This window comes from Dasypus novemcinctus, chromosome 16 (genome assembly GCF_030445035.2).
Source record: "Dasypus novemcinctus isolate mDasNov1 chromosome 16, mDasNov1.1.hap2, whole genome shotgun sequence".
NCBI classification, from domain to species: domain Eukaryota; kingdom Metazoa; phylum Chordata; class Mammalia; order Cingulata; family Dasypodidae; genus Dasypus; species Dasypus novemcinctus.
Window position 1 is genome coordinate 77,772,958 of NC_080688.1, and position 288,358 is coordinate 78,061,315.

The 288,358-nt window shown below is 41.0% G+C and overlaps 1 protein-coding gene across 3 annotated transcripts; it reads left to right on the plus strand.

The window, feature by feature from the left end:
• Positions 1-16,422: 16,422 nt before the first annotated feature.
• On the plus strand, positions 16,423-217,578 carry CDH20 (cadherin 20). 3 transcript variants are annotated; one of them, XM_058277839.1, is made up of 14 exons: positions 16,449-16,539; positions 150,171-150,236; positions 151,657-151,972; positions 168,372-168,772; positions 177,669-177,963; positions 178,459-178,578; positions 180,989-181,156; positions 184,952-185,139; positions 193,642-193,895; positions 199,415-199,551; positions 202,136-202,257; positions 205,998-206,115; positions 210,259-210,510; positions 215,959-216,630. In XM_058277839.1, the coding sequence occupies exons 4-14, from the start codon at positions 168,527-168,529 to the stop codon at positions 216,462-216,464; spliced, it is 2,406 nt and encodes an 801-aa protein (XP_058133822.1). In that variant the 5' UTR covers positions 16,449-16,539; positions 150,171-150,236; positions 151,657-151,972; positions 168,372-168,526; the 3' UTR covers positions 216,465-216,630. The 3 variants fall into 3 exon arrangements, with proteins under 3 accessions (XP_058133823.1, XP_058133822.1, XP_004478727.2); XM_004478670.5 differs by lacking the exons at positions 16,449-16,539; positions 150,171-150,236 and adding an exon at positions 162,109-162,188 and having other exon boundaries at positions 151,660-151,972; positions 215,959-217,578; XM_058277840.2 differs by lacking the exons at positions 150,171-150,236; positions 151,657-151,972 and having other exon boundaries at positions 16,423-16,539; positions 215,959-217,578.
• The last annotated feature ends 70,780 nt before the right edge of the window (positions 217,579-288,358 follow it).

The window sequence follows — 288,358 nt, forward strand, 5'->3', positions numbered from 1 at the left end:
GTACAGATGGGTGCCTCTCACTTTCGTATGGAGACTCTTCATACATTCCAGTAACTTGGCTAGCACCCACAGCTATGAATGATCTTAAAGAAAAAGTGTGTTCACTGGAACCAAAAGTTGTTCTCAGACTAAAGCTAATAAAATCCCTTCCTTTGGCACCTTTCCTTCCTTTCTCCTTAAGACCAGCATCAGTCACCTGTCTTCCAGAAGATAAACGAGATCTGTGGAAGCACTCAGGAACCTGCGTGGCACCTGTTATTGCCATCTGTCAGCAGGCAGTCCTCCCACAAATTCTGGAACCAGTGTTGCAAATATCAGTGAACTCAAGTTCTAATATTACCCTGTCCACTTTCTCTCTGCTGGTCATCTGAGTTCTGTCCCATGTGCCATTAAGAACCTTGAACGTTTGTTCACCCAGGCTTCAAAAATGCAGTAGAAAGCCATCTAAATTAGTAAGAACTTGACTGGAGTGCTAACTTTCAGCTGCAAGTTAATATTTCAAAAGATGCCATCAATGAATTTCTTTGCAGAGCTGTTTCAATGGTAGGAAACTAATTGTTTTCCCTTAAAACACTCATACAAACACACAAAACTTTATGCTCTTAGATCCTCCTGCGATTACTCACTTTTAGTGATTGTTCCTGTCTTGGCAAACTTGGAGAATCGGACTTGGTTTTATTAAGTGAGGTGGCTTTAAATAGTGAAAACAGTGGGATGAGCCGGAAAAGCCCAAAGAGCAGGTGCCTCTCAAGAATCCTGAGTCAGGACATGTAGGTCCAACTGGCCGTGCCCTCACAGAGATTCTGCCCCTTCACCACTCTTGGAAGTGCGGAGCAAGCTGCTACCACGGGGCGTGGGGGAACACTTTCCGCAAGTGATCCCGTTATTGCACAGAAGAGAGTCCAGGAAAGGAAAATCTCCTTAACCGACACGACACAAAGGGTCCAAAAGAGCAGGGAAGAAGTCCTATCGCAGCCAGTCTCCTGGTGGCTGACACTGCTCAGCTTCACGCCAGAGGAAAGAGGGAAATGTACACAATGTGAGTGTGGATTTTACACACCTGGGGTGAAGAGCACTGCGAATTCCTGTTCTGATAAGCATCTGGCGCTGCTTGTTCCCCAGTTTCTGGTTTGAGGTCTGGTGGCGCCTTTTCATTAGACTTACCATCCTCCCTCCCCCAGGTTGGGGACAGGCAGACAATAGGAAAGGAGTGGGGGTGGCGGGAGACGGGATGGCTGCTACTTAGCATGTGCTGGAGACCCCCTGAGAAAGAGGTGGGGGGAGGCGAGTGCTGGGTGCTGGCCGCGGAACAGGTGTCTGTGATTTCCCTAACAGGAGGCTGAGGTTCCTTGGCCCTTAACTGCTTACCTTCTTTGATCTTTCATCCATCATTTCTCCACACCCTTTACTCTCAGACTGTAGCTCTTCCTGCTCTTGAAACAGTTCTTAAAATACTTCATTATTCACATTGTCTCTTTCAGCACCATTTAATCGATTTGTTTTTCTCTACGGTCAAGCAACCCCCTTTTCTTTTTACAAACCAGATGGATTTGGTTTTGCTCAACCTCTTCTCTTTCCCCATCAAATTCATCCTGCATATAAATTCTTCTTTCATTTGTTCTTTAATTTCAGATGTTCATGCCCCAATTTCTTAATTTTTTTTCTATACAAATATATTTATTCTTCGAAAGCCAGTAACTTCATCCCTTGCTTGTAAGCTTTCTCTGTCCTGCTTCATTAAGACATGCCCCATCCCTCTGTGATCTACTTAAAATGAGTTTCTGCTTAGATTTTTCATTTCGATGTATTCCAAAATGAATTTGCTCCCCCACTATAGACCTTGGCTAGACTTTCTAGATTTCAAAAGGCAATTTGGCTATTACCTTTAAATAATAAGAAAAAGCAGTATCCACTCAGATGATACAAAATATGTGTTTTTCAAAAAAGATTTATTTATTGCTTCTGTGTGACAGATTTTGGGCGAGACATTTGGGATAGAAGGATGATGAAGAGCTCTACTTTCCACCCATGGTTTTTACAGTTTACAGTGGCTCTAAACCACAGTGAAACACCTGCTGCCTTAGAGTACGACCCAAGGTCATTACGTGGTCCTAATGACTAAGAGGCTCCAACGCCAGAGGTAAAGTCAAGTGCTGGAGGGGAAGTTTGTCCATGGCAGGGGTTCTTTACGGTTTATGTTCCATGAATCCTTACTAAGTTCACACTACACGGTGTATTACTTAATAAATACATCGCACCTGCACTAACACGTCCCCTCAAGCATAATGGTTTTTTTTAAATTTTAATTCACGCTCATGGGTCCCTTGTTGAAAACCCCTGGTCTATGGGGGAAAAAAGAGTAGGGTGGGAAAGTAGGTAGGAGAGGGCCTACCAAACAGAAAAATCAGCATGTTCAAAGTCAAAGAGGAGTAGAGTGCATGGCATTTTTAGGAACCTCCGTGTGCTTTGGAATTGATTTCACAGAGATAAAATTAGAAACGTTGGCAGCCTATTACCAATAACAGCCCCCATTTATGAAGAACACACTTTCTCTCAGGCAATTTATGTTAATTCATTTAAGCCTAACAATTTTACAATGAAAATATTATTCCCTACAGATTAAGAAACTAGGACCCAAGGATATGTATTTTTTTAACTGTATCCCACTCCAACAATTAATGAATGAAGCCTGAATTGAGCCCATACTTCTACGACACTGGGATTTCTTTCAGATTTCATTCTGTAGGGTGTTGGGAAGTCACAGGTAGTTTCTATAGAGCAGGAACTTGGTTGGGTTTGCTGATGAGGAAAAATCCGATTTAAGGGGAGATGAATTGTAGGTCGGGAGTCCTTTAAGGAGGCTAATTTAATAAATGAGGAAAGAGATGATGAGAACCTTAGTTGAGATTAATTGAGCTGTTACAATGGAAAAAAGGGTGTAGCTTCAAGAACTAATTAGGACTCAGATGGACAGACCATGGAGACAAGGTGGGTGATGGACAGAGGATGGCATTTCAGAGATGTCTTTTGTTTTCTGACCTGTGCAATTTGGTGAATGGTTGGGCCATTTCCTTCGATAGAGAAAAACTGGGGAGGAGGGCAAAAAATGTGGAAAATGAACCAGGTCAGAGCTACATTTGAAAATGGAAAAATCAGTGTATGGTAGAACCATGGGGCATGGGGACATTGACCAAGGAACATACAAAGTGCTAGAAATAAAAAAAGGATATAAGCACAGAGCAAAGGGGTGGGCTAAAAAGGAGGAGTTATGGAAGGAGCCTAAGAGGCTGCCATCAGCGCAGGAAGGCAAAAAGAAGAAAGTGGAGTTAGAGGAACAGAGAGAGGTGGGATTACTAAGAAGGGCACGATCACTCTGTTGCCAGGATGTTCCCCAGTGATCCCCACTTCCTGGCGTCCAAGCCCTCTATAATCCCCTTCCTGGAGTGGGCTGGGTGGGTGGCTTGCTTTGAAGCAACAGAATACAGCAACAGTGAGGGTGCTAGGTTATTACCAGAAGACTGCCACTCTGTCTGGGGCACACTCTTACTCTCCCTCTCTGAATGACTCAGTCTGGGGTGAAGCCAGTGCCTGGGGACAGGGAAGCCAGCTGTCATGCCAAGCAGCTGATGGAGAGACAGAGGCAGCAAGGACCCTGAGGTCTACCAGCAAATCCTCATGAAGTCGCACCTTTAAATGGCTGCAAACTTATAGAGACTCTGAACCAGGCCACCCAGCTAAGCCACTTCCGGATTCCCGATGCACAAAATGGTGGACTAATTCATGTTTGCTGTTCTAAGCCATGACATCTAGAATAATTTCTTGTGCAGCTCTAGGTAACTAATACAATCCCCCTACAAACGAAGCCACGAGTAAGGTAGGACCATAAGGACCTCTGCTCGCTTTGCAGCTACAATTTAGATTTTTTGTTGTTGGACACACATCTGTCAGTTCTTTGGGGCCACGTGTCCCTGGGGTTCTATAATCTGGCCTAAGTGCACAGGCGTGCACTGAGAAGCATTACAGAGTAGGGGGAGGGTACCGAGACTGGAATCAGAAGACTTGGGTTCAAATTCTTGTACCTTTAGTGTCTGTGTAGTCTTGGGCATGTTACTTCACCTCTCTGGCTTTAGTATCTTTACGTGTAATGGAGAGGAATTGGCAGTATCCTGAGGCTTGTTGGCAGGAATAAGTGAACTATCCTGTGGCTCTCTTAAGGTAGTTGTGGAGCCTTGTAACCACTCAGTCAACCTTAGCTACTACTGCTACTCTCATGTATAGAGAGAGAGAGAAAGAAAAAGGGCAAGAAAGAGAGAGATACTGCAGTTTCTCTACACATTGACTAAATCTTCACCTTCATCAGATACTTTCTTTTCAATTCTATCATTTTTTCCCCTAAGATACTTTTTAGAGTCCCTCTTGTCCTGTATTTGACAAGGAAAATGGGTCTTCTCCTTATTCAGTTTACATTCATTTACAGATCTGACCTTTTTCCTCCTTGATTCAATGTCATTATCATAAAACCTCCACCCCAGGTTCCATCGCACACATCTTTGGAACAAACATTGACTTAACTCTCACCCCACACCTAACCACCCTGTCTCAAACCCTCCACTTAATCCTCCTGAAGAGCTATGGGGCCACACACTGACTCTGACTATGCAGGAATCCACCCCGTATTGAGACAGTTCCTTATTCTGTGGCTTTGCCTAGCACTGCCCGCTGCAGGTTTCCAGAAGCCGGCATCCCCAGCCCCCTCCCTGGCTGAGTTACTCGCCTTACAGAGTGTGTAAGAAAGAGCATGGCTGATTTTTTTTTAGGTTCCGAGGCTTCCTCCCTCTCCTCCCATTTACCCTGGGCCATATCTTATTTCTCTTCTGCTATATTCTTATGTCTGCGATTTGGGTTCCATATTCCACAGATTAATCATTTTCATTGTCCTGGGTCTCTCTTCCAGTAAATGACTCTAAAAGTCCCCTCCTTCCCCTTCTTCCACTGTGGACCTGTCTTTCCTGGGGCAATCAGTTCTCAGCTCCTTTGCTCGGCAGGAGCGCTGTTAATCCCACTGTTGACAGCTCCTGGGGCTTTATGCTTTTTGCTGCCCTTCACTACCCTCTCTGTCCTCCCCACCAACCTGTTTTCTTTTCAGCCCTATTTTCTGACCCCTCCTATCTCTCCTTCCACCTCCAGGTGGCGCCCTCGTGTGGATAAGGGCAAATGGCAGGCGCCCTGTCCTTTCAAAACTGATTCTCAGGCAGCTGCACAGATACACCCTTCTTCCTCACAAAAATTCTATATCATCTAAAAAGAGCTAACTGTTCAGTCCCTGTTCTCCACACATGAAAGATTTCCACTAACAGTATATTTACTGGAATAATTTCTTTTTTTTTTTTTAAGATTTATTTTTTATTTATTTTTCTCCCCTTCCCCCACCCCCCCCCCCCCATTGTCTGCTCTCTGTGTCCATTTGCTGTGTGTTCTTCTGTGTCCGCCTGTATTCTTGTCAGCGGCACCGGGAATCTGTATTTCTTTTTGTTGCGTCATCTTGCTGCGTCAGCTCTCCATGTGTGCAGCACCACTCCTGGGCAGGCTGCACTCTCTTTTGCACTGGGCAGCTCTCCTTATGGGGTGCACTCCTTGCGTATGGGGTCCCCTATGTGGGGGACACCCCTGCGTGGCTTGGCACTCCTTGAGCGTATCAGCACTGCACATGGGCCAGCTCATCAATGGGTCAGGAGGCGCGGGGTTTGAACCTTGAACCTCCCATGTGGTAGGCAGATGCTCTATCTGTTGAGCCAAATCCACTTCCAGAATAATTTCTTAAGCTGCACCTAGAACCCATTTGTCTTTGGACTCTGTTCAAATTAGTTAACTTCTCTAAGCCTCACTGTCCTCATCTGTGGGGATAATAAACTGCAGACACCTTAAATGGTGGCCAGGCAATTTCAGAGATCTAATGTATACAAATGTTCAGCTGCGTCTCTAGCACATGGTAAATATGCAGCAAATGCTAATGTTTCTTATTGTTGCCATCAGCAGCAGCATCATGAGCGCCATCCTACACATACTCTAGTCCTTCACACTTTAGGTGAAAATTCCTGGAAAGGGGCTTTTACTCTATCTTCCCTGGGATGTAGTCCAAATTTGTCTTTTTCTTTTCCAAAAATATTATAGCCCCCTGTTTTATTTCTAGAAAGAATTGTGAAAGTTTTTGATCCTAAACATGTTCAATAAAACCACAACAAATTTCTAAGACTCCTTGTCCTTTTTCTTCTATAAGATCTCCATTGATCTAAAGTTCACACCAAATATCTTACTGGGAAAGACTCGATTTACTGAAAAATATTTCCCTTGGGCACATCCTAATTGAACAGATAGTAAGAGGCCCAACCATGTCATCTCTTGTTGGACAGCTGTTCCCAGCCCTTGCAACAAGAATCCTCGCCACAAATGCACCTTTGCCAGCATCTTTATGATGCTCTCCTCGTCTTTCAGAGATGTCTTGGATTTTCTTTACTTCTCCCTTTATTCTTTTCCTTTTTACCTATAAATTATATGAAAAGCAAAAAAAAAAAGATGAACCAGCCATATGGGTTGCAGTCACTTCCCTACTCTCTCCTCCTTCTCTTCTTCCTCACCTTTTTTGGCCCACACCCAGCTCTTCAGCATTTTGCAGTCTCCTCTGCCCTCAAAGTTCCCATCGGTCATGGATTCTAAGCATGTGAAAAAGTCCTATCCAAAACCTGCTGTGCCAGGACAGAGTCCGGGAGCAGGTGGCCGAGACTGGGCCTTCTTCGTCTTAGAGCACCTGCTGCACCAGAGCGTGGCCGGCAGCCTCTTCCCGGCCCCTCTCTCACAGCTGAATCTGCGTTCAGCTTCTGACCACCCTGCGGGGCGTGGAGGCAGGGGTGTTGCTTAATCAGATGTCAGATTTGCAGATGAGGAAATGGAAGCCAAAGAATAGAACTTGCCTGGGATCAATGTGGTGTGAGGAAATGGGGATAGACTACTGACCCCAACACTCGCCCAAGTGAGCCTTCTTCCTCCAAGATAAAAAGTGGGCCCTTTCCAATTATGGCCAATTGGATGATCCTGTACATGCTGCCCTCATGTGGAAACCGTTTCCATTTCCCTGCTTTTGGTCCTCTTCTCTGTGTGTTAACACACTGACAAAGCCTGCTCCCCCTGGCGAGAGCGAGTCAGAGTAATTCATGCTGTGAAGTTGGTTTGGTTCAGAAATCTACATAAAAAGGGGAAATACCCTATATTTACTTAAATGGAGAAGAATAAATGGTGTGGCTGTAAGCAAGGGCCTTTACTCTCTATACCTCAGTTTTCTCAAAAATAAAATGAAAGGGTTGGATTTGACCATCTCTAAGATCACTTACTTTTGAAAATTCTGTGATATTATTTTAACAGTGTAAATGATATTGCAGAAAATATTTCCATCTCCTTTCTTGACAAAGGCAATATAAAAAACATAGGAATCCATGAATATTTATAACTCTTTATCAATAAAGAGGCCAAACTTTAATATATACTTACTGTGTGCCCAGGGTGCGAAGCAATTGTCTTGGATTATCTAATTTAGTCCTCATAAGAACACTATGAGTTGGGTACAATATTATACCCACTTTACAGATGAGGAAAGGCAGGCACAACGAGGTTAAATAATTTGTTCAAGGTCACGGGCAAATAGCTGAGCCAAGAGTCAATGCCAGACCTCTAGGTTCTAGGGGCAACCCTCAGCCACTACATGCTATTCTTTGCCATGTTAACACTTTCTATTAAAAAAGAAAACAGTAAATAGTGGCTATTAATTTTCAAGTGTTATACAGCATTATTGTTCTAATTTAGGTAATCTACAACTTGCCTTTAATAGGTCCTCAGCAAGCATATTTAGAGCTCTTTCTTGCGATTATTTGTTGCATAAGATTTCAAAATAATATGTCAAGGATAACAGATAGTTTTTACTTACAAAGGAACTTGCAAATTGAGTTTCCTTCCACTGCAAAACCTCTCCACATAAAATTAGTCATCCTATTTTATACTTTATTTTTAGGCTGCTTTATGTTCTCTTAGCATTTGGTGATAGTTGGATATCAAAAATCATGGCAATTCTATCTATATGTGAGGAGCTTACTCACCAGAGGCTTGTGTTCAAAAATTAATTTACATAGTTTGTGCTAATTTTAGGAATTAGTGTATTTTTTAATAACATGCACCTTGCCCAGTTAAAGGATTTGTTACAAATAAGGAATGATTATTATGCATATGTGTCATGCTGACTGCACATGTGAATTTAACAGTGAATATATTTCAAACTTTTCTTTCTGTCCCTTACTTTATTCTTTGATGAAACATCACAACTAAAATTATAGGCCAAACACCATACATTGTTAAAGTATTGAAATTCCCTCTCAGGAACTAACACTTTTTTTTTTAATATGAAGATCTAATATTTAATATTATTACTACTCTAATATCTGAGATTTTTAATCATCTCATACAAGCCATGTAATACAAATAACAATAATGAAAATTTTTTTAAAATCACTTGAACATATTCTTTCAAAAGATATGTGTCCTGAATGTGAATTATAAATATGACCATTTGAATGTGATTGCTTTGTTTCAGTAAAACTCAAATCAGATGTCTCCAACAAGGTTGTATACATATATGATGATTTTCATATATTCATGCTGCACAATTCACAGTTCCCAAGTTGCCAGTGCTGAACTGTGTGACAGGCTATACGGGAAACTTAATTGAAAACTGACTCCCTCCTTGCACATAGTATGACACAATCAGAAAACATAAAATCCACCTTCAAGCCACTAAAGTCTGAAGTATACTATAAGCAGACCAAGATTTGAAATTTTCTAACCATGTATTTTTATAGTTGAATATCAGGACCTCATACACCATAGCCTGTATAGTTTGGGGAGCTATGTACTCTAAAATATAAAAATGCATCCAAAATAATAAGTATATCAGTTAGCCTTCTGTATACAACAAGTCACTACACATGCAGTAGCTTGAAACAACACAACTTCAGGATCCTACCATTCTGGAGGTCAGAAAGCTGAGACATGTCTCACTGCACTAAAATCAAGGTGCCTACAGCCTCTAGGGGAAATTCTGTTTCCTTGCCTTTTCCAGCTTCAAGAGGCGTCCCCATTGCTTGGCCGGTGACCCCTCCCTCCATCGCCACAGCCAGCATGGCCTTAACTCTGACATGCCTGCACCCCTCGCCCACTTTTGATTACACTGGGTCCAGGTGGACAATGCAGGGCAATCTCCCTGGTTTCAGGTAAGCTGATTAGCCCCATTAATGCCAGGTAACCTAACATAGCCACAGATTCTGAAGTTATGACAGCTTTGAGTGACCATTATTCTGCCTATCACACCTCCTTGCAAGGCTAAGATTGACAAATGACTAAATTGATCAAATGTCCAGAAGTGCACATGAGACTTTTTCAGACCTCAAGAGACGAGCCACATGGCTTCTGGGTGTGTCTACCACCAGCTCCACCCGGTATTTTCATTTTCTTGGATATTTCTACCACCAGAAGTTGTCTTCGACCCCAACCGTGCCTTATTACATCAAGTAATAACGGACGTAGGAGAAAAATTGTAGTTTGGCTACAGAAATCAAACACTATCCAGCATCAATGTTTGGCAGTTCCTCATTTTCTCTCCTGCCCCGCATCAGTTGCTTTTGATTCCATATAGCAAGTAGTTATCTAGTGCCAACAAACTGGCACAGAGACACAAGGGGAAAATTGTAAGCCATGCGCCTGAGTAGCTCACTGCGCATGCGTGTGTGCACCGTATGTGAGAGGCTTATTGAGACAGAGACAACCAGGTCAGGCAGAGAAAAGCTTTATTTCATCATAACGTGGACGCGCACGCTATGACTCTCTCCTCTCTCTACTCCGCTTCCCGGGCCCGCCTGCTGCTCGCCTGGTTCAGGCCATTAACACATCTTGCTTCAGCTGCTTCAAGTCTCCCACCTCCGAAATGTCCCATGTTCAAATATAAACACAGCTGCGGTTGTGTCGCTCTGGCTCAAAAGGGACACCTACTTCATTGTCTACAGAACAACACACACATCTGTCCGCAGGATCTCCAGGGCCCCCCCGGCCTCCACCTCCTTCATCAGTCTCACCTTTCCCTGATGTCGTGTGGCTTCAGTGCAGTCACAGCAGTCCCTCAAATCCGTCCTGTGCTTTCCCAGCCGCGAGCTTCCACCACGGAAGGTCGCTCAACCCGAAATGACAAATAAATACCCTTTTCCTCATATCCAAATAATGTCCATTCTTCAAAGCCCAGGCCAAGAGTCATTCTTCAATGGAAACTTCTCCTTCCCCTCTGAGAAGAATCTCTCTCTACTCCAGACTCAAACAGAATTTCATTTTTGATCCTTTAATAAACTCTATCAGTCTCTGCCTTCGATTCTTTTATTGTGCTAAATATCAGGGTCCCGCTCCTGGATTGTAAGCACCCTGAGAGCAGTCGCTGGTTGTATATCTCCTTGAAACAACGCCAGTAGCCAGCACAGCACCTGGTCCATGGCAAGGAGACTACATTCAAGCTGGTCAGATTCAGCTGGATGGATCAGCAGTGGCAAATTCCAGAACGTTGGCACAAGCACTGTATGTTTCTATGGCTAGTCTCTTCGGAGGTGATGGTGGTGGGAGGCGTTTTTCTCTATTCTCTTCAGAAACACAGTGAGATGGAGAAAGGAATTGACAGGCATTAGCAGTGAGGGAAACAGTTTCTCCTGAGAATGACCGAAACTCACTGATGAGCCCATAAATTCAAAGCACAGAATAAGGTTTGTTATAGAAAAACAAAAAAAATAAGGCAACACAAAACGGGGAGCAGCCTTAGTAAAATCCGTATAGGAACATCTGAATTGTACATGACTGCTACAGAACTAATACAGATGAACAGGAATGCCTGATTGTGTGGTGTGTGTGTGTTAACCAAAACAACTGTTCTGTAATGAATATTTATGGAAAAGACAGGCTATGAAGCCACTAAAGTGTTTTTAGTGTGTCACTGTCATTAGTTCTGCTAAACAATTATCATTACAAATCCAAAAATATCTTGAATGGATAATACTGAATAATCTAGATCCTCAAATTGCATTAGAAGAATGTGAGCTGACTCAGGAGACTGCTAATAAGGAGGTGTTCAGCTGCTTATTTCTCATCTCAATCGCAAAACCATAAGCCACACCATGGAGGCAGTGGCTGCCAGTCAGTGTCAGTGCGGGGTAGTGAAAATGACATTGAACAAGGGCCAGGAGTCCCAGTCGGTCATTAAATCTGTGACTTTGGGAGTTCTTAATAAGGATCATCCCGTATGAGAAAAACAGTCCTCTTCACCCCGCTCCCACCCCCCCAGAGAATACAGCTCTCCACAGAAAATGCTCTTCAACTGCAGAAAGATTACACACACACGCACTTTCACTCACCTTTCCCAGTCTAATACTGTCTTGCTTAATGGGCCAGTTTAGTACTACTATTAACCAGATGATTATAATTTGAGCAAGTGTTATCCATCCATGTCCTAAATAACAGGAGCTGCCATAAAAATTATCAAACTGCTTTCTCACTCATAGCGTTTACTGACCAGAGGTCAAGGCTAAAATTATTTTATTTGTTTCTGAATCTAATTTTGAATAATAATGATAATAATAATGTCATTACATGGTGTTTCTAAATTTCCAAAGCATCTGTCAACTATTTCATCTAATCCTAATAACCCAGTAAAGCCAATATGTGCTAGAATTGGTGTGGGTTTCATTTCTGAGTGTCTCCTACAAGCTCTGCTCTAAGCTAAAATGCAGGAATACAGGAACGACTAAGACAGGGTGCCCCGCTTCAGGCTGCTTTGCTTAGAGGCGGCGACAGCACACACACGTGCTTTATTTCTTTGCATATCTTAGAAGTCTTAGGGGAGCACAAAGGAGGGAATTTTATTGCTAAAGGAAAAAGAAGTTGGGGATGGGGGTGCTGGAGAGAGGGAGATGACAAAGCTTCCTGGAGAAGGTGACTTCGGAACTGGATAAACGTTCTTGTTCTAGCCTTCCCTAGGAGAAGCTCTGAGGTTACTGAATCTCAGTGAACTTGAAAGTGCTTGGCCATTAACTATGGATAACAATGCTGAATTCCCAGGGGTCCCAGGAGAATGGAACGAAGTAGCATTTGGATGAACAATGTGTAAATGGCAAAGCCCCCAATAAATAGGGCATTATTTTCTGTTTTGCTGAGGCACAGACTTGTTTCACTCCAAAGGAGAGTGATTTGTCCAAAGGAGCTCAACACCCACAGTCCAGCCCCAGTGTCCCACCACTGGCTTTTTTGTGTCCTCCCACCACACTGCCCACTGAGGCTGGTGAGGAAACAAGGAAAGTATTCATCCCTAGAGCATTTTATGGGCTCTAAAACCATGTTAACATATTTTTAAAAGTAAATATTCCAACGCCCAAAGACTTTTTTCCATGAAATGTTGTTTCTCAATCCTAAGAGGATTCTCCTCCAAAGGAGAGTCCAACAGAGCACTGTAAGGAGAAATCACGTGTAACAGGGAAAACGGTAAGTATTTAGCACGGAGATAAATCAGTCTTATATTCTGTTTACAAAGGATTTTAAATCATCTAAAGTTTCTGAGAATAAAATATGGCAGACAGTCAACTGTTTTAAATAATTTAACTGTGAACTTCAATAGAAAACACTTGACTAGATATATACCTTGCATTTAATAGACTGTCAATAACCGCTGAATTTGAAGATTTAAGCTGATCATTTTTACCCCTAAAATTGTAATACTAAAATAGCTCCCCTATATAATATCTGTTTATTCTGCATTAATGCAATCTTATCATCCATTTTTTCAGTTCTTTAAAGATAAAGCTACTTAAACCAGATGACATCTCACCCATAAAAAGAGGGAAAAACAAAACATAATTGTTCTTACCTTATTGACAAGTGTAGTAGACTGAGTTATGTATACCCCAGGCATCTTCTTAATTTTAATCTACATTCCTACAGGTGTGAACCCATGGTAAATAAGAACTCTTGAAGATATTATTTTAATTAAGGTGTGGCCCAACTGGATGAGGTCGGGTCTTAATCTGTATCACCAGAGTTTTTTATAAGCAGAAGAAATTCAGACATAGTGAGAGAAAGTCATGGGGAAGAGTCGGAAGCCAGAAGTCACTGGGAATCCAGAAGATAAAGGAGAGGACAGTGGCTTGTGAAGGCAAGCAGGGACCCAAGGCAAGGAAGCCCCAGCTCATTAGCAGCCAGCTTCCAGAATGGTGCGGACTTAGGGAGAAAGCAGCGCCTTGCTGACACCTTGATTTTGAACTTCTCCTAGCCTCAAAATTGTGAGCCAACCAATTTCCATTGTTTAAGCCAAACCCATTGTGTGGTATTTGTCGTAGCAGTCTGGTAAACTATAATCTAGGCCTGGAAAAACTTCACTAGAAAAAATTACTGGTGGCATTCATTTACTCAAGTACTTATTGAGTGTGTACTATGTGCTGGACAATGTGTTAGGAGATGAAATATTCAGATGTCCATGGGGAACTCGTAAATAGTAGTATTTACTGAATGTATCCATCAAAAAAATCTTTTTTCCCTCCAAATTTTGGCAAGGAATTAATCATCAAGAATAAGTTATTGGGCAGCAGATTTGGTCCAACAGATAGGGCATCAGCCTACCACATTGGGAGGTCCAGGGTTCAAACCCAGGGCCTCCTGACCCATGTGATGAGCTAGCCCACGAGCAATGCTGATGCACGCAAGGAGTGCCGTGCCACGCAGGGGTGTCCCCCGCGTAGAGGAGCCCCACGCGCAAGGAGTGAGCCCTGTAAGGAGAGCCGTCCAGTGCGAAAGAAAGTGCAGACTGTCCAGGAATGGTGCCGCACACACAGAGAGCTGACGCAACAAGATGACACAACAAAAAGAGACACAGATTCCCAGTGCTGCTGATAAGGATAGAAGCGGTCACAGAAGAACACACAGGGGGTGGAAATAAATTTTTTAAAAATCTTTAAAAAGAAAAAACGAACAAGTTACTAAAGGACTGAAAGAGAATTACAGCAATGGAAGAACTTTTATCATTGATAGAAAGGGAGTGGCCACCAAATGTTCTGAGGGAAGGGAGAGGGAAGAATAGGTTAACACTGGGACATTTTTGGGACATTGGGTTTGTCCTGCATGACACTGCAATGATGGATACAGGCCATTGTACATTTGGTCATCACCTATAAAATGGTGTGGGGCAGAGTGTAAACTATAATATAAACTGTGTCCACTGTTAGTAGCAATGTTTCAATATGTGTTCACCAATTGTAACAAATGTACCACGCTATGAAGGATGTTGTTAATGTGGGCAATGTGGGAGGGGGAGGAAGTGGGCCTTATGGAATTTCCTATATTTTTCATGTAACATTTATGTAATTCAAACATTCTCTAAAAATTTATTTAAAAATTGTTTTAGAAAAAGAACAAGTTACTCAAAACACCTAGAAAAATAGTGAATCCTAAATGTAAACTATGGACCATAGTTAACAGTAAAATTATAATATTCTCTTATCAATTGTGACAAAGGTACCACACTAATGCAAAATGGTAATAATGGAGTAATATGGGAACTCTTAACTTTCTGCAAGATTTTTCTGTAACCCCGCAACTTCTCTAATAGTAATAATAATAGTAAAAACATCAAAAGACTAGTTCTTGTTTAGATAAAAATGAACTGATCAGGCTCTTTGGGGCAAATTCTTCACCACTATGAGCTGGTGATGTGAATATATGACTTGACATTCTGAACCTCACCGTCCTCAGCTACTAAAATGGAGAAAATAATAGTATATACCAAACACAGTAGTTGGAAGGATTAAATGAGACGGCTTGTGTATCATGTGATTCTGTCCCAAGTTCAGGAATCATTCTCTGCTCTAATATTAATAATCACTGCTATAACTGTGAGCTCCTGTTCTTGTCCTGACTGGAATATATTAAGACCTGGCACACTTGCCTGAGTCAGGATATTTCTTTCTACTGCCACTTGGGAGTTTCTTGGTTATGCTCATATAAAATTTTATCAGTTATTTATACACATAGATCATTTTGCCCCAAAGCACTTGCACAAATGAACCATTCAGTAATCTATCAATTCAATCAAAATAACTTTCAGTACTAGAAAGTCACTGTGGCAGTAGGAGGGGGAGGAAATCTCAGGCGCTCTGTAGCTGAAGACAGTAAAGAGAAGTGGATGCCCCAGCAGGCAATGGCCCCCTCCACCCACCCGGGAAACCCAAGTTGTCATCAAGAGCTTGTGAAGAACTTGGCCTTCTAGAGCGGCAGGCAGGACAAGAGAGAGGCTGTCCTCCCGTTTACTTTGTTTGACCCCAGAAATGAGAATAGCTGGTCCCTAGAACTAGAACAGCCTTCTAGAAAGGCTCTGCCTTTGCTCTTCACACGGGGGCGGTGTGGTGTGTGTCTCAGTTCCCACCTCTGAAACTTTTGACCCCGATTACCCCCAAGAGCTCTGGGTTTGGGGTTTAATATGAGAACCAAGGACGGAATTCTGAACCTTTGGAGAAAATCTTTAAAAGTGATAAGGGAGCTTGCCCTCCCCAGCTGACAGCACCCCTCCCTTTTTAAAACAGAGTCCTTAACATCACAAGGTCAAGGTTAAACGCAGATTTGCACTCATCTCCTTTCTGATGCTATTTGCCTGTCTTTTCTGTCCTCCTCAACCACCTCTTGAGAATCCATTATCTGTGAAGTCACCTCAACTTCTTGGGGAATGTGGGTGCAAATACACCCCCCTCCCCCCACCGCACTTGCCTCCTTTCCTCTCCCTCCCCCGCCTAACATTTCCTTACGCTCTCAGCCAATAGAGGACTTTACACACTTGCACGCGCTATCTAAACTGCATTTAAAGAATTAACCCGTTTTGCCCCTGGCTGGTCTAAACCACAGGGTGCCAACCCGACGCTAATTGCTTTCCTCTAGTGGGGTTCCAGACAGTTCCCCAGAAGCAAGGCGCGCACATTCCTGCACCAATCGGCTAATTCAATTTACTTCCCCGGCATTAGCCTCCGTCAGAATATTCATGAGCAGGGGAATGAAGCCCCGCGACTCGAGCGGGCGGCAGCCACTCGGGCGAGGGAAGGCGCGAGGGCGGGGAAGCGGTGCGGGCGCCGCGCTCGGGGGCCGGTGAGCGGGGCCAGGCGGCTCTGCCCAGCGGCCGGGCGAGCGCGGGGGCCGCGGGCCGGGGCACCGGCCACCGCGCGGGGACTTTGTGGCAAGATCCCGAAGGCGGCAAAGCTGTGCCACTTTCGACAGGGGGGGCAGGAGGGTGGGGGCGGGGGCGGCGCCGCGAGCGGGGGCGAAGGGACGCCGCGGGGCAGCGGGCGCCCGACGGCGGAGGCGGCGATGTGAGCGGGACGCCGGCCCCGGAGGCGGCAGGAGGCTGCAGCGCAGGTGCCCGGAGCCGCGGCGGCCGTGCAGGTACAGCGGGGGATCGGGTCGGGCCCCGCGCCCCGCGCCCCGGGGGTCAGGGTGCCGGGGCGCTCGGGCGCTGTGCGCGGGCCGCGCCGCTCTCCCCGCAACTAGCCGCCGCCTCCGCCGGCCCGCGGGCGGCCCGAGTTCCACTTCCGCGGACTTTGGGGATGGGGGCGCGGGGAGGGGGGGGCTGCCCTCCGGGATCGGGGAAGCGGGGCGAGACGCGGGGGGGGGGGGGGGGCGCGCGGCGGGGGGTGGCCACCGGGACCCGGGACGCGGGCTGCCCCGGGGAGACCCGCGGGCGCCTTCCCTGCCCGGGGACGCGCGCCGCGAAGGGGACCGAGACCGAGGCGCCCGGCCGGCGGGGGGCGTCTGCGGGGTGGGCCCCGGCTCGGCGTCTCCGGTCGCGCCCCAGCTGGAGCTCCGCGGCCGGGGGGAGAATGCGGTGGTGACTCTCGGCCCCGCCACCTGCCGGACATCGCCAACTCCCGGGTTTCCTGTCCCCTGGTCCTGACACTCACGAAACCTCCGAATTGCGCGGGGGCTGTTTGGGCTTCGCCGGTGGTCGTCGCTGTGTGGAAAGGGGGCCGCGGGCGAGGGGCCGTGAGGGGGTCGGGGGGTGGAAGTTCGGTTTTGGGAAGGACACGTCGCCGCGGAGTTCCCACCTGCGCGGAGCCGTAGGACAGACGCTCTGGGCTGGGGCTGGGGCGGGAGCCTTTGCCTGGTGGTCCAGCTCAGAGCCCGGGTAGAGTCTGGAGGGGACCCCGCGGGCAGCCCCTGAGCCTTTTCCTCCTGCTGAGACCAGGCAGAGCAAGAGGGGCTGGCCTCAGAGGGCTGGGCACTTGGTCGCCTGGATGAGCTTCCTGGAGTGCTGCTTTTAGCATTACTGTTTGTTACTTGTGCTGTTGTTATTGGCACCAAAACGCCAGGAAGGATTTTGTCGTCTGAGTCTCATAGGTCGTCTGGAAACTCAAAATGTCCCCTGACCGTCTGATGTGTCTGTCTCTCCACCAAAGGAAATCGCCCCCCCAGACTGTGTTGGTGTGAGGGAGCCAGTTAAAGAACTGGATCTACTTGCAACAACAAAAACAACAGTCACCGCTGTAACATGGGCTGGCACCCGTGCCAAAAATGAGTATTATGCTTCCATCCCCTCACCTTCCTCGTCGTCATCCGGCTGGGGAATCGTGGAGGCACTGCCATTAGTGAACCCCACACTTGATCCATCTTTGCCTCTTGTGTGTTTATACGGTCTGGAAAATTAGTGGCACCCTTGCAGTTCCACTGGGCATGCTCCCAGGCAGGACAGGCTTGGTTCTCCAAGCTGGAGGAAGTCCACCAGGGCCACCTGTGGTTGCCTCCCCTTAGCTGGGGTCCTGGCCAGAGCTCCTCCAGGGCGCAGGCTTGGCAGGAAACAGGGCAAGAGCGTGGGAGAACTGCATGTCAGAGTTAAACTGAGCGGGAGAGCTAAGGTCAAGCCTCCAGGCAGGCCAGATCCCTTCCAGCCAGGGAAAAAAAGAGAGACAAATGAAGTGCCAGTGGGAAGTATTATAAATTGAAACCAAGCTCTCAGAGCCTACTTAGGTTGTTGCCACTGCCTTGGTGTGACCTTTCCTTTCCAATGCTTCTGATTGTCCCTATTTGCAAATGAATGAGTAGCAATGCTTTGCTAACAGGACAGTTGCCATAAGACAATCTAATTTTGTATCCAATAAAAAAAAGCTTTGACATCTTGAGAAAGGACAGCCTATAAAATACACAATTTTTATGTTTTGTGAAAAGTTTGCTACTCTGCAGGTTAAGGAGATACATTTTTTAGCATGTGGGCCATGTGGCAGGGTAAAATTAAAATGGAAAAGGAAAGCACAAACATAAAAATGACTTAGCATTCTTGACATTCTTGTGCATACTTGTAGAAAAATTATCTTTCATTTGGGGAGAGTTGCCCGGGAATTTAATCAGTGTTTATACTACTGAAACGCCCCCTTCTACCTTTCTGCCCTGTAAAATTTTATGACCCAGTTCTCACCAGAGAGGCAATGTGAATGTAGTAAGTGCTAAGGGGCTGAGAGTGGAGACTGAAGGGTTGTTAGGGGAGCCTTCACATAGGGTTTGGAGAGTGGAATGGGAAAGAAAATGCCATCTTCCTTAAAGAACAGCAAAATGTTCTTCTGAAAGAGGCAGCTGAGCAGCTTAGGGCAGCAGCTTTAGCTGTCCTCTGCTCTCAGATTCAAGAAAGGTACTCCGCAGGTGGTCCAAAGAGGACGTTTCCCACCACCACCACTGCCCCTCTCCCCCATCTGGTAAAGGTATTGCCTTCCTCTTATCTTGGATTAGTGTTAATTTCTCTTTCCCTGTCTGCTGGCAATGAAATAGGTTTCGCTTGCCATTCCAAAGAGACAGACATACCTTCTCAACCCCTTTATATATTTTTAAAATTTCCACAAACTCTGAAGCTTCTCAAAGACCCACAGCTGCTGGTGAATTTAAGTAAATAGTTGGAAGTGATCAAGAGATCCACTGAAAAGTGGAGACATTATTGAATGCCTTTTGAGCAAGAAAATTAGCAGTTTGGAGAAGCGGGAGGGATTTCCTTGACTTCCCTCTACCCATAAACCAGTAGTTGTGTTCTTTGTCTCATAGTAGTGAGCACTGTTTGTTTCAGCATTTTTTACAGTTTTGGACTTAAAATAGGGTTTTGCCTGGTGGTGTTCTATGGAGAGAGGAAAAATGTAAAGAGATACGGAAGGAAGAGCTGCAGTGACGAGAACATAAATCAGCCAGAATATATGGGGGGTGATGAGAATAGGTCTTTTCACCCTAAAAAAAAAAACAAACAAAAAACAAGTCCACTTTGGAAGAAAAAGAAGTCTGCTTATTGGCATCCAGTGCTGAAACCAAGGCAGCTGATGCCGAGAGGAGCCAAAGGGCAGTTCTTCTTAGTTTAGAAACAGCAAGACAGCCCCTGCCAAAGATTGCTGTAAACATGGAATAAAGATTTCATTGTGGGCTGGTGTGACTAGAATAATTAGACAGTTAATTGTTCATTCTGATCTGGTGGTGCTGCGATCAGTGGTGCTGAGGAGCGAAAATAAGACCAAGGGAGAAATAGGAAAGTCACATTTATCACTTTTATTTTCACTTGTCTCACTTCGGTGGCACTTTGGAAAATCCTGGTTGATTGTCCAAAACAAACAAACAAAACGTATCTCTTAGAACACTGGAAAGCCGGTATAGACTGCTGCCATTTTTTTCCTTCCAGGTTCTTCTACTCTGGATAAGGACAAAATGTCTCATCCTCCAAAAACAGCATGTGGAACTATGGTAGGATGTGATAAATTAGGTATGCTTGGTTATTGGATTCTAGTTAGGTGCAAACCTCAGGGTCAGCTCAACCAGAATGTGTGTACATGGCACCAGATTCTATGCTTCCCCAACACTTTTTCACACAGGCATATTAGGTTTAAGTAGTAAATATTCTGTTTTGGACATTTAATTATTTTCTATTGTGAAACAAATTGCCTACACTGATTAATTTTTCATATTTAATGGAAGAAATAGCCTCGTCTGTGTTTTTATACTAATTTCGACACAAAAGACAACGTATGTTAACTGATAAAGGTGATTATAAGCAGTTGAGCATCCACAGTTATTATTAGCAGCAGACTGTGACTTATTGTTATTTACCAAAAGATGGCAGTGCCATAAATTCCTTCTGAAATGATTTCTATAAATGAAGATGTAAGGAGGGAACTGTAGAGAGCATTAAGCATGAGGTTCTGGGAAGAGAGGAATGAAGAACCACATACTTATTTCAAACCCTCCCTGAATTCCAATATTGACATGGAATATGGAGCAAAGTTCTCTTTATTTGAATTAAAAAGGAACATCTTTAAGTGTCAATGTTAAGTATAATTGTTCTGGGAATAAAAGCACTATGTTATTAAGATAGCATAATTAATTAACAGTAGGGTCATAAAGTCTCAAAGAGAAATACTTTGTTTCTCTGAGATACCCATTTTGCCTCATTTGCTTAAGAGGTATATAACTATCTTTTCTAACCTTGAGTTTCTTTCAATCCATCACTAATCAAAAGGGATCGCAAAGCCAGTATACTTGCTGAAATGCTAAAGAAAGCATAAATGGTACAAAGTTTTGCAACTATCTAACTCTCAGAAGAACAAATATCACTTTACAAAATGCACTGTCTATAACAATTAAAAATAGAGAAATCATATTGCCACAGTAAATTATGGTGACAACACATCTGAAAGGGAATTTTTTGTTTTTTCATTTAATTACTATTCATGGTTTGCTAAATAGATTTTCAGAATACTCTGCCAGTCTCTTGCTTACCAAGATTGTCTAGTTAAAACTGTTCCTAATTACATATGGATTAACTTAATTTTAGAGTCTTAAGAACATTCAACTCCAAGCATTACGCAAGTACAATGCAAAAGAGAAATGATCCAGTTCACTTCAAGGTGTAAGTCATTAAACAACAACAACAACAACAAAACGGGTAAGGGGTCATGAAAGGGAGTACATTTAGTATAGGAATACATCAGTGAATAACACAATAAACTAAGGGACGCTATAAATTAGAGCATCTTTAAAATATATATAAAGCAAAGTTAGGACAATACCACTTATTTCTCCTTCCCAAGTAAGGGCTGGTCATACAAAGTAGAAATGTCAGAAAGATGCACAGCATTGCCTGAAAATGGGAATATCTTTGCTACTTATAAGACTATTTAGGAATATCTTTGCTATTTATAAGAATATTTGGCAATCTAATCAAAAGCTTAGACGTTAGTATGACTTAATGCCATTAAAGAGGTATCTTGTGTAGGAGAGATATTTCCTTACACTTTTTTTTTTTTTTAAAGATTTATTTATTTATTTAATTTCCCCCCCTCCCCTGGTTGTCTGTTCTTGGTGTCTATTTGCTGTGTCTTGTTTCTTTGTCCGCTTCTGTTGTCGTCTGCGGCACGGGAAGTGTGGGCGGCGCCATTCCTGGGCAGGCTGCTCTTTCTTTTCACGCTGGGCGGCTTTCCTCACGGGCGCACTCCTTGCGTGTGGGGCTCCCCCACGCGGGGGACACCCTTGCATGGCACGGCACTCCTTGCGCGCATCAGCACTGCGCATGGCCAGCTCCACACCGGTCAAGGAGGCCCGGGGTTTGAACCGCGGACCTCCCATATGGTAGACGGACGCCCTAACCACTGGGCCAAAGTCCGTTTCCCTTCCTTACACTTTTATAGCTCCTCGCTAGAACTTACACGTAGTAGATTCACAATAAATATTTGTTGGTTTTATTTTTATAAAATAAAATAGAATCAATAGGATATGCAAGTTTAAATGAATTTGGAATATCTTAAGGCAAATACTCAAATGGTCTTTGTTACTTTAAATCTTTTTTTAAATAGGTGAGCTATACTTGTGTCCACTAGTAAAAATTATAGGCAATAGTCTGGTGTGGGCATGAAGGAAGTAAAGATATAGGAAGACTTTAATTTAAAGGCTTTCTTTTTTTTTTAAGTTTTCCCTAAATATTGAACATGCTGTTGCACATATAAACTGTTAAAGATGCACAGTATAACTTCATAATAAAAATGGTACTGTCACTGCATGGTTATTTTTCCTAACAAGTCATCACACAAACAGATTCCATCCCTTTTAAGTACTGAGCCTTAGTCAGACCAATTATGACTAAATTACTGCATGTTCTCTGCTGTATCAACTAATTAAAGGGTAATTAATAAAATGCTCATTTCATTCCATGGCCATGGCTACATCTGGCTGTCATAGGAGTTTGTCTGACATATGGCTAAATGGTCAGGCCGGACCAGCCGAATGTGCCACTGTGCTCAACAGCTGGCACGAGGACAGAAATTTAACCCTTCATACCTTGCATTGAAATTATTTGCAGCCAATACACTTACATTTGTTACCTGCTCCTGTGCCTGATTTACAGCTCAAGTAAGCTATCTTGTCCTTCCACCTCCAAATATAAAAGCACTCATTAGAAATTAATATATCTATAAGTCAGTCATCGGTCTTCTTTTTTTAGGTCTGACCTTAGCTAAATGAACAAGGTGTTCTTAGTGTTTTCCTAGAGAACAGTGCCTAGTGTAATATGTTGCTCTAATTGGGACCTAGTAGTCAAGAGAAAACCTGTATAGAATTAGCATGAAGATTCAATTACTCCTTGTTTCCAGAGTCTTTTGCTAGCATTCGAGTAAGGGTTGTGGTCAAAATAGCTTGGAATGATACACAGGACAGCTTTTTTGCCTTCTATAGTTGATACCTTGGGATGGAACCAAGTTTCAGTTCTCACCTTACACCAGTAAATTAAAATACAGCTTATTAAGTAACAGCTTATGTAAAACTGTTGGATAGACATTGTAAGTGCAACCAAGTATAAGTATTTTAGATGTATTTATTAAAATTTGTGGTAAAAGTTATCGTATGCATATATGCTGAAGGAGCAGTGTGCATTTTACATCATATTCATTATCCCTTTGTTTCATTTTATCAAGTCAGAGCCTTTTATCCCCTTATCAGACCCTAATATGGGGTTAATTTGTACACATTATAAATAATATGAACTCACCACAATTTATTTTTAAACCAACAGAAGTAATTTCATTTGGTAATTTAATTAGAAAGTGGCTAAAGCAATTTCATTTAGAAGTAATTTCATCTAGATTGTCAAAGGCAACCAAATATGTTTGTTTGCTTGTTTTTTAATTTGAAAGATTATTGGCACTCTGATAAGATTATCAAAATACATGCAAATGAGCATTAGGTCTTTGCATCTGAGGTCTTTTTCCCATGCAAATGTTTTGAGGGGCCTTGTAGAGTGGGCGCCATCACTTACCAATATTTCAAATTGGGGGGAGGGAAGGACTATGAAAAACCAACTGGATGTTACAGCACCTCTGTGCCTACGCTACACACAGCCCCAAATGCTCTTCCATCTTCATTTTCCAAGGCAAAAAAAACCCACAAAATACAATACAATATCCAATATCTCTCTTTATCAAATCCCTTGATTGCTTGCACCAATGGCATCATCTGGTGTATGAATTTGCGAAGACACTGTCATTACATTACTGAAAGCAGGAACCACAGTTGAGAGTATAATATGTCTTATTGGCTTTATTTGAATATTAAATAAGAATCTAAATCAATGTCCACACTGTGCACACACTGACAACTTGCAAAGATGCTCCTCTTATAAAGATTAACTAAGATTTTTGTGCGATCAGTAATATCACTACTCATCAAACTTAAAGCAAATGGTATCTAACAACCAAAATGATTAACGTAATTTTGAGCTATTCTAGTTGTATCTACTTTATCCTCAGCCTACACTCTCATCTCCAAATATCGGGAACATTTATTTCAATATAGAAAAGTGAGGCACGCTCATATTTGGAAATAGAGAATCCATTTGGCAGTTTGGTATCCTACTTAGATACCTGAGGCAGCTAAGCTCAGAGAATGTAGCCAATTCATGGAGCTGGCTAACATTTGCTCATCAAATTATGGAGAGTTATTTCATTAAACACAGAAAAGCAAGAGGTTTCTTCATGATACGCAATTGCTATACATTTCTTTGAATGCATCTATGTATTTTACTCATGTTTATTAAAATGTGTGGCATTCAGAGAGAAAGCAGACCAAGCAATAAAAATAACTACATAAGCCCTTACCTCCATGCTAAGTGATTCATATGCATCACCGCACGCATCTTCTTTGTGACGTTAGTGTTGTGAACCTTTTCATGTTGCAGATGCAGAAACTGAAGCATAGAGTTAAGTGGGCACTACAGGCAGGTTTCAAACCCAGTACTCTCAGCTTGAAGTCTGAACCACTGCCTCTCAACCTCAGTAGTGTTGCCTAGAAAATTCTATTTGGGGTTGGGGGAGCTGTCTGGTGTACTGCAGGGTGTTTAGGGAATTGGAAACCGAGACCTCCAGGCTGAAAAGTACTGTAATGAAAGTAATATTGATAACTTTGATTTCCACAAATTCAGGACATTCAAATGGTCAAGTTTATTTTTAAGATAATTATGTAATTAGAGATTGTGCTGTCTTCTGAACTATGGTGCTTAGTGAAATGGCGAATCTGATAATCATGTTGGATAATTTCATAAAACCAAAGTGATTTTTGAAATTACTTTCTCTGCTTTTATTATTTCAGCACCAAAAAGACAGTGGTCTAACCATTCTGCTTGAAGAGCACTGGTTTCGGCCTTTGTAACTCTGATTTAGTGGAGGAAAATGTCAGCTTTGCAAACGGAATCTGGCGACTTCTTATTCTTAAGACAGTGCTGCTGTGGGCCCATCATTCCAGGCAATAATCGGCCAAAGATTTGAAGCACATTCCAGTGTTTGCTTTCTAAAGTTCTTGCTGCCCTGGTGCTTACATGCACTTAAACATTTATTGACGTCCACAGTTCTGTGCTTATCATTCCTGCAAAGCATCAAGGATTGATTGTAGGAGGGGACAGGCCATTCATGGGACTTAAAATGGCATCTTAAGAAGTTCTCAGTGGAAAGAGTTGTTTTGCGGAAAGGTAGGAGGCTTTGCTGGGCCATGGGGCTTGCAGAGCTGAGGAAAAGCCTATTTCTTCATCTGTCAACGATGGGTGTCTTCTGCTTTAATGAAATAGTTTTGTGCTGCCTGCTCACAGCCTGCCCAGCCATATGTATAAAATAACTGCCCTGCTGAGCCTTTTACCATAACATTTACTCATCAGGATATTGTTCCACCATGTCAGACTGTGGCATAAAAAACATTTATATGACTTTGTGAAGTGAAAAGCATGGAGATTGGCAAACCCATGTTTTATTCACAGAATTCCCCTGGGTTTTTAGATTATTTCATAGAGGGAAACATTTATGAAGACAGTGGTCTTGATCTATGTCTTGGTGAGAAATATTCTAAATCAAGAACCCAGATGTCTCCTTAGTGAAGACTGATCATGGAAAATATCTCTACAACTCTAAGGAGTATGGCACATAGAGTGTGGGATCATGAAGTCAGGCTTTAGATCACACGATATACCCAGAATGTGGGATCTGATAGTTTCTTTGCGTGATATGGACAGCATGGAGTAGGAAATGAAATGGGAAGGAAATGGAGGTACCAACCTTTCTAGACTTGTCTAGCCTGGGATCAAATAGATCCTGTGAGTGTTGAGGAATATTCCAGACAAACCCTGCTAGTACCTGGCCCCAGACTTTCCAAGTTCCTTGAGTTAATGTGTGTTGAAAGCCATTGTAGCAACCAACTCTACCCTCATTCATAGTTCTGAGAAGTGTCAATGACCTTAAAGCTTGGCAAATAACTGAGAGAGGATGTACAGAGGAGAAAAAAGAATGATCACTAAGACTTGCTTTTATTTTTCTTAAGTGTAGAGAACAAATGCATCATTAAGAGTTTATTTCAATGCAATATACAGCCTTTAAATGAAAAAGATGTGCTAACATCTCTTCCTCACTTCCAACCCCCACCATTATCAACATACTAAGGAAGATACCAAAGATAACTCTTGCATCTTTGAGATAAATGGAAATCTTTCATATATTTACTACTGGGTAAAAGAAATATTTAAGGCAAATTGAAGGCATCAAAAATAAGGAACTGCATTGAAAAGTCACAGCCATATTGAACAGTAAACAATTTATGGAAGGTTCCCAGGAAAAAATGTTTTTTAAAAATTGAAAAACATAGCTTCTGACAAGTATTCTTTATTTATGAGTATAAGTAGAATTTTTCAAGGAACACGGAAATACTAAAATAAAATGAAACTCTGACACACACATTTCTTCTTCTGAGGTCTGCCCAAACCAGAAATCTAAGTAGGTATGAGGTTAATTATATAGTTTAATTCAATGATCATTATGTACACTAATTGACAGAACAGAAGAAGTTGGGATTATGTGAAATTGTTAATGATCAAATTAATTTCTATTTGACTTGAGAAGTGTTTTTGGCCTTTGACTTGACTACAGATAAACCTGGAAATCTGGCAAATCAATTTTTAAAAAGATAAGAGGGAAGCAGATGTGGCTCAACTGATAGAACATCTCCCTACCAATGGGACGTCTAGGATTCAAACCCAGGGCCTCCTGACCCATGTGGTGAGCTAGCCCATGCACAATACTGATGCGCACAAGGCGTGCCCTGCCACACAGAGTTGTCCCCTGCATAGGGGAGTCCCACGTGCAAGGAGTGCACCCTGCAAGGAGAGCCACCCCATGAGAAAAAAGCACAGCCCACCCAGGAGTGGCACTGCACACATGGAGAGCTGATGCAGCAGGATGACACAAAAAGAGATACAGATTCCCAGTGCCGCTGACAAGAATGCAAGCAGATACAGAAGAATACAACGCAAATGGACACAGAGAGCAGACAATTGGTGGCTGGGTAGGTGGGGGGCGGGGATAAATAAAAATAAATCTTAAAAGAAAATAAAGATAAGAAGCTGACAAGTAAAGTCCAGATGTCCAAGCTTGGAAACTGCTCTTATACACTTCCTCCCTGCAGACTGGTGCTGGGCTACCCTCTACTGGGTATACCAGATAACCCAGTGGTTCATCAGTTGTATTCTTGCCCTTGTTTTCTGTTCCTTTAGAGCTCCTATGATTTTATAAATCTGTGGGTCTGATGGGTAGGGACTGGGAGGAGGTTCTGAGAGGGTTAACCCTGGAAGTGTTTGCCCTACTAACAACTGTAAAGGACACCTAACAGACCTCAGAAGGCTTATTACTATCAAAAACACAAAAACAAAGACACCATCTCTGTTAAACATTTCTCTGGTTCCAGGGAAAGTTGGCATTTGAATTGTTTCAAAGGGATTCAATGCATACAAAATGACTGGCTGTCAACGAAGCTATAATCAAGGAGATGAGATGAGATGCTGTCAATAAACTTGAAATGATTTTCCTAGGAGCATCTACATTATATCTTATATGTTTTTTACCCCCTCTCCCCCCACCACCATAGCCTCCTTCCAGGAAAATATAGGATTTTTGGGGTATAATTTTAGAGGGAAACTCCAGGTAGCTCCCTAGAGACTTTGAGAAATTCATAGAAAATGCTATTCCTTCTTTATGAGATGGACATATTGCTAACGTTTTCTAAAAACTCATGATGTGCTTTGAGCCAAACATCAACTCTCCCCCTCCTAGTGTTCTGTGCAATGAAAGAACTGAAGCATAGTTTGATTAATTGATAATAATGGTAAAGGTACCTCCTGGATGTGTATAAGCTTAACTCTGGAAATTAGGTTTATATGTGTTATTTCATGTTTTCAGTACTGTCTACAACACTGTTTCTTGGCTCCAGTTGTTTTCAAACTTTTCCTTTTTTTGGTCCACTGGTACATTTTAGGTCTCAATAAATGTCTTCTTCAAAGCAGAAAGTGGGCATGCTCCTTTCCTAGGGCATCTCTCCCCGAGGTCGCCCTGCATGGTGGGGGCTTATCGACCCCAAGGGCCTGAGGGTTTTACACACCCTTGAAACCCCCTGCCATGTCAGCTCAGTGCTGGGAATTCTCTAAGTCCACATTCCCATCACTGCGTGGTCAGGTTCACAAGCCACAAAAAAACGAGAAATCCAGGCTGTGACTACATGTCATTTCCCACAGCTCAAAGGTAGAGGGGCACGAAGGTTGGAAGGCGAGGGGCAGGAGAGCACAACTGGAGCTAAGAGAGGAGAAAGCGAGCAGGGTGCCGGGAGCAGGGGAGTAAAATAGGGTCGTGTGGAAATGGGGAAACGTGTTCATCTTTTTGAAATGAGAATGACTACATTGTATGTATACTCCTGCAAATCTGGGTGTGGCCTTGTGATGTGCTGGGGGAAGTAGAGCTTATTTTTAACCTGCTTGCAACCTATGCTTTTAAAAAGGCTGAAGACTGAAGGGTTTGAAATGTACAGACTTTTTAAATGATCACTTTCAGCAGTAGCTGTGAGAAACATCAGGATTACCTGAACAACCAACCAGTGGTCTCCATTTCTGCCCTCTAGGCAAGAGGTAGAATATTGGCAAATCTGTTCTTTATGAGGAACCAGCTAAAAAAAAAAAGAAAAGAAGGAAAACTTCTGGCTTCCACCATCTGCCTTCTCATTGCAAATCCAACCCAAAACCAAAATGAAAGGGTAGATTTATTCCCCCAGAGTCTGATAATTTCTCAGGGTAAACTAGAAAAATTCATGAACCGTTAGCTGTTTAAAATAGCCATTTACAAGTTGAACCTACAGCCCAGATTTTTTCTGAATATGTCTTCCCAGGTTGAGATGTATATATAAGATACTTCCAGGAAAGAGGCTAATTTAGAAGGAGTTTGAGTTCTTAATGAATGTATCCTACCGATTCCATAATGACTCCATTCTGGTTCTGCATTGTAAAGAGGTATACCCTTTTCACTGTTGCTAGCATGCGCCTTTTAAAGGTTCACTCCCACGCAGTGCAGTGACAGTTATTTTTCAATGGGCATCTACAGATTTGGCACCTTGGGGTTCACAACTGAGAATTAGGACATCTTCATTCAAGCAGTATCTGTCCAATCAAAGACTACAATACCAAATGCAGTAACTTCCCAAATTAGGCCAGAGTGCTAGAGAAACACCTCAGTTGCCACGTACATGTTGCCTAGGAAAGAAAAGCACAAACAGTTCCAAAATTGGACATTTGGATCTGTCTCACGTGGTAGCTTGCCACCAGTGTGATTTGGTTTATGTCACCACAAACTGACATGAGCTGAAGATCTGAATGGATGACTAGGAAAGCAGGGCAGAAGTGGCATTTCAGCCAACGAAGCTGATTAGTTCATATAATTGTGGCATTTAGACTGCCCCAAGCACTAAGATATCCCTGGCTGTTGTTTTGCATCCGCTGCAGTCACTCGGTAGTTGACTAATGTAAGATGGGATTCTAAGCCCCTCCACTTTGTTCTTGCCAGTAGCATACACTGTGCTCCTCCCTTCCCCCACACTCCACCCAGCCAAACTGCCTCTATTCTGCTTAGGTGGCCCTTGCATTTCATGCTGCTTTGCAAGGTCTACTGCCGTCTTTCTTCAGAAATAACCATTCTAGGTTCATTGTCTTTGTTTACATTTTTTTAAAAAGATTCATTTATTTATTCCCATGCGGGCCAGCTTGCCTGCACCAGGAGGCCCCGGGAATCGAACCCTGGACCTCCTATGTGGTAGATAGGAGCCCAATCTCTTGAGCCATATCTGCTTCCCTGTTTAAATTTTTATCATAAAATTATTGGGACAGGAAACTTAACTTTCTAAAGGGACTGAACTATCTTCAACAATGCCGTTGGTTCTAGGACTGGATTCCCACAGGCCTTACCTTGATATGTCAAGATAGGTTACTCAGGTGAAAGGTGAATTCCAGCAAGAGTCCATCCTCCAGCCAAAGGAATCCTAAGTAGATGACTGAAGCTCGTACACTGGGAAGAGAAAGGGCTCAGAGTATGAGGGTTTGAGGCAGTCACCGTAGACAGAGCTGAAGCACCAGTATGTTAGTAACACACAAGCTAAGTGCTGTCACAAAACCCCACCATCTCAGCAGTTTAACACTATGAGCCACCGTGCTCACTTCACAGGTCACTCATGTCAGGTGGTTTTCTGAACCCTTTTCCTCCAAGAGGTAACTCAGAAATCCAGGCTCCTTCCATCTGTGCTCTGCTCCCTTCCTTAGGGGCAGGAAGTTTTCTTCAAAATCTGTCAGCAGAGGAGCAAAGCCAGAAAGTGGAGGGTCTTTCAGAATGGTTGTTATAGTCAGTGCTGAAAATGTTATATGTCACTTCTACCTGCCTTCACTGGCCAGAGCCCCACTCTAGGACCCCAACCTGACAGCAAGGGAGGCTGTGTGTCCCGGACGATGAAATGGGTCTCAGCAGCATCATTTGTCCAGTCTCTGACATCATTCTTGACCTTTTCTTTACCAGTAGCAGAATCTTGGTGCTTGAGCAAATTCACCTGCTGCCATAGGGATGGGGACAGGAATAATTGACAATAATTCTACTTTAGCTATAAAATGAAATGCACACTCTGTAACAAATCTTGCAAGACACAGTGTAGCACTGTGGTGTAATGGTTAAGGTCATTGACTCAGGAATCAGACTGCATAGGTCCAAGTTCTGGCTACTGAGAGCCAGTGTCTCCTCCACTTCTCATTTGATACCTGAAATGAGATAGCCCAGGGTGGAGCCGAGCAGGGTCAGGCACACTCAGCAGGTGTTAGCTATTATGATTATGCTCTGGCCAGACTGGTTCCACTTGCTTATCTTTGAACCCTGCACACATCCTTTTTCCAGGCTTAAGGCTTCCAGACAGTTCTCTTTGCCTAAAATTAAAATGACTTTTATTCTCTTTTCTGCCTAACACTTGACTCTATGTCACCACTTCTCTACTACCTTTTACAGCTGCTCAGACTACACAACCCCAGGGTTCTCAATCTTTAGCATGCATTGAAATCACCTGGAGAGCTTGTCTAACTGCAGGTTGCTGGGTCCACCTCCCAGAGTTTCTGATTCAGGAGGTGTGCAGTGGAGTCTGAAAATTTGCATTTCTAACTAGTTCCCAGGTGATGCTGATTCCCCTGGTCTGGGCACCACGTTTAGAAAACCATTACCATAACCCATCCCATTTTCCGTAGATAAAAGTGTTGTTCTCGCTGCAGTTTACAGGCTCCAGTAGCTTAGCGTGGGAGTTGGCCAACCAACATCCTGACAATCCCTGAGCAAGTTACTTAAATTCCTGGACAAGTTACTTAACCTTTCAGAGCAAGTTCACCATTTGAAAAGTGGGATTGATAAAGCCAATCCCAAAGGAATTATGTTTGATAATCTATATAAGGCAGTTTGCACCTTCCTAACACATAGAAAACTATCCATGGTAACTGCAAATGTTTTTAGAAGATAGGGTCTATGTCTATTTTGCCTCTATACTACCTCTAGCGAACACATAGAACTATAAAACTGATTTTTTAAAAAATATACTTTTAGGGGCTATGGGTAGCAGAAAAAGCAGCAGCTTTGGGGTATCCAAGACTATGGATAGCAGTGTGACTTTGGCCAGGTAACTTGACCTCTTTCTTTAAAATGTGTTCCTACCACCCATGTCACGAATGTGCTTAAGGACCACATGAAATAGTAAGTGGAAGCATCTAGCACAGCTCCCGTCACATTGCCAGGACACCACGCACATGTGGTAGCAGCTACCAGGTTCCTTTCACAATGGGTCTACAATGGAAAGTAATGTTTCCAACTATAAGGGCAAGAAAACACCATCTTATACAGACATGTTTTGAGAGAACAAATGATTATAGTTTCAAGCAGATGTTTATTAGAAAGATGTTTCTGATCTTTAACCTTCACCCCTCTCCCCCATACACACCTCCCATATGAGAACAGCTTCTCAATGCCTCTATTCAAATGATAATCTCTGCGCAGAAACTCAATGTCTCTTCATTCAGGAACTTACAATACCCATCTTAATAAACCATAATGAACCTAAGACAAGAAGAATAACTGAATAAACAGGCCTCTCTTTCTAGCTGTCATGTCTGTTTGTGACAGCAACTGGTATTTCATTGTAAAGGATGCTAATTTCAATCTGAGTTGTGGCGGTGTTGCGATGTGCAGAAAAAGAATTCTTGATTATCTGTATCAGTAACTGTAGCCCCCGGGGATGAGCTCGGGAACTTCAGATCACATATGGCAGGAACGCTGTGATAAAATATGCATCAACGAAGCTTCACAATTCATGATAATAAAGGAGTAGAAAGTTTTTCCTTCTGATAATTATTTGTGGTTGGTATTTCTTTTCGCTATTTCTGGAGATTTATAAGTGATATTTGTTATACTAATTATTATATCATTCAGTATCTGAGTTACCATCTCATTTCTCTAATTTCCTGTCAAATTCCTGAAGACTTATCCTGGTACTGTTCAAACAATGATGATTTTTCCCAATCTAAATTTAAGATAATAATTGCTTTAGTTGCTGGATCACATTAACTGCCTCTCAGAGTTCCACAAACATTTATTATTACTTCAACTTAACTATCATTGCTTATTAGCACTGGCCAGGCTACAGACAAGGGTTAGGCTGAAGTTTTCAGCGATGCGTAGTGTGGAGAGCGGGATAGGGCTGAACTCAGGTTGACCGCTATCCTTTCTTGGGAATGGGCCATCCTATATGTTTTAATTATGCCCTTCCTCCATTTTGGGGGTGGTGGTATTAAAATAACCTTTCTTATTAAATAGTGGTAATAGTAGATGATAATGCTTTGGGGAGTAGTGTTGAATATTATTAAAAGTTGCCAACTCTAACTTCTCTCATTCTGCCCTTTAACCAGTCCTTGAAATCTCAAAATCTTGAGACCAGTTTGACTTTTTCTTATAATATCCCAGCACAAAATTCTTAGGTGGCCAATGGCTTACTCACCATTTTACAGTGTTTCTGTTCCACTCATAAAAGCCCTCATCATTAGAAAATTACCCACTTTATTGATCCAAATCTGCCTGTATATATTTCCAACCCTATTTAGGTTCTCTAGGGCACCAGAAAATAATTGGCATCCCTATTGTTTAGCTATAGAAAGAGAGCCAGCAGGGCCCCTCGGGCAGTCTCTCCAGTATTCTTCACTTACTGCCCATGATTTGTCCTTCAAGGCTAACAGTTGCTCCCTGAACTCCAGTCACCCTCCAAAAAGCATCCATCTTTTAAATCAATTTCCGACTCAGAAACATTCATTTAATTGTCTACAGAACAAGGTCCAAGTTTTTAGTGCGGCAGTAGATTAGAGAAGCCAGCCTTCCCTCCTTCTGGTCCCTTCTTGCAGCGCACACACCAGTATGTGCCTTTCTCTCCATTCTTTTACTTTCCTGCGTCTGGGTCTTTCCTCCTCTAAATGCTGTTCTCTCCCTTTCCACTCTGACTTCCTTTCAAGGCCCACCTCCTCCAGGGGTCTTCTCAAATACCTGGGGTTGGTAGACACTTCCCCGTCCTGCAGATCCCCATCAAATGTGCTTTTGTACTGCACCATCAGCACTGATTCTTTTGTCCATGTTCCTCTTGGTTCCTATAGGAGGTTGCACAGGCGGCCTTCTTGTGAATAACCTAGGGTGTCGACCGCAGTGCTTGGCACATAGTAGATGGTCATTAAAATGTTGCTCAGTTAAATTAAACGTGCCCCCATTTTTAAGCTCTTTATGAAGCACTTTAAGTACTTCATATAATTTAATGATAAAACGTTGCCTCTGAATAGGGTCGCCATATAATTTGTCATCCAAATCAGGACACTTTTGAGTGAAAGAGGATCCTATAAACAATTATACTGAGGCAGGCATTCCCTGGGGCTGTCCAAGGCTAACCAGGATGGTTGGCACTTTTTCTGTGAAAGTTCAAATCCAGAACCATTGCCCGTCGTTAAAGAACTTCCTCCAGATTAAGACTGATCTAATATTGGAAAATCTGTTCCTATGCTGATTAAATTTCACCTCATTTCAGACCTTATTTCTCCATTGAATTCATAAGGCATAAATTCGTGAGGAATAAAATATCTTGCATAAGTTAAAATCACTTTACTGTTTTCAGCCTTCAATGCATTATACGGTAGTATAATACATTTTAGGATGCAAACAAGAAGAAAAGAACACATGTAGCCTATTTTGCTTGGGAAAGTTATTCAACATATATCTTTATTTGTGGAAGTACCAGTGTGGAGACAACCTACACCTGAGATAGTTCATTCACCCTTACTTACCATTCAACTAAAACACTGACCCAATAAAGTCAAAAATCATAGCAGATGGAACCTGATTTTAAAAGTAATAATAAAGACAAAGACTAATGCAGACACTTGGAAAATGAAGAAGATGAGGTAGCACTGTCAAGCCCACAGAAAAGCTAAAAGATTTATGTGGAAGTCTGTTTTCATGGATTGCATATACAGAAAGATGAATAAATTTGGGTAAAATATAAATTAATGTAGGTAAAAGTCAGATAAAGGTCACAGGATAAGATTGGGGGAAAGAGGTGAAAGAAGAGTATTAGACTGAATCCAGGGAAGAGGATGCAGGTTTGGGCTTACCCTAACAAGCCCTGGAACGTGGAGCGAGTTCCTCTTCACGTCTGTACAGTGACCTCATCCATTCCAGAAACAACCCCTGGGCCAGGGGACGACTTAAAGAAGAGCGGAGAATGACCCCACCCCTCACAGGGTTCAGTTCTGTGCACTGATGGACATAAACCCAAGCTTTCTTCAGCTTTAAAATTCTGAAATCCCAGCTCTTAATTTATAAGGAAATACTTAAGGCCTCTTATCTCCAATGAAAATACAGCTCTCAACTATAATTAAAATAGACTTTTGGAGAAGCGGACATGGCTCAACTGATAGAACGTCTGCCTACCACACGGAGGGTCCAGGGTTCACTCCCCAGGGCCTCCTTGACCCGGGTGGAGCTGGCCCCCGCACAGTGCTGATGCGCGCAAGGAGTGCCCTGCCACGTGGGGGCATCCCCGCGTACTGGGGGGTCCACACACAAGGAGTGCACCCCGCAAGGAGAATCGCCCTGCGTGGAAAAAAAAAGCGCAGCCCACCCAGGAATGGCGCCCCACACACGGAGAGCTGACCCAGCAAGATGACGCAACAAAAGAGATGCAGCTTCCCAGTGCTGCCGGATAATGCAAGCAGATGCAGAAGAACACACAGCAAATGGACACAGAGAGCAGACAATGGGGGGGGGGGAGGGGAGGGAAATTAAAAAAATATATATCTCTATATATATACTTTTGGAGTTACTTCTTGGACCTCTGAAATGTTTAGCAAATGTATACAAGCCAACTTTTCCATTTTTAAGACATTTTCAGAGCACTGCATTGTATTATTCCACTTAGAGTCTTCTGTTTATTGTTTTCACTTTTTTTCTTATATACATTACTTTTTCCCTTATCTTGAATCAGACATTTGTTATTTGGTATTTATAAGTTAAATATTATGTCAACAAAGTCTTAATTCTGTTGATCTTTGATAACAATAATTAAATGAGGACTATATGATCTCCTAAGGAAATGCTTATTTTTCTTCTGCAGTCCAGATATAAAAGGTAAAATAACTATCTAATCCGTAATTTGTAGGGTGAGTATATGTTTTCATTTTACTTTGGTCATTATTTTAATTCTCAAGCTAATAGCAGTTCACAGGCAGTTAGGAAACCCAATTCAATCAATTTTCTAAGTCCATTATTTTTCATTAATATGATCCTTAAGGCAGGTGGCCTTGAATTAGTTTGGCTGACAGCCCTGGCTAATGTTTTAATGATCCCTAACAAGGAAAACAAAAAAGAGAAAAAATCAAGGTGGAGGGAGATTTACGATGGCTAAGGATAAGCACGATCTGGCAGGAGACAGAGAACATAACCACGAATTAATTCGTGTAGTCATTTAAACATCTGCAAGCTAGAAAGAGATGCCCAAGTATACCTGCTCTGACCACGTCCTTGAAGTATTTGCTGTAGTGAGTAGCCCCTATCCTAAATCCTCAGACACACGGAACTTGTCAAACAGCCTCCCTAATACACGATCACAACATTTAATATTTGAAGGCTCAGCTCTACGAAAATACTTGTAGTAAATCAAATGGTGTGAACATCATCTCTTGCAATAGCCTCCTGCTAACTGGTATCTGTTTTTATCATGCCTTGCTGCTGTCTACTTTACACACAACAGAAAGTACTTTCCAACAATAAGCTATATCGTATCACCCTTCTGCTTAAAATCCCCTAAAGGGATTTTGCAATTTGAGGGAAATCCAAAATCTTAACCGTGGCCAATAAACCCGACATGATCTGCTCCTGACCACCTATGCTTTTAGCTGCATGCATCAGAAACCCAGTTAAAATGACTTGGCCACAATAACACTTAAATAAGCGAGATATTTTAACATGTCACACAAACAAACAGGTTTATTTTTTTCTCGTGTAACAAGAAATCTAGAGGTTGGCCATGCAGGGCTGGTGCAGCTGCTCAACAAAGTCATTAAGGAACCGAATTCTTTCAGGCTTCCTCCCCACTATCTTAAGCATGTGGCTTTTGTCCTTGTGGTTACAAAATAGCTGTTCTATCTCCAGGTACTGTGTCTATATTCCAGGCAGAAAGAAAGAGACAGAGTCAAGCACTGAAAGAGAAAGAATCAAGTATGAGTCATCATGCCAGCTGAGTCTGTCCCTTTTAATGAGGAAAACAGTCGTTTTCCCAGAATCCCCACCCAGCAGTCTTCCACTTTGTCTCAGTGGCCAAAAGGAGGTTGCAAGGCTGCTTCAACAAGAAAACCAAGTGTTTTGTTCTCATTTTTAACCTTAGAGCTGGCACCTTGGCACCACTCACAAATTCAGGGTTCTGTAAGGAAGAAGGGGAGACTGAATAGGGTAAGCCCCTGCCACGTGCACCTCCCCATCCTTCCTTCATCTCATCTCTTCACTTCTCTCTCCGTGCTCCAGCCCTCCTAGTCTCTCTGTCCCTCAGACTACCTTCTTCCTTTCTCTCTCTTGGCTGGAACTCTCTTCCTGCAACTCCCTCTGCCTGGAACTCTTCCCCAAATCACGGGTTAGCTCTTCCCTTCATTCAGTCTGCACAAGTTGTCAGCTGCTACCATGGCCCTCGTCTGCCCCCTCTAGCTAAAGCAGTGCCCACTCCACTTCTGTTTGCCTATCGCTGGTTTCTGTTTCAGCCTGCTTTTTGTTATTTATGATTTCTTGATAGCTGAAATGGATTACCATTTTTGCTTACATGCTTACTGCCTTCCTGGGTAGACTCCAACTTCAGTAATGGTAGGAGCCTGCCTGTATTTCCCTGCTGCATCGTTTCCTTCAACAGTGCCTTGCACAGTGCAGGTGCTGAGCTAATAGTTTGAATTTTGCCCTGAAGCATGAACCCACGGGGTTGCTGACCTCTCCTGAACTGCCAGCCTTTCTCTTCGGCTACATTCTTACTCACCCCTTTGGGACTGAGATTAAGTAATAGTATAAGACTGCTTAGTTGTCTTGAATTTTTAAATCACATTTCTTTTTTTTTTCTTCAAGTTTCCATATTGCTTAGTTGGACTCTGTAAGCACGATTTTCTTTTTTTTTTTTTTTTTTAATTAATTTTTTTTTATTGACTTTGTAATAATGTTACATTAAAAATATATATGTGAGGTCCCATTCATCCCCACCCCCCCCACCCCCCCTCTCCCCCCCCAACAACACTCGTTTCCATCATCGTGACACATCCATTGGATTTGGTAAGTACATCTTTGGGCACCTCTGCACCTTATAGACAATGGTCCACATCATGGCCCCCACTCTCCTCCATTCCATCCAGTGGGCCCTATGAGGATTTACAATGTCCGGTGATTACCTCTGAGGCACCATCCAGGGCAGCTCCATGTCCCAAAGACGCCTCCATCTCTCATCTCCTCCTGCCCTTCCCCATACCCATCGTCCACCATGTCCACTTTTCCCAATTCCATGCCACCTCTTCTATGTGGACATTGGATTGGTTGTGTCCATTGCACCTCTATGTCAAGAGGAGGCTCAGATTCCACATGGATGCTGGATGCAGTCCTCCCATTTTCAGTTGTAATCACTCTAGGCTCCACGGTGTGGTGATTGTCCTTCTTCAACTCCATCTTAGCTGAGTGTGGTAAGTCCAATAAATCAGATTGTAGGTGCTGGAGTCTGTTGAGGCTCAGGACCTGGCTATCACATTGTCGGTCCAGAGATTCAAATCCCCTAAATATATCTTAAACCCCAACGTTAACTGCACCTCCGGCACATTAGTATGAAAGACTTATGAAGGGAGATCCCATCTGAGTCCAGATTCATCACACATACACACCATTTCCAAAGAGGGGCCATCTGCCCTGATAGTTAACCCCATCGGCCATGACCATAACTCTCATGGGTCTCTTTAGCCTTCAAAGGAACCATTATCTGGGGGTTGTATCTGCTTTATCTGTCTCTCTGACTCTGCTCAGTTGTGCATGAGGGCAATCCTTCTGCCAGCCTCCAGACTCTTTTTTAGAAACTCGTAGCCATATAAACTCATTTCTCCTTTCCATTTCCCCCTTACTTTAGGTCAAACAGCATTTTAAAGTCATGGTATTTTATGTAGACATGGATATTCTGCTGATCCGCATTGAACCTTCCGTATAAGGTCCTTTTCCAGTTGCATCATCAGTTGGTATTTGATAGTGGTCCCTCGTTGCCAGGGAGGCTCATCCCCGGGTGTCATGTCCCACGCTGGAGGGAAGGCATTGCATTTACATGCTGAGTTTGGCTTCGAGACTGGCCACATTTGAGTAACATGAAGGCTGACAGGAGGAAATTCCCAGGCACAATGTTGCTCTAGGCCTTGTTCTTATTTTAGGTTTATCAGCTCACAAGCATAGTCATTAGCATCAGGGGCTCACCGTTGAACCCTCACTCCCTCCCGGTCCCCGCCGCTGTACCTGGGAGACTGTCGCTGCTCCCCTAGGGACCACGACAGAACACCACTGGCCAGGAACCCAGTACCCCCCCTGCTGTGGTTTCCAATTGTTGCCACCATGAGTATATCCAATCATTACCATGCACCCTGGACATATGTTCTGTATAGCTCCCTGTCAGCCATATATCACCTGTCATTGGTATCCCATACCAGTATTCCTCCTTTGCCATTGTTGAAACACTCTGTGATCCAGAACTCCCCGAAATTTGAGGCCCAATATAATGTCATGGTCCCTTACTAGGGAATGGCATATAGCGATGGGTTTAAAGGATAGATAAAGAACTTGGATAAAGTTAAATAAAGAATTTAGATAAAGAATGTTGACTTGAAAAAATTTCCACATCCTATCCTTTTTTTTTTTTCCCCCCCCCCCCTAATTATTCAGCATTTCTTCATAGGAGTCCTAGACCACAGCAATGCATATATACAATATACAGCACTCCCATACATCCATCACAAAACCTTTTCCCTTCCACAGCGATACTCTTACACCCTATTCACATCATATTTACTTAAAGTGATGTACAGAGTCTGAGACATTAGCTTTCTAACAAGGTAATATCTGTGCTTACATTATGGTGCATACTTTAGGATACACAGTTCTTTACATTTTTAGTTATCCTATGTTTTACATTATGGTTTACATTATCAGTCTATCATCTCCTATATGTTATGGTGTAATATTACATGTTTTATATCCATCCTTGTGTACTCTCAAGAAACTCCTCTCTTGCCCCCCATTTACTTTGGTTCCACACATTTAGCGTCCATTTTCCCTTCCACCTTGGTGCCCACAGTGACAGCCAACCTCCGTTTCCTGAGGAGCCACTTCCAGAGATAGATGGAATAGTGTTCAGGGCCTAACCTGCTCAACTGCCCCAATGCCCTGGGGGCCACCCTTTCTATCGAGGGATAGAGTTCCCTCTATTTGGTGGCATCAGTCCTCCCCAGGATGTGGGTCCACCCCCACTCTCACTACTTGGGATTCTACCCCATGGTGTCACCCACTCTGGCAGAATGAGCATTTAGACATTCCCCAGAAGCCCGTCCTGCTTCAGACCCTCCCCTCCGAGCATTCTAAACAGGTAACCCTCTTTATTATATTTTGTTATGATTTTCTCGGCATTTTACTCTCCACCACCTCCTGTCCCTCTCCTGTGTTCGTATGCTACCCCTCCCTCCCCCCACTTTTGGGCACCGTTACCCAACCGTCCCTCCCCAGCCACCCTCAAACCCGTAAAGCCCCAACAAAGCACGATTTTCTTGACCACAAAATGACCATGAAGAAATTAGTTCAAATTGTTTGGCAAATGCCTCTGCTTTTAATTATTCTAAATATTTATGCAATTAACTTTTTTTTTCACGTTTTCTGAGTGAGCCTTTCAGTCGTCCAGAGACAGTTATTCAATATTGGCCCCCTACTCTTTTCTTTTTTTAAATCCAAGAGCACACACTAAAAAATTCCTTACAAACATCTAGAGAAACGTTTATCAAATAAACAATTAAAACATTAGATTTTCATATTTTATTCCCAAATCTGTAGATCTTTGAATAAAAATATTTTTGACTGTCTGATTTTTGTTCCTGATTAAAACTTGGTAGATATAATAAATGACCTTACTGTGACTTTCCATCTTCCATCTATTTTTTTAATCCCCCATAAGACATTTTGCAGAGCATTTTATAGGGACTCAATTTTACTTACCCCAAAGATTTAACATTTATTATGTTCAAATCTTCTAAAGATTTTTTGGCATAGTTTTTCCTTTATATTCATTTGTCCCGCTGCAGGGACAAAAAGCTGAAGAGCAAGGGGGGAAAAAAAAGCATTAAGCTTAGAAATCTTTTTTTCCTTTCCCTCATGGGCATAAATGGGAACCTTTTCATAACCAATCTTCTAAGAATTCATTTTACTTTTCACTATAACTCTACTGAATAAGAGTGGGGAGCATGGATTAGCTGGGTAAAGTGGATGTAAAAATAGTGTTAAAGTAAGATGCGTCCTTCTTGAGAAGCCTGAGGCACGGCACATTAAAAAAAAAAAGCTAATTGTCCCATCCCTGGAGTTTCTTTCTAAAGAGACAAGCACATTTGGATATAAAGAGCAGAGTTAAACGTGTGAAAACAATGGCTGTGCTGAGCCTAGGACCAAGACAGGTCGCTCTGGCCTTGGGTTCTGGTCAGTGGTGATCGCCCATCGCGACGTGCCTTTCTCCAGCGTCCCCGACTCCCCGGGATGCACTGGCCTCTATGCCAGCCCTGTGCTCAGAGTGACAGCAGATTCCGCCATCTGTCCCCTGAGCAAGGGAAACTCTTCCAGTCTATCACAGAACGTCGTTAGCAGCATCAGGGAGAGAGAGTGCTTGTCAGAGGCCAGAGTGAGAGGCCAGTGCACGCGAGAATGGCTGGAGAGCTTAAAAAACGCAGCCGCCCTCCGAGAGGCCCCAGGTGGGATGTGGAGCCTGGGAACCTGCATTTAACAGGCTCCTTGGGCGATTTTGATGCAGATGACGTTGAGGTTACACTTTGAGAAAAGGTGCCCCGAACTATTAAAAGGGGCAAAATGACGGGCACTGTCCATGCCTTGACAATGAGCCTGCTCTCAAAACTCGGCAATAGTACATGTTAGATTGCTGAATGGAGGAAAAAAGAGCATGAACCTTTGAATCAGCGAATGCAATGTTTTATTCATTGACATTTACTGAGGAAATGCAAAATGAAAGAAACAACCCCTGCTCTATCAGGGTTCATAGACTCTGGGATGGCACAAGCGGCCACCACACCAAGTAGGTAAGTGCGACGGAGGAGCACCGGGCAGGAGGCAGGGGAGGCTAGAGCTGAGACTGATTGGGCCGCGAGGCTGGGCCAGGCCCTGGGGTGACACAGGCCCTGCCTGGTGGCACTGAGTCAGGCCTGAGAAGGGAGGGAGCACATGAAAAATGAAGAACTGGCACCTGAGGTGGGAACTTTCCAGGGAGAAGGCGCAGGGAGGCCCAAAGCACAGCAGGCCAAAGGGCCCTCCACGTCCCAGCTCTGCGTCCCCGGGGGCTGCAGGCAGAGAGAGGGGGTGGGGGCTGGCTTTGCCTTCAGTTGCCATCAAAACCAGAAGTGTTTTCCTACACTCCGAACTTCCTTTTACTGTTTTCATTGTCATCTGCACTCATGATACCATGTTTGCCATAACTGACATTAGTAATGTGAAGTGTCCGTGATTCACGCCTTAGAATTTTCAAGTAAGTGTGCATTATTAAATCACAATCGGGGTCTCTATCACTAAGGTGGGCAATTTCATTATCATGCAGATAGACTGTTTCTGTCTAACAAACCCTGTATAGTGGCTACAAATATTTCTGTTAGTTTGCCAAAGCAAATTCCACTCCTCACCTTTCTTCTCCGCTGGCAGCCTTGGTGATAGCCAATGCTCCTGCTGCAGGGAGGGGTAAACGCGTGTGCTCAAGCACACCCCACATCCGCGTTTAACTGATCCCCCACGTCAGGGCCCTGCACGTGAATGGAAGTCCTACATGACGGAGCAACTTGTCTTTCTGGAAAACAGTACAGTTCTTTGTTTTTTTTATAGGTAGTTGTTTAATTTATTAGATTTTATCATCTCTCCAAATCATAAGGAAAATGTAATAATATTTGGGCTAAGAACAGAAAATTTAAAAATAAAATAACAACAATTTTTTAGGAAACGCTGCTCAGTCACTCACCTTACAGTCCTAGGACTCCCTCCCCATGCTGGTCCAGGGCCAGAGAAGTACAGAAACTGAGAGCCGGTGCTGAGGAATGTTTGTCGCAATTAGACAGATAAATGTTCTGTCTGTTCAATCTAAAACTAAATTTAAAACCAGGGTTTGGATTGTGAATTTTCTTCCATTTCATTTTTCTAGGAAGTCATTTTTATTGTGTTTTATAAAAGTATCAGAACATGATGGATTAGAAAATAAAACCAGCCGCTCCTCACCACAGACAGTTTGAGATGCTCTGATCTAATATGAATCCCCTGGCTTTCCACAAACCTGCAATAATAATAATTACAATATTAGTTTGCAGTTACACAGAGCTCTACGTTTTTCAAACCTTCTTTCGGTCTTTATGGTAACTCTGCTAATTATTAATCTCCATTTTACAGAAGAAGAAATTAATCTCCAGAGAGGTTGAGTGACTCATCCCGCCAGGTCACCCAGCAAGTTCGAGATGGTCTTAGGATGAGGACCCATGGCTCCTCACTCCCAGAGGGGCTTTTTCCATTCTATTATAACTCAAAACCAACCCTTAAGAAATGAAATTACAGAAAACTTAAGAACATTCAACAACATTAGAAATAAATTTTATAATTTTTCTAGGGAACGGTCCGATGGTGGGTTTAAAAATTGTCTCTTTTCTGTTTATGCATCATTTTAATGCCAACAGAGACATCGAGGCTCTGTTACATCGCTCTCCTCCCTTCCTGCACAGATGGGAAAATGAAGAATTAAATTATAAGCGCTATCTATCAGCAGAGCTGGGTAGGTGCCAAGTCTCTAGCCCAGTGTCCTTTTCACTTATAAGTACTGCCTCCTTCATTAATTTATTTTTTAAATATTTATCGAACACCTACTCTGCTATGCACCAAGGGCTCTCCTAGGTCTTGAGGACACAAACAAAAACCCCAGCTCTCTTGCAGCTTATAGTCTAGTGGGGACAGACAAACTATAAATATAAAAGTAAGTAAATTACACTATGTTAGACAGTGGTAAGTGCTACAGAGAAAAATAAAGAGCAGCAGGGGGAATGTGAGAGCAAAGCGAGTAGGAATTTTAAGCAGATAATCATGGTGGACGTCAGAGTAGATGTTTGCTCAAATAGACATATTTAAATTATATATAGATAAACATGTATTATTTATTCAAAACTTCTCAAAAATAGCCTTGCTTTTAGCCAATGATGGATATGCATGAGGAGTACAATCATAGTTTGCTAACTTTTTGAGACAAGAGCCTTGGAAGCTTTGCATGCCCTGGGGAAAGGTTCTACGCCTTACTCATGCCATCACCTTGATCCAAGAAAGCAAGTGCACCTTTCATGGTTAATTAACAAATGGTTTATTCTATGCCCTTAACATGCTCAGGTCTATGCTTGAGTTGTGGAGGAAATGAAAGTAGAAGATATTAGGTCCAGTCTTTGGGGAGCTAACAGTCTGAGTTGGCTGACTTAAAACACACACACACACACACACACCAAAAAAAAAAACTTAAAACATCCCACAAGCTATTAGGGATTAGGGTAAGTAGTACCGGCTCTAAATTGGAGCAAGGCTGCTGGCACGGTGCGGAGGTTGTACACATAGGCCCTTGATGTGACTCCCTTTTGTGGGGTAATGTACTCTTTAGGGTCCCCAAGACTCCTGCTAAAGAATTCTACTCTCCATCGAATAATAATGTACCAAGCCTGTGTAATACCATCCTTTCCATTGTAGCTGATTCATGGTGGCCAAGCGAAAAAGGAATACTTGTCATGGATAAGCACTAAGACTAAGAAAAGATGAAACATCAGGAAAATAAAAACCTACTGTAATATTTTTTGTAATCTATGTATTTTTTTTAAAAAAAGGTAATTAAATTTAAAAAATTAAGAGAAAACAAACTAGCATTCTTTTAGTGTATTTGGAATTATTTTAATAAACAAGGGAAAAGGAATGCTTCAATAAATTTTAACTATTTGTGTTCTTTTGGCAGAAAGATAGAGTACAGGTCTGGAATATGAGTGTAGCTTAAGTAGATGCTTATTTTCTGGTCTTGTGCTACATGTCACAGAGAGAATAATGACTTATTGTGGATATTTGAAGAAGGTCTGTAAAATTTTATTTTATCTGACTTAAAGCAATAGCCAGGGAATTCATCTCACCAGATGGTAGTAACAGCCTTTTATTACATGAAAGTTGGTGGCAGCTTGTAGAGGAAATATTGGCCTTCGATGGTCTGTAACTTCATGACCTAAATGAAATGAGATGGATGGTCTTCCCCGGGGTGATTTTTTTATATTGTTTAAAAAGAGAGAGAAAGAGAACGAAATAAAGAAAAGAAGGTACCAGTAAAGCTCCTCTTATGCTACAGTGTGCTTGATACTGCCCAAGTGAGATCATGTTAGAATGGCTTAAAACTGCACCTTTAGTCCAACTCACAAGATGGCCATCTCTGTAATTATTTTAAATCAATTAAAACTCCTTATGTTATATTTGCAACAATTAAAGATTAAACCAAATATAGCAGCTGGTAAAACAATGGCTATAGGAAGTTTGGGTTATGAGTCATTTCTCAATAGCTAAGATATAGTTGAGATTTTACATCTTTAGGCATCTAAAAAAATTTTTTTATTTTAATTTTGATCAAAATCCCATTTTCTTCATCAGAGAAAGCCAGTGCTTCACAGAATTTTGCCTTTACTTTCAGGACATTTAACCCACTGTATTAGCCAAAGGGGTGCTAGTGCAAAATACCAGAAATTGGTTGGTTTTTATAAAGGGGATTTATTTGGGGTCGGAGCTTACAGTTACCAGGCCATAAGCTTAAGTTTCTTCTCTCACCAAAGTCTATTTTCACGTGTTGGAGCAAGATGGCTACCGACATCTGCAAAGGTTTAGGCTTCCTGGGTTTCTCTGGGGTCAGCTCCTGTTTTCTGCACAAGGTCAGCTGTAGACTATCAGGTGAATGGCTCTGTCTCTGCCATTTCTAAGGGGCCATCTCCATTCCTCTGTGTTCTTCTCCTGGCTCGGGTCCTCTCTTCCCGGGGCTTGCTTCTCTTTCCTCTGCGTGCTTAATTCCTGGGGCTCCAACTTAAGGCTTCAGCATCAAACTCCAACATCAGAAATACTCAACTCTGTCCTTTGTTCTGCCTTTTATCTGAGTTCCCACCCATCAATGGGTGGGGAGTCAATACCCTAATGACATGGCCCAATCAAAGCCCTAATCATAACTCAATCATGCCCAGGTACAGACCAGATTACAAATATAATCCAATATCTATTTTTGGAATTCATAACATATCAAACTGCTTCACCCACTACCTAGAAATTATATCTGTCTGTTGCCCCAGTAGATTGTACATACAACTCCGTGAGAGAAGGAAGTATGTTTCATTCACCTTGGCTTCACATAGAGTAGATCAATAAATCTTTGTGGAATCAGTCAGCAAATCCCATACTTCCCCTACAGAAGTACCTTGGGACACCCTTAGGAACATGAGTTACCGAATTGGCCTATACACTGTTATTCCTTCAGTTCCTGCTAAGGACTGTAAGACTATCTGCCTCTGTATGAAATGGTCCCAGAGGCAGTCTTCCTATTCCGGATTTTGGAATTTTAGCTATTTCTAATCTTGGAAAACCAAACAGTTATACTTTTTTTGTATGTGATGGTTTTCTTTTTTTATTTAATGTTTAAAGAAGCTTTAGGTTACATAAATAATACATCAAAAATATAGGAGATTTCCATATACCCCACCTCCTTGCCCTCCCACAATTTCCCTATTAACACTACATCTTTCATTAGCCTGGTACATTTGTTACAATTGCTGAACAAACATTGAAGCATTGCTATTAATACTAACCACAGTTTTTTCAGATGTCTTGGAGAGTAAATGAGTTCTGAGTGAGGGTCTAAGGAGTAGAAAGGATGCAGTGCGTAAAACTCTTGAGTTATAATGAAAAGATTATATGAACTTTTTCCTGGCAAATCAGGATCCTCCAGTCCCCACGATTTTTTTTTTTTTTTTTTTGTCAACATAATATTGAGAAAATGCCACTGTTTACAAGATGTCCCTCTTTGAGGGAAACAATTTCTGTCTCTCCTCTTGAGCTCCACTAGGCTGCTTCAGGCTGACTTGTGGTTTAACAGTAATATGTGTGCACATGCATGCTTGTGTGTGCGTGTGTGTGTGTGTGTGTGTGTGTGTGGTAGGGATGGGGTGGAGCTGGATGGGGTTACCCAGCCCACAATTACTGATTCCAGGACAACTCCCCTTCTTTTGCATACTTATTCTTTGGTTCAGTTGCTGGCTGTGTGGCTGAGTGTTTTATTTTCCAAACCTAAAAACTCCCGTAGTTATAGCAGGTTTGAAGGCTCTGGGAGATTGAGTCCCTTAGCAGGTAAATGTTTCTTGGAATTCATGGGATCCTGCAAACTGGTAAGGTACTGAAATAGTAAAAATCACATTTCGATGAAACACAATGTTTGGCCCCACACTAGATAAGGCATGTCTTCAGTTTTTTTACGAAATAGAAGTGACCTTCCAAAGGCTAGGCTAGTGACTGAGTTATTAGAGGATTTTTTTTTAAAGATTTATTTTTCATTTATTTCTCTCCCCTTCCTCGCAGTTTGTCTGCTCTCTGTGTCCATTCGCTGTGTGTTCCTCTGTGACTGCTTCCATCCTTATCAGTGGCACCGGGAATCTGTGTTTCTTTTTGTTGCATCAGCTCTCCAGGTGTACGGCGCCATTCTTGGCATGCTGCACTTTCTTTCACGCTGGGCGGCTCTCCTTACGGAGCACACTCCTTGCACGTGGGGCTCCCCTACACGGGGGACACCCCTGCGTTGCACAGCACTCCTTTCGTGCATCAGCACTGCGCGTGGGCCAGCTCTACACGGGTCAAGGAGGCCCGGGGTTTGAACCGCACACCTCCCATGTGGTAGGTGGACGCCCTATCCATTGGGCCAAGTCCACTTCCCTAGAGGATTTATGTGTTTAATATTTATCAAGTATTTAATATCCTTCAGTAAAAATTTTTGGTAGAAATACTCAGATTTTATTGTTACATATCCAACTTTTTAAAAACAATACTATTTGTGGCATTGCATGTTTTAAACCTCTTACAATTTTCATATACATTATCTGCTTTTATCCTCATAATGATCATTTACAAACATAGTCTATTGTGAGATCTTAATCAATTAATCAGTGATACTGAACTCTCAAATTTCATTGGGTTCAAAAACTGCTCCCCCCCACCCCGAATTCTCTTATCCTGCATAATATTTGTTTCTTGAGTAAATGTCAGAGGCCAGAGAAAGACAAACTCAAATTCTGCCATTTGATATAAAGCAGGGAATCTAAACCAACATCATTAGCGTAGTCAGTATTTGTGGTAAGCACTGCAAATACTAAGCATGCCTTTTAAAGCTAGAAGGAAAGAGGTTTTGCTTGCCTTATGGCCTTCTTTTGACCATTTTTAAATTCCTTAGACTTTATTAAAGTACATCAATTCTGCAGGAAAGAAAATTTAAGTTCACATTTATTATATTAATTTGGTATATATTTCTCTAAGATATGCATTAAATGGCCATGGCCATAAATATTTGTACTTTTTGCTTTTTCTAAAGAAATAGCAGCTGGTATAAGTTACAAAAGTAATGGGATTTGTATTTCTTATTTTTCAATGAGAAATTAATCTATAATGAGTAGTCAGCATCTCTGATTTCAATGTGGCTTTCTTAATTATAATTTTAAAGCATTTTATTAAAAAATGCCAATGCCTCTTGAAAATGTCTTATGTTGCTCCACTTCATACACACACAACTTTTCTTAATTTCTTTTCCTAGTTTTATTTCCAGTAGTGAAACAAAGCAGAGATAGTGTTAAAAAAAATTCCTTCCTGCACTGTTGTATTTTATCTGAAGATTATCTAATAACTGTTACTTTATACAATGCTAAATTACTGCAGAAAACTGTAGAATTAGAGATGAGGTTCATGTGGAAACAGAATGAAAATATTAGGACTCAAACAGTAAAATCAATTCCTAATTCTTAGCATACTAATGACCATCTCTGGGGTGACTTAAGAGGTGTACCTGGGATTGTACAGCAATTTCAGAGAGGAAGAAAGGTGTAAGAAAACGGGTCTATCGTGCACCTTACTAGAAAGGGCTTATCTCGTCTTTTAAGAAAAACTGCATGGTTAAAAATATTTAAAAGAAAGGAACACCTAAAAGAATTTAAAATTCTTTAAAAAATGAGGAGAGAAGAAGCACAACAACTTCCTTTAAAAATGTTTTACATGTTCTTTAAAATAGCAGTCAAGGAAAAAGGAGCCAAGACCCAAAAGTTTTGAACTCAAAAAAGATATAACTAGAACAAGATGAAGCAAGCATGAACCTAAGGAAATCAGCTTCCACACCTAAGAGAAATTAAACACACTTGCTGTATTAGGTTTCTATGGCTGCAGTAACAAATTACTATAAACTTACAAATTTACTCTTACAGTCCTGTAGTTCAGAAACACGTAAGGACTCGCCTAAATTCAAGGTGTTGACAGGGCCGCCTTCCTTTCTGAAGGCTCTAGAGAAGACTCTGTCTTGCCTTTTCCAGCTTCTAGAGGCTGCCTGCACACCTTGGTTGATGGCCCTTCCTTCAAAGCCAGCAATGCCCAGCCAGGTCTTTCTCACATTTCATTACTTTTACTCTAACTCTTCTGCCTTCTGCTTGCACATTGTAGGAGCCTGGTGGTAATTCAGGATCATCTCCCTGCTTTGAGGTCACCTGCTTTACAATCCTTACCCCATCTGCTACGTTAATCCCCTTGCCATGTAATATAATGTATGCACATGTTCCAGGGATCAGGATGTGGACATATTTGGAGCGGCCATTTTTTTGCCTATCATGTCACTTTCTCCTTCTTTTCTCTCCCTTTTATTTAATTTCAGGTTTTTTGGGAAATCTGATGTATTTGTTCTGTGTTGATTCCTCAGCTCTCTCAGATCATTGATAACAGGGACTATTAGAAGGAAGAACTCCTTCGGTGAGGGGTGCCCCATTTGGAAAATGTGAATGGGCCAATGTATGTTTTAGGGGTAAATTGATATATTTTCTAATTATTTGCAAAGATGTGTGTTTTTATATATATAACTATATATATATACATATATACACATATCTTTTAAAAAGTAATTCAAAATTTAAATATGTGTGGATATAAGCCAAAAGTTCTAAAAGACACTTTACCTTTTACAGTGATACTATTACATCTAAAAACCAGATAATATTGAAAATGTTCTATAGTGTTTTTATTACATATCATATCTCTTAATAACAAATTAGTTACCAATGATCTCAAAGTACAAGTATACTATTTAATAAACATTACTTTCAAAAACATTCCTGTGGGGAAGAAAGCAAACTTTTTCTCAAATGTCAAAAAGGATGTGGAATTTATAACCAAGATGTGGAGTTCACATAAAGCCATCCTGGAAAAAAAAATAGAAACTAGTTCTTTTTTGCTCATGATTGTCGCCTGTTGTCTCATGATTTCCACCAATTAACTGGATTAAACTTGGTAATATGTGAAATCATGTCTCTTTTTCAGGCAAAAAAAAAGTTCCAAATAACCTGGGGTTTCTGTACACCATGTTTCCCATTCTTCTAGTCCCATAGGAAAACTCAGCCACCTCGTTAATAACTGATAAGCCTAATTTCTGATAAATAGTAATTGTACAGAAAATGAGTCATAAAAATACAAATAGTTTACAGAACTTGAAAATATTCTATAGAAACTATGATTTGGGGTATGAATCACATGGAGAAATATGGAGGAGGAGAAAAGCAGTAAATCTTATTATGTAGGTCTACCATGTATCAGATGAATACATATTATTTTTATTATTTAATTTTATTATTTTATTTTACATTTAAATAAATAAAATATTTAGAATATAATGTAGATAAAATAAATGTATTATTTTCTTTTATTTTTAAATCACGAAACAGGTAGGTAGTATTTAAAAACGTGTTGACTGAGGCTCAGAGAAGTTGTTTGATTTCTCCAGGGTAAAACTACTTGTTTGGGCAGAACTAGGATTTGAATTCAGGTTTGCCTGACTGAAAAACCCAGGTTCTACTCCATGCTGCTGTCCTGAATCAGAAGAAAATGTACTGTATGGATTTCTAATCTCTTTGATCATCAGATATACTTGTAATGAGAGTTTATAGCACTAACCAAATATAAATTCAAGTATATATTCAAATTAAATATTCTCTTTAAAACATATGCTCAGCTTACTAATTTTAGGTAATGTATTTTAAAGGGGATATATCCCATCTTTAAATTCCCATTTCCAAGAGTTGTCTCTTAATTGTGAATTTGTATAACTAAGGATTCTGCTCTCACTGGTACAGTTAGAACTTTATGGAGTGCTTGTTCTGTTGTTTTCTCCAACTGATATTCTTAATAAGTCCTTTGTGTTAAAGAAATAAAATGAAATATATCTTCCATTTGGAGCATAGCTATCATGTTTTAGGACATCCTAAAGTTGATAGTGTGCTTGCCACCTGACATGTCCTTTCCAAAAGTTATTTCAAGTATTATTAACTTAATAATTCACATTGTTTATAAGTGGGTTATATCCACTTCAGTGTACATCTAGGCCTGAGTGCTAGGTAAGTCCAATATCTATTGAATGTAAGACAGTTTTCATAGTTGATGTGTTATATGATCATCATAATATTTTTCCTTTACTAACTTTTTCTTTGCAATATTGGTTGTTCCAATATTGGATCAATATCAAAAGTATTCTTTTTGAAAAGTTTGATAATTAAATAACATCAATTTTTAACTTGAAAACCAAAGAATCCTTTTAACATAATGAGTAGAATTTTCTCTAAGTAGAATGAAATTAGACAAGGTACGTAGTTCCTGAAATAATTATTGGCAGTAATAAAATCCACTGAGCAATGAAGGCCTTCTTTTAAGTCAGCTCTTCATTGTTAGGGCCATGTTCTCGGATCAGACCTAAATTAGGAATGAATTTTAAGAACAAGAAATAGTCATTAAAAAGAGAGATCATCTCTCCTTCCATTTATATTTGTTAGGTTTGAAAAAAATGGGAATTAGTAACCTACAATTAACCTGCCGTATTCTCACACTTCTCATTAATCAGAGCACTTTCCATTATAACGGATGAGAGGGAGCAGCAGGGCAATATTTCTTCGTTAGTGCTGGTTGACTTGGTTTTGGTTTTTATTTCCTACTGGAGGGAAAAAAAAAAACTTCACTGGTGATAATGAAATGACAGCAGTCCTGAACTGGCCCTTGTTATAGGTGTTGTATAGCAAATAACTACAAGCTTCTTTGGGATTCTTATTCATCTTATTGGAAGATGGCACTGGCTGAATTGAGGAAGCTGGATTCAGAGAAATGAGGTCACACATATTTTGTAATCCATTTATATTAATGGATATAAAATATACATTGCCTTAGATATAATAGAACGAAAGGGGAAATAAAGTATTTTCTTTCCAAAAATACCATGTCCAATGTGTCACACAGTGATGACTGACAGCTGCCTAGGAGGCTTAGTCTCAGGGAAGGTTAATAAATGGTCAAAAGAAAATAGCTCATTAGGAGCTAGAAAGCAGTGACTTTTCATACCCTACAGCTAAATTTGTGACAAATATGGTTATCGGCCTCACCTTTTCCAATGGTCTCCTTCTTTCACTGCGGTACAGGAATACACACTACTGCACATCAGCAGGTCTCAGATAATTCCAGCATAGGACACCACCTGTAAATAGCTTGGTGGCTCAGAAAGGGACTGATTTCACAAACTATATATCAATCCCTGTCATTCCCTCCTCATTATTGAAGGTCAGGCTCTTGAAAACCCCTGTGGGAGTAAAATTGTAAGTTGAGAAACTATCACTGTAGTGAAAATGAGGTTGACAGTCACAGGACAAAACGCATACAATCCCCTACACTTTTCACTCACTAAAAATACGTGGATATGTGAAAATGATGTATAATATTTTACTCATTTTTAAATTTGAAATAATGGGCACTGCACATTAGTCGAAATTCATCTTTCCTGGCTCTTTGGAAATTTCTTGGGATCTTTCCTCATAATTTCAATGTTCTAAATTTTGTTTTGCTTTGCTGCACTGAATACCCATGCTAAAACATTTTCTGAGGCTGACTGTCCATCTAAACATCCAACTCATTTACTATTTGATAATGCCTTATCAGTAAAGGAACGTGTATTTTAATATGAAAGGTTCAAGAAAAACTTCACTAGAAGACAAAAAAATGTCCCAACAAGAACCTCTGGTTTGGACTAGGATTTTCTGAACTATGGCCTATTGCCTGTTTTTGTACAGCCCACAAGCTTGAGAATGATTTTTTTTTTACATTTTTCAAAGTTGAAAAAAATCAAAAGAAGGATAATATTCTGTGACATGTAAAAATTATATAAAATGCAGTTTGCAGTGTCCATAAATAAAGTTTTATTGGAACACAGCCACCCAAATTCATTTACATGTTGTCTGTGGCTGCTTTTGTGCTCTAAGGACAGCTGATTTGAGTAGTTGTGGCAGAGATCTTATGGCCTGCAAAGCCTAAAATATTTCCTATCTGTCCCTTTCTAGAAAGTTTGCCAACTCCTGATTTAGACTATAACATCCCCAATACACTGTTACATATTTTCAGGTCCATCCATGATAATCCTCCATGCCATGTACTTTCTCCTTACTCATAAGCAGTAATGTAATTCTAAGGCAGGATTTTGCTTGCCTGACTTTCTTGTATCTTCCCTCAGTTCATTTTAGCTAACTTTCCTGCTCTGGGGTTTGTGGTGTTTTATTTTGTTATTTTGTTCTGTGTTGTTTTAACTCTCTCCAATAGGAATGACTTCTCCTGCTCATTAAATGCATGTATTCCTGACTCTGACAGTCTAGTTCTGCCAAAGAAGATTATATTTGTGGGGTTTTTTTTTTTGTTTTTTTTAAAGATTTATTTATTTCTATCCCCTTCCCCCATCCCCCACCCCAGTTGTCTGTTCCCTGTGTCTATTTGCTGTGTGTTCTTCTTTGTCTGCTTCTGTTGTTGTCAGCAGCACGGGAATCTGTGTTTCGTTTTTTTGTTGTTGCATCATCTTGTGTCAGCTCTCCCTGTGGGCGGCACCATTCCTGGGCAGGCTGCACTTTCTTTCACACTGGACAGCTCTCCTTACGGGTGCACTCCTTGTGTGTGGGGCTCCCCTACATGGGGGGGACACCCCTGCGTGGCAGGGCACTCCTTGCGTGCATCAGCACTGTGCATGGGCCAGCTGCACACGGGTCAAGGAGGCCCGGGGTTTGAACCGTGGACCTCCCATGTGGTAGACGGACGCCCTAACCACTGGGCCAAGTCTGCTTCCCTATATTTGTTTTATCTTTCGTAATTATTATGACACAAGACTTCTTCACCAAATGGCCAGAAATTAACCCCCATCAGATTCTCTCACCATTTTCTCTGGCTACCACCCTCAAGTGCTCCCTGGTCAGTCCCTTGAAGCATTCTGCTCCAGTCCGGAGAGCCCCACTCTGCCATTCAGATGCACCCCCACTGGTGACACTGCCAACACCGTCTGCCTCTGAGATGCTCATTCTCTTCTCCCGGCTACTCCTTCCAAAACATGGACAGACCTGATTCCCCACAGTACCTATGAGACCACGTTTTTAATAAAGGCTTAGGAATGACAGAAGAAAGTACAACACACGGTGTAACTGACAACTTCCTCTAGAATGGCTACTTTAAATCCACGGCCGCAAAACCATTTCCAGGAAATCATCAACCACCTCCTAGCCTTGGGTCTGGGACCCGACTGTGGAGGAAGCAGCCCACCTCATTTCCTATGCCATGTCTGGAGAGATTAGCCTTCTCCCCCAAAATCCATTCTCCCCAAGAGAAACCACGTCCTCAAAGACCAAGGACTGATTTGGCACCATGAACCAGACAACAAAGTCCAAGTCTGTTAACACACTTTGCCCAAAATCTGAGTTGTCTTCCGCTCTCTGTCACAATCTTTTCTCTAAGTAGTAGCAAGAACCAGGCATGCTCTTCAAGCTGAGTGCCATCTTTATAATGATCCTATCTAAATAAAATAAGTTTGAGGCATATTGAAGTTTAGAGCAAATTTAGAGAAAGTTTGTGTTTGTATGTGTGTGTGTGACATGCAGTCATGGTGCTGGTAGTGATTTTTTACCATCTTAACTCTATAGGTGCATAAACCTGCTAATACACCCAATCTCCATTACTTATCACAACTGCTACCAACTAAGTGTGAAGCGCCTTTGCTGAGTTGCCTAACCACTGTGCAACACTTCCTAGGAGCAGTGAGTGGTATTTGCTTTATGTCTGCATAATTAGCAAAGTCTACCACAGTGGTTACTCCAAAATTAAAAGACAGCCTATCTTAAATGGGGGGAAATCCCTGAAACTATTCAGAAGATACTTTTTCTATCTAAAGTAAATACAGCTTGAGTCCTTTGCACATAAGCATAGTTAAAATTATTACTATTTACAAAATGGCATGTAGGAGCACCGTTTTTTGTTTATATTAGAATTTCAAAAAAATTAACTCCTTCTTGAAGAGGATAATTCTGCTTGGGTTTCTTTTTCAAAACGCTGAGATGAGATCAATTAACATTTTCCACAGAATTATCTACCCATCTTTTTAAAGCCCATGTAAAATTTCTCTTTGAACCATTTGTAAGTCCTTCCAGAGTTTTTAGATTCTTGTGGACTCGAACACTTTGGCTGTGAGGTTTCTATTCAAGGCCTAATTATTGTCCTCGCAGTTTCAAGGTCACGTGGGACAAAGCAAGCCCAAGCACAAGACTTAGGTCCCACTCATTTTACAAAAGGTACTGCTTGCCTGGTCTTTCCACTCGGGGCACAGCATCTTATTTGTGAGTTTGCTCCATCCAGTTTAGGTGTCTTTAGCAATACCTGAAGAGATTCCTTTAATGTGGACCTTTCTAAAGACAGCAAAAGATTAGATTAGTTGAGGATGACTGAACCCATAGTGTGGGGTAAATTTTGTATGATTTACTATCAAATATTTATATATATACATATATGTCCACACATATATAAAAGCAAGTAAGACATAATATGAATCTAGCTTATGTCTGATCTTTTTTTAAATGAGGCTAAGAGTCTCCTGCTATGGTGTCTGGATGTCCTCTTTATTTACCTGGCCCTGCACTGGACACTGCTCTTCTCTTAGGAGCCTGTCCAGGCCAGTCTGCCCTAGGCCAGTCCCTCATAGCATAAGAATCTATATAACCGTGGCAGATAATTTTCAGTTTGTCTACAGTAACTTAGAGTTCATAGACGAGGAGGCAGAAGATCTTAATCAATGTTTATATTGGAAGCAGATGTGATTCAAGTGGTTGGGAACCTTCCTCCCACATGAGAGGTCTCAGGTTCAGTTCCCAGTGCCTCCTAAAAATGAGGAGACAAAAAGCAGACACAATGAGCAGAGACAACGAACAGACACAGCAAGTAGGCAGAGGAGGGAACCATCTCGGGTTGGGGGAGCATCTTTGTTACTTGTAGCTACTAGGGTTTCATTCAGTGCTAATCTGGGGAGGTTCATCCTTCACTGGTCTCTACAGAATTCCTGCTCTGTCTTGGGAATGCCTAGGAGTGGCTTCTTTCTCTCCTTGATGGCAAGGATTATGTCATGTTGAATACACCGTAAGAATACTCTCTTGTGCTACTTCTACCTCCCTGTCTTTCACCATACTGACTCCTTGTAGGTCTCTGAACAAGTGCAGCTATTTCATACTTCCTTCTTTTTGTATGTGCTCTTGTCTGTCTGGAATACTCCCTCTACCCCACTTATGTCCATCTTGTCAACACCTTCTTCATCCTTTAAAAGCCAACTCAACTAAGATGCCTTCCTTCTCCTCCTTCCTAGTTGATACTATTAATTCATTTAATGAAATCTTATTAGTCATATACCTTGTGCCAGTCACTGTCCTTAAATTTATGCTCACTTTTAATAATACCAGGAGACAAAGGAGCATTGGTTTCCTTACTTACCTCTTTAATCTCTCACATTGTCCAGCACTCAAATTGTTTTTTTTAAAAAAACTGTTCTCACCTGCATTCCCCTCTCCCCACCATTCTTCTTTGTTATTGCTAGACTCAATTGTCCAAGTTTTATTTTATTGAGATTTAACTATTAACATTTAAAATAACTCCTAATAATATATTGATCCTTAAAATATAGAAATGATTGCATTTTTTAGAACAATGACTTCATCTGCAATTCTTAGGATGGCGATACATTCCTCCAGGCAACGCTGAAGAATTGGGGGAGTATTTTTGTCAAACTACCACTTCCTATCCTTCCCTTGACACTCCCCAAGCCCCCATACTTGGACAATGTGTTCTTATTTGCAGTTTAGTTGCTAGGGAACAGGAGTTGAGGACACATCTAGGACAACTGTCCAAGCCTCTGGTGTTTTAGTCTCCATCCGTGCCCAGAAACGACAGCCCAGCATCCACGATTTAACATAATTCCATGAGTTGCAGAGAGGGCAGGCCAAAGCATGGGTCCGGCAGAGCAGGCGTTTCCAGCATGGGGAGTCACAAACCAGTGAATACCATATCTGACTCTGCTCCCTCTTTTTTCAACTGGGAAGCAATCTGGCCTCTAGTCAGACCCAAGGGAGGTAGGAAGGAGTTATCAACTGACTTAAGAAAAACATCAGCTGAAAATATGATTTACTCAATTATGAAGAGGAGCCATAAAATACACATAAACATATTTTAATTTTTGACTTGGACACCAAATATCATCAAATATAATGAAGTTCTGGAAAGTAGTTCTAGCTTGCAAATTTTTCAAAAAGAAGTTTTTAACAGCACATTGACATGTGACCCCCATCCCTAAAATAGAGTAGGGTCCCAAGATCCTCTGTGGGCCAATCATGAGGTGTGAAATCAGCTCACCTCAAGGTCTATTCCAGCAGATCCTGTTCACACATCAAAATGAATGCATAGATATATAAGAGCAGTTTGTTCTTATCCGTATTTCCTATCAAATGCATAAAAGATCAAGACAGCACTACCAAAATCTAAGGCAACATTTTTATAAAACAATAAATTCCTTTCTAAAGAAAAAGAATTATGGCTATATATGTATATAGTGTTGAATTTTCATATATAAAATTTTATGGGTTTTAGTTTACATTTCAACATAAAATATCCTCATGTATCAATTATTTTCTGCCATTGCAAAGTCACTTTTCCTCAAGCTACCAGGAGTACTGCTAGTATTATCTGAGATAGATTTCTGGCATTAAATATGGAACACAAATGGAAAGCTTCTTAGTTTCTGATTCTGTTGAAAAACTAAACTTTTCAGATCTGATTTTTCCTTCAGAAAAAAAGGTGCCCCTTGTCTTATTGGATTTGTGATTAGCTGTTACTAATTAATTATTATGAAACACATACAATGTGTGTGGGGGGGGGGTGAAGGGAGGGAGAAGAGTATATAAACGTGCCTTAAGCCCTGAACTTTACTGGTGAGAAAGGTTATTTTGCAGACAGTTTCTCTATGGGTAAAATAAGTTAAGCAGCTGTACATATCTCAAATGTCTTTTTGGAGGCATGGATTTAACTTATTCACAATTCTTTTTATAACACACAAGCTATTTCAGGGTGTAACTGCCCCCAAAAGATCAGTAACCAGGGCGAAAATGGCTAGTAATAGGTGTGTATGAAGGTACGGAGTTGGTTATTTACGAGGGGAGATATCAGAAAGGACAATGGGTTAAATCTAAGGACTCATTTCATTAAGAAGAATTGGTAGCTCTATTAGCTAGGCTGGGTAAAGGCTAAACTGATATAACTGAAAATACAGAGTGGAAGTCTATTTCTCTTTCCTAGCACAGTGTACTTAACTGTACTCCAATAAATCATTCAGGGATTGGAGTTCCTTCCAATGTGGAGACCTCAGAATTGACAGGGTCAAAGCTGAGTCACCTCTACTTTTCTTTTCCAGTCTATGGTTCTCAGAAAAGTGGGAAAAGGAAGTCTGGAGCAAGTAATTTCCTTCCAAGCAAGTTATGTAGAAGTTTTACTTGGTATATCCATTCACATTTCACTGGAGTGTGCTTAGTCACCACATCTAGCTGCAAAAGAGTCTGGGAAATGCAGTCTCTAACTGGGCAGTCAAGTACCCAGATAAACGCCATTATAAGGGTATAAGGCAGAACAATGCTGAGAGAAAACTGGCAGAGTGCCTCCCTACAGTTGGAGTGTTAGAACTGCTACAAAGTTTCCACTATTTTTAGACTGCCTCAGGTTTCCTTAGACACACAAAGTGCAGTGAACAGTCAGACTCTTAGCTTTCCTTCACATCTTCATCCCAGAGATCCCAATCCTTTCAAGTTTTAACTTACCATCATTGTTGATTTAGGATGCCCCATCACCACTGGTGACTGCTTCAGGGTATTTCTTTCTTTTTTTTTTTTTTTTAAACTTTCCATAAGTGCACAGATACTTCTTTTGGATGAATGGAGTCTGGCTATCACCAATTCAGAAATCCCTACTTCATTTGCTTATTTAAACACTTTATTGGTTCCCCAATATTGCTATCTGCCTGTTTTTTAAAACTTTGTGGTTCTCAATCTTGAAGGAAGAAATTATATATTGTGTCTATGTTATCTTTCAGCCCAGAGACCTGCACATAGTAAGCCATTTACACGTTATTTACTTAACATTTATGAAATGTGAAGAATAAGCAGGGGCTGTTCGTTGCTTATGCCAAATTGAGATCCAAGAATTCCTTTGATGCCCCTGCCTTCCTGGCTGATTCCCAATGACCAATAGGACTCTGATTACAGCAGAAAAGATCAAAATACTACATAAGAAATTGCTTGCTATTAGTTCATCCCTTCAGGATCAGATTAAATACTTTTATGAGTATTCAAACTTAAATTTTCATAGGGTTCTGAAATACCCTCATTTTCAAAATCAGATTGACCTTGGTCAGCTGAGGGCTGTTCTTATTCTCATTAGGAAGAGCTCTGCCTTAGACACAGTATGCCAAAAATGACAGGTCGAAATGAGGAAAACAGTTTTGCTTTTATTCTTTGAAAATTTTCTAAAGGACTGGCATTTGGCACTTTAGCTTAGGTGTGACTTGGGATATAATTTAAGGAAACAACCACACTCCAAGCAGAATTAATATAAGACACTCAGGGCTACTTACCAGGAATAGAATATATACTGCAAACAGTCAGTCTAGAGAGAACATGCAATAATTTAAGAAAATCTTGTGATAAATTTGGATGGTAGCCTTTTTCTCCCTCTCAGTAGTTTTCCCATAGTATTAAAGACTTTCTGAGATACCTAGATAAATATGATATAAAATAAAATTTCAAGAATAACATCCACAAATAGATTTCCCCTTATAAAATCATTTGCAGGCTGACCAGTTTTAGGCTGACTATATCTCTTGAAATATGTCAGATAGTATAACACAGACAATCAGTTTAGATGATTATGGCATAAGAGTGGATTTCTTTTATTCCAATTGGCTATTTTAATTCATCAGATAAGCCTAATGAACAAGCAATTTATATTTAATTCATGCTGGGCACATACAATTTCACCAACCTTGAAGCATCATTTTTCTCCCTTAAAATTTTTGTACTTTTCTGGGAAACTGTAATGTAGAAATTTTAACAGCTTTATTCAGGATTCCAAACTTTAAAACATCAATAGAAAAGTACCTTCATTGTGTTGTGTTGGGTTTTTTTGGCTTTAAAAGATTCAGTATATAAACTTAGCAACTGTCTCTTTCTATTCTTGAGGCTGACAGTATTAAATCTTACTAGAAATAAAAAAAATCTACAAAATATTCTTTAGGGCCAAAGGGAACATCTATTATTAATTAATACCGAGTTTTCAGCACCATAAGATGGCCCCCTGTGTGAATCCCATAGATATCGAATTTTGGTGTACATTAAGTAGCTAAGAAAACATCAGAGGGAAACCTAGTTGGCAAAACCATAGACCTGAGATTTCTATTTGTCTCCTTCATCTAGCATCTTTGTATATAAAATGCTATCTTTGGGGTGTTTGAATGTGATTTGCTCACTGACTTAAAGGGTTTTGCTTAAATGAGATAACTATTACCATGGAGAAGGCTGCCAAGAGGGAGAAGGCAAGCAGGTAGGTTGTCCTTTGATGATTTCGTCTGTTTTAAATGTCACGAAGCTTTTCAGTCAGACTCGATGCCTTATGTCTGCACCGTCAACCCCTGACCCAACGCCAGAGCCGCGTGCTTACAAGGATTGCCCGCTTGATATGGGGACACTATCCTTGTCGGGCTCAGTAATACAGGCAGGTGAGCGCATGTTTATTTTAGATCATTCATTCTGACAAGCCTGTCAATTTGGAGTTGCTGCAGCTGTGGGTTAAGGAAAATACTAAGAGTGGCTGAAGGCAGATAAAACCCCCTAAAGGGGGTTTCTGGGGAGGAGAGTCAATATCCTGATGAAAAGTCTTTTTAGATTTATCTACAGTTAGCTTTGAGCTAACAAAAACTAAAGTGAAACTAAAGTTTATTTCCAGAACTTGATGCAATAAAGAAGTAACCATGGCAATTTTCGGCATTGCATTGAGACCCAGGAAAGAAAGGGGGAAGGGGTGTCTCAAACTGAACATGTATTATAAATATCTAGTAAAATTAAGCAAGGAAGATGCATTGGAAAAAGTTCGGTATGTGAAGAGCAGATGACAAGGTATTGTTTTTCATTTTTTCCCACATGTAAAAATTAATGTTACTGTTTATTTCTATGTTGGAATTTCTGCATTTTTTCTCCGTAAGAATTAAGAAGATTCTGGGTCAGGAAAAGTTGGCACAGAAGTATTTTTTGGTCAGTTGGTGGCCTCTATTGCTGAAAGTAAGATAAATGGGTTCTGATTTTGAAAAGCAATTATTCTGCAGAAAGGATACAGCTGTCCCACCCTTTAGTGTGATGAACAATGTGTTTACTATAAAATGCTAATTAGCCCTTAAAATTATTAATGGAATTACTGTTCATCTCAGGGCATAAATTTGACAGCCCCTGAGGACAGAGGCATCGCTCACTTTAAGGATGTAGATTTAAAGCATATTTTGCTTACCTAGTTGTTGATCTTAAGCCAAATCACTCTTAAAAGAAAGAAGAGGGAAGCAGACTTGGCCCAGTGTTTAGGGCATCCGTCTACCACATGGGAGGTCCGCGGTTCAAACCCCGGGCCTCCTTGACCCGTGTGGAGCTGGCCCATGCGCAGTGCTGATGCGCAGGAGTGCCGTGTCACGCAGGGGTGCCCCCTCATAGGGGAGCCCCATGTGCAAGGAATGCACCCCATAAGGGGAGCTGCCCAGCGCAAAGAAAGTGCAGCCTGCCCAGGAATGGCACCGCACACACGGAGAGCTGACACAACAAGATGACGCAACAAAAAGAAAAACAGATTCCCGTTCTGCTGATAACACCATTGACAACAACAGAAGCAGACAAAGAAAGAACACGCAGCAAATAGACACAGAGAACAGACAACTGGGGTGGGGGTGGGGGTGGGGGGGGAAGGGAAGAGAAAGAAAGAAATCTTTGGAAAAAAAAAAGAAAGAAAGAAGAAAACAAAACATTACTAAGGTGCCAGTCATTCGAAGAGGACAAAGGTGCATGGAGATGAAGTAAGAGGTTGTAAGCCACACTGACACTGTTCATAAGTAAGGCATTAGTTTTAGGCCTCTCAAGAGCAGATCTTGGGCTTAAAGATGTGTACTGCAAATGGCTCAGTGCATCTATAATAGGGAATCACACTTGGAGTACTCTGCAGAAGACTTATTTGGTCAGGGATGAAAATGAAAAATAATGTTTCTCTCTTCCCAAAATATAGACGATTTTAGAGTGGATCTATTTATTTTTATTTCTTATAGAACTTCAAAGTTATATGTCCCTAAGGTGACATTGCTATCCTGTCCTCTGTCAAATAAAGAGGTATCGCTCTAGTTGGCTGGAATAAATAGAATTATCATGCTACAAAGGTAAAAAGCATAATGGAAAATTTGCCAATTACATTCAACACTACTGAAATGAAAGTGAAGTTAGGATTCCTCATTAGGACAGAAACGAATGGGATGCCTCATTGCCCAAATTCTCAACTCTTTTCCTATTAAAAAAAAATTCTTCACACTGCATGTAATGAAATCCAGCCCATAGTGTCTTAAGCAACATAGTGATTGGCTTTTTCCTTATAACTGGACATTGTGAGCTGTACCCAGCTTCAGTTTGAAGTAGAAGCTCTCCATAGTATCAAAGCTACTGCTATCTTTTCATTGTGATTCTCACAACTCTGCCCTGCTCTGTGTTCTTGTTCCTCAGGTGCACTCCCCTCAGAGTAGCAATAGTGGCCACAGAATCTTTAGAAATCAGAGCCACATACTACATGGTCCATAGAAATAGAACGTTTATAGGTGTCTTAGAAGAGCATGAAGGTTTACGTGCCAGGATGCCCCTACAAAGATCTTCTTGTTGTCTCATTGAGTCATAAGTCTCCTGCAACAGATTGCAAGTGTTGCTTATCCAGTGGCCATTCCCCACTGTTTCCTGGATAACAGAACCTCAGTTTTATATGAGTATAGATTAGCGCTGGGCTCAAGGAAGATGAGCCATTCTGCCAGCTTTAAGGGATGAACCAACATTGATCTGAGTCCATCATGTAGGGTAATGCTATTACTTTTTCCAGTGGCTGGTTTAGGAGAGGGGAAATTCTGGCCACTAGAACCTTTAGAGAAGTCTGCTGCAATCTTCCTTTCAAATATGAGAGAGACAGGCAATTTCTACTTCCTCCTCTTTGGATGTTAAGGAAGTGATATTTGGAGCAGTGGCAGCTATCTGATGACCAAGAGAATCTTAGAGAGGCTGTTCCAGATGGTAACTTCATGAGCTAAGGAACAAATTCTTGGATACTACTTCTTCCAGAAATGTTATTATGGAAAAATAACCCCCTATTGCTTAAAACACGTTTAGCCAGGAATTCTTATTACTTGCAGCCACAAGCATCCTAACTAATAAAACCAATCCCAAGGTTTCAGGGGATGGGATATGGAGATTGCGTAAGTCTTCAAGACCTAGTTATTGAGCTGAGAGGGGATTAGTCACATCCAGAGAGCTCAGCAGGAAATGGAAAAATGAGTTCTCTAGAGGAAAATCTGGATGATATTAAGAAAAGGGAGCATGGATGGTGGGGAAACAATCCACCAGTGTCTGATCCACATGACAATCTACCTCCATTGAAAAACCCCACTCATCAAGGTGCACCTCAGGAAACTGTAGTGTGTCTAAGAATGGTAGATAATCAGATGACACCCCCCCCCGTTTTCCAGCGTCCGTTAAGACTTTCTTCCTGCATGCCCCAAAAGGTCATCACACTCAAAATATTCAAAATGAAACTCAATTTTCCCCTCAAAAGTTGTTCCATCTTGAGAACCAGGAATGGAGTAAGGAGCTCCTAGAGTCAGCTCCTGTTACAGGGCAGTTAAGTAAGCACCCAGAGCTATCTGGAGCTAGCTGAAGCACCTGTATAGGGCTCCAGGAGACCAGAAGAGCATCCTGCCACATCCTTGAAGTAGTGGAAGGAGGAGACTGCCCATCTGCTGAGAAGATTCACAAGTAGTGTGCCACACCATGGAGGTCAATGCCCATCCTCCAATGGAGGCACAAGCCCCCTTGGGAGCTGTTAAGCAGCTGGAATTGAAAGCTGTACTTCCCAAAAACAGGGGAGGAAGAGATGGTTGGGCACCAACTACTGAGGAGTAAATTCAGTGGGCTAAAGCATAATCCTGAGAACAGCTAACGTTTGAGCTTATCCAAGCCAGAAAGAGGCTGGTAGCCACAATCTTAACTCTGCATCTGGCATGTGGGAAAGCAGGGCAGACTGAAAAATCACAATGCTGGTAGGGACCAGTTTCTCTTTCCATCCAGATCAAATTGCAGGTCTAGCCTAAGCCCCAGCCCCACCTCTGGGAGGGAGGAAGCTGGGGGGACCTGTGCCAGTCTCTCTGGGAAACTACCAGCCAAGCTGCGGAGGCTGGTGATTGTCCTATTTTGGTAGCACAAGCTGCCCCAGGAGCTATTCTGTGGCTGGAATTGGAAACTCCATTTCCAAAAAACATGGGGGATGAGACAGTTGGCCACTGATTTTGGCTACTGATTATTAGTAGACCTGGCTGTCTAAGGAATAACCCTAGGGAACAGCTAGGGTGTGAATCTGTCCAAGTTGGAAAGAGGCCAGTAGCAGCCATTTTGACTTCACCCCCAGCCTGAGGGGAAGCCAGGACCAAAAATCACAGTGATGGTAGGGACTGCTTTCTTTAACCCAGATTGACCTGCAGCCCATGCACCAACCTATCCAGGTAACTGCAGGTACCTTTGGCTGGCACAGACTGAATAATTGGAAATCTACTGGGACAACTGCATTCATCTTGGACCAGTAATGCATAGATCACTGCCCACATCTGCAGCTCCATCCCTGCCACAGACAGGTGAGAAAGAGGCACAAAGCCTCATCAGTCTCTCTGGGCAACTACAGTCTAGGCCTGCACAACTTGGACTATTCCACACAGCTATGACTCTGTCCTACCCCTGGCAAAGAGGAAAGTTGGGAGAAGCTTCATTTGTCCCTGGTGCAATGAGGGCAGCTTGAGCCTTCACAGCTTATAGCATCAACTACATCCTTGGCTCCTACTACACAACAAGCAAGGGAGAAAGGATAGGAAGCCCTAAACTAAAAAGAAAAACTGCACCCAGAATAAATACTCAAGTAAAACAGATGCCAAGACGCCAACAAAACATTACAGTCCACACCAAGAAACAGGAAGCTATGGCCCAGTTAAAGGAACAAGATAAGCCTCCAGATGACATATAGGAGTTGAGACAACTCATCATAGATGTTCAAACAAATAATTAATTCAATGAGATGGTAAAGAGATTATGGATATTAAGAAGACATCAGATGTGAACAAAAAAGAATTTAAAAGCATACATAGAAAATAGCAGATCTTATAGGAATAAAAGGCACAATAAATGAAATTTTAAAAACATTGGAATCATATAATAGCAGATTTGAGGAGGTAGAAGAAAGATTAGTGTGCTTGAAGAAATGCCTCTGAAAATGAACATATATAAGAACAGATAAAGAAAAGAATGGAAAAAAATTGAACAAGGTCTCAGGGAACGTAAAGACAGCAAAAGATGTGCAAATATATGTGTCATGGGTATCCCAGAAGGAGAAGAGAAGGGAAAAGGAGCAGAAGGAATATTTGAAGAAATAATGGTAGAAAATTTCCCAACCCTATTGAAGGACATAGATATCCATGTCCAAGAAACACAATGTACTCCCATCAGAAAAAATCCAAATAGACCAACTCTGAGACCCATACTCATCAGAATGTCAAAGGCCAAAGACAAAGAGAATTCTGAGAACAGCAAGAGAAAAGCAATGCATAACATATAAGGGGTACTCAATACGATTCAGTGCTGCTTTCTCACCAGAAACCAGGGAGGCAAGAAGATGGTGGTATGATATATTTAAGACACTACAAGAGAAAAACTTCCATCCAATGATCTTATATCTGGCAAGATTATCTTTCAAAAATAAGGGTGAGATTAGAATATTCACAGATAAACAGAAACCGAGAGAATTTCTAACAAAGAGACCAGAATTTCAGGAAATACTAAAGGGTGTGCTAGAGCCTGAAAAGAAAAGACAGGAGAGAGAAGCCAGGAAGAGGGTCTAGAAATGAAGGTTATATCAATAACCATAACCAAAAGTGTCAAAAGAGTGGGGAAAACAAAATATGACAGTTAAAACTCAAATAGGAATAAACTTAACCAACAATGTAAAGCACTGTATTCAGAAAACTGCAACTCAATGTTAAGAAATAAAAAAAGGCCAAAATAACTGGAAGAACATTCCATTCTCATGGATTGGAAGGCTAAATATCATAAAGATGTCAGTTCTACTCAAATTGATATACAGATTCAATGCAATCCTGATAAAAATTGCACTAGCATTTTTTAAAATTGAAAACATGATTATCAAATTTATTTGAAAGGGTAAGGGGTCCTGAATATCCAGAAACATCTTAAAAAGGAAAAGTGAATGCTCATCTCCAGACTTTAAATTATATTACCCAGCTATAGGTAAAAACAGCATGGTAAATAAAGACAGATACATAAACCAATGGATCCAAACTGATGGTCCAGAAACAGATCTTCACATGTATGGTCAAGTGATTTTTGACTAGCCTGTCAAACACACACAGCTCAGGCAGAACAGTCCATTCAACAAATGGTACTGAAAGAACTGGATATCCACAGCCAAAAGAAGGAAAGAGGATCCCTACCTCACATCTTATCCAAAAATTAACTCAAAATGGATAAAAAAAAAACAAAACACCTAAATATAAAAGCAAGAACCATAAAGCTTCTAGAAGAAATTGAAAGAAAATATCTTCAAGCCCTAGTAGGTGGTAGGTGGTGGATTCTTAAAGGAGATAAGAGGAGGACTTAAACTACATACATGTTTAATGTATGTAGAAGTTTTAATTAACTTTAATGTAAAGATGTGGAAATGTATAGGGTGGATGGTAACAAATAGTGAGTAACAGCTAGTTTATAAATGGGGATGTGGCTGAAAATGGTAGTCTAGAAATGTAAATGCCAATTGACAGAATGCTAGAGAATAATCTAGGAACTAATAGCATGGTAAACCAAGAGGTGGATGAGAATTTTGGTTGATGTACAGATGCAAGAGTGTCCTTTGTGAGCTAGAGCAAATGTACATTACTACTGCTGGGTGGTGGAAATGTGGAGAAGCATGGGAAAAATACAACTGGAGGGACCTATGGACTGTGGTTAGCAGTAATAATGTAATATGCTTGTATCTATGCCAAAGATGTACTGTGTTGATAATGGGGCATTATGGAGAATGTGTGCCAAATGTACACTATGGACATGATAATAATCATATGATATTATTTATCTGTAACAAATGTTCCAGTGTGGTGTGTTGATAGAAGGATGTTGTTTGGGAATTCTGCACATGTGCATGATTGTTTTATAAGTTTACAACTTCTGTCATAAAAAATATATTTTAAAAATAATAATAGGGTGAGTTGGGGGGAAAATACACCAAATGTAAGATAAGGACTATAATTAGTAGTAAGATTTTGACAATATTCTTTCATAATCTGTAACAAATGTCTCACGACACTGCAAGGTGTTGGTGGAGGGTTGATGTATGGGACACCCATATAATGTTATGCATGTTTGCTTTGTAAATCCACAACTTTTACTATATATTTATTGTTTATGTATGTTCATATATAAATGATATAAAGATAATAAGGTGGGTTGGGGAAAATACTTTGGCTAGTAATATTTTGACAATGCTCTTTAATCATTAGTTTAAAATGTTTAACAACAAGGCAAGGTATTGGGGTAGGGTGAGTTATGAGAGTCCTCTATGATGTTATGTATGTTTGTTTTAAAAGTTCACAACTATCACTATACACTTATTAATTATGTATGTTTTTGTATTTCAATAAATTTTTTAGCAAAAGGAAAAAAAGTTGTTCCTTCTTTTATGTTCCATATTTCATGGCATTAGCTCTCTTTCGGAAATTTCAAAGTGATTCATCATCACTTATGAATATGGTCACAACTTCTGTTCATTCCATATCCAAAGTGTCCCCCAGTGTTATCTCTTCTCCATCATTCCCACTTGCTTGCTCTGAGTCATGCCTTATGGACCATTGCAACAGTTCCCAGTGGGACTTCTGGACTTCAGACATGTGTGCTTATGACCCATCATTTTGTTTTTAGAATTACAAATATCAGTGAATAATGTTTTAAATACCTTTTCAAGAAATTTCTTCTACTAAGCTATTTTTTTTAAGATTTATTTATTTATTTCTCCCTCCTCCCTCCATTGTCTGCTCTCTGTGTCCATTCACTGTGTGTTCTTCTGTGTTTGCTTGTATTCTCATTAGACGGCTCCAGCAACTGATCCTGGGACCTTCAAGAGTGGGAGAGAGGTGATCATTCTCTTGTGCCACCTCAGTTCCCTGGTCTGCTAAGTCTCTTATTGTCTCTCCTGTGTGTCTCTTTTTGTTACATCCTCTTGCTGCATCAGCTCCCCACACTGGCCAGCACTCCTGCACGGGGCGGCACTCCACGTGGGTCGGCACTCCATGTGGGTCAGCTGGCCGCACAGTCCAGCTTGCCTTCACCAGGAGGTCCTGGGCATTGAACCCTGGACCTCCTATATGGTAGACGGGAACCCAATTGCTTGAGCCACATCTGCTTCCCCTACGCTATTCTTAATATAAAGCCTTGGACCACTTTGACCCATAAGTCTACTTTCAGAAACATCCTTGTAAATATACCATGGTAATTAGCCAACAGTAGGCAAGATTATTTAAATAAAAAAGTATTTGCTAGAGAAAATAGTGTAATATAATATCTTAGGCAAAAGAAAAGAGTGAGAAAAGCAAGGGCTTTGGAGTCCGGAAGGCCTGGGCTTGAGTTTTGGCTTACTAGAGATTTGAGCAGTGGTCAAGTCTCCAAACCTCTCCCAGCTTTCTCACTCTGCTAATGTGAAGAGTATAATTCTTACCTTGTGAGCTACTGAAGGGATTAAAGGAGATTAAGTATCTAGTGTAGAGTGACAGCAGGGTCTCAGCAAATGACAGCTGTTATTATTGTTGTTCCGATTACTAGGCACTTCCAAAAGACTGGTTTTTCTTCCTTGTCTAGAACCAAGCCTATTGCAGAGATTTTTCTTTTTAATCTCCACAGCTTCAGGTACTTAAGCTTGTACACTTGTCTCAGAAAAGAGCATATTGGGCTCATACTCAGTACTAAGGCACAATTATAACAAGATATTTTTATTCTGATTTTCCAGTCAAAAGTGATGAACAGGAGGAAATTGAAAGGCAGGAAGGGCAAAAAAGGTGAGAAATAGTGCATGACAATAAGGAAGCTTACGGGAACACCATAACTTACAGATTTAAGAAACTCGGAATGCGTAACAGCAGGGCAAATGGCCATTCTGAGCCCGAGAGGGATCCACTAGGTGAACTACGGAGAAGAAACAGAAGGTGGTGCTGAAGGGCACAGATTCTGAACTCGGCTTCATGGGTTTGAATCCCATCTCTTCTGCTGGCAGCTAGTGGTCCCAGGAAAGTTTCTCAACCTCTTATGCCTCAGTTTCCTCTCTGTACAATGAAGGCAATCATTGCACCTTCATCATAGGGTTGGTGTGAGAAGTAAATGACTTATTAATGTAATGCACTTACAGCAGTGCTTGGCCCAGGTGAGTAACCAGATAAGCACTCACTTTTATTATAGCACCTACCAGCGATAATGCCTATACGAGAAACTTGAATCATCAAAAAATTCAATTATGTTCTGTTTTCTCTGCTTTTAAAGGGAAGTTGGAATGCATTTGAAAATTAGATCAATCAAAAATGTTAAATTCTTTAAAAAGGTCTGGTGCTTAAGGTGGAAAATTTGAGTTATTCATTTACGTATCTGAAATACCACTGAGAGTGACATAAAAATGAGATACTAATACCCCAAAGAACTGAGAGGAATTCAGCCAGATATTTGTACATCAGTGTTCATAGCAGCATTATTCACAGAGCCAACAGTCAGAAACAGCCCAAGTGGCCATCAGCAGATAAACTGATAAACCAAGTATGGCATAGACATATAATGAAATAATATTCAGTCATAAAAAGGAATGAAGTTCTCACACATGCCACGACATGGATAAACCTTTTGTTCAGTGAAGTAAGCCAGACACAAACATGATCTCACGTATATGAAATACCTAGAAAATGCAAATTCAGAGACAGAAAGTAGATTACAAGGTTCCAGGGGCTGGAGGCAGGGGCTGGAGTGGGTGGGGAAGTGAAAACTTAAGTTATTGCTTAATGGGTGCAGAGTTTCTGTTCGAGGTGATGAAAAAGTTTGGGTAATTTATGGCCTCAGGTCATAAATTGTGAGAACCTATGGACCATGTTTTCACCCTTGGGGAAATGTGCCAGTGTGCTCTATTAAATGAGGAAGCAGTTCCCACCTTGCACAAGGATTGGAATTCTACTAAATTTCTTAAAAATATGAATATAATATCCAGGGTCAAGTGCCTTCATGCCATACTTTCTAGAAAAGCTTATCCATGCTTTGAGCAAATCCCCTTTCTGTTCTAAATATGCACAGAATAATATATGGAGACATAGACGTAGACATAAATATATGTCTGTCAACTGACTATGCTGGACATCAAGAGACCAAGACAGATTTATAGTCCCCTAGCTCCTGGAAATCAGGATTCCTATCTAATTAAACTAGAATTTACACTAGAAGCAGAGCATTCTACACATACTCTCTGTGATAGTTATGAAGCTCTCCATCCACCTTTTGAAATTTTAATATCTTCAAAGGCAGAGACCAGTAAATGTTTTAAAGGATTCCCCGCCCCCCCCCCCCCTTTTATAATAGTTTATATTCGTTGGGAGAAAACCTGGACAAATATAGAGAAGTTAAAATGAAAAAGAATTATTTCATGAACCCATTGCCCTAATACAATAAATGTTTAGCATTTGAAACAATCTATTTAATATATCTTCCCCTGCACAGAGTATATGTGAAGAATGCTATGCTCATAGTGCAAAGTTATAGGGTCCCCTAGAGGAGGGAGAAGATTACTTCTGTCCAGGAAGGAAGAGGAGATCTGAAGTTAAGTGAGTTTCACCAAGGAGGAAGCTTATGAACTGGGCCTGAAGGATAAGTAATATTTTCATCTGGTCAAAATAAGCACTCCAACAGTAGAGTCGGCATGAGAAAACGTAGACATGAAAGATGGAACATGTTGGGGGGAGGACAGTTCATCTAATGTGACGGTCCTTATTTGATGTGGCCCTGCCACTTGTTACACTTTCCCAAGCCAATGTTTAATCTTGATAAACTTTTAATTCCCCAGTATGCATTTGGGTTAAAATTGATTTCTTATTTTAATGTAGTCCCCATTAAATAAGACTATATGCTTCATCTGTCTCAATGTGAGGATTATTTCAAAAATGAAATTGTTTTCAGAATTAAACAGATTTAAGTGTTCAGTCAATTTCTTGGATTTGCATTTTGGAAGATTTCTGTGGAAAAATTATAATGATTTCTCACAGCTCATTATTTCTTAGCAATTTGATTAAAGGTTCTGTAACCTTGCTAATTCAGGTGTAGAACAACATTTAGGAAGACATTGTAAGTGGTTTTACAATATGTGTGTGGGTGTGAATTGTACTATAAGCATACAGTAATAGTTTTTGGCAGAAATCCTTTCAGATATTTTAACCAGAGACTCCATTGAACCAACATAAAGCCAGTTCAGGAGATTGTTTGACAGTGACAAAAGCACTAACTGTACACAGAATCAGAAGACTAGGGCTCTAACCCTAGTGCTTCCATTTACTAGCAAAAGAGATTATAGCAAATGACATAAACAGAGGTTGCCCTATCCATGAAACAAACATAATAATACCACTTAATCCTTACTTCACAAGATTATTAAAAATCAAAGCAGATCATACATGCCATAGATTATGCAACTGTTAAAGACTGTACTGCTAAAGAGCAATTGTTACAGATTTTACTAGGTTTCTAAATTTTGGTGCAAGATGCCCCTTTAAGGATCCCCTAACGTGCAAGATGTAGGAAGGAAGATGGAGGAGGTGGCTGCCTAAAGGAATAGGGTTGCCTCTCTCACTTCCCCACTTTGCTCTGGGTACTACTCTTAGATTTTCTGCTTTCCATACTGGGCTCCAGATAAATTTTCATTTGAAGAAAGCACCAAATGGGTTTAAAAAGACTAAAAACCATTGATTTATTCCACTTGTCTAATTTTACAGATAAGAAAAGTAAAACTCAGAGAAATTATATAAACTCCCCAGCTTTAAATAACTATCAAGTGGCTGGGCAGATAATTAAATGCAAACCTTCTGTTTCCAAGCCCAGTGCTTGGAAGAATGAAATGAATATTATGTACCGAAATGGAAACACTCACCATCGGTACAAGTTTATATAGGCAAAATGAATCATCTGTGCAGTATGGAAATCCTGTTCAGCAACATAAAGCTGTGCTTCATTCATTAGTCGTGTATTTATTTGATAAATATTTATTAAGTATTGGGTATGTGCCAGGCACTGGTATAGGCCCTGGTTTCAAGACTATATAAAATTTCACTTCAACCAAAGATGTTATGACATCCAAGCAGAACACTGGAATAGAATATTCCAATTTTTTTTTTTTTTGCTGAAATTGATGAATAATTTGCATTTTAAATTTGGCTATTGTCCATGTAAAGGCACTGCTTTAATTTCATTTGTGAAGTAAATACTCAACCCACTTACACCTACTCTCTCTTTACTTCCTCTTATTAATCTGCCTCTTCTGTCAAAAGCTAACCCTCCACTTATGACCCACTTCCCACCTACTCTTACCATCAGGGAGCTGGATCCCACAAGCACCTCCTTTCTCTTCTGTATATTTATTTTTTCCTTTTTTAGGGATCATTCTACAGTATGTTAACATGCTCAAGTGTCTCCCATCTTTAAAAACAACAACACTTCTTCACCCCTGCAATCAATTGCCACCCAGTTTCCTTTCTTCCTTTCAAAGCAAGTATTTTTGGAAAGAATTGTCTCCTGTCATGTGTTCTTTCCACCCTTACCCTGCCCCACCTGTGAGAGAAGGTCCATTGTGTCTCCCTTCTACAGTGCCAGGGAAGGATCCTATCAACAACCCCAGCACCTAAAACAGCACCCAGCATGTGATAGGTGCTCAGTAAATATTAGTATGAATGAGCCATCTAGAACCATATAATTAAACATATAGCTTGTTGATTTCTCATATATATCCAAAAGATGGGTCACAATGAATGCTTAATTTGAGTTGCTCCCAAATTAAATAACTTAAACCAGGATTTGTAACAATTCATAATGACCCGTAATGCTAGCATAAAGTTAATCTATAAATGGGATTTAATTCCTTCCAAAATCACAACAGGATATTTTTGTAGAACTTAACAAAATAATTCTAGAAGCTATTTTGAAGAATAAATATTTAAAATAGCTAGGAAATTTTGACAAAGAAGAGTAATATGGGTAAAATTGCCCTACCAGATATAAAAATGTGTTACAAAATAACAGTAATTAAAACAGTGTGAATCTGGCACAGGATGAGAGATTAGATGCAGAATACAGAGTTCAGAATTAAGCTCAGTAAAGATGGAGTTTCAAATGAGGGAGTTAAAGAGTGATCATTCAATAAGAGATACTAGAACAACTGCCTAGGCAATTGCTAAATAAACAAACAACCCTCCCTTACTCCTCATACCAAATTCCAGATGAATTCATAATAGAAAATAAAATACTGGAACATAGAGTTTTGGAGTGGGGAAGTCTTTTTGAGTATATCCACAAAGCTTAAACCATAAAGAAAAATACTGACAAATGACAGACTTAGTTATTTAAAAGTAAAATCAATTTATATGGTAAAAACAAAACAATGAAACAAAACTAGAAAACCCTGTGAACAAGATTATTAAAAAAAACACAAAACCTAGCAAAAACATTTTTTGCAACCTTCATATGTAAAGGGTTACAAAAGAATTGCAAATGGGCAAAGAAAATAGACAATTCACACACATACCCACAAATATTAATATAAACAATCAATAAAGCTGTGAAAAGATGACCAGTCTCATTAGTTATCAAAAGAATGGGCCCAGGATTCAAGTCCCTGTTCAGGAGCCAAAAAAAAAAAAAAAGAATGCAAGTTAAAACATTGCATTTCTTTTCTTATCAGCCAATTAAAATTTAAAAGATCGACAACACGGCATTGGCAAGGGTTGAAAATGGAATTCTTAGGCACTGTTAGTGAAAGGGGAAACTAGTAGAGAGTTTCTGGGAGTTAGTTTGGCTTTGAATATAAAACATCCATTAAGGGAATAACCAGACAATTATGACATAAAGGGTATTCTTTGCAGAGTCATTTATATTTTTTTGTCTTTATTTTTTTAATATTACATTCAAAAAATATGAGGTCCCCATATACCCCCCACCCTCCTCACCCCACTCCTCCCCCCATAACAACAACCTCTTCCATCATCATGAGACATTCATTGCATTTGGTGAATACAGCTCTGAGCACCGCTGCACCTCATGGTCAATGATCCACATGCAGAGTCATTTATAATTGAAAAAAAAAGCCCACCAGTAGGAAATTATTGAATAGGTTATAATAAGATCCACACAAGAAGCTACTATGTAGACATTTTTGTCATGTAAAAAGAGTCACAATGAGTAGAAAAGGCATATTACAAAATTATTTATTTATCCTAAATATCATTCCAGCCAAATCCCTTCATCCACAGCATTACTCTGGCACAACCTAACATCCTTACGCTCTTCCTGTTGATGTTCCCCACTGCAGCCACCAGGAGAGAGTCGCGATGCTAGTATCCCGTTGTCTTACGCCTCACTTAAAAATGGTAATGGCTTACTGTTGCTCAAAAAGTTCCCCACCCCTTGTCTGCTCTGCTCCCTGCTTGTGCCCTCAGCCCTCCCTCTTGCCTTTCTCCCCATGCTGTTCCCACAGCAGGCGCCTGGCCAGTGTTCTTTCAGTCCTCTTCTCCCTTGCCCACTCCAACCTCAGGCTTTTGTGCTTCTCATTTGGATGGAGACTTCTTGCCTGCATTCCACCTCCCAGCTCCCCACAACGCTTGCTTAATGCCTCTCCATCTTTTAACACTCAGCACAAACACCATTTTCTCAGGGAAGTCTTCCTTGACGTCCCAGCCTAGACCAACTCCCCTTTTTATATATCCTCATAACTCTTTCTTTTTCCTTGATAACCTTACAACAATTTGCAATTATATATTTGTGAATTATATCTTACAACCATTCCCTTTCGCAAACTGAGGACAAGGGCTGTTTTAGTCTCCAAGGCTGCTCAAGCCAAGACCATGAAAGGAGTTGGCTTAAACAATGGGGTTTATTAGCTTACAGTTTTAAGGCCAAAAGAAAGTCTAAATCAAGAGAACATCAGGGTGATGACTTCTCCTGACAAATGGCAGTCTGCAGCTGACTGCCAGTGACCCCTGGCTCCTCCGTCACATGGCAAGGCACACGGCCGTGTCTCCTGGTCTCTCTCTCTTCTGGGTTCCATTGATCCCCAGCCTCTTGCTCCCTGTGGCTTTCTCTCTCTGAATTTCATTCTTTTATAAAGGACTCCAGTAACGGGATTAAGACCCATCCTGATTGATGTGGGCTACAGCTTCTTACCTGAAGTAACCTCATCAAAGGTCCTACTTACAATGGGTTCACACCCTGAGGAATGGATTAAATTTAAGAACATGTTTTTCTGGGGTACTTACAGCTCCAAACCACCACAAGGACCATGTCTATTTTCCTCCCAATTGTATCCATAGCATACATTAAACACATTTAAAAGCCTGACCTATATCAGGCATTCAAATATTTTATGAGTAAAGGAAGGAAGGAGGGAGATGGGAAAGGAGAAAATAAGGATTTGTGACTTGAAAATCAATAAGTAGATCAAGAGCTAAAATACTATCTTGATCATTATAATAAAAATGTGTACATTCATCACTGAATTTGAACTATAAAAGGAGTAAAGTAGTTGTTTTCTATTAAATCTGTCCCTCACAACTCAGAGGATTAATTGTGCGTGGCTGGTTTTTGTTCCCTTCTGCCAGAAACAAGATGGCAGACTGTGGCCTTAAATGGAGTTGCAGGATTGCTACTGGGTCAAGTGAACAGACCCTCAGGAAGTCTGATACTAAGCACCAGACCTGTCTCTATCCCAGTTTCTTGATTTCTTAAGTGTTTTCAATAATAAATCCAGCTCTCTTTTTGTTTTCATATAGTAAATCAGAAATTCTACATGGAATGGATGGTTTCTGATTTCTTCTTCTCGCTCCTTCTTGCTATGGCCCTTTCTTAAGGAAATTTCATTATAAACCAAAATGAGGAAGATTCATTTCCCCTTCACCTTCTCTCATCCCCTAGACTATCTCCCCCATATACTGTAAGGCCCACCAAATCCTCCCATCACCACCTAGGAAACTCAGGGCAGACATTTTGTTCTACACAGCTACCAAATTTCCTTCCATGCCTCCCAGCTCCACATTGTATTTTTTTTAAATCTGGAATTACATTGACAATAATCTGCATTTATCCATCAATGCAATGAAGAATCCAGACCCATATGTAGAGTTTAGTCCTTTCTCCCAGTTTTAAGTCAGGCTGATCTCACTTAGGAAGATCAGGGATAGTGAGGAAGAAGAAGACTATTGGTTCAAGGTGGCTAATAGTTTTATTTTTAAAGGAGCCAAGAAAATTACTGTGCATTTTGGCATCAAATACATATTACATAAATTGTGTGGAACTGTAGGCAGATTGGCACCTGTGGATAGTGGGTGGTTGAAGATTTATAGTCAATATTTAGTCAACATCTCAGTCACTTTGGTATAGATATAAATGTCTATCTTCTTTTAAACTTTGTTTTCCACTTCATGCTCATAAGCACATGTAATCTATTTTTTTTCTTTATTTTTAAAGAAGCTTTAGATTATATACATGTTACATCAAAAATATAGGGGATTCCCATATACCCCACCCCCTCCCCCTCCCATTTGCCCCCATTAACATCTTCTATTAGTGTGGTACGTTTATTACAACTGATGAACACATATTTAAGCACTGCTACTAACAATGGTCTATAATTTACATTATGGTTTGTACTTTGCACTGCACAGCTTTATAGGTTTTGACAAAATTTTTAATGGCCTGTATCCATCATTGCAATATCATGCAGAACAATTCCAATGTCCAAAAAATGGCCCACGTTACACCTATCCTTCCCTCTCCTTCCCCTCAGAACCCCTGTGACCACTGCCTTTATATCAATGTTACAAGTTTTTCCAGTACTAGAATAATACTAAGTCTACTTTCGTCCATGTTTGTATCGCCCCCTCCCTTATGTTTGTTCACTCCTCTTGAGTCTTGAGGATTTTGAAATAGTGATGCCCATGCTATTTCTGATTGAGAGGGGACTTAGACCCCTTGGGGCAGATGGATGGAACTGTCTTCCTTGCAGTCGTGGACACTCTCTATTTGGGGATGAGTGATGTCCATCATCATCCTTTTGCTACTTGTCCTGGGTGAGTCTGATGAACTGGAGAGTAGGTGTGGGCTGTAACTCTGCTGAGATTCAGGGCTCAACCAGCATATGAACAGCCAGAAGTATACTCTATTTCTTAGCCAGTTATATAAAAATATATATATATTTTTAAAGATTTATTTATTTATTTAATTTCCCCCCCTCCCCTGGTTGTCTGTTCTTGGTGTCTGTTTGCTGCGTCTTGTTTCTTTGTCCGCTTCTGTTGTCGTTAGCGGCATGGGAAGTGTGGGCGGCGCCATTCCTGGGCAGGCTGCTCTTTCTTTTCACGCTGGGCGGCTTTCCTCACGGGCGCACTCCTTGCGCGTGGGGCTCCCCCACGCGGGGGACACCCTTGCGTGGCACGGCACTCCTTGCGCGCATCAGCACTGCGCATGGCCAGCTCCACATGGGTCAAGGAGGCCCGGGGTTTGAACCGCGGACCTCCCATATGGTAGACGGACGCCCTAACCACTGGGCCAAAGTCCGTTTCCCTAAAAATAATTTTTAAAATAATACATTTCAAAGACATTTGACATAGTAGCAAAGTAGGTCCTCAAGCGTGTTTATATACGTAGTGAAGTTGAAGGCGCTAACTTGCAACTGACAGACCTTCAGCAGGACATGTAATGTCCCTAGCCCCACCTCAGATGATCTTTATGTGACAGTATACTTGTATTTCACTCACAGCACTTGTCAGAGCCTCCTTATGATTTTGGTTATCTGAGTTTTTCGTCATCTACCCACTCCCTCCACCTCCTTGAAGCCAAAGATTTTGTTTATATTTTGTTTTATTCACCTGTGTATTCCCAGCTATACCTAGTAAAGTGCTCTATCTTGTAAAGATGCTCAAATGCTTAGAACAGTCAGTGAATTGAGTGTGAGATTGAGTGTGAGTGGCCGGGGGTGAGCAATGCCCCTGACAGCCTCTGTGCCTCCACTTGCTGCCCCACTGGGAGTTAACTGTGATGAACCCCATGGGCTACACAGTCACTACCAGAAGTCCAAGCTCACTCAGCCGCTATCACTGTGATAACCTCATCCCATTCAGTTCTGCATATCCATCCCCCTCATCTGACCCATCCCTCACCCTTTCTATCTTTCCAACCCTCCTTACTGAGCCTTTAGAATCTCCCAATACCTTCCCCGTTTCTCAGAATGTTCCTTGTCTTAAGGGAAACCTGTGCTTTCCCCAGAGGAAACTGCTTCCCCTGCAACTGTCTCAAGCAGAGGCTGTTTTGTTATTTGTGCTTCCGATACCTCGAGGCCAAGCATGGGCTATCCAAGACTACTTTCTCAATTTCCCCTTGCAAAACCTCTTGCTTCTTTCAGGTTCGCACTGCACCCACTGCCCACCTGTCCGCTGCCATTATTAGACCATCCACTGATCATGACGCAGTAGAGCGGGTGGTTAAGAAAGTAGACTCCAGAGCCAGACTGCCTGTATCTGAGGACAGAACCAGCTCTGACACTCACTTGGTCAAGTTTATCAACCTTCATGGGCCTCATTTTTCTCATCTATACAGTGGATAATATGTAAAGTTCTTAGAACCTGCCATTTTGTAAGCACCGAATAAGGGTTAGCTATTATACCAGTTTTAGATGTGAATTGGCATCTCCATCTCCACCTTAATAGCTACCTTCTTTTTCAGTGCCTTCTACACTTATGTGGATTACCCATCCCAACTCCGGGCTTTTGTTTCTTTCCCTCCAAGGGCCTCTTCCTTTACATCATCTGAGACATTGATGCCCCTGATCGTATTCCAGGTCTACTGGCTCCAAAACTCTACCACTTTCAACTTGTTAAATTTAAAAGATTCCATGTTCTGATCACAACCTCAATTCTGTCCCTCTCACATGTTCAAATCCTTTGCCTATAAAAATTCTTCAACCTCTCCTGACTCCCCATTCATAGATGCCATCCTCAGGATTCATCAACAGCCCCTGATTTCATTTTCCCCTAGCACTCTTCCTCCATGCCGGTCCACTTGACTGACCAAATCGACAAAGCTAGAGAAAATAAAACCATTTAAGCTGGTACAAGGGGATTAATTTTTAAAAAATACTTCCTTCCCTCCAGTTAGTTCTCCACCCTATCTCATAACAACAAGGGCCTTTTAAATACGTTAACGGTCATGATGCCGATGGTTCTCACTGGCAGGTTCCCAGTCCAGCTCCCAGCCAGCTCCTGGTAATGGCTACCTGTCTCAAGAGGGGAGGGGCAGCCTCCAAGCGCAGCCACTTGAAGTAAAGCTCCACCCTCAGGTCCTTTCCTTGTTCCCCGAGAGCCCTAGGAAGCCCTTTGTGTTAGCATTACCAGCTGTGGCATCTCTTTAGGGGTATATTCTATGACCAAAAAAAAACAAAAACAAAAAACAACATCATTTCTTCTTATAAAAGCAAAGCAAAAAAGAGAATATGGGATTTTCCAAGTTTTACAAAGCCACCGTTGTAGACTATGCACCTGCCTGATGGGCCACCCTCTCCCCAGGTGTGGGATCCTCCCCGATGAGTGCGGGCGAGGGGTATGTGTACACCATTCCTCTCCCAGGCATGGGATGGATCCTTCCCCATGAGTGGGGTGTGGGCAACATCATCGGTGTGTTAGGAGCAAGCCCACTGGGGGGATATTGATTCACTTTTGCCTTGACAGTTCATTTCTCAAAGAGACTGACAAAGAATATCCCCACTTCAGCTGGTGCTGCTAAAATTGCCCTTTCTCTTCCTAAAGGAGCACCAGTTCCTTTAGAACACTCACAGTCCAAGTTAGGAGCCATGAAAATAATTTTCAGAACTCCCCTCTTCTTATGTTTTCCTTCGGAAATCAATCATTTAATTTGCCAAACAACCAAACCAAACAAAAACCTCTAAGGGTAACTTCACCTCCTTTCTTGTTCTGAACACCACCTTTTATCTGCCCAGAGGCTGAAAATATTCTCGTAGTTTTCAAACTCAGCCTGATCAAAGTCCACTGATGTTTCCCAACTCAACTGTGACTTCTGAGGGTCTACCTTATTCCTTTACAGCACTCATCCCACAGGGTTACACACACTGCCTCCAAATGATTTGGATTTTATTAATCCTAGGGCTTGTAACCAGCATGCAGTGCAGATATTTCCTGCAGCTGAATTTTTAGTACACCGGGAAGAGGCTGCCACGTGAAGCAGGTAGTTACCTCAGGCCCCAAACTTGGATGTGCAAGAGACCAACTTTTATTTTTCCATTTTCCACTTCGACTCTGGACTTCCATTCTGCAGGGGTGGTAGGTAGCTAATCCCCAGCAATCAGCAACTCCACTTTTTCTCGAGTTGGCCTGTTCCTGGGGGAGGGGGATCACACAGCAGCAAGACATTGCTGAGGGCATTTGCCATTCCCCCACACAAAATCTCCTCTGAGACATCCTCATCGCCACCCTGCATAATCCCTTCAAGTCTGGGTGTTTTCACCACGATCTGTGTTCCCAGGGACCCAGAAACTACTTTGGTCTATGCCATGTTGGATCACCAAAGTCTCTGTGAAGCTGTACATGGTTCCATGTGCCTAGACCTAACATAAGCCAGTTCTGCTTTTATGGGCTTCTAACCCAGGTTGTAAGGAATGGGTCATCCTTGAGCTCAGTAGCTTCACATTTCCTGCAGTTTCCCATCTTCCTAAAGCTCTCTTTGGGACACACCTAAATCTCTCCTCTCCATAATTCCCTTCCATATACTTCCCCAATCCAACCAAAACCTGCTATACTTCAATAACTAATTTTTCTGGTCTAGGAGAATACTTTTATCTGTGTCATCACGTTCTTCCACGCTTTTCATCTGGATTCCTCTCCTTTCTGCCTCACTCCCCTCCTGAGGCAACCAGCACACAGTCCAGCCTCTCTAGCCCCACTGGCCCCACTGAGTCCCCTGAGCCCTCACGGCACTTCCCTTGGCCTGAATATTCCCCTCAGCCCCCTACCTGGCTGCTTCCTTCTCATCTTTCCTGCCACCTTCTCCCATTATCCTCCATTTCCCTATGCCCTTCATACCCTGCCACAAATCATCATTTTTTGTTTCTTTGTTTACTAGTTTATTGTCTCAATCCTCTCCAGAATGTAAATTCCAGAAGGTCAGAGATTATATGTCTGTACAGCATTTGGCATTTGGAGCCAGCATGCCTGGATTCTAATCTTAGGTCTCCCACTTACTAGCTGTGTGGCCTTGGACCAGTTTACTCAACCTCTCTGTGACGCCGTTTATCTGTAAAATGAGGGAAATATCCTTCATAAGAGTTTTTATGAGAATTAAATGAATCAATGCCTGGCACATGGTTTAAGCACAATAAAGTGTTTATTAAACAAAGTGCCTAGCACTTAGCATAATGTGTGGTACATATGGGAATGCTCAAAATATATTTATTGAATTAATAGAAGGATGGATGAGTGGATGAATACCACAACTCCAAACATATATACAGTCTTACATCTGAAACTCACTTGCTCAGCTGGCTAAAGTATAGTGCACCAAGCTTAAGGTGATTGATTTATTTGAATTGTAGCAACTAACTACATTCCTGTGATTGACTAGTGCTGTTTACATTCTGCAATGGGTAAGAGAGGCCAAATTAGTCTATGTCCTTTTGTCACAACTAGTATACAAACCATATTTATTCTCATTTTTATTAATCTCATTTTTTGGTATCATCTGCTTTGTGAATGAAAGTTCTTGTTTTTAATCATCCTATGAAAACTATACTTTTCCAACAATAATCCTAGACCTAAAAAGAAAAAACTCAAAGCAATTCAATCTCCTTAAAATTATTTCGATATGTATAAAGCTATCACCTGTCTATGTATAAATTTACCTATATATCTGGTTATGCAGATAAAAATCTGAGTCAAGTACTTAAGGGATAATCTGTGGAAGTCTCTTAAAACCTTTCTATTGATCCACATATTGACATTTTTTCAATGTCTTAAAACACATACACACAAAAGGAAAGGAGAGGAAAATTCAAAGTACTTAAGAAAATATAAAAACAATTTTAAAGAGGAGTCATGATTATGAAATTAAGATGTTCTGCCAGGTCTATGGAGCACAGTCCTTGTTTTATTTGCTGTGTGGGTTTTAAAGCTCCTGCAGCATACTTTTCTCTTTGCTTTGTTTTCCCTTTGCTTTGTTTTTCCTCTCTCCACTCCAAGTCACTAAGCAAGAATCAGTGGCATAGGGAGTTGGTGTAGCTCAGCCCACACAGAAAGAGGATCATTCTGATATTAGAAGACAGGAATCTGTCAGAAGGATTTATTTACAGTGGGAAGACTTAGCCTACATATGTAGGTCTTGGGTGGCCAGCATTCGTCAGCCAGGGAAGATTCCCTGACGTGGGAGAAAATTACTGTTCCCCACACTGTCAGCTCTTAAGGAGAGCAGGGCAGTTGTGGGTAAATGAGAGTCCCTTACCTTAATCTGTTTATTTATACAGTACACGTGAAATTTAGTCAAACATGGGGAGTATGAAACTTTTACCCATACAACTAATGGAATAAAGACATAGATTAGACACATTTGGCTATGACCAACCTGTCAGGCGATGACCCGAGTCATTCAGTATTCACTGCTAATTCACATTGGGTTCTCAGCGGACTCAAGCATACATTTCCTATTGACTAGAGCCTCTGAGAAGTTTCGGTAATTGGTGTGCCTACCAACAAAACATTTTTTACTCCCCCACTAATTCTATGAAGAGCCCAAGTAGCCTAAATTCCAATACTTCCCTCTTTTTCTGCTTTCCTTGGGTCCCATGTCCCAGTTTTAAAATCTCTCTGGCTATCAGGCCATACAGAAATGATACCTCCCTATTCCTCTTGATTTTGTGCCAACACCATGATGCATTTTATATAAGCAGCTCAATCTAGCATTTCCTTTCCAGTGTAAGACACCGTCGTGTTTTTTCCTGCTCACTGGATCAAAAAATGTATTTCCCTAGCATTTTCCCTGTTGGAAAAACATACTCACTGTCAGTACTTGCACGTGCTCCTCTGCTCTCCCACCAAAGCCTCTCTCCACTGCTACCAAAAATTGTTCATCATTCCCATAAACTAATATGTTGGAATGGGGAAAAAATTGGTTTCAGTCACAGAGATCAATTTATGATAATCTTAAATAAGCCTCCTTTTAATTGATGATTCTACTGCAAATTGCATACTTCAGTTTACGCTGTAAGGAATACAATTAAACTAAGGCAAAGCTGGTTATGACTCATGTATAATGAAATGAAAACAGTATCATCATTAAACACCAAATAAAGCCATTGATTCCGTGTATTATTCTGTCAGTTTTAATTGAATTGCATTTCCCCCTTTCAGTTCTTAATTATGCAGTTCATGCTGAATCTTTCTTTTTATGCACGGAATGGGATAATGTTCTCTTCCTCCTTACCTTCGTGCCTAAAAATATAAGCCTATTGAGAACAGAAAAGTCTTTGTTGGTCTTAATTAAAGCAAAACACCTGCTTTTCTCCTGGGAGCTGAATGTGATGCACTGCGAGACTGTTACCAAGTGAGGGGACAATGGGACTGCTTCCTGTTGCACGTCCCTCTCCCTGACCTGTGATCCCAGCCCCTTTCCACATCCTAGCAGAAGAGGAAAACTGACATCACACTAGCCGGCAAAGAAGATACACGGGACCTCTTCAGCCTGCTAACGAACTTAAACTCTGTCTCTAGACTGTCAGGTCTAAAAAGTAGAAAGTGATGAAGATACCATTTAAATTGGGTATAGACAGGATTAGTGAGATAATGGTTAATCTGAAAATTAGTTCTTTCTTTGGTTAAATTGTGAAAGATTCAGAGGCAAAAACAGTCCTTTTCTCCATGTGCTACAGAACTGAGATTACATGCAGGTGAAAATGAGCATATGGACATGGAATGAAAGTATAGAGGACTAAATTTGAAGGAAATCTGCTACATGATTTAATTCCTTTCGTTCCAAAGAGGAAGAGGGAGCACAATCTCTACTCTCTTCCCATAAAGGAGCTGGCTATTTCTAACGTATGTCTGCCAGATTCAAGGACATATATCACTCTGAAGCCCACACAATTTTATTTCTAGGGTTCAGTTCTCAGGGGCCAGATGTTCTTGTCTAGAGGTATCAAATGATGGAGAGTAATGGGTAAGCTATGCACCTAGGAGCATATGATAAAGGCAAAATGGTTTATTTTCAACTAGGACAGTGCCCGTCCCTAGCTTGGTGAATCTATCTCAGACTTGAGACTCAAGGAGAGACATGGGTGTCATTCTTTGATGCTCCGGTGACATTAACAATGAACTGAGTAATCGAAGACTGAAAGATTGTCACAGGCTGGAAGCCCCTTCCTACCAGGGCCTGAGTCATGGCAATGAAACTAGAGAGTGGGGAAGAGGAACTGGCTCACATTCACACAGAGTTGAGGGATTGGCCTCGGCAGGCTAACATCTGATCTTGGTTGAAGAGCAGGTTCTTCCTGGAATTTATCCTCGCTCTGGCATATCAAACTCCACCACTCATGCAGCTGTGTCTCCAACATCCCTGCTAAGAGCGCAAGCAGTCCTGGAATGAGAAGAGGCTGTAATCCTTCCTGTACTCATTTTCCCCAAGTTCAAACTCATCTGCCAGTATTTCCTTGTGTGCTGTGCTGTGAGGCATTCTAATAAGCTTATTCTAATTCCGTCTTCTTCTTATTCCCATCCTACCTTCTGATGGAAGGGAGAAGATAAGGAAAATGTCCAAGAAATGAAAAAGGGGGGTGTAGTATGGAATGAGAGAACTCCCATTTATTGAGTTCTTTTTACATTCCAGGCAGTCAGGGGTTTTTACATCAGTGCTCTAGCTTATGTATAACAGGGAAACAGGTAAAGTGACTTAGATACTGAGCAATTAAGGGTTAAGTGTAAATGCTGGAACATGGGTTTACATATTTTGTGATATTCCTGAGTCAGAGTCTACAGTAATAGGTAGCTAGTAAGTCTATAAATAATGTTGATTTTCTGTGTTCACTGTTCTTAATGTTGCAAACGAATGCTTATGCCACGGTAACATCTATTTCAAATCAATTTCTTGCAAATGCCTTTCAAAACTATATTGTTTTTATTAACAAATGAAAACACAGCATATTTTGAGCTATGTATTTTTTGTTCCACATAAATTTGCAGATACCCAAAAACATTATGAACAAGATAAAATTGCGTTTGTGAGAGACTCTCCTTCAAGAGGGTTTATGAAATTAGCCCTTCACCATTCAAAATGGGAAATCATAAAACAAAGAGATTATAACAAATCCTTGGCATAAATTCACATGAAGACTTCTTGCCAACGTTTTAATTAAGGAGAATAGGTTGGCTCATCAAGGATAATTGAGAGAATAGCCACCAAAGGTTGGTTTATCTAAGGTGCAGTCAGTGGAACTTGAGGTTCTGGGCACTGCCTCTCTCACAATCTGCCTTGACATCCTTTGAAAAGGAACATTCCCCCACCTTGCCTTCTAAGAGCGAGGAACAGTTAAATCTGTTTGGATCTGGAAGCCAGGTTCTATTTAAGTGTAAGGCATTCTGGTGCTGCAGCTACTTTTCAAAGTTAGACACCAAAGAGGATCCTACGAGGGATCCCCGGGCAGTGGCGGGGTTCATGCCTCGCTGTGGGCCTAACTTGGACCTCAACAAATGCCTCAACAAATGAACTACTTCTGAATGCAGGGCAACACAGATTTCCTCTGTTGGCCTACAGGAATAACCTTCCCAAGTTAAAAACAGCAGCATATATTATATTTAAGGAAAAAATAATGAAATCGACTGACAAAGATACCCCATGAAATACATTCCTTGATTCTTTAAAGTCATCCCCTTTACCATCCAGATTTTCCCATGGAGTAAACTACTCCCTGATTGTAAATTAAGCACCATATGAATAACTTGCTTGAGGGTATACTAGTGATCTAAGGTTAATGTGTAACTATTAACAGAAATAGGATTCCAGGTACTATAATCTGGGAAGAGTACCATTAGGGTACCATTTAGCAAATTCTGTTTAAGTCGTGTAATGAAGGAGTGACTTCAGTGCGGGGGCGTCTGAGCCAATGAAGAAATTGATGTGAAAAGAATCTATCCCCTGGGCTGGGGTATTTTATGTTACAGTATTGAAACGAACATTTTTCGCATCAGAAAAGTTATTCTTAGTTGTTGGCAGAGTAAATCCATGTTATCCTGCATTCTGAAGCAGTTCAACAGAATCTAATTAGAACATCTGCAGATTTATGCAGCTTTCTGTATATTAAAGTCCCTACCCTTGTGAAATAAATATTTCTCCTCAATCCTTTATTTTTATGCATCTCACTGTTAATCAGACTAATACAGTGTAAATTTTAACAACCATTTTTATGATCCTAGGATGAATGGTGCAATACGAGTCTAAAATATCAGGACCTTATAAATACTGTCAGTATGCACTGGATTTCAAAGCCTCTCTCCTGGCCATCAATTTTAGCTCAGAGAAAGGGAAACAATTATGAATGCAGTCATTTGCTTCTTGTTACTAGTTTTTCAGAGATTTTCAAGGTGATCCATGCAGTTTGGGGATATTAAAGAGAACCTCTTTGGTCTTGGTGTCTCGACAGAAAACTCATTGAATCATGTGGGCAACTGGGGGAAAAAAAAGGTCAATTTGTTTTTTCAACTTAATTTACTCAGACTTCCTGTGAATAATGGATGCTTTGCTTGAGTCAACTTCAAAATACTCCAGCCCTCTTGGAAAGCAAGGCCACCATCTCTTTTGGATAGCAAAGCACCTAAAAGTTGTACTTCACATTAGGATTTTTTTAAAAAAATCTTATTGGCCTTCAATGTCCGATCAAGCTCAGCTCACCTCAAGCTAATGAGTAATTTCCATCACAGTCTTATTATAACACCTCAGGGTATCACCAACTAGCCTTAAATTAAAATTAGTTTTAATTTGCTTAGGCTGAGATGCAGCATGGTGAAAAAAGGCCTAATCTTGGAGTCAATACCCCAGTTGAAAGTCCAACTTTATTACAAACCACGTGTAAGCCATTGGGTAGGAATCAAACCATCCTGCAGCTTAGATTCTTTGTGGATAAAATGCGACCTTGTTAGAAATGCAAATTCGTGGATCTCATCCCAGTCCTCCTGCATTAGAAACTGTGAAGATGGGACCCAGTGAGTTGTGTTTAACCACACTTCCAGTGGATGGTGGAGCATGCTCAAGCTTTACAATCACTGCTTTAATCCTTCCTGGAAAAACGTGGCAGAGCCCCTGGGGCGTCCTCTGTACTAGCCGGTCTTTCAGGTCCCATCTTTGCCTCCGAGGAGGTGCAGATTCCTAGTGGATTCTCTACCCAATCTGAACCTACACTTCCTCCCTCTTGGCATTCATCTCCTGCTCTTTATTCAAGACTAATTTATGTTCACACTGGCCAATTAGTCAATGCTGCAATTCAAATGGCCCCAGCTGTATCCAGAATTAACATGAAAGATTTCCTAAAATATTTGAGTGGGTTTTTTTTTTTTTTAAACATTGCAGTTCTTCCTATTGAAAAATAAGCATCGGGACCTATTTTTTGTGCAAGTATGAAGGTGAATTTTTCATGGCTTGCTTCTTCTGTATAATTATATTAGGTGGTCATTGAACCCAACACTGCTAAACCTGCCACTTGTTTAGACTTTGACAAGTTGATAAGGAATGCGATAAACCAGATGCACATACCTAATGGACTACCTGCTGGTTATTTCCATCTCATTCATTTGATCATGATGCAAATATTCACCTAGCACCTATTATGCACCAGGCACGGTTCTAGGTAGAGGGGATTCAGCTGTAAAGAAGATAGATTGGGGAAAGGGTGAGAGGTCTTTTCCTCCAGCAGCTTGCACTGTAGAGCAGGAAAAAAACACAAGCAAGTCAACAAATCCATATCTAAAATAATCTCAGATTGTGATAAGTACTCTGCAGGGTATAAAAAGGATGATGTGGTAGAGGCTCCCTGGAGGGGATGACTTCCTTAGGGTGATGGAGAAAGGTTTCTTTAGGGAGATCCTGACTTCATTCCTGAAGAATGGAAGGAGCTGCTCATATGAGAAGGCAGAGAAGGAGGATTTTTGGCAGATGTTACAGCAAGTGCAAAGGCCAAGGGGGAAGCACCTTGGCATTTTTGTGACACTAAAAAAAGCCACGTGTGTCGGCGGAACTGGCTTGAATGAAAGTAGACAGAAGCCAGGCTGTGCATGATGTTAGAAGAATCTGTAGTTTAATCTCAGAGAAATGGAAATGCACTGAAGGTTTTTCATGATCTAGACATGATCTAATTTATATCTTTAACAAGAAATTTATCCCCGTTATATAATGTAATGAGAAAGGCACAACATATCACAATTCTTGTGGCAATGCATAACCTCAATCTAATCATAGAAAACATCAGACAAACCTAAATTGGGGGACATCCTACAAAATAACTGACCAGTTCTTTTTGGAAGTGTCAAGGTCATGAAAGAAAGGCAGACTGGGGAGCTGTCCTGGACACAGAAGAGATAAGACAACTAAATATAATGGGGGGGAAATTGGTGACATTTTAATCAAGTTAGTTAATAGTATTAATAGTAATAGTGAGTTAATTAGTAGTTAGTTAATTGATAGTTAATAGTCCTGCATCAATGTTAATTCCCTGGTTTCCAAAACTGATTATGCAAAATGTTAATATTTAGGGACAGCTGGGTGGAAGATATATGGGAATCCTCTGCAGTATTTTTGCAACTTTTCTATAAGCCTAAAATTATTTCAAAACAAAAATTTTTTAAACAAAAAGAGTTTAAAAATATTCTTTTTAAAAAAAGATCATTTAGGCTACAGAATAAATAATTTGATTGAAGGGGGGTAGGTATTAGCAGTGGAGAGGACAGGTTAGTGAAAAAACAATCCAGGTAGAAGATAATAGTTTGAAAATGGAGAAAACTTGGAATCAAGGTGACTTTTCAGCTAGAACTGGCAGACTGGGGATGTGTGGAATGTGAGATGTGAGGACGGGGTGATTTCTAGGGGGTTGGCATAAGAAACTTGGTTGGGGTAAGCCATTGCCCATTTGCTCAAGACTAGGATGAACAGGCTTTGGGGCAAGAAAGCCTCCACGGCTAGCCTCTCCTCTGAAACGCCAGGCTGGTAGAATGAACAGGGCATTGATGCATGTGAAAGCGCAGCATCAGCCTCGTGTTGGCAGCCCCAAACACCTAGCGCTCGTTTTAGACCTGTGGTTGAGGCCCGACCAGCATGTCTAAGCTCGTTTCTAACATTTAGTTGTGGTGTTTTTTCATTTGTTTTTTGTTTTTTGTTGTTGTTTTAGGACGTACCAGGGATTGAACCTTGTACATGCGAAGCAGTGGCTACAGCCACTCCATCAAACACTTAGTTTTATATTCATTTTCTTTCTCTTCCCTGCCCCCAAACTACCCCCAAAACTCAGAGAGCCAACTGGTAAGGAATGAGGAGGTCACCAGACCTCTAGCCAAACCTTTGGTCCTCTTAATTTAGCCAGTTATGGAAACCAAAAGAAAATGGCCCCCTGTCTACTTTTTTTTTTAGAATTTAAAAAAATTTATCCCCCACCCCTTGCCGCTTGCTTGCTGTCTACTCTCGTGTCCTTTGCTGCTCATTCTTCTGTGTCTGCCTGTCTCCCTTTGTTGCGTCATCTTGCTGCACCAGCTCTCCGCAGACCTGTGGACGCAGGCCGTCAGCTCTCCCCGGGTGCAGGTCAGCTTGCATTCACAAGGAGGCCCTGGGAAGCAAACCCAGGGCCTCCCATATGGTAGACGGGAGCCCAGTCAGTTGAGCCACATCTGCTTAACCCCCCCCCCCCACGCTTTTATTTAAAGTTGCATATTGCAATACGTGTACTTATCGATTATTCATCTAGTTTTAATGAAACTAAACTTCCACAAAACTGACAAGTGTGGATAAAAGATGATAAAACTAATAAGAAAAATGACTACCTGACTACCTGACTACCTGCTGGTTATTTCCATCTTATTCATTCGCTTGTCCATTTAATCATGACACAAATATTCACCTAACACAATTTAACCTGATAAAGCAGTAGCACACTGCTCTGCATTTTAATTAATTAATTAAGAAGCAGAACCTGCCCCTTCCAGGTAAGGATGACTTCTTTCAGAGGCTGAGAATGTAATTACTTTAAAAAGGTACTTATATGATAGAGGGACAATTGTGAAATGGCTGCTTAAAAATGTTTTCATTGAGTGGTGACACAAGTGTTCACAGTCCATCCGATGCCACATCCTGGCCACCACTTCCCCAGGCACCTTTAAAGACTGTAACTTTAAGGGAATGGATGACTGTTTCTGTCTTCCCCCGCCTGGGCCTGGGCTGGGCTCCTTTGGTGTGGCGACAGGGCAGCATGGCTCAGGAGGCCCTTTCCAGTCTCCCATCGCGGTGCTGGGGAAAATCTGGACTAAGAAGTCACACTGCCTGGGTTCACTTACTAGCAGTGTGAACTGGGGCAAGAGTGTGGCTCCTTGGGCCCCAGTTTTTCATTGGAAAGTGGGGCTAACATGATGCCTCTCTCACAGTGGTGTTGAGAAGATTTAATAAGCCAAGAAATATAAAGCTATTATCCTGATTTTCTACTTAGTGGTAGGAAGGTCCTTAATACTTGGTTTCAGAATTGTCTTACTCCTGGATCACCTATTATAGTCCCCTTACTTAAGCCATCAGCTGCTCCTGAAACATACAGATCTACTAGTAGGAGCACATTAAACTAAACTGAAAATAATGAAAAATAATTGCAAAACAGATAACTCCATTAAAAGAGTTCAGCCTTATTAGAAATCAAGATATATAAAATAAAGCTATGAGATATTACTTATCTAACAGGTTGGGAATTTTTAAAATATATATGTAAAATATATGAAATATATATATATGTTCAAGTATTAGTACAGTGAAGTGGGCACTCACATACATTGCTAGTGAGAGTAAACTGGTACAGCCTTCTTGAAGCCCTAAAGTGATGCATACAATTTGATCCAACAATTTGGCTTCAAGGCAGTAATTATGTCTCTTATCTCCTGCCAGATAGCAAAACATATTATAAGGCTGTAATAATTAAACAGTGTATTGTTGGAATAGGGAACAGGATAGAGAAATAGATTCAAGTTGATACGACCACCTAGTATGTTATGTTAATATTTAAAATCACTGACAAGAGGATGGAATAGAAAATAAATGGTTTGGAAACAACAATATTCTTTGGGAAGAGCATAGTTATGTGCTCTCCTCCATATACATTAAGCAAAACCAAATTTCAAATAGATTAAATATCTAAACGTAAAAGACCTAGAAGAAAATATGGAAGACTTTTTATAATCTTTGAGAGGAAAAGGCCTTTCTAAGTAAAGCAAAAAAACCTACATCTCATAAAGAAAATGACTGAAATTTGTACTATAATTAAAATTATTTGTATGGCAAAAAATACCATACATAAAATTAAGAGATGTGACCAGACCGAAAGAAAATATTTGCCAAACATGTAGCAAACAAAGAGGTGGACGTTTCTATAAATCAGTAAAAAAGAAAGATAATTTAGTAGAAAACTGTCCAAATGATTCCAAGAGAAAATTTACTGATATAGAAATGCAAAAGGAAAATAAGCATATGAAGAGATGCTCAGTTTTATAAATTATTAAGGCAATGAAAATAAGTTACATATGGATTTTTTTCTATAAGATTGGAAAATTAGTTATTTATAATGTTGTAATGGGAATTCATACTGATGCTGGAGATATAAATTGGTATAAATTTTTGAACAACAATTTGGCAAATTTGTTGAAATTAAAAAGTCACAGGGAGGTGGCGGACTTGGCCCAGTGGTTAGGGTGTCCGTCTACCACATGGGAGGCCCGCGGTTCAAACCCCGGCCCTCCTTGACCCGTGTGGAGCTGGCCCATGCGCAGTGCTGATGTGCGCAAGGAGTGCCCTGCCACGCAGGGGTGTCCCCCGCGTAGGGGAGCCCTACACTCAAGGAGTGCGCCCTGTAAGGAGAGCCACCCAGTGCGAAAGAAAGTTCAGCCTGCCCAGTAATGGCACCGCACACAGGGAGAGCTGACACACAAGATGATGCAGCAAACAGAAACACAGGTTCCCATGCCGCTGACAACAACAGAAGCAGACAAAGTAGAACACACAGCAAAATGGACACAAAGAACAGACAACTGAGGAGGGGCGGGAAGGGGAGAGGAAAAAAAAATCTTAAAAAAAAAGTCACGGGGAGCACCTGCTACTCACATGGGAGGTCCCGGGTTCAATCCCTGGTGCCTCCTAAAAACAAAAAACAACATCAATCAATCATAAAAACCAACTCAGGGGAGCCAATGTGACTCAGTGGTTGAGCACCAGCTTCCCACATACAAGGTCCTGGGTTCAATTCCCAGCTCTGGTACCTAAAAAAAAAAAAGTCACACATCCTATTACCCAGACATCTTGTTTCTAGGAAGATTTCCTGCATAAATACTCAATATGTGTACAAAGATACATGTCCAATGATGCTTACGGCTGTTTTGTTCTTAATGGGGAATAAAAAGGAATAGCCCAATAGCTCATCAATCTGAGAATATGTATAGGTCAGAGACATAGTGATACAACTGAAAGGGAGTGTGGAATCAAGAAAGAATCTAAAATAGCAAAAAGGAAAGGAAAATAATGTAAGTGTCATACTCTGCTACTGCTTTAAAACTATGGTTCATCTATGATGGAATACTTTATAGCCACAAAAAAATGATGCTGCGAAGTATTTACTTAAATGGGAAAATGTTCATGGTATATTGATTAGAAGGAGGATTTAATATCATATGTACAGTATGACCTATATTTGGAACATATATATACACCAACAGGGAAGGGAGGAAAAAAATTCCTGAACTAAGAGTGATTTGTTTTATCCTTCTTCCCAAACCTCAACAACTTAAAAAAGAAAGGCTTCTTCTTTATTATATATATAAATACACACAAATATAAAATGTTTTAATTTCATCTCCAAGATATCTTCAGTACCAGCCACACCCCATCTATCAATCCCTTATTTTTAGAGTTTCAGATTTTGTGTGACGGTACCTATTAAGTCCACATTCTGCCATCAGTCTTACACCAGGTGTTGTAGAAAGTAGCAGGAGTGAAATATGCTAACCCTGGCCTTGGGATGCAATCATTCTAGAAAGCATGGTGGGTTTTTGTTTTTTGTTTTTGTAATGTTTTAACCAAAGAATGAATAGATGTTTCATTTGCTAAATATTCACTTTTCAAATTGAAAGCTCACCTGCAATGGGAAGAGAATATAATGCATTGTAAGAAAAGTTTAAAGTTATAAGCTTATATGGCCATGCATAAAAACTCCTAAAAATGTAACCATCCAAGGGTTTCTCACTGAATGGGACTGTTATACCAGTGAGCTGGCACAGTGAAAGATGCACTGCATTGTTCTAGCACACCAGGGTGAACACACAGTTCTGCTGACATCAATACAATGCACTACAATATATTTTTTATATCCTCTGTAGGTGTTCTGAAAAGATCCCATTGGTAGAAAAAAATTTTTAAATTACAGGAAAATCCTGCAATGAATAGAGCACAAAAACATTTCCATTTATAAGGAAACATTGGCATACAAATAGAAATTTTCAAAGAGAACATATAAAACTTTTCCTATGTCACAGGATGCCCATATATCTTAGTATAATATAGTCTTACTTAAGAAAATTCATTTATCAAGAAGCCTATTTACAATACACCTCAGCAGGTCAAAAGAAGCTTAATTTTGATGTACACCTAGATGTTCCCTTGCTCCACTCCATTGTTCTCAGGCCTCCTGGTCTTAATCAAATTTGTTTTTATTTGAATTCTTATAAATGAGTTTTTTGTGGACTTCATGGATCCTACCATATATACTCCAGAAACTAAAGAAAAAGGTGGTTGTAGATGGCACTATGGAGAGTGTGGGGGGTGAAATTAAACCAGTGGGAAACCAGACAAATAAGGAACAGATGCAAATTCTGGACTCCAAGGGGTCTTGGATCCTTATTATTCATGTGAAGAAGAGCTCAGAATCTAGTTACATGCAGCTTGACTCAGAAACTGGAGAAGCACAAAGGAAGCTTCTCAGCAAATTCAATTCATTCATCTGTACATATGTATTAGCCTCCTATGACCCTCACATTTTGCCAAACAGTAGCCCCAAAAGAACTATGGAAACTAAGGTGCTTAATCATTTGCCAGTTTAATTAGATATTATAGATAGATATTAATTGAAAATAGTATAATATAGTGTGCTCAAATTGATGTGGGTTCCATTGTTAATATCAAAATAGGTGATTTAGAATGCTATATGCTGCATCTACTTTCTTAGGTGAGCACATGCACATAGTACAATATCCATATGCTATAATTTTTGTCCAAAAGCGTGTAGAAAATCCAAAATAAGGGTAAAAGTAAGAATGAAACCAATCACTGATGAATATATTCTGTAGAAGTCTATTTGAGTTTTGCTTTAATATATTTGATTGCCAAAGAAGAGGAGGTTAACAAATTTTAAGTAGAGGAAAAGTATACGCAAGTGTACAAAAATATCATTTAGTAAGTCAGTATCAATAAAAAAAGATAAGTCTGCTGTCACGTGTTTCCCAGATACACATGTAATAGCCTCTTTTGTGATATTTTTGCCTTATCCACATTAACCTTGCCTTATCTATTATTAACTTAATACTTATTATCTGATTAACTCCTATTTCCATTTAATCCTCAGTACAACAGAAAAAACAGCCATCATTGACATTGTGATATTTTTGCCTTATGCACATAAGCTAGTGCTTTTATTAACTTAATACTATCTGATTAACTCCTATTTCCATTTAATCCTCAGTATACCAGGAAAAACAGCCATCATCATTGTCATTTGGGTCCAATGGCCCTTTTTTATTTTTCATATTTTAATTCATTTTGCAAATAATTTACAGAAGAAAAAAGATTACTGAAAAAAAGCTTTACAGGGAAACGGACTTTGGCCCAGTGGTTAGGGCGTCCGTCTACCACATGGGAGGCCCGCGGTTCAAACCCCGGGCCTCCTTGACCCGTGTGGAGCTGGCCATGCGCAGTGCTCATGCGCGCAAGGAGTGCCCTGCCACACAGGGGTGTCCCCCGCGTAGGGGAGCCCCACGCGCAAGGAGTGCACCCCTAAGGAGAGCCGCCCAGCGCGAACGAGGGAGCAGCCTGCCGAGGAATGGCGCCGCCCACACTTCCCGTGCCGCTGACGACAACAGAAGCGGACAAAGAAACAAGATGCAGCAAAAAGACACAGAAAACAGACAACCGGGGGAGGGGAGGGGAATTAAATAAATAAATATATATATAAATCTTTAAAAAAAAAAAAGCTTTACATTTTTGTAAGAAGTTAAATACAGCAAAAATCTTTGGAACAAGTAAATTTTGGTGTACAGGCATCATCAAAGATGAGAGTATACTGTCACATATCCTTTTTGTGAGTTGCAAAATACTGTATATGGAAGTCCTTCCTTTTATATGACAAACTAGATGAACGTGTCATATATTTTTTGGAAATATATTGTTCACTTATCAGTTCTTGAGTTTTAGAAAATTCATCCAGTATATCATCATCTGAAAATTCATAATCTCAAATTTCACTTATATCATCAGTTTCACCACCATCACTCAAAACTAGAATGTTGCTATCTGCCTCTGTGCATTTATCTTTTGTTCCATCTAATAGGTGTGAATTGGCTTCCTTTCTCTGTTTTCTTCTTTTTGTCATTTGGCAGAAAAAAAAAAAAATTCTGAATTCTAACCTGTTTTCAATGAAAGCTGAAAGTCAACAACAAAGATAGTATCTCCAGTCTTCTCTTACACCGTTCTTGAAAGACAATGTAATACTTTAGGCAAGACAATAAGAAAGCAGAAGGATGATGATTTATTTTACTATGTATTATTCTTCTAGGGTCTCCAATTTAGGTCATTCCATCATTCTATGTTTTATTAATTTAGTATTTTAGCCTAATTGTTAATAATTGATGAGCAATGAGTAAATAATTCCTAAGATGATGAACTAGCACAATGTTCCAAGACATCAAAATAATAATAATAATATCACTAAGATCTCATGATATATCTTAGATATACAAAAGGGTTTTTAATGGGTCGATATAGCAACTGCAAGATGAAGGGGTTTTATTCTATTTAAAAGAAATAGTAAATTTTCTTTGTTCTTTGAAAGGCCTCTAAGAAAGAATAGGAGTCGTATAAGAATAAAATCCCTTATAAATAGTTAGAACTGCTCAAAAAATAAATTCCAAAACTAAAATTGGACTCAAGGGACCCTTATGTCATACCAACAAATTTATTTTAGAAGTATATTAACTTAATTAGAAAACCAATACTACTTGCTGCATCAATTAGGATTGTTTGATTACATACCCCATCTAAAATAACAATAGCTTAAATAGATAAATCTTTCATGTAAAAGTTATCCAGATAGACAGTTCTATGATAATATGGCAGTTTCATGGTCGTCATGGGACTCAGTAGTCTTCTATTTTCTGCTCTACCACTCTTAACATGAGGCTTCTGGTCTCAAGATTGCCTCATGGTCCATTTTAGCTGCTATAGTTCCAGCCAGTGCATCCATATTCCAAGAAGCACAAAGCAAGAATGAGGGCTGGGCAGAAAGTATGAACTCCTAGATAAATCAATTCCCTTTAAATATCACGGATGTCACATGTGGCATATCTGCTTCTCTCAATGGCCAGAATGAGGACAAATGACCACATACTCAAGAAAGCTAGAGGTTATAGTCTTTTATCTGGCACAATACCACTTCTGATAAAACAGAGATTCATTTAGTAAAGAGGAAGGGAATAATAGGCATTGGGTAGAAAATCAACAGTTTATACCACAACTATCCAAAATAGAAGGTAACCACAAACACATACAAGAAAAACAAAATAATAAGATTAAAATATAGCTAAATATTGCTGGCAAGTGAAGATTCAAAGCCCAAGAACTTCTTTTTCATGGTTAAAAAGGGAAAATATCAACAGCTAGAGAAATGATTTAATGATTTTCCCCTTGACCCCAATCAAAATCATTGAAAGGGACAATGACTCCCCGCTCCAATGATTTGGTAATTCAGTGATTCCATGTTATTTAATGTCATATTTATGTATCAACTAAAATCACCTCCTGAACAACCAGTGGAGTACATCCAACACTTTGGGAAAAGTTAGGCTCAAGTGAAGGAGTCATGAAAGGAGAGAAGGTTATAGAGAAAAACAGGATAAGGAGGGATAAGACTTTGGTTACTGGGCAAAGGAATTTTAAATTAGAATTGTGAGATTTATACCCAAAAGGACATTTAGATATTATCTAGCCTTTGAGTCACAAACTCACAAAATTGACAATGATTTTAGAAGTATCCTAGTCCATTGAGTATGACAATTCTTTCTAAATCATCCTAAGAACCAGGTTATATAAGCTTTGTTTTCAACCGTTTCAGGAAGATGGATCGAATATTTAACAACCATTTCCATTTTAAAACATTTCTAATCCTAGAAAATCCTCCCTTATATATGTAATTAAAATAAATCTTCTAATGCAATTTACCTTGGTCTTCAGTTTCCCCTTTGGGAGGGAGAAAAGGTAATTTAACCATTTTTCCACATATAAGCCCTCCAACATTTTATTTATTCACTTTCATTTTTTTGAAATTTCAAAAGAACCATTCAAATACATTTTAATGTAAAAAAATCAATCGAAACAAATAAAAAGAAAGAACCTTCATTCTCTTTGAATCCCATACATGAAACCATTATTTTCAGCTTGTTATGCGTTATTCCAGTTCTCTATCTCTTTATGCAAGTAGGAAACATGTTTTGTTTTGTGGGGTTTTTTCCCGTAAATTATAATACATACATGTCATCTGAAATGTGCTTTTTTTAAATTAACAAGTCCGGATGATCTTTGCATGTCAGAGCCTATATAGATCTACTTCTTTAACTCCTACATGGTAGTCCATAATATGAGTGTATCATAGTTAACTATGATAAACCCTTTGGATACTTCCAATTTGAGGCAATTAAAAAGCTGATAGAGTAATCATCCTTGTAAATGTCTTTGTATATTTGTCCTTGTGCACAGAATTTCTCTAAATCTCCTACAAGCAAATGAGCATTTAAAAAAACCGATCATACCAATTGCCATCCAACACAACCACACCATTTCATACCACTAACAGATTATGAGAATCCCCATTTCCTCACATTCTCTCCAGCTCTAAATACTATCAATATTCATTTTGTTTCCCAATCTGAAATGATCATTACTTTATGAAGTCATGCAATATCTCTGTAAAACCTTTTTCCAAGCCTAGCCCTCTAGTTCCTTCAGTCCTACCTTTATAGGTCATGTTTCTCAGATCTGTCACTACTTCAGTTTGCCTCCTGGAGATGCTTCATTTATCAACTAACCTCTTAAAATGTATTTCTGAGAACTGATTATAATAGTACAAGTACATTTTGACCTGCCCTGTGTACAAAATAAGACAACTACCTATCTTGTTCTGATCTGACAGATTTTAATATTTTGTGAGTCACTGTTCTCAACAAGAATCTTAAAAAAATGATGGAGTCTTTCTCCTAAAAACATAAAGTATACATGTGTACAATACGCATACAATGTCAGAGGTTTCATGAACCACAGATCCGAGGTTAATTCTTATTAATGCAGCTCCAAATTACATTTGTATTTTAGTAGACACATCACATTATTGTTGATTAGCACTGGGCTTGCAATCAATTATATCTCAATTCCTATTTACATTAACTGCTGTAAAATTTAACCTTTCTCAGATGATATTTTTTCATACTTTTTGAACCAAGGTACTGAACATTTTTCTTAAAAAGTTTCATCTTTTTTAATTTCTGCCTAGTCCACCAGCGTACTGAGCTCTTGGTATACTTTGTCTGCTGTCATCTCATGTATGAATGTCTTCATTCATCTCATTTGAGAAACATAAATAGGAGCCTCTCTCCAGAGGGTTTTGCTTCTTTTCAACAAGTATTTTCTGAGTGACCACTCTGGGCCAGCCTCTGGAGTAACTGTGGTGTGAACTAATACATACTCAAGGATATTGTGTGCAAATTGATCAATGTCCTCACTGAAATTCAAGTACATGTGATGCATAGTATCCCCTAATCTACCAATTTAGCAATCAAAACATCAAACTAGCATGGGATTTCCCAACCCTGGCTCCTGGTTTTCACCACATCCCTTGCTGAATGTCTTTGTTTCCAAGAGCGGCAGTTAACAAAATGCCACAAGCTAGGTGGCTTACAACAACAGAAATTTATTCTGTTCCAGAGACTGGAAATCTGAAATCGAAATGTTAACAGGGCCATTCTGCCTCTGAAATCTATAGGGGAGAATCCTTCCTTGCCTCTTCTAGCTTCTGACGTTTGCCAGCTGTGGTGGTTGGGGTTGTATGTACCCCAGGAAAAGCATGTTCATAAATTTAATTCATTCCTGCAGGTGTGAATCTACTTTAAGTAGGACCTTTTGGTGAGGTTATTTCAGTTAAGGTATAGCCCAGGATGGGTCTTGATCCTATCACCGGAGTCCTTTATAAGAGAATGAAATTCAGACAGAGAGAGAAAGCCACAGGGAGCAGCCAGAAGCTGAAATTCAGTGGAACCCAGAAGAGAACAAAGAGGTCAGGAGCAGCCACCATGAGCATTAAGGGTTGCCGGCAGCCAGTGCCAGCACACCACAGTCATTGACGATGCCTTCATTTGGATATTTTCCTGGTCTCAAAATCATGAGCTATTAAATTCCCATTGTTTAACCCCACCCATTCATGCTATTTGCTTGAGCAGTCAAAGAAATTAAAATACCGATAATCCTTAGCATTGTTTGGCTTATCAATGCATCACTGCAATCTCTGCCTCTGTCTCCATATAGTCATCTTCTTGTTGTATCTGTCTCTGTCTTCTCATCTAGTCAGGACACCAGTCATAATGAATTAGGGCTGGTTAATCCAGTTTGGACTCATTTTAATTAATCACATCTTCAAAGACCCTATTTCCTAAATAAGGCCACATTCACAGGACCCAGTGTTAGGAATTAACATATCCTGTAGGGAGAACACAATTCAACCTATAACACTTGAATGTTCAAAATTTCTATTTAATAGTCAATCCGAAATTTTGTCAACTGTAAAAAAGGAAAGAGTTAGGAACATTATTGATCTTTCCAAAATTAAATAGCTAATTAGTGGTTAAGCTTGGCATTATTTGACCTACAGTAAGAATAGTGTAAATATAAAAATAGTATCTAAGAAAATATTCAAGAAAATTTTTGTAAGTAAATGAAGCAGAGTGGAAACAAAGAATAGCAAGAAGATTGAACCAAATTTAGATCATTAAAAAATATATAATCTAATCCACTGAACATGAAGATAAACTTCACATAATAAAATTCATAATATTCTCTTATTATCTTTGCAAATTCACTAGGTTCACCAGAGGCATAACTCCTACTTTCATAATCCAAAATGCAAGTCTAGCCTCTAAATCTGAGTCTTTGGCAATCAGGCTTAAATGTTTCAATTTTTTGTCATGTAATCTACACCTATAAAAATGTCCGGGGAGCAGATATGTCTGCTTCCCATATGGGAGGTCTTGGGTTCAATCCCCAGTGTCTCCTAAAAACAAAACAAACAAAAAACAAACATCAAGCAAACAAATGAAAAAACCAACTCAGGGGAGCCCATGTGTCTCACTGGTTGAGTGCCTGCTTCCCACATATGAGATTCCCCAGTTCAGTCCCCGGCTCCAGTACCTTAAAAGAAAATATACAGGGAAGCGGACTTGGCCCAGTGATTAGGGCATCCATCTACCGCATGGGAGGTCCGCAGTTCAAACCCTGGGCCTCCTTGACCCGTGTGGAGCTGGCCCATGCGCAGTGCTGATGCATGCAGGGAGTGCCCCCCGCGTAGGGGAGCCGCTCGCACGAGGAGTGCACCCCGTAAGGAGAGCCACCCAGCGCGAAAGCAAGTGCAGCCTGCCCAGAAATGGTGCCACACACACGGAGAGCTGATGCAGCAAGATGACGCAACAAAAAGAAACACGGATTCTCGTGCCGCTGACAACAACAGAAGCGGACAAAGAAGATACAGCAAGTAGACACAGAGAACAGACAACTGGGGTGGGGGGGGGGGGGAGGGGAGAGAAATAAATAAATCTTAAGAAAAAGAAAAGAAAAAAGAAAAGAAAAGGTACAGCTCTCTGTGGATTTGTGGGTCTCTCGCAAATATAAACTGCTATGAGTGTTGCCTCTTCAGAGGAGTGTATGGTACCATAGAATTAACAATGCCACTAGCAAAGTTGAGTTTGGTTTATTTTTGTCACTGTTTAGTGCCAATGAAGGAAAAAACAGTACTTTTCCATCTAAATAACCACAAATTACATTTTCAACAGGGTCCATTTCATAAAATGAGCTCATTATCCAAACCACTTTTCAAAAATCTACCCACTAACCACCCTTACCGTCTTTAATATCTAAAATAACAAAAGAAGCATACTGATTTTGAATTAATGTGGTTTTAAAGCCCATGTATTCATGACCTTAATCAGGATGATAATATTAAAAAAAAGAACAACATGAAATGCAATGTAAATTAACGTGAGTGCTTCTTCAGCTCCATGGGACAGAAAAGCGATTTCCTGAATAAGCTTAAAAACATAATTAAATGTATATTTCATTTCCCTTTCAAGAATATTCTTTCAGGCATGTCTGATACAGCTGCAGGGAAAGCAACTGACAGCTTCCAGTCAAAAGGAAAACTATTGGTTCTTTATAAGCTGCTTTATAGCTTTTCAAATCCTCTTTTGGTTTCTCCACTTTTTCCTCCTCTTTCTTGATATTATTTGTTGAATTAGAAATTAGTACTTTACTGGAAAAAATAATATTTCCACAAGTTTAAAAAATCTAAATAGCCAAGTTAATGAGAATTTCTCCAATTGCTTTCTAGTTAGCCAGGCATTTCTGCTGACCCTTGCGCTGTGTTATTGAAAAAAGCTGTTATTAGAAGAGAACTACTTGGTTAAAACCGCAAATTACATTTAAAATAAAAACAAAAAACCTCAAACTATTTCTACATCTCAAGAAATTATTATCATTACGCAGTATGGGAGCCAAGATTCTGAAATAGATTATCACACTGTGAGCTTTAGATTACTTGAGATTTAACAGGAAATTATTCTTAGAGTACATTTATAAATAAGAACAAAAATAAGCATTCGTTAAATGTTGTATTTATAAAAATGTATGCTTATATGTTTATAAGTATCGATATCAATATATATTAAGTAAATATTTAGAAATATATTTATATAAATGGTCATAAGTATGAAAGGGCTTATAACTGATAAATAAAACTGCCCATGACTCATCTACTTAACATAAATTTATTCTATAAAACCGTAGGAGAAAATAGTTCCAATGATTATGATACTTTGCTTTCTACTACATTCAAGTGGAAAGTCTCTTATGCACAGAAAGCAATGTGTTTTTCTATTACTTTTGCTGATTTAGTGTCCTGACTCTTTATACAAAGGAGGAAATATTTCTGGGATATTTAAAACATTTGCAACTCTTCTTTCCCTTCTTCTGGGCAAGTAAATTCTCCCTGGTATGACAAGAACAAAGAGAGAGAATACAATTGCTAGTTTTGTAACTTAGGATCCGTTGTGTGGATAGGTGACTGATGTACCTAATAACTAAAAGCACAACATTATAAGTATCTCTTGGTTTTATTTCTTCCTGTTCTTTTTATCCAACATCACGATCAGGATTAGCTAGTAAATACAGTGGTTACCCCCAGAATTCATCTTAAGTGAAATTATGAAATTGGTGATCATGTTTTTGCTTTGGATAAACAAAAACCAAAGCTTAGGAAAGCAGGCAGCTGTTAAAATTAAATCGTCAAGCATGGAGACCAGGCAGTGGCTTGGTCCAGTGGAAGCAGCAGGAATAAGGACAGATCCCGGAGGTCAAGAATCCTGTGAAGAGAGGACTATGAGATGTGGTCAACAGGTACAGATTAGCATCAAAGGAGCAGGTGGAGGAAGTACTCCCAGTACAGAGAGACCACTTTGGGGAGGGCACTGCTGCCACCTCAGGGTCCCTCCTGCCAGGAAGTCTCCATCAGAGCACTTAATGGGGTGGGAACACAGCCTGGCTCTCCTTCAATCCTGAGCTTCCCTAGGTGTGCCCAAGGACTCAATCCTTGGCATGGAGAGCCCACTCCCCTGGGATCATACTCTGTAGTCCAGTCCCATGCATCTGTCCATCATAATCTCCGCTGCATCCACCAGGGCACTGTCATCCCTTTACCCCAAACCACCTGGAAGTAACACTGTAACACAAGCTTGAGGATCTATTCCATCCATAGTGACTCACCCCAGAAATTTATTTTTCTTTTTTTTTCCTTTCTAAATTAATAGCTATGCTGTATTATAACATCTGGATGGTAAGAGCCACTGTTTAATCATGATGTTCTTCAGACTCCCCAGTGCCTCCTTGCTCCTTCATAGCCATCGCCCCATAAAAATCCCTAAACTCAAAGCTTTGTAATCAGATTCTGTGTCTGAAGTATTATAAAATGCTTTTACGTGACTCGTCTATGTTTCACTTCCAAATGCTAGAAAATGGGCTGTCTATGAATCGCTTCCAAATGCTAGATTAAATCCTTTCAACATGACAGTGCTTTATGGCTTTCTCAATTACCAAAATTAATTACAGGATGTAACATATGCACAGAGATAACCATTTCATGTTCGAAGTTTTAGTCACTTTTAAAGGTTTGTGATTTTTATTTCAACTTTATCTTTTCTCTGGCAAGTATGCACATTTTAGCCTATTCTTTCTGGGCTCATCAAAAAATGGCAGGAGAGAGGAGCTCTAGGCTGGCATCCAACACAAACGCCAGCATATGTGGAGGTGCTTTTCAGCTCAGGTTTGTGAACAGCGTGTCAAAGACACAGGAGACGCCTGCCATCTTGTGCAACACGTAGTAAATGTGAGGCCCACTGAAACCAAAAAATCTTCTCCCTCTGGGCATTGGGCAAATGACAATATTAGCTGTGATTGTTATTTGAAACTAGACCAGGCTTCATTTGCTTTAGCATAGAGACTGTGCCCTTCCCAATCAATACAAAATCCATCACAAAATGGAAGCTTATAAAATATACAGTGATGACTCTACTGAAATCTCATACATCTCAACTTTCATATATACTAATTTTATTTAATGTCAAATAGCATTGATTTAGGATTAGTCAATGTGCTCTGTGAAAAAAATAAAACATTTCCCAGCATGCATAATATATATATTTTTTGACATTTGCTTTAAGGTAGCCTTCTTAGGATCACTGGAATAATATTGGAATCCAACTGGATGTGAGAACCTACCCTCAGTTTAAACAATTTTCACTCATATATTTATTTCTTCTTTCTTCAATATTTTTGCTTTCTAATAGTAAAGGAAATGATACAAGAATCTGGCCCATTTGGGGGAATTCCTCAATATTCTCACCCAAAGTTTTTAGGTGAGAAACAATGAAAAACTAATCAGTGTTAGAGTTAATAATTATATTCAAGAGCTTCTAAAATATCTTCCATTACTCAATTCCTGCCCCCTCCCTTAAATGTCTTACTAAAAATGCAAGACAAAACGGAGGATGGTATTTCTGAGAGAAAAGCTAGTCCTAGAGAGGCTGATGTCAGAAGTGTAGTCTGTATTTCCAATTGCCCTTGGGTCCTATTTAGGCTTGTTCTGAGGCAGAGGAAGATAGACCAGGAAGTGGTGGGATGTTCCATGAACAGAAAGGACCTTTCATATACCCTCAGATAAAAGGAAGCTAGGAAGGAGTAAGAAGGCAAGGACAATGGCGTGTGAGGGACAAGTGAGGAGAGCAGAGGCCTGAAGGCTGCGCACTGCCTCCCCAGCTGCCCTCCCTTGGGTGGCTGTAAGCAGTGGCAGCAGCTGGCACTGCCGCGAGCCCCTCAATTAGCCATTCTATGCCCCAACTTAAAATAATGTTATGAAGACTTAATGTATTAAGATCCTTGAAGCTCTTAGAACAGGGCCTGGCATACAACAGGTCCTCAATAAATCATTTTTTAAAAATATATTATGATAATAGGGCAAAGGACAGACACTTAGAAAGGGTTTGGAAATCCTTTTCAAATCCTTGGAGGAGGAGAGAAATTATATGAAGAAAAGGGTGTCCTCTATCATCACAAAATATAGAATTTTGCAATATCCTAGCAAACAGGTAAGGGAACATTTTGTTGTTGCTGTTTATTTGCTTGTTTCCTTTTTGGTAAAACATTAGTAAGGCCCTCTAATTCCTGTCGTTTAGGTAAATCAGCTCCTCCTGTGGATGGTCTCTGAGTAGAACTAAATCCTCTTGTCCATTGTCCTCCAGAGTTCCTCTCTGGCAGGTCAATACAGCTTGTCCTACTAGAACCAACTTAATGGCCTGCATCAGCAGCATACAAGATGATTCATTTTCTTTGCAGCAAAGTCAGTCACATTTTTAATAAACATTTGCCATCAGAGTTCATGTGACACGGCCTCATTGTTTTGTTCAGCATAATAGTCCGTGTGCTCTGTCAGGCCACCAGCCAGCCCTGGTGATGAGTGCGACGGCCGCAGCTGGGAAGGGGAGCCCCAGACAAGGCAGAGCTGCGCCGGGTCTGTGGCCAGCCGCACAAGGCCAGGCTGAGACCCGACAACAGAAACGTGGTTTAAGAAGAGAGTAAAGGTGATGCAGAACAAATTAGGGGTCAGAGCAGAGTGAGAAGCATGCAAGAATTAGGAGAATACTGTTACTGTCTATATTTGGTATAGAGAGAAAAAAACAGTGAGAAGAATCTGTTGCGAAGTCTGGGGATCTGGCTCCCTCTTTGAACAGCCCTGTAACCTTAGGCAACTCTCTTCCCTTCTCTGAGTCTGCTTTTCATCTGTATATATAATTACAGCAGACACCTGGGTAAGGCTGACTCTATGACAGGCACTGTTCTCTTTTACATGTGGCAACTCATTCTATCCTCACAGCAACTCTATGAGGTAGGTACTCACATTTTGTCACCGTCATAACCCACTATACAGAAGAGAAAACTGAGGTACAGAGAGATGAAGTAACTTGCCCAGGGCCACCCAACTAGAAAGTAGAAGCATTGGGATTCCAACCTGGGCAGCATAGCTCCAGGGTCCATGGACTTACCCTTTATGTACACTGCACTCTGCAGAGGCAGAGAGTTGAACTACAAAATTGCTTCTTCAATCCTTCATAAACCAATACTATTGGACTAATACTAGAAAGACAGCCTAATAGAAAAACAGCATGACTGGATGCTGCAGCAATGTCAAATTACTAGAAAAGTTTCTAAGCACTTCCAGTGTCTGTAGTTCTCTTATCATGCATCAGTAACAACAGTTCCACGGCCTGCACGTTGAGGAACTCCTAAAACTACATGATCTCTAAACTTCCCTCCAGCTCCATGGTTCTGAAGGGCAAATTTTGAAAAGCTGCCCAAGTTTCCCCACTTCTCTACAAAAAAACTGAATTCCAACAGAGGTTAAAGGTAAATCTAAATAAAGCCCCTGGCACACAATGCCTGCTCTGTGGTTAGACATCTTCCATTCATTTATAAGCATTTATCAAGCACCTACTTTTTGTTTCTGGTGTTGTACTGGGGGTCAAAGTTACATGGTTAAAGATACCACCCCTCAACAAACTTAGAGTCTAGTAGGCAAGACAAAATAAGTAAATATAAAAATAAAAATACATCGAAGGTTAAAAGATCGACACAAGTTTTGATGACGTTTGAAGCTCTAAGAATAAAAAGAGATATTCTTTTCCTTTTTCCCTTCAATCTCTTTCAAGGAACAAAAGGAATGAAACCTGTGTTTCCCAAGTCATCCTCTTTACCTGCTTATATATGGTAGGGAGGTCACAGTTGTTAAGAGTATTACTTGAGCTCTGTCCCCACCTGGGAACTCTGGCTCACTCTCACCTTTATACTACTACCAGAGAGGCTGCGTGACCCCAGAAGATGTGCACTCTAACTAATCCTCTTGGCACCCTGGGACATCATTTTCTTTCTTTGATCTGGTCCACTGTGGTGTCCCCGCACTGCGTATGCCCCAGGTGATGCTCCGCCACAGATGGCCGCTAGAGTGTGCTGTGCTTGACCGAGAAGACCCTGCTGGAGGGCCAAGGGCACTGCTTCCGGCACCGCAGAGGTGCTCCACCAGTGCCTGTGCCTTGCTTCTCCACATCTCAGCTCTCCTAGCTTCCACTGGACCTGCCATTGCACTTGCCTCATTCTCCTCACCTAGAACATAATTGTGAGGTCTGGGCTGGGAGGAAACTGACAGGCTCTACTAGAATCACCACACCTCTCAGACATTAGCCCATGTACTTGAAACAAACTTCTCCTCTGACATGTTCAACTCTCCCTTTGAGATGAAACCATTCCACTTCCCTCAGTTCTTTCTGATAAAATGGACCTATAAGGGGCCCACCCCCCAGGCGGGCCTGGCACAGGCATACACTACAACTCCAGCTCAGGAAGATTCCCGCAGCTCAACAATAACTCCCTTCCCCTTTTCTTTAGTGTGAATGATCACCACTTATCTGTGCCATGGTGATTCTCAACTTTAATTAGTCTCCACGCCATGGCGCCCAATCATAAATCTTAGCACATGAGGCGGTGGAAAGCACGATAGGGAATTTCTGGATGGTGAGGGCGGTTTTTATCAGAATCTCTGGGAGTGCAGAGAATCACAGGTCTCTGACTTCTTTGCTACTGACATGCAAGGTTTTCTTTTTCATTCTAAACAAGGAAAATTTTTTTAGGAAAATCATAACATGCTTGCTTTTTTTTAGTGCTAATTCTTGTGTCTTTTGGCTTTTCATAATTGTTCTTCCAAACACAGACCACTGCACTGGCTATTGGGTCTGTGCTACATTTGGCTATGTTTCAGCCTACCACCTACACTGTATCTTAGAGTTGTTCTTCCTCTCTTAGTTGTTCTAACTTACCTAACACTCGGCTTTCTGAAGACAGATGTTTTTCATCTCTTCTGCCCTTTTCGCTTGTTTATAACCTCCAAATAGTCACAATTATTATTTTGTTGTTCAAATAAATAACTAGCCAAATCAACATCACCCATGACTTCTGCTTTGAAGGGAAATCCTGTTTTTCAAATGAAGCTACAATTTAATTTAAAAACTTTTTAACTTTTCCAAATTTGACTTATCTTCCCAAAACCACCTGGAAGAAGTGCACAGCCCTCTTCCATCCCTTCCTCTTCGGACCACCTGGACGGCCTCTCCTTCCCTGATTCTCTCTAGCATAAGAGTTAAACTGCCACGGCAATTCTTTCCAATTCCCAGTAACATGCATCAAATCAAGAACATGGAGAAGCTCTAGGGAGTTCATTTTGCCAAGTAATTCCTCACTAATCCCTCTGTGATGAAAAGTGATGGTTTACAATTATTATTACTTATTCGGAATTATAGTTCCCCTCTGCTCGTACTTCAACAGACTTAGGCTTCCTTGTAGTGGATATTTTGAAGAAGAAAAAGACTGTGGACTCCTCATCCTTCAGCTCATGTGTTTTGTGTCACATATCATAATATGTCTGCAAGAAAGCTATAACTTCAGAGGAGAGCCACACAGGTTGTTCCAACCACTCAGGGATCTTCAGAAGGGCTCAGTGATAGAACACAACACTGGGCTCCTGGTTATTGCCACCTTGCCCCTAGTTATCTTTATTTCTTTTTTTCCTTTTTCTTTTTTTTTTTTTAATACTTTAGTTGGAGTTGTCTGGCAGTTGGGTCAAGCTAATAGGCATAAATCTCTTATCGACATTATAAACTCTCTGGGAATAGGACTATATCTCTTCTTTTTTCTTTCTAATAATGCTGGGCATATAATGGGTTGTCAATAACTACCAGTCAGTTGATATCAGACATAAACAATGAACAAGTCTCCTAGGAAATGTCAAGGAAACATGTCTGATGAATAACTGAATTTGCTGCATTCCCTATCAAATATCTTGTTTCCCCATTACATTAGCCACAGGTCTCTGGGCAAGATTTGAGCAAAATGTTGGCTCTCACCAGAATACAGGAGAGAATATAAGCAACTGAGTTTGAGACCACCCTGCCTCCCAATTCTACAGCCCTCTTTCCACTTGGTTCTGTAGAATATGCTCCTACTTTCCTTGCCTTTGTGCCGCTTGATTGGAGACTTTTGTTTGACACTTTGACCAGCTGATTGTTTAAGGCTCCTGATTCATTTGACCAGATTACCTTCCACAAGATTGTACCAACCCTCCTACCAGCAGGGTAAGAGTGTCAACTTGCCAGCACTCTCACAAGACCAAGTAAAGTAAACAGATGGCTGATGGTGGAAGCCACGTTTCTCACTACTGGATTGAGAAGGCCAGAATGCACCCTGTGGTTCTGGATGAGTCAGAGACATAAGTATGAACTTACATTTAGCTTCATATAGATATGGATGGGTACAGAGAGCAATAATTATAGATACACAGGTAGACAGAGCTTTATCCCCTGAGAGGAGAGTAGCAACACCCACGCCTAGCACCCAGGCCTTGGCTTTCATGTCATTCTCCATTGGAATAAACCAGAGCTACTTGATTCTAGGGCTAGAGCAGGAAGTATACAAGATGAGCCTGGGGCCTCTTATAGTGTCAAAAAGTAAGAAAGCACTTAAAAGAGAAAATGATGGGGGTATGTCAAAGGGACACAGGCACCAATGTGAAAGACTCCCGACGGCCAAAGCTGGAAACAACAAAATAACATAGCCCAAAGTACAAAATAAATACCCATGATTCCATACTGACATAAATTAGTAATTAAATAAATAATTAAATGAGGGAGAAGAGACAAATGTACATGTGGAAGAATTCCAAATAATTTATAGATACTCCACCCCTAAAGAAATGGAGCTAACCACCCCCTACCCCACCCCCATTTCTTAAATTCAGGCTCCATAGCAGTTTCCTTCCAAAGAGTCCAAAATGGAAAGGGTGGGTAAAGAGTAATTTTACAGAGGCGAAACCAGGCAGATACTCCCGCCATCGGGTGATGAGAATGCACGTCACCTCTGTGATCTTAATCCCCAAAACCCATAACCCCCAACATGAGCAAAACATTAGACAAGCCCAAACTGAAGCACATTCTACAAAATACCTGACCAGCACTCCTCAAGATTGTCAAGCCACCAAAAACAATGAAAGCCATAGAAACCAAAAAGACTAGATGTATTATGGTATCCTGGATGGCATCTAGGGACAGAAAAAAAAGAATATGGAAAAACTAAGACACCTCAAAGTATGGACTTCAGTTAATAATGATGTATCAGTATAGGTTCATTAATTGCGACAAAGGTACCATAGTAATAAATATAAGATTTTAACAATAGGGAAACCAGGTGTGGGGTATACAGGAACTCTTCCTAATATTCTTGCCTCCTTTCTATAAATCTAAAATGATTTTAAAGTAAAGTTTATTAAATATTAAAAAGGAAAGTCTAGCAAATACCTGACATATGTGAGAGTTCAGCAAATGGTAGTTACATTATTTTTAAGTGATCTTTGCAATTTTGAAAAGTGAAATAAACTAATTTTTTTTGCTTTAATTATTTAATTTCTTTGGTTACCAATGAGGCTGAAATTTTTTAAAAGGTTGTCTTTGCTTTTCATATTCATGTCCTTTTTCTGGTTTGTGTGGCTTTTTGATTTTTCTGACTTACCTGGCTTTTCAAGGTTTGTCAGGGACAGTCCTGGTTTATGCCCAGGTTTATGTCCTGTCCCAGACAATGATTGTATGACCCCCTTTCATTTAGAAATATCGATAATGTGGTCACTCTACTGGGACCCATTGCTGCCCTGACCCCCATGTTTTTGCATAGTCTCCTACGTAACTGCACTACCATCCCTGCTGCTGCTCCTTTCTTTGTCCTTTCACTACTGCTGACTAAAACATACCTTGGCAATGAAACAGGGTAAGATTTTTGGTAGTTAACAGCCCTCTGCCAAAAAATCAGACGTTTTGCTAAATGACCACATTTGGAGGAAATATGAGTGCCCATGTAAGTCACAACTTCGCTCAGTATTCCAGTACTCAGCCTTCCACAGCTGAAGGGACTGGAGTATTCAAAATGTGTGGAGGTCCCTTCCACGATCTCGTGTTTTGAAGGACGTTTTCCTCTGCTCCTGTCCGTTGTGCTGGACAGGGTTCAATGCCACGGTCAGGAGCAGGCAGGGCGGTGCAGAGCCCTGGGCAGGGTCTTCTCTCCAGCCTCATCAGAAGACAGCCTTCTCTCTCTTCCCACTCCCTTCCTTCCTTCCTTCTTTCCTCCTTCTTTTCCCTTCTTTTCTTTTCGTATCTTACTTTCTTTTCACTTTTCGTTCCTTTTTTTCTTTCTCCCTCACTTCTTCTTTGGCAAGAGAAATTAGTTAATGGTTCAGTTTATCCCAACGGTATATGTTCATTGAAGGAAAGTAGGAAAAACAGAATAATCTGGGGGAAAAAAAAATTCCACCACCTGTAGATAAAAATATTCACATTTTCTGTCTCTTTTCCAGTATCTATCAGGGGCAGTGTAACAATGTGGAGAGCACTGTTGTTGGAGCCAAGAGCTTCCTGGCTCCAGCACATTCCTGGCTTTGAACAACTGACCTTTCTAACCTCAGCTTTCACAACTGTAAAATGAGAGTAAATAATATTTTTTTATAATTATAACTTACCATTTTATTTTTCTATCAGGTTTAAATAACATAATTTATATAAATCAGTTAGTATAACAGAATAGGTACTCAAGAAATGGTAGGTGTTTTTGATAAAAAGCAGGATCATACAATACATTACTGGTAACTGGTTTTATTTTTTGCTCAACAAAAGACAGAACTCTATGATTAAATATATATCTGCTTTATCACTTCTGAATTTATTTCTTTGTATTGCATTTTTTCGTTTTCAAATATATCTAAGATAAGTATATGAATATAATGAAATTAAAAGTAATAATAAACATCATATATTACCATGAACTTAGAAACCCCCTGGGTATTGTCATTTCCCTATAAATTAACATTTCTTTTTCATTTCAGACTCACACACAAAAATTATTTCAAAAGGCCACTTTAAAGTAAGAATCCTGGGCCAATAATATCTTTGGAGACCCTTGCTCTGGTGGGCACTGGCTCTTCAAGCCATAGTACCATCTGGAATGACACTAATCTAGAGGCCTCAAGAGCTTAAAGGATCCCTGCTAAGTACAGCACTGATTACCAAAGTATGAATTTGTTTTATTTTCTTAATTTTATTTGAGCAATGGCCTTATCTTCTATCATATGCCACTCTGTTTTGGAGAACGTTCCTTGTTGCTGTTGTTCTGTGGTGTTCGAGAGTAAGGGGTAGGCTGGTACTGGTTTTTATTATGTTATTATTATAAAAAGAAGAAACCAGGAAACAGTACAGAAAATTCAGTTTCTGTTTCCTCTAGAAAACAGCACCATAGAAACAAATGCAGGGGTAGGCTTACTACAACACGAAGAGAAGGTATTGAGTTCTTGCGTACTTGATCAGAATGCCTTGGAGAAAAACAGGAGGGGCTGATTAGCTGGGGACACAGATGCTTCTGCACTCTTGTAGGGCTCCAGCGTAAAGCAGCAACCGCCCTTTGCACTACAAACACGAGCGTATTTCATAAGCAGTCTGTATATTTTTAAATAGATTTTCATACAGCATTCTATGTGGAAAAGTCTGTGATGTATAAGAATCGGCTCGGGGAACAGTGATGATATAAATCGTCTCGTGGGTTAACTCTATCTGACGAAGTCCCCCAGAGGGACAGCGAGCACAGTTCCTGGTGCTGCAGGCAATGATGAATACCTGTTGAATTGATTTGAAGGTAAATTGCTAGAAGACTTGGTATGCAACTCCCTGTATTTGGGGCATAGGTTATTTGGGGAAGCGTCATAGAAGTATCCTCCCAAAAGAAGCACGTGTGCCAAAGGCTCACTAAGTACCAGACTGTGATAGTATTTTACTAGGTGCCCTCATTCTATCCCCTCAGACAGCCTTTGAGAGAGCCATTATGATCACCTGACCCTTACAGTCAGGGAAACTGAGGCCTAGACTGAACCAAGGTCCATGCGGCTAAGACGTGGCAGAGTGGGATTAACACCATAGTCCCTGCTCCTCGCCAAGTCTCTCCACTGTGGCCCTTCCCAGGGAGCGACCTGTGGGCTCCTCCCCAGGCACCCTGAATCAGTACCTTCTTCCTCAGCCTTGATTTGTCATACAGCTTCTCTGCTGCAGCTTATGAATTATTAACCTAAGACTGAAGGAAACTATTAATACAAAATGAAAACCATGATTATGTGGACATCTGACCCACAAAATGAATATTTACTTATTTCTAATTTTATGCAATTTCCTATTTCTTTCAGAACACCTTCTCCTAGGAGTCCAAGACAAGGACTGAGAAAAAAAAACAGTAGAGGTCCCATGTTTACCCCTTTACTGTGATCACATAGTGTCTGGGAACAGGACTGGAAGTCCCGAAAATAATACCATCAAAATAACCAAAGCGAAACATTTCTACCATATCACAGCAACTTCATATAGATTCTCATTATATCTTCACAACAATTTCTACAAGATTATTATTATCCTTTTTCTACCCATCAGGAAAATTGAGAGACTCAGAGGGGTGAATAAGTGCTAAAGGGCCCCAGTTGGGTTCAGAGCCTGGCTCCATCACTTCCATCTCTGAGACCTTGGGCAGAGCTGACATTCTGCCCCTTTATTACACAGCCTTTCATGGCACCACTGTGTACTACATGCAGGGCCAATCCCAGACAAGAGTGAGAAGGAGGCAGAGGACTTCAGGACCTTCCATTACCCCAGATCTGCTCTTTTGCCTCCTTTCAAGGTGCCCTCTTCCCCCAGGCCCCTAGGGTTCCATGTTGTCCAAATGCCCCTTGCCACAAAATTTGCATTGTGAAGAAGACCTAATATGGTCAGGCATGATGCTATATGCAGGTGGACACATGGGAATGAGAAGCCGCACCTGCAAAGAGCGCACAATTTAGCCAATGAAAGCAGGAGGGATGTAAGTGTCCTAGAAAGAGGAGATGGCAGAAGCAGAAGGAGCAGAGGTGTGACAAGTTCAGTTTTGTTTTGTTTAAATCTATAATAGCTTCTTTGAGATGATTCACATACCATACAAACCACCCATTTAAAGTGTACAACTCAGTGGATTTCAGTGATTTTGGTATATTCACAGGATGTGTAACGATCATCACAGTTAATTTTAGAACATTTCAACACCCCAAAAAGAAGCCCCATTGTACATTAGCCATCAGTCCCACATGTCCCCCCACACACACCTCCCTCCAGCCCTAAGCAACCAGTAATGTACTTTAGGTTCACAGATTTGCCTATTCTGGACATTTCATATAAATGGAATCATATCATCTGTGGTCTTTTGTAACCAGCTTCTTTTATTTAGCATAATGTTTTCAAAGTTCATCCATGTTATAGCATGCCTCAGTACTTCGTTCCTTTTAATTCTGAGTAAGATTCCATTGTAAGAACATACCACATTTTGTCTATCCATTTGTCCACTGATGGATATTTGGGTTGTTTCTAGCTTTTGGTTGCTATGTACCTTCATATACAATGGAATTCTTGGATTATATGGCAGCTCTACCGTGAATCTTTTAAGGAACTGGCAGGCTCTTTCCCTTAGCATCTGCACCATTTTACATTCCCAACAGCAGCGTATGAGGGTTCCAATTTCCGATACCTTTGCCGATACTTGTTATGGCCTGTCTTTTGATGCTAAACATCCTAGTAGGTGTAAAGTGCTGTGTCATTGTTTTGATTTGCATTTCCCTAATGACTAATGAAAATCAGCTGTAGACACCTTGAATCAGAAATGCCTGTGAAACATCTAGAAAGTTTCTGGAAATTCAGCCTGAAATTTAGTAGAAAGTCTGAACTGACTATGAATAGAAGCTATGTTGCCATTTGGGAATCACCATTGTAAATCTAAAAGACAGCTTTTTTATTTGTGGGATTCTGGGCACTATGGCATTAGAAACTGCTTAGGACATGTGGCAACTACTAACCCATTCCCACCCAAAACTAGCCTTGGCTAAATAAATTATAATCAGGCTTTTCCTGTTTTGAGCTATGTGTAGAGAGACACTTTCTGATGGCAAGGGAGACCACCTATTTGGTAGTTAAGAGCACAGCTTATACATGGGAATCCTGACTTATATACTACATGGTTGTGCGACTCGGGGACATCTTACTTAACCCCTCCAAGTCTGTTTCCTTTTTTGTAAATGAGGAATAAAAATGTGACCCTTCAACCCAAGTTTATTGTGATTAAAAAAAAAAAGGTGGAACAGGGCCTGGCACAGAGTAGGCATATAATAAATACTGGTTGAATGGATGAATGAATGAAAACCACTTAGTACACTGTTCTGCACTTTGTTCAGCAGGCACGGCTGATACTCCATACATGTGAGCAGTAATGATTAATGTGCAGCAAGGGCACACATTCCAGGGCTACCTTCAGCCTTTGATCAGAACAAAATGTAAATAGTAGATGTTATTCTGTTTTGCCTAGTTGCCAGATGGCTCCCTGGGGGCCTGTCAGACGGGAAGGATTCATGTCCATGGTGGTTCAGCTCCTTCAGCCAAGTAAATGTGATTTGTGTGCCGCCATGTTCACCATCCTCTGCTATCAGGCCATTTATGGCACTTCCAATGTCACTCTTGATGAGAATGCATAAAATATTATTGGCCCTGTGTGCTTACTGTATAATATATGGAACTTACAATAGACATTATTACATATTGTTAAATGAACGACTGACTAGGGGCACCAAAATGACAGCATGTTGAAAGGATTTCTTAACCCCCACTGAGGCCATAGAAAGGAACTGTGACATTCCATTTATGTCTCCTTGTATGAAAATCATTGTTAAACCCCAAAGGGAATGTACAGAAATGAAGTTGTGGTTAAGAGCACTGAACCAGGAGTCAGGAGCCTAGTTTCAAATACTGACTCTGACATTCACGTTACCTTGAGCAAGTCATTTTACATCTCTGGATGTCTATTTCAGCTATAGCATGAGGAGGTTGGACAGTATAATGTCTAGGTTCCTTTCTAGCTCTGGCATTCTTTGATTCCATAAAAATATTCTGCCTGTGTTTTAGTTTCCTAAAAATACCGATGCAATGGTTCGTCTTAAGCAATGGGAATATATATGCTCACGTTTTTGAGGCTACAAAAATGTCCAACTCAAGGCATCATCAAGGCAAGCCTTTCTTCCCAAAGACTGGTGTTCTGGGACTGGCTTCCAGCAATTGTTGATCCTTAGCTTGTCAACAAGAGATGGCCTCTCCCATCTCTTGAGATTCCTTTAAATTTCAGCTTCTTGCTTCCATGGATTTCTCTCTCTTGGTCTGAATTGATTCTATTATAAAGGACTCTAGTAATACGATCAAGATGCATCCTTATCGAGGTGGGCCACTCCTTAACTAAAGTAGTCTCACCAAAAGGTTGTATTTACAATGGGTTCACACCCACAGGAATGGATTAGATTTAAGAGCTTGTTTTTCTGGGGTATATAAGCTTCAAACAACCACAGTCTGGAATTTATTTCTACCTCTCTTTCTCCTCTTAGTGTGTTCTCTTTCATTTCATCCACACTGTGTTTTCAGGTTTGTTTGGATGAAACACTAAACTTGGGGAAGCACAAGGCAGAATTGCCTCAGTTACTCTGATTTAGCACAGATGCCCCTGTCCAACACAAAGGACTTAGGCAGTAGAGTGAGGTGTGGTGGGTGACCAAGAATAAATATTTCAAGGCTAGAAGGTGGGATCAATGTATCTCGAGAGGCACATTTCAGCATGGCTGGAGGTCTCCACCTCATCAGCACCCCAAGCTGCTGATGTCTGTTTCTACCAATTCCCTGTGCCCTGTTCTCTGTGCTAGTTCTCTCTCCGTTGCTTCCTCTCTGCCTGCATCTTCTGCTCTCATTCCCCTCGACCCCTCTCACACTGACTGCTCCTAAGGGACATAATGGTATTCTTCCCTGGCATCATATGTACACAGGTATGCAGGAGGTGACAGGAGGAAGAGAGGGGCTGATTCAGAAAAGGTAGGGGAGGTGGAGAATGATTCCTGGAGAGGACCCTGACTCCCATGTGCTCCTGCCCCCCTCCCTGCATGCAGTAAGACAGACAGACAGACAGACAGACAGAGGTCACCTTTAAAAGACAAGTCCACATACCAAAAATATCTATCGCACTTCAATTTTCTTTCAAAATGTTATTTCAAACTGGTTCTACTGATAAATTGTGGTAGATACTGAGATACCAGTTTATATTCATTTTTAACAAAGAAAATTATTTGGGACTATCATACTTCTTATATAATAAAGTAGCAGTGTTCAAGGGAAGACCTATCAATAAAAGAAACTATTAAAAGCCAACCACACAAAACTATGTCTAATTCTGAAACCCTTTGACAGAGAAGAGCATAATGCATGATCCATACTTGGATGTTTGAAGCACTCTGCTGTGTAGTCTGTTGCATACAAGGTAGAGACCTGCATTTCTATAATAAATGGATTTAGGCTCTGATGTAGCTGTTTCTAGTCAATTTACAGTTTACATTAAAAAGCATTTTTATAAATAGAGTGCCTATTAGTATATACTAGCATATATGACGTGTTCCTGGCTTCACCAATTTTAGGGTAGAAGAAAGATACTTTGCCATTTTTACAATACTGTATAGTCAAGGAAACCTCACTGAAAGGGGGAAAGATAAAATTATATAACCAAGATCCCATAACCCCAGATAGTGAACATGAAGAGGACCTGAGGCCAGATAGGTGAGTTGACCAAGAAAATTGAAAACAATTTTGATATGTTCCAGTTCCAAATAACTGATGTTTCACACACACACACACACACAATATTCCACATTCATTCTAACATATTAATTGCAATGGGTCTTTGATTGACCATTGTGGCTTTTTCTGGGGCAAACCCTTTATTGCATTAATTACTCTCATTGAGCATTTCAAAAAACAGTTTTCCCATTCTGCCTTTTGGGTAGCTCTCCCTAAGGTCAATCATTGTTCCTAATTCTTCATTTCTTTCTATAATAGGGTTACATATTGTTCCCCTTGCCATGTGACTTTCCACATTTGGCTTAGATTTGTGACTTGACTTGCCCAATAGAATGTTAGAAGGCAAGATATGAAAAGAGACTTTAAATTTGGTTGCATGGTTTAACTTGACTCTTGTGTTTCTTCCATCTGCCATGAGTAAATCATAACCTGGGTAGACACATGGAACAGAATGAGAGACATGTGGAACAGACCTGAACCCCACCACAACCTGAAGCAGATCTGTTACAGTCAACTTCAAACCTATGAGAGAAGGAAGAAAGGAAAATAAATGCTTTAAGCCTCTAGGACTTGGCAGATTATTGCAGCCACAGCTGTCTAATGCATTCCCTCTAAGTCAAAACAAAACATATGACTTAAAACTACAACCACATATTATTGCACTTAAGACTAAAACCAGCTGGACAGTTGTTCTGGCCTCAGGTGGGTTTGATGAAATTTATGCATCTACTGTCAGCTTCAGGTCACTGAGTAATATTTGCTGATCTTAGCTAAACCCTTCCTCATGTCCGGGGCTTGCCTGGAGTAAATGGGCTTACTCAGCTCTGCTCATCCTCCAGTAGGCCAGCTTAGACTTGTTCTCATAGTGTGGCAGAGTTCCAGAAGACAGTGGAAGCCCACAAGGTCTCTTGAGGCATGGAGCTGGCCCACCATCACTTCTGCTGCATTTCCACAGACCAAAGCAGGTCACAGACCAACCTAGATTGAAAGAGGTGAGGAAGTACCTTCCATCTCTTGATGGGCAGAGCTGCAAAGTCACATTGCAGGTGGTGTGAATATAGGGAAGGGTGAAGAACTGCAGCCACTTTTACAATCAGTCTAATAGCCCTAAGCACATGGATGGAATAGCAAACTAACAATCCCAAACGGAACAGAGTGAGCATTTCGTATCTGAGCAATAATTGACTGCTATTAATAGTTCTTGATCTAAGATCTTCTTGCCTTCAAAATAGATAGATCATAGAGTCAGATAGTATTAGTTCCCTATCATATAACCGCCCTGTCAGTTTCCATCCACTTACCTTTGCATAGCTAATTTTTCTTAAAACTGACCTTGATTTCCTGTGGAGGGAAAAGCGTGATGACTTGGAATACATTTGTGTTTGGCTTTGTAACTCCAACTCAGTAGTGGTATTCTAATTATTATTTTCTCAATCCATTTTCATAATTTTACTTTTAAAATTCCCTCCCTACATTCATCTTATGAGTATTGACTAAATTAATCATTTTATGTCTCATGTCTGTTAAAGACGCTGATGAATCAAGTTGATGGAACTTTAAAAAGATCCAAAATTAAGGTCTGGAGCTCATCCAGATACTGCTGTACTTCTTATTAGGTGAACCAAATAAGCGATAAATATAGGCTTTGCACAAAGAAGGCAATCAATAAATTACACTTAAGCTGGTAAAGGTAAGAAACATTGAATTATTTTTGTACCATAAAATATAGTCATACTGATAGTGATGGGACCTAGTACCTTTTGTAAAGACACCTTCCTTTAAGTATTTAATTGTACCCAACTTTGATTACTCCTTTATGTTGTGTCTCCTCAACATTCCTATATTCTGTTTATACTCTATTTTCCATTTAATGACAATGCTTTATTTTTAGTTATATATTTTGTATATTTTCAGTTACATTTTTTGTAGTTTTGTATCATCTAGATTAATTATAATGTGCTTTTTAAGTCTTTTATATACACAGTTCCAAATTCTCTGCCAAGCCACCCCCAGTTAGGGACCCTGTTTTGTGGAACTTACAAACTGTATTCTTTTTGTATTATGAATTCAGTGCTTCAGATTAAAGAAAAGAGAAGCCGGCACCCAGTTCTCCTCCCTTCAATTTCAATTCAGGAGATAATAAATCTTATAATATTTTACAGCAAGTAGATAGATAGATAGATGAGAGAAAGAGAGAGAGAGTGAGAGAGAGAGAGAGAGATAAAGGAAAAATGCAAAACAAAAGTGAGGAATTACCAAGCAATGTGCTGGTCATGGGAATTTGCCAGGCAAGGCAACTTAAAACATCACAGTGGTTTTCAGAACTGGCTAACTGAGAGCTAACCAGAAGCAAATCTCATGTATCACAAGTACTCACTTATAATTTTCAGTTTTGATTACCATACTTCATACAGCACAGGAAAATATATTCAAGACTTAAATTGATGGGGGGAAAAGAGCATTAAGAAAACTGACTGAGACTGGAACTATTGTGCACTTTCAGAGAAGGCAGATCAAATACTATTCTGTAAAATTTGTAAGGATTAGAGCAGTGAATGAGAGTCTTTGTAACAAGAAGATCATTGATTCATTAGAAAACCAAAGGCACTTTCTAAAATAGTGCTTTATATAATAACCCCCTCTCCTGGGAGGGCTAATAGTATTTCATCTCTGAGCAGAGAGCACTGATACTCAGTCTGACCCTCTGAGATACCCTCTGAGTCCTTCCGTGATTTGCCCTCAGGTCTATAGATCTAAAGAATCCCCAGGTTCCTGGAAAGACAATGCTCACTTGACAGCTTCGAACTACTTACTAGTGACTTTGCTGTGAATGAAAGAGTAAAAGCGTATTCATCTCGCCTCCATGCTCTTCGTCCAATCTCATCACTGTGCAGCCTCACACAAGTGTTATGATGTGATGAAAAGGGTACAAGAGAAGACTCCATGAGTGAATGGATGGAAGACTGAAGGAAGGAAGGGGAGGAGCATTCTTAAGCATACCCATTCCAGTTCTTCTCTCTCCAAGGGCTGTGATTCAAGCATGCTTATTCAGAGAGCCCCATGATTCATAGGGATTATCAAATTAAATGCCAATAGAAGTCAGTAGGCAACAAAAATGAAGCCAAATGGGTCCCTTGGGTTCCCTGAAGGTACATGCCTTGTCTAAAAGGAACAGCCAGTTCTCAGTTCCATTTGACTATTGCCATATAAGAATGTGCAACCCCAAGACATCAGATGTTAAGGGGACACAAAATAAAGGGGTGATTATGAGGTGCTGGCAAAGTGGAACTTTATGTGAAATCTTCCAATTTTAAAATGCTGGCAACAATGTGCAGGCCAAAGAAAGCATGCAGTACCATGGACCCCCAATTTGCCCTCTATGCTGCAGAGCAGAGCTACTCAAAGTGTGGCCCACCACATCCATACTTGTCCACAAACTATTTCTTTCTAATCTGAGACAAGGAATTGACACTAGAATGTAAATCAAGTATATCACTAAGTACATGGTTTAGTTCAGTTGACATTTTCTCCACTGTGAGATTTTCTTTATAAAGGAAATTGGGCATTGATTTACATTCTGGTACAAGCTCCTTAGCTCACTGTGGGTGGCATTTTGGGTAATACTGCTCTGTAGGGAAACTTTCAAGGACCCTTCCCAGGGTGCCCTGCCACACAGATGAATGGACCCAGCAGCACCCTATGAGCAGCACCTGGAAAGGGCCAGGAGAGAGTAGAGCACGGAAAGTATCTACGATGTCGTGGATGGCCCAAGACTCAGGAGGGGCATGGGAGTCTGCCTGTATTGAAGTGGATCAGAGAGCACATGCGGGAAGGCAGGCATTCAGACCGCCAGGGCAATTACTATTTCCCTCTTAATATACCCCACACCTACATGTCTCAGGCACCTCCGAGTTTTGGACTTGTAGCTGGTTAAGGAACACTGCATGTCATGAATGTTCTTTCTAGTGGTGCTTGTTTGTTTATTGTCTGTTTCCTCATCATTGCCAACCCCGCCAGATTACAAACTCCAAGAGGACAAGGCGTCTAAACCATTGTCTAATACACAGCAGATACTTAGTAAATATTAGATGAATGAGTGAGGTTATATCAAAGGCGTGGTTATATGAGACAGGGGCCCAAGTTGTGCTAATTAGAGAAAACACTTTCTCTAATGTTTCCAGGGGTTGACGCACACCTTTCTGGGGAAACTGTTGAGTATGTCTTGTTTCTGTCTTCAGGCCAAGTGGGATGATCAATGGCCATTAAAAACGGTATAGAAGAGCTTGAACATTTTGAAAAGACTGAGATCATTTGGAAAAAGGCTGGTATCAGCCAACATGGGAAGAATTTGGGGATTAGGGCCCCCAGATATTAATAAACTACTGATTGATAGCCTTAAAGTGATAATAGATTCATCTGTCTGAAGAAGTTCAAGAGAGATTCAGCCCAAAATGAGAAGACCAGTGGACGACCTGAGTCTGGACGAGCCAGTGTGTATGGCCTATATCAGAGAACGGAGCTAAAGCCGGTAGCTGTCTGTTGAATGATGCGGAGTTTTAAGTCTCCCTAAAATTTCTAAAACTAATTCTGCCTAACAGTCATATCATTTCCCTTTCATTCTCTCATACTTTCAGATCCATTTTGTTGGAGTTTTGTGGCCTTTTCTAATATTTAGAAACTCATTATTTTTCTAATCTCCTTAGCCTTTTTCCTATTTCCAGTACTAGTAAATGAAAGGGATTGCTCTAAATGCTGTTTCTAAACCTTTATTCTACCCTCCTCACTCAAAAGTTTCTTCTTTTGAAATGTGTATCTTTTATTAATATCATCCTTCCCAAAGCTTCATCACCATCTTCTACTATTGTCCAGAAACTTCCTGTATATTCCTCAAATACTTTAATAGTTGACTTGGAGTTTTCTTACCTGCCACACTCCTGCCATTAGCCACAATGAGTTCAGTTTATTGTAATAGTACTACTTATTATATTTATAGTTATTATATCTACTATTTACTGAGTTGCATATCATTTTCCAGCCTAGACTAAGCTATGTCTTATAGATACTGTTTCTAATCTGTAACAACCCTACAACCCTTCATCCTCCAAGTATACAAGAAGAATGTGAGTCAAGAAGTTAGGTAACTTGTCTGAAGCTACACAGTTAGTAGGCATTGGAGGCAGACAGTAAACACAAATCTAACTGATCCCAAAGCCGGAGTCCTTTCCAAACCTCCATAATAATAGGGATAGCAATCATTTTTTGAAGACTACTGTATAATCATTGGCTTTAAACAAATTATTTCTAAATCTCCCAACAATCCTACAAATTCATATTATTCCCACTTTAAAAACAGGAAAAGTGAAGCTCAAAAATGTTAAGGAATCTGTTCTAAAGCACACAGGTGGACAAAGATTTGAACTCAGGTCTCTCAAAGTCCAAAATTCTTGCTCTTAGACCATACTGACAGATACAGAAACATTTCTCTATTCTAGTTATCTATTGCTGCATACAAACCACCTGAGATTTAATGGCTTTTAAACAATACTTATTTCTTTTTTTCATGAATCTGTGTTTTGGGCAGGGCTCAGCAGGGAAGGCTTGCCCCTGCTCCATGTGGCATCAGCTCTAGGATCTGCTTCCACCATGGCTCATTTACGGGACAGCCAAGATGGTGCCCCTTCTGGCCGGAAGCTCAGCCGTGCTGAGGATCACAGCCTCAGTTCTGCTCTACGTGGATCACTCCACGTGGCCTGGTCTCCCTCAGAGCATAGTAGCTGATTTCAAGGGCGAGCATCCCAAGAGAGAGCCAGATGGAAGCTTTATCAGCTTCTATGACCTAGTCCCAGAAGCCTCTCAGCATCACTCCCACTGCATTTTATTCATTAGAAGCAAGTTACTAAGGACAGTCCATATTTAAAGAGAGAGGAATTAGACTGCACTAAGTGAGGGAAGACTATCAAGGAATTGGTGGCCCTGTTTTAAAACTACCACACATGTTGCCACGCAATTCTTCAGCCACTTTACCTCCATTCTGTTCAACTACGCCTGGAAACAACACACCTCAAACACACCGCATTATCACTGGGGAGAGCACTGAACACAGAGTCTTGACTCTGGAGCTCACCTTCTTTTAACCATCTCCTCCTCTCTCTCCCTTACAGCATCTGAACTTGATCTTCTCCATCAAGAACTCTGGCCCCTTTTTCCATATTCTTCAAGCCCATCATCCCTCAGGTTGGGATCTTCCGTCAGGCATTTCACTGCTACCCTTTCTTGTACTTAGAATTCGTCACACCTTCTTCATTTTCCACTCCCTTTTTATCACCTTGTAGTCTTTCTTTCCCACAACTCCTCTAAAAGTATTTACTCAAAAGTTACCAATTATCTTTTAATACCTCTAATTTCCTTTTTCTCATTTCTCAGTCTCCTTATTTTTCCTCACTCTCCTTGTTCTCCATCATTTGATACAATGACCTATTCTCTCTTTCTTTATGTTTTCCCCTTTTTTACATTCAGGGATATGTCTGCCCTTGTCTCAATTCATTTCCATTTATCAGAGAAGGCTGAAAGGAGCCCAAACCAGAATTCCAGTTTGCAGCCCAAAACAAACTGACAGGAAGGCCAGTCCTAAAGGCAAAACTGAGTGTAAGCACTCAGGGGGTGACAGTTCAGCAGAGCAATTTGTCACATGTGTAAGTCAAGTAACTGTGTGATCCCCACCAGGGGTGTGAGAGTGTGACGAGGAATCCTGCAAAGGCCAACATTTGTAAGTCTGTACAGAAATGTCTGCCCCAGCCACTAGGACTGTGATGCATGGGAAAGAGTTTTATCTTAGGAAGAATGCAGGAAGTACTTCTAAAGTTTTCTTGGGACATGGAATTTTTAAAGCATCTAATGAAAGCTCTAGACCCTTCCTTGCAAAGAATGTATACAGAGAGACAAATGCTTGAATATGGGTGTCTTGTATGGTCAGTGGGACATATTATATTAATTGAATTGGAAGTGCCTTGAGAACTCCAAAGTGGAATATACTAGGAAGTAGTTGAGCACATGGTTGGTTATGATATTCAGCAAAGAAATTTGATCTGAAGGAGATATTTTGGAAATATTAGATATCCCATAGCTGAAACTATTTGGGTGGAGTTTATACCTACTAAAATATATATATATGGTATATTGATATGTATGTGAGGCTAGACCCTTGAGAAACAGACAGAGGCTAAAGGGGAAATAGAACACGCAGAGAGATTGGTGAGGAACAGCCAATGAGTTTGGAGGAACACTGGAGGGTGTGCCTTCAGAGGTGCTAGAGAATATCAAGAGGAAAGGGGCATGTAACATTCAATAAATATTCATTAATTGCCTTCATATTAAGGGTTGAGGATAGAGCTATGAAGAGTGAGCAAGGTCCATGACCGATGGGATGAACAGTCTGATGAGCTAAACCAGCTGCTCTCTTTGGGGCAGAGATGTTTAAAGCTAAGTTCCCTTCATAACTTTGGTCACTCTTCTCTGCTTCCCTACCCAGGCCATATGACTAACCCTCATACACACATGTCTGCTCTTTCATTGCCAACCCACCTGCCCCCATCATATTCTCCCACCTGGGCTTATACTTTGCTCTGCCACTGCACCCTACAAGTGCTTCTCTCTGCAGTCCTCCATTCCTCTAGGGTTCAGCACCGGTTTTAATTCCAGGCTCCAGCACTTGCCAGCTGCATAACCTCGGACAAGTACTTAACCACTAACAAGTTCCGTTTTCTCATTTGTAAAATAAAAGATGATTCTACTTACCAATATCTATCCTGTGTTACATTAAATCAGATAACATATGTGAGCAGATACCAAAGTGCTCAACCTAATGCTCATTAAACATTGAAACCAACAGGAAACAGAATAGGGGTATATTTAGGACAGTTTAGAGGGGAAGCTATGGAAAGCTCAGGCCTCATTCTATCATCATTCAAGGAGCAAGGAGATGCTATATATTTCTAAAGACTTATGAAACCCTCCCTCTTCTCTCAGATATAACAGAAAAGAAAAATAATATAATGGGCCACAGACTGGGCAAGAAAACCTTTGATGAATTTTAAAAGCCATTTCAGTTGATTAGAGAAGGCAAAAGCTAGATATCACTAGGCTAAGCAGTGAATGAAAATTGGAAAAATTGAAGTTCTGTAAACCTCCCTTTTGGGGCAATGACTATTGAAGGAGAACTGGATGTTATCTAATCAAAATTATCTCACAGTGCCTCTGTAATCCCCTGAACAACCCCTGAAGAGAGCTGAATTGGTCTTACCAGCCTTATTTGAACAAAACTCCATTTGTTTCCACTCATATATGAAACATGTTAAGGTCGTTTTAAATATTCCTCCAGTTCTAATAACTAGCTTTCTCTCTATCCTGCCAGTTTGATGACATTTACATATCAGGGGAGTAGCTAAATCTCTTTCAGGAGATGTTTAAGAAAGGGATAGACATTATTGTCAAAAGGATTGCACTTTGGTTTAAACTAGGTGACCCCCAAAGTTCCTTTACCAGTAGCAGAAGTCAATGATCTTTGGCTTCCTCTATCTAAAATTAATTCTTCTGTGACCACATCAATCTCTTTACTGAGAAAGGACTGATACATTCTTCTACCACATTCCCATTTTATGACATCAGATGTATACCCTGACTCCAGGTACTTAGAGAAGCTGCTGATGGCTTTCAGCGTCATTGCCCCATTTATATGTTGCTCTCAGTGCCAAAAAAACAAAACAAAACAAAACCTGAGGACCATATTCACGCAGCACTTTGCTCATTAAAGCTAAATATAAGCCTAAACCCTCCACCTTTACCATTCAAACCAATAACGACCTCATTTAATTCCAGCTCAGAACAATGTCTTTCACTTAAAATTAATGTCTTGTCCACATAAAATTGAAATACAGAATGCAGCCTTCCTGATGATAAGTAGAAAGCATAAAGGTGACTTTTAAGGAGATAAATTTATTCTGTCAGGGAAGGAATAAAAACCTTTTGCTATTCACCTGTGACTTGAACATTCCTAAGCAATGAGTTCTTCCCTTATTTGTAACTAAATATGATCTGTCACTCAGCCTTCCCTTGCTGTCATGTGTTAAATTAAAATATATCATTAATACATATATTGTCTCTGATCCTCCCATGGTTAATGGTTCTGCATTGAAAGACCAGGCAGCATGTTGGCATCTGATACCCATATACACAAAATAATACACCGTACAAATGGATAGGTGGTAGGGAATGTGGATCTTTAAATTATTTAAAATAGCATAAGTATATTGCTTCCATTTACAGGGAACATCAAGTGATGCAGTACAAATTCTTTCGAGTTAATGAAATAATAAAGAATTACAGTGATCCAGTAGAGATTTCTGGAAATAAAATTATACAGAAATATTTGTGTGGTATAATATGACAGCCCAGATTTTGAAATAGGAAAATATATTGGATAATTGAACAGAGAGGGGGCATTTTCTTCAATGAATCAAAATCAAGAGTCCTGCATTCAATCTACTGTTATCTATTTTCTGGATGTGATGTGAGATAAATTATATTGGCTGTTTTCTAGAATTAAAGGAAACTTACTCAGGCTGTGTTTCTGTTGTAATATTTCCAGGGTACTTGCAACTAGTGCTTGTTGAATACTTAATAGGTGTCCAGTCTTCTATATAATTCAGTCTCCACAACAAACCTTTGAGGCAGATTTTAACATCGCCATCATCATCCCATTTTGCAAATAATAGGAGTGAACAAAACATATTAAATATCAGGCATTGTTTGCAGTGCTTTACATATTTTCATTCATTTAATACAACAGTCCCATGAGGTAGGTATTGTAGTATTATACTAGCAACCCCATTTTTCAGAAAGGGAAACTAAAACAAAGCATCGAAGTACCTGGCTCAAGGTCACCAGTGGAGAGGCTGAATTAGAACACAGTCTATTCTGCCACTCACATAAGGAAAGAAAGCCCCAGAATGGGTAATTATCTACATCAAAGTCACAGAGCTAGAAATGAAGCAGAAAATCAAACTTTTTTTTTTTTGCTTTTTATTATGGAAAGTTTCAAATAGACACCAAACCAGAGAGAAGGTCATTATGAATCCAAACCAAGACTAAAGTACTTTTTCTAGAACATATTTTATCCATGAGATAGAAGTAGTTATCACCGCAGTTTTTAAAGAAAAGCGCATCATTGTTTTTTGTTTAAATTAGAGGTAATAAGTGTTCAATACATCATTAATTTTGAAAAGAAAATTTTGTCTCTACTAAGATTTTATGCATACTCTACCCTTATAAAATAAGTATATTTTATAAAATATAGTCATACTGGGAAAGGATGTAGCTCAAGTGGTTGAGTGCCTGCTTCCCATGTAAGAGGTCCCAGGTTCTATCTCCAGTATCTCCTAAAGACAAACAAACGTAAAAACCAACTCTCCTTGGGAAATGGATGTAGCTCAGTGGTTGAGCACCTGCTCCCCATATACGAGGTCCTGGCTTCAATCCCTGGTACCTCCTTAAAAAAAAGTAGTCATGCTTTATACACTCATAGAGTCTGCTGGGTTTGCTCTTTAAATGTACCATGGATATATTTCCATTACAATAAACATTGATCTGTAGCTTCCTTCTTACTGTTTGCATGGTATTCCTATTGTATCAATGAATCATGACTTCCTTAACCAATCCCTTGTTGAAGAAATTTGTTTTGTTATAAAAATATTGTGGCAAACCTTGTTTCATTATGCACCTTTATGTGCTTATAAAAATAATTCTTAGAAGACACTGGCACAAAACAGACTCTTTATAAATATTTGTTGAATTAATAGATAGATGAAAATGGACAAGACTTGGTCAAAGGATTGGTAAATTTTACATTTTGACATGTATTGTGAAGTTGCCTTCCAAAAAGGCTAAGCCAGTTTTTACTCACTCCAAATACTGTAATGACAGTGCATTTACCCAAGTCTTTAAACCATGTGTATTATGTTTAAGTTATGCCAATGTTCTAGACCACAAATAAGGATTAATTAATTAATAATGAGGTTAAACTTCTTTTCATAAATGCATTGGCTATTTGTAATCATCTATTTATGTTTCTGACCATTTTTCTTTTGGGATATTCAACCATTTCATATTTATTTACAAGAGTTTCTCAGGATAATAATCTATTTTGTTATTTACACCTTTTTAACTTTGTCTATGATTTAAAAACTTCAGGAAGTTTCAAATCTTCACTATTATCTGTGCTCTTGGAGTCAGATACAACTCTCTGGATACTGGAGGTACTATAAGTGGGGTGCTGTGGTGCATCTTTTCCCAAGCCTACAGCCAGTGACATCGCGTTGGAAGCTCAAAATTGGACATGGCGGAAGTATTTATACCATGGAAATTAGCACATGCTGTAAAGCAGGGCTTGATTTAGTACTGAACCCAAAAGCGTTTTTAGCTTAATTAGTAATTTATGTGAGGGCAAGAAATAAGTCACATTTAAGATTTAATGACAATAAGTTTATTCAGAGAAGAGTTGGTGGGGTGGAATGCAACTCTATTTGTCAAATCATGGCTGAAGATTAGTTATGGAGTCAAAGTTAGGGGAAAAATATCAAGAAAAGCATTCTGTAAGAATCAATTGGGGAAAAAAAGAATCAACTATATGGAGTTTTACAATAAAAATATTGTGTATTTTTTACTATTCATAAACTGTGTGCTACACATCCTTTATATTGGTAGAATTTATAATAAATTTATGTACATACATAGGTACACATTTATACATTTTTTTCAGAGAGCTGGCTGTTAAACCTTTAGTGGTATACTAATGCTTATCGGTCATATTTAGAGAGGGTTTCCCTTTATAAAAACAGAAATACCACATGTACTACATGTAGTTGACTATTTCTCTAATTTGTGTTCTGTTCCATTGCTCTTTTTGGCTATTATAGTCTTAGTACTGTAATGACTGAATTATTATATTAATAGTTTTAAAGTGCATTTAGTATCTGGAAGCACAAATTACTTCCCTGCCCATAACCCCCTGCTAATCCAAAGGAACTTAAAAAAACCATTTCAATCTCCCCTCTAATAATCTTCCAGTGATATGCTCCTCCTTTCATTCAGCTCTTATTTTATATTCCTTATTAGAGTCTTCAAATTTCCTCCTAGATGCCCTACATATATCTAATCCCATTACTCAAGGTATTTTATAATTTTGTCTTTTATAAACTTTATATATGGATTTTTAAATTTTTTCCCATCTAGAAACAGTTATGATCCTTTTCCTTTTTTTTTTTTTAAGGAAAGAAGAGGATGGGTTGTTATATTAGAAACTGAGTTCTAGGACACTAACCAAATTTCATAATACCAATAAAAACGCAAATATATTTATCTATTCCAGGAATGATCAGATACAAGCAGGTATAAATATGACACGTCCAATACTTTTACCTATACTATAGAAGATAAAAATAAATTAGACCACAAATATGCACCAGTCCTTGGATTACTTGTATTGTTCCTTCTACGTGACAACTATGTAACTGATTTATGTTTCCCTCTTGGCTATGACTGCAAGGAAGCGGGGCCAAGTTGCATGTCTTAGCGGTTCCTTGGTTAAGACGCACTCACTATTTTATGTTTTCTACTTTTGGTAATTTTTTTTTTAGGAGGTACCAGGGATTGAACCCAGGACCTCATACATGAGAAGCTACACCTGCTCTCTGGTCTTTGGTAATTTTTTATTTCACTAGTAATGAATGCATATTTGTTCATTAAAAATTTCAAATAAAAACATTTTCAATAGAAAGTAAGTCCCTTTTCCTTCTTTAATACCTGGTCTTTTTTTTTTTTTTTAAATCAAACCCTTTATTTATAGATAATTGTGGGGCTACATGCAGTTGTAAGAAATAATACAGAGATCCTGTGTACCCTTTACCCAGTTTTCCCCAGTGGTAACTTCTTGCAAACCTACAGCAAAATGGCACAGCCACAAAATGGACATTGATATGGTCAAGATATAGAATATTTCCATTGCCACAAGGATTCCTTCTGGTGCCCTTTTATAACCACAGCCACTTCTTTCCTGCCCCACTAACTCCTTAAGCCCTGACAATCACTAATCTGTTCTTCACCTGTATAATTTTGTCATTTTCAGAATGTTGGTTTTTTTTACTCCCAGGAGTAACTGGAGATTCAACCAGGTTATTGTATGCATCAATAGTTCCTTTTACTGCTGTGCAGGATTCCGTCCTATGGATGTGCCACCATTTATTTAAACGTTCACCCATTGAAGGACATCTGAGTTGTTTCCAGTTTTTGTCTATTACAAATAAAGTTGCTGTAGATATGTGCAGATTTTTGTGTGAATGTAAGTCTTGTTTCTTGGAGATAAATGCCCAAGAGTGCAATTGTTGGATGGTATGATAATTGCAGTTACCATTTTTTAAAGAAACTCCCAAAATGTTTTCCAGAATGGCTGTGCCATTCACATTCCCATCAGCAATGTATAAACTATCTAGTTTCTCTGCATCCTCACCAGCGTTTGCTATTGTCACTGATTTTTTTTTTATTTTAAGGGAAGCCGAAGTGGTTGAGCACTGGCTTCCTGCACATGAGGTCCTGGATTCAATCCCTGGTCCCAATACCTCAAAAAAGAAAAAAGACATTGCCTTTGGGAAGCCAATGTGGCTCAAGCAGTTAGGTGCCCGCCTACCACACGGGAGGTTCCAGGTTCAGTTTCTGGTACCTCCTAAAAAGATAACAAGCAGACAGCAAATGCACACAATGAGAGGGAATAAATGAATAAATAAATCTGTATTAGTCTGCCAAAGGGGTACTGATGCAAAATACCAGAAGTCTGTTGGCTTTTATAAAGGGTATTTATTTGGGGTAGAAGCTTACAGCAGGCCATAAAGCATAAGTTGCTTCCCTCACCAAAGTCTGTTGCCATGTGTTGGAGCAAGATGGCTGCTGACATTCAGCCTTCCTCTTCCTATTCAGGCTCCATGGTCCCAGCTTCTTCCAATATCAGCTTGTGGGCTGGGATAAGTCTCTCTCATCTCTCTCTGGACTCAGGTGCTCTGTTTTCTCCCCTGTGTTTACTTCCTGGGCTCCAGCTCAAAACTCCAACTTCCCTTCTCTGCAGTGTGGTTTCTCTGGTGGGTGGGGACTCAATGTCCTATTGACGTGGCCCAATCAAAGCCTTAATCATTATTTAATCAAGTAGAAGTGAAATCTCTGAATCCAGTCCAATCTGATATGCCCAGAGAGACAGACCAGTTCACAAACACAAATCAATATCTATTTTTGGAATTGATAAACAATATCAAACTGCTACAAAATCTTCTAAAAAAATTTTTTTAGCTATTCTTTTAGGTGGATGGTACTATCTCATTGTGATCTTAATTGGTATTTCCCTAATGATAATGATGTTGAACATCTTTTCCTATGCTTGCTATTTGTTTATCTTCTTTATCATGCCATTAAAATCAGGAATTTGGACTAGTCAATAAAATGGTTTCTTAAGTTGCTTCCATCACAATAAATCTAATTACTTCCATTACAAAAAATTATAAAATTTCACTTAAAGGTATGACTTGAGAAAACAACACACAAACCCAAACTGATAGGCATTCTACAAAATACCTTATCTGTACTCTTCAAAAGTGTCAACATCATAAAGTACAAGGAAAGACTGAGAAACTTCCATAGATGGGAAGAGACTAAGGACTAAGAAGACACAACAACTAAATACAATGCAGGACTCTGGATTAAATTCTGGAATAGAAAAAGGACAATAGTGGAAAAATTGTAAATCTAAATAAAGTCTATAGTTTAGTTAATAAAATGAAAAATGTGTAATTGATGGGTAAAATTTTTAATGGGACTGTTTGCAAGGCAAAGGATCTGGAGCCATTAATGAAATTAGTTTTTGGAAAATAGGTCACCTCTCCTTTTTAAATGTGGATATGCATATTTAAATAACCTTAGGATGACACAGCTTTTGAATCATTTATTCCATGTTTTGGGTTTCTTCAGTATGGCTAATTATAAAACCACTGGAAGGTCATATTGTTCTCCCAGCAATAAGACCATTCATTTAGCCACATAAACATCTTCAAAGAGATTATCACGTATAAAATTGTTTGTCGGATATGGGAATATCTGTGAGATATTGTGAAAACTTGAGTTAAACAAGGAAACAAAAAACCGTAATGTACCATAAAGAATAAGAACCATAGAATTCTGTGACTATATTCATGCTAAATAGCAGTTGAAAAGATGACCCTTTAATTTTATCTTTAATACTTGCTACATGAGCTGTACAGGTAACATCTTCTTGATTTTGAAAAGTCTTTTCAAAAAAGATTTTTTAAAAGTCTTTTATTCGCTTCTTGAAAAATGTTTAAACAGAGGCCAAAGTTTAAATTCTGTACCCCTCTTCACTATTGTGTACCTCAGAGTTCTAAAAGATTAACTCCTATGACCCCAGAATTTAATACACTTCCCAGTTTGGAGCAGTCCCATTTCACAGCACTTTGCTAAAACCTAAATCCTCCATCCTGTAACGTTGGTAGTCCCACTCCCCTATTTGCTTATAGGCAAGTATAAAGACCAAGTTGCTGCTAGATAATAGTTTTTAATTCATTTGATAGTAGTAAGCTCAAATTTTTTCTTTCCTTCTTTCAGACTACTAAATACAAAGCATGGCCAGTTCTAGGTAGCCTACCTTCTCCTCAGAATTTAGGAGATACCTCTGAGGTTTTCCCAGATCTGATTGTCTTTATTTATTGTTCATGGGTTATACCACTAGATGATGCACTTCTTGTGTTTGGCAGTTAAGACCCGTAAACCAAATCTTTTCCAATGCTTAAAGGGATTCCAGGACTTTTAACCTTAATAGAGTTGCCTTTATGTTAATTTTTTTTTAAAAAACTATGTATTGTTAAACAGAACTATATAGTGACATAACTGTTAACAAACCAAAATGTAAAGTTTGGGAGAAGTCTTGAAGACAAGACAATCTCAGCCACAAGAACCTAGGTTTGGATAGGAGACTTTCACAAGGGAAACACTATCTTAAAAACAAAAAACAAAAAACAAAACTCCTTGATTAACGAATCTATTTCTAGTAGAATATCTTCCAGTCAGAAATCCTCCTAAACAGACCCTTTCTTCTGCCTGAAACCTCTATTCTTTCTTCCTTGCTCCTTAGAGCATCACTCTTGCCTTTGAGGCATTCCCAGAATCTGAAGAGAGATGCCAACTGCTGATTATTCACTGTATGACTCAGTGGTCAGTTAGCCATGGTTACTAAAATCAGGGCTGGATAGGAATCCAGAACAGCTGGCCCTTAGAACCACTGGGAAGATCACTCCTTCCCCTACAGGGTAGCCTGCCCCAGGCAATTCAGTCCCCCAGCCTCAGGGGCCTCATCTGCCATTTGACTGGATGAAATCCATTAATGCTGGTCCCAGCTACTTCACAGACTTTTTGGGAGAATCAAATGCAATGGTGGCGAAAAGTGTTTTTTTTTTTTGTTGTTTGTTTGTTTCCTCTTCAAGGCTATTCTAGAAAATATAAGGCTATTGTGTCCAGATCTTAGCTCTCTGAGTGGGAATTGAGTGCATTCTAGAGTCAAACCAAACCTCAAACCAGAGGACATGGGCTTCTCCAGTTCCTATCCATCCGTGAGGCTGGAGCCTCCATCGCCGTGGCAATCAACCATTTCCTGAACAACCCCAATCCTGCTCCTGCACCTCGTGTCTATGTTATATCTAAATGTAACATGCAGATTTTCCAATAAACAGTCTGGGTTCTAAGCCCACTCCTTTTCTTTTACGAGGAAAGGAGCTATCTTTCTTTGAACACTCTTGAGGAAAACACATACAGAGCACAACACAAGTATTTAACCAAACAGGACAGCCCACCTTTCCGCTGCCTCTCTGCCTTTCATCCGTGTCTTTTTCTCTTACTTTCTGTCTCTTTGTGGATAGAAGTCCCCCTCCCTCGGCTGCCCCGTCATTCTCTACCCCTCCTCCTTTCCCCCTCACCCTCTTTTACCATACCGGATCATAATACCGAACCATTATTATTACCTGTTATTTGCTCTATATCGGAATAGGGTTTTCATTAGGTAAGTGGAACAGTGGTAACTTCTAAATGTCCCTTTCCTAAAGCAAGTTGTTAATGATGTATTTGGCCCTCAATCATGATTTATCAGGTCCAGTCCTTGCAATATTTAGGGGGTGGGGGGAGGGCCAGGAAAGTTGCTCATCTTGGAAAGTATCTCTTCTCACATGTGGCAGCTCCAACCCCCTCCCTTTCAGAGACAAGCAGCTGGGCCTGAGCTCTGCCAGAGGATAGGCAAGAAATTGTTCTCCACAAACCTCTCTGACTCTGCATACATTACCTGTGCCTCCCTCAGGGCCGGGGAATCACACTGAAACTCATAAGACGTATAAACTGCGATTCCTTCAGGATCTGAACAGAAGCTAAAGGGCCCATGTGCAGTAACTTAACTTGAAGGTAGATTGTACATAAACATCTGAGAGCAGAAGTCGGTCCTGGATTTGTGTGTGAATTAATGAAAGCAAATTAGCCCAGGATTTGTATGTGGGAAGGTGATGGCAGAGTAAATCTTCCAAATTTAAGTATATTTTATGTTAATTGCTTAAAGTAGCATAGATTTGTTGCTTTAAATCTCATCCACCAGGAGCCAGAATTTGGGCTTGTTGATTTCTTTTATTATCCACTAAAATGACTCCAGTCCTTGCTTGTATTTACGTGAAAAGCACAGAACTATTTCTGAATAGCTTTACAACTTTAAGTGTTTTAAGAAACTTCTTTTTAATACCATCTAGTTAATTGTACCATGATAGCTCCTGACTGGAACATTCTATCAGTCTTAAGTGCTACTGCAAATATAATAGCCCTGGTCATATTATCTACAATTTTTTTTAATTTGGAAAGCTAAATATTAAACCTGCCTCAATTAGTTATATTCTTACCATTACTTACCTTAGTGCTAAGTAAATACTAGTGAAATTCTATATCCTCTAGTAAAATTATATTCTCACTTCTCTGATGATGGAGTATAGGCTCAGTGCAGAAACACATCTTTCCTTGTTTTCCCTCTCTCACTCAGTTAAAACTGTTTTCTTTATTATCGCAAGTTTCTGTGTGCACTGATTTCTGAAACTACAGTCAGTGCACTTAGTGGGGAGAGAATTCAGATGAAGGAGAAAGGGGAAATGGTGGAATTACATTCATGCGTAGCTAGATAATACTCAATGCTAGATCCTATATGCATGTAACGCACCAATCCCAGAAATGACCAGCCATTCAGAGAAAGATTGGTGCAAGAAAGTTGATCTAAAGCTACATACACTTACAGCATGCCACTCCTAGCTAGGCAAGATGTGCTTCACCCACTAGCTGTGTTTGCCACACCTAGGGGCTTTTTAGAAATGCAAAATCTTGGGCCTCCTCCTAAACCCACTGAATAAAAATTTGCATACTAACAAGCCCCACCCTGATTCTTGCAGCATTTTCAATTTGAGAGGCCCTATGCGCGCCAGCCCTGAGGCTCCACCGAGAAGGAAAAGTAACCCCATTTAACCTCATCAACTCTAGCCAGTCCTTTTAGCAGAGAATGGTGCTCGAGTGATCATTGGAACTAAAAAGCTGCGACTCTAAAATTTCACAGCAGCCACTGACGTCTGGTGGCTGCGCAGGTAAGGATATGGAAGAAGGAAAGTTTCATAAGCTTAATTCCAATTAAGTGTTGAAACAATGGGCGCTTGTTAAAACTATTTTACCCTCTTCTCTGTGTGATGTTATTGGACTTGATTTCCTTTCTTCTAGAGAAGGACACATTGTGGGGGGGGGGGGGAATGACCTGAATTCAGTATTCCATCCAGATGCTTTCAATTTGGCAGGCGGAAAGCAAGTTTTGCATAGAGACTGAGCTCACTAAAAGGGATTAGAATTTTGAGTTGGACGCTCCAAAGGCATTTTAAAGTCAAGAAACTGTTGTAGAAAAATAAATACAAGGTGACCTTGATATAATTCTGCCATGATACACACATTTTCAACTCTATCTTCTGCTAAGCATCTCTTGGTAATTTTGTAACTCGTCTCCTGGCATTGAGTTCAAAACAACCAACTATATGATAAATTTCACTTAGGGAAATGGCAAAGGGTTTGAAGGCTAGCAGGATCCCACACATGTCTAATTTCCCTGGAAGAGCAGGTCCCTGGAACCTCATGCCGGGCGGGGAGGCCACAACGTGACCCGCTAGAAGCTGCCATCACCCAGCTCACCGTGTCCTAGAGTCGGCAGTCCTCTCAGCAGTTTAAGCAGCCCTGGACCCCACACTCACGACAGGCATCATGGGACTGACTTGGGCAAATCAGCCATCCTGCCCTGAAGGGAATTTTCAGGGTCAGAATGACTCTAGTCTCAAATTAAATTTGAGATTTTTTTTTTAATATTATTTTTTTATTTTTAAAGTAGCTTTAGATTACATACATGTTACATCAAAAATATAGGGGATTCCCATAAGCCCTACCCCTCACCCCTCATCCTCCCACATTAACAACATCTTTCATTGGTGTGGTACATTTGTTACAATTGAGGAATACATACTGAAGCACACTATAGTAGCCAAGGACTGTGGTTTACATTATAGTTTACACTGTGCCCCGCACAATTTTAGAGATTTTGACAAAATGTATAAAGGCCTGTATCCATCACTGCAATGTCATGCAGGGCAATTCCAGTATCCCAAAAATGCCCCCACGTTGCACCTATTCTTCCCTCTCCCTTTCCTCAGAACCTCTGGTGGCCACTGCCTTTATATCAATGACACGAGTTCTTCCATTGCTAGAATAATCATAAGTCTACTTTAGACTAATTGTTTTCCACCCTTCTGTTTGTTCATTCCTCAGTCTTGAGGATTTGGATATGGTGATGCCCACCCTGTCTCTGATTGAAAGAGGGCTTAGATCCCATGTGGCAGTTGACTGGACGGTAATGTTTGCAGTTGCAGACACTCTATTTCCTGAGATGGGCATTGTCCATCATCATCCTTTTGTTAGTTGTCCTGGGTGAGTCCAATGAACTGGTGAGTAGGTATTGCAACTCTGCTGAGATTCAGGGCTCAAGTGGCATAGGAAGAGATGGAAGATTTAAGGCTCCGGGACATATATTTAACAAATATAGTGCTAACTCTAAGTTCAAATAAAAGGTGCAGAAGAGCCATGTGTAGGGAAATTATAAATGAGTCTAACTCTGTTACAGTGGGGAGTATATATTCCAAAGTCAGGCCCACTGACAGGGTGCTGAGTTCCTGAGTGTCTGCCCTGCCTATAGTGTCTAGAAATGAAATTTGAGGGTTTTTTAAATGTCCCTTGACTATATAGTACATATATTGTATAAGCTGATTTTGCAGAGTTTCCTTTTTCTTCTTTTTATTCTTAGGTACTGTGTTTCCCTCATACTTTTAGCTATTTTTTTTTTCACTAATTAGCTATCCTAGACACCAATAGCTGCCAACATCAGGCAATTTTTAAAATACTTTTTTCCATTTATTTTCAAGTAATTTAATGATATTAACTCTTTCAAAGCTTTCAATGAAATATTGCTAACTTGCAATGTTTTTAAGTCAGAATCATTATTTCGAATATCTCAGGTAGTAAGTGCTAACAAATTATATGATGTTGTGATTTATATTTTCTCTTCACTAAGGAAAATAAAAATGATTTTTATGAGGAAATATCAGTGTTTGCATTTTGTGATTTTGCATTTTCTAAATTTGAGCCATAGAGCATATAGATTATATAAAAATTACACAAGTTTGAATTTACCATTAATTGGGAAAATAGGGGTTTTTTTGATGATTACTCCATCTAACACAGAAATATAAAAAATTATGAAATCCATTCAAAATAGGAACAAAATGATCACTAATGTAAAATAGATAAGCATGACTAGAATTGTCTCACTAATGGAATGTAGCCTGAAACTTTACATAAAATGTTAGCATTATTCCCTCTATACTCCAAAAATTAAAATAACATTTATTGGGACATGGACGTGGCTCAACTGATAAGAGCATCCGCCTACCATATGGGAGGTCCAGGGTTCAACAAACCCAGGGCCTCCTGGCCCATGTGGTGAGCTGGCCCATGCATGGCACTACCGCGTGCAAGGAGTACTCTGCCATGCAGGGGTGTCCCCCACGTAGGGGTGCACCACATGCAAGGAGTGCAACCCGTAAGGAGAGCTGCCCCACATGGAAGGGGCACAGTCTGCCCAGGAATGGCGCTGCACACAGAGCGCTGACACAGCAAGATGATGCAACAAAAAGAGACACAGATTCCTGGTGCCACTGAGAATGCAAGAGGACACAGAAGAACACTCAGTGAATAGACACAGAGATGGGGGAGGCAAAGGGGAGAAAAACAAATAACAAAAGAAATCTTAAAAAAAAAAAACATTTTCCATTGCCTGCACACACACACACACACACACACACACACACCAAGTAACGGCTGTTGATGTATTATGCCCAACTCAACAAGTATATGGCAAAACTTCTCTTAGAAAGGAGAAAAGGGCATCTGGGGTGTGTCATGGTGACAGTATCAATAATGGGAGCTAATCATTAAAATCCCTGAGGTTCTCCAGTAACTCATCTGCCTAGATAGCACGGACTTCAAGAAAACAAATAAAAGTTTGAGTTTGGTAAGTTCAAAAGATTCATTAAGAGGAAGAGATAGAAAAGCTGATGAGAGTCAATTTACTTCTAAATATCATAAATAATTTAGCATAGCAGTTAATCATCCTGTGATACCAACTGGATGTTTAGACAAGAAACATGAAACTGAGCTATGTCCCATTATTGGTTTAATAAACTGTAATAAAAACTTTGTTTCATTAATCCAACTTGGTGCCTATATTTAAAAGCCAGCCTTAGTTACGCATAACTTTCCCACCTGGGGTATCACTTCCAGTGCCCTTCCTGTGGCCTCTTCCCCATCATCCAGGCTGAATTTCTTTCCTGTCCCTTGTAGGTAGCATGTGCACCTTCATGGGCAGTACCCTCTCCTGACACCTGGCTGTTGCTAATCTCAGCCCCTCTACCCCAACCTAGTGTCCTCAATATATACCAGAGCTTCTCCAGCTTGAGCGTGCATACAAATCACCTGGGGATCTTGTTAAAACGCAGATTCTAATTCAGTGGGTCTGAGGTCAGGTCTGAGATCCCACACTGCTACAATCTCCTAGGTGATGCCAGTCTCCTCGGTGATGCCAGTCTCCTAGGTGATGTCAATCTCCCAGGTGATGACAGTGCTGCTAATCCATAGACTACACATCGCATGGTGAGCTTGAACACTGACTGGCCACCAAGCCCTTCACTGGAAGCCCACCTAACGCTCTTGTGTCCCGCCCCCCCCTTCCAAAATGTCTCATACTTCAAAATGATCTCTTACCACTACTCCCTGCCTCCTCTGTCAGCTCCTGTTGCCTAAAGTACCTCTCAGGGAAGCAAGTGATGCCTGAGAGTCTTCTCTCAACTATCCTCTCCCGTCCTCCCAGAGATTATGCTTGCTGCTCTGTGTGACTCTCAAAATCAAGTAGTCTTAACCTGAGGTCGAAATATTGGTAAATTTTCTGGGGAGGGGAGGCAAAGTTATTACCAGATTTTCAAAGAATTCCCTAATCCCAAAAGATAAGCCATGCTCTTGAAAATGTTCCTAAGGGAATGAGCGAAGCAGGGGTGAAGGGGCACTTAGCTCTCCTCGTTTTACTTTGTGAGCCTGTTCATGGGCAGCCAGAGAGGGTAGAGTAAGGGGCTGCTGTGAACCCACTACGCACATTCCCAAAGCTCAAGGAAGAAGATGTTTTTGGTTCTGCAACCTTGGATTCAAGCAGAATCCAATCTGGAGGCTGGGGTGCAAGTGGTCAGGTCCACCACCAGCCCCAACTGAAAGGAGGCGGAATCGAATACCAAGGAAGCTGCTGGGCCCAACCCAAGTGGGACTAGGAGCCAGAGTCCATGAGTCCAAACACCAAACCCAGGAGCTGGCAAAGGTCCTCGAGCCATCAGGTAAATACGTCTCCCTGCCAAAGAAAAGAGAATCTGGGTCTTCAGGAGGACTGGAAAGTGTAATTTCTCCCTCATCCACCCACACTGGGCCCTGGAAATGCCTTGTTTAGCTGTATATTAAATGAGAGAACATGTGGAAAGCACCCAGCATGGAGCCCAGCAGACATCAAGGACTCAATAAATATTAGAGTTCCCTTCCCTATTAAAAGTAACACCAGTCACAGTGTTTGCGTGATTCACTTGCCATTATTTCCACACGGCACAGTAAGAAGTATGCACATAATTAAATATGTACCACTGTGGTAATTTTGCTTTTAAATTTTATTGATAACATCATTATACGGTTTACGTAAGCTTAGAGTTTTTCTGCTGAGGCAGCATGGTTATCCGTTCCTAACTTTCAAAAAAAATTCAAGGGAACATCTGAGGAAAGAACAGTGGTTTGACAAGGCTTAACACGGTAAGAAAGTTTTAACATCTCCCACAGTGTGAAATATCCTTTTCCTCATCGCTCTTCCTTTTGGGGCCCAGCCCCAGCCCTCAACCATGATACTCCCACAAACTTGCCACCCTCATCCCACCACACAACACAGATCATAGTGCTTCCCTCTCCCTCCCTCTATTCCCATTTTTCAAAAGCCTCACATCACTGCTGGCGAAGACCAGGCAATTCTCCAGGAATATCCCCTTCCATCTGTCTCTGCAAGCTTTGACTCACTGTGCAGTTCAAACCTGAGTGGTCTGGGAACACCAGCCAGGGTAGAGCATTCTGCAGGAGCTGGCAGTTTCCCGTCAAAACTGTCTTCACTACCGAAGCATCATATCACCGGCTGGAAGTGAACAGGCTGTGGCCTGATGCCCGAGGAAGCTGGAAGCAACCACACCCATTTATCAGAATCTGGGAACAAGATCAGAGTGACAAACAGCAAGACCTCTCAAACTTGAACTCAGACCGTGAGAAACCAAGCCTAGTGCTGAGGCTGAAATTGAGGTTGTGGTGAAACCCACTGGAACCATCCATCATTGTCTGGATAGGAAGTATTCTTCCTAAAAATCTATGAAGCCATTGAATATAGTTACAAAACCCTCAACAGTATCTATCACTGCATAACAATAATCTTGATTCATAACTAGTGTCAGGAAATGACAATAGTCGTAAATAGAATCAAGCATTTCAAAATAAGCCTTGTGATATCAAACAGCTTCAGCTCCCAACTATATCCTAGAGAACATTTTAAACATGCTCATCACAGAGTACACTGGAAATAATCCAGTAGGCCTGGTTGCCAAGAACATCCCCTGATATATATTTTTTATTTAAACTGAAAATAGGATTACTGTCAACAGGTCCCTGACACACATCACTTTTTGTGCAGGTACCGCTGAAGCTACTAAAAAGCAAGCTATGAAAAGGCAAGCACAGCACCAAATCCATTAACTCCGGTAGTTCCCCAAACCCCTGGGCTCTTTCAACTAGGACTTGGTATCTGATAGTTAAAGCTGCCACTTCTTATAAAGAATGGTACCCTTCCCATCTTCTAATAGTGTGAACCTTTCACCATGGGTATACGTTTCCCATCACACTGAATAAACTAAAATAGAAATGGCAATAAGCATCCTTAAATTGATTATTGTTACCAGGTTTGCAAAGATGAATAATAGAACTTCACTATATTGGAAATGAAATGATTCTTAACTTTCAGAAAGAATGACTTGGGCTAGAATTTCATCATCAAACCAGGTAAATTTTAACAGCACATTAAAAAAATAACATTGGGATGAAATAACAATGTTGAAAAGCACAGTGGATAGAAACATCGAGAAGACAGATGAAAGGGGATATTTGTCAGTACAAAAAAAACCCAAAATGATCCTCATTATAATTCTACAGAAAGCCTTAGTGACCAACCCAGATATGAGAAACTGCCCTAGGAAGGATGGTGTACAAGTTATACAAGCAGTAGAAAGCTTAGTGAAGGCATATTCCTTACAAGTAGCAAATAGCCTCTTTTCACTCTGTTGAATAGTAATCCATTATTTCTTTGAAACAGATACAAACAGTTACAGTCGGCAAATAATTCTGAAGTGACTCTCTATCCACCTTTTTAAACACACACACACACACACACAACAATGGGGGGGCGGGATCCAGCTTAGTTATTTCATAAATATTTGAACTTAATTTCCAACATTTACAACGAAAACTTACTATTTCACTTTTATGTTGTCTCCGAGTGCATTTCCTTAAAAACTAGTATTCATATATCCTATGGCATGATATTCTAGTCATAGACATTTGCAGGACATGCAGCATATGATGTCACAGCCATTTCTTCAAAGTCTTAGTTTACCAGAGCTGCTATGACAAACACCACAAAACTGTTAAACAATAGCTATTTATTGGCTCACAGTTTGGAGACTAGAAGTCCAAAATCAAGTTATCTCCAGGTCATGCTTTCTCTCAAGAGTCCTTAGCATTCTTGTGATGGCTTGCCAGCAATCCTTGGGGTTCCTTGGCTTGTAGATGCAACCCAGCCTCTGTCACACAGCAATCTCTCTTTCCTCCTCTGGCTTCAACAATTCCTGCTCACTCATCTGTGTTTCTGTCTAGAGTTCCTCTATGGATTAAGGCCCACTCTCATTCTATTTGGCCTCATCTTCAAAGATCCTGTTCCTACAGGCCCAGGGGTTAGGGATTGAACATGTCTTTATTGGGTTGGTGCCCGATTCAATACTCTACAGCCATATTATTCCAGCTCTTATCACCTGTAGTTCACCTTATTAATCAAGTGCTCAAAACAATCTCAGAAGGAGAGGGGGAGATTAGCTCTGTAAGAATCTTGAAACAACCTGTCCCTGGACCTAACTTGTGGCCAGTTTTTCATGAGATAGCTAGAACTCCTCCTATTAAAGTTTCAGTCTGGGAGAATCAAAATACCCTCAAACTAGCTTTAAGGGAAAAAAGGGGAATATTTGTATACAGTTGCAGAGGCATCTTACAGTATCCGAGGGAGGAAGTTCAGCTCAACCTTCCAAGGACTGGATCCAGGGAGCAAAGCCTCCTCTTTGCCCCTGCCCTCCCTGCCCGGCTAGCCTCCACCTGACTCCCTCTGCTTTGTATCTGCAGGGCACACAGCGCCCCAGCCAACTGGCCCACCCTTACATTCTATTCCCATTCTATTCCCAGGGAATAGAAGCAGCTTGGCCTTGGCTTGGATCAACGCCCACCCGGTTCCAAACAGCTTTGGCCTGGGGGGAGGGGCAGAGTCCTTTGTCATAAACAAGGCTGCAGAGAGCCATCAACAAGGCTGCAGAGAGCCATCCTTTGGCAGAGGGGAGCAGTTTTTAGGCAAGGCAGAGATCTGCTGACCTTGTACCCCAAAAGTTTCCTTGTACAGTCTCTATAGGAGTCTACATACATAATGCTGTGTCTGCCATCAGAAGACATATAACTAGATATCCCCGGTCAGATTCTTTCATTAGAATCAGGTGTAAATTCCCTTCTCGGAAAATATGTTCATGTTCCTTCTTTTATTTGGAGAGACTTTCAAGATACAATTTTCTTCCTCTCCTAGTGAGAATCTGATACTACCTACATTGTCACAAGAAGCACATTTTTGGCATCCCCCACCCCCGCAAAAAAGTCAGGAATAGAGTGTCCTTTGACAAGCCTGGTAGAATTTTGCATCATATTACTGACAAGCTTACATTTGGACACTATTGACCAAATACAGGGTTTGTACTGCAATAGCTTTGGGAAAACCACTGCTGATCAAGAACTGACACGAAATCCCATGTTCCAAGATACTCTCCCCACCCCCACCCCCAAATGAAGGAAAAGATCAAAACAATTATCAGGAAAGACTAACATTATAGTTTACACCATAAAAGTACTGACTTCTGCTTTTAGAAAGAGTTAAAGTTTTCTTGAGCATCTATTAGGTTTCACCCACTGGGCACTGCACACTGCATTTATGAGATAATTTAATCCTTATAGCTAGCAACCCTGCAATTCTGTGGATTGGAAAAGCTAAGCCTCAGAAAATTAAATAATTTGCCAATTGCCATGGAAATAAAATCTCAACCTGATTCTGTCTGACCCAAAAGCATATGTTGTGTCTCTTATTAGTACTAAGAGCTAGTATTTATTGAGCACTTAGAGTATGTCAAGGCCCTCGTCCCAGGGCTTCATACATACTGACTTACGGAATCAATACCTGAAGTAGGTACTGTTATCTCCATTTTACAGGTATGGAATGGGAAGTAAAAAGAGGTTACATACTTGTCAAAGTTCACACAGATGGTATATGTGGAGCTCAGATTAGAACCCAGGAGTCCAACTGCACATCACATCAAGTTGCCTCCACTGGAGAATTTGAGTCTGTAGAGATTATTCTCATCATCAAATTCATATCCCTCAACAGTGTCTGTGAGAACAATCATGATTCCATCACAACTTCAAAAATATATAAGTCAAATTTGCCTGGATTTCCTTTTCACTCCATGTGTGAAGAATGGAAATGGCAATCTCTATGTATTAGCCAAAGGGGTACTGATGCAAAGTACCAGAACTTTGTTGACTTTTATAAAGGACATTTACTTGGGGTAAAGCTTACAATTACAAGGCCCTAAAGAATCCAAATCAAGGTACCATAGAGGTACTTTCTCACCAAAGGCCACTTGTTGAAGTAAGATGGCGGGCGATCTCTGCCTGGTCTCTCGGGCCTTCTTCCTCTTAAGGCTCCGTGGGCCCAGCTCCCTCCCATCTCAGCTGTAGGCTGGCATAGGGCTTGTCTCTCTTCCTGGGGCTCTAGCTGTCTGAGTCTTCTTTCTGCCACATAGCAGGGCTGAAATGACCAGGGTCTCTCCTTTGCCATGTCTATAGAGCTCTCTACCATCCTGTGTGTTTTCTTCAGTGAGTGTCCATTTATATCCACCCACCAAGGGGGTAGGAACTCAATCTGAGTCACACCCTACTGATGGGGTCAAATCAAAACCCTAATCTTAACAGGTAATTTAATCAAAGACATCTCAGGTGAATCTAATACAATCAAAGGGTGTCATGCCCAGAGAAACAGACCAGTTTACAAACACAGTCCTTATCTTTTTGGGGGTTCATAATCTCAAACCACCATTTAGGATTCTCAAATCCTTATTCACCCTAAAACAGCTCTTCTTCCTTTCAGCCTCTAAAAGTTTAGCCTCTAAGGTGAAGATGTGCTAAGGATGTTATGAGCCAGGGAAAATCCCTTTTTATTTCTGCATGTAATCATGTGTGTGTGTGTGTCGGAAGAAGAAGAGCACAGTATTAAAGAATATTGGTAACTCTCTTCTAAGAATTTTCTACTTCCTACCTCTCCCTTTAAGCGTACAGACCTTTAATGAACTGTTTTCTTCCAAGTCTTATTTTTTTAAGATTTATTTTTTATTTATTTCTCTCCCCTTCCCCCCACCCCTCCACAATTTTCCACTCGGTGTCTCCAAGTATCTTTTTGTTTTCTCCTTGCTCCATTAAAAGTCTTCCTATTTCAAACCACTACATTGCAACTGGCTTAGAAAATGTACTGTCATCCATGCCTCATACATTGTGTCCAAGGGACTTGCCTCACAGTAGCGTCACTTCAATTGCAGCAAGCTGGCCATAGTCCATGACCTGTGGCAGCCCTCAGGGCCATTTATTGTAAACTACAGCTTGTAGATGATGCTAATGAAGTTCCTCAAGAAGCCACATTTGCATTACTCCACACTTTGCTGTGTCCCCTTTAAAACTGCTAATAAAAGATTAGCAAGAGTGTTCTTGATTATTAATTTGTTCCCTCATTTTCTTTACCCATTTCTGTACAGGAAAACCATTTCTATTTGTCCCAGTGTAATATAACCCTTCATGACCATCCAAACCCAAACACCAAAAAAAATTTTTTTAATCACAAAATCCTAATTGGCAATTGCCTCCAGATTTAGAGCTTTATATAAAAACTGTTTGAGGCATTCATAAAGCTGGGAAAGAGTTGCAATAGCACTGTGCTTCTGGAAAGATGAAGCCAATTTCAGAATCCAATTTTCAAAAGGAAATGCCACGTTTGTTTCATGTCACCCTCTGCTTTGGATCAGGAAAAATAAAAGCCAAACAAAGCTAAAACCATTGGACTGGCTGGTTATTTCCAAGCAAATCAGAGGGCAGATGGAAAGCCATTCAGTTGGCTGGAGCACCTTGTCTATCTTCAGTGGCTTTGGAAGCAGCTGAGCAAAGCTTAGTCCCTTTGGAATGAGAATTAACACACACATAACACACTTTGAAATGTTTATATAAATAACAATATTAAAAAATACAGCCTGGGCTGTCACACAGACAGGTGGCCTGGCTGCCTTAGCGGCTCTGGTACAGGAGGCAGGCTGCCGAGTTTGTCATGGGCCCGGTCTCTTCTCCCCTGCCAGCCGCCCTGTAGTGACAGCAGAGACACAACCTTGGTTGTACATGTAGCCCTCCAGCCCAGCACAATCTCTCACTAAGGGAGAAGGATCTCTGGAAGGGAACTACCTGTGGTATTTTGTAGATTTAGAATCAACCTTTGAAGTATGAACATGTATATGTGTATATATTAATATAAAAAAGAAAAAATCACCCACACTACTACATCTGTGTGCATTTACATATATAGTTTATTTCCAGCTACCTACATACATGTGGATTAAATGAATAAAAACCTGTAGCTATACACACATACATACACATTCACTCACACACATATATATTAAGCACAGAGAAAGGGATGTAGATGCACCACACACGTCATATATGAAGTAGGTCAATGATTCAGAGACATTCTTATATAGACTTGTGTACAAACAAAAAATGTAAGAGCGGTTTTCAATGGGTGTCTTTCTCCTACATTCAGTTTTCTTACCAGAGACCATTTTTCTCATCACTGCCTGGTGAAAACAATTTGAGTGCCACCTCTGCTGGTGTTCACCAAATGTAAAGAGAACACAAGGCCCCAGCAGTCCATCTAGTGGTGCCAGCTGCTTGTGTGGCAGTCCCCAAATGCCCCCGCCTACTGCAGGGGCCGTGCAGATCATACACGCCAGAGTGCTGGGGGGCGTGGGGGAACACCGCTCAGTTGGCTGGCTGATTATGGTCTGGGCCCCCTCTGATCATCCCAGTACACAGTGCATCCCCTCACTGCTGACTGCAACACAACTGGGCACAGGCTCTATCCAATCTATTTCTACACAGTATTGTCATTGGTCAAAAATGGTCTTGTTCCCCTATTCCTCCATTTTCCAACTGAAAAAAGAAATGGAACAGATAAGCCTGAGCTCAATTTGTTCTGGCAATTATTGCAAAGTTCCTCCTGTGAGGGAGGCCTTGCCCATTGATGCGAGACGACAGCAGCCATCCAGGGTCCAGACAAAAGGAGACCCTGCTTTTCTCCCAGTGTATTCAGCCATGTTCAGACATATTGGCTGAGATGCCTGCCCATTCACATCTTAATGGGAAAAAGAGAGAAGAACCTGAAAGGGGGGGGGGGGGGAGAGAATAAAAGATTATCAAGTGACACCAGAGAGAAAAGGGATAAAAACAAAACATGAACTTGGTGAGGAGGAAGAAAGAAAACTATTTTTAACACAGAATAATAAATCATTGCCATAATGGTGGATGTAGATGTTTTAGTACCACCCTGATAAATTATGTTTTTATTACAGATAAAGGTTACTATAATGATATTGAAACGTGAAACTGAAGAAAGCTTTGCTTGGAGGTTGGATTATGTAAGCCCCATTTTTCTATATCCCTTTCCCTCTCTCTTCCCCCCCCCCCCCCCACTTTGCTAAAGCACCGCTGCACATTAATTCAACCAAATGAAACTGGTAGAATGAAATACCACCAAGATGCATTATAAAGTGTAATTCTTCTGAAACAAGTACGTAACTTTATTAAAAAACCAAAGCACCAGTCAAAAAGGTGAAAGAAATATATTACATTATGATGAAAAAAAAGAGATCATTTAAGAAAAGGCTGAAATAACACTTCTTTCCGAAATGCCATATGAAGACTTTTTTAACACTGGGGGGAAAAGGTGACTTTTTCTTAACACTTTTCCTTATTCTCTGTTTCTCTGCTCATGAAGAGAAGGAAAATGTTTGTAGATAAGGTCACTTCAATTTCTAGGCTGGGACATGTGTTCCTCTCTGGAAACAAATGCCCTCATCTTTACCCCTTTCAACAGTATCTTATGATAATTGTTCTATCCATCCAACAACCCTGTCTACCAGGAAAACAGCTGACAAGAAGTAATGTCAGAGTTAGGTCTATGACATGCCAGAAATCATTTCTCCCAACAAATGTCACTTATTTTAAAGGAAAAGTAATGAAATGAACAGGGGGAAATTAAGTTCATTTTAAAATCATTTATTAGTTGCTTCTCTTCAGTCATAATAGAAATGTAGGGAGGTGGAATTATAGATTCAGTAACAACATGCATTTTTTTTCCATTATGGAGAATGGCTAATTCAACAGATGAATCATTAGAGAATGATCCCTCTGGCCTTATGGAAGTCCATACATAGAAGCTAAAAGAAAAAGTTTAAGATATAAAATATACCATAAAATTGGTGGGAAAAGTGAACTACAATCCCCAATGAAATTACCTCTTACAGCAATTAAAAGCCCGTTTGTTGGAGCATTAACAGCCTCAGGCAAATTCAACAAACCAATTCCTGAGTGCCAGTAATGACAGATTTCTTAGGGAGTATTATTCAATTAACAATCATCTGAAAGAGCAGCGTGGCCGAGATACTGCATTTACTTACTGGAAACACTAAGCAATGATAAGTGGGAAAGACGTGCAATTTGCTAGCTTCCCCATTATCTTTTGCTTCTGAAATACGTAAGGGGCTGATACATATTTGCCACTAGATATTTTCAGCTGTTTGTGAGGCCAGCATGTCCAAAGAGCTTTAGTTCTTACTGTACAAAGCCGCTGAGAGTCCCTCGCAGTTTGATTCTGTTAAGAAAGCCCCCAGGGCCTCAACTGTTCAGGGACAGCATTCTTTGCCCTTCCCCCTCTGGACCAGAACAACTGCCAGCTCCCCTTCCAGTGGACAGCAGACGCCCGCCCACCCCCATACATCATTTGCTGCTAATCACCTCAACCTAAGTGATGCCTTTTGTTCTCACTCCCTTCCCAAGTAGCTGTAGGTTGCAGCAACTTGGTGGCTGGCTCCAGAGACACATTCCAACCCGTGGCACTGGCAGAGGGAGAAGGAAAGCCTTAGCCCGGTGCAGCTCTCCTCTCCTCAGAGACACTGGACGGAGTGCCCTACATTCAAGGGCCTCCTTTAGAGCTGATTATCATTTAAAGGACAATTTCAAACTGGCAAAGGAAGGGACACTTTAAGCTGTACTGACATACAGAGGAAAATGGCAGCATGAAGGGAACGCCACAACTAGAGGGGCGCGCCTGGAAAACTGCAAAAGTAGTGTACTCTGTGGCAGAAGGAGAAAAGTAAGTTATGAAAGTTTTCATATCATCTGCTATTTCTATGACCTATCTTTCCAAAGTGTTTAAAATTGGGTAATGAAATAGAAAGATTGTCTTGGGAAATGAATGTTTCAATTTAGTTCCAGAGGAAGCTAAACAAAGCTATCCGAGATAGTAATTTTAAATTATTATTGGGTGGCTGTTAATTGGAATCACCAATGTCCATTGAAATTCCTGCCAACAGAAAATCTTTATCTTGACTTGATTTGTGATAAATTTATAAATGAACAGTCGATGTGGAACATGCTTATTAAGCAAAGCAAGTGTCTGTTCATGGCTTCTGAAAAGAACCTGAAATCTTAACCATTTAGCTCATGCTGGTGTTTGGGAGATTAGGATGAGGTTTGCTTAGAGGACTGGCTCCCACAGCAGATTAAGATTGACTGCAGACGGAAAAGATTTTTCTCTTTGATTCTTCTGAGTCCAGAGTGGCTTTCACTCAAAGAATATCAAAGGCATCTGATTAAACACATTTCCCAGCAGGATTTTATCATAGGGCATGCTTTATTATGTACAGTATAATCAGATTGATATCATATGCATCAGCCAATGAATGTCTTGTTTTGAAACAACTTGTGGAAATAGATTTTTATCTCTTTATTTAATCCTAATTTGGTGCTATTAACCACTTCCATCACTTAAACTGACTATTATGATTAGAATCGGCTTGATATATCAGAATGTATTTCCATTAATTAAGCCTTTCTTTTTAGCCTCCTTCTTTAACCTTCATTTCCTCATAATACTTTGAAAAGAAATATTTGCAACATCTTTTTCCTTCATATGGATTGAACCAGTTCCTGTTGAACTATTCTTAGCCTTCTAGTAGAAGAATAAAAACTTTTAGAGTTTACGTAATTTCTTTTAATGATTCTTTACTGTATAGGAAAGATGAAAGGGACTGTGGAGGAAAAAGATAGTAAATTAAAATGTGTAAATGACACATAAGAACATTTTCCATTTCAAGGAAACCAAATCTTTACTGACATAAAAAAGACATATACAGGAATTTTAAATGCTAATGCAGTTTCCACTAGTAACATTTGAATATCAGAAAGGAAAAAAAATGCCAGCAAAAAAGCAGGTGAAGAAGACTGTAATTCCCAAGCAACACTTTTTCCAGACAGCAGAGCTCACAATCCTGTCTTGCCACAAGTATTGCCCGAGATGAATAGCAGGTGATAAAAATGTTTTGGGTTTTTTTTTTGCTGATACTTTATAGCAAGTAAAAGTAGAAACAGAATCAAGCATCATCATCAGTTGACTGTACTTTAGAAATGGACAGTGAATTCTTTTCACTGTATACTTGTAAATTCAACATTTTCTCCTAGGCATAAATGTGAATGTTCTAAATGCTTGTTATTATGTAAAATTGGTATTTTAATATATCCTTGTTTATAGGATTTGTAAAAGACCTTGAGGTTCTTTGGTTCTGTCCTCCATCTTTGGCAGATCTTTACCAAGCCAGTAGGAAACTTCATCCCCTGCTGTCTCCTGACCCCGTCTCCTCCCCCTGTCCCCCAAAAGGACAAGGAATTTCTCAATCTCCATAAGCAACCTGTCCCACTTTATAAACTTCATTGTCAGGAAATTCATCTTTTTTTAAATTGCTCCTGCTACAAATGAAGGGCATCCTCCCTGTTCCTGGCTCCTAAGAGATGCTGATCATTTATGAAGATGAACTTAAAAATGCAGATGTCATTATTAACTGCATGTTGCCTTTTTCTCCTCTCACCTTAAAGGTCCCCTTTCCTCAGACTCTATGGGTTTCAGCTCTAATGTCCTGTGGCCTCCTCCCAATCTGCTCCATGTTGCCACCTTCATTCCCCACACCCCTTTTGCTTGGAGCCCTCAGGAATTACAAAAGCTCTGCTGAGGAAACCCAGTCCTCCAGGGGGCTCCTCAGGATTCTGTTCTTTTAATATTGCCATACAATATTAAATGAGACTGTTATTGTGCTGAATTGTTGTGCACTTTTGATTCAATTTAACTACATTCCTGTTTGTATTAAATTCCTGCTTGGTACAGACTCCACGATAATTCAGAGGATACAAATGTGACAACCCTCAGCGAATTCACAGGCTAGTGGTCGAGGTGAGCTATGTTGGCATAATGTCAGACCAGCATGTGGTCATGGGGCCATGGAAGACATGCCTGGGAATTAATAAGTGCTTCCTGGAAGAGAGTTTGCTAAACAAGCAAGGGCCTGGAAAAGGCATGCCCAACAGTGGACACAGTTTGAACAAAAGTGTACCACACTAATATGGGGTGTTAATGGAGAGAGGGTGGTAATGGGAAAGCCACATTTTCTACATAATTTTGTAAACCTACAACTTTATTAATTTTTTTTTAATTATGAAGGCTTTAAAAATATAGGGAGGGTCTGTAATTTATTTTGGTGGACCAAGAAATATGAGGGGTACAGGGAGATGAGGGTCTACAGATGGCAGATGCAGGTCCTTAAATACCTTATCAAGTTTAGATTTTATCAATTAAGAAGTGAGGAACCCTTAGAGAAGTTGAAGCAGATGACTGACCTGATAAGACCTGCTCTGGCAGGTACCAGGAGAATAGATTAGAACAGGGACAGCAGGAGGCAGCTGCCACAAGGTAAAGGCCTGACATTTAAAAGGCCTGAACCAAGGCAATGACAGCAGAAATGGAGCAGAAAGACAGACTGCAGAGAAGCTTTGAAGAAAGAATCAGTAGAATTTGGTGGGTCTAATGACCACATCTGGGACAGGGGGAACCTTCCACTGACTTCTAGATTCCTAATTGGATGGCTAGAAGTATCATTCTCCAAGTGGGAGTAAGCAGAGCAAGGGGGTTCCTACAAAGAAAAAATTTTTGAAAAGGAGTCAAAGGGGGAGGAAATGATATCCACTATGACCCACAAATCGTATTTATTTCCAGATGTCACTAGATTATTTTCTTCATCTTGACTTCTCCAATTAATCAGCACCACATGTCAAAGACGAAGCCTTTACTAGGTTTTACTTGTTCCACTTTGGTAGCCTTTCAGTGCTCAATGATCATGACTTCAGATATCCTTAAAATTATGAATGAATATTAAATACTCAATACAGGACCTAATCCTATCCAATGCTACTTGCTATTTGCATTAAAGTTGAAAATGACCCACTGATAACAGTTCTCCAGTCACTCCACAGTGAAGTTAGAACCATATTTTTTCACTTGTTAAAAATATTAGACATACTCAACATTGTTTTATATATATAGCTTACAGAGAGCTCCCTTTAGATATCCCTTAGCTACACCCATCTCTAATTGAAAACTAGCCCATCTAACAAAATTTATTCTATGTATATTTGTTGTTGTTGTTTTAAATCAAAGAATAACTATCCCCCCACCACCATCCCTTTCTAAATGCAAGAACTTGCCTTTTAATCTGTGACAGGGATTGGCCTTTTACTATTCTGAGATCACAAAAGTTCTTCAGCGTTGAACTAGTGGCACTGGATGACTTCATTGGTACTCCACGTGTGGCAGATTGCATTTTCTAAAGATGGCCCCAGTAGTATCTCCCATCCCATGTTCTCTTCTAGAGCTTTGCATGTGTTAAGACTTTCATATTTAATTAGAAAGCTATTCTTCCACAATTCTATTCTTGCAGTCAATCTTACTATTGTAATTAGTGTAACTTTATTATATTTTACAAGCCCAAGTCCCCTGCTTTACTATTTTTTTCAAACTGGTATTAACTGTCTTTTTCTTCTAAATGAAAATTAGAACCACTTTGTCAAGTTTCAATAAAATTCTGTTGGAATTCTTATTAAAGTTCTACAATAACCAGAAGAGAGTCTTTATAACAACAATCAACCTTCTCGTCCAGGATGATGGTATTTCTGTACATACATTCAAGTGAGACTTTGCCTATTTTGATTGTACTCAACGAACACCCTCTAGAGAATATAAAATAAGAATATTTGTCATATATGGTTGGATTTCAAAAGCCCAGGAGAGTTAGAAACCGTTGCTTTTTCCCCCAGGTGTCTTCTCTCTGTGTCCATTCACTGTGTGTTCTTCCGTGACCGCTTCTATCCTTATCAGCGGCACCGAGAATCTGTGTTTCTTTTTGTTGCGTCATCTTGTGTCAGCTCTCCATGTGTGTGGTGCCATTCTTGGGCAGGCTGCACTTTCTTTCGTGCTGGGCAGCTCTCCTTACAGGGCACACTCCTTGCACGTGGGGCTCCCCTACGCGGGGGACACCCCTGCGTGGGGCGGCACTCCTTGCGCGCATCAGCACTGCGCATGGGCCAGCTCCACACGGGTCAAGGAGGCCCGGGGTTTGAACCGTGGACCTCCCATGGTAGGCGGGAGCCCTATCCATTGGGCCAAGTCCACTTCCCTTCTTCTGTTTTTTAATACCTATTGGAGAACACAATCTTTATGAAGAAATTAAAAAGCCAGTTTAAGTCAGGAGATTTTTTTTTTTATAACAGATATTTGTATGTATGTTGATGTCCAACCATATCAATTCACTGTTGTGGTATATACTTTTATGCTGTTTCTTCTTCTGTATATATAATATACATCACAGTAGTTTAATAGAATGGAAGAGTATTTCAAATACAGCCAAATCTCATTATTCATAGTAGTTGTGTTCTACAGAGTTCCCAGGAACACTGAATTAACAAACGTTTAACCAGCCTTATTCCACCTCAACTGGGAATTCATACATGCACACGTGGACGCAATGCACATGTGGACGCGACACAAACATACACATCCACAAAAGACCAGGAATGCAAGGCAAACATTCTTGGCGCATAAGTGGGTGATTTACAAATACGAAATTTGTGAATAAAGGGGACAGATTGCTCTGGGGATTCATTCCTCTTTGCCTTACTCTACTAATAGATAGTGTAGGGGTTAGCAAGTAGAAGAAAGGTATTTGCATCCCCTGACATACCTTCCCTCTTCTCTTCCTTCTTTTTCTGCCCTCTTTTTGGGCCATGTAACACCTAATCATATTTTCTAAGTTATCTTAGGCATCTCTTCTAGGAAGGCTTTCCTGATTCCATCCCCTGATTTCGAGCTGGATCAGTTGCCTCTCTTCGGTGCTTATGAAGTATATATGCTCATTCTCTGCACTTACCACATCTGCTTATTTGGTTGTCTATCAACATCACTAGACTACTAGCTCATCTAGGGCAGTGAGGATATCATAGTCACCATGGAATATGGATCAGCATCTACCACAACATTGATCTATCCATCATAGCCCTCAGTTAATGTCTTTCAAATTAATAAGCAAGTGAGAAAATAAATGAATGGATGAGAAAGGCAGGGCAATGATGAGGAAGGAGAAGAAAGAAAGAATGGTCTTAAAATGAAACTTAAGTATAGCCATATGATGAAGACTAAATCAATTAAGAGTTTTAGGTTCAAGAAAGAGGAAATTATCAAAGGAACAAATTTTCAGGAAGTGTAAGATCTATAACACAGGTGGAGATTGACTTTGAAAGGAATTATAGAAAAGAGATTTTTTTATCATCACCTGAGTTAGGGAGGTAAAAATCTAAACTACCAGAGATACTTGACTGACATATTCCTTTAAGTAAACAACTTTCAAGAATCACATAAATTTAATTTAAACCACTAAAATTTTTCACATCCCATTTCCCTCATAAGGTTCCCAAGCATTTCTACAATAGATTCTTTAACTTCACATTATAAAAAATAATGTCAGAGATCTGAAACTCCTCTGACATTTAAGGATTTATTATATTTGCTGTCCAAGAACAAAAATAGCATTTGTATAAACTTACTGTTTTCTTTACTTTTGTTGACATTATACTGTCTTTGATTACCTAAGTCTCTTAATAAATTTACCACTGTGTTGCTGGTAAGAACATATATTAATATCATAATGGAAAAAATATTTTCCATTTTTAATGGGAAAAATATTAGTTAAATCAAATATAGATCCTGAAGGTAAAAAAAATAACAACAAACTGTTAAATACTTCTTTATAGTTTAAGAATAAATTGGCACTCAGTTAATATTTACTAAGTGCCTAGAATGTGCCAAATTGTGTACTAGGTATTACAAATACATGGACAAAAGACACAGCCATCTCTTCAAGGAGCTCCTGAATGAGGAAGAGATAGAAAAACAATTGCAATACTCAATAATGAGGGATAATGATAAGAAGTACACAAGTTGCTTTGAGAAGACAGATGAAAAGGGAAATGGAGTAAAATAATGAAAAGCAAAAACTCCATCTAAAGGATTAGGCCATAATAATATATAATTGCTCTTTAAAGATGATTATCATTGTCAAATTTGGAGGCTCAGAAAGTTTAAGCATCCTGCCCAATATCCCATGTCAAGGGGCAGAACTGGAATTGGTTCTCAGTCAAGATGTCCTGATCAAATTAGGTACCTTGCTCCAAAAGAGAGACACTAAAAATATATATATATATATATTTTTTTTTAAAGAAGTTTTAGATTACATAAATGTTACATAAAAATAGAGAGGATTCCTATATAACTCATCCCATCCCCCCTCACACTTTCCCACATTAACGTCTCTCATTTGTGTGATACATTTGTTACAATTGATGAACACATATTGAAGCATTGCTACTAACCATGGACTATAGTTTACACTTTGCCCTGCACAATTTTATAGGTTTTGACAAAATGTACAGTGGCCTGTATTGGTCATTATAATGTCATGCAGGACAATTCCAATGTCCCAAAAATTCCCCCATGTTACATCTATTCTTTCCTCTCCCTCCCCTCAGAACCTCTGGTGGCCACTGCCTTTATATCAGTGACACAAGTTCTTCCCTTGCTAGAATAATGTCTATAATAGAATAATAATAAGTCTACTTTAGTCCATTGTTCATTCCCCAATACTGAGGATTTGGGGATGGCGATGCCTGCTCTGTTTCTGATTGAGAGGGTTGCTTAGATCTCATGGGGCAGATGGATGGAACTGTCTTGCTTGCAGTCGTAGATATTGAGAGACTTTTTTGAAAGTGCGTATTTAAAGACAAGTTTTTCTTTTCTGTTAGCAGGGTAAACAATAAACATCCATGAGATTTGTGTTTGGCTTTGTTTACCAGCAAGTTAGAAGGCAAGTTATTTTTTTTCCTTGGACAGATTACCCAGTTAGCGTCTTTATTTCGTTACTTATACACATCCAAAGAGTGAAAAGTAAAATACACACTATTCCAGTGGAAGAATGGGATTGTATAAAAGAAGCAACATCTGAAAACTGACAAGTCAAAAGTCTCTAGCCAAGCTCAAGTTCAAATTTCACCAAGTCAGCACCCAAGACGCCACTTGGAGCTGACAGGCACCAGGTCTATGAGCAGAACTCAATAGGGTGCACTCAGTGAGCCCCAAGGACTGCTCTAAGGGAGAGGAGCTCACATTCTTTATGCCCAAAGCTGCTTTGAAGATGTGGACTGAAAAGGGAAGCAAAGTTCTTATCTCTTTAAAGAATAACATGTAGAAAGATGAATTTTTTATCCCAAATTCTAAACCAGATTTATCACCTTGCCTCTAATGAGTGCCTCCTCCCAACTTCCTGCCATACTCCAAGCATAAAAGCTCAAGTCATCTTTGATTCATCCTTCTACCTACCCCCTGCCTTCACATCTAGTTAGTTTGCAGGTGTCGGCACCTTTACTCCTTGGTCTGTCAGACCTCTCACCTCACTTTTCCTCCCCTGGTTTCCCAGCTGAAATTCTCCTTACCAGTTCTGCCTGTGTGGCTCCAGTAGCCTCTTAACCAATTGTCTCACCCACTCTCCACTCCTCTCCTGCAGTGCTGCTAAACAGAGATTTCATCATTACATTTGCATGTTCAAAACCTTTAAATGCTCACCAGGAACTATTAAATGAATTCCAAATACTCCAGTCCCTAGACTGGACCCTATTCTCCAAACAAAGTAAATGGTCATTCTCCCAGACTGGCCCTTTGCATCCTGCATTTGCATTTTCTTTATCTTGGAATGCCCCTCTCACTATCCTTCAAGGTCTAGTTCATATGCTACCCGAAGCCTTTTCCTCCCTGACAAAAGCCCTTTTCCATCCTCTGCCTGACCTAGCGCTTTTGCTATGGGGGCTTGTGACCCTTATCACAGTCAGAGCTGTGTTCCAGTCAGTTGTGACCAAGCAGGTGCTGTGGAGTCGCTCCTGAGGAAGCCGTCCCAGTCCATCCCCTTGCAGCTACGTAAACTCTGGCAGCTTCATCTCCGGACCTCGGTTTTGCTTGTTGGTTTGGAGTCGTGTGTTTGCTCAACTGACTCCCCGCAGAAGGAGGGGAGGAAGAGCCCCAATTTGACGTATGTCAGTTTGTACCAATTTCCATGGAATAAAAACTTCCGCTCTGGTCAGTTTCAATAAGTTGGGGAGAGATGTGCATGGTCAGCTCCCGTGAGAGCCAGTAGGAACTGACCCCAGCACACCACTGTTTGTTTGTTTCTTTGTAAAATGGGAAAATAATACCTTTTCACAGAAATCTTGTAAAGAGTCAATGACAATGTGAATGTAAATGATATAACACAGCCTGGCAAGAGTAAACACTCCAAGCTGTTACTTCTGCTGTCCTTTTTTCTGTTATCGCTGCTGCTTCCTCAACTATTGCCTCTACACTAGGAGTGGTGTGAGGCCTACACCTACTCCTACTGCTATTCCTACTGCAGTTATACTGGTCATATCCCCCCCACAAAACTAGAAACTCCTGGCAGGGGGAAATGACACTAACGTTAATTAAATACCATCTATTTTCAGGCACAAGGCTTTTAAATACCATGCTAAGAGCTTCATATGTATTTTCTCACTTAATAGTGACAACAGTCCTGTGAGACAGAGTCTATAATCATCTCTAGTTTGTAGATGATATAAACTGAGACTGAAAGAGTTGAAGTCACCAGCCCAAGGTTGCATAGACAGTAAGCCATAAGCCTGAAACTCAAACTCCAGTTTGGCTTCAAAATCCGTTCTTTGTTTAAATACATTTGGTATGCAAATATTTATCAAATTAATAAATCAAGTCTTAATTTTAGATAGAAAATTTAAACTTCTGCCCCAAATCCTCCTTCCTATAGATTAATCTTTATGGTTCAAGGAAGACATTGTTTCTACAGGATTGCCCTACATTTCTGAAGTTCTGGACAAAGACAAGGTTATAGGGAAATACTGAGTAGCAAGTCCTTGCAGCTTCTTAACAAAAAGAACTTTAGCCAAAGAATTGCACTTAAAATACAAAATGCCTTTTAAATGAACAGGTTCCAATTTAATACAATTATCAGTGTCATGTAAGACTAGAAATTAGTGAGCATGTGGGGCAACCCTCAAAAATCAAAACTGATCATTCTTGTCTAACTGTAGTCAGAGAAATTGCCCATGGACTGAGCTGTAGTTTCATTAGCTTGATTAAAAGTGAAAACTTGAAGGAAGGGTAAAGTAGGTCAAAAACTTCCTGACTCCTTTAGGATTAAAACATTCACTAGATACTATGTATGTATGAAAGGATCTGTAAGAATCTATTTGCCAACCTTGGAGGATATGGAAATAAAGACAGAGTACCCTCAACTGGAAAAACTGATTATATATAATGAGACTGAAGAGCAAAGAATTGGGCATGAACTCTAGAGAAAGGATTTCTAAAGAAGAAATTCCTTTGTTCTTGACCTGTGCTAGGAAATTTACGGCTAAAGGGTAGGAGTGTATGCAGAGATACACACACACACAGCAGGCTTTATTATAAGACTGATCAGGTCTTTCAAAGTCAGCTCTTAATTATATAATTCACCTTTCTACCATTTTTTGGGTTCTATTCCACTCACCCACACATACACATCCACACCTACCCTTATATAAAACTAGATATTGATAGTGAACTCTGCAATTAAGCCACCCTATACCCTCCCTTTACCCACATCAACCCCATGGTTTATTCATACACTTCATAAAACCACATTCACTCTCTCACAAACTACTTGGTTATGGGAGGAAAGTGAGAAGAAGAGTGGAGGGAAAGGGAAGATTTCAGAGAACTGGTTATAGCTTGAGTGAGCACATAAGAGATGAATCTTTATGATTTCCACCATTTTTTAGGAATTTGGAGAAGAGGGAATTCATAGAAAAATAAATAAGCAAAAGTGTTGACCACCTTTTCTAAGAAATTTCCATGGAAAGTAAGTATTCTTTGTTTTATCTTCTGCTCAATTTAGCTCTTTAAAAAAGGTTAATGTCATAATTCCTCAATTCTAGTCATACTATCAACTTATTAACAGTTTCTTTGAGGGGTAGGGGAAGTAACCACAACCACATTAAATGTACACACTGATTGTAAGATGTATCTCATTCCAGAAATACTAAGTGGGAGGAGGGAGGTTGTAAGAGTTTGGGGGAGGCTTAGGGCAGGGGTGTTAACATAAGAACGCAGTTCAAAATCTAGGAAATCTGGTACTTGGCTTACCTCTTCGTGTTCTATTGCAAGTTGGTTGCCGCCATGGATGGGTGGCTTTGTGTAGCCTGGTTGAGTTGACCACAAAGAAGGATGGAGCTCCAACTCACCTAACAACTGCTTGGGAGAAAACTATGATGGATGGAGCTGCTGTAGAAAATGAAAGAAAACCTTTAGTGTCAGAGAACTGGCTTATCTTTTAGAATGCAAAACCAGACTATACACCTCTCCCAAAGCTGATGCCCAGTGGTGGGCTTTTGTCAGTAACAAAGACATACATACCCAGAGATGATGAAAGTTTATATACAGAGGCACTGAAAGTCTTTTCTTTATGGAATTCCACAGTGCGAATATTGTTCTTTGTGAGCAGTACATATCCAAGTATGTGACCATCATAGAAACTTTTCACTCCAATTCATATCCATGCCCACCTGTGTCATTCATTCTCTGGGTATTCTATACTCTCTAGTGAAAGATTTTGACTACTAAGTAAAATGAGTTTGTTCATATTTCCTATGGATACTCTTAATTGGGAAGTAGAAATAACTTTGTGACATTGCGTTGTATTCTGATCTAACACTGATGTGTCATACAGTATGCTGTCAAGTTTCATTGTAATATCTAAGGTGTTTTTAAAAAGGCTTTTTCTTCTGAAGTGCATTTTTGAGGCCCTTTCTATAAGTAAAAGTGACAGCTTCAGAAGTTTGGCTGCCTAAATCCAAGATACCACTGTCTACATTTAACTCTGTAAAAGCATGAGGCCACATCAGAAAACTAAACCTTCCCGTGGGGCATCACCAGCAGAATCGACCGACTGCTTCTACAGACGTCATTTGAGCTTTACTCAGTAGAGCTTCCTTACCATTGAAAATTTCAGGAAAACTGAAATAAATAATGAGGGAGGAAATCAGAGGGGAGACCATAAAAGCCCAGTTCATTTTGAGGAGAAAACAGTAACCATCCCTCCACCTACATTTTAAATATCACATCGAATTTAAGTAACAGAATAAACAATTCACTGAGAGCACACTTTATGTACAACTTTTAATTTCTTCCTACTGTGTTCATTACCAAGCTGTTCACTTCCTTTAAGCAGGATAGGCAGGGGGAAAAAAAAAAACTTTTAAAAGACATTTAACACAGAAGTCAATTTCCACTAATGTATTCTTAGTTGGCATATGCGGTCTTCCAAACAGATCTATATATACAGACTCACATATATTAGTATCTTCCTTTATAAGAACAACAGCAATTAGCCCACCCCAAACACATAATTGCTATTCAGATCCCATAAGAAAAAAAACATGAATGCAAAAAGCATATCATTTATAGTCATTGTGAACTGGTTAGTATTTTTGATGGAACTGATTTTCCCTTCAGCTGTATGAAAACAACTCTAATTGTGAAAAGAATAATATAACTATTGTATAACCCAGATTTTACTTTCTAAAAAGTGAGGCAGGGAATGTTTCTCAGGCATTCAGCCCTGAGGAAGCAGGAATAAAGTGCTTTTCATTGATTGAAGCTAGCAAGTTAGTTTACACAGAAAGAGTTTACAGGCGCTGCCTTGCTTCGTTACTTGGGTTTTTAAGGGAGACTTTGAGAGGGGTGCACAGACCACCATCTTGCACAGCGATCACCACGGGCTCCATAGCTCCTAAAGAACCAAAAGCCACTTCTGCATGTGTTCAGTGAAAGGGAAGGAAATGAGGACTTTGCAGCCAAAGTGGACAAGAGAGGAGATGACAGGAGAGGCAACCAAACTGCCTACAAAATATACATCACAAAGTTTCCAAAGAATACCCTTTTTTTCTTGAGCCTTTCAGATCAAGCCTATAGATAAAAACAGGAGGTTTAAATTTGTGAGAATGCACAATCAGTTTATAAGAAATGGTAAAATATAAAGGTAAAAAATATACATATTCTAATTGCTCAAAATTTCTTCAAATTTCATTCTGTCAAGGTTTAGCCGGCATAAAGCAAGACAGGGGACATTTGTGCACCCACATGCACACGCATACTTGGAATCCAAAGCAAAATACAAAACTAGTTTGAGAAAAATAATAAACGTGTGCTTAGGCAAAATATACACATATGAAATATATATGCTAAAAGATACATGTTAAATAGAATATACATCTTGTGTTCCATTGTGGATAAATGCAATCCAAGAAAGAAATTTTTTCTACTGCTGAAAATTTTCTCATCACTAGGTCTTCATTACATTTCCTCAGATGGATAAACAATGTCAGGTTATTACAGAATTAGGCTGGGCCAGAATCTACTACCAAATAGTACATATTCCAGATGTAGATATCAGTGAAATAATTTATTACATTAAGCGCTTTCAGAATTTTGTTTCAACAAGTGCCAATAATTTTGTTTCAGGCTCAGCTCCATCCATTTTGCACATACACATCACCCAGGTAATTGCTCCTTCTGTGACCATTCAAATATCAGCCGGGACCTCAGTCATTTCCCAAGCACTTTCACCTACATTATACCATTAGGTCCCCACAATAATCCTGAGGTAAGAAGAAGAATGATTGCCCCTGCATAACAGAGAAGGAAACAAATTCACAGGAGTGAACAAGGCAGAGGTAATGAAGATAGGACCAGAAGCCAAACTGTCTGACTTTGGGGGAAATTAAGAACAGTCTTACAATATAGGAAGGTGCCTTTCTGGTGTCCCAGTCACACTCTTCTGGCCTTTAGTCCATCTTCAAGATCCCTTAAAGCAGCATAGTTATTTCTCACCAATCTTCCATCCATTCAACTCTGGAAGTTTCCTTCTTCTAGAATATCTCCTCTTAGGCAGGGATCAGAGAAAGAAACCCAGTGGGGTTTCTGTCCACTGGTCCAAAGAAAGAGGGCTATTTCATTTCTGTGTAAGAACCGATAAAGAGAAAAATTCCTTGGTAACCCAATGTCTTAGTTTCCCGGCTGATGAAACAAATACCATGCAATGGGTCCGCTTAACAGGAATTTATTGGCTCACAGTTTCAGACGCTAGATGCTTGCTTCCTCCAGGAGTCAGTATCTTCAGGCATTCTTTGTAGTTCCTTGGCTTTACTGTCACATGTTAATGCATTTGGCACTGTCTCCTTCCTCTTCCGGGTTTCACTTACTTACAGCTTTTGGCTGCTACCCATGGCTTCTCTCTCTCTGGCCTTCTCTATAAGGCCTCTGGTAATGGGATTAAGACCCACCACGATTCAGCTGGACACACCTTACCTAGAAATAACATCTCCAAAACTGCCTATTTACAATGGAATGGAGTAAGATTAAGAACATGTTTTTGGGACACGACACCCGGGGATGAGCCTCCCTGGCACCGAGGGACCACTATCAACTACCAACTGATGATGCAACTGGAAAATGACCGTATACAGAAGGTTCAATGCGGATCAGCAGAATATCCCTGTCTACATAAAATAACATGACTTTAAAATGCTGTTTGACCTAATGTAAGGGGGAAATGGAAAGGAGAAATGAGTTTATATGGCTATGAGTCTCTAAAAAAGAGTCTGGAGGCTGGCAGAAGGATTGCCCTTATGCACAACTGAGCAGAGTCTGAGAGACAGATAAAGCAGATACAACCCCCAGATATTGGTTCCTTTGAGGGCTAAAGAGACCCATGGGAGTTATGGTCATGGCCGATGGGGTTAACTACTAGGTCAGAGGGCCCCTCTTTGGAAATGGTGTTTATGTGTGATGAATCTGGACTCAGATGGGATCTCTCTTCATAAGACTTTCATGCTAATGTGCTGGAGGTGCAGTTAGTGTTGGAGTTTAAGATATATTTAGGGAATTTGAATCTCTGGACGACAATGTGATAGCCAGGTCCTGAGCATCAACAGACTCCAGCACCTACAATCTGATTTATTGGCCTTACCACACTCAGCTAAGATGGAGTTGAAGAAGGACAACCACCACACCATGGAGCCTAGAGTGATTACAACTGAAAGTGGGAGGATTGCATCCAGCATCCATGTGGAATCTGAGCCTCCTCTTGACATAGAGGTGCAATGGACACAACCAATCCAATGTCCACATAGAAGAGGTGGCATTGGATTGGGAAAAGTCGACAGGGTGGCTGATGGGTATGGGGAAATACAGGAAGAGATGAGAGGTGGAGGTGTCTTTGGGACATGGAGCTGCCCTGGATGGTGCTTCAGGGGCAATCACCGGACATTGTAAATCCTCACAGGGCCCACTGGATGGAATGGGGGAGAGTGTGGGCCATGATGTGGACCACTGACCATGAGGTGCAGAGGTGCCCAAAGATGTACTTACCAAATGCAATGGATGTGTCATGATGATGGGAACGAGTGTTGCTGGGGGGGGGGAGAGGTGGGGTGGGGGGGTGGGATTGAATGGGACCTCATATATATATTTTTTATGTAATATTATTACAAAGTCAATAAAAAAAAAAAAGAACATGTTTTTCTGAGGTACATTTCTCCAAGTCACCGTACCCAACTTCCAGCACCACTACTGTTATTTATTAACAAACGCACCACCCTAAATAAGGCACACCTGATGTGCTTTTACTTAATCAATCTACCTTTTAAGCTAGGACTCTTAATAGGCACAGTCTCCCATTCTGTTATAAAAAATTCTGTACTCTTCTCCAGCATTTTTCTCTTTATCAGTTCTTACACAGAAATGAAATAGCACATTGTATGGTACGATTATAAAATACATTTTTTTTTGTTCATTTCAATAGTGAGTATTTAAGATGAAGCTAAAACCAGTTTTGATGCTGACAGGTAGAAGGTGTTTACTGAGTTAGCATCAAAGCATTCATTTTAAACCACTTGTAGAAATGGAGCATTATTTAGTTGCAGGGGTCTGAAAGCCTCAAATACACGTTGTTATGATAGGATGACGGCAGGTCTCCAAATTAACAGTGAAAAGAATAAGCCTACAGAAGACCTTTTGGTTGTTTTGACAGAGTAGCTTGATTGCTGTGTTGCTTCATTCCTCCCAACCAAAGGAAGGGAAGAAAGGGTTGATGCAGTCACAGCTCAGGAGTGAGGTCACCAGCTCATCTGACTTCATAGCAACAAAAGAAGTTTGACTGATGAAAAGGTGTTCTCAGGGTACAAGTCAACCTCCTTTTGCTTTGATGAGTCTTTCAGATCCAGAAAGGAAGTTTGTTGGTGAGGCTCTTTTGGCTTGCTGGCAGTGTCATGTGACAAGAGCACTTTAAAGTCTAGTGTGAATGATATAATTATTTACTGACCACTCAAATCCTAGAAAGGTCACATTAGCAGCCCCTATCAGCACTTCAGAAGGGAAGCAGTAGAGTGTGAAACCGGAATTCTACTATGGGCTCAGAGAATAATTGAAGTCAGAAGTGATCAATGCTGCTTATAAATGAAGTCCAAGGGTCCTAGAATTATCAATAGTAGGGGTAGGCACAAGATAATTGTAGGTGGCAAAAATATAGCTTGCTTTTGCTTTTGTTTTTTTAATGAGCCAAGAAAAACAGTTGGGCTAATGAAAATATTAGTTATTAGCTGTAAATTTTGGATATAAATGTTATTTTTTAAAGTTTAAGAGGCTGTCTGGTCATAAATATTCCAAAGAGCACACTATTAATCCAAACCAATCAATAACACAGCATAACACTGCAGCTAAGTTACCAATGCAAAGAAAGTCATTCACTAGATATATTCTTGCTGAACTCCATATTCAAAAGTTTGGGATTGATTATAGCAAAATAAGTTGTCTTCTTTTTATCAAAATATTTGCAGTGCTCATATATTTCTAAAGCAATAACATGTTATGACTCTTTATTTCATTGAGTAGAAAACAGAATATTTACAGACATTCCTTGAAAACTTGTGACAAGCCCAAGGAAAGAATTTGACATCATTACACTATGTTTTCCTTAACTTGACAGGAAGTCAACTTCAAGCAGATTGATTTGAATCGGAATCGCATTTGGGACGCTTAAGTGTCCAATAAACTGCTTTTTTTTTTTTTTTCATTTGGAAAATACTCAAGTGCTAGTGGCTTATCAGCCTGTGTTTTACTTTCTGAAAACCTGGCAAGCCCATGCGGACTTCGGGTAGAATGAGCAATGCAAAGAGCTGGCTTGGACTCGGCATGTCCTTGTACTTCTGGGGATTGATGGACCTTACGACCGCCGTTCTCTCGGGCACACCTCCGCTACGAGGCGAGTTAGCAGCACATCTGTCAGACAAGCCACAGTCACACCAGCGAACAAAGAGAAGCTGGGTTTGGAACCAGTTCTTTGTTCTGGAAGAGTACACTGGAACTGATCCTTTGTATGTTGGCAAGGTAAGAACTGCCAGATATAAAGATAAATTACTGGGGTAATGGATATTTATGAAAGCTCACCTAGCCTGTGTCTGAAGCCTGAGAAATTTTCAAACTAGTGTTATGTTACTTGGCAGCTAGTTGAAATATAATCTTTCCTTTGTCAGATGTCAGTCAGTAAGGAAACGTTTTTCTCCTTGTTGGTGCCTCTGTTCTGAGTGAAAAAAAAACTAGGCATTGGGTTTTGAAGGAGAAGGTTCAAACCCTGCAAGAGCCACTCAGTTCCCACGAGGCAGCGATGGCAACCGGGAATGACGGGATGGGGAAGAAAGAAACCAAGAAATGTAAAGAGGAAAGAGACTTTGTATTTGCTTTGCATGTTTTTTCCAAAACATTCCTACAGGTATTGCCTGAGGCCCAAATTAATGGGAAAATAATAATAATATTCTTCCTTTCAGAAGATCCTAGCATGTGCTTTAGGATAGTGGGAGAAATCAATGAATATATTTATAAACTTTACACTAGAATTCCCTTGACTTATCTACCTACCATCATTTCATTTTTAATCCTAGGCTTTCTCCTGTGTTTACTTTATTTGGATGTTAATCAGAGACCATTTTGTGAAAGCAACCAAGTGAGAGGAAAATAGGAAACAAGGAACAAATTAGAAAATAAATAATTCATTCAAATGATAACTTAAACACTTGTTTGGCTTAGAAGTTAAGTATATGGGCTTCAGGGTCAAACACAGGCAGGTTCAAAATCCAGCTGTGCCAATGATTCCAGAGTGACTTTGGACCAGTCACAAAGTCCCTTTAGCTTCCATTTCCTCCAGTGTCAAATGGAGATAATAAGCACGACTGCTTCTTGAGATCTACAACTCAAGACTTGTCTGCACAAGCCAACTTCCTCTACTCCCATTCACTTAACCCATTTATCTGACTTGTGTCCCCACCACGGCACTAAAGTTGTGCTTTCAATGCTCCTAAGGACCTCCCTGCTACCAAATCGAATGGCTTCATTTTATGAAACCTTCAACAGCAGCCTGAGACACTGATTTGCCCTCCTCACTCAGCATCAGGGTCTTCACAATCCCCTTGCTCTCCTCCTTCCTTCTCAGCCTCCTTTGCTGGTCCTTTCCCACCATTCGACTCCAGTCACTGGCAGCCTCTACGCTTTGTCCTGGACTCTTCTCTACCTACTCATTACCTGGGTGGACTCACCACCCCTGTACTCACCAACACCATCTCTATGCCAGTGAATCCAAAACCACCATCCCTGGCGCAGTCCACGCATCTGAGCTTCAGACTCATTTATCCAACTGCGTTTGTGATATCTCCACATTAATGGCTCATAGGTATCCCAGGTGCAGCACATCTAGTAAAGAAGTATTATTTCCTCCCAATCCAAGTCTGCCCCCAGTCTTCCCTATATTGGCATTGCCATTCACCCAGACACTAAAAGTAGAAACTTGTGACCATTCTTCCCTTTTGCTACCCTGCCCCCATTCCATCCCCCTGCCACCCCCCCCCACCCCCACCTTCTCTCCATTTGCAAATCTGTTAGTTTTATGCCAGACAAGTTCTTAACTCTTAATCCTTCAGTCCTCTCATCTCCCCTTCTACCAGTCTCTCTCACCTGGGCAAATACCTAGCCTCCCAGTTGGTCTCCTCACTTCCTTCCAATCTTTTCTCTACACATGATCTTTTCAACATAAAAGTTGCCAAAAAAGAAAAAAAAGATATTTAATGAATGAATAAACAAATGGCTACCTCATGATGTAGTAAGGATTAAATAAACCAATACATGTAAAGCACTTAGCACAGCACCTGCTCCAGAGTAAGTGCCTAATAAGTTACCCGGCAGTAGTGGGGGTGGGGGGGATGGCAAGACAGTTTAATATGGAAATTTAGCAGTCCAGTAATGCATACCTAATGCAGCTGCAAATCCCTTGGCCTCAAAATTTTTGAGTTTTCTTTGACTTCTTTCTGTCCTTCTCTCCTTCATTCTTCATGTATAATCGGTCACTATGTCCTGTCAATATCTCCTTGCCAGTTTCTCTCAGATTTACCTCTTCCTTACCAGATTCTCTGTCATTACCATGGTCCTTTGGTTCTAAGTGATTAGATTAACTAAGCAGCGCTGCAAGTCTCCCTCTCTTCCTGCCCCTCCCACAGGTTTAGGACCTTTATTCCCTTGAAGAATCCTTTCCATCATGTCAATCCTGTGATGACGAAGCCACCATAGCTTTCGAATGCTTAGTAGAGCTCCTTTCAGATTGTGCAAGGACTTCCAGTAAATGAGTCCTCCTCTATCATCCAACCTCCTCTCACCATTTCTCAAATCAACTCCTAATCCAAGTCATGCTCTCCTTATTGGTCCCAATGCACATACCACTCTTGTCCCTTCCTCAGCCTGTGCCCATGCCACCACCCTGCCCAGGACACACTGTTGCCTCCTCTCTGTAAGCCACATTCAAATTCCTCAGGGCCCCATCTTGAAAGTCACCTCCATCATTAAGACTTCTTCTACCCATTCAGAATCCAAAGACTTCTAGACACTTGACATTTATAAAACATTTTTTCCAACTAGCCAGACATGGCTACTGCTAAAAGTTTAAGAAAAGAATGAATGTATTCAGTAATAGCTTTGTGGGCCTATATAATTCAGGGCTCTCTTCCCTCCTCCCAAGGATAGAAACTGAGCTGCCCTTCCCCAGCCTTCGCCACATCTCACTGGTGCCGAGTGCCTGGCACACAGCTGTGCACACAGACAAGATCTCTAGACTTTCACTGGGCTACCACATTGCAACTACCACAATGTGCCAGAAACATTCACATCAAATAGATCGTTTAAGCATTATAACACAGTGAGGTAGGTATAATTAACTGCTTTTATATAATTCGCCTAGGAAACTCATTTCAGAGAGGTTATAGTCATTGCCCTAAATTACACAGAAGGGAAGAGGAAAAATCGGAATTGGAAATACATCACTGACACCGAAGCTGTGGACTTTCCTTTATGATGCCCCACATGTGACACTGAGCCTGAGAAAAAGTCAGTGGTGTGACGATGGAATCTGGACTCTAACCCAGGCTGACTGCTTCCTGAACACTTTATAGCCAGCGCTGGAGAGTACTTGGCTCTGTGGTACCCTCTAGTACTCATGATTAGTCTTCACCCTCCTTCCCTAATTACCCCAGCCAGGGGCCCAGGACACCCATGCAACTCTATAGACACCTTGTCCAGCCAATACACCAGCAACTGGTGGAAAATTTTACTCCATAGTGTATGTGTACCTCTACTTGAAGAAGATAATTATATATTCACTTGCCCAGGCACTTGTTCCCTTTACTTTCCTCTATAATAGAATTTATCCACCTTTCATTCCCTTTACCCCAGGGGTATTCTGCTTGTCACCTTGAGCTCTAGAAGATGTCTGTTTAAAGAGCCTGCCAGAGTATTTGCTTATTTCAGAAAGGAGTCTGGCAACAATTATCAGCTGTAATTGGTATGGCCTTATAAAATCCACACTGGGCTTTCCAGGGACAAGTTAGTGTCGTGTTAAAGCTAGATTATATTGACACATGCAAAGAGGAGGATGCAGGGAGCTTGTGCTAGTGCATGAATCTGTGGTTCCAATTCATGCTGAGGTTAACAAGTACACAGAAGCTGTCTAACCACAAATTGCAAGCACTTACTGCATTCTTGGAACTATGCAAGATACTAAAAGATGACTACATGAGTAAAAATTATCAGTTTTTAAGAACCTAAATCAACTGAGATTTTTCATCTCTGGGTGCACTCACCCTCATTCACTACTCCTTTAGCTGAAGATCTTAAAGACTAAAGAATTATTAGAATAAGTGGGATGTTCACCTTATTCTGCTAGATTTCTGGAGGGGAAAAAAAAAAGGTTTTCCCAAGATATCCATAACTACATGCTGCCAATTCCACTCCAGAAGCTCCTTACCTTCCTCCCAGTAACTGGTGCTCAATCAGTATTAATTGAATTAAATATGTAACACATTTTTATTACACTGACAATTTGCTGAGTGACTTAGAAAAAAGCTGTGAATGTCTCTTCTTTGCAATTTTCTCTACCAAATGTGCATTCTATGGCTAGTAAACCCTACTATTAAATGTGCATTACTGTGCTGGTAATTAGGCAAGTGTCTCTCAGCTTTGTAGTCACCTTTCTGTACTCTGCTTTGTGATGCTGTGGTTGGGATTCGGCAAACTGCAATTTCTCCTCCAACTGTCTCCCCAGTAGGTTCTGTCAATTGAATGTACTAGAGGGAGGCAAGGAGGAGGGAGATGGGACTTGCTCTTGAGCATGCTGCAGTTGGTTCCAGTGTCTGTTTATTTCCCACACTCCCAAGACCAGGCTCATCGTAGCCCCTCAGAAACAGCAACACCGACTGGCAGACACTGTTTTCTCAGAGGTCTGAGTCCCAGTTCTGTGGGAGGTGGGGGGCGGTGTCACCTCCTCTAAGCGTGAATCACCAGCCCAAGGGGGCAGCCCTCTCTCCTCACAGGTCTCAGGCCAGCCTTGAAGGGCCCCTTCCCCAGTCATTTAGATTCCAACTACCCCCACCTCGGGCCTCTGCCTCCACAGCTGGAGGGGCAGCAGTTGGAGTTTCCTGGAGTTCCTATCTCTCTGCTACCTCAGTGGTCCCTTTTTGCCTTTTCTGCCCAACACATTAAATTCTCCCCGTTAAAATAACTGGTGTAGGATTTTTTTTCCCTCACTAGATCCTGAACTGGTACAATTAAGCTCCTCAGAAATCAGTTCATTGAACAGAGCCCAGCCCCTTCAAAGCCAGGGCTGTTCCTGTACGCAGGAAGCCCCTCCGGCTTCTCTGTGGCTATTCTCTTTCCCTATTACGGGATAAGCTTGGGGACTACAGAGAATCCATAAATACTTGGAGGTACCTTGCTAAAATTCTATGGTCAGCCCAAGGTTCTCTGGTCAAAAACACACAAGGATACTCAGAGAGAGACACAGATCTGATTAGGAGAAAGCTCTCTGAGAAGAGGCCCAGCCTTCAAGTCTGACTAAATTCAAGCATCCTTCTTTTTAATGCCCTGGTAATGCTCTCTCTCTCTCCTACTCTCCAACTCACCTGTGTCCTCTGCTGACCTTTCTAGGGCAGATGTGTACTTTAAAAGTAATAGACCCTTCTCAAATTTCATCACAATCTATGGTATGGTTAGCAACAACAAGAGAAGGTCACCACTAGGATATGTCAAAAAACTTAGCATGCAAAGAGTGGGAATAACAGCACAATATGCAAAAGAGTCAAGATTAAATTTTTGCTAAGACCCTCATTATCTTAAATATTAATATATGTTAAGTTCCTAAGTAACTGAAGCCTTCTGTCTTCTCTAACACAATCATTTTCATTGTGGAGAGATGATCTTTGCTACGTTGTCAGCAAAAGTAAGCAGAGTTGATCTAACGAGAGCAGGTGAAAATAGCTATTAGAAGACCCTGCACTACTGTTGGCCTAACTTCCATTTGGTGGACGGCAGAACTCATGGTAAAAGCAGAGGGGGGCCTCATGCAGGGGTCCACTGCCAAAGACTGAGGGGGAGTGCCTAGCCTAAGATGGCCAAAGCCCGGCTCAGGCAGGGATTCTCTGCCACCTCCAGAGGGTGTTGAATGCCCGAGGGGCGCATTGGCAGGCAATGCCTACAGTTGTGTGACTCTAAGATGACAGACCAGCAAGTTTCTTTCTCTTGCCTCCATCTCCCCTTAATTTGCACCACTTCTCAGGAATTTCAGTTTTTACCAAGCCTGTTATTCTTCAATGAGAGATAAGAGTTCAAATGCCCCGAGTGACTTCGATTCACATCTTTTCTGGAGAATAGGCTTTCATGGTGAGGAAAGTAGCAGGAGAGAGAAAAGTAGCAGGATTTTGAGGGAGGAGGTAGAAGGGAGGGAACTCTATAAAGCAGAAAAGAAACAAAGAGAGGAGAAAAAGGAGACACTGAAGAGAAAAGCAGATGTAGGAGATTGACGGTGAAGTGGGGGAGAGGGGGTAGCAGAAGGGCCAAGTGCAGAGGCCCTGAGCCTGGGTCCACTCTGAGGAGAGAGTGAGCACCAGGCCTGGTGACCCAGTGCACTTCAGACTCTCAGCAATCAGGCCAAAGAGACTTCCGCCCCAGCGCGAGGCATGGGGGAAAAAACAGGAGCATGGCAGGAAAGCGCATCGCTCTAAGGAAACAGCAGGAGATTGAATAAAGGCTCTGCCTGAACCAGTCGCTGCACTTTCACTCTGGCTCTCTCTCATGTTCTGTTTCTGACTCTCTGTTTCTTGCAAATTGTGTGCACACTCAGAAGCTACCCCAAAGATGCTCCATAGCTCATTAAAAACAAAGGTAACTTGGGTTCACAAAAAAGCTTTAGCTCTAACCCTGCACCATTCTTTCAATAAAATTTTATTGCACTCTTACCACATGTGAGGACACACTAAGATGAATGTCACATGGCTCCTGCTTCCAAGGAATTCACAGTCCACAGAGGTTCTGAAGGTTCCTCCCAAGCAGGTGAAAACAAAGAAATGAAAAGAACAGATCTGAGATTCAAGCCCAGACTCTACTTGACATTAGCCAGCCAGATGGAGCCTTAGGAACCAGGACCTCCCTCTGAGCAATGGCTTTCACTCTTCTCCTGCATCCTGAGCACGCTGCATGCGTGACCACAAGTGTGCCTAGCTGTTTTAATTTTCATAGGACAAAGCTCTTTAGATGATAAATAGAACACCTCAAAACAGCCCTGTGTGCTTGCTTTATGTCAGCTTCTATTCTCTTTTTACCCCTAGATGATCTGCCATTCCCCAAATTAACCTATTCCAGGTGAAAGTCCTATGCTACATGCCTTAAAATCACATAGATAGATAGACACGCCCACACATGTGTACATAGTATTTTTTTTAATTTAAAAAATCCTTGAGATCTGCCTCCTCCCCATTCCTCTCTTTTGTCTGGGTATCCAGTTCCAAGTGGAATGGATTTGCCTTCTTTGTGGCCAAGTCCAAATGAAATGGCTTTCTGTCCTGCACAATAAGAGCTGGGTACCTCTACTTTTTTAGCTGCATAAATAGAAGATTTGGATTGTGGGGGAAAAATAGTACTGTATAAGGAATGAGGAAATGTGAGAACTTCATATTCTAAATAGAATTAAGTAGAAACAAATCCCCAGTTATTTTCTCAGTCCATTTTACTCTCATATGTCCCTTCTCTAGATAAGGCACAGCTGAATTCCTCCAGGCAGCAAAATTGCTACCTGTGTGATCTGGCTGTGAGTCAACCTGAGATCAGCTCAAAGGCAGCCACACCCCCCAAACCCATCCTTGTCTGGGGGTACTGTGTATACATATAGAGGTGTCTTCCTGGCACTGGTGCCATTTAATCCTAATTTTAACACTGGACCAGCAGTGCTCCAGGCAGCCTTTTGCAGCTCCTGCCTCTGAACTATGCCTAACAAAACCAACAGGTTGTTTTCCCCTTCTCTGCTGCGTGCTAGTTTAAAGGGAGCAGAGAAAACTCATCTTAATAGTCTCTTCTCTATATATCATCATTATAATTGGCCCCATTTATAGAGTTCCTATTATGGGAAAGGCGCTGTGCTAGATGCTTTGTGAACTTTAATCTCCAATGATCACAACAACCCTTCAAAGTAAGTATTATTATTTTTCTCCACATTTATAATGAGGAAATTGAGAATTATAAACATGAAATAATTTGTCAAGAGCACTCAGTTTGTAACTGACATAGTGGTGGAGCAGGATATATTTGGCCCCTGGCCCAGACCTAACATTTGTTGTCTGTTTTATAAGCTAATCTCATGAACTTGGTCGCTGAGCCATGCCAAGTGCCAACAACCCAGGTAACTACAGACTTAGTGGTGACTGACTAAATTAACCAAGTTTTGTTATCCACTTTAGAGGGAGACCGTTACCTACAGGACAGCACAAATTTCAGGTTTCTTGCCATGCATACACAATGTCTATAATTAGGGATGCAGAAATGGACATCTAGGCCTGGTATAAAAAGTGCCTCTGGACTCCTTTCAAGAGTTACTACAAAATTATCTAGGGGGAAAAATAGTTAGATGGAGCATAAAAAAAAGCAGGATCTTAATTCAACCATCCACATTTAGATTTAGCTGGTTCAATTATAAGCCTAAGATCTGGTTGCACAAAAAGAAGAGATACAGTGATGACAGCAAGGAATTAGCCAACAGTTAAATTCCATTTTGAAACCTGAAATGTAAACAAGTATAGTCCTACTCAGAACTACTATGGAATTAGAATTACAGAATCAGAGAGCTCCAAGAGCCCCTGGAGGTCATTCAGTATTTCCAGAAGATCAGTTCTAACCTATTTATGAAGCACTTCATCAGTTTTTCAGTCGACTTGAATCTTCATAAAGTATCTGAAACTGCAAAAACCTAATTTATAGCAAATATTTTTCATTTTAAAATGTGTGGTCTTGTCCATTTTTTTCCTTAATGTGATATGGTACCTATTTTGCTGGTCAGCAGAAGTGCTTAGGAGAAAAGGCTGGTTCCTCCTTCCTAAACTTGCTCCTCTTCTTACTCTGGGGACCTACACTTTCCAGAACTCCTGTTCTCTATAATTCTGAGGAAGAGGAACTTAAAAAATAGTAAGTTCATCATACTGAACATGATGTGGAGAAGTTTTACTACTTATTCACCAACCTATGTTTACTCTTTGATACAATCATGGCCAATGCATACTAGTTCTCTACAGACTTTTTAAACATTTGTGTGGAAAAAAAAATCTTTCTATATAAAGGGAGGTCACAAGTTTAAACCAAACTGAAATATCAACCTAATTCCTATACATGTTTGTATCCATAAATGAGATTTGGGTGCTTTTCTTCCCAGCTTCATTCAGATATGGACAGGGGAGATGGATCCATCAAATACATCCTCTCTGGAGAAGGTGCAGGAATGGTGTTTACCATCGATGACACCACTGGAGACATCCATGCCATTCAGAGGCTTGACCGAGAAGAGAGGGCCCAGTATACCTTAAGGGCTCAGGCTCTGGACAGGCGGACAGGCAGGCCAATGGAGCCAGAGTCAGAGTTCATCATCAAAATCCAAGACATCAATGACAATGAGCCCAGGTTCCTGGATGGACCTTATGTTGCCACTGTGCCAGAAATGTCACCTGTGGGTAAGGTGGTGATGTACTGATTTTCACAAATAGCCATTGCTCTACAGAAACTCCCTTCAATATATGTACAGAGAATGAGAGAATGTTCCAAATAGCTCCCAGATTATAAAATTGAACCAAACATGGTGTTATTCAGCTCTGATTCTTAAAAAGAAACAAAAAAAGAGATGACTGATAGATGATCAGTAAATAGATGATAGATAGATAGAGATCAATAGATCATGTTTAATTCATAAGGGAGAAGAATTTGGGGTTTTTCAAAAGAGCAATGAAGAGTCCAAGTTGTTTTTACTGTCCCTTAATAATTTAAGACAAAAACAACTCTCAGCCACCATTAACTAGGTATAAGATAGGAGTTATGGAAGCTTAACTTAGAGAAACCTCCCAACAAAGCCTGGCATGACATTTGCAAACGCTTTAAATTTGACCACTCAGGATTTCATCCAGACTTTAGCAATTCAACTTCAACAGGTTTCCACTGTCTCTCTCCCTCAGGTACCTCTGTTATCCAGGTGACAGCCACAGATGCTGATGACCCCACCTACGGCAACAGTGCCCGAGTAGTTTACAGCATTGTCCAGGGCCAGCCATATTTTTCTGTGGACTCCAAAACAGGTATCTGATCCAAGTTAAAGGAGTTTCTTTTTTCCCTAATAATTTATAACTGCTATTTATGATAAGCTCAACTCTCCTTTTCAAGGACTCTGCAGGGAGTGTATTACAGAGCTTGTTATAAGCCTGAGAATTAAGAGAGCAAACTAGCTCTACCCTGGTGGGTAAACGCAGTGCTATTCAAAGACAGTGTACAGTGTCTGACTGGCAAAGTTAAAAGGCCTACCTGCGCAAAATATCTTCTCACTAGCTCTCTAAAAATCCTTTGGTTATAGTTATTCCCTGGGAATAAGTTATTTTTTAACTCCAAGAAGAACTGATAAGACTATTGCCTTCACATAGGCTCCCGATAGAACCAGAATCATTGATTGTGAAATTCGAAAGAGCCTTAGGGCAATCATCCAGTCCATCCCCCATTCATTGAACAGATAAAGAAATTGAGACCCAACAAAATTCGTCTAGTTATAGATATGTCCCCTAACACATGGTCTGGTGTTATTTTCACTGAACCACTGTGTTCTAAACAGGGAGCAACACCAGAATGAATGGTTGCTGGGGCAGATGGGTTTTGATGAGGGAGGAAAGAGCATAGAGCCTGGGATAGTCTCCCAAGGGGCAGATCCTGTGTGAGTTGCTTTAACAGAGAGGAGGAAATGGAAAATGAGATAGATATTCTTGGGAGAGAGCAATGGGACTAAGAAAGACAAACCAACAGAAGTTTTCTTTCAATTTTGCCCAGGAGTTCTGACTAAAATTCTTATATTTATCCATGAAAGGTGGCCTTTAATATTTTGAGTTGGGCTGACTACTTATTATGTCATCACCTTGTACTTCTGCCAGGCTTTCTCCCTTTTAAAATAATTTCATGAGCATAACCATAGTTGTACCTCACAAAAGTCTTGTGAACTTGTGAAATATACATCAGGTCTATTTTATATATGAGAAAACTGAGGACCTAATTGTAATGAATAAGAAACATGTAAGAAACTTACAACCACAGAGGTTAAATTAATGGTGAACCCTCGAAGTCACCTTTTATTTGGAAGAGAAAAAATAGAATTCTATATTTAGCAACCTGATAGAATTTTTTTCCCAGAAGTCCTAAGGGGAGTCAAGTATTCAGAAAATTATGTCATAAAAGTAGGATGTGAGAGAGTGTAAATTAGTAGAAGGAATGTAAAATGATTGCAGCTGAGGTCTTCTATAAAACAGGAACTTTAGCAAGTCTACAAATGAGGGGAGGGAGAGTGAGGGGATACCGACAGGGAGGAAAAAGCAGAGGGTAGTGTGTCCTTTATAGCCTAAGAAGAGGCTTCTATTACCCTGACAGCTCCCAGGGGGCATGTGTAGTGTTAAGATCAAAAATACCATGAAAAGATAGTTACTGTTGTGCCCATGGGCATTAAAAAAAAAAAGAGAGAGTATTTCACTTTAGCACGTTATTACTATAATGCAATATGTACATTATGGGAGTTAACTGGGCACATATGGGAGTTAACTGGGCACATATTGCTGGTCCCAATCCCTTCCCTTTTTATGCAAAAGTTCTACTTAGCTCAGTGTCATGTTGTAAACTTGAAAGCCTTTCATCTTTGCCTAGGATGTAGAGAAACGAACTTTTCTAAGTTAAAGGGTTAAAAGGGAGATAAAATATCATCACACATCCTTGGTAGGATCAAAATAACACATTTCAATGGATTTTGATTTAGAACCTTCTTAAATGAAACCATATCATCACACTGCAATGCAACAGCTCTTAATGTCTGGGGAAGTTCAACCCTTATGCATGTTAAAAATGAACAGCTCACAGAGCATCTTTCATGTCATAGCTCACAAATGCAGTGAAGCACAGAGGTAAGCAGAACATAAGAGAGAATGAAAATATAACAATAGGAAAATCAAATCAGAACTCTAATCCCTACTTACAGGTATCGAGGAACCAGGGGGGAAAAAGCAGACTGTGAGCAAGTTACCTAAAGAAGATGCATTCACAATGTAAAGGTCCTAGGGGCGGAAGGAAAAAGAGCTGAAGGAGAAATATCTAGAATCCCAGATAGACATATAAAGCTTTGTTTTTAGGACCCAAAGCCCCGGTTTCCTCTTTTCAAGTCTGAAATTGCCTTGGACTGTGAGCCCACAAATCTTTAAGAAAACCGTTGCTGCCACCTCCCGTTCTCTTTCAGCAGTGCTGCATAGGTGATCTGCCCTCAGAGCACTTTATGCTGGAATGGGCTTATTCGCCATTTAAGAGCAGTGCTCTTTTCGAAGCAGGGATGATCAAGTTGAGTAAAACAGGTGACTTGCCTCTCAACTCTAGATGTGAACAGTGAACAAGAGAGGAAAACCTAAAATCCAATCATTTAAAAACTGAGTGCCTGGGCCTGTTTTTCAAAAAGTCATTTCTATCCTGCAGGTGTAATTAGGACAGCACTCATGAACATGGACAGAGAAGCCAAGGAGTACTATGAGGTGATTGTCCAAGCCAAGGACATGGGAGGGCAACTTGGAGGATTAGCCGGAACCACAACCGTCAACATCACCCTCTCAGATGTCAATGACAACCCACCCCGCTTTCCTCAGAGTGAGTACCTAACAGATGAGAGCAAAGACCTCGAGCCAGAGGGACACACCAGCTACTGAGGTGAAAGGCAAAGGCCAGTCTGAGCTGCTCCTTAAGTTACTCATGGATTCCGTCCTTACAGCTATTACACACAGTTCTCATGTAACTGTTTCCCTTCTGGGTCCCAACCTCCCAAGGTGCTCAATCAGTGTTTCAAAAATTGTTTTTCATTTTTGCCTTCCAACAGTCTTTTCCCACATTCTCCCCCTAATTGCCACCCCCACATCTCCCCATGAATGGAATAAGATTTTGTGGAGTAAGGTTGAAGTTTAGAGAACCTTAACCATTGTAATACCCAGCTTTTTTCACCCGTCCACCTTAAGGGCGATATGTCCCTGTGGAGAATGCACTAAAACTAAACCAAAGCTGTACGGAAACATACTAACCCATCTGACCATCTTAATCAAGCACTTCACAAATGGGCTGAGCATCGGTTTCGTGTAAGGGCATGAGGGATGAGGGGCGCAAAAATGCTTGTAACCCAGTCCCTGCCTTCTGAAGCCCAAAAGCCACTTGGGGGTATATACATTATATACACATGAAAAGTTAGCCAACAAGCAGCGTATGGTTACCAACTGGACAGTGCAGACAGATGCCACCACAAGAAACCTAGATGAATGAAAGTCTTACAGAAGGATGAGACTTCAACAGAGAACTGAAGAATATAAAGGAAGGGAAAACATTCCAGGAGGGGGAAATTTTCATTAAAAATATTTACTCCAGGCACCATTCTAGGTGTGGAGTGTATAGCAAAACAAGCAAAATTCCCACTCTCCTAGTGCTCATTCTAGTAGAAACATGCATGGAAGAAAAAAATATATTTTCTATAAGGGACAGAATGCATAAAGCCTGTTCCAGGAATAGGGAGTTAAACAAATAATTCATGCAGAGGATGAGGTGGAAATAAAGCTGTAAATCCAATTTTATGTTCAAAGAACCCCAAATCTAGACCTGCTCTTTGGTGTTTCAAATGTATTGTATTTCTAATGGGAGTTATTGAAAAATTTTTGAATGAGAAACATAAAGGAAGGCTAATTTGATAGTCATGTACAGGCCGGGTTGGCAGGGATAGACACTTTTAGAGTAGCCTGGATTTGAACTGATAAGGACTTAAGGAAATAGTGAAAGGAATGGAGTGGGACAAATAAGGAAAAATATGGACCTCTGTCTCTTGGTTTGTGTAATGATGGAACTGAAAGAGAGGGTGGAGTCAAAGGTGGTAGGGATATTATGTTTTAAGTCATGGTGACAGGGCAAAAGCTTGTGTCACTGATAAAAACAGAGGACTCATAATGGAACTAGTGGCAGGGAAACAGAAGCTGAAACTAAATTCAGTTTTGAATATGAAGTGACAGCAGGACAATCAGGTTAAATGTCCTTAAGGAAGGTGACTATATAGAGCTATGATTGGAATGGTCCCAGAAATGGAAATGTGAATTTGAGAAGCAGATGCCTAAAGAAAGAAGTTGGAGAAATGAGAGCAGAAGACTCAACTCCAGGTGATAAAGGACAATGACTTAACAAGAGAAGTCATGTAAGAAAATATTAAAAACAGAAACAATCAAGCAAGACTAAGTTGGACTAAGATTGAGTCAGCCAGACCAAGGGAACCATTTATTTTATCCATATAAATAGAGGAAGAAAGCTCAAATACTAACATGTAATTGTTGTACATGAAGTTCCCATGAACATCCAGATAACAAAAAGGCATTTAGCAAATTGTGCAAGCAGACTACTAAATTGATTGGCCCTACAATACAGAATCCTAGCGTGCCATGGAACAGTTTGTAAAATGCCACAATTTATTGGCTTTTCATTGCTTTGTTGATCCTATGGGTTCCATCTTACTACTTCATGCCTGGTGTACATTTTACGCACTGTGGACTATAGATTCTTGAACATGCTTGAATTACCCTATTAGGCTTTTTAAATTTGACACCAGACAAATATCTCTGATGGAAGCAGAAAAGGCAGAAGAAGCAAGTTACTGCATAGATCATAAATATATGGATCTGGACATACTGTTGCAAAAATCATCTCATCCAAAACATGGCAGCTTCATAATGACATAACACAGTGCAATGATAACAGGGGTTTTAGTCCTGTGCCCCCAAGCCAACCTCTTAACACCATTCTAAACCATACATTTTGAATTACCACTTTTTCAAAACAGAATAATAATGGAGAATCAAGAATAGGGCAGAATTATGGATTATGTCACATGAAAGCAAAAGGAAAATTTATAAAATTTAAATCTTTATCTCCAAGCATTCTTCATACTCCCATCTCTGCTTCCTCTAAAATTGCAAGTTTTTGACTTTTAAAAATTTATATCATTAAATATTTCCCCCATCTACTTGCTAAAACTAACTTTAGATATCTCACCATTCAATAAACCTACCTTAGATAAACTCTTCTACCATATTAATTTTTTGAGTCTTCATTATCTTATTACCAGGAATTCCATTTTCCTTGTTTTTCACAAATATTACTGTAACAGATTATGGGATCTTGACAAATGACACACCTATTTTATACTGAATAAGCTATCACCTTGAATTGAAACAGATACCATGGAGTATCAAGATCTCAATCTATTTATTTCTAATATAATATAGAACAGAATATGGTATAGAAATTGTGTGTGTGTATTTATATATACGTTTAAACACATAACATGTAGCTTTCCTCATGTGAAGAGAATTGTAGGCATATCCTTATTTGTTTCTCCCAAAAGTTATGCAAAGCAAAGCCTAATGCATCAACTCCTTTGGAAGTGAATGGAAAAAGATCATGAAATCCAAGTGCCTGCTGACTTAGTACAGACATTAGAGAATCTTTGTGAAACTTGAGCCCTCACATCCCACTTCCCCTAAGCTTTCAAGGGGCATTAGAATCAGAGACCATGTAAACATTGAAAATGTGATTGTGTGATTTTCATTGTTATGTAGTCTGTCACATTATCATCAAAAAGTTGAGCCCCAGAGAAGGTAAATTCACAAAGATAGAACTTCATGGAGTTGAAAATGAACTAAATTTAATTGAGCATTCAGGATATCAAGTTGGAAAAGAGAACAGCTTTACCAATCCTGAGCTCCCTACATATGTGAGAACTCTTATATTCTCTTCAGAAACAAGATATTAAGTAGCCTTAAGGGCCTATCCATGAAGAAATAGCAAAAAGGCCATCCCAGGTGCAAGGACACAGTGATGGAGAACACGTGTAGCTGGTGGGCTTGCTCTGTATGGCCATTCCTCCTTTATAAATCCCTTGGCACCACCAGCCTTGGGCAGGTGGTCATCAAAATGGACAAACAGCACATCAGCCATGCCACAAAGAAAAATGTGGGCATTTAAAATGTGAGCACAATAAACAGGTACTCTGTGACCACCATGGTTTTTCTTTCTCAGAAGGAACTGACTTTGGGAAAACATTTCAGTTCAAAAGAAAGTGCTGAAAGATTGAAAAGTAAGGTCCTTCCTACTACTTGGAAGGTAGATTCGCTGGCATGAGAAATGTTTTGGGTTTCATCCTGTCCTACTTTTAGGATAATGGTCACGCTATTTTAGCTCTTCCTTACTGAGAGTCTAGTACAGGCTATAACCTGATACAATTTGCTTAGCCTTTCTAGATATCAGCTTTTCATCTGCAAAATTGAACTGGAGTTTTCATTTTCGAATTAGGAAAAAGATGCTTTGCACAGCATGCCTGATATAACAGTTCTCAAGTATGCATGTTCTTACTGTTCCTCACAGAACATTATCAGATGAGTGTGCTGGAATCAGCTCCAATTAGCTCCACTGTGGGGAGAGTGTTTGCCAAGGACTTGGATGAAGGAATCAATGCAGAAATGAAGTACACGATTGTGGATGGAGATGGTGCAGATGCCTTTGACATTAACACAGATCCCAATTTCCAAGTTGGCATCATAACTGTGAAGAAGGTAGTCCAATTCCTCTTTCCAGATCATTTTAAAGGATGTTTTGAATGTATATAAAATGCCAGTAAGGGCTGTCATGTTATTGATATATATTGATTCATATCTTATGGTAAAAGCTCTTTTCTATCACTATAAAATCTCTTACTCTTTTTGCTTATATGTACATACTGGCTTATGTCATCATTTTACAGAAAGGGTACCAGGTCATGATGAAAATACATTGTAAACATGTCATTTCTCCTAATCCACTATTTAGCCACTTAAAAAACTGTTGTAGTTTAATTTTCTAATGTAGTTAATGATATAATCAATATTTACACATAAATAACATCCTATTTTTCACTCGAGTGTACCATAGATAAAAACAAAGCAAGCCATAGTATTATTTATGATTCAATAAATAACATGCAAGGATTTTTAATTGCTACTTGAAGACCATAAATGCTAATGAGACTTGAAAAAGCTTTATAAAACATAGCTGCTGAGTGATTGCTATCACTTGAAATTCCTTGCTTCATGATAAGGTCTCAAATTTTCTGAATGTAAACTGTTGTTTCTTTATGTGGCACAAAGTACATATCAATACACACAAGCTAAAAGATAAACTTTTTTTAAAATTGAAACTTTTAACATCATGGTGGAGATATAGCTGATGAAACACATTAATTTAAAAATTCATTGATTTAGTTTCCTTCTCCTCTATTTTGAGATATCTTAAATTATTTACTCAAAAATGACTTGTTGGGTGCGTAGTACGGGCCAGGTATCGTTCTAGGCATTAAATGTAGAGGGTAAATAAAACAGCCCAAAATCTCTGCCCTCATGGAGCTTACATTCTTATGGGGGACAAAGACAATCAAAGCAGCAAGTAAGCCCATAAAGTAGTATATTCAAAAGGTGATAAGTACTATGGGGGCAAAATAGAACAAAATAGGTGCAATTAGGAAAGCCAAGATGATTGGATGGTGGTTGAGATGGCCTCATGGAGAAGTGACATTTATGCAAAGATTTAATGGAAGTGAGCAGAGTCACTGCACAGAGTTGAGCAAGTTGGCAATGCACAAGCCTAGGAGATGCCTTTGAAATGACTTTTAATGAGAACTATAGACAGCAATCCTGTAGAAAAGGGAATAGGCCATGGAGATATTGCAGAAAGTGTTCCAGGCAAAGGTAAGAGCCAGTACAAAGGTCCTGAAGTGGAACCATACCTGGTGTGTTTCAAGAAGAGCAAGGAAGTATATATGTCAGAGGGGAGGGGAAGACTAGTAGAAGATGACATCAGAAAAGTAACAAGAAAGCCAGATTGTTTAGGGCCTTATAGGTTTATGTAAGGGCTTTGGCTTTTATTCTGAGTGAAGTAGGAAGCACTAGAAGATTTTAATAGATTTTGACATGACAGGACTTTCATTTTTATTTTTATTTTTATTTTTATTTTTTTAAAGATTTATTTTATTTATTTCTCTCCCCTTCCTTCCCCTGTTGTCTGCTCTCTGTGCCCATTTGTTGTGTGTTCTTCTGTGTCTGCTTGCATTCTTGTCATGCAGCACTGGGAAACTGTTGCTTTTTTTTGTTGCATCATCTTGCTGCGTCAGCTCTCTGTGTGTGCAGCACCACTCCTGGGCAGGCTGCACTTTTTTCATGCAGGGTGGCTCTCCTTGTGGGGCGCACTCCTTGAGCGTGGGGCACCCCTACATGGGGGACACCCCTGCGTGGCACGGCACAGCACTCTTTGCATGCAGCAGCACTGCAAATGGGCCAGCTTACCACATGGGTCAGGAGGCCCTGGGTACTGAACCCTGGACCTCCTATATGGTAGGTGGACACTCTAGCAATTGAGCCACAACCATTTCCCTCATGTTAAAATAATTACTCTATAGCCTATCTAGAAAAGTCCAAAAAGGATCAAGAATGGTGTTAGGGGCTGAACTATTTTCCCCAAAATGGATATGCTGAAGTCCTAACCCTTGTACCTCATAATGTGGCCTTATATAGAAATAGGGATGAAGTCATACTAGAGTAGGAAGGGCCCCTAATCTAATATGACTTGAGGTCCTTATGAGAAGAGGAGAAGAGACAGACGAGACACAAGGGAGAAAACAGCCACGTGAAGACACAGACAGAGATTGGAGTTTTTCTACCACAAACCAAGGAATGCCAGGATTGTTGTCTGCACTGTCAGAAGCCAGGGGAGGCAAGAAACAAATTAGAAGTAGCATGGCTCTGCCGACTTCTTGATTCCAGAATTCTAGCCTCCAGAACCATGAGAAAATGAATTTCTGTTGTTTTAAGTCACCCAATTTGCAGTACTTTGTTTCAGCATGCCTAGGAAACAAGTACGATGAAAACAAGAAGACCAGTTGTAGGTTACGGCAATCCAGCTAGGAGATGTGGGGGCTAGGACCGGGGGACAGGGAAAAGAGGCGGTAAGAAATGGTCAGAAACTGGATATGTTTTGAAAGTAGAACCCAGCATTTCCTAAAAGATTCATGATATAAAAGAGAGAAGTCCACTGAGCAAAAAGAGGAATGGAGTTACCATTAACTGAAATGGGAAAGTCAGCAAGTAGAGCAAGTGACAGGGACAGCAAATACTGGGATTCAGTTCTGGACACACTACGTTTGCAATGTCTAGTGTAGCAGCAGTGGGATATAGGAGTCTAGAGTGTGAAGGAATTCTGTGTTGGAAATATAAATTTAGGAGTCATAGAATATAAATGGTACTTAAAACAAATGAAACTAGATGAGATTCCAAGGAAATAAGAATAGAGAAGAGGACAGTGAAATGAGCCCTGAAACACCCAACATTAAGAAGTCACAGATGGGAAGCGGATTTGGTTCAACTGATAGAGCGTCCGCCTACCACATGGAAGGCCCAGGGTTCAAACCCAGGCCTCCTGACCAGTGTGGTGAGCTGGCCCACGCACAGTGCTGATGTGCACAAGGAGTGCCGTGCCACGCAGGGATGTCCCCCACATAGGGGACTGTGCGCCCCCACAAGGGAGCTGCCCCTCGTGAAAAAAGGGCAGCCTGCCCAGGAGTGGCACCGCACACACGGAGAGCTGATGCAGCAAGATGACACAACAAAAAGAGACACAGATTCCTGGTGCCACTGACAAGAATGCAAGTGGACATAGAAGAACACACAGCAAATGGACACAGAGAACAGACAAAAGAGGGGAAGGGAAGAGAAATAAATTTCAAAAAATAATAAATCTTTAAAAAAAAAAAAGAATGCAAGAGGACACAGAAGAACACACAGAGATTGGACACAGAGAGCAGAAAATAAGGGGAAAGGGGAGAGAAATAAATAAAATCTTAAATAAAAAAATTTTTTTTAAAGTCAGAGAGAAAAGCAAGGAGAAGGAAGAAGACTGAGAAGGAGAGACCAGGGAGGCAGGTGAGAGTGTGATTTCCCGAAAGCCATGAAGAAAAGGGAAATGATCACCTCTGATAAATGCTGCTGAAGACCAAATAAGAACACTGAAAATTAACCATAGACTTTGGGAACATGGAGGTCATTTATGACCTTGACAAAAGCAACACTGGTATAACTTAGGATGTGGCACAAGTTAATATGTATGTATAATAGCTTTATTCTGAGTTCTTTCCTAGAGTTGAATTAACAGTGATTTGCAAGGGAAGAAGGGAAGAGCTCATGTTTGTCCTGTATTTAAGCTAGACTCAAATAAAGCAAAAGAACAGATGTATCTAGCATTCTAGCAACCAGAAATCTTTAAAACCAGCACACATTGACGCCAAAACATTGCAAAATGCTGGGATTTAACTTCTGAATCATCAAAAAAACTACATGTAACTTAAATATTGTTGTTTCTTATTTTATTTTCATTCTTTGAGAATTAATAATGCATGCTAGGTCTGTAAAAGATAATAATCCCATTTGGTATATGGCATAAAATTAAGAACATTCCCCTTCCATGCAGCATGACTCAAGTTAATGATTAATAATATATTGCTTACCATGATTGGTAACTGTAAATAAGGTAAATGCTAAACTTTTTGGTAACTGCTGTTTCTTAAATACAAATACTCTTCAAAAAATTAAGCAACCAGGAAAAAGAACTTCTAAGATTCCCAATGTATTTTAAATTTTATTTCAGATCTTAAAATAATGTATACTACACAATTGTAAATAATATGCTAATTTATGTAAAATTATCACAATGTAGCTTATACCTTATTATAATCCATTCATTTAAACAAATCTGTTAACTATTATAATTCTGTATCTGAAAGCAACTTGAAATGTCTTTTCTCCAGGCACCGTACCTGGAGAACAGATTAAACTTCCTAAGACAGAACACAGTTTTTCTTTATCATTACTAAAACTATGTCCACATTTAATCAAAATACGTATCAATTCTGCCAAGGTCATTTTTAATCCTGTACTTATGAGGTATCATAAAATGGAACTAGGAAAGAGATCAATAAATGGGGTGGATGGACAAGTCACATGTCAATATTTCAGCAGCTATCAACTGCACAATTTAAACCTTTGGAACAACATTCACTCAGATGCCATACTCATACCCATCTTCCTAGTTGTCATTAATAATATCATATAAAATTGAAACAAAAGTTCTCCTCTTGATTTATTTCACTAAGCCCTTTTATTTTTCTAAAAAACATGTTATTTTTCAATGAGAGAAAGAAATTAAGTTGAATTGATAGAATTAGGTCTGCCTAAAAATGGACTGATTACTACCTAGTACCTTGAATCTTTTGGGGGCTTTTAAGTAATCAATCAATTAAGCATTACTCAATTTAAAGGCTTAAAGTATAACTTGAGATATGTAATTTTCAGAATGTTCTTCATTGCGTAATGAGCATGATATTGTGCCATTTTCCAGTCTTCAACATGTCTTCCATCTTACAAAAATTTTCTGTTTCATCAAATCTAAGATGCCATGAATTGTAAAATTCATTATTGTACCACTTAAAAACTAAACTCTTGTCATTTTAAATGATATAATGCTTTCTTATGTCTTGGTTTACAGTTACTGAAAGAGCTCTTGTAGACATATTTGTTTCACCAATATCAGATTTACTCCCTGCTGCTATTTCCATGCCATTCTGCCTAACAACAACTTTTGATTCAATGCCGTTTCATAATACAACCTTTTTGAAGATTTGCTGGAAGGCAATAAAGTTTGACACATGCAGTACCAACAATGTGCAGAGCTCAGCTGCAGTACAACAACATGAACAGCTTTGACTGAGTTTGGCTGGCAGAGGCCTTGACAGCTAATCCCATCTCCTGATGGGCCAATAATTGAAATATGACAAAGCACTATGGGAATAGAGGAGGGAATAATTAATTCTGCTTAGGGGAGTCACATCATTATTTTGTGCCATAGTAATATTCATGACTCAATTTCCAAGCACACCACAATTTTTCATTCTTCTGTGTTCCAACGCTAGGAAATTTCTAGAATTTGGAACTTGGGTTCTCAGGCATTACTGCTCTTTTATTAACTATTATTAGTATGCAATCAATTTATTTGACTTTAGAAAAAAATGAGTACAAAAACTGTTCAAGAAAGAAAGCCAAAATCATATGTGGGTAATTTAAAACTTAAGGTATTTAGGACAATGTTTTCTCTCAATTTTAAGGGAGGAAGTGAGGGAGGCAATAATCTTCAGTACTTTAAAAATTAATATGTAATTTATTTAGTAAGAAAATTCAACAATAATTAAAAACTCACTCTAGTCTTTTAACACATGGAACAACTGGATATCTATATGCAAAAAAAAAAAAAAAAAGAACTTTGCATCATACTTCACAAAAATAAGCCAAAATGGATCATATATCTAAATGCAAAAACTAAAATTATAAAAATTTCTAGAAGGAAAGATAAGAGATCATCTTTATGACCTTGGTTAGGCAAGGATTTTAGATATGACACCAAAATCTTAATCTGTGAAAGAAAAAGTGAAAAATAAGACTTCATGGAAATTAAGAGTTTCTGCTCTTTTGAAGACCTTGTTAAGAAAATGAAAAGACAAATCACAGGTTGGAAGAAAACACTTGTAAATCAAATATCTGATAAATGACTTAAATCCAGAATATATAAAGAATGTGTCAGTATGGCATAAAAATGAAAAGATGCTCAACATCATTAAACATTAGGGAAATGTAAATCAAAACCACAATGAGATACCACTTCATATGCATGAGGAAGGTGAAAATAAAAATAAGCTGACAAAACCAAGTGCTAAAAAGGATCTGGAGCAACTAGAACTCTCATACATTGCTGGTGGAAATTCAAAATGGTACAGGCACTTACAATGTTAAACTTACATACACCATCAATCCTGTAATCCCATTCCTATCAATTTACCTAAGTGAAATGAAACCCTATGTTCACACAAAATCTGTATGCAAATATTTGTAGTAGCTTTATTATCAATATCAAAAACTGCAAATAACCCAAATGTCACTCTAGCAGGAAATAGATAAACACACCTGTGACACATCCATACATACTGCTCAGCAATAAGGAACAAACTCCTCATTCACACAACAACAAGGATGAATCACAAATGCATTATATTAAGTGAAAGAGCAAGACTCAAAAGACTACATACATACTGAATGATTACATTTTATGTCATCCTTGTATTAAGGACAGAAAATAGAGCAGTAGTTGGGAGTAAGGAGAGGAGTTAACTACAAAGGAGCATGAGGCAGGGGAAGTTGGGGAGGTGACAGAACTGTTCTATATCTGGATTATGATGGTAGACACAGGACTCTATACATTTATCAAAACCTGCAGAACTTAAAACTAAAAAAGGATGAATTTTAATATATGTAAATTATAACTTAATTTTAAAAACAAAAAATTCACACCAAACTAGAAAAATGACTTAATATCAAGGGGAAAAACAAATCGTGTCTCACTCAAACCTAACATCCACAACTGTGTCTGCTTTTGTTTACCCATATGAAAGAAAGAATTTTAACAGACTGTAATATAATCTACCAGGAAAGATAGATGTCTAGATTTAGAGAGCAAGTATTAAATTAATTTGTCAATTTAGTCCTTCGAAGATACTGTAATCTGAACCGCAGATTTCTGTTTATGAAAACCTTGCCTATTGACTGAAAACTAGGGAGGAAATGATTTGAATTTGATTTGAATGCAAATGGTTGACGACCCAGGAAACAAGGAGCTGGGGCATTAATCCAGTCTGCACCTTGTACAATGAGCAATCACCAAAGATGGACCTCAATTTCATGTTCTGTGTGGAGTAGACCCTGTTCTAGCTACCACTGTACACAAGAAAACATCACCAGTTGTTCCATTCTTGAAGAAGGATAGTAAGGCAAGCTTCTAGTTAGAGCAGAGCTTAAGATTTAAGAGTGAATGGTTTTAAAGAAAAGAACCTGGATTTGAACTGTGGCTCTACTACTTACTAGCTAGTATAACCTTAAATATTTTATCTTTCAAAGCCTATTTTTCCTCATCTCTTATAAATAACATATTTAGTTAGAGCAATTCCTACCGATGTTTGTTTCTCAAAATCAAATAGGTACGTACCTTTCTTACATGAAATGTGCTGCATTCAGCATACTTCATGGAAAAAGAGAGAAAGTGAATGTTTGTTTAACTGGAAAACTTTGTCATCAACATGTTGACATGTGACTTTTAAGCTTAAGTATAATGCTTTGCCATCTTCTGTAATTATTTTATAGGACTTAATTTCCACGACTTTTTAAAGTTATTGATGACATTTTGAGGTAACTGTTGCTTAAAACATTTAAACATTTTTGTCAGCTTAAAATAAAAATAAATGTGCTAATTTTAAGAAATAGCATTTTAACTTCACTTTCTCTCCTGAAGTGTTAGATTTTGAAATAAAATATTCTAAAGGTAGGAACAGGTAAAACAAAAGGAAACCTGCCCTCAAATTATATTTTATGATGGAATTTTACTAGACAAAGCTAAAATCTTGGGAAAGAGCCCTGAACAGGTATTAAAAGTCCTTGGGACTTTGACACTGTGTAGCCATGTAACCTTACTTAAATCTCCTGAGCTCAGCAGGTCTCAGTTTCTTCAACTATAAAATAAGGCACTGAATTAGTTTTTTAAAAATGATCATCTATGGCAAATTTAAATATGCCCAAATATTGACTCACTATTGCTTCTGTATTTGAGAAAAATTATTTTAAAGAAAGAAACAAATAACCTTAGGCCTTAGTTTCATGAATATTTTGGAAAAAGAACCAACTCACCCTTAATTGTAGGACATCTTTTCAAATGCTCAGGCATCAAGAAAGATAAGGGGACCAAGTGCCCTAGTTTGCCTGGGGCTGAAGGGGTGCCCAGGACACAAGAATTTGTTTTAAAACTGGGGAAGTCCCAAACAAACTGGCCCTAGGACTGAATTTTAATGAACTTAAGAATCTGCCATTCAGCCATCAAAATTGGCGATCCTTTAGAATACATGCTAGTGATTAATCACTTTTTCTGTCATTGCTTTTCAGCCCCTGAGTTTTGAAAGCAAGAAAAGCTACACCTTAAAAGTGGAGGGAGCCAATCCTCACCTAGAGATGCGTTTTTTGAATCTGGGCCCATTTCAGGACACAACCACTGTGCATATCAGTGTGGAAGATGTGGACGAGCCCCCAGTATTTGAGCCCGGCTTGTATTTTGTGGAGGTACCTGAGGATGTGGCAATTGGAACCACCATCCAGATCATTTCTGCCAAGGACCCAGATGTGACCAACAACTCAATCAGGTTTTTCAACAGATTTCACCTTTTCCTTATAACCTAGAATCTTCCCTTCCCTAGTATGTAACTTTCTAACTCTTCCCCTCTTTGCTTCTTCCTTCCTATTCCATTTTAGGAGGTTCTACTCTCAGTTCTTTCTGTTTAAACCTGGTCTTGGCATGTTATTTAGAAGTGAAGTAATATATCTGCAACTGGGTTTCATTTGGTTCAAATAAACGCTCCCACAATCATGATGATATTGACAATCTGCACTGGATAATTCTTTGTTGTGGGGTGCTGTCCTGTGTCCTATGTGGAATGTTCAGCAGTATCTCTGACCTCTATTCACTAAATGCCAATAGTACCCCCTGAGTTGTAACAACCTAAATTGTCCCCAGACACAGCCAAATATCACTAGGAGGCTAGGGGGACCAAAATCACCCCTAGGTGAGTACCCCTGCTTTAGATAAAGTATAGACACACATACACCTGTCAAAACATTAAAAACTGTTTAATCTTAATGGTGACAATAAAAGTGTGCATTCTTTCAACTTCTATGAACCTTTGATACTTTTTACTTTTAAAAATGGGGGAAAATAAGATGATAACATATTATAAAAAGAATAATATATAAACTACTCCTGTTGTCCGTGGCTTTGATGCCACGTACTGGCCAGATAAGGCTCTGAATTGCAGCCCCACATATTTGTCTCTCCAAGGTATGTTTTGAAGTTAAACAATGCCTCCCCCTCAAGAGAATGAGAACGGCCTTATAGCCACAGCCGTCCCATCGACTCTGGAACCAAAGTGCAAACAGCTGGTGGACAGGTTGACATCTCAACCTTGCCGAGCAACTGCCAGTCCTCTGAAGCTTAACACAAAAGATCAGGATTCCAAGGCTGTTTGAGGCCATCTGTCACATTAATTATTGAAAGTCACACAGTTAAACAAATCTGGGGCTTTAGTGAAGATAACACATTTTAAACATACCCCAATTTATCAAATGCTTTTACTGTCAGCTGGCTACTTCCCTCGCCTGGTGCTATTTTGCATTTAACGAAAATGTGCTTTTTCAGTTTAACAAGGATGGTTCTCTCCAGAGAATATCTATCCTAGGGGGAACTCTCCTTCTTCTAACCATCTAATAAACATTTTACATTTTCAGGCATTAAATGACTAAAATGATTTAGTTTGAATTTTAATATTTGATTTTTAGAAGGCAACTAATCGAAATCAATTATAGCTTACAACAGTTTTACAGGAGTGATACTTCAACATCAAGCTTTTAAAATGTAAAATTGGATGGGAAGAAACAACCATAAGAGAAGTAAAGCAGATTCTACTGTAAATTTATATTTTCAGAAGCCAAAAAATACATAAGTTCTGGTCAAATAATTTATTCATATCAGAGGAAGTACTATGAAAAAAACTCTATAGAGAATAAAATTTTATGAAGAAAACTGTTTGAAATAAAGCAATCACAAGCTTTAAAAAAAAATCAGATCCCATTTGTAAAATACTCAGTAACCACATGGATACTTCTATATCTTCTGTCCAGATTCTGGCTCTGGACTCCTATGTGGTAAACCCTGGGAAAATGGACATGTTAGGAATCACCCTGCTGAATGACAAACAAGCAAAAAAAGACTGAACTGAGTCAGGAAAGAAACACACAAAAACCACAACTAGAATGTATGTATAGTATTTAGGACATATCTAGGAATGAAAGAAAAACACCAGCAGGTCTACATCTACTACTGACGTGAAGCAAAATGAAGGAATACTGTCTGGCCCAAAGAAAATTCTGCTTCATATGATGGCCCAGTTGAAACCGTCAGTCGACCAACCTAGCAGTTCGTATCAGCGGGGTCCAGAAGGAATGCCTGGGTATGCCAAGGAACCCAGTCAGGTGGATGCAAGAGTAAACAGGCAGGAGGTAGAGAGCAGGAACCATGGGGCTTCTTCTGTGGGCAGGACTCCACATTCTGAGAGAGGAACTGGCAAGAAAAAGACAGCAGCCACAGACCTGGACAGAACAAGACAAAGGTACAGGCACAGGTAGCAAAGCAAAATTCCAGTTAAATCTAAACTGGGAAGAAACACCCACCCACCCCTGTTTCATTTCTATTGCAAAGAAGCAGAATCCATATTGCTAGAAAGGGGTTCCTGACTCTTTGTACTGGTCCCACAGCAACAAGGAATGGTCCCTACACGGCTAACAGAACATCGGCGGTCCTCAGCTGTGATGAAAAAGCACCTAAAAGTCAAATCTCTGGCTACCATTTAATAAGCTTTTTAAGAAATCACTTTCCTCTTTTATCTTTCCCCAAATTGCTCATTTCAGCCCCATTTTTCATATAAAAGTTATTTTTTTAATAATCTGTATTTGTTATATGTTGCTTGGCTATCTACTCCACTGTCTATATTTTTGTTACAAAGAATGATATTTATACTCCTAAAGAGAAAATACATATCAAATCAGAAAAAAAAATTCAGCGTATCACCTGATGTTAAAATGTTATAGATAAAAGGCTATTTAACATTTTTTAAAGGTTATTAGGACTTTCCTAGAAAGATTATGATGTATTCAGGCATGAGAACTAATCATCATTTACTAGTAAATTCCAAAACCTAAGTCTCTAGACTTAGCTAAAGGTAAACAAAAAAGACAATGCTTGGATCTCCTAAATATTTAATAAATGCCCAAGGAATTTCTGGCAAGCAAGACTGAACCATTTGGCAACTGAAATAGACTTCAACAGAGTGGAAACAGCCTGCCCTCCTGCGCCATCCTAGAGTATATGTGGATTTAGCCAGGCTGCCCATGATACCCTACCTCCAAATCGCTTCCAAATTCACAGAATGTCCTCAGCAAGCAAACAAGCAGGGAATCCAACAAACACCAGCTATTGTTCACTTTCAGCAGTTTTGAAAGTGTGTTATGCCAATTCGGCTCATAGTAGGCAAGAATATAACAGTGAGAGAAAGGAAAACAACCTATATAATTCACTAGAGTATCCCAGCGTCCTCATTTTCCATCTGCATCTACACCTTTCATTTCCAACCTCCTGAAAATTGGCCCAGCATCCCGTTCAGAGTGATGAATGCTATTATTCCCTCACTTCAAGTCTCCCATTTGGGAAATCTGAAAGGGACTGCACTTGATGAGAGGGCTTCTCGGAGACAGCTCACAGTGTTTCCTCATGGTTGTCATGAGGCAGGACCACATGGGTTTTGTCAGTTCTATCACTCCATTCCCCGTACCATCTGTGACACGTGCTGTGGAGTTGCAGGGTTGAATGGAAAGCTGGCTCATCACAGGCTGTCTCTCCCCTGGGCATTATGCCTACAATTTGGAGCGCTGCCGCTGGGTTAAAACAGCTTCACGGGCTATGGCTCCGTGGGCCAAATGGCTGGCTTTTTCTCATGTTTGGGGAGTTGAAAGAAGAGATTGTCATGCTCTAACCAGTATTATTTTCCTAAAAGAAAATTCAACTCTTAAAATAGCCAGTAAACTTTAAAATGAAATGACTAATTATACCTAGAAGAAAAAGTAATGCTCCAGTTTATTTTAACCTTTGTAGGCATGCATTTATTCTTTATTTTTTAAAGTTTGCTATTGGTGCTTAACGAATCTTGAAGAAGACAAAAAAGGTTGTGGGTTTTTTCCGCCTTAAAAAATCTCACACATTCCACCTGTCAGGAAGGCAGCAGGCCATGGTGGTGAGAAGCAGGGTCCCGAAGCCTGGCTGTCTTGGCTTCATTCCCCGGCTGTATGACCTTGGGCAAGTGACAACCTGTCTGTGCCTCAGATTTCTCGCCTATAAAACAGGCATAATATAGAACCTAACTCACAGGGTTATCGTGAGGATTGAATGGGCCAAAATCTGTAAAGTGTGTAGAGCTACGCCTGGCACACAGTTAAGTGTTTGTTAAATAGGGTCACAAGCAAAGGCATGAATTGCTTCCTTAAATTTCCAGCTCTCAGGGAATCATAAGTGAAATGATTCCAACTTTTCTAGCCCTTAGTAGTTAACCTTCCCTTTAATTCCTGTGTCTCTTAAACAATCATCCTAAATCTCTGCAGAAAAGCAATATATTTGAAACAAAATATTTTACACAACAATATATATATGCATATACTTTATACACGTATTAATACAAGTATTTGAAACAAAAGTTTTGCCATCAGTATTGATCTTACTACATGTGATAGTCTGGCATGCATATATTCTATTCCATTCCCTTTCATTTTCTTTAAGTGCAGTCTGAAAAACAATGCACTAAACTAGAACTGCTTTCTTAAAGAGCAGTTTCCCCGTTTCAACAACTTTAAGATACAGATTGCAATTGCTGGCAACTTTTCCTATTCAAACAATTTGTAAGAATACATAGTTACAACAACACAGCTATAACTATATGTGTATATATGTATATATATATGGAGTATATGTATATATATGGCTTCGCCTCTTACCTCTACAAATTATTGGTTGTGTAACTGTATGAAAGTCACCTAACCCTCGGTTTCCTTATCTGTTTCCTTATCAGTCATGGCTACATAACAGAATCCCTTATTTTAGACATATGATATACATATGCCTGATCCTCCCTCCATACTTATCAAATCTCCCAAGTTAGGAACCAGATGAGACAGAGACAGTATAACACAGTCAGATTGCCAAGTCCAATTGAATAGGAAGTATAGATCTTACACAATACAAGTTTACTCATGATTCAAAGGATATATATACAGCAGCTAATTATGGGCCAAGTGTTCTTCCCTCAGTAAGGTATGACTCTATCAAGTGCAGGTGCCTGTAAAATATCCTTCATTTCCCACACAAGGATGTGCATTGGTCCAAATTGAACATGAAAGGTACAAGCACGGCAGAGTACACTGCCTAAACAAAAGGAGCCATTGCTTAGGGAACACCTCCTTTTAATACCCCCCATAATTTCATATATTGCAGGACATATTCCCCATAAGCTCCAGGCTTGCTTACAGTAAGCAACCTAGACAGACCTGATCCATCCTGCTAAAAGCATTCCATAGAAAAGGACCCTCCAGCTAATAAATACGCTTTTCATATTTGCCAGGTGGTTGGTCCTTTTTTGGTTACAAAGGGCTGGATGCTAACCTTCTATTCCAGAAAGGTGACACTAATTGAATAAAATTAAGGAATAAAATTCCTTTTGAACCATGATATGTAGGTGTTAGTAGTCACCTTGTCCCAAAAGCCCTTTAAGCAGTTTTAAGCCCTAAACATCTTAAATTTGTCTTTAAATAGCTTAAAACCGCATTTAAGGCTTTTGAGACCCTGTTTAATTTCATTTTATGAGTGAGAAAATTGAAGCAGTAACAGTATTTTGTTTTTCATTCTCAGTTTTGGATATGATTAAACAGCAAATGCAGGCTTCCAAGTGTCCATAAGGCTGAACTAGTTAGGTCATGTTTTCAAATGGTATGCACTAATTTCTGTCTTGTGGTAAGCTGTATATGTTGATCCAAATACAAATAATATATTGAATCCATGTTTTTGCAGATATTCCATTGACAGAAGTAGTGACCCTGGAAGATTCTTCTATGTTGACATTACAACAGGTGCCCTAATGACTGCAAGACCCCTTGACCGGGAAGAATTTTCATGGCATAATATCACTGTCCTTGCTATGGAAATGAGTAAGTAACACAATGAATTAGTCTCAATATAGTGACAAAATATGAGTCACAGAAAGTGGAAGTTTCTAGAATTTGTTAAATCAAGAATTACATTATTTAAAAGAAGAAAGGGAAGTCATGGTTTATGCAATTAAGTGAAAGCTTTCAGCTCAAGTATTTATTGAGCATCTTGTGTATACCTAGTCTTGTACAAGTGATAAAAACAAACATGCAAAAACAGTAAAAGATAGCATCCTTATCCAAGTTAGACTTTTCTACGACAAAAAGGGAAGATTAGTGAGAAATCTAAGAGGCTTTAAACTTTCAATAAGATTGGAAATGTGCAAATAGTATAAAATTGAATGAAAAGAAGTACTTATAACACAGCCACCCTTATTACACATACACAAACATACATGCATACAAGAAGTTGAGGCATCTCAGAATAAAAGGCAGATTAACATAGTAAATTTACAAGTGGAATAGGAAATTAATATAAACTGGATTATATGCTTAACTATAAACTTAACAAAATTATATTATAGACTACTATATTAAATTTAACTTGATTTTTTTCATAATACCTAGTGATATCAGGCAAAGGTTCAGGGAAATGGTAGTCTCCTAAACTATTGCAAGGAATGGTAATTCAGGAGAACAGTTTGGCAGTATCTGTTAAAGTTCTTCAAAATATCCATACTCCTTTTTCAAGAATTCTACTTCTAGTAATTATCTTAAGAAAATAATCATAGGTATCAACCTATGATACCTTTGGACTTTCGTACCAAAATGTCCACTGTAGTGTTATTTAAAAGTAGTAGGGAACTAGGAATTACCTAAATGCACAATGATAAGAGACTGACTAAATAAATTATGGTACAGCCATTTTAGAGTAAAGTGAGAATATCTTGGAGACATTAGCACCTATTCTTTCAAATATATTCAGTAACACAGGATAATAGTGCCCTAAAATATCAAAGTTCTGAATCTAATTTTTTTTATTTTGCATACCTGTAACTATGTGTGTGTGTGTATTTTTCCACATTTTTGGCTACATTTATAATGCTACATTTACCATATAATGGTTCTCTCTAGTGGTAGAATTGTGGATTGTATTTATTCACTTATGTTTCTCTGAAATTTCCATTATTCCTTCTATGAACAAGCACCATTGTTATAATAAGGGGAAAAAATGTTCATTTTGTTGGCCCTGTCTAGTAACCAAGGAATAGAAGTACTTCGAGACTGGGCGTGGAGGGACATGGTGGAACATAGATATTTTTAAGAAAAAGAGAAAGAAAATGAACCAGATCATTTTCATTAGGGTCTAATAAGATCACAGTTGGAATAAGTTAGTAACAATTAAAGTTAATGGGAAAGGTGAAAAAAATTAACCATAAAACAAGACATTCTGGGATTCAATAAAATTATTCATTAAGGGTAATTTATGTCTTGAAATTTCTATTTTGTCTTCTTGGGGTACTAAAGCTGAAAAACACTTAGGACAGGAATTGCTGGGGCTGTGAAATTGGCATGTGGCTGTATTAGCCAAAGGGGTGCTGATGCAAAATACCAGAAATTGGTTGCTTTTTGTAAAGGGTAATTATTTGGGGTAGGAGCTTACAGATTCCAGGCCATAAAGCATAAGTTACTTCCCTCACCAAAGTCTATGTGGAGCAAGATGGCTGCCGACATCTGCGAGGGTTCAGGCTTCCTGGGTGGGGATGCAACACCCTAATCATAACTCAATCATGCCCAGGTACAGATCAGATCACAAGCATAATCCAATATTTCTTTTTGGAATTCATCAATTATATCAAACTACTACAGTGGCAGTGTCAAGTAAAAGACACATACCAAAAAGACACATTTCCCCATGAGTGGTAATTGGTATCTTCTCCTGACCCAGACAAAGATATGGATTTAATGTATGTTTGATCCTGTAATGCCTCTTAGTCCCTAAGCAGAAATAGATGTGTAGTGTTATCTGTATTCCAGTGAATAACTTCAAACCTTTTCAAATATAATTCAAAGAACTGATTATTTCACAGAAATAAAGCCAAGCAATGCCACACAGTATGCATCAGATTAGAAATACACTGGTTTAAAGTACAGAATCAATCTGCCTTAATTCCAGAACATGAATTATAAGTCACATGAGAGATTCAAAATCTGTTTTTAAGATTCATTCTGTGACACTTGCTCCTGCTCAAGTCCCACCCTTCCCCACATCCTCCTGATAAAATATGCACTCTCCAATAAACATCTCATTGCTCTCGAAGCTTCTTATCTTCTGGCCACACTTTTTTTTTTTTGTCTTTATTTATTTTTTTAATGTTACATTCAAAAAATATGAAGTCCCCATATACACCCCATTCCCCTCACCCCACTCCTCCCCCCATAACAACAACCTCCACCATCATCATGAGACATTCATTGCATTTGGTGAATACATCTCTTCATTCTATGCTCATGTTACCATTTCTGTGTATTTTCCCCATGCCATTCAAAACAAACTGATAAGTTTAATTCCTACTTCCTGCAATGACCTGCTTTTCCTGCAGTGTTGAACACTTACCTTTGGTTTTCCTTGTGCTCTCTTTAGACAATCCTTCCCAGGTTGGAAGCGTTTCTGTCACAATCAAAGTATTAGATGTGAATGACAATGCTCCAGAATTCCCCAGATTCTATGAAGCTTTTGTCTGTGAGAATGCCAAAGCTGGGCAGGTAAGGCATCCTGTGAGATGCACACACCTTGGTTAACCTCCAGCATATGGAAACAGATAACCAAAATCACCATCTAGGAAATTTAGATTCCAGGACCTTTAATAGTTTACAAAACAGAGTCCCCAACTTGTATATATCATGTTGCAATAGTTTATATGTTAGGACAACTATTTTGAACCTAAATCACATTTATTATCTAAATCATGCCTTCGTGGTGGCTTGAGTCACAGGCTAGCCTGTAAAAGTGAATTTACCGACTTTGTAAAAGACTTGGCAGCAGAGAAACTTTATTTTCTCTATCGTCTCATCACCTTTTTCACTTTCCTAATGCTGCTCATGTCAGTTAAGTTTTGGGAGGAAAATAATCTGAAAGAACAAATTCTTACCTAGTAGAAATAACTTACATTAATATAAGTTAATTCAGACTTGTATATATTTTTAAGTATGCTTTTAAACCTAAATGAATTTTCAGTTGATAAAATTCTACATGGTATAATTGAAAAACATCCAGAACTGTTTGGAGTGGCCATGTATTAATGCACATTTCCACCACACCTCAGACCATAAGGCAAGGCCTCCCATTCTGCCTTGTTTTTTTTTTTTTAAGATGTTTTCTTCCTCTAACAGCCCTAATTTGTTTCCCCCAGAGTATATCCTGTGGTCATGTGGATTCCAGCAGTGTGGGAAATGGGCAGGGGGCTATCTTATCATGAAAGGATCATCTCTAGGTTATGAGTTTGTGAAGCATGTATATTTATAAGGCAAGGACTACCGCTCTTGTAAATCAGGCCTGCTGACTCTCACGTGGCTTTTGCTTTCACTCAACACATCTTTAACATTCCATCCAGTCAAAGCAAAAAGTGATTCCCATCTGCAGAGGAAAATAGGTGTCCAGTAGTGATTCCAATCTAAACTTACCTCATCCACTGATTCTTGAAACTCAGTGCCTACAGCACATCTACATTTTTTTTTTCAAGAAGTCTAGGATGATTTTACTTCCATATCTATTGAATTTTTAGGTTAGAAAAACCTGAAACATTAAAAGTAACAATAAAGTTACAATAAAGGCATTACAGCTTAAGAAATGATCCATGTTATAAGACGTAAAGCAAAAAGGTGTAACTACATGTATTGCTTGCAGCTGTGAAAAATTATGTTTGCATGTGAACAATGCAGGGAGGAAGATGCAAAAATAACAAGAGTTCCCATGCTAAGGCAGGTGAATTTTGAGGGAAGAAGTTTGGGCCTTTATTTTTGTTTCATGTTATAATATGACAAGAATTGCTAATTTTATTCTATGATATAAGGAGTGTGATGAATAGCACAGTAAATTAACATGCCTTCCCCCAAATTGAAAACAGTCCACATTTCTTAAAAGACTTCCTAAGAGAAAGTGCTTCCTGACAGGTTGACAGCACTTTAACCACCTCTTGTTTTTGGAGTCAAACAAACATATGCCTCATTTCCAAATGCATCTTTTAGTTGTCTATTAGACAGTTCTCTGCAGTACAATGTATCTGTGGCTTAAAGGAGAGTTCAGGGCATGAAGCACAATTCTGTCACATGTGTCATCTTTAGCCCAAGATACTAAAAATCCTATCTTTTGATTTTGGCACTGGGAAATGTTTTGAAGATTTTCAAAAGCATCCAGCTCAGTAGGTATGGCTAAGTTATAAAAACTCAGACTTCCTTGTGTGTTTGCGGACAAACACTGTCTTCAGCTTTCCATCAGCACAAGTCAGGATATATGTTTCCTCTCAGTGAACAGCTATGAAGGAGGCCAATAAAGCAACCAGACAGCAAACTTAAGAGGCTGAGGACAAAATGAAATCTGCTGAGCGGACTGTTGCCTGGTCTGTGGGCTGACAATTGCAGGAGGGTGGAAACCAGGAGAGCAGACCACAGCGCCTTTGTTCCTTCATTCTTTGGAACCCTAGAACCAACGTGCCCCCCATCTCAACAATATACACTCAATTCACATGTCGGATGTTCTGGAATGATTCTTCCAACTATGTTTGCCAAGTTATATATAGATACCTATTGGTAATTGTTCATCAAGATATATATGATTTCTTTATAATGTTTGACACCAAAAAGCAGATGAAAATGTATACGCTTTATCTCTAGGCCAGGGATGGGGCAGAAGGGTAAAGACTGTGGGAGCAGCACTGACACCAGGTTAAACTGTGGAGCAAGTTCACCTCCCATGCTCTTCCAACCCTCACCTTCTGCAACTCCATTTCCCTTACTTTTAGATTCAACAAAGAGGGGGCCAGCTGGGTTGCCCTGGAGGCACAGAGTGAAATGGAAATTTCTATACGAGATGTTTATTAAGGAATGCCTTTGGGGCCAACACCTGTGAAAGGGAAGGAAAAGGAAGGGTACAGGACTGGGCAAAAGGACTCCAGCTATGATGTAGAACCACTAATAGCCTCAGCTCACTTCCCCAAGAATTCTACAACTAGAGCTTTCCCAAGCTGGGATGAGCGAGCCAATTAGTCCCTGGATGTGGGTCACCCAGGGAAGGGTGTGGTGACCTTGGTATCCTGGTTCTCTGGAACTGAGACAATCCCCAGAGGACTGAGAGTTGAAGGCTGGGGCATCAAGTCCTTCACTAAAGAGGGAGCTGAGCAACACAACATCTACCACAAGGGTCTGTGCTGGGAGCTTCCACAGTTACTGACTCTCAAGCACACTGTCAGGGTAGCATTATCTTGCTTAATACCCAGATGAAGAAATAAAGGCCAAGCAAGTCTTCCAGGCCCTCAGGTGGCCCACTGGTGTTGCAGCTTTCTACCATGGCAGAAGGCACAGCCAGGATTTAACCGCAGAAGGGTCAAGTCTACAGGGCCGGGCCCAGAGGAGTAGAAGTAGTCTAAGCTATTGGTTGCCAGAGGAGCAAACACCAAGTAAGGAAACTACCTGCTCAACACTTTCCCTCTGCCTCCCAGTCTGTCTGCTGCTGTTCCAATGGCCTAGTTTATACTGCTTTCTTTAATGGCTTTTTCATACTGGTCTCCACACCATCATGGGAGTTTGCTGCTTTCACAAAGCATTGTGGAAATGGCAGAACTTTGGCAAAAAAGCTCAAGAGGAAGCACTTTACCTCTTGCTCTCCCCACCCTCGAGCTTTGCTTCTGACTCTAGCCTGTTCTATTCGTCCCATCCTAGGGGGTCTTGGGCTCTAAACCTTTTTTAGCTACACACACACACACACATACATATGCATCCACTCTGTGACTCATTCCTGCAGATCTGTATTCTGTTGTTCTGACAGAACCACTGCTGGTGTGCCTGCTTGTTCTCCTCCCACATAATGGTCATTTTTAAATAGGGGTCACTCAGTCATAGCAATGTAACCCTGAAAAATTAACCCAAATGATAACATTATTTTAGTGTGTGAAAAGCAAGAAAAATTGGGGGACAAATCAGGACCTTATGGCACCCCAAAGACTACATAAAAATGGCTGGCCTTGGTGTGAGAATACAAATTATGCTGATGTCTAACATCAAAGGTATTTACGTAAAATTTACCCCTTGACTATTAATGTACCCAGACCCAACAAAAAGTCCAAGTTAAATCCTGAGTTGTATACTACACAGAGACATTCCAGGTAAACTTCATTATGTCCTCATTGGATGGAACAACCTGCTACTGGATTTCAGGGTTTGGAATTTCACTGGGTCCTGAAGCTTTTTCCTTTGACTCCAACTCCCTAATTTCATGTCCCCTCTCTCAGCTGATCCAGACAGTAAGCGCGGTGGACCAAGATGACCCACGTGCTGGTCAGCGCCTCTTCTACAGCATCATTCCTGAGGCTGCCAACAACCCCAACTTCACTGTAAGGGACAATCAAGGTAATCGGGTGGACAGTTGGCTTTCCATGTCTTGCTACTGCTTGGGTTGACTACTTCTGGTTACTGTACCATGCAAATAGTGTCAAAAGATCACCTGCTCTGTAAAAGTAGGAGATCATTATTGCAAACTCATTGTGCCTTTTAAAGCTGTTTCAGAACATCAAAGACAATGTCCTCTGCTGACTCTGTGAGACTGCCACTCAGGTGAAAAATGTTTACTGAGTGCCTGCTTTGTGCCAGACACTGTTAGGCACCAAAGGCCTTCCTTCATTCCCATACACAGGGGCCATGTCTACATGTTCTGCAACTACAGGAGAAATCTGACAAAAATTATAGGACATAAGGAGAAAAACTTGAGGACATATCTAAGCAAGGCATGCAGGGGGAGAGGAAACAGTGAAAAGGTCTCAGAACAAAAAAAGAAACAAAGGATAAATCACAGAGATAAAAAAGAGCACACACAGCAGTTTCAGCATTCAAAACACTTTATTACTTTAGAAAAACTGAGAGACACAGCAATGTGAGGCTCCTTATTCCAGAAAGTGTTGCCCACTAGAGCTTTGCTGGAATGGATTTCCAGCCCCGTCTTCCCCAATAAGCACTTAGACCCTTGCTAAGGAGTTTATAGACCTACCTTCTTCGGGCATGGATGGGAAAACCAGGGACTTTTCTTCCCTAGTCAGATGATTTGCCTCAAAGAAAGGTCAGAGCAACTGAAAAAATAATTTAAATCTGTCAATTGAACCCCTTCTGTTGCTAAGTCTGTTACCAACTAGCTATCTGACCTTGAGGAGGTCACTATTTCTCTGGGCTACAGTCATCTCATTTTCATTCCAATTCTAAAATGTTAATTTTCATTTTATAACAACCTAAACAAAGGATAACAAAAGCTCATGATTAGACGCATGACAGAACCTAGTCTGGAACATCAGTTATTTGAGATTTAAAGACTTAAAATACTAATTCAACCTCCCACTATTTTCTTCTGTTAAGAAATTTGAGAATTTCAAACCTGTTTTCTTTTAAATGGAGCAGTTTCTTCCAAGTCTTCCCTTCGACCTTCTATATGTTATCATAAAATCGCTGTGATAATTCTGGAAGGCCTATCATAGCCATAACAGTGGAAATACTATAATTAAGTATCCTATGATTTTCACAAGGTCAAAGTTTTGAACCATTCATTTTCTGCTTCACAGGAAAACCCTTCCTGCAAAAAGTGGTTTTAGCCTTCTCAGGATTGGTTTTACAAAGGAAACCCTGGGAGGTTAAAAATAACACATTATATTGTTTCTTCAAATTTTCAGCTCTCCCTTTTTTTCACACTGACATTTGCCAGATCAATACTGGAACAGTATGTAGCAAAATGCTGCAAATTTCTTAAAGATGACTCTGGGCACAAATTCATGGAGCTGAAACCTTAAAAAGATGAGCCACTAGGACATGAAGACTATAAAAAAGAAATGAATCATCTCTTGATAGGTTTCCTAAAAGAGAGGTCTGCACATCTTTCCCAGTAAAAAATGAACTCTTAATCTTCTCATGGCAATTAATCCCACAAGGACCCTTCACTGAGGCTCATTCAAAATCTGCAAATGACCAATCTCTCACATGGTGGAGCTACTATCAAGCTCCCTATTCCCTGCCCAAAACATGATGTCCTTTCACACCACGAGGGCACTATCTCAAGTAAAGCCTTTTCCCTTTTTATCACCAAAACATTACAAAAAATATTGTTTATATAGCACTTTACAGTATCAAAAGCGTATTTATAATATGCTATCATATTTATAATAATCCTATAAGGTTTGCAAGGAAATTACTAATACCTCTGATTCGCATTGTCCCATTCTATTGACATGGCAAGAAAGGATCAGAGTAAGCAGGCATTAAGATCAGGACTAGAAGTTGGGTCCTGCTTTAGTCACACACACAAAAGTGTTTCATGTCACCTCTCTAAAAATACTAAATGGTATACTAGAGCTCTAGTCACTGTATTTACAAATATTTTCCAAGTGGTTACTATATGACATGTCCCTCCCAGAGCAGGGCTCACTGATGTGATGTTCTTTTTTCTTTAATCTTAAATAATCCTGAAATCAAGAAATATATAAAATGGTAGTAGACATGACATAATTCTTTTAGGAAATTCTGCTCTGGTCAGTTTTGCTATAAGTCTTATGATCAAGCCTGCATGAAACCAAAAAAATAAATAATATTTTTGTTTAGGGAAAACTTAGTTTTTAAAAAACTTCAAACTTCAAACTATGAAGCAGTTAATAGTACTCAGCTATTAAATCTGACAAACAGGAAGGCAGGTAGATTGTGTGGTGGGTGGAAATATTATTATACTCCTGAGATTGGTAACCAATTTTTACCCTTCTCCAGTAAGAAAAAAGTAACAGGAAAGGAGTCTTTGCCAAAGCAGGAAAATATTTAGATTAGCTGAATAATTTTTTGACAGTAATGTTCCTAAACTACATAAGAGATTACACAGCACAATGCATGTTCTGGAGTAAGAGAGACCAAGTTCAAATCCCAGGTCTGCTACTTAGTGGCTTTGGACACTAATCACTGTAAAAGGATGAGATTATCACTACCTCACGAAGTTGCTGTGAAGATTAAATGTATGTGAAGTTTAAGTATCTGGCACATCAACATTCAATAAACAACAGCTGCTACCATGCTACAGAACAAACACCCACCAAAATCTAAGTGGCATAACCCAAGTGACATTAATTTCTTGCTCACATAAAGCCCAATGCAGATCTGAGTGACCCAGGGCAGCTGTTCACCACGTGTAGCTCAGTGTCCCAAGCTGCTTGCATCTCCATCTCACTTACCACAGCAAGGTAAGAAAGCAAGGAGAATCATACAGTGGCTCTTATGTGCTTCTTCCTAGAAGTGACATGAGTCACTTTTGCTCAATTTTGTCAACCAAAGCAAATCACAGAGATTGCCTAAATTCAAGAGGGTAGGAAAGTATATTCCTTCATATTCCAGGAAGGGAAGGAGAACCAGAAATGAGATGAGCATTAATTAATAATGTTTACTTTGGTGAGGCTCTCCAAATTTTTTGTGAAGTTCTAGACTCTTTCGTGGAATGCAAAACACATTCAGAGAATCTTCTGTGCAGATGATATTAACTTTGAGGGTCACTGCTTATATGTCCTGTATATCCTACTACATCTCTAAAATTATTCCTCTGCTGAAAATGATTTGAGCTTTGCAAAAATATATCTGCTTCAGAATTCAAACCCACTCTAGGAAATTTGAGAATATGGATTAAAAAATGAAAATCTAGAACATGACATTAGGCAAATATACATACACTAATATACATATTAGCTTTGTAGAAACAATTTGGCTAATTTTCTTTAAAATGGGGGGGCGGTATGTGTGGGGGAATAATTGCCGGGGGATAACTGCTGATGAGAGTAACTTTTCACCAAGTTTATATTAGTTGCTTAAACTCAGACCACAAAGTAGGGGACAATAACAGGGTGTCACGTGATTAGATTTCAAATAAGGTTGTACTAAATGAGTATGTTCTTCAAAAAGCACTGAAGGAACTGGCAACTGCATTTCAGAGGCATGAAAGAAAATAGCAAGAGATGTGCATTCCAGCCAAAGTGGAAAGTGGCAAAAATAAGCAATCTGCCACAAACACAGGAGCTCCTCAGCGCTCTTGTCCTGAAGGCACAGAGCACCAACCTGGCTTTTTAGAAAGCTGCTGAGCAGTAACAAGAGACCACAAATGCCAGTGATTGTTCATTTCCGTCAAACTTTTCTGGTGACCTTTTAGTTAGATTTGAAGTCTGAGAGTTTGCCCCGGGCACTTTATGTCACTAAGGGTAGACAAACTCTAAAAAGGGTTTCTCTCCAAGGCCTCAGGGTTTGCCTAGAAGCAAGCAAAACTCTTGGTTCCTGAATTCAAGTGCTGATCCAGGCAAAACGTTTTCATGGTTGCCACTGAACACCTCCAGGGAAATGTTCTACTATGCCTCTCTCTCCTTTCTACTAGGTTCTCTTGCTCCTTTGCTTTCCTCAATCCAAGAAATTAATTACCTGTTGGTTCTTCCATTTTCTTATACCTCTCATGTTTCCTCTTCCCTTTTTCAATCCTGGAACCCCTCATTTCTTCAGATAACACTGCCCGGATTCTAACCAGGAGGTCGGGCTTCCGGCAGCAGGAGCAGAGTGTCTTCTACCTGCCCATCCTAATATCAGACAATGGGCAGCCAGCGTTAAGCAGCACAGGCACGCTGACGATCCAGGTGTGCAGCTGTGACGACGACGGCCATGTTATGTCCTGCAGCCCTGAGGCCTACATGCTCCCAGTCAGTCTGAGCCGGGGTGCTCTCATCGCCATCCTGGCTTGCATCTTTGTCCTCTTAGGTGAGTAAGTGGCTCCTTTCCTGTCCGCCAACACAGCTATTTAGTGTTGGGGTTCTGTGCTAGACTGACACATCCCAGTATTCAGAGAGTTTACTTCAGAACAAAGCAAGTTCATTTTGACATCATAGAACCAAAATCACAATTTTGGGCAAGATGCTGATCACTTCTTCTCTTTCGTTTCAGATAAAGCTAAAGCATAAAGAGGTAAGTGACAGGCCCAAAGTGACAAGGCAAAGCCAGGACTGACATCAGGCAGGCCAAACACTGTACATCCCTTGTACCCCAGTGGTACCACCTTTTCCTAAATATTCATTTCCAGATTCTGCAGTCACACTGAATAGGGTAATACCAGGAGTTCTACTCTGAGCAGTCCTGTATGGTATGACACACTGCCCTAATGCAATGGCCTTCTAGACCACTGAGGAGATGGGAAGAGGGGATTATACCTCTCTCCCCTTATGGAAGTGTGTGAATATTATCACAGACATGAAAAGTCACCACTAGCCAAGGAAGCAAAACCATGCTTGTACTCAGGTTTGAGAACAGAAGCTACAGTCTAACTGACTCAAGTGAAACCTGTGCTATGGAAGTGGGAAGGAAAATGACTTCCTAAGTGGTTGAACTGAGCCTTGGAACAAAGCTACGACAAGAAATCACAGATTTCACCTAGAAATGCACCAGAACGCAGGTCCTGCATCAAGGCCTGCCTCCTGGTCTCAAGCCCCGTCCAGATCACAGGCTCTTCCTATGTCCATGGCAGTCAGGCTCTGTGCCTTTTAGTCATGGCAGTGTGGATCAATACCCCAGTTCTAGAAAGATCCCCAGATACCATATTGTCTTTAACTTTCTGGGCCATTGGTAGCTTCTGATGCCTCCTCTCTGAGTTCATGGTTTCCCAAGAATAGCTGCCTCTTCTGCCATTATTTGATATCATGGTTCCCCCTGTCACTGGGATGAGGCAGCGTGCTAAGCACTATGGTCTTTGGCAGAATAAAACATCAGGGACTGTCCCTTAAAGGAACTCATAATTCCTAAGCAGTGTCATTTGGGAATACACTTGAGGAGAGACTACTGCTGTGGCAAAGGGGCTTCAAAGGTACCAAATAACAAAGCAATACCTGAGCAAAATTATACAAGCAGGAAAGTTTGAATTTTGGCAAGCTCCCACTTCTACTTCAGAGCTCTACTCCCCTTCATGAATGTCTTCTCTCCCTTCTGTCCCACCTTCCCAGTGCTTTCACACCGCTGTAAAGTGCTGACTACTGCCAACTCAAAGGCTGCATGCAGACCTTCCTTCATTGTACTCTAATCTGACCTCCTCGCCCTCCTTGTATAAAAATATCCACACTTCCTTTCTCCTTTACTCACAGGAATATTCTGTAAAATAAGGCATTCATTCAACAAGTAGTTATAGAGTACTGTTATATGCCAAGCACTGGTCAATGCACTAGAGACAACAGTGAACCAAAAAAAAAGATTAAAATTCCTACCATCAAGGGATGTACATTCCTTTGGAGGGAGACAGAGAATAAAAGCACAAGTGATACAGTACGGCAAGATGATGATAGGTGTTACAGAGAAGAGATGAGTCATGGAATGTCCTGGGAGTTGAGGGGGGGGATGGCTTTAAGTAAGGTGGTCATGGAAGATCTCACAGGTAAGTGGATCTTGGAATAGAAGTGTGAAGAAGTGAAGAAGTAAACCATGTGAATTTCTGAGGGAATTAACTGTTTGGGAGCTTTACATCCCTCCCTGTGGCCATCTAACAAAGAGCAGTAACAGAACATAGGACAGTTTGCCTCTGCTGGTGAAATAAAAAGATGACTCCAGGCTAGTAGGAGAGTGCTATTGGGTTAGGGGAGCCGGCCTTCCTTTTCTCAAATCATTCTGCAAAAGCAGCCACTCCACCCAGCTCCCATGGTAGGTAAGGTCATTCAGGCCATTGTTTTCTAACACCACACTCAAAAGTAACAACAAAAACACCTAAGCTAACTCTTGAAATTATGAAAATCTCTGTATCCCAACTCTTCTGAATTAATCCATAGCACACATATCTTAGAGAAACTACTTTACAGATAATAACATTATTCAATATAAAAGAAATAGTAGCTTTCTATGAGAGACAAAATAGAACATTGGAAATTTAAATTAGAATAGATAAGCAGATATCCATGATCTCTTGTTACTTCCACACCAAGAGATTAAATCTGACCAAAAGAAAGAAGTTCCTGACTGAGAAATATCTGCATCTGAATGAATTTTTAGATAGGTCTGTGGAATGTTTCTCAACAAACATTTTTAGATACAAGTGTGATTTAATTTTGTGTATAAGTTCAGTTCTACATAAAGGGAGAAGTAGTGTAAATAATAAACAATCTTTCTGAGTCCTTGGATTCCTGATATCTGAGCATTTATCATTTCTAACCCCTGTTTTGGCAAATAAAACCTTCCTGCAATTCCTTGAATGTCCATAAGGTGGCACTGGGAATCCCTTGAGCACAGACCAGGACAAATTGTAAGAGGCTTTTAAAGAAATTTGCTCCTAAGATAAATCTCCAGGCTTGGTACTTCTTGGTTTTTGGAAAACTCCAAAGTTGCAGGTTTATCCTGACCCACAAAGAGCAGGAAGCCATCATTACAGAAAGACTGATTTAAATAGGAGGCAAACACAGAAGAGACTCACAGAAGTGGTGTGCAAGGGTCAATTATTTTTTCCCTCTCGAATCTATCATGCCTTCTCTTTGGAATGTAGCAAATAATGTGACAGTTCACAGGAGCTAAAGTGAGCAAAGCTGATGCAAAATCCTCATGGTTTTAGGTCCCAACCCACAACTTAGCATACATATTAGAATGTATGCACATCTTACCTTAAATAGAATTCATAAAATCATGTAAGATTTGAACAGCAGTTGATTTACTACAGAATACAACATATTGTGGGCAGTTAAACTCTAATTTTGCCTTTGTGATTTTTTTCCAGGTCTCAAATATGTATCTAGTTTCCAGAAATTTCACAGGCCCAACATACTGTGCCTCTAGGACCTTAAAAATAAAAAAATAAAAAAATCTCTAGAATTGAATCTCTCCTGTCCCAGAAGCCTTTTGGCTGAATAGTACCATTTTTCTCAAAATCTGATTTTCAGGGCATTATGCAATATTTATTATTTAAATCTAATTATTTAAAAGATAAGGTATATAGCAATATTTATTTTTACGAGATGGACCAATTCAATAAACTGCCTAGTTCTCCATCCCTTTCAGAATTCTCTTCAGCAGGTACTTAACTAGTTTTATCTTTCTAGCACTTTCCAAACTACAACGCCTCCCACTCCAATGCCACCTCTATGACGCCTTTCCCAGTCTCCAGACAGAACTGACCAGCCCACCTGTGCTCTCTTGGCAACATTTATAACTCTCTGAAAGCCTCTATCACTGTCTGACTTGTATTAATTATCTGTGTATTTATGTTCTCCTTAGCTAGCAAGCTCGTTAGAAACCATGTCACATTCAATTTTGTTTACTATGTGCCTAACATAACGCCTAAAAATTATTTGGGTTTAATGTTTACTGAATTTCACAAACATTATCTATTCACTTGGAATCCATTTCTTCAGCCTGCATCCATCCAAATCTCACATGAGCCGTCAATACCCAGTTGAAGCCCCCACTTCCTTAAAGCCCTATTAGTTTCTTCCTCTGAATTCCCATGCACTTGTATACAGTCCGTGCCTTATATTTTTGAACACAGAGAAAATATAAGTATATAATTATTTTCTGTGTGTGCATCTTGTCACCCAAGACACTGGGAAAATCCTGGATATTAACAGCAGTAATTGAAATTTACAAAAAGCTCATTCTACATTCACATTTTTAAAAAATTATTCCTGTGAATTTTTATTAATAAGTCCTTAATCTCTTACTGCACATGACTGTACTCATTTTTATCCCTTCTCAGATAAACTGGGGTCTTATTTTGTAGTATTGTCAAGCTGTCACTGTTCACCAACTGTAACAAAGCACACAAGAAAAAAATCAATAGCAGTTCTACAGCTAAAATCTCAACACACTTCCTGGAAAACGTTCTTGGTCACAGAGATAAACAGCTCAATGGGATTATCTCTATCTCTCCTTTAAACCCCAGTGAGGTTGGGGAGGCGGGGGAGATGCATTTGTTGGGATAAAATTTTATCCACACCTGTAAGGGCACATCTAACAGTGTGGTTTCTTTGATAACACGAGTTATATAATAACATCGTTGCTCATTCCCTTCTGTGCACTAACACCATTGAATCCAGAAAGTCACAACCACCTCTCTGATGAAAGGCTTTCCTCAGGAATGTGTGATTTTTAGACAAGGGACATTTATCTTTTTTTCTTTTTCTGTTTGGAATGGGTATAAAAAGAAAATGACATTGTCTCATCCTTGAGACAATGAGTATTATGAATATATTTTAATAGGGTTATATCTTTAGAGTAGAATCCTATTATGATGCTAATCTAAGAAAGCTAATGTAAGATTCCACCTACATAATATTTTCACATTATAATAAAAGAAATGTATATTCATCATTATGTAGCAAGAAGTCATGAACTGATCCTTAGCATATTTAACTCCATATTTAAGGCCACTGTGCTTTGTTTTTTGTTTTTAAAGATTTATTTATTTCCCCTTCCCCTCCCCCCTAGTTGTCTATTCTCTGTGTCTATTTTTTCCATGTTCTTGTTCTTCTTTGCTTCTGTTGTCAAGGGCACAGGAATCTGTGTTTCTTTTTGTTGCATCATCTTGTGTCAGCTCTCCGTGTATGCAGTGCCATTCTTGGGCAGGCTACACTTTCTTTTCACACTGGGCAGCTCTCCTTACAGGGAGCACTCCTTGCGCGTGGAGCTTGCCTTTGCGGGGGACAACCCTGCGTCACACAGCACTCCTTGCGTGCATCAGCACTGAGCATGGGCCAGCTCCACACGGGTCAAGGAGGCCCTGAGGTTTGAACGCAGACCTCCCATGTGGTAGACGAACGCCCTAACCACTAGGCCAAATCCGCTTCCCATGCTTTATTAATGAGAGTTTACATTGGGTGAATGAATGTAAACACACACAAGTACACACAATTTCAAAGCGCAGCAAACTAACACAAAGACACCTGAAATGCCACTTCTTCTAACTGAACCACTTGAAAAAAAAAAATAGGGTTTTGCTTGTCGACAACTCCCAAGCCCTTTTCTCCGTGTATTTATATTCCTGTTTTTCAATCACTCTGAAAGGGCAGAAAGAGAACTAGGTAACAAAATAGAACTCTTCGTGCCTTAAAATACCCAAATACTATTTCTGAGCTCTCCATTACGTAAAATAATGGCTTGCCATTTCTTTGGTTAATCAAGAATATTTTATTCATGGCACGTACAGCTAATTCTCACTGGCAAATAACCTGTCGTCTTTGTTTCTGGCAGTGCTGGTGCTACTCATTTTGTCCATGAGGCGGCACCGGAAACAGCCCTACATCATTGACGACGAGGAGAACATACACGAGAACATCGTCCGCTACGACGACGAAGGCGGCGGCGAGGAGGACACCGAGGCCTTTGACATCGCGGCCATGTGGAACCCCCGGGAGGCGCAGACGGGAGCCTCCCTCAAGACGCGGCAGGACATGCTGCCCGAGATTGAAAGCCTCTCTCGCTACGTGCCTCAGTCCTGCGCCGTGAGCAGCACCGTCCACAGCTACGTGCTGGCCAAGCTCTATGAGGCCGACATGGACCTGTGGGCCCCGCCCTTCGACTCCCTCCAGACGTACATGTTCGAGGGGGACGGCTCCATAGCAGGATCCCTGAGCTCCCTGCAGTCAGCCACGTCAGACTCGGAGCAAAGCTTCGACTTCCTGACGGACTGGGGGCCGCGCTTCCGGAAGCTGGCGGAGCTGTATGGGGCGTCGGAGGGGCCCGCGCCCCTGTGGTGACGGAAGCCGGGAGGTACGCGTCCCAATCCAGGTGCGTTCCCGGCAGATGCTTCGCGTACCGACGGCGAGGCACAGCCAACCCCACGAGCAATACTGTGCTGGAGAGCGTGAATGGCGCTGAGCGGGGCGGACAGAGCTCTCTCTGGATCAGCTTTACTTGATTAGATTAAGTTAAATAATAAAAAGAAACACAGGAAGAGGAGGGCAGAATATACAAATACTTTTTTTTTCCTTTTAGTTTTTGGACACTGGGTTCAAAGGCTTGGAGTCCAACGTGTTGGGGCATGCTTGGATTTTCTTTGCCGTTTATCAGGGCCTTTGCCACTTCACCACCGTAAAGATGCGCTGATCTTAAATACAGAGGTGAAAATTGAAAGCAGAAAGTTCTACTCTCATACGGATTTTTGTTTTGTTTTGTTTTTACCTTATTTTATTCTCCACTTAAGAATTTTCCTGGCTCATCAAACCGCAGAAATCAACCCACACAAAAGAACATGTTCCTCAGAAACAACCCGCAGGAAAGAAAATGTTCCTCAGTGAACTAAACCTATGTGTTCTGGGATAGATAGAATTTCTTTTAACCCTTTTGAGACAAGGTTAAACCTTGCATGGGGAATGGGTGGGAGGGTGGGAGAAGGAAGAGACATTGACTTTGTGCTCAAGTTTAGTGGCTGAACCAAGAGTTGTTGGCATTACAACAAATGCAACTCCATCAAGTTAGAGTGCTCTTGTTCTCCTCTCAGCTCTTTATGCCCCTGCAAAATTGTCTAGAATTAAATCAGAAAATCTGCCTCTTTTGCACTGTAGATGTCTCTTCCATGTGCCAAATGTGAAGATTAGATACTACAAATGAAAGCCAAATAAAAAGAAGTATCTGATAAAAGCATGGGTTAGAAGGCTTTCCTAATCTGTGTGAGGTCAATCCAAGGGATGTTTACATACTGTAGATAACCTACTTGAACAAAAATCAGTATTATAGAGAATAAATGGATGTAAGAAAATTACATGTATAAGTTTTGTATATTTGTTAATAATTTTGGTAATAAATATGATGTACTGCATCTCAGTACCTTAGCATTTCTTTTAATAAAAATTAAACAGAAGGGAGAATCTATTACAAATGTGTTTAATTGCTGAGCATATAGATGACTTTTTTGGATCTTGATTGTAATAGTCCGGGGTCTCTAGGGATAAGACTTTTAAAAAGTTGTCTCATGTGCTTGTGGGGATGCACAAGTCCAAATTCCATAGGGCAGGCTGTAGGATAGGGATTCTGATAAAGGTCTTTCATGAATTCCCCAGAAAAAGCTGGCTAACTGAAGTAGAAATGAATATTCTCTCCTCTGACCACTGAAACCATCACATCTTTTAAAGCTTTCAACTGATGGGATGAGACATCTCTCATTGCTGAAGGCAATCTCCTTAGTTGACTGTAAATGTAATCAGCCATAGATGTAATCAATTTACCAGTGATTTAAGTCTACAAAATGTCCTCACAGTAACAATCAGGCTGTGCTTGCTTGACCTAATAACTGGGCACCATTGCATGGCCAAGTTGACACTTGAACCTAACCTTCACAATCCACCCCTTATCAACTTGGCAGCCATACATATCATCCTAAACCATATTTAATCTCCAAATAAAAAACAAGAGTCACATTTTTCACTCAACAACACTCGAATGTCCTGTGTACAAGCAGAAACATGCTGAATTCTCTCCAGAATAGGGTGCAAGACTTTGGATTATATTCACTCATAATTTTATCCTATAATTTAAAAGCTATGACATGAAACTAATACAACTTATGTCATATGATAATGGGATAAGATAGGGAAGGAAAAAAAGATATTTGCTTTATGTACATATACAAACATGCTCATAAGAAAACAAGGAGGAAATATCCATAATCATTACAGTCCTCATTTCTGTCACTGGTCACGTGGTCATAGTTCATATTTATCACTACCTTCTTCCACTACCCATTTCATGTTCCCTTTACCCTCGGCAAGCATCTCTGCTGACCACAGTTCTTTGCCTGGTGCATTGACCCAAATCTTCACTCCTAAAATTTCTGGGCCATTGTTAGTCCTTCCTGGATTGGCTTGCTGCAATTTTCCATTGACTTTAATCACAGGGCATGATACTACTAGGAGATGCCGTAGGGGATCTCCTGTATTTCTAGACAAACTTTTCTATACCTCCATTGTGTAGTTACAGTCCTATTTCCCCTTGATAGTCAGAATTATTCATCCCAGTAATTCCCTTCTTTGTTGATACAGAAGCACAAGGAATCCAAAGTGGCCAGGTGGCAGTCATAACTTCCAGTTCAATGGAATCATTGTCTTTCCTGGTGGGAATACTCCTCCTTTTGGAACTAAGACCTGTAGACTAGCGGACCTTAAAATTACAGGAACAGGAAGCAAAATTTTCCCTATTGGATTACAAAGGATAATAGTGATTGGTGCCATTCCCAGTTCCACCCTTTGATTCCTGGACCCATGAATCCTGGCTATGGAAGAAAGAGCACCATAGAGTAGACACTGCTCCAGTCCTGCAAGTTATTGCCACCTAGTTGGTGCCATATTTGAGTCTTCAAAAGACCATTCCACCATTATATCAATCCAGTTGCTTCAAGGTGATGGAGATCATGATAAGACCAGTGGATTCCATGACCATGTGCCCATTCCTGCACATCATTTGCTGTGGAGTGGGTTTCTTGATCAGAAGCAATGCTGTGTGGAATACTGTGACTGTGGATAAGACATTCTGTAAATCCACAAATGGTAGACTAGCAGAAGCACTGATTGCAAGGAAAGCAAAACCATATCCAGAGTATGTGTCTATTCCAGTTAGGACAAATCACTGCCCCCTCCATAATGGAAGTGATCCAATGTAATCAACCTGCCACAAAGTAGCAACTGATCACCTTGGGGAATGGTGCCATACCAGGGCCTTTGTGTGGGACTCTGCTGCTGGCAGACTGGCCACTCAGCTGTAGCCAGATTGGCCTTGGTGAGTGGAAATCCATGTTGCTGAGCCTGCATAACCTCCATCCCTACCAATAGTGTTGGTTTGAGTCTTTTGTGGACCCCAGAAAATCCTGTTCTTAAAGCAAACCCATTCCTGTGTTCCTGTGCTTATAAACCCATCATAGATGGGGTCTTTTGATTATACTGCTCTGGATTAAATTACTTCTGTTAAGGACTTTTGATTAGATTGTGTGACCCAGGTTGGTCTTAATCAGCTTACTGGAGTCTTTTTTATAAATGGAGGACTAAAAGCAGCAGACACAGAAAAAAGTGGCAAAGACAGAGAAACCCCGAGAGACTGAGAGAGAGGTCCCAGAGCCCAGAGGTTGGAATCAGCAGAGCACAGAGGCAGGGAAACAGGCCACCTAGAAGCTGAAAGAGCTGAGGATGTATGTCTGATCACCCACAGCTGAGCTTGGGGAGAAAGCAAGCCTGGAGGAGAAGGTAGAGACTGGCAGAGCTTCCATTATGCCCTGCCATGTGCCTAATTACTCACAGCTACAACTTGGTGAGACTGCACCTCTTGATGATGCCTTAATTTGGACACTTTCAACAGCCTCAGAATTACAAACTTTTAACCTAATAAATTGCCATTATAAAAGCCAACCCGTTTCTAGGTATATTGCTCCCAGCAGCCCTTAGCAAATTAAAACAAGTTGATATAGCCCTGAGGTAGGACAATGAATGTGTACGCCTGGCCTTGCCAGCTGAACGCTGTTTCTGAGTTAGCAGTTGAGAAAACAACATTTGCCAGATCAATAGCTGCATGCCAGTTACCAGGGAATGTGTTGATTTGCTCAAGCAATGATAAAACAGCTACAATTGGAGTCAACACCAATTAAGTTTACAATAATCTACTGCTATCCTCCAAGACCCTTCTGTTTCCTACACATGTCAGGCAGGAGAATTGAATGAGGATATGGTGGGAATCACTAGCCTTACATCCTTTAAGTCCTTGATAGTGGCAATAATCTCTTCAAACCCTCCATGAATCCAGTACTGCTTTTATTTTTTCACTTTGTGTGTGGTTTTTTAAATTAAAGTTAATAGATCACATAGAATGTTACATTAAAAAAATGTAAAAGGTTGCCATATAAACCACTTCCCATCCCCCACCCCCATCATTTTTATAAACTGTATTTTTTTTAAGATAATACATCACAAAAAAGGTTGCATTATAAAAAACATAAGAGGTTCCCATATACCCCCCCAACCTCCCACCCACCCCACTCTTCCCACACCAACAACCTCCTCCATCATTGTGGCACACTCATCACACTCGGGGAACACATTTTGGAGCACTGCTGCCCCACATGGATAATAGTTTACCCTGTAGTTCGCACTCTCCCCCAGTACATCCAGTGGGTTATGGCAGGATATATAATTCCAGCATCTGACCCTGCAATCTCAATATTGCCTTTATTTTCTATTTTGCTGTATAGGGACAGTTCTAGTGGATTCCATTTGGCCTTTCCTACCATAATAGTTCTCACTCCATAAGTCAGCAACCCAGTGTGGGAATTCTGCCAGTTGCTGAGTATGTCTATTCCAATTATGCATCCAAAGCTGAGGAAATAGTAGAATGGGTCCGGGGACCCACTGGACCCACTGTGAGGTGGACCTGCACTAAAACTCCATTGATCACCTGACCTCCATAAGCCCCTACTCTGAATGGTGGACCACAGTGACAATTTGAGTCTCCTGAATTAATGCCACTTCTGAGCCAGTGTCTAATAATTCCCGAAATGTCTGATCATTTCCTTTTCTCCACTGCACAGTTACCCTGGTTATAAGCCATTGGTCTCTTTGGGAAAGGCTGAGAGTTAAATTAATAATACACATTTTCATTATGTGTAACAGTGTCCTTCCAGAAGGGGACCCAGCCTTCCCCCTCACTCAAAGGGCTCTGATCTATAAACTGTCTCAAGTCTGGGAATTGATTAAATTAGAGAAGTGTTAAAAGCACAGAAGCAAGAAGCTGAGAGCAACAAAACCCTAGAGAAAGGAGAGATCGATAGATACTACCATGTGCTTACCATGTAACAGAAGAGTACAGGATCACTGGTAGCCAGTCTTCTTGCTTTTGGCAACTTAGCAAGCTAAAATACTAATCTAGTCTCCGTTTCTTGGAGCTTGAGCTGGGGCTGGAGTTGATTCATAAGGCAAAGGGAATGGCAACGAAATATGAAGCTGTGCCTTCTGTTTCAGTCACTGACCACGTAAATGTTATAGCTCAAACTGTTAAGCTTTTAATGCATGCTTTTCATTCCCTATCTCTACAAAGAGGCGGAGGAAGGTTTAGTAACAATAACGATAAAATGGTGAGTTTTGGCTCTATTCATTTTGTGAGAGGGCATTGCACATAGCCACCAAGGAATCAGGCCACAGTGCTACATTCATCTCTTTTCTCTTGGTAAATCCTGTATGTTCAGCTTATCAACTCTAGAAGAGATGCTAGAAGGCTGGGACCATATTGTATTCATCTGTTCTTTCAGCACAGTATGGTCCTTTGCACACAGTAATTGCTTAGTTGCCAGATTATGGAAGGGATCTCTTTACTTTAACATTCTATTACTAAAGAATATTTTACAAATATTCTGAGAAAAAGTTGTGAATAAAATTGTTTTGAGAGCCTTGGTGTACAGCAGGCTGAACTTTACTGTGTTGACCCACTCTCGGAGTTTTTGATTGAGTAGATCAAGGAAAATTCACAGTTTTAACAAGTTCTCAGATAATGCTGGTCCAGTATTACACTTTGAGACCCTCAGGTGTATAGTCACTCTCAAACAAATGAAGAGTGCTTTCATTATCAGCCCACTTAAGAAGGCATGAGGGGTCGCACTCCAGCAGCAGAGTGGAGGTATGAAGGTCTTTTCCAGTAAAAAAGATAGATTGGCAGAATTATGTGAAAAGACTAATGATTGGAGCCTGGGAGCTAGAGGGGTGTGCTTTTGTGCTTTGTTACTTGGTTCACAAGCCGACAAGGGAATTCTCAGCTGCAATCTTCAGCACATTAATCCTTTTTTTCCTGAACAGCAACTCTCACACATCCTCTTTGAGGGTAGGTGTGCTGTAAAAATAAATTTAACAAAGAAAATGAAAGAGTGCAAACTTAGAAACAAACTAGGCTCTTCAACATGGCAATTACGTGACTGTGGCAAATTAACCTCTTTAACGTTCTTCCTTTCTACCACTAGCCCTGAGGCTAATTTTGGGACCTTTTCACTGTGTTGTATGTGTTACAGCTGGGAACAGCAGTTATTCTAACCACAGAGGGTTATCATGCCTGGCATCCTGTAAATGTGGTCCCCTTAATACTGGGCATGAAGTGATTAAACAGACTCTCCGGGAGCTTCTGTTCCCTGCGAGGATGTTTAATGGTGTAACACAGGAAGTGTGAGAGAGGCACGGAAGAGGAGATCCATTTTCAGCTCTCCCACCAAATGAGTTTTGCAATTCCCTTTCCATTGTCACAGTTTACCATAAAATGCTGGTCCCTCTGAAAAAGAAAACATCACCATCACTCCAAATGCAGACAGTGTGATCAGATTAGGCATGGGAGTTGTAAAATCAGCCAGCCATTTTTGTGGTTGTAGTTGTTAACAGATATAGCAGCTAGTTGGTAATTTACATGTCAGAAGGAAACATATGCATCTGTAGATGTCAGTTGATGAGACTAAGTCAGAAACTATTTTGATCAAGAGCACTGACAAAGATAAAAATTAGCAGTGAAGTTCCTCAATCAAAAAAAGGAGAATATCCCAACATAGAGGATAGCAAAGGCGAAAGTGGGGTGGTTCACACAGGAAAGGATCCATAAATCCTGAAAATGAAATTCAGACAGGTCAAAATCACTGCAGGCACAGTGATAAAGCATTGTCACTATTTCACTAGTGATGTAGAACTAGACCTTGATGTCAGAATTCACAATATATTCTTTACAGTGCTGAGACTGTATAGAACTAGGATGCACTTTACAAGTTCTCTGCAGATTGATTCATTCTCAACAAATCCATTTGTCATCTTCATAATAGACAGGGTTACAGAACTTTCAGGATATTATTATGAATAAATACTTGGATTTGGGAACCTTCTAAGGTTCAAGTTTCTGACACGGAATGGTTAAAATGAGAACAATGGATCCTCCTTTAAAATTGCTTTATTAATAAGTCTTATGTTTGTCTCATGATTCATGTTATGACAAGATCCATGAACACTAATTTATATTAAGTGTAATTAACTACAATTTAAACGCCAAACACAATTTTTTCTTAAGTTGTTTAACTGAGGCAGGAAACTGGCAAATCCTACCACATTTGTGTATCTACATTCCTGGTTTTGTTAGGATTGTCAGATGGCTCATGATGAGGGAGTTTCTTCCACTCCAATATTTTAGCTACTATGGCCACCTTCCTGGAAACCATGACATCAAGGGCTCTACTCCCCATCTCAGAAAACCTCAGGCTACTTCCCCCAGAGTGCGCATTGTCAAACGCCGGTAAAACTGCCTACAGAATCTTTTCTGATTTTTCAGGAGGTCAGGATCCTAGTTTTTCTTTTATTATTTCCATTTCTTCCCTTCCTTCCTAACACCTGCTTCAGTTACCATTGCTGCATAATATACCCCAAACTTAGTAGTGTAAAGCAACAACCATTTTATTATGCTCACGGATTCTGTGGGTCAGGAATTCTGAATGAGCAAATCAATGTAAAGCTTGTCCCTGCTCCACAATGTCTGGGGCCCTAGCTGGGAAGAGTGGAAGGTTAGCAGTGATCAAGGACCGGAGAGTAGACTCTTCTAAAAGCTTGTTCTCTCCCACATCTGGTGGTTGATGCTAGCTCTCACCCAGGATCTCAGACGGAGCTGTCAGCCAGAACCTTGAGTGCGACCTCTTCAGAAGGAGGAAGAGGAAGCTTGGGCTTCCTCACAACATGGTGGCTGAGTTCCAAGAGCAAACCCTCACAAGAAAGGCTCGCAAGAACCATCACATGAAAACCAGGTGTAAGCTGGTTTAAGATTTAGTTTCGCAAGTCACATAGCATTATTTCCACAGGAGGCACAAGCATCCTCGAAGGGAAGAACAGGGAACACAGACTCCACTTCTCAGTGGGAAGTGATAGAGCCACATTTTAAGAAGAAATAATGTGTCCATTGTTGGAAAATACAATCTTGCTGCATAATCTTTTTCTATTTTCTACCCTGGCCCCTCCCCCTACTCCAGGAATCACTTGTGCTTCCATTCGTTATTTCCTTCCTCTCTTCCATTCCTCTCTACAGAATATATTCTTATTCTATAAGTAGATTTTCTTCTCTGAAATTTGGTTTTATCCTTACCACCTAGTACTTTCAGAAGTAAATGAATATTTCATGAAAACCTAACAAAATGTCTGACATATAGCACATATAATTTCTTTTTTATTGAGGTATAAATGACATACAATAAACTATACATATTTGAAGTATACAATTTGATAAGTTTGGACGTGTGTATACATCCATGAAATAATGAGCACATCTATTTCCTCCAGAGGTTTTCTTGAGCCTCTTTGTAATCCATCACACCAAGCCCCTCCCTATCCTCCTACCCCCAAGCAAACACAGATGTGCCTTCTATCACTGTAGATAAGTTTAAATTTTCTGGAGTTTTATATAAATGGAATCATATATGCAGTTTTTTCTAGCTTCTTTCACTCAACGTAATTGTTCTGAGATTCATCCATGTTACTGTGTGTATCAATAGCTTGTTCTGTTTTATTGCTAAATCATCTTCTGTTCTACAGATATGCCACAATTTGTTTATTCATTCACCTCTTGATGGACATTTGAGGTGTTTGCAGTTTGGGGCTGTTCCAAGTAAAGATGCTATGAGCATTTATGAATGAGTCTTTGTAAGAGCATATGTTTCCTTTTCCCTTGGGTAAATAACTAAGAGCAGAATAGCAGGATCTTATAGTAAGCATACATTTAAAAATTAAAAATGAGCTGTTTTCTAAAGTGTTTTTACAATTTCACCAGCATTGTATGAGAGTGCCAGTTCTTCTACATTCTTGTCAACAGTTTTTATATGTGTTATATGTCAGAAATTTTGCTAGATGTTACCATGAAATATCCATTTACTTCTCAAAGTGTTATGTGGTAGAAATAAAACTGAATTTCAGAGAACAATCTACCTATAGAATAATAATATATGCACTCTTTTTTACTTTTAGCCATATAATAGGAGTGCAGTACTATTTCTTTGAGGTTTTTGTTTGCATTACCCTAATGACTAATGATGCTGAGCATCTTTGCATGTGGTTATTTTTCATCGATCCATCTTTTTTGGTGAAGTATCCAGATGTTTTTCCCCTTTATTGTTGGGTAGTTTGCTTTCCTCTCACTGTGTTTTGCAAGTTCTTTATATTTCTGGATACACGTCCTTTATCAGGTATATGCTTTGCAAAGATTTTCTTCAGTCTATGGTTTGCCATTTCATTCTCTTAGCAATGTCTTTTTTTTTTTTTTGAAGATTGATTTATTTATTTCTGCCCCCTCTCCCCCACCCCCCCCGGTTGTCTATTTGCTGCGTCTTCTTTGCTCGCTTCTGTTGTTGTCAGCAGCACGGGAATCTCTGTTTCTTTTTGTTGTGTCATCTTGCTGTGTCAGCTCTCCATGTGTGTGGCGCCATTCCTGGGCAGGCTGCACTTGCTTTCACGTAAGGCTCTCCTTACGGGGCACACTCCTTGCATGTGGGGCTCCCCTACACAGGGGACACCCCTGTGTGGCAGGGCACTCCTTGTGCGTATCAGCACTGGGCATGAGCCAGCTCCACACGGGTCAAGGAGGCCCGGGGTTTGAACCGCAGACCTCCCATGTGGTAGACGGACGCCATAACCACTGGGCCAAGTCCGCCGCCCAGCAATGTCTTTTGAAGAACAGAAATTTTATATTTTGAAGAAGCTCAATTTATCAGTTTGTTCTCTTATGAATTGTTCTTCTGGTATCATGTCTAAGAAATATTTACCTACCACATGTCACAAAGGTTTCCTCCCTTGTATGCTTCTAGAAGTTTTTAAGTTTTACATTTTAAATTTAAGTTGTATAAACCATTTTTTAATGTGTTTATTTTAAGTTTTTTGTTTATTTTTGGAGTGGATATTATTTTCACATAGCTCAAAATTCAAATGGGTACAGTGAAATATCAAACTGCCTACCTTTTAGTTCTCCTCTCCAGAGGCACCGAGTTATTGATTTCTTCTGCCAAGCTATTCTGGCCTTCCATAAGTCAATGTGAATACAAATATTCTTTCCCCTATAGCAATCTTGATAAAAATGGTTGCATGCTGTATTCACTATTCTGCTCTTTTCTTTCTTTTTATTGTGGCAATATATATGTAACATAAAATTTTCCATTTTAAACATTTTAAGTGTAAAATTCAGTAACACTAATTACATTTACAAAATTGTACCATCTCTACCATTCAATACCAAAGCAGAAACTCTGTACCTATTAAACAGTAACTCCCCATTTCCCCTCCCCCAGCTCCTGGTAACCTCTTACCTACTTACTGCCCCTATGAATTTGTTTATTCTACATATTTCATATAAGAAGAATCATACAATACTTGTCCTTTTGTGTTTAGCTTAGCTTATTTCACTTAACATATGTTTTTCAGTGTTCATTCATGATATAGCATGTATCACAGCTTCATTCCTTTTTATGATGGAGTAATATTCTATTATATATATCTACCACAGTTTCTTTATTCATTTATCTGCCAATGGGCACTTGGGTTCTTTCCGTGTTTTGTCTATTTTGCATAATGCTGCTATGAATATTGGCATACAAGTGTCTGGTTGAGTCCCTGCTTTGAATTCTTTGGAGTATATACCTAAGAGTAGAATTTCCAGGACATATGATAAATCTATGTTTAACATTTTTATGAACTGCCAAACTATTTTCAACAGTGGTGGCACCATTTTACATTCTTACCAGCAATTTGAGAGTTCCAGTTTCTCCTCATCCTCACCAACACTCGTTATTTTCTACTTTTTAATAACAGCCATCCTAGTGGATATGAAGGGGCATCTCACTGTAGTTTTTTTTCTCCAAATTTCATCTTTTTAATCAGCTCCATGAAAAAGTACATCCTAAACATTATATGAGACAACAGAATGTTTCTTTCTTCCGGTATTAAAAAGATGGCATTCTGACATTCACGAATATTTTAAGAAGCTCTTCTATATAATCAAGGTGATGGTCCTATAGGATAGGATGAAAATCACCTCTTAGTAATCATGTTCTTGATGGAGATTTCTTGTAGGTAGGTTTGGAAATTGCTTCCTATCTACATTATGTGTATGTCTCATTTCAGCTGTGGTAATTGTCTCTATAATTCCCTCCAGAGTAGCAGTCATAACTACCCTAGCTTCTGCCACCATAGTCTCTGCACCTTCCATATCCTTCAGGCCGACTGTCATGCTGGCTGCTCCCATAGCCTGTTCCCCATCACCTCTAGAGTAACTGCGACCATGCCCGCGATCCCTAAAGACACTCTTATGGTTCCCCACCTGACTTGCCCACATGGTCCACACAGATCTGGTGGCCATGCAGGGACTCTCCATTCATGGCTTGCATGGCATCCAGGTTGGTTAAGGTGATGAAGCCAAAACCCTGCGACCATCTGAGTTTCCCAGACCTTGATGAGAATCACTTCAGAGACAGGCCAGAAGCTACTGAAGTAGTCTTCTATCACCTGCTTCTAGGTGTTGAAATTGGACCCTCCCACAAAGAGTTTCCCTTCTTCAGACAGCATGGCAGGGAATTCGAGTCCTGGAAATTATAAAATAAAACAGCCTGATTAACAGCTAATGCTGAGGAGCAGAGAGACTCTCATTGTAGCTTTGATTTGCATTTACTTAAGGACTAATAATGTTGAGCATCTTTTCATGTGCTTAAAGGCCATTTGTATATCTCCTTTGGAGAAATATCTATTCAAGTCCTTTGCCCTTTTCCTAATTGGGTTGTTTGTCTTTTTTCTTACTGAGTTGTCAGAGTTCTTTTTATATTCTCAGATATATGATTTTCAAATATTTTCTCCCATCTGAAGGTTGTTTTTTTACTTTCTTGAAAATGTTCTTTGATGCACAAAAGTTTTAAATTTTTCTGATGTTCAATCCATTATTTTTCTCTTTTGTTGCTTCTGCTTTTGGTATTATCTGTATGAATCCATTGCCAAATACAAGGTCCTGAAGGTTTTCCCCTACGTTTTCTTCTCAGAGTTTTATAGTTTTAGCTTTTATATTTTGGTCCTTGGTCCCTTTTGAACTATTTTTTGTATATGATGTGATATAGGAGTCCAGTTTTATTCTTCTACATATGGATATCAAGGTTTTTCAACATCATTTTTTTGAAGGGACTATTCTTTCCCCATTTCATGGACTTGGCGCCCTTGTCAAAAAATCAGTTGACCATATATGTACAGATTTATTTTTGAACTCTCAAATCTATTTCATTGGTCTATATATCTATCTTTATACCACTGCCACACAGTTTTAATTACTGTAGTTTATAGTAAGTTTTGAAATTAGGAAGAACTTTGTTCTTATTCAAGATTGTTTTGGCTCTTGGGGTTGCCTTGAAATTCTGTATGAATTTGATGATTGGCTTTTCTATTTCTTTTTTTTTTTAAGATTTATTTATTTATTTCTCTCCCCCTCCCTCTATTGTCTGCTCTCTGTGTCCATTCGCTGTGTGTTTTTCTGTGTCTGCTTGTATTCTCATTAGGCAGCTCTGGGAACCCATCCTGGGACCTTCTGGAGTGGGAGAGAGGCAATCATTCTCTTCCACCACCTCAGCTCCCTGATCTAGCTGCATCTCTTATTGTCTCTCCTGTGTCTCTTTTTTTGTTGTTGCATCATCTTGCTGCAACAGCTCTCTACGTAGGCCAGCACTCCTATGTGGGGCAACATGCCTGCACAGGGCAGCACTCCTATATGGGCCAGCATGCCATGCAGGCCAGCGCTCCATGCAGGTCAGCATTTCGCATGGGCCAGCTCACCACATGGGCCAGGTTGCCTTCACCAGGAGGCCCTGGTATCGAACCCTGGAGCTCCTTTATAGTAGATGGGAGCCCAATTGCTTGAGTCATATCTGCTTCCCTGGCTTTTCCATTTCTGATGAAAAAAAAACAAAGACTTCTGAAATTTTGATTGGCATTGCACTGAATCAGTGACTACTTTGGATAGTTTTAACATCTTAATATTAAGTGTTCCAATCCATGAACATGAGATGTCTTTCCATTTAATTAGGTCTTCTTTAATTTCTTTCATCAATGTTTTATAGTTTTCAGGTACAAGTCTTTCATATCCTTGGTTATATTTATTCCTATATATTTTATTATTTTAGATGCTTATATAAATAGAATTGTTTTCTTGATTTCCTTTTTGGATTGTTCATTGCTGGTACAAAGCATTTTGAGTTTATTTTGTATAGATTGTGAGGTATGAATCAAGATTCTATTTTTCTTTACTTATTTCTGCACGTGGGCATCCAATTGTTTCAGCACCAATTATTGAAAAAAGGCTAACCTTTCATCACTGCATTGCATGTGAGCCATCTACATTTTTTAAAACGCTATTTTAACCTAAAAAATAACCAAGTGTGACTCCTTCAGGGCCCCTGTCACCTTGACTGAATCTACAACACAGACACACACTTGTATACCAGTTTACCAGTTAATTAATTAACTAATTATGGCCTTTGCTTTTGTGGGGTTTTTATTTCAACTCGGCCATTGCACATAGCCTGAGTATGAAAAGGTAACTTCTGAATACGCCACTGGTGTCTGGCAGGTCACAGGCAGCGGCAGTCATCTCTAGCTCAGTTGGCAATGTGTGAGCAGCTCTCTCGCAGTTCCAGGCAGGAGGTAAGGGAGAATGAATCACCAGATGGCTGAGAAGAGACACTTCCATTCATGTGACTGCACTGAGGTGGGCCGGTGCAGAGAGCTCGCGGAGAACGGGGAGAGGCACGCGCTTGCTGAAAACAGCTCTGAGTGCCCGGTGGTCCCGCAGCACAGTAGCAAAAACACAGCGTCCGGAAAAGAGCTCTGCATTCTGCTTTAATTTGGAGCATATGCACCACGCCAGTGAATTTCCCCTTGCCATGGATCTCTAGGTGAAGAGCTGCCCTGCAAAGTGAAAGAATTCCCCTTCAGCGAGCAAGCCACGTGGTTTCCTTCTGTCTCTCACACTTGGCATTCCCTGGTTGCCCCAGGAACCTAATGCAATCCTCCGTGACTTCCTTTCCCTGCCAGGCCCATCTGCAATGAAATCCGCTAATCCTAATTGCTCTTCTTCATGAGCCTGCCGAGGGGCACCAAGGATACTGGCCAGGTGTTTACCTCCAGGACTAGCAGCATTACCCTCGGATTTTCACATTTGCCAGTGACTTCTTGGGACTTTGACTGATGGACAATGTGATGGCCCATGCTGGAAGAGATTCTCAAATGAGAGGCGTTGCCTGAGGATGAATGTTAACCATACCCAAGAGGGGAGATGGGGACTCAGCAGCCACGGAGCCACAGAGTTTAGGGAAGGGAAGGGAAGGGAAGGGAAGGGAGAAGGAAACCACCAACTATTAATCACCTGCCATGTGCAGGCACTGTGCTAGGTGCTTTCACACACATTATTCCAGTAAAACACAAGAAAACAAAAGACAAGAAAATGGAGGCTGCATCTGAAATACTCACTTTGGATGTTGATGCCAGTGGCTCCTTCAAGATGAACTTCACATATAATGAGTCCTGGAAACATGTCCCTCCTATACCTTAAGCCTTGGCGAACTGAAGACTGGCCTGAACAATGGGCAGAAAAAACAGGTGAGGACATCTCACATGAATCATCTGAGAAATAATAAGTGATGGTGTTTTTTGAAGTTCAGTCTTATATTCTTCCTGAAAGCATGACTTCATGACTTCATGATAGTTTATAAGGGCTTTAAAAAAAATGCCATTGGTCATTGGATAAGACTTCAATATCAGGGACCTTGTAGTATAGCCCAGGTTAATCTACTCTAAAACAAAAAACAAACAAACAAAAAAACCCAGGCTCTTTCCAGAGCATGCTGATGCACTGCTCTATTTACACTGTGTCCTACACATACAAACTGGTGCAAATCCTCTGTAAACTCAAGGCCACTCATCACATCCAGAATCCCACATGGATATAAGCATATGCCATGTGCTTCTCATGCACATTTGGCAAATGGATTATTTGTGGGACTTGGCAGAGAAGACTCTAACAGGGTTTTTAGTCATAGTCTCTATGATGGCACCCACTGTGACAGTGAGCAAACAACGTGAATTATAATATCTCCAACTTGGAAGGTCAATTTCTGGTCATATTTCTAATTATTAACTACACCACTATTCAAGAGCTCCTCACAGCACAATTTCCTACCGTGAAGGTAGACTGTTCATTATTCAAAGTGATTCTTTTGCTGCAGGTGTAAAACAGCACAATAATCGATTGTTATTATTAACTAGAGCATCCCTTTTTAGGAGACAAAGCAACAACAACAACAGGAAAAAAAAAGACCAGGCTTTGGGACTTCCTGAAATGGAAAGCTAGTGCTTATTTCTTTTCATTTCTGTGCCATCCTTGCTGTTAGAATTCATTGGTAAATCTTAAAATGTGGCTTGATTTGGGAATCATCTGTTAGTATCGCTTTAATTGTTTCCCTTCTGGCTAAACACTTTCCTATGAGGGAAAAGAAAATGATGATAACCTCTGATTTGATCTAAAAGAGCAAGAAACAAAAAAGAAATAGAAGGTTACAGAAATACGAACCCATAGCATGGAAGTCTCTCTGGGCTCTCTCTAGCCAAAGACAGACTACACTTTAAATTGCCAATACAGGAGGAGCGTGGTCATCTAAAAGAGGTTCACATTAATTGCATTACTGACTGTCCTTGGCCAAGTTGGGCAATAACCAGATACAAAGGAAGCTTAAGTAGAGAAATCATTTTTACATCCTCTATATGAACTAGCACACTTGGGAGCCTAAATTATTGAATAATAATTCTGAGCCTATCCAAGGGATGGCCATATATCCTGTGTCCTTCTGTTCTAAGCCTCTGCTTATAAAGGGCTTTATTACACGCGACCGTGTTCGGAGGGTTTGCTCAGCATGTCTTCAGTAGCTTGGTCAAAGGTCCATCCTGCAGGGGAAAATTTTTCCTCTCCCTAACTGAACAAAATGATGATGCTAATATGTAGTAACTCTAGAGCTAAAGAAATCGGTCAACTTTAGGGATGTTCACAAATGTCCCAGTTGTCCTCCTTCCAGGTCCACTGTAGGCTAACATTTAGAGTTAGGCACTGCCCTGTGACTCTATTCAGCTAAGGAAAAGTGAGCTGGAGACCTAAGAGCCAGTGCAGAATTCTCACGTTCCAGTCCCCCTACGATGGTGATCTTGAAATTGTGTGCCAAGACGGAGCCTCTGCCTGCTTAGGGCTCTGACTGACTGCGTGGAACCCAGAGCTTATGCTGGCTTGTAGCATAGGATAGAAATAAGAGCTGTCACAGGATAGACATCAACTTTTGTGGTGTTAAGACACTGATATTTTGAAGTTACTGCAGAATAATTTAGCCTATCTTGACTAATAATACAAAACAAAAGAAATAACTTACTGATTTCCCTTAAGACGAGAAACTAACCAGCTGGCTATGATTGGTATGAATAGAATGATGGCTATTGATGCCTCATCAAAAACACACGTTCCTCAGTGGGTTTTTTTCTACAAGAATGGATTTCACCTTCTTCCATTTCTCCTCAAAATTAACAGCATACATTTTCAAGATTTCAGACATAAAATAGGATTGTAGTCTATGACCTTTCTTATCCACGTCCACCTATCAAAAGTCTACTCTTCCTTCCAGCTTCATCTCCTGAAGCCGTCTGATCCAGAGGCAGCAGCTACCTCCTCTCATTTCCCACCACAGCATCCAAACCTCCCACAGCACTAGCAGTACATCCATTGCTGCTGAGGCCTCTACCCTCCAAACAGGACATTTTCAAGTGTTCTGGAGATTCAGGGGAGGTGAAACCAAATGCACATCTTTATTCCGGGAGAGACATCTGTCTTGAATCTCTGGCTCCTCTCATTCCAGTGAGCTCTACTTGAGAAGTCAGAATAAAACACAAAGAGCCCCATGTCTCTGTTTTCCTCAGCCAACAACAAACCCAAGTTACCTACTCCCTGTTTTCTTTGCCCAATTCTATCCCACCATTGCTCCAGCATTAAAGTAAAGCCCACACTAGGCTACCCTCCAACACCACAAAAAGGCAGGAAAAGGAAAATACATCTACTGGTACTACAAAATGCCCTGACATCTGCCTTATCACCACTTCCGCTGCAGTCCTACTTCAAGCGTGGGGCATGCGTCCTTAACTCTAGGGACCAGAGTAGGAAAAAGAAGGCTTTCCTTCTATTTGCTTCCGTGTTGGGAATACCTTGCTTCATTTCCTTCTCCTGTTGAGCCTGTCAACATTACTGGGTGGAATGTTTGGTGTCCTGAGAGTACCCTGTGTACTAGTACTCAGCCTGCTTGACAAGTTTAGGTGACTCTTTACACAACGGTCCTGCTTATTCCTGCATTTGAATCCTTGATGCTTTCTGGACCTCTTTCCTGAGTTGAGTAAAATTTGAATTGTGTTCCCAGTGATTGAAGTCCTAACCCCTAGTACTGTAAATGTGTCCTTGTTTGAAATAGGACCTTTTTTTTATTATTATTTTGGACTGGGTTAGTGGCTAAGTGGCTTTATTAGAGAAAGTCAGGGTTACATAGGACTTAAGAACTGGCATTGGGGCCCTTCTTCTTGCCAAAGGTGGGCACGACATTGACAAAAACCCGGTTGTATTGCATCTGCCCCTCGCCCAAGCCTATCTTCTTCTCCTCCTCCTCCTCCTTCCCCTCCTTTTTTCCCCCTCCCCTCTCCTTCCCCTTCCTCCTCTCCTTCCCCACCCTTCCCTCCCACCCCTGCTGTTTGGAGACCTTGGGAGTCTGATCTCTTGCACTCCCAGCATCGGCCAGGGAAATCAAGTTAAGATGACATCATACCGGATTAGAGTGGGCCCTAGTCCAATATTACTGGTGTCCTTATAAGAAGAGGAGAAAAGACATAAATAGATCCAGCTGAAAATGAAGAGACTTCAAGGCAAATGTACAAAAAGCCAAGCGGCAGCTTGAGGAGGTTAGAAGAATGCAGCCTGCGTTCCTGCACAGAGGCCCCAGATGGCTCCCGTGGCCAAACCAATGGGATTCCACCTGCCAGGGGACAGAAGGCCTCGCGGCCAACAGACACTGGCAGGCACACAACAAAGTCCCCAGTCTCACAGCATCCAGTGGCTTCGACTCACTCACCTTCTTCAGCACCACAAATTCATTCTCAGCTGTAGTCCTGAGTGCTACCTCTTCTTCATACCTGATCAGACAAAACATTGTAATGCCCATTTCAGAGAGCATGGGGCAAAGCTCCTGGGTCTAAGGACCCTGGGCCAGCCAGAACCCTAGGTTTGCAAAATTCCTGGCTCTGCTCTTGACATTCTGTGTGCCTTGGGAGAAGAGGCTTGGCCTCTCCAGCCTTCTTTTTTCCAGCCACAGAGAATGCATCAAAAGGACACAAGTCCATGACCCTGGTATCTGGTCCCAGCTTTGACTGAAGTCACTGTAAAACCTGCTGCTTATCATTTAATCTCTCTGCATCTTGAGCTAAATTGCTTGGTGTGCAGGAAGGAACTCAATAAATATTGGTGGATGAGGAAAAAAAAAAAGACATAAATGACAGACAGAGAGAGAAGAACACTGAGAAGAACACCAAGGGAAGGTGGAGACACAGAGAGAAGACAGCCGTAGGAAGGCTGAGATTGGAGTGATATTGCCACAAGCCAAAGAATGCTGGGGCCACCAGAAGCTGGAAGAGACAAGGAAGGGCCCACCCCTGGAGCCTCCAGGAGGGAGCATGACCCTGCTGACACCTTGATTTCAGGCTTCTGGTATCTGGACCTCGAGAGAACAAATTTCCATTGTTTTAGGCCACCTAGTTTGTGGTATTTTGTTACAGCAGCTGTAGGAACCTAATACAGGGCCCAAACTCTCTCTTTTGCCCAATGCAAACCCATCAAGATCAGAAGCATTATCTTGTTCATCTTTGAATCCTCCTCTGACACCTTCTCAGAACCTAGTATAGCATCTGACCCATAGCAGGGTCTTAGAGGTACCTGTTGAGAACGTTATAGAACTAAGACTAGATCTTACTCTTATTGATCTTACTCTTAGTGTTAGCTCATCTCATGGCCAATTACCAAACCATATACATTCAGTCACTTTATTGGTCAGTCTGAATTATTCAGTCCAAATATGAATGCCAACGAATCAATGGTCCATTAATACCCTTCCATTCAATGACCACATCAGGACAGCCAAAGGAGCAGCCAGTCACCAGAGCCAGGTTAGGGTGTTTGAGTAAGAGAATATCATTAATCATGGAGGACAGAATGAGAAGCCTAAGACCTAAGAGGCAAAAGTAAAAGCTAAAACTACCCTGCTAATCTAAATCATTGGGATTCCTTGTGTACATAACCATGTTATCAATGATTGTGAGCCTGTACCACATCCCTCAAAAGAATTTCTGTTTATTCATTTGTTATTAGTTTTAATGAGTTGGCTTTCCTTATCGGTATCTACTGACTTCCGTATTTACTTGACTTGCCTTCCAAAAGAAAGCAAAGCCAATTTTCTCATTTGGGCTGGGAAGAAGTCCTAATTACTTAAGAACAGCACATTACAATCTCATGGGGACTAAGTGTCTCTGTGTTGGAATGAAATCAAAGCACAGATTTGTATCTCATGCCCAGAGAGAAAGCCAATCTAAGGTCTTCTCCAAAGCCACTTAATGCCCTGGGAGGTTCTCTAGCCAACTTTATTGTTTGAAATGATATCCCTTACAGTCAAGCAAATGGTCCTTGGAAGTATTCCTTTCACCATGAATCTTCCTAATTTGTTGTATTTAATTAGCTCAGCTACTTTATCATTCCTTTAAGTATCTCGTGGTGTCTGCTGGCTTCTGAGACCCATAGGTTTCAGGAAGGCAGCCTCCATTTCAAAATGTGGCTTGGAAATCTATCTCTGCTTTCAAAGTTCTGTTGTTTTCTGCAACAAGCAGTTTCATCTTCTTATTTTCTTTCTGCAGCTAATCATTAAATGTTGATGGTCTTGGCTAATATGGTATCCTAATCCACAGTGAATCTGAAACAAGAAATTCTCTCCAACTAAGAGAGAGCCTGACCATGGATGGTTTGTATTCATTTCAAGAAGGACTGTTCATGAAGGTGGAGCAGCTGACTGTCCACACTGGACTCCAGGAAAGGTCCCAAAACTTCTCAGCACTTCCCACACACATCCTCTCTGAAAACACTAAGAGCCTGGGCAAGATATACCTCCTTTTCCAAGACATTTTTCCCATTGCAGCAGTGAGCAGGGCACTGAAGCAATGACTATTTTGATAGAGCCAGGAAGGAAATAGCCCAATAGTGCCTGGCAAGGTTTAGAATACAGAGCCAGAGGGGGTCCCATGAGAGCAGAGGATGGACACCTCCATTTCGAACACAAGACCACAGAAGCCCTTAGGATTAGTGATACCTTGCTGAAAAGCAAGAAGGCACTAGATACTTGAAAATTCTTATAAAGATGGCAGAAAACAGAAAAGGGCTGGAGGGTGCCGAAAATGTAATTAAGCCACCACCAATTCGGGCTCTGAAAAACTAGGATATAAAAGAGAGAAAGTGGATGAGGCTGGGGGACTGGCCTGAGAGACATCAGTGGAGGTGAGAATCGGGGTAGACAGTCAGGGATGCTGAGGGCTCTGGATAGGAAGTTGAGAAATGGACAAAGAGCAAAGACAAATCTCACCTACTTATTGCTTGGAAGATGGCTCTCAAACTGATTTTATTCCTACATTCACAATGGATTGTTTTACTAGTAGCTTGGGAAGAGAAGGGTGTCAAAGCAGGGTAGAAAATGAGCAAAGCCAAAGATTTTCTGTGAAAACTCTAATGTTCCAAAACCTCTAGAGTCCAAATCAGAAAGTCCATAACTACCCCTGGGCCTAAACTACCCCCTTGGTGGGCAATGCAAGTATATCGTCAGGAATATTTCCCTTTAAGTAGCAGAAAAGCATACTAACAGTGGCCTAAGCATTTTAATCACAAACAAGAAATCCCATGTAGCTTCAAGCTCTCATTGGCTTCAGAGTCAGTGTGGTGGCAAGACTCTGGGTTTCTCCCTCAGGTCCCAAGATGTCAAGAGCAGCTCCAAATGTCAACCTCATACTGTGTTCAAAGGCAAGAAGCGGAGGACAGGGCTGGAAGGACAGGACCTCTCCTGGGCCATCTTCTTTCCTGGAAGGTCCCAGCAGACTTCTTACATTCTTGCTGATCACCACTATACCACAAGCCCACCCTTAGACCAGGGATGGTGCCCAGACTCCCTAAGATTAACAGATCCCCATCTGATGCCTGTCCCAAAGGTGGTACCATCACTGCTTTCCATGAGCACAGGAGATGGGAGACAATGCCTTTGGAGGGCTCTACCTTCTACTGCTGATGAGATCATCATGTAGACCAAATTCCCTGCATTCAGAGCCATCAAGAGCAGCAGAAGCAGGAGACCATGGGGCTGCATCCAGGTGAGCTCTCCAAATTTAGAAGCAAGAACTAGCCTTCCCAGAGATGCCATTGAAACTGCAAAGGAAGTATAATTAGTCTTTGCTTCTACTAAGCTTTTCATCCCAGGAGTTCAGGGCACATCCCTTGCATTATCCCATTAATCTTTACAACCCTGTTTGAGGTAGTGGCATCTACTGTCATCTTTATTTTGGGGCATGAAGGAACTGAGATATGGGTGCAGGATAATGGCTTGCTTGATGTCACATAGTCAGTGAGTTACCAGCAAACTGGGGATGGGTCACAATTGATGGGGAAAAATAACTACCCCAACTCACTGTAGACCCTGGGAAAGGAAGTGGAGTCACCTACTCTATCCAGAAAGCATGAACCAGAAAGTTGACCTGATAGAAGAATGTCCGAGATCTGAGCAAAAAGTCAAGAGGTAATCTTGGGCACATCACATACACTCTTTGAACACTTGGAACACCTACTCTCCAGTTCATTGGACTTACCCAGGTCAGCTCACAGGGAGGTGAGGATGGTCAACCACCACACCAGGGAACCGAGAGAGTCTACAACTGCAAACATGAGAATCCCATCCATCAGCCATGTGGGATCTAAGCCCCCTCTTGATTTAGAGGTAGAGTAGACATTGCTATCCCAGGGTTCTCAGGATGGAGGAATAAAATATGGATTAGAGTGGACTTACTGGTATTCTACTATAAAATTATTATGACTCTAGCAATGGAAGAAACTGTATCACTGATGCAGAGACAGTGGTTGCGGGAGTTGCTGAGGGCAGGGAAAGGAAAGAAGAGGTGTGATATGAGGACATTTTGGGGACTTGAAGTTGTCCTGAATGATATTGCAGGGACAGATGCAGGACATAATATATCCTGCTATAACCCACTGAATGGACCGGGAGAGAGTGTAAACTACAATGTAAACTATAATCCATGCTGTGTAGTAGGGCTCCAAACTGTATTCATCAAATGCAATGAATGTGCCACACTGATAAAAGAGGTTGTTGATGTGGGAGGAGTGGGGGGGGGGGAGCAGGGTTGGGGAGTGGGGGTATATGGGAACCTCTTATATTTTTTAATGTATTTTGTGTGATCTATATATTTTTTAAAATAATAATAATAATTTTTTAAAAGGGGGAAAAAAGAAAAAAAAAATAAGAATACCAAAATCTGCCCAATCTAATTCACTCAGATATTTCAAGGGCAAAAATATTTCCAACGAAACCGTGTGAACTTGAGCATTTTTAAACATCTAAGTAAATGTAAGGTGTTGTTATTTGAGAGAGTTGATAAAACCAACATTTGAAATCAGTCTGCAGCTCTTGGCTCATGCTAACAATCCTAAATTGCAACCAGACAATCATGTAGGACCCTTCCCAGATAACCAAAGAAATCGTTTTTGCCATCAAGTAAGCTGAGGACATTTTTTGAGCACCTTCTGTATGAAAAATTCTATACGGGACACAGGGAGAGCTCGTGTGTGTTCCGTGTCCTTTAGGACATACGGTGTGGAGGAGGCAGACAAATAAACCAAGCATTTCACTGTGAGGCAAAATGTGACGAATCTTATCATAGACAAGAAGGCCAATTGTGGGGGGCCAGGGGAATGGAGGTCAGCTCCCATTCAGCTGCTCCCAGGTAGTTTTTAGGATGGGTGATAGGAAAAGAGACTCCAGGGGGCAGGAATAGCACAAGTAGGAAGGAATGGAAGACACATGGGTGAGATCAGCATGGCTGGAGAAAAGGTACATGGCAGAAAGACCAGAGACATTTTACCGAAAAGGTTGTGCAGCAGGACGAGAGAGCTCTTTTTCCTGCTTTCCCTGAATTGCAGCTGAGCCCCACAGCTAAGGACAGAGAGGTCCTAAGTACCTCATGCTGTCAATTCAAGAGGCATCAGCATGGAGAACAGCCACCTCCTCGCAGGGGGTTCAGAACCAGTTCCGCTCTCCACTTCATCTACCCCAGAGGACTGAGGGAGACGGCGGTGTTTGGACTTGGGGAGAGTGTAATGTTCACTGAGGGAAGGGCTCTCTTTCACCTAAAAATATAGGGCCAGAGGGGCATGGGGGGAATGCCGCCAGAAGAGAAACAATAGTGTCATTTCCCTGCTGGGTGTTCCCTGCACTACTGAATGCTGAGACCCAGTCTAGTGTCACCAGCAAAGTGTGGTCTGCTGAGAAGACTCCTGGGAGAACATTTTGGAAGGTTGGGAGTGACAAGTGTTGTCCTTGTCACTGAGTCTACTGTCTCCAGATATTTAGGGGAATATTTGAAAAGAGACTTGTGGCCAATCCAGGCCTAGATGTTTCTGTAGGTAGGAGACTTGTTGGATGATGCATGCCCATGAACTTGAAGGGATAGGAAAAGAAAATGGAGGCAAACTGAGAGAATCACACAAGAACACAGAGGTTAGCATAGGGCAGGAGCTGTGGGGTTGCCCAGGCAGCCATCAAGCCAGATGGCAGAGGCCAGCCTGAAGAGGTTGGGGCAAGTACCACCACAGAGTTGGAATGGAAATGTGCCTCCTCAGCCGACATGGCCCCCAAATTACCGCCACCACCAGCGATGCAGGGACGCCACCACAACAGAGGCCACCAGCTTCGGATGCCACCAGAATGATTCAGGGCAAGGCTGGGGACAGACAGATTTCCACAGTGAGCCTACAGTTGAGAGTCACCTTAGATTCCCCCTTCTCCCTCCAGGGAGGGGTAAGCCAGCTTCTCTCTGCCCCCAAACCTGGAGACCCAGCAGAGTGACTTTCAAACCTCCTGGGCATGATCCAAAGTAAGTTTTACATCACAACACTATACATACGCACAGACACACAACTGAAACCGTTTTTAATGAAATAATACTCTTGATATATTCAATGTTCTCTGTATTTTGTGTTCCATTCTATTGTTTTTTTAATGCAGATGGCAACTTTTAAGTTGATCTTATTACCCAGTAATGGCATGTGACCTGAACTTTGAAAAAAGTGGTCTAGCACAATGTGGCAATGAGGGTTCTCAGGGCAGGAATGCAGATACCTCCACACCCTTATACACACACACTCACACTCACACACACACACACACACACACACACACACAGGGCCGAGCCCATAGCTCCAGCATGATCCGAGGTGAAAAGATGAGCTTTGGATGAGTTTGAAATGAACTTTTGAATAACGGACAGGACTAAAATGAGACAGTTCTAATAACCTAAAACGACAGTGACTTAGGGAACAGGGTCAGGTCATCTTAAAGGGATCTGCTATCCATGGCAAAGTGTCAGGGAACAGGGTATAGTAGTGAAGGCAATTACCAAGGGGAAAAAAGACTGATGTTTGCACACGCTAGATTGAGACTCCTGAAAAAACAAAAGAGGCACAGATGGGCGGGAAAAACCGTGAGCGCCCATGCTAAGAAACGGCAGTCTGCAACCACTGAAGGACCCTTCCCAGTCCCCTGGTCACACTGTATCGAAGAGCACACCACATCAGCTTCCGGGTCAGAAACGGCATGGGCGAATCTCAGCAGGCGAATCCCCGAGTGCCCGCCTGCGGGGGAAGGGCGTGTGCGAGCGCCCGAGCAGGGGGATCCCCAGCTCTTGTCCCCGCTTCTGCAGCGGCCATCATCCTCCCCTCGGCGGAAAGCAAAGAAAAAGGTGGTAAGCAGCCGAGGCTGAAGCTTGGGTTTGTTTTTGTTTACATCTGCCGGCGGGTGAGGATCCTGGCCTAGAAGACGCTGCCCCTCCCGGCTCGGGGCCCCTCTCCGCCCCCGGCCCCCTCTCCCGGCGCGGGCCCCCTCTCCCTGCGTGCAGTCTCGCTCTCAGCCACTGGAGGGCGCGCCTGCTCCTCCTGGTCTCGGCGGCGCCCCGGCTCCCGGCCTGCGGCTGCCTCTGGCCCGAGCGCCCTGCGCCTCCCGAAGCTGCGGCTCGGGGACCGGGCACGCCCAACTGCCACCATCCTGTCCTTTTAAAACCAGCCAGGATAGACGCTCACACGCTTCCATGGCCAGCGCGTGCCAGGGCGTAAAGAAGCCCTGGAAGATTCCCCGGGAGCGCCGTTGGGAGACGACCAGGGAGCAGCTCAGAATCGCCTGGGAAGAGCTTACAGACCTGACGGGGGCGGGAGGTCTCATCTGGCCCGGACTGAAAAATCGGCGGCGACCAGTGGGCATCGCAGGACACACCGTCCCTGCCCAGGGACCCCCGGCGTGGTGCTAAGGGCTCCCAAGAAGGGAGTGGAGACGGGAGACTTCTGCCAGGACTGGGGCTTGCAGATTGGAGACCGTACCAGAGAGGAAAACAGCCACCGTTTATTTTTGTTTGAACAATTCGTGCGTAAAACACGAGAAGGAAGGAAACTATTCCGGCTGGCTCTGCACAAGACAAGAATTTCTAAACTGCCCTCAGTTGGCTGCCCCCCAAAGTCTTTTGTTCTCTGCACACCCTCTTAGAAACTCACTCACACGCTGCCCCCTAGTATTATTTGTCTGTAATGAACTAGAAAGTATGTTCTAAGAAAGGGCAGGGTGAATTCTGACAGCAGTCATGAGGCTTTCCCCCAAACTCTCCCTCGGAATTAAAGGATGAGTGTTGTTGTTTTTGAATATTTGCCTCCTCAGAGTAACTGACTCCCATAATGTTAGTTTACCCACTGGATTTGAGTGGCTTTTGTGTAGAAACAGCCTAAAATTGCTTTTCCTAAACTTTGAGATGAGCAAAAGGAGCTATCACGGCCTGTAAACCCAAAAATTACCAGCTTGCTAAAATTATTCCTCTCCCATGAAGGAAGAAGAATCTCAGATTATGAAAAAGATTTTTAAAATAATCTAATAACTACACCCTAACACGCAAATCAGGCCGTTTATGTGTATGCCGAGAGAAGCTTGAGCTAAACTAATTTATGGGACATAAATTGTGCCAGAGTATTTGTCATGTCATCTGTTGAAATGTTGAAGGAGTGGCTGTCATGGTTGGATGGATGGTTTATCAGTGCAGGCTGCTCAGCTAGAAGCCACAGTAAAAGGTTTCTAACCCTAATTTCCCCCCTTTGTTTACTAGGCCTGTGTTCCAATATTTGGGACACTCCCTGGGACATAGCCCGCCCCCCACGTTACTGCAAACACTAAGGAAAACCTTGGGCCAGTGTCCTTCCCCCAGAGAACTAGGGGTCCAAACTGAGTCAAAGAGAGAAGTGGACCTGCTTCCTCATCTGCAAACCTAAGCTGAGCGCGCCGCCTGCATGGCTCCTATGCTCTAGACTTCTGGTTTCTATTTGGGGTATCCAGCCTCACCCCAAACAGCCATATGGCTGACTCTCCCCTTCAGGGGTAGGACTGATAGGTCTGAGGGCAAGCCATCCCCTTGCGAGAGATTGGCTCAGGAGGGGTCATGTGACTTAGTAAGGGCCAATGAGCTATGAGAAGTTTGCTGTGGCCTTCCAGTAAGGCTTGCCTTCATTCTTCTGAGAGATTTTAAGGAAGGGTCATTCTCTCTCTCCTGTGGGAGGACGCTGAGGAAGCAGTGTCCCCCATTGCTACTGGCAATCACCCTTTAGTAGAAAATAACCTGGGATCCCAGATGAGGCTGTTGAGCTGGTTGGATCAGGCGGCCCTGAAGACGACATGACTCTGGGCTCCTTTTCTAAATGAGCCAATAAACGGTTTATTTGTAAGCCAGTTTCAATCTCAATTCTTGAGGGTTGCAGCCAAATGACTGTTTCTTTGCCCTTAGGCACTGGAGTGTAAACCTAGATAATCTAAGACCACCTCGACCTCTCAATATCTGTGGATCATACCTTTAGGCGCTGGCACCAACTGTTTTTGTCAATTACTGTTTTGAAGATCTAAATATTATTGTAGATGTATTTCTACATATTCATTTTTAGAAACCATAAAATGACATGTGTAGTTTAAGTCCATAAAGTATAAAATTTGGTGCAGTTTTTCCCAATGACTTTAATCCTGGTATACCACGGTCAGCAGCAATAATTTAGGCTAACTTTTCAATATGTAAAAAGGCTCTAGCAAATGAACCATGAAAATGGAGAAAGAAAGAAAAGGAATCTTCAACCTAGGAAAAGATGTTCAACTTTAATCATAAGGAGAGAAATGCATATTAAAACAACAGTGAGATTCTCTTTTCACCTAAAAATGGGCAAGTTTTTAAAAAAACTTTAATACACAGGTAGTGATGATATAAGGAAAATGGCAGTCTCATACCAATAATGAGAATTTATCACTGAAGACCAGCACTTACAGGTACAAGTGGAAATGATACAACTTCCATTTGTACCATTTGGCAATGTTGCATTATCTATCAAAATTACAAATGCACATAGATAGATAGATAGATAGATAGATAGATAGATAGATAGATAGATAGATAGATGGATGGATAGATAGATTTCCTGTGGCCAAACAATTCCTCTTCTGGAACTTTATCCTGCAGTTAAATTTGCCCATGTGTAAAATAATGGTATTTGCAATTTCAATAATTGGAGATAACTTTAATACCTATCAGTAGAGAATAGATTAAATTATCACAGATTTATACAATAGAATAATTCACAGTTGCTGAAGAAATGAGGCAGCTCTCTGCAGGGAAATGGAAATGATCTGTAAATTGTACAGTAAATACAAAGAGCAAGATAAAGAACAGTATTAGCAACTGCTATTATATTAAGTTGTATCTAGTATTTAATGTACAAGTTACCTTTTTTAAAAAAAATAGCTAAATATATGTCCGTGTGGTGATAGATGAACTCTAGGAGGCTAAATAAGAACCTAGTAACTGTGGTTATATCTGGGAAGAGTAACCTAGGAACTCCAAAACGGAGATAAGAGAAAGACTATTTTTCACTACCTTTTTTTAAACATATGAATGTATATTGGTTATTCTAAAAATGAAACATAAGGGGAAAGTAACATTATTATGATAAATACTTTTCCTGCTTTGCTATAATGACAGTACATATAAAGCTAAATTACAGACCTTATGGTTTTTTGTTTTCTGTTTTTAATTTTATAACCACCAGCATTGTGTAAGCTATTTTATTTTATTTTATTTTACTTTATTTATTTATTTATTTCTGTCCCCTTCCCCCTTCTCTCCAGTTGTCTGCTCTCTGTGCCCATTTGCTGTGTGTTCTTCTGTGTCCACTTGTATTCTTGTCAGCGGCACCAGGAATCTGTGTCCCTTTTCGTTGTATCATCTTGCTGCATCAGCTCTCTATGTGTGCGGTGCCACTCCTGGGCAGGCTGCGCTTTTTTTGCTCAGGGTGGCTCTCCTTATGGAGTGCACTCCTTGCACATGGGGCTCCCCTAAGCGGGGGACACCCCTGCATGGCACAGCACTCCCTGTGCTCATCAGCACTGCGTGTGGGCCAGCACACCCCATGGGTCAGGAGGCCCTGTGTTTGAACCCTGGACCCCCCATGTGGTAGGCGGACGCTCTATCCCTTGAGCCAAATCCGCTTCCCCAGACCTTATGTTTTGGATAAATGATAATTAATGACCAGATATTAAACAATGATTTGCTTCATTTGTTCTCATTTCCCTTTGTAGCTAAATAAGAGGAATAGGAAAAGGATCTTGAATTAAGGAAAGGACATGAATCTTAGCTATAACATTTTTAAAACAAGTCTGAGGGGCATTGGGTTTTTCCATGCATTTTACCTCTAACATGCTTTACGTAGACAGCTCCTAGTGCAAAGGCCTATTGTTCACTCACATCCACTCATACTAAGTACCTTTTACGGAGTCCTGGGGCCCAATGGAGACTCAGACCTGCATGACTGCAGCCTTCAGGAGCTCAGTCGTTTCCCTATTGGCACCCTTCAAATTGGGGGGCAGGGCAATGGTGTAATCATTAAACTCCTAAAACATGGAGAATGCACCAACAGAAAAGGCCATCCTCTAGGAAAGAAGATGGCAAGAACTCACGGATAATATTCTCAGTCCATAGAAAACCATTCCAGAATTAACCTTTTCCATCCTGGGGATTTCAGTGCCTCAATAAATGCTTATTTGAGGAAGAAAAATAAGAAGGAAGGAACGGGGAGAAAAACAAAGGAAAGAATGGGTCCAGCTCACAAAATTATCCAAGAGAAATAACCTCTGAACCTGGAATTGATATGTTCATTCATTCATCCACTTGCTTGACAAATATTTCCTGAGAGCTTAATAGGTGCCAGGCACTGATCCGAGAATCAGGATGAAAATGGAGCCCCCGCCCTCGTGAAGCTAACGTTCAAGGGAGATGATAATTATTGAGGCTTAAAAGGAATGAAGTTCTGACACATGCTACAACATGGATGAACCTTGAAAACACTGTGCTAAGTGAAATAAGCTACATACAAAAGGACAAATCTTATAGGATTCCACTTATAATAAGAGACATCTAGAAGAAACAAATGCATAGAGACCAAAAGCAGTTCGAGGTTACCAGGAGCTGGGCGTGGGGGCAGGGGGTGGTGGCAATGGCTAGTTACTGCTTAATGGGTGCAGAGTTTCTGTTTGGGGTGATGGAGGAGTGTTGGTAATGGAGCTGATAGCACATCGTGAATGGAATTAAGGACATTGAATTGTACACATAAAAATGGTTAAAATGACAAATTTGATATTCTGTATGTAATACCAGCATTAAAGAGAGAGAGAAAGATAATAAAAAAAAACTAAATGTATAATGTATGGGCAAGAGGTGGTAAGCAAAATAAAGCAGGGTAAAGAGATAGAGTGACAGGCTGCCGTGGTGGGCTGAGGGGGAGCATTCTCTCTGAGGAGGTGCTGTTTGAGGAGAGAGTTGAAGGAAGCGGTACCTAGGAAAAGATGGGCAAAGGAAGAGTAGCAGCAGAGACCCTGACGTGGAATTGGGCTTAAGATGTTGGAGTCAAGAGGCAAAAATGGAGTTTAGGAAAACATAGCTGAGGAGCAATGGGCCACTGTTTCTTCCATCAAATATGGCCGACGGTCATGGAATTCCACACAGACAGTGCTGGATCATTAAAGCACAAACAGATCTTCTTACTTATAGCCCACGTGGGATGATGTCAGACAGGTGGTGACAGACAAATCACCTTCTTACCAAGAAATACATTCCCCCACGTTCCCTGGCCCTTGGATATCCTTCTCTAAGAAGTAATGCTTTGAGGGCCACATTTTGAAGTGAGCTTCAAAATATAAAATACCTTGGAAAGATAATGCATAGATATGAATTTGTACCAAGGTCAAAATAACTATTTTCTGATACTGTGTGAGCAATAGAGGCCTTCTGAACTCAGTGAAGGACATGGCCTTGAAAAACTTAAACAACATAAAAGCTGGAAGCCCCCAAATCAGGCTTTAGAGACAGTGCTATTTTCTCTCAGACAATTGCTGGCTAGAAATATTCTTTCTCCCTAGAGTGGAGAAAGGTATTTCTGTTAAGCTACCAGAGCTTGTTAGAAATATCCCTTAGGGACATACAACTCCCTTTGGAGTCTAATTATATGTTTACCCAGCTGTGTTCTGATCTGAACTTAGTTACCTGGGAAAGACCTGGGAAGAGAACACCGTTTGCTGACAGCCGCTCTAGGTAACAGCACATTATAAATTAATAAATTGGCTCTGTTTTATATAATTCCAAGTCCTATGGATTTTGCAAAGGACTTAAAGACCTAAAGACCAGATGAAATGTCGTTGGACTTTAATTCTATGTATTCCTCGGTTAGCCCTCACTATTCCAAAGCCTCTCTTGATTTGCGGACTAAGAGAATGAATTTCCTGAATGTAGACCAGGAAGGAAAACCACATTAAAAAAACACAGTTAAGTGCCTACTCCGTGCTCAGTGTAGGATTTTGAAGGGAAAACAGCACCTGCCCCTGCCCACGGGAGGACACCCATGCCCAGCAATCCTGCACAGCGGGGTCAAGCCCCCGGGACTGAGGTCATGCTCTCGTGCCAGGTCCTCAGCTACCTTTGCCTTATTTTCTCAGAGAAACTGCCATGTGGGGTTTCCTAGTAGCTCTTAGATTCTGGAGTTTTGGAACCAACATCTTTGTTTTAAACAAATCACTGGAACAGCCCTTCAGCTAAAGGCACAACTGCCACCCACCTGCTCTGCTAGGGTGAGGGTGGGGATATCTGTGCCAGCAGCACAGCTGCCTGAGGATAATAACTGAGACAACTCCTTGTTAAGACTTTTTTTTTAAGATTTATTTTTTATTTATTTCTCTCCCCTTCCTCCCCACCCCTGTTGTCTGTTCTCTGTGTCCATTCTCTGTGTGTTCTTCTGTGTCCACTTGCATTCTTGTCAGCGGCACCAGGAATCTGTCCCTTTTTGTTGTGTCACCTTGCTGTGTCAACTCTCCATGTGTGTGGTGCCCTCTCCTTCATGCTGGGCAGCTCTCCTTATGGGGCGCACTCCTTGCGCAAGGCTCCCCTATGTGAGGGACACCAGGGCACTCCTTGCGTGCATCAGCACTACGCATGGGCCAGCTCCACACGGGTCAGGAGGCCCTGGGTTTGAACCCTGGACCTCCCATGTGGTAGGCGGACGCCCTATTCATTGAGCCAAATCCGCTTCCCCTTGTTAAGATTTAAACTGAGACCAACTGCTAGAGGGAAAAAAGGGGGCTCGGATGGGAAGCTCAGCAAAAGAAGGGACAGGGGACTCCAGACATGTAGCCAAATTGCATATACCCAAGTCTCAGTGCTTGCCTTGGAAGCAGGATCTGGAGATGATGTCTGGTTGATGCTGAAACCCAAACTGACCCAGCTAATCTAGGAGCCCTGGCGTGGGCTTAGTCACTATTGAGTGCAAGTGAGAGAGAGACAGAGCGAGACGGAGGGAGAGGAAAGAGCTGGTCACCAAGAACAGTAGTCCTTGGGACCTCAGGTCTCCTGTGAAAGCACACCCTGACGATCCTCTCATTAAAAACTGCCCCAAGTTACCCCTGCAAGAATGGCAGCCGGCGTCAAAAGACAAAAACCTGAGACTGGCATTTCGGCAGCTCAGCACCACGCAAATGTGTGCCACTGCCCACCCAGGCTGCTCTCACCTCCCTCCAGGAGTCCCAGAGCCACAGAAACCAGCTTGGGCAAACTTAAGCCATAGGTAAGTGATTGGAAGGATGCCAGGAAGCTCGAAGATGCCAGAGGATGACCAGAGACCTGGGCTTGAACCGTTTGCCCGGAGCCCAGCAAGGCTAGGTGGCAGGAAGCACTGCTCCGGGGCACCTGCCTGCCCCGCCCACTCCCGTACCCCAAGTACATAACGCCAAGGCCCACCCTGGCCTCTGACCACCAGTGGGCGCTCTCTCTCAGCTATCACTACATCTTAGCATCCCTCCCTGGAGGGTCAGCTGGACAGGGCCTGGGTCAGGCTGTCACTCTGGCTGCTGAGAAGTAGGGATAGGGCAGCGTTCCCATCCTCAACCTCCTCCCTCCACCCCCTACGAGACTCACAAGGAGGGGGCAGGTTCTGAAAATAGGAGGCAGAGTGGCTTGGGACAGTCAAAAAATGACATGGTCCTTCCTCAATGTTGGAAATCAGAGGGACAAGCAGAATAAACTCAAGACAGCTAATCCCGAGAGCCTCATGATTGGCGTATAGTCTGCCTTTCAAGATGCTGCAGTGAGGGAAGTGGACTTGGCCCAGTGGTTAGGGCGTCCATCTACCACATGGGAGGTCTGCAGTTCAAACCCCGAGCCTCCTTGACCCGTGTGGAGCTGGCCCATGCGCAGTGCTGATGCGCGCAAGGAGTACAGCGCCACGCAGGAGTGTCCCCCGCGAAGGTGAGCCCCACGTGCAAGGAGTGCGCCCCATAAGGAGAGCCGCCCAGCGTGAAAGAAAGTGTAGTCTGCCCAGGAATGGCGCTGCACACACGGAGAACTGACACAACAAGATGATGCAACCAAAAGAAAGATTCCCGTGCCGCTGACAACAATATAAGCGGATGAAGAACACGCAGCAAATAGACACAGAGAACAGACAACCAGGGTGGGCGGGGGGGAGAGAAATAAATAAATAAATCTTTAAAAAAAAAAAGATGCTGCAATGAGATGAATGAGCCCAACTTTGAGAGTAACTCTGAGGCTAAGACCTACTTGATTAACTTCAAGAGAGGGCTCAAAAAAATCACACGCAAAAAATGTCAGTTCCACCTTCCCTGAACAGTGTTATTGAGAGATTTTGAGAAATAGGCTTTCCAAAACACACCTCAAAGGCACCTCTGAATTATAACTCAAACAAAATGAATCTTAATTATATATATTACAGCTAGCATATTAGGCATGAGTTAGATTTATGATGTGGTCAAGTATTTTAATACAACATAGGGTATATTTTATAGCACATAAGTTCCTATTTTATAATCAATATACACAATAGATTTATGTCCTTTTTATGACCCAGGGCACAATTTTACTATATTCGTAATGATTATCATGCTTGATAGATGTTGTGGCTTTGCTTTTATTATATATGGTTAGTCTGGCCCATAATTTCTTCAATGCAAGAATGTAACCCCCAAAGCATTTAAGATTGGCCCTGCCTTCTGCAATAATCTGCTTTACTGCATCACTCACAAGCACACAGTCAGAGCAAAACCAGGCCTGTCCATATGCAGTAGATACTTTGGTATAAAATTTGGTTTATTATCATAATAAATGGGTTAGGATTTTTGGTTGAGTTTTTCTTGAACCTATAACATTGCAAAATACACACCTTCTGAATGTTTGCCAAAATTTGCATCTTCCAAACTAACGTGTTCTATTAATGGTATGTGCTGCGATGGACATATCTACCCGCCAAGACAGGAAGAGGCTATAATGAATGCATGCGGGGAGAAAAGGCATGAGAAGCGTGAGACTCCACTGGGCGATGGCTTACGTCAGAGCCAAGGAAATGGAGACGTCACAATTGGCCTCTTCTTCCCAGCATTGCGTGCTCCAAGTACTGCCCCCCGGGGCCTGCGTCCTGAAGATGCTTTGACAAGAGGTATGCTCTGTGTGAGCTGAAGATAGAAATAATGCTGAAATAGATATCAAAGCCATTGAATAAAAACATGGTTTGCATTTTGCAACACTCTAAAAGTCTAAACTCCTGGATAAACTTTAGTAAATTGATACTCCTCCTTAGCAGCAGGTGCAAGATCAGTCCTGAGTCCTTAGCATGGCCGAGAAGGCCCTTTACCACCTGAGCTGCACGGGCCCCCGGCCTGCCCCAGTCCGCTTCCCACCACACTCCCACACAGCACCTGCATTTCAGTTTGACCAAGTCCTTCATTGTCCCTTACTCCAAAGGTAGACTAGCCCCCTCTGTGCCACGCTTCCTCTCTTTCATGCTGCCCAATTCTCCCAAGTATAAGGAGGAGGCCATCTGGTTGAGCTACTTCACACCAAGCCTTAATTCTCTCAGAAATATTTGTGCTGCTATGAGTAGAGGCTGGTCTACCCAAAGGAACCTCTCCCTGGCAGTTTTCTGGGCGCTGTGACACAGTTAAATTATAAAGTATTTATGCATTAGTCAACATGAAGCAGGCTCTATTGCTGCTATAACAAATTACCATGAACCTAGAGGTTTAAAACAACACAAATGTAGGATAGACGTTTGGGACAGGTTTCAATGGACTAAAATCAAGGTGTTGGCAAGACTGCATTCCTTTCTGGAGGCTCTCAGGGAAAACCTGTTTCCTTGCCTTTTCCACCTTCCAGAATCCATCTGCATTTCTTGGCTCCTGCCCCCGTCCTTCATCATCAAATCCAGCAACATCACATCTCTCTGCCCTTCTTCCTTCACCACATCTCATGAACATTAGCATAGTCACAAGTTCCAGGGATAAGGAGGTGGACGTGTTGGGTGTGGGGGGCAATTATTCTACCTCCCATACTATATCAGTCTGAAATCTCAGCAGCTAAGTACAATTTTTTAAAAAGATTTATTTATTTCTCTCCCTTCCCCCTCCCGCCCCCGCCCCTGCCCCCGCCCCTGCCCCAGTTGTCTGTTCTCTGTGTCTACTTGCTGCATGTTCTTCTTTGTCCGCTTCTGTTGTTGTCAGCGGCACGGGAATCTGTGTCTCTTTTTGTTGTGTCATCTTGCTGTGTCAGCTCTCCGTGTGTGCGGCGCCATTCCTGGGCAGGCTGCACTTCCTTTCGTGCTGGGCGGCTCTCTTTATGGGGCTCACTCCTTGCATGTGGGGCTCCCCTATGCGGGGGACACCCCTGCGTGGCAGGGCACTCCTTGCGTGCATCAGCACTGCGCATGGGCCAGCTCCACACGGGTCAGGGAGGCCCGGGGTTTGAACCGCGGACCTCCCATGTGGTAGACGGACGCCCTAACCACTGGGCCAAGTCCGCTTCCCACTAAATACAATTAAAGTTCATGTCTCTCCCACCCAAAATCTAATGTTTTCAGGTTTCCTCTCCTTGGTGCCTGTCCTCCAAATGGTAACTCCAGATCAGGGCTGCATCATGGGCTCCAGCGGGTTTGGACCCTTTGCTTCCAGGGACTACTTAGAGTCATTAATATAGAGGAGAAAAAGTAAGATGAGACTCTCATGGGACATTGAAGGGGCTGGGCCTGCACGCCCTGAACATCAACTCTGCCTCCATCTTATTGGCCAGCACCCAGTCACACAGCCACAACCGAACTGCAAGGGAGGCTGGGAAATGTAATGTAGCCTTCCTGTGTGCCCAGGAAGAGGAAAATGGAGCAAGAAACACACAGCTGTTTCTGCCATGTCTGACCATGGTTGCAGAGGAGCCAGCCCAGCCTGAAGTCCACCAAGCTTTCAGAAGTCCTGTGTTCCCCCAGCTCCCGCCTCCTCGCTGCAGGGAGGCTCAGGTCCAGTCCAGTTCTTAAGCCAATCCTCTAAGAGGCAGCATTAAGTCATGCTGAATCTGGCCTGTCCTTGACCTGACATCCCACTTCTGAAAGCAGGTTTATTAGTCCAAAAATCAGTTCTATTAACGGGAGTCTTCTCAGCCTGAGCAGCCTCTCTGTGGCTGAAACCCTGCATTGCTCTTGCCAGTTCCTCGCTGGAATCAAGGGCTGCAGCTGAACTCCAGCCCAGCGACTAGGAGTTGGCTTTCGGGGTGCCTGAGGGCCGTGCCTCTCAGGCCCACCAGCTGCAGAGCCACTTACAGCAGCAACGTCTGCACCTCAGACTGTTCAGTTCTGAACTCAGATTTTCCCCACACAAACCTAATTTCTCCTCCAGGGATCCATTCCCTATATGCCCCAGACTAAAACTTGGGCCTCTTTGCCACTCTTTTTCCTTTCTGCCCATAGCCAGTCAGCGTAGCCTGCTGCTTTTACTTCTACAGCAGCTCTTGGGTCCATCCACCTCTCTACATGTCAACAATTAAGCCCCAGCACAAGAACCTCTTGCCTGGACTATTACAGTTTCCCTTTGGCATCCCATATCCAGCTCTTTACCCCATCTTCTGTATGTTTCTCACAACAGCCAGAATGACTTTTTACTAAAATGCAAACATAAAATTTCTCTCTCTCTCTCTCTCTCTCTCTCTCTCACACACACCCCTCCAAGATCCGAAAATCTTTAACATGGCCAAAAAGACCCTGTATGGCTTAGCCCCTTCCTCGTCCTACCCTCTGGCCCTGACCTCCAGCCAGGCCGGCCTTCATTCACTTCTTCAGAGGCCTCATGCTTCTTTTTACCTCTGGGTCTTCTCATATGCCCTTCCATCTACCTGGAAGGAGAGGAACTCTCATTTTGCCTCTCCTCTTTGCCTACATAACTCTGACATTCTTCAGCTCTTAGTTCAAACACCACTGCCTCAAGGAAGTCTTTCTTGTACCCGCCCCCCCCCCCCCCCCCGCCCTTGTCAGCCCCGCCTCTACTGTCATATCATTGCATGTCATAGGTTGTTTTCCCAGGAAGCAAACTCTGGCGTGGAGTTTGGCATGCAGGATGCTTATTGTGAAGGAAGGGAAGGCAGCAGGATCGGGCAAGGAAGAAGCTGTGCTTTGATACAGGCCAGTGATTGGCCCTCAGCCGGCCCTACCACCATTACTAGCCCTGCAGAGTTATTCCGGCGAGGGCCAAGATGGCCAGGCGGCATATGCCCACAGAGAGCAGTTCAGTCACTGGATGTAGGCTCCCTGGGGTAGGGGCATGAGCTTGGATTTTCCATTGTTGTGTGACAAATCACCATGAGCTTAGTGGCTGAAAAGAACATAAATTTATTACCTCATGATTTCCATGGCTCAGGGATCCGGGAACAGCTTAGCTGGGTCCTCTGCTCTGGGTCTTGCTTGGCTGAAGTCATGGCACTGGCCAGGGCAGTGGGTCTCATCTGGAGCTTGGGGGCCTCTCCCAGGCTCCTTCACATTGATGACAGGATTCCTCTCCTTGCAGTTGTGTGACTGAGGTCCCCATTTGCCTACTAGCTGTCAGCTCCTAGAGGCACCTCAGCTCCTTGTGCCATCGTACCCCATTGGCAGTTCATGACATGGAAGTTGGCTCTCTTCCAGGCCAGCTGAACCCATCTCTATGACCGCCAACTCCCCACCAGCCAGCTACACGCAGCAGGCTATCCCATCACCATTTACCATATAATGAAACCTAGTCAAGGGAGCAGATACCCCAGCACATTCACAGGTGGGGCCCACCTACCTTCGAATTCTGCCTATTGCTTTGGGCAAGGCTGCTTTCTGTAGTTGAGACAACTCCTGATGTGGCCAACAGCTGAAGACGGGGATACCATGTCCTTCACTGGAGGGGGCCTGGAGCAAACATCACAGCATGCACACTTCACGTGCTCCTGCTCTATCTCTGAGGACACTGCACTTTTTGGACTGCCTGCTGCCAACAGTTTGCCTGAACTTGTTCGCATTTTCTCTAAACTACTATGATAATACAAGCTTCCGTAACATAAATTGCAATGGCTTAATATGATATATGTTTGTTTCTCACTGATGTGAAGGCCAATGGGATGTCCGGCAGGCAGCCTTCCCCAAGCATGATCCAGAGACTCAGAATCATTCTGGCTCATGGAGCCATCATCCCCTCGACCTCGGCATCCTTTGCGTGGAGCAAGGAGCACAGGGAAGGAGAGAGGGTGGAGAAGACACTCCTGCTTTTAACAGAGTCAGCCTGGAAGTGGCACGCACCACTCCCACTCAGGTTCCATTAGAATGAGGTTTCATTCCAGCGAGGGTCCTGCTTGGACAAAAGAGAGCAGGGCAATGCAGGCCCTGGCTGCACCGCCACCTCCCTACAGCACTGTACTGAGGAGAGGGGCAAAGCCCTGCTGGGCGGCTGGCAGCCTCTGCCAGGTTCCTGTGGGCCTGACGAGGCTTCACCAGAGCATGGCCTGTCCTCTTCCACCACCACTCCAGCCGTGCCCACAGCCCAGTCCAGTGGGCATGTCCAGTTCTGGTGCTGGCCCTTCCATGCCAACCAAGCCTTAGACTGGCCTTCCTTCTACCCGACGGGCACATGAAAGGGGCTTCCCTTTTTGCAAATTTGCCTTATAAATTCTGCTTCTGAAATCTGAAAACCCAGGAGTTTGTTATTGTGAATCCCAAACAGGCTCACTGAGGGGCCAGCACTGGAGGAATGGGTGAGGGGCAGGACGGGCCATTGGTCCCTATTTGTCATTTGGGAAGAGGGCTCCCCTCGGGAGGAGCACGCAGCTCTAGATTGGCTTGCCTCAGTTGGCACTCGCTGATTAAATACCCCTCTGAGCAGGGCAGAAGGCTGGGTGGCGAAACCACAAAGGTGAGTGGGACACGGCAGGACTTAGGTGAGCTCTCAGTCCAGCTGGGGAGACGGACACCAAGACACAATTACAAAAGTGTGAAACACACCAAAATGGAGGCTTGCAAAGGCCTGCGGGGCACTGGTGAAGCAGAGTCTAACTGTGCCCAGAGCCTGGCAAGGCTCCTTCTCCGAGGGGACATTCAGGTGAAGGTCACCAGAAGCAGGGGTGAAGGGCATGGCTCCAGACCAAGGATAAAATCCCTGCACCGTGTGATTACATGAAAGTATGAGGAAAGGGAAGCAGTTTCTTGATGGTCTCTATTTTAAACATTTAAAATATCTGATTAAAGATCAATTTGGTCCCTGGCTACAGCCTTCAGCTTCCCCTTTTAATATTAAAAGAAGACCTGAGCAAAAAATTCAGAAAGGAAGCCACTGTCAGAAATTCACCTGCCCAGAGAACCTGCAGGCCAGCCCCACCAATTCGTTGCCTTCTTTTCAGCAGATTAGCTACTCGTTGGGAAGAGGAAAGCCCTGTGTGATTCAACTATGACTTTCTTTTAAGTGTTCTTTTTATTAGGCAGTAATCCATTAAATTAGATTTAATTAAAGTTGATTTGATTGATGGACTAAGGCCTCACAGTCTCTCCAAAGATAACAGGTTTGTGTCATTGATCCAAAAATCCCTCACATTTTGGCAACAATGTGGCTGAATGATTTATTTCCTCAGTAAAACCAGGCAATGCTATTGATCTACAGAAACATCACCTCAGTCATTCTTGGGTAGTAGAGGTTCTTAACTGTTATTAAATCAGCTGTTCATTGGCTGACACATCACAAATTGAAAATACACACACAAATCACATAGCCGAACTTGAAAAGCCAAACCCATTTTATTACACTGTGGAAACTAGAAATGGGATTTAATTCTGCTGAGGTTATCATATGGGGAAAAGAAAAATGTAAAACACGCCTCCTTTTAAAAATAATAAATGACATAAATCATCCCTGACAGCTGACCATTACATTGTAACAATCCAGTGAGTTTCCCACTAATAAGAAGCTGAATTAGATAAATAACTATGCATTCTCCTAAGCATTTCAAGGAAATTAATTTAGCTCTTCACACGTCTGAGCAAAATGCTTTGGAAATATTAACTACTTGATGCTTATCACTAAAAAACATTTCCTTTACACTTATTTGCACATGGGGCTTTACTAAGCACTTTCTAGGCAATTCAAACTCAAGGATTTTATAATCCAAAAATGCAGTTCTCCTATTAAAAAGACTGCCTGAAACTTGTTTAAGTGACAAGCAGCACCGACTTTCTTTTTAAAATTTGATTATTTCCAGGTATAAAAATGTGGGGAGGTCTTGTTTCATACAAAGAATGTGTCTCTGTAGACTTGTATATTTTGAACTTGCATAATTCAAGTATAATTTTCTCAAGGGGATAAATATAAAATAAGATAGATTTATTTTCAAAGCTTGTTTACAAGTCATAACATGTTTTTGCTTTAAAGCCACTTTTTCTCTTGGTGGCATTTTATCTAATATTTCAGAGTGCTCTCTCCCCTACTGTCAACCCCATGCTTCTCAGGGTTGTTGGCCCTTCTTCTTGGCATCTTTTCACTTAGAACTTCCCTTTAAGTTCTTCTGATTTGGGGGTGCATTTTTCAGCATGCGCACACTTGCCTTGCTATTTTATAAACACTTGAGTGACATCATTAGAGGCCAGAACATTTTTTTCACATCATACTAACAGTGAATATGAAAACAATAGCATAATAGTAATCAAATCACTTCCAGGAATCCCTTCGCGTATAGACAACAGCATGGTTTACAGAATCCTGCAAAGCCCCGTTGGTATTTCTGTTTGCCATCTAGTTATAAAAGTGTAAACAAGTCACAGGAAATGTGCATGGAAATTTTAAGTTTTAGAGGTGCACTATATGCAAGCTACTCTCAAATGTTTAGAAAATAGGTAGGTAGGTAGGTAGGTAGGTGAATGATAGGAAAAATGATGTACAAATGTGGCATGATGCTGACAGTTGGTAAAGCTGGGTATCCGTGGGAGAGGAGGGTACATTGGAAGTATTGTTCCTGAATTATTTTTGCAACTTTCCTGTAAGTTTGAAATTATTTCAAAATTTTAAAAAAATTTAACAAAAGTATAAACAAGGTTTATAAGATTCGCTCTGCCCACCAGCTTTGAAATTATGTGATTCTTGACAATTTTTTTATTTGGCAGGACTAATATCATTTTTACCTTTGTACATGAAGTAGGACTTTAAGTGGCATTTTTGCTTTGATGTTTTCAAGTTTATATAATCCGATCTTGCAGAAACTAAGATTATTTTCCCTTATAACCTAGCTGCCTGACTGCGCCCTCCTGGTTGACTCAAGCCAGCCATCATGTAACCTTGGGGGAGATCAACTTACACTTTCACTCCCCATTTATGTAGAAAACTTAGTTTCTGGATCTGGAATCTGTAGCAGGTCCCGTTAGTTGTTTTCCAAACTTCTGTCCTTCTGAACAAAACCTTAATTTTGTCCAGGTCCCCATCCCTCCTCCAGGTGACTTAGGAGAAGATGACCCCTGCTTTAGCTCCAGGGACAGATCCTGAGAAGTCTAAGGCAATCACATTGGTCTTGATCCCCTTGCCTGAAATTGTCTTAAGAATGGACATGTGCTCCATCTCTATTCAACTATATGAAAGGTAAAATCTGCTTGGGAGGGTGGCTCTGGAAGAGGTTTTCGTATTCCTCTGAAAGAGAAAAGAAGGATGGAAGGTTTGTCCTCTTCTGCCCCTGGATATGGTCATGCCTGGTTATGATGCCTGGACCTACCCCAGCCCACCCGGCTGCCAGCCTGAGGATGAAGCCAGCACTTAGGGGAGGGCAGAGCCTGAAGCCTCGCAGAGGTGCATGGCTAGGAGGCCACCCTGCCTCCAGACCTCTCATTTGCGAGATGGCTGCTTCCTGACAATTTAGGCTAGTTCTTCTGGAGGAGTCTTCACTTAGATAACTGTGTTAAACTAGAATGCAGATAGAACCCAAAAAAGAAAGCAGGCCCCACCTCTCCCAGCCTACTTGCAGACAGCTGAAACTAGCTGAGCCCAGCCTGAACTAGATCTTTTGCTACATTTCTTCTTTTAAGGAGACCGGGTAATTGACAACATTAGTAAGATCTGTGTCCTAACTGATTTACGTAGCAAATATTTATTGAGGGCCCAGTTTTGTCAAGCAGAGTTCTGAACAAAGAGGCTATAACAGGAAATAAGTAGGTTTCCAGCTGTCATGGAATTTACATTTCAGTGGAAGAAACAAATATCATAAACAAATGAGCACATAAATTAGCAAGTGTTTTCAGAAAGTGGTAAGTGCGAGGATGATGATGATAGAGCAGAGTAGTTCTTGGAAAGTGACTGGGGAAACTGCATTTGATTATGTAGTCAAGGAAGGCTTCTCTGAGGAGGTGATGATTGATTCAGACTTGAATCACACTGATTAAACAAATCCTCCGGGGGCCTGGTTCGTGACAGTTCCTTGACCCTGCCGGCCCTCCATTCTTGGGCTGTCATGCAGAAAGGGGAATCCCTCAGCACCCTCCTTTCCTTCACCGCCCCCACAGCCCCCGAGAGGTGTAAACAAAGGGAGAGAGCAGAAATACCTGCCTGGAGAACAGGTGCCTGCTGGGCCGTGTGACCACAAATCTGGTCTCCTCAACTCAGCTGGCCAAAGAGCCCTTTTGGGGAATAGGCCAAGTTAAAGTTTTTCAAAAACAGAAAGGTCTCATTTGACTCAGCAACTGTGCTTTCTCTGTGGCAGAAAGAGGACAAGGTATTAAATCCTGCAGAAGGGAAAATCATGAGTGATCCCACATCCCCTTGGTTCGCCGTGACCTCCCCACTTCCCGCTATTTAGAGAAGTAAAAGGAGGTGCAGGTGATATATGCACCTCATCTCCCGGAGACCTATCAGCAAACTTCGCTGGAAGGAAATGTTATCTGAATGAAGACACTGGCTGAGAGGGAGTGAAGAACTTACCCAAGGTCACCCAGTAAATAAGTGACAAAAGCAGAATATGAACTAAGGGCTGGCTATTTCCAAAGTCCATATTCTTTCAACTAAAGTACTCTGCCAGGCTGCCAAACTGGACCTTAGAAAACATAAACCATTAAAAGATTCAGGGCAGAACTGATTCATTTATAAAATTCTTCCAAGGAGAAAAAAAATGGGAGAGAGAGATCGATACTGCCATGTTGTATTTTCAGTGATGGGCAGTTGAAACAGCACACAAGGATTTATAGAAAAGGAAAAGGTATTTGCGTCCCCCGGGGCTGGAAAGCTGCTAGACATTAATAGCAAGAAAATTGTTAGGAAGCTGACAAGAGGTAAAGAAAACGTCCTTGCTTTCTCCCTGCAAAAAAAGTTCAGTCAGAGATGAGGAAGGGAACACAGGATTGAAAATGAAGCAGAATTGGTGTAGGAAAAAAAAGCAGGAGGGAAATATGAGAAAGTTTGAAAGAAAGCGATAGAAAATGAAAGAATTTCAAAGTAAAAAAAACAATAAGCCCAGCTCTTATGAGAAAAACAGGATGGTTAATTAACAAGGGGGATAAATGGCCTGCAGCTCATATCTATCATCCTTCCCGGTTTTCCCGTGGCTTTATTTGTGCCCATCTGTCAGCTCAATCTTTTCCAAGTGTCTGCCGTCATATACATAGAGGCCATTAATTTATTGAAAATATTACTGGAATTAGATTGCTTCTGGCCTTCCTGTTGTTTTGTTTTTAATTCTTTTTTTTTAATTGCTTATTTATTTGAGTGTTTGTTTTGTCATTATAACCAACTTCCCAAGCCATAACAAAAAGAAAGCATGGGGAATTTCCCCATTCAGAAATATACCTGTCTAAATTTGCAAAACAATTTTGCCAAAATACAGTTGCACGCACATCCCTCTTCCCCTAGAGCAAGGGTTCTTAACAAGGGGTCCGTGAGCTTGAATTGAAGTTAAAAAAAAAACCAACATTATTCTTGTGGGGATGTGTTGGTGCGGGTGTGATATAGTTATTAAATAATACACAGTATAGACTTAATAAGGGGTCCGTGGTTTTCACCTGACTGGCAAAGGGGTCCGTGCAACAAAAAAGGTTAAGAACCCCTGCCCTAGGGTGAGAAGCCTAAACCTGCAACGGCAATGTTGCGTTTGCTGTAGTAGAGAGCACAACGAAATGATCCTTATTACGACCACATCCACGTAAGATTTAAACAATTAATCCATTGACCTGCCCCTAGAATTATTTAGATTACCCCCATTTTAATTTCAAAAACAAGGACAAAAAGAGTTTCCTGTCAACTCAGTCATGGGCTAATATGAGACACCCATTGAAGCTAGTAATTATCCAAGGAAGATAATTGTGACGTTTTTCAGGTTCCATAAGCAGATTGTTTTAGCATGAGCAAGCGAGCGCCTGTTGCCCCAAGAAGCACTTGTGCCAAGGCCCAGGCCTTCGCTTGTCCTCTTCGGCACCTCCAAGAGTGCCCCAAGGAGCCGGCAGGCCACCCAAATTCTTGGCTTGTCAATCCAGCTCCAGGCCCAAGAGGGATTTATGGGTGCTTCACTTCTAGGAGCCCAGGTAGGCTGACGACAGGTGCGCTCCCGCTTCCTTCTCCTTCCGTTTGCCAGAAGTCTGAGGAGAGGCTGCAGGCGCCCTGGCGTCAGCCAGGCCCGGGGCTCCTCTCTAACTGGATTCGCAGCTGCTCTGCCCCCAGGAACTTGCTGGCAGCCTGGTGTGCGAGACAGAAGGGAGGGATGAGAGACAGAAGAACCAACCAGCCTTGGGAGGCTTGTTTTTGTCTGAAATAGTTGAGGGAGGGAAAAAATGTTTTAAAGGCTGAAGGACTAGAGATTCAGAAATTCACTTCCACAAAATAAAAAAGTATATATTTCGGTTAACAAAAAAGTCCAAAATTATACACACACACACACACACACACACACATATGGTGTGGCAGAAAATACCTGGTGGATTGTTACCAGATTCTGTCTACGTTTTGACTACGCTGCAGAAATGAATTTCAAGAACAAGTCAGGTGAGTTAGGCCAGTAATTTATTCAGGTAGGGAAGGACGAGAAATGGGAGAAAATAGCAGATCAGGGGTCCCAGGTAGAGAGGAAGGGGTTGAAAAATAGTCAGGCGGGCTGATTTACAGACTACAATTCCGCATTATAGATTATAAGTGCCCAGGTTTTATTTGCGTGGCGACTATGGCAGGGGAAAAACGGCGAGAGCGGTGCACAGAGGGCAGGAACAGGGGTCCACAGGCAAAAGAGAGCAAATTCAGGCCTTGTGTCTGCTTTTTGACCTATTCATTATTCCACCCCCTTTGCTAATGCTAGGGGAGGAGCCCAGCTGCTTGCTGTTTTGATTGATTACCTCACCCATCAATCCCCGGTAAACGCCCAATTATAAGGTCCTTGGGGAATACCCAGGGCTTCTCCTGGCTTCCAGAAGTCTTTGCCCTGAATAGCAGCATCTTGGGAGGGTCTCTCAGCAGCCATCTTGTAGGTTATCGATGTCCCCGTGGACTGTCTGCCAGGGTCTCGATCCATCTATTGGTTCCCTATCTTACTAGCCTGCTTCAGGATAAAGCAGGAGTTCCCCCGGCACTGGGTGTCAACATGCCTGCGCCTCCGTAAGAGGAGAAAAGCCAGCAAACTGCGGCAGATCTGCCGCAAATGTGCCACCAGCCACCAGGCGCACCTCAGGGAGTCCTCGCCTTTTGCGTGTTTGTTCGTGCCCTTCTGATTTGTTCTCCAAGAGCAGAGTAGTGTCTGGTGGAACTAGTCAGGCTGTTCAGATGCACAAAGAGAACCAAAGTAAATAAAATTAACTTCCAAAGTGTGAATCGTTTTCTAGCCTCGGGGCTTTGGTCCTGGCTTCAGCCTTCAGAGAGGATGCTCGCCCCCAAATGGATTCAGCACATCGAAAACTCTTGGTTGCTGAGAATAACTGCCTGAACAGATCCCAGGGGGGGCTTTAGGACTTGACTTGGGGTCCACAGGGGGACCCTGGACGCAGCTTTGGGTCATGCTTTTAACAGAGGCCTCTGGTGGACTCAGCTAGAAGAAGAATTTTGATGAGAGCCAAGGAAAGATGATTCACTATGGGGACCAGAATGCTTATCTCATGTTCTGGCACCCATCCTTTTGGACAGGGCCCAAGTCTAAGCCTGGGAGCTTTTGAAAAGTACAAATGCCTGCAACCCACCCAAGACTCACTAATCAGAGTCTGAAGGAAGAGCGCAGCTCTAGTATTTTCGGAAAGCTACCTGGTGATTCTAAGGTACAGCTAGCCTCGGGGGCCCCACCCTCGGGCAGCTCTGCGGTATCCAGGTTACCCCCAGGTCAGGGATGGGGTGTCCTGTCTGGGATTAGCCTTCTCCACAGTGGGGTCTAGAAGTGAGCTTCCGGGAGAGGAGACAGCACACCAGTCTGTGGCATAGAGAGCACTGACTACACAAGAGCCCGTTGGTGCAGGGCAAAAGGGTGAAATTTCCTTTGCTTAATAAAGTAGAGGTAGGAGGCTGCCTCCTCCCACCCCTTCCCTCCTCAGGGTGTCTCCTTGAAAACATCAAGGCCCAAGAGCAGACCCGGCCTTTGGATTTGACAATGCCAGGTCATGGGCCCTCGCACCCTTGGACCTGCAAACACATCCCTGTGAATTAACCCAGAAGGCTTCCAGGAGGTAGACAGGAGGCACAACCATTCACACCAGGTGCATGCATGTGTCTCTTGGGGAGACAAGAGACGTTTTCCTTGCCCTTTCTTCTATGACTGTAGGAATTCGTGTGAAATCCTGTGCAGAGCCCGTAGGCTCTCATGCACAACCTGTGGGCATGGAGTCTGTTATGCATATTAAGTAATAAATCGTGTTTTTTCTCCATTTTCTCTAGTGTGATCAGATTGTATAGAGAAATCCCTGGGTCCCCTCAGAGCCAAAAACTAAACTAAACTAATCTAAACAAAAAACATGCCTTCTGGAGTTTCCTCTTTACCTTTAGAAATTTGAATTCCCCACCAAGGCAACTGACCCAGATACCCATCAAGCCCCTAGTTCGTTACCTTTAACCTAATACAACACAACGCCCACCTGCCCTAAACTCACCCCTGTAAGATGGACAAACCCTGGTCCAATCAATAGAAGTTAAGCTAATTTCTTTATGTCTATAAAAATCCTTTGTCATCTCTAGAACGCCAGAGCTGCTTCTGCTGTGGTTTCCTTTGCTGCAGTAAACCTTGGTGTCACAAATAAAATGTCATAGTCTGCATCCTCAGCTCTGATTTGTCTTTCACAATTGAAATGGAGGGGTCTTATTTTCAGGACTTTTTATTTCCCCAGCACTGCCTTGTCTGGGAAGCGCTGGTCAAGCAGTGAGTGGGGAGGGCAGCTGGGGAGATACCATGGAAGCAAAGGATGATATGAGGGTCAGAGTCCATGGATTAGGCCAAACCCAAAGGCACGACCTGGTTGGAAATGGTCAGCTGAACCTTCCTGATTCATGTCTTCTATTCGCTCCCCTTGAGCCCTCATGTTCTTCAGTGCTTGGGAAGCTGTAACCTTTATCTGGTCCCTGGTCTCCAGAGACAAGTGGCTCCCTGACCAGAGTCTGAAAATTTCATTGTCCCCTTGGTGCTCTTAAAACAAGATTGGACCCTTTGCTGAAGTCCAGTTCAGCTGGAACAAAAGGTGCACAGAAAGGCATAGTGAATGATAAAGCTGGACAGAAGAGATTTTCCCAGGTTATCCAAGTGGGCCCTGAATCATAAGTATTCTAGTAAGAAGGAGGCAGGGGGAGGTTTGACTCTAGAAGAGGAAGAAGGTGGTGTGAGGATGGCAACAGCAAGTGGAGTGATGCCGATGCAAGCCAAGGAATGTGGGCAACTTCTAGAAGATTCAAGAGGCAAGGAACAAATTCTCCCCTGAAGCCTCCAGAAGAAACCAGCCCTACTGACACACTGAGTTTAACCCTAGATGACTCATTTCCAATTTCTGACCTCCAGAATCTAAATAATTAATGTTTTAAGCCACTGAGTTTGTGGTCATTTGTTACAGCAACAGTCAGAAACTAATACAGAAATCAACCACACACTCATACTTGGAGGCCCCCAAAGTCACCTGGAGTGCACCTCAGCCCTTTCTTACATGGGACTGCTTAACTCTGGCTATTTAAATTAAATACCAAAAATTTCTGGTGCTCCCACTTTCGCTATGGTGGAGGCAGTATGGGCAGCAGCTGTGGTGGTGGCAGTAGTTTCTGCTGCTCCTTCTACATCTACCTCTTCTCATCTTCCTCCCCCACTCCTTCTACTTCTCCTTCTCCTTATCTCTTTCTAGCCCTTGATTACCCTTCATCTCTTCCAACTCAGTAAAGAATGAGGGTATCATAACCTTATTATGGTAAGAATAGAGAAATGAGAAAGAGGCAGAGCAAGTTTCCCAAAGAGATGAAAAAGATACTGTGAACCCAGAGGAGATGTTGTCATTAATTAGGGCCTTGCAGGTAAGTGTTCTGGCACATAAGTGAACCTTTGGCAGGTTCACTACTTTAGTCAGTGTATTAAATACTATGTTTTATAATGTTTATAAACAGGAGTATAACTTGGACCTTTCCAGGGCCTCTTCTGTGAAAGCTATGAGTTTTGGGGTTTTTGGAAGAGGATTCTTCCAAATTTCCAAACAAAACAAACAACAACAAAAATTGAAGAAAATAGAAATACCCTATTACCTTCTGGCTTCATAGAAGTATAGAGAAATCAAAAGTTAACAGCTTAGATCAGTGCCTGGCACATGCCAGCACTCATTAAATGTAGCTATTATTATTATTATTTGAATTGTTTTATCTAATGATTCAGAAATATCTAAGTAATTATATCCTCGGCTCCAAAAGAACGTTCAAGAATGTTAGAAGATCAAGAAGACATGTGCGAAGGCCTAACTGGGCTTTGCTTCTCTTGAGAATTGCCTGCTGCTTCAAGTACAATTTTTCACATATGCCACCTTGCATTAAAATGGGATTTTCCCTTCCTCATCCCTCATCTTCTAGAATACAGCTCAAACAGAAACAGATCTGCTGCCCTGCCAGAGACACTGATATTGGCTTTGGCCATGGTTCAGTCCAGGACTTTATCAACTGACCCACCTTGCCCACAAGCAAATCCGAAGATTCAACTTCAACTGCAGAGATAAAGACGCTGTTGATCCGGATTGCCCAAAAATCTTAGACGGGAAACTTTGGGAAAAACGAGCTCCCCTTACTGCATCCAAGATGAAGAATCTTGAGACATATGGAAAACTGAGTAGCCTGGCCTTGGACTTAACTTCACACCTGATCTTAACTATGCTGTTCCACCCACTTGCAATTCATCCTCAGACTTCTCAGTCACTCCACCTTTGCTTTGCCCTCCTTGTTTCAATATCTTTCCTCTCTCCACACATTCTTTTCCACAGAGGCCCCAATTCTCCTGCCCCTATCTCCACAAATTTGCCTTGCAAATTTCCTCTGAATGGAAGGAGTCTTGGGAAAAGGAAAACTAAATAGAGGGAGCTATAAACTTGAAATTCATTTTCAAAAACCATTCATGCATTTGCACATATGAAATCAAGGAGAGGAACAGAATCCCCAAGAATTATCTTCAGAGGAAATTGCAGCATCTCCTAGGGCTCAAATCAACTTATAATCTATAAAGAAATAATTAACTCACACTGTATTTTCATCCTTCCATCCTTACTCACCTGGGCATCTATAGCTAGCAGATGTCTAATGTGGAATTTTAATGTGCACAAACCACTTCATGCTATTAAAGGACCTAAAATTTATATGCAAAGGTGATGATCTCAGCAGTCAGTGCCTTTTCAATCTTAGTCAATCTCAGCCTCCGTTTTCTCTGAGGCGATGACAAAGGTCAGCCCTTGAGTCTGAAATGTAATATCAGCCCATGATCTATCACAGCAAGTACTGCTACACTTTCAGAGCACACCAGTGGGAGCAATTACTTGTATTTCCAAGAAATCATATTTGTCTGAGAAATCTCCACACCTATTTTCTCACATAAAAATGATGAAAATAAGAATTGGGGGCAAGATGGTGGCTGAGTAAGGCATTCCAAGAGTCAGCTCTAAGTAGTCTAAACAAAGTTATGTAAAGCACCTGTTTGGGGGACCTGGGAGATGAGAAGAGCATCCTGCAGCATCCTTGAAAGAATGGAAGGAGGAAACTGCCCATCTGCAATGAAGTTGCAAGAGTAGAGCAATCCACACCACAGAGGCCGGTGCCCATCTTCCACTGGTGGCACAAGCCGCCTCGAAAGTTATTCTGTGCTGGAGTTGGAAACTCCATTCCCAAAAATGGGAGAGGAAGAGACGGTTGGGCACTGACGTCAGCTACTGATGAGTAAATTAGGCTGACCAAAGTATAATCCTAAGAACAACTAAAGTTTGAACCTGTCTAAGTTGGAGAGCAGCCAATAGCTGCCATTTTAACTTTGTCCCTAGCATGAGGGGAAGTGGGGCTGATTGACAATCACAGTGAAGGTAAGAACTGGCTTTTTTCCACCCAGATCAGAAGTCAGCCTTGGCCTCGGCTCCCAACCCACCTCTGGCAGAGGAGACTCTGGGGGGACCTGCACCAGCCTCTCAGGGCAACATCGGCACTTCTGACCTGCATGAACTCACTGTTGGGCACCAGTAGCTCCACCCCCAATCCTAATAGGAAAAGCGGGGGCAATGTTTCCCCAGCCTCTTTTCATAACTGCCAGTGCTTTTGGCCCACACAGACTGAATAGTCAGTGACCTGTAGCTTCACCTCCACCCCCAACTAGGGTAGGACGGGGCTGACGTTTCCTCAGCCTTTCTAGGCAATAGCAGGCACTTTCGGCCTGCATGGACTGAACCTTTGGGTGCCTGTGGATCCACCCCCGCTGCCCAATAGAATAGGAGGGGGTTGGTGTTTCCTCAGCCTCTCCAGGCAATGGCAGGTACTTTGCTCCTACAGGAACTGAACTGTTGGGCACCTGGAGATCCAGCTCCACTCCCAATTAGGACAGGAAGGGACTGGTGTTTCCTCAGCCTCTCTGGTCAATGGCAGGCACTTTCGACCTACAGGGACTGAAATGCTGGGTGCCTATGTACCAACCCCCACCCCCAATAGGATAGGAGGGGGCTGGTGCTGCCTCAGATTCTCTGGGCAATGGCAGGCACTTTCAGCCTGCAGGGACATTTGGCCCACATGGATTAGATTGTTGGGCACTCTAGAGGGTCCATCCCCACCCATGGCAGAAGAGGAGAGTCCATCCCCACCCATGGACCCAAATGGCACAGATTGCTGCCCACACTTGCAGCTCCACTCCCACCCCAGGCATGGAAGGAAGGGGCATGAAGCATCTTCAGTCTCTCCAGACAACTACAGATGGTCTTGGCCTGCATAGTTTGGATTACTACACACAGCTGCAGATCTGTCCTTACCCCTGGCACAGAGAAGGGTGGGAGAAATTCATCATTTCCTGGGGCAATGAGACAGCTTCAGCCTCCACAGCTTACAGTACCAGCTACCTCCTTGACTTCTACTACACACCAGCAAGGAAGAAAAGGCAAGAAAGCCCTAAACTAAAGAAAGAAACTGCACCCAGAATAAATACATCTAGTAAGCCAGTTGCCAAGACATTAACAAAATATTACAATCCATACTGAGGAATAGGAAGATATGGTCCAGTCAAAGGAAAAAGATAAGCCTCCAGATGTCACAAAGAAGTTGAGACAACTGGGAAGCAGATGTAGCTCAAGTGATAGAGTGTCTGTCTACCATATGGAGGGTCCAGGGTTTGATCCCTAGGGCCTCCTGACCTGTGTGGTGAGCTGGCCCACACGCAGTGCTGTTGCGCTCCAGGAGTGCTATGCCATGCAAGGGCATCTCTGCATAGGGGTCCTCCATTCGCAAGGAGTGTACCCTGCAAGGAGAGCCGCCCCACATGAAAAAAGTGCAGCCCACCCAGGAGTGGCACCGCATACACAGAGAGCTGACACAGCAAGATGGTGCAACAAAAAAGAGATGCAGTTTCCCAGTGCCGCAGGATAATGCATGCAGATACAGAAGAACACACAATGAATGGACACAGCAGACAATAGGGCACAAGGGGAGAGGAATAAATGAAATAAATCTTAAAAAAAAAAAAAAAGAAGTTGAGATAACTAATTACAGATGTTCCAAAAAATTATCCTTAATAAATTCAATGAGATGGCTAAAGAGATTAAGGATATTAAGAAGACACTGAATTTTTAATGTAATATTATTACAAAGTCAATAAAAATAAAAAAAAATAAAAAATAAAAAAAATAAAAAAAAAAAAAAGAAGACACTGAGTGAGCACAAAGAATTTGAAAGCAGACATAGAAAAAAAGTAGATCTTATGGAAATGACAGGTGCAATAAATGAAATTTAAAATGGGCTGGAGCCATACAACAGCAGATATGAGGAGGCAGAAGAAAGGATCATTGAGCCTGAAGACATGGACTCCAAAAACACATACAAAAGAACAGATGATGGAAAGAAAGGAAAAAATTGAACAGTTTTAGGAAACTAAATGAGACATGCAAAAATTTGTGTTGTGAGTGTCCCAGAAGGAGAAGAAAAGGGAAAAGGGGCAGAAGGAATATTTGAAGAAATAATGTTAGAAAATTTCCCAACCCTACTGAAGGATATAGGTATCCATACCCAAAAAGCAGTGCATACTCCCATCTGAGTAAATCCAAATAAACCAACTCTGAGACACATACTAATCAGAATATCAAATGCTAAAGCAAAGAGACAATTCTGACAGCAGCAAGAGAAAAAATGATGCATAGCGTACAAGGTGTGACAGTTTGATATTATTTATGAATTCCAAAAAGATAGACTGATTATGTTTGTAAACTGGTCTGTTCCTCTGGGCATGATACCCCATTGATTGTATTAAATTCAGAGGTTTCATTTTTACTTTATTAAATCAAGCTTAGGGCTTTGATTCAACCACGTCTTTGGGGTATGCAGGGTTGAATCCCAGACCCCTTGGTGGACTATATAAATGGATGCTCAATCAAGAACAGAGAACACAAGAATACATAGAAAAAGACACAGCAGAGGAGAGAACTTGGTTTTGACACTGGTGCCCTGGGGAAAGATGAGACAATTGCCTGATAGTTTAGAGCTGACCTTGTGAAGAGAACAGAGCAGCTAAGAAGCCCTGAGAGATGACCATTATGCCAGCCTATAGCTGAGACCAGAAGAAGCTGAACCTTAACAGGAAAGAGAAAGGCTGAACCCTCTCAGAGATTGGCAGACATTTTGGATCAACACATGGCAACAGACATTTGGTGAGAAAGTACCTTTTATGGTACCTTGAGCTGGACTCTTTAAGGCCTTATAACTGTAAGTTTCTACTTCAAATAAATGCCGTTTATAAAAGCTAACAGATTTCTGGTACTTGGTATCAGCACCCCTTTGACTGACTAATACACAAGGAATACCCAATAAGATTAAGTGACAATTTCTCATCAGAAACCATGGAGGCAAGAAGGCAGTGGTATGATATATTTAAGATATTGCTAGAGAAAAATTGCCAACTAAGAATCTTATATCCATATCCAGCAGGATTATCTTTTAGAAATGAGGACAAGTTTAGAGTATTCACAAACAAACAGAAACTAAGAGAGTTTGTAACCAAGGGACCAGCTTTGCAGGAAATACTACAGGAAGTGCTATAGCCCAAAAAGAAAAGACAGGAGAGAAAGGCTTGGAAGAGAGTCTAGAAATGAGGATTAAATCAGTAAAAGTAACTAAAAGTGTTAAAAGAGTGTTGAAAATAAAATATGATAGAAAACCAAAAATCAAAATGGGAGAAATAAGAACTGCCTTTACAGGGTTAACATTGAATGTTAATGGCTTAAACTCCCCGATCAAAAGACACAGACTGGTAGAATGAATAAGAAAATATGATCCATCTGTTGAAAAGAGACTCACCTTAGACCCAAGGATACCAATATATTGAAAGTGAAAGGGTGGAAAAGATACTCTACGAATGCAATAATAAAACAAAAACAAAACAAAATGCTGTAGTAGCTATACTTATACCAGATGAAATAGACTTTAAAAGCAAAACTGTTATTAGAGACAAGGAAGTACCTTATATATTAATAAAAGGGGCAATTACCAGGAAGAAGTAATAATTATATATGTATATGCACTGTGGCAGTTTGAGATTATTTATGAATTCCAAAAAGAGAGCTTATGTTTGTAACTGGTCTGTTCTTCTGGGCATTATAACCCTTTGATTGTATTAGATTCAGCTGAGATGTCTGATTAAATTATGTTAAATCAAGGCTTTGACTCAACCACGTCATTAGAGTGCAACTCAGACTCTGATAAAACAGATTCTCACATGGAGAAAAAGCACACAGAGGAAGAGAGACAGCTCACTTAACACAGCAGAGGTCCTGGGAAGAAAGATGAGCCTGATAGTCAACAGCTGACCTTGTGAAGAGAACAGAGAAATGAGCCTGGCTGAGAGAGACAAGCCTTGTGCCATCCTACAGCTAAGATAGGAAGACACTGGGACCACGGAGCTTTTAAGAGGAAGAAGGAAAACTGAACACTTGCAGACATTGCACACCATCTTGTGTCAACATGTAGCCAATGACTTTGGGTGGGTGAGAAAGTACCTCTTATGGTACCTTGAGTTAGACTCTTTAGGGCCTTGTGATTGTAAGCTTCTACCCCCATATAAATTACCCTTTATAAAAGCCAACAGATTTCTGGTATTTTGTATCAGTACTCCTTGACTAACTAATATATGCACCTAACAAGGATGTCCCTTATTATATGAGGCAAACATTGGCAAAACTTAAAGGAGAAATATATATCTCTACAATAATAGTTGGAGACTTCAATACATCACTCACAGCACTGGAAAGGACACCTGGGCAGAGGACCAAAAAAAAAAAAAAACAGCTTGAATAATATAATAAATGGACTAAACCTAATAGACATATACAGAACATTTCATCCCCAAACAGCAGAATATACATTTTTCTCAACTGCTCATGGGTCTTTCTCCAGATAGACCATATGTTAGATCACAAAGCAGATCTCAATAAATTCAACAAGATCAAAATAATACAAAGCACTTTCTCTGATCATAATGGAACAAAGTAGGTGTGGCAGTTTGAGATTATTTATGAATCCCCAAAAGAGATTATGTTTGTAAATGAATTTATTCCTCTGAGTATGATACCCTTCGATTGTATTAGAATCAGCTAAAATGTCTTTGATTAAATTATGTTAAGATTAGAGCTTTGATTCAAGCCCGTCAGTAAGGCATGACTCTTCTTGAGTCCCCACCCCCTTGGTGGGCTGATATAAATGGACACACACTCAAGAAGACACATGGGATGAGGGAGAGCTCCATAGATGCTAGAAGAGAGAACTTTGTCAGTTTTGTTCCTGGAGCCCCCAAAAGTGATGAGCCATTCGCCTAATAGTCTTTTTCTGAAGAGAACAGAGCAGCTGAGCAGCTGATAAGGCCTGGGAAGAAATGAGTGCAATACCAGACTGATATAGAAGCCCTGAGAGAGGAGCCTATGCCAGCCAAAGCTGAAATCAGAAGAAGCTGGGCCCACAGAGCCTTAAGAGGAAGAAGGAAGGAGAGACCAGGCAGAGATTTCCCGCCATCTTGCTTCAACATGTGGCAACTGATTTCGGGGAGAAAGCAGCCTTGTGTTGGACTCTTAGGGCCTTGTAGCTGTAAGTTTTTACCCTAAATAAATACCCATTATAAAAGCCAACAGATCTCTGGTACTTTGCATCAGCACCACTTTGGCTGACTAATACAGTTGGAAATCAACAAGATGTGGAAAAAAGAAAAATTTACAAAGATTAAACAATACACTGTTAAATAATCAGTGGGTCAAAGAAAAAATTGCAAGAGAAGTCAATAAATGTCTCAAGACAATGAAAACGAGAACACAACATATCAGAACCTATGGGATACAGTGAAGGCAGTGCTGAGAGGGAAATTTATAGCCCTCAATGCTTACATTAAAAAAGAAAAATGAGCTACAATCAATGACTAACTATACTGCTGGAGGAACTAGAAAAAGAACAGCAAACTATTTCCAAAGCAAGTAAAAGGAATGAAATAACAAAGATCAGAGCAGAAGTAAATGAATTTGAGAACAAAAAAAAAAAAAGCCACAATAAAATTAATAAAACCAAAAGTTGGTTCTTTGAGAAGATTCACAAAATCAACAAACCCTTATCTAACTGACAAAGAAAAAAAGAGAGAAGATGCAAATAAACAAAATAAAAAGTGAAAATGGACATTATTACTGATCCCATAGAAATAAAAGAGATCATACAAGAATGCTATGAACACCTGTATGCCAACACTGACCCAAAAGAAAGAGAAGAAGACCTCAACAAACAAATCACAAGTCTAGAGATTGAAGCAGTCATCAAACAGCTCTCTGAAATGAAAAGCCCAGGACCACATGGTTTCACAGGTCAGTTCTACCTAGCATTCAAAGATTTAATACCAATATTACTCAAGGTCTTCCAAAAAACTGAACAAAAAGGACACGTTCTATGAAGCCAATATCACCCTAATACCAAAGGCAGATAAAGATATTACAAAAAAAGATAATTACAGACCCATTTCCCTAATGAATACAGATGCAAAAATCCTCAACAAAATACCTCCTAATAAAATCCAACAACATATTAAAAGAATTATTCATCATGATGAAGTGCATTTCATACCAGGCATGCAAGGGTAGTTCAACACAAGAAAATCAATCAGAGTAATATATGATATTAATAAATCAAAGAACAAAAGTCATATGATCTTATTGATTGACACAGAAAAGCATTTGACAAAATACAGTATCCTTTCTTGAAAAAATACTACAAAAGATAGGAATTCAGAGAAACTTTTTCAACATGATAAAGGCCATATATGAAAAACCCACAGCTAACGTACTCAATCGTGAGAGACTGAAAGTTTTCCCATTGAGATCAAGAACAAGACAAGGATGCATACTGTTACCGTGGTTGTTCAATATAGTGCTAGAGGTTATAGCTAGAGCAATGAGGTAAGAAAAAGAAATAAAAGAAATTCCTTTCCAAATTGGAAAGGAAGAAGTAAAACTTTCTTTATTTGCAGATGATGTGATCCTGTATCTAGAAAGCCCCCAAAACTTTGTCCACAACAAAGCTGCTAAAGCTAATAAATGATTTCAGTGAGTGTCAGGATACAAGATCAATGTGTAAAAATCACTGTGTTTCTATACACTAGGAATGCACAATCTGAGGAGGAAGTCAGGAAAAAAAATTCCACTTAAGATAGCAGCTAAAAGAATCAAATTTTTAGGAATAAACCTAACCAAGGATGTAAAGAAAGTACTTATATTCAGAAAACTACAATGCATTGCTAAAAGAAATTTTAAAAAGACCTAAAAAATTAGAAGAACTTTCTATGCTCATGGGTTGAAAGACTAAATATCATTAAGATGTCAATTCTACCCAAATTGATATACAAATTCAGTACAATCCTGATTTTTAAATTCCACCAACATTTTTTAAACAAATGGAAAATACAATTATCAATTATTTGGAAGGGTAAGGGGCCCCAGATAGCCAGAAACATCTTAAAAAGGAAAAGCAAAGTTGGATGACTATCACTTCCAGACTTTAAATCATATTACCTAGCTACAGAAGTAAAAACATCATGGTACTGGAGTAAAGATAGACATATAGCTGAATGGAGCAGAACTGGTGGTTCAGAAACTTACCCTCACAGATATGATCAAGTGATTTTTAAACTTTCATCTTTAAAAAGCTTTAGATTCCATAAATGATACATTGAAAATATAGGGAGATTCTTATATACCCCCATCCCCCTCCTCCACTTTCCCCCATTAACATCTTTCATTAGCGTGGTACATTTGTTACAATTGATGAACACGTGTTGAAGTATTGCTCCTAAGATGTTCAATAGTTTACATTATAGTTTACATTTTGCACCACACATTTTTATAGGTTTTTGGTCAGGTGATTTTTGACAAGACTATCAAACCCACTCAGCTGGGGCAGAATAGTCTTTCAACAAATGGTGCTGGAGGAACTGGATATCCATATCCAAAAGAAAGAAAGAGAACCTCAATCTCACACCTTACACAAAATTTACTCAAAATGGATCAAAGACCTAAGTATGAAAGCTGGACCCATAAAGCTTCTAGAGGAAAATGTAGGAAAACATCTTCAAGACCTGATAGTAAGTGGTAGATTCTTAAGCCTTACACTGAAAGCATGAGCAACAAAAGAAAACATAGATAAATGGACCTCCTCAAACTTAAACACTTTTGTGATTCAAAGGGCTTCGACAAGAAGGTAAAAAGACAGTCCACCTTAATGGGAGAATGTATTTGGAAACCACATATCCAATAAGGGTTTGATTTCCGTTCTATATAAAGAGAACTTACAACTCAGCAATAAAAGAGCAAGTAATCCAATTTAAAAATGGACTAAAGACCTAAATGGACATTTCTCTAAAAAGGAAATAAAAATGGCCAAAAAGCACATGAAAAACCGTTCAGGATCACTAGTTATTAGGGAAATGCAAATCAAAATGACAATGAGATATCGTCTCACACCGCACAGAGTGGCCATTATTTAAAAAACAGAAAAAAAGTTAAGTGCTGGAGAGAATGTGGAGAAATAGGAACACTCCTTCACTGTTGGTGGAATTGTAAAATGGTGCAGCCTCTGTGGAAGACAGTTGGAACGTTCCTCAGGAAGCCAAATATAGAACTGCCATATGATCCAGTAATTTTTCCATTAGGAATATATCCAGAAGAACTGAAAACTGTGATGCGAACAGACATTTGCACACCAATGTTCATAGCTGTGTTATTCACAATTGCCAAAAGGAATACCATGCTGCAGTAAGAAGAAATGAAACTGGCACACATATGACAGCGTGGATTAGCCTTGAAGACATTATGCTAAGTGAATTAAGCCAGACACAAAAGGACAAATATTGCATGGTCTCACTAATATGAACTAAATATGAGGAATAAACACAGGGAGTTAAAACCTAGAGTATAGGTTATTAGGAGATATGAGGAGGGCTGAGAAGGAGTACTGCTGCTTAATGTATATAAAAGTTTAATTAACTTGACTGTAAAAGTGTGGAAATGGATAGAGTTGATGGTAACACATTATAGTGAGTAGAACAAATGCAGCTGATCTATAAATGGGATTGTGGGTGAAAGAGTAGTCTAGGGATATAAATGCTAATGGAAAGAAAGCTAGAGAATAATCGAGGGATTAAATAACACATTGAACCCACAGGTGGATGAGAATTGTGGTTAATAGTACAGATGCAAAAATGTCCTTCTGTGAACTAGAATGGATGTATGTCTATTGCAAGGTGGTGGAAATGTGGGAAAAATCCAATTAATGTAATCTACAGACTATAGTTAATAGCAATACCATAATATTCTTACATCAATGCCAAAGAAGTACTGTGTTAATAATAAGGTGTATGCTATGAACCGTAGTTAGTGGTAATAGTCTGATGATATTATCTCATAATCTGTAGCAAATGTTCTACAATGGGGTGGTTGTTGGTGAAGGGGTGTTGTATGGAAAATTTGCACAGTGCATGATGGTTTTTTGGTTTGTTAAGATTTTTATTTTTATTTATTTCTCTCCCCTTTCCCCTTTTCTCCTCATTGTCTGCTCTCTGTGTCCATTTGCTGCGTGTTCTTCTATGTCCACTTGCATTCTTGTCTGCCGCCCCGGGAATCTCTGTCTCTTTTTCATTGTATCATCTTGCTGTGTCAGCTCTCTGTGTGTGCAGCACCACTCCTGGGCAGGCTGCACTTTTCTTGCGCTGAGCAGCTCTCCTATGGAGTGCACTACTTGTGCATGGGGCTCCCCTATGCAGGGGACACCCCTGTGTGGCACAGCACTCCTTGCATGCATCAGCACTGCACGTGGGCCAGCTCACCACATGGGTCAGGAGGCCCTTGGTTTGAACCATGGACCTCCCATGTGGTAGGCTGATGCTCTATCAGTTGAGCACATCCACTTCCCCATGATGGTTTTTTAAGTTCAAAACTTCTGTAATAAAAATATGCTTTAAAAAAAAACCAATAAAAATAAACCTGAGTGGAGAAGGAACCATTATCTTTTCAGTCTGCATTGCCCACTTCACTTTTTTACATACTTCACTCAAGCATGACCATCACAGTAGCTGTTTCTGGTTTGGTAGGAAGCACAGTTGTTTACTGGCTTTAATTAAAAAAAAAAAAATCTCCAGCTACCAGAGATTATTGTGAAGATAACCAGTCACTGATCTGGCCATTCCTCTGCTTCAACACCAGGCTATGTTCACTTTACAATGTGCTAACACAAAATATTTGCAGTATGTGGTACTCACTAAAAAGTTAAAGGTCCACCAGCTTTGAATTAACCCTCCCCTGTCCCCTGGCTTAATTCTCCTTTCTGAATATATTAACTATTTATTAATAACAGAGTAAGCGTTCCTTTAGTCTAATTTAAATAAACAGAAGATAAATGAACTATGTCCTTGGATATTGTGCCATTTTGACTAAGTAACCATGTCCAAAGTTTTGGGAACATAATTAAAAACAAGGATGTGGCCCAAGTGCCTGGGCTTCTGCCTACCACATGGGAGGTCCCAGGTTCAGTCCCTGGTGCCTCCTGGAGAAGGCGAGATGGTGTGGTGGGCAGGTGCGGTAAGCTGACACAGGATGATGCAACAAAAGAGGCACAAAGAGGAAAGACAGCGAGAGACACAACAAACCAGGGAGCTGATGTGGCTCAGTTGATTGAGCATTGCTCTTCCACATGGGATTTGGTTTCTGGTGCATCCTAAGGAGAAGATGAGCAGACACAGAGAGCACACAGCAAAAGGACACAGAGTACAGATAGCAACCACAAACAACGGTGGTGTGGGGTGGGGTGGTGATAAAGTAATAAATCTTTAAAGAAAAACAAAAACAAGGATGTATACACATTCCCAAAAAGGACTCAAGATTATCCTTGATGATAGCCTCAAAAGATTAAGAGCACACATCAAATCTCAAGATATACCTACTGTCAATATTGAGTTCAGGAACCATTTATCCATCAGCTACCATGTACAAATGACTGGATGTGCCATTTCAGGGAGCACCTAGATGAATAAAGCATGGTACCTACTCATTTCTCCCCCGGCTAGACTTGCATTGGACAGAATCCTACCCCTGTGGCAGCCAATGCTAAAATAGAGTAGGAGGAATATATGAAGTTTTTCCTAGGAAATGAACTTGTATCAATTGAAACCTCTTTTCTTAGAGCACAGTTTTTGCCAAAAAAATCTTACATGAGTTCTCAAACATTTGCACTCATTGTTATTTTGCTTCTGGTTTGCTATTAAGACCATTTCCCCCCTATACCTTATTCCATGAGAAAAGGGGACGTTAGCTGCTTTCTCTTCAGCAAAACATAAAACCAGTGAGACAAGGCTCAAAAAACAAAACAAAACAAAAACTCCATCATGTCGTATACAATTTGGAGAGTTCCTCTTCTGCAGAAATTTTGAACGCAGACAAAATGCTGAATATGTACTGTCCAGAGACAACCAGCTCTAATGAGCACTATGGAGAGCAAGGGTTAGAATTCGAATCAGCAGTGTGAGATGGAGCAGCAGGAGCAGGAGGAGGGGGTCACTGCTGGAACAAGCAGTGACCTCTTTGATCTGATTTCGCAGAGCCTGGCCAAAAAAATCGACCTAGTGCAATCGTCATCTGAGAACACGTTCTAATTTATTTGGAAGTTATATAACTCGTAGCAAAGCTGACGTTACTTTCCTTCTGGGTGCCGGCACGCCATCGCTAAAAGGAGTTCCACCTAGATTAGAGGGAACCCCAGAGCTCCCCCTGAAGTTGGGAAGGTGAGTGACAGACTGCCTCCTGGCAGGGCTCACACAGCTGAGAAAGTTCCACACCCTTCCTTCCACTCTGGCTTGTGCTTTCTCTCCGCCTTCATACTACCCGCATCATCAACCTAAATCCAAAGAAGGACGAAAGGAACCTGGGGAGGGTGGAGGGGTGGAACTCTGTACTTTCTGCATAATTTTTCCATAAGCTACAACTGCTCTAAAAAAATAAAGTCTATTTGAAAACAAAAGAAGCATTGAAGACCTTCAAACCAGATTTGAAAGGATGACCCTTTGAAATGGACCATTAATAATGCAAAGATCAGTTTTCTCCAAGAATGATTTACTGTTTACTAATAAGCTGCTAAAGGGCAAGGGTCGTATTTTACTGATATTTGTGAGTTATCTCTCCCCTTTCCCCATCTCCCCTGCCCCTAAATCCAACCCCATATATAACACTATGGCTAGGCCACAAATACAAAACTGTTCAGTTAATGAATATTGACCTGAACTAAAACCAGGGTGGAAAAACAGTTCCTACCTGAGAACACGCTTCCCACACTGATCACTGAAAACCTTAACCGCTTCCGTAAGGCTTTGATTTTGAATTCTATGGGGCGGAGGTTATTGAAAGCATCTCTTTCCATCTCAGCCAGGAGAACCGAGGGCTCCGCCTCTTCTCCAGGTCTGGCTATTTTGGTCAGGGTGGCAACCGGGTCACCTCCTGCCAGGTTTCCTCCTGCCGAGGCAGTGGTTTTTTCTTTGTTTTGTTCTGAAAACTAACCTGACCAAGAAAATCAAACTACATGGATAGAGATGAAGAGATTATGAAGGCATGGATGGGTTATGAGAGCACTGAGCTTGCAGCCTACTGTTTACCTAAGTGGCATGGCCAGCGCAGGCCACCACATCTCCAGCATCATCTGGAGGAGGCACACTTCCCCAGAAGTCCCTCATTTTAGCCCTGGATCTTTCCTGCTTCTGCTTTCTCCACTGTGTTCCCTCTCCTCTCCACCTCGCCAGATTGGCTGGCAAAAAGGCACAGGATCTAGAGAGGTTTCTCACCAAGTTCCCTGGAATGCCAAAGTGCATCCCATCTGCGTGTCCCATCAGAACCTTGTGACATGCTCTCTTCTTCCTCACTCCAGCCTCCTCATGGGAAGCCCTGGTCAGCTACAAAGAAGAAATCAACAGTAGAAGCAGGGAAAGGATGACATATCTTCTTTCCTCTTCCATCTCTCCAGGTATCATAGAGGTAGTGGGAACCTTTTGTAAGAGAAGTAAACATATTCAGAGTATAGTGAAGCAGGCTAATAAGATAGGGAATTAATAGATGGATCTGGAACCTGGCAGAGAGTCCACGTGGACATCAGTAGCCCCCAAGATGGCTGCTGGAAAACCCCCACACCCAGGAATCTGCTATCCAGAATGAAGACTTCTGGATGCAAAGAAAAATGCCAGATGTTCCCTAGGGACTTTATCATTGGGTCCTGACTAAGGAATTGATGGGTAGGGTAATCAATCAAAACAGCAAACAGCTGGAACCCCTCCCCTGCCATTAGCAAAGGGGTGGAATAATTAACAGTTTAAAAGCCAGGCGCAGGCCTGGGCGCACTCTCGCCCTGCTCTCCTGCCTCTGGACCCTGCCCTCTTTGTATCGCTCTCGCCATTTTTCCTCTACCACATGGCCACACAAGTAAACCTGGGGATTTATAATCTATAATGGGGAATTGTAGCTTGTAAATCAGCCCTCTTCATCCCTTCTACCCCCTTCCTCTCTACCTGGGACCCCTGCTCTATTATTTTCTCCCATTTCTCTTCCCTCCCTACCTGAATAGATTACTGGCCTAACTCACCTGGCGTGCTCTTGAAATTCATTTCTGTAGCATAGTCAAGGACCTGGATAGAATCCAGTAACAGTAGGGAATTGAAGGGAGTCCTTTTGGGTGGGTGCTTTGATTGGGAAGTGCACTGCAGGCCAGCGCTCTAAGGCACCAAAGGAAGGGGTGGGAGGGGAAAAGGCACTGGGAGCACAAAATGGGGTACCATTGGCCTTGACCCTGGGAGTTGAGAACGGGGAAAGTTTTGGGCCTCAGTGGAAACTGCATTGTCCAGACTCTAGAGGACTCCTGTCTGGGTTATCTGGGTTTTTTGGGTTTTTTTTAAGTACTCAAGCTGGAGATTGAAACCCAACCTCATATGGGGGAAGCTGGTGCTCAATCACTGAGCTACATCGGTTCCCCCCGGGTTGGTTTTTTTTTTCCTTTGTTTGCTTGTTGTTTGTCTTTGTTTTTAGGAATAACTGGGGACCCGAACCTGAGACTCCCATGTGGGCTGTAGGCGCTCAACGGCTTGAGTCACATCCACTCCCTTGGGTTATCTGATTTTTCTATAATTCGTAGGTGACTGATAGTAATGCAGAATAACTCTTGGCTATAGACAGGCAAATTCTGTCCTGTCCTGTAGAGGTTCAATTGACTTCCCTCTCCTGCTGTGAAAGAAGCTAGTTTTGGGTGCTTTTATATATTTACCTGCACATTCCTTCATTCCAAGCAAGTTTGTGCTTTTGTGATTTCTCCTTTGTCATAGTTGTAACACCTCATCAATTTCCTCATTAATGAGGTAAACAAAATCTCTAACAGCCTCACATTTATATCTGTATGACAGGCAGGACTTTGCCCTTCTTTGAAAATTAGCCTGTAACAGTCCTTCCCTGTGATCCAGACACAATATCCAAAACTAGGTAGAAGGGGAGCCCAAGCCGAAACCTGAATGCTCACACCCGCTGCGGGGACGTTAGCCTAACAATAGCCACTTCTCTCTGGAGGCCCTGGCCTGGCCATTTTCCTTTCTTGCCCTGGGACTCTTCTGGAGGTGAATCACCTTTACTTCAGGGAGAGCATCTCACTCTGACTGACTAGGGAGTGTGGAAGGTTTAATTCACATCTAAGTGACTGGAAGGCAAGCTGGGTTTTTGCAGCCTCAATCCACTGGAGGCCAGAGTCATTTGCAAGTAAATAAAATTTAACTTTCCTTTCCTAACTGCCCTTAATATCAGTGACAACGAAGCTGCGGTGAAATTTTCATAAGGAAAGGGCAGGCTTTGGCTTTGAATGCTAAATAAGTTTCTTCAAAGATAAAAGCAAAATGCTGGCCCTCCTAGGGAACTAATTCCCCAACTCCTGCCTGCACTCCCTATATCAGGGCTGTGGGAAAGCAGTGGATTTGGTATATTCACAAGAAGGAATTTGCTGCCCCCAAAAAGTAGCCAGTTAGAGCACCTGGGGGCTTGGTCTTTTATCTTGCTGAAACTCAGCAACTCAGAGGAGATGACAGGAGAAAACATGGAGAACCAGGATTGAAAATTGGTGGCTCCAAATTCATTACTTTTCCCCTCCTCCCTGACCAGTCACCCTCTAGGGCTGAAGCCAGCAAAGTGTCAGATTCCTCTAGGTTCTTGGCTATGTCGCATAAAAGGGTTCAAGAGCTCGCCAGTTCAGTTAGAACAGTAAAAAGAATTTATTGGGAAATGGGGAAAAAGAAGATAGCTTGCTGAGCAATGGGAGAGAAGGACAGAAATATGCACCACAATTTGATGCCGATTCCTCTAGGCAGAGAGCGAGATTCAGTGAGATCACCTTTTAAGCTAATAATTATTCCTCCCCTTGCAAATGCTAAGGGGAGGGGCCCCAGATGTTATGGGTTACCCCACTCATGATGGGGGTCAGTGGTGAGGCCTATTTGGAATATCCCAGGCCTCCCCTTGTCTGGGGAAAGAGTCCCAACTAGGACCTTTCGTGGCCGTGTTGTCTGGTGGCCATATTGTCTGTCAGCTGTCCATGTCATGGCTCATCTTCTCATTTTCCTGTACTAACCTGCCTCAGGACTCTGGTCTTCAGAGTGAAGTGTAGGAAGGAATTATTGCAACTGTTATTTTTCTTTATTTTTACTTCATTTACTTCTTAATATTTTGTGCACATTTTACAACATATATAATAAAGCAGGACTGCAGTACATATAATTTTAAATGAATAAATAAGTATATGTCAAGGAGGGTATGCTCAAAACAATTTATAAGGATGACCAATGAAAACAGTTTAGAGACCTCTTCTTCGGCAGTGATGTTGAAATTTATCTGAGTCCTGTGCTCCCTGAAAGTAAGGAAGGAAAAGAATTTTCCTGGGAAATGGACTTGGCCCAGTGGTTAGGGCGTCTGTCTACCACATGGGAGGTCCGCGATTCAAACCCCGGGCCTCCTTGACGCGTGTGGAGCTGGCCCACGTGCATCACACGCAGTGCTGATGCACGCAAGGAGTGCCCTGCCATGCAGAGGTGTCCCCCGCGTAGAGGAGCCCCCACGCACAAGGAGTGTGCCTGTAAAGGAGAGCCGCCCAGCGCGAAAGAAAGTGCAGCCTGCCCAGGAATGGCGCCCCCACACCTCCCGTGCTGCTGAGGACAACAGAAGCGGACAAAGAAACAAGACACAGCAAATAGACACAGAGAACAGACAACCGGGGGAGGGGGAGGAATTAAATAAATAAATAATCTTTAAAAAAAAAAAAAAGAATTTTCCTCACCTTTTTGTATCCCCAGAAAACACAAAGGACCACCCTACTCTCACAAAATGCCTCTAGGAATAGACGAAGGATTTGTGCGCATGCTTACTTTATTTCCCCTGTCAGATTTACAAAGGTGGAAAAATGGTGGCTCACTCTATAAAAAGGACCCAGAAAAAAGAAAAAGCTTAATTATTCCAACCTGTAATTGGACTGGTATTGAGGCCTTGTGGATAACAGGAGATGAAAGGAAAATAGCAAATGAAGAAGCAGAGCAGGAAAAAAAAATCCTAACAATTTAAGGTATGTTGAAGAGAAATTAGCAGCACCAGTAAAGAATCTTAAATGGAATGCTAATGGAGTTGGGGACTGGGCTACTTTAGAGGTCCCTGAAGCTGTAAATTTACAAAGGACAAGGGAAGTAATACAAGACCCAGAAGGAAGACCCTCTGCTTTTCTAGAAAAAATTTTACTGTCTATTGGCAATACACTAATATATAATAGATCTGGAAAGTTCAGAAAATGAGACTTTTAAATACAAGCTTTATTACTCAAAGTTCTCCAGATATAAGAAGGAAGCTACAGAAAATGGATGGGACTAGAATTACCTATCTCTAGTTTGGTTAGCCTTGCTTACGAAGTTTATTACAATAGCAACCGAGTTAAAGAAAACTTGCGCTTCAAAAGGTGAATGACTCAACTCAAAGCTCTAATAAACCAAAAACAATCAGAACAAGATTGCCTCAAAAAGGTAAGACCCCTGGACCCAACCTCCACCCTTTCAGGGGTAGGAGAAAAATTTTAAACTAAGAATCTATCAATGTGCATCTTCCAAAGAAGGATACTGGAAAAGGTATGGTCCTGGATGCCTCCTGGGAAAATCCCCAAGAACAGCTAGGTGGGGGACCTGGAATGAAAATGCCCAGGGGGAAGGGAGCTTTACTGCTGAATTAAAACCAAATACTGTATTTGAAGCATAGCTTCCTTAAATGTACCTTTCTTGCTAAAAGCCTGTTAACCAAATAATGGCCAGATAACTTTTTCTTAATTTTTATATACATAAAAGTGTTTCCAAGAATGAGCTTGCATATTAGAGGCAACATGGATCCCAGAGGAGATCTAAAAGTGGTAAAAAACCAGAGATGTAGAATAATGGAGAACCTTGAGACAGCCATACCAAAAGAATGAGAATTTTGAGTCAAATTAGTGCTTTATGTTTCTGTTGGTGTGTCTATTTGTGTCTGTCTCTTGGTTCAGGGTATATTTTCATACTTTCGGGTTTCAGATTAACAAATGTAGTCTTAAAAGAGCTCTAGTCAAATTACTAAAAATTAAATAAGAGCTAATATATAAAAATGAATACTCTCGGAGCACAAATTAGAAAAGTTAAACAGGATGATAAAGGTCATATAAAAATCTGACCAAAGAAACTATTTAAAGGAAAATACTAATAATAAGCTAAAAAAGGTTGTCCTGAGTTCCTGCACGGTCTTTCTATAGCCCATCCTACTCCCCAGGTCTTCTCCTAACATTGGCTGAATTCCAGTTCAGGAAACCATGGGGGTGGTGGGTGGGCTGGGGGAGATGTGCGTTTACCTTAGAATTCTGTCTTTTAGGCCTGGAAATTTAAAATTATAGGGACAGGGGATATTACAGAATAAACCTTGTTTTGCCTAGACTGTCCTGTAATTCCCCAATTAAATTTTAATAGCCTTGAGAAGAGAGAAATTAACCCAATGGCCAAATTTCAGTAAGTCAAGAAAAGATCCTTGAAAGCTATGAAAAGTTGTTTTCTAAATTATAATTGAAACAAATAAAACCATTATAATATATTCTCCAGAGCCCAATAACAGCATGCTTTTGAGGTTATTTATAATTTTAATGTATTATAAAAGTAAAGCAGGTTTAACCTCCTATGAAGGGAAAGAAAAAGAAAACATTTCTTCCCTAAAAGATCAGTTTTAAAGATCTACTTGAGGTTAATCTCCCTAGGTTTATGCAGATTCTAATGAGTTAACATTGTCTGTCAAATCTTTAAGATGATAAAATTGTAAGTTTTTGATTGATGAAATTATTATTCTTTTTATAAACATCTTTTAAAAATAATTGTTTTGCCTAAAGCAAAATGACTAGTTTTTCACAGAACAGAATGAGGGATTTAAGACAAGACTTAGATGGATATGAAAAGAAGTTCTTTTCTTCCTCCTCCCCCTCTCTTCTTCCTTTTCTCTCACAGATTTCCCTTCAATACTTAGTACTTACTCCCTAAGTTGTTGGCTTGGCTACCTGATGATACCCTCAGCTGTCAGCCATCTCCGGAAATTTCTATTGACTGAAAGAGAGCTGCCTTATCATGTTCATATCTGTAGCAGTTTAATATTATTGATGAATTCCAAAAAGAAATATTGGATTATGCTTGTAATCAGATCTGTACCTGGGCATGACTGAGTTATGATTAGGGCATTGAGTCCCCACTCCTTGGTGGATGGGGACACACAGATAAAAAGCATGACAAAGAACAGATTTGAGGGTTTCTGATGTTGGAGTTTGATGCTGAAGACTTAAGCTGGAGCCCAGGGAAATCAGCACACAAAGGAAAGAAAAGCCAGCCCCTGGAAGAAAGGAAACTTGAACCCAGAGAAAAGCAATCCCCAGGAACATAGGAACCCAGGAAGCCTGAACCCTCACAGATGTTGGCAGCCATCTTCTCCAAATAGACTTTGGTGAGGGATGTAAGTTATGCTTTATGGCCTGGTATCTGTAAGCTCCTACCCCAAATAAATGCCCTTTATAAAAGCCAACCAATTTCTGGTATCTTACATTAGCACCCCTTTGGCTGACTAATGCAACACCCTTTGCTCAGGATCACACCCCTTTCCAGGCAGCTTGCATTCAGTGACAGATTGGTGTTGGGATGTAAGGACTCAGCCCTCTTACTCCAACCTGAAACAACTCTGAAGGCTATCTCAGCTCCAGAGCATCCCAGTCTTGAGACTGCACACCCCACTTGTGCCTCTACCCAATCTGGCTTCCTTCCCATTTGCCATCAGTGTTAATTCTGAGAACCTTCCCTAATAAACTCGCTCTACCTCATAGTTTGCCTCCTATGGAACCCAACCTGCAGCCCCGTCTGTATCAGTTTTAATGACGTTATGACAAGGGTGACACAATTTAACCTGTTGATGGGCCTCACGATTGCAAATAGAATCACTGCCAACCTGGGGAGGAAGTATCCAAAAGTGGCCCAAAGAAGCCAGTGTAGACATATGACTGCATGGCCCAGAGTTTGAGCAAGGACTGGACTGCTGGTGGCTAGAACTGAGGAGGCTGGGATGCTGGTGAAAGGAGAGGAGCCTCATAGGCAACCAGTCCATCCCGCGATCCAGCCTCTCTCCTCTAGTGACCTCTGCTCCCTTGATGCCCATTTGAACCAGTGTTCTGTAGGCCTTCCTGAGCCTAATGCTGATAATGTCTCTTCCTTTGGTTTAAGTTTTCTTTACTCCCTTTATTAGTCAGCTAAAGGAGTGCTGATGCAAAACACCAGAAATCTGTTGGCTTTTATAAATGTAACCTTACAGTTACCAGGCCATAAAGCATAAGTTCCTTCCCTCACCACAGTCTTTCACCACGTGTTGGAGCAAGATGGCTGCCGACATCTGCCAGGGTTCAGGCTCCCTGGGTTCCTCTCTTCCCAGGGTTCATTTCTCTCCCGGCCCAGCTCCTCTGTTTTTTCCACAGGTCAGTTGTAGGCTCTGAGGCTCTCTAGGCTTTGCCTCATTCCACAAGGTCAGCTGTAGACTCTCAGGCAGTCAGCTCTGTTCCTCTCTGGGCTCAGCTGCTCTGCTCCTGTGTGCTTACTTCCCAGGCTTCAACCCAAAACTCTAAACCCCCTTCTCTGCAGTGTGGTTTTTCTGTGAGTCCCTGCCCGCTAAGGCGGTGGGGACTCAATTCCTACTGACGTGGCCCAATCAAAGCCTTAATCATTATTTAACCAAGTAACAGTAAAACCTCTGAATCCAAAATGCTTTAATATGCCCAGAGGAAAAGACCAGTTTATAAACATAATCCAATATTTCTTTTTGGAAGTCATCGATAATGTAAAACTGCTATGCTCCCTAAAGAGATTTGCTATTATCAGCATAAAATATCAGGTTGGGGGCAAAGGCCCCTACAGTGCACTGACCTGCACCTCGGGAGAGACAGTGAGATGAGCAACTGAAATGAAAAATGAGAGCAGTGCAGGGAGGTGCTCCACCCAGGCCCCCCTGGAGCAGCACACCCGGACCACATGACACGCAGCGCCTCAGTCCTCCTACCCTTGAGATGGGCTTGCTTATGCTTGGAATGCAAGGAATTTTACAGACTTGGGTTGCAGGGCCAGTTCTGCAGGGGCTGTTAGTTTCCACTGCACACCCTGTTCTCTGGGCACATATTAATGCCTGCCTATAGCTCTCAGTCTCAGGTGTCTGCCTTTTCGTAGACATGGCTAACTGGACTAAAACACTACCGTGCAGGGTCTATGAGTCTTAGGTTGAATTTTGGCTTCTTGAATGGAAGCAGATAAATTGATGTTGAAAAATGACTGAAGATATTCTCGAGAATTCCCATTTCACGTGAAAAAGCACCCACTCCATCTGTTCTGTCTCCCTTCAAGCCCTTCCCTGGAGACCTGTTGTAGAATAGCCTTTGCTGAAGCCAGGCTGCCGCATGATGCCACGACTGCGACTGCCGTGACCTTAATTATTATTGCCTATTATTCAACAACACTAATTGAGCCATGGTCCCACTACAAATGTGACAACTTGCTGTTTTACTGCTTACTCAGGCACTGCA

Excerpts from the sequence above, each read along its gene's own strand:
- CDH20 (XM_058277840.2), top strand. The coding sequence starts at position 168,527 with ATGCGGACTTCGGGTAGAATGAGCAATGCAAAGAGCTGGCTTGGACTC. Across the intron at positions 168,773-177,668 it reads ATCCTTTGTATGTTGGCAAG|CTTCATTCAGATATGGACAG; the intron begins GTAAGAACTGCC and ends TTTTCTTCCCAG. Across the intron at positions 181,157-184,951 it reads CCCACCCCGCTTTCCTCAGA|AACATTATCAGATGAGTGTG; the intron begins GTGAGTACCTAA and ends TGTTCCTCACAG.